Genomic DNA, 251768 nt, shown 5'->3' with positions numbered 1-251768 from the left:
GGGGCAGTACTTTGGGCTGCACTGTGTTATCTGGTTCTGTTGCGGCAGTATTTTGTGCTACACTGTGGTGTTTGGTTTTACAGAGACAGTATTTTGTGCTGTACCGTGGTATCTGGTTCTGCTGGGGCAGTATTTTGTGCTACACTGTAGTATACTTTTTGCCTTCTGTGCACTGCGAGTTCTGCCTGCTTCTCCTCCTTCTCCTCCCTATCTGCTGCTCCATCTCTCCCTCTGAACTCCCCTCCTCTTCCTCTCTTGTGGGCACCCACGTGACGTCCATCGACGCGTCATCATCGTCACCTTCACCACCACTGACATTAGAGATCTCGTAGTAGGCAGAAACATCGGGGACCACCCTCCTTGGGTAGTGTCGTCAGACCGCTGGGTGGCAGCCGATGCTACCTTCTCTTCCTCATCCGATGCCAAGAATGGCTGCTCATAAGGTAAGGTCTGGGAATGGATAGGAAAATAATTCCTCTGACTCGAGTGGAGGGGCCATGGTGGTGGTGGTGGTGGTGTCTTTGGGGGTGCACACAGCAGAGAATGAGGAGGGTGCAGATACAGAGCATGAGGAGGGGGCGGAAGCTTCCTTTGACGTAATCGCACGCACCTTCTCGAACTTCCCAGTTAGGCTCCAGTCTGGTGTACCTGCCTGTCCCCTACCACCCCTGCGGAATGGCCTGCCTCTTCCTCTGCCTGTCATTTTCAAAATGACCCTGTGCCAAAGCTGGTATATGGAACCGCTTATTCAGTATTTTGTAGAAGCAGGTATATCCCACCCCTCAATCAGTATTTTGTGGAAACAGGTATATAGAACACCTGAATCAATATTTGGTGGGAGCAGGTATATCGCACCCCTCAATCAGTATTTTGTGGAAGCAGGTATATCGCACCACTCAATCAGAATTTTGTGGAAGCAGGGATATCAATACCCTCAATCTGTATTTTGTGGAAGCAGGTATATCAAACCCCTTAATATTTTGTGGAAGCAGGTATACCACACCCCTCAATCAGTATTTTAGGGAAGCAGGTATATATAACACCTGAATCAATATTTGGTGGAAGCAGGTATATTGCACCCCTCAATCAGTATTTTGTGGAAACAGGTATATAGAACCCCTTAATCAGTATTTTGTGGAAGCAGGTATATCGCACCCCTCAATCAGTATTTTATGGAAGCAGGTGTATCGCAGGCCTCAATCAATATTTGGTAGAAAATCCCAACCCTCAATCAGTATTTTGTAAAAACAGGTATATAGAACACCTGAATCAATTTTTGGTGGAAGCAGGTATATGGCACCCCTCAATCAGTATTTTGTGGAAGCAGAGATATCAAACCCCTCAATCTGTATTTTGTGGAAGCAGGTATATCAAACCCCTAAATCAATATTTTCTAGAAACAGGTATATGGAACCACTTATTCAGTATTTTGTAGAAGCAGGTATATCCCACCCCTCAATCAGTATTTTGTGGAAACAGGTATATAGAACACCTGAATCAATATTTGGTGGAAGCAGGTATATCGCACCCCTCAATCAGTATTTTGTGGAAGCAGGTATATCGCACGCCTCAATCAGTATTTTGTGGAAGCAGAGATATCAAACCCCTCAAACTGTATTTTGTGGAAGCAGGTATATCAAACCCCTTAATCAGTATTTTCTTGAAGCAGGTATATCGCACCCCTCAATCAGTATTTTGTGGAAGCAGGTATATCGCACGCCTCAATCAGTATTTTGTGGAAGCAGAGATATCAAACCCCTCAATCTGTATTTTGTGGAAGCAGGTATATCAAACCCCTTAATCAGTATTTTCTTGAAGCAGGTATATCGCACCCCTCAATCAGTATTTTGTGGAAGCTGGTATATGGAACCACTTATTCAGTATTTTGTAGAAGCAGGTATATCCCACCCCTCTATCAGTATTTTGTGGAAACAGGTATATAGAACACCTGAATCAATATTTGGTGGAAGCAGGTATATCGCACCCCTCAATCAGTATTTTGTGGAAGCAGGTATATCACACCTCTCAATCAGTATTTTGTGGAAGCAGGTATATCGCACACCTCAATCAATATTTGGTGGAAGCAGGTATATCGCACCCCATTAATCAGTATTTTGTGGAAGAAGGTATATAGAACCCCTGAATCAATATTTTGTAGAAGCAGGTATATCGCACCCCTCAATCAGAATTTTTGTGGAAGCAGGTGTATCGCAGTCCTCAATCAATATTTGATGGAAGCAGGTATATCGCACCCCTCAATCAGTATTTTGTGGAAGCAGGTATATAGAACAACTGAATCAATATTTAGTGGAAACAGGTATATCGCACCCCTCAATCAGTATTTTGTGGAAGCAGGGATATCAAACCCCTCAATCTGTATTTTGTAGAAGCAGGTTTATCAAACCCCTTAATCAGTATTTTGTGGAAGCAGGTATATAGAACCCTTTAATCAGAATTTTGTAGAAGCAGGTATATCCCACCCCTCAATCAGTATTTTGTGGAAACAGGTATATAGAACACCTGAATCAATATTTGGTGGAAGCAGGTATATTGCACCCTCAAACAGTATTTTGTGGAAGCAGGGATATCAAACCCCTCAATCTGTATTTTGTGAAAGCAGGTATATAGAACCCCTTAATGAGTATTTTGTGGAAGCAGGCATATCGCACCCCTCAATCAGTATTTTGTGGAAGCAGGTACAGTATATCGCACCCCTCAATCAGTATTTTATGGAAGCAGGTATATCAAACCCCTTAATTAGTATTTTGTGACTGCAGGTATATTGCACCTCTCAATTAGTATTTTGTGGAAACCGTTGTATCGCAGGCCTCAATCAATATTTGGTGAAAGCAGGTATATAACACCCCTCAATCAGTATTTTCTGGAAGCCGGTGTATTGCAGGCCTCAATAAATATTTGGTGGAAGCTGGCATATAGAACCCCTGAATCAATATTTGTGGAAGCAGGTATATCGCACCCCTCAATCAGAATTTTTGTGGAAGCAGGTGTATCGCAGTACTCAATCAATATTTGGTGGAAACTAGTATATAGAACCCCTTAATCAGTATTTTGTGGAAGCAGGGATATCAAATCCCTAAATCAATATTTGGTGAAAGCAGGTATATCGTACCCCTCAATCTGTATTTTGTGGAAGCAGGTATATCAAATCCCTAAATCAGTATTTTGTGGAAGCAGGTATATCGCACCCCTCAATCAGTATTTTGTGGAAGCTGGTATTAAGAACCCCTTAATCAATATTTTGTAGAAGCAGGTATATCACACCCCTCAATCAGTATTTTGTGGAAGCAGATATATAGAACCCCTTAATCAGTATTTTGTAGAAACAGGTATATCGTACCCCTCAATCAGTATTTTGTGGAAGAATATATATAGAACTCCTTAATCAGTATTTTGTAGAAGCAGGTATATCGCAACCCTCAATCATTATTTTGTGGAAGCAGGTATATCAAACCCCTTAATCAGTATTTTGTGGAAGCAGGTATATCGCACCCCTCAATCAATATTTTGTGGAAGCAGGTATATCGCAACCCTCAATCATTATTTTGTGGAAGCAGGTATATCAAACCCCTTAATCAGTATTTTGTGGAAGCAGGTATATCGCACCCCTCAATCAGTTTTTTGGGGGGCAACAGGTATATCACACCTGTTGCAAATAGTTGTTCCAATAACGATTATTTCGCTATATACCTGCGGTATCGCAGCAGAACCGCACATAACTGCTGCACATTACAAACGCACTATAATATTCTTTCTATATTGGAAAGTATATTATAGGTAAATCCCACCCCTCAATCAGTTTTTTCTGGGGCAACAAGTATATCACACCAGTTGCAATTAGTTATTCCAATAGTGTTTGTCCCATTATATAGCTGCGGTATCGCAGCAGAACCGCACACAACTGGTGCACAATACAAATGCACTATAATATAATTTATATGTTAGAAAGTATATTATAAGTATATCACACCTATCGATAGCACACCTATACCAGTCCTTAAAAGGACTTTTGTGGCCCTATTAGCTAGCGTTTGGTGTTTCTAACAGTCTGTCCCTGCTGCACATAGCAACCTCTCCCTACATTGGCAAAACACAGAATGTAAAATGACTGCCAGATCGGTTTCTGTTATAGGGTAGGGATGTGTATATGTGCTGAAACATCTCAATTGGCTGCCCTGTGCCACTTGATGGATGTGTCATGGGTCAAAGTTCGGCGCAATGCAAAGAATATGGCGCCGGCGGACATCACCATATGTTCGCATGTTCGGCGAATTGCGAACGAGCGCCTTCTTCTCCATCTACATTTTACTGACACTGACCTCTGCTGTGACATATGAATAAGGATTGATCTGAAATAACACCATCAGAGAAAATACAATGAAACAACATTCAAACTAAGGGCGGGAAGCTGCATGAGGTGCCGAAGAAAAGAGGCCGGGCCCAGGCATCCTGCGCCCTTTTCATACCTCTGGCCCTGACCAATTCACCCCGGCCAATCAGAGCTGAGTGGAAGGAGAGGGAAACTGAAAGTGGGCATATAATGTATTTGAGCATCCTGCTTGAATAAAACACCCCTGCGGGCTAGACCATTAGCGCCTAGCTGCCAGCCCACTTTTATTAACCAGGTCCCTCTTTGCAGTCAAGGACGCCTTCATTTATTCCTCGGCATCGACTAGAGAATTATAACCCTTAACCCCGCCTTTAAACGCTTGCAGCTAATGATAAACCACACCAAGACAAGACACCTTCTTTGTTGGGTGAGAGTCGGTCACAGCTTTATTAATGATTTACTCAAACCACCAACTTTGCTATATCAAAACATTGAAAAACTCTGAGTATCAAGAAGCAGTATGCCCCACAGAATCCCTCCGTGGGCAAGTCTGCCTTCTTCTCCATCTTCATTTTACTCACACCGACATCCACTGAGGAGCCCGTGTACCCCTACACGGCGCTCCGACCCCCACCCAATCCGGGCATTGACCGTTCTCCTGGCCTGCTCTATGGTGTGGGAATCCCTGGCACCTTGCCACGTGACCCTGGGTATAATTTCTGACCATACTATCCAAACCTCATGAAAGAAGGAAGGAAGCCGTTCCAAGTCCGCTCTAATCAGGGTAATCAGCTCTGCGATTTTTTACATGCAGAGGTCATTACCCCTTGCATGAATGACTAAAATAACCGGAGAGCAAACTGATTTACTGAGCTCAACGGCTTCAGGAAGGACCTGGGGCCAGTGCAGGCCCCGAACACCTCGCCACGTGACTTGAACATTCTGAAAGCCGAGACTGCGGCCGCCCGGACGCTATTCTGCCCGCTGGCCTGCCCAGAAAATGTAGGAATGTCTGATGAAGCATATGGTGGGCTGGATAGAATCTGAAAATAGAAATCAAATCAATAAGTGGGGACGGACGTAGGAAGCAAAACATGCCGACCTTCATCTGCCAATCCGTTGCACATCTGACTCAGGCAAGCCTGCCCTGGCCGCGACTGGGAGGTCTAATGCTACGAGGAAACGGCGAAAAACTGATTTGAACTGGAAGCACGTGATTAATATCTGGTTCTGTAATATCTGGTTCTGTTAAGTGGTGGTGGGGAGGCGGTTAGGAGCCTGGACCAGGGGACCGCTTGGAGACTGCCCTGTTATAGTAGGCAGGGGCTCCACTACTGCAGGCTGTGAAGCCATGGGGGGGGGGGGGGGGGGGGGGTTATATTGAAGTGGGGGGGGGGAGATCAGGCAGGGCTGTGTTGCACTAAAGTGATATCTGGTTCTGTTGGGGCAGTATTTTGTGCTATACTTTGGCATCTGGTTCTGCTGGGGCAGTATTTTGTGCTGCACTGTAGTACATGGTTCTATTAGGGCAGTATTTTGTGCTGCACTGTGGTATCTGATTCTGTTAGGGCAGTATTTTGTGCTGCACTGTGGTATCTGGTTCTGTTGGGGCAGTATTTTGTGCTGCACTGTGGTATTTGGTTCTGCTGGGGCAGTATGTTGTGCTCCACTGTGGTATCTGGTTCTGTTGGGACAGTGATTTGTGCTGCACTGTGGTATCTGGTTCTAGTGGGGCAGTACTTTGGGCTGCACTGTGTTATCTGGTTCTGTTGCGGCAGTATTTTGTGCTACACTGTGGTGTTTGGTTTTACAGAGACAGTATTTTGTGCTGTACCGTGGTATCTGGTTCTGCTGGGGCAGTATTTTGTGCTACACTGTAGTATCTGGTTCTGCTGGGGCAGTATTTTGTGCTGCACTGTGGTATCTGGCTCTGCTGGGGCAATATTTTGTGCTGCACTGTAGTATCTGGTTCTGCTGAGGCAGTATTTTGTGCTGCACTGTGGTATCTGGCTCTGCTGGGGCAGTATGTTGTGCTGCACTGTGGTATTTGGTTCTGTTGGGGCAGTATATTGTGCTACACTGTAGTATCTGGTTCTGCTGGGGCAGTATTTTGTGCTGCACTGTGGTATCTGGCTCTGCTGGGGCAGTATTTTGTGCTGCACTGTAGTATATGGTTCTGCTGGGGCAGTATTTTGTGCTACACTGTGGTATCTGGCTCTGCTGGCGCAGTATTTTGTGCTACACTGTAGTATCTGGTTCTGCTGGGGCAGTATTTTGTGCTTCACTGTGGTGTTTGGTTCTGTTGGGGCAGTATTTTGTGCTACACTGTGGTATTTCCGGCCCCGCCTACTTCTGTTGGCCCTGCTACTTGTATTGCTTTCTGTCAATTTGGACCTGTCTACAATATGGGGCCACTTTAAAATAAAACCACGAGGCAGAGTACAAGAAAGTTTATTAAAAGGTCATAAAAGCCATATTTCATAGCAAAGATTACATCTGTAAATCAGATCTACAGACCAGTGTTAATCGCCTATGTAGCAGCCCTATAATACAAGAAAGAAGCTTCTATGGATGAAAACCTTTGGAGGAAACAATGAGATCTTACACATCATAGAAAAGGAACTGAGGAGACCTAAACAATACAAAAAAATTAAAAATTTTCAGAGAGATGAGCGATGTCACAGTCCTAGGTGCTTACATCCAGACATTACAATAGCCCTTCATAAGAAATACTTCATCCCCTCGGTGCTTGTAGGGGTGTAAAGACTTATTAATAAGACCAGGAGGAGTAATATGCCGGATATCTGGTCAATTTCAATGGATCCTAACCGCAGACATACAGACAGGGAAATGTATTCACAGTGGAGCCTTCAATATTAGTTGTTTATCTACCCTTATATATTATATGCAAACACAAATATCAGAAAGATCTTCCTAAATGTTCCCGTCACCGTCCCGTCAGTAATGAATGCATGGACCTCCGGATAGGTCATCAATATCAGATTAGTGGGATCCAACAACTGGCGCCCCCACCAATCACCTGCTTTGGGCAGCCACGGCACTGGAAACTATACAGTGTATGGACCCCCACTGATTGCCTATTGATGATATATCTTGAGGATATTTGTAGACTATTTCATTGAATTATAGCCAACACACTTAGTCTCTGGACATGGCTTCATTTAGACACCTGATAGTCTCAATTTTATACTGAATGTTCAGAGTCTACATGGACCATTGGCATCAACACTACAGAAAGGCCATGGGTGAAAATGATGGGACATTTCTTGATTGGAATTCCACGTCCATGATACATCAGATCTAATTCACTAATGTGGTCACATCATAAAAATCAAGATACATGATGTCATCATATTTGGCTATAGTTGGATGTTCACGTGTTTGGTTCCTGTTGGACATTGTAGTTGTCGGATCGTGTCAATGCCTGATGGCCGACTGTATCACCATACACAGATGCTAGCTTAGCAGGAGGTGAGAAGTTCATTGCTTTGTACACCATGTTACTGAACGGAGTTGATGAAACCCAACTTTTTGAAGTGTTGTATTTCAGCATAACCACTGTACTATTCAAAGAAGTGCTGGATCAGGAGAGCTCCTAAGTAGAAAGCTTCTGCATCGGACATGTGTATTAGGCTTTCATTGCCCTAACTAGATTTTTCACAGTCCCTTTGGTACTTTTCAGAGCACAAAACCCATATAAGTGTTGTAATCACATGCATTTTAAGCAGAGACACCTCTACAAGATGGACCACCATCAGAACTAGTGCTGCTCTAAGGGCAACTCTAATCCTAGGGGGAAAGCATGACCTGTTTAGATCTCCTGATATAGGCCTCAAAGGTTAAAGAGAGATCATATTCTTCTTATCTGTACCCTCTATTTCCCTGGGGCAGCACAGTACATTTGGTCTTTCCTGTGGAAGGGTAATTACAAGGGGTTATCAAATCTATGGTAATGTTGGGGCATCAAACCAGATAATTGACCCTGTGGAGGAAACTCCTGTCAATGTCTAATACAACCATGTAAAACGTGTAACTAAAAGGTGCTAAATGTGCTAACTGTACACAGGGTGCAGCATATTGCTGTTCTTACTGGATGTATTTCTCGGTACCAAATGGGGGAAGCCCTGTCTATGTATGGCTCAGAAAAGGACCAGTTCGCTCAAAGCATCAGACAGGTATTACTTCAGGATTCATGCACTCAGCCAAGTTATGGATTAGTGCTGTATGGACCTGCAAGCGTATGGCCTCACCTCATGGTAGTCAGTGAATTATAAAGAGAGAAAATGTAAAGTACAGGCACAACTCTTTTTTTTTAAATTAAACTCTGTTTTTGGCTTCCAAAATAACATCAGGAAACCCGACCGTGAGGCTGTACCCTAATACGGGGGTGGTGAGGCCCATAGGGCAAAACATGAAGTATCTGTATAGGGAACCCTAGGTATTCTGTGTGGACTTTAAGGAACTGTGTGCCACCATACAAGGTGGATCCAGACTGCGTTGCCCGAGTTCTGTCCCAACTGTCCCACCAAGTCATCTGACTACCCAACGTTGGTTTGGGAGTTTTTCCTATAGATCCCAGATTTACTTCATGAATATGTTATACATGTCTGCGATTAAAGTGAACTCGTCTCAGGACTGTACAAAAAGAAATCACATGAAAAGCATAAACTATCATGTACACCATCCTGAAGCCCTAGAGTCACTGACAGCAATACCAGATGTTACCGTGAACCTGTATGTAGGAGAATTTGGCTTAGCGTCTAAAGATGAAACCTTGTCAGTTATTGCATGCAGCGTCCAAGCCATTGGAAAGCACACATCCAATAATAGGAGTAGTAGTATAATCACAAAACACAGGCCTCCGTTTTATGTTACTATATAAGAGAGATACTATACTATCAGATTGAAAAGGTTTGAGATGTTCTCAAGAAGCTAGACATTGTAGAAGGAGGCTATGTATTATATGATGCATTATAAACGATGCAGGTTATTCTTACTGCGACTACTATAATCCCCTGCACCTGACCTACCAAAAATCTACAAGCTCAATTGTCCACATGACTTTCCATGTTCCCATCAGACCGATGCCCAGACATTTTACTGAAGGCACTCAGTAGCAAACTTTTGCGCCCCTGTTTTTCCTCCACCACACCTCTTGTCACGTCTTGTATCGGCTTGCAAAATAGAGAGCAACATCTTTAAGAAAATAATTAGTCGATCAGTTCTTAGAAGATTTCTCTTTCCCTGCGGCATTCAGCTCCTTTAATTAAAGTGCGCAAATTGTTTCTAATGAGTCCCTGTGAGCATCTCCCTGTCCCAGGCTAATTAACACAGTTCTCAGCAATCCGTCCATCGCTGTCCATTGGCCTGATGCTTTTCGGTAAGTTGATTGTGACTTCTTTTTTGGTCATCCGTTTGCTTTCTCTTTTGGCCTGTCGAAAATAAAAGAAGAAACTAATGAGCCCCAATGGTGTTTCAGTGACGTAAGATAATCTGTCAAATGCATTGCAAAAATTAAAGTATGGCTCAGGGAACGCATAGAATAGAGGACCTGGTACTACTTCAGCCATAGTCACATAAACATGGGCAAGTCTACAGGTCCCCGTATAGCTGTGTAATGTTCACACTATGCAGTATACAGATAAAAAAGAAGAGAGAAGCCTAGTGCTGCAGATTGACCACCAGTTTGCATCATGTGGCCCAATCTCCTAGTTTCCCTTCCTCTTTTCCAATTTAAAGGGGTTCTGCACTTTGTTTAAACTGATGATCTATCCTCTGAATAGATCATCAGCATCTGATCGGCGGGGGTCCGACACCCGGGACCCCTGCCGATCAGCTGTTTGAGAAGGCAGCGGCGCTCCTGTAGCGCCGCGGCCTTCTCACTGTTTACCGCTGGCCCAGTGACGTCACGACTAGTATCAACTGGGCGGGGCTAAGCTCCATTCAAGTGAACTGAGCTTAGTCGCGCCCATGCCAGTGATAATAGTCGTGACGTCACTGGGCCAGCGGTAAATAGTGAGAAGGCCGCAGCGCTGCTGGAGCGCCGCTGCCTTCTCAAACAGCTGATCGCGGGGGTCCTGGGTGTCGGACCCTCGCTGATCAGATGCTGATGATCTATCCAGAGGATAGATCATAAGTTTATAAAAACTGCAGAACCCATGTAATACATCTGTGGAGCAATTGACACCTAAAATATTTTCTGCTACTTATGTCTAAAGGGTTCTCAGTGTGATTTCTTGCACATTGTCCCAGTGCAAGGAACAGTAATATAGGCCCACAAATTTGAATGAAGCTGGCCTGCAGTAGTGAGGACGGAGGGACACAACAATCAAAATGGCCGTTTCTCCCCTGGGCCTAGACACAGGGAATATGGGGCCTGTTTGCAGTTTTGACCATGCAAAGATGCTGACAGCACTAGGTATGGGCTGGGCAGAGGAGTAAAAACACACCTTTTGTGGAGCTTTTCTCATCAGGAGTAGTGAGAATATTAGGTTTTGTTCTGCCAGGTTCTGCTTCTGTGAATGCCCAGGAGGCAGGGCTTCATTGTGAAGTGCCGTCTGAATTGATACTCTTCACAGCCCCTCCTGTCTGCTCTCCATGAGAGATGTAGTGGAAGGGGGCTATGAAGGGGCTCAATGTAGACAGCAGTTCACAGTGAAGCTCTGCCTTCTGGTCACTTGCAGGAGCAAAACCTGGCAGAATAAAACATAATATTCACACTACTCCTGATAATAAAAACTCCATAAAAAGGTATGTTCATCCTGACCACAAGTATTGATAGACGCCCTTTAAATGACATTGTCAACCTCTCAACAATAGCCACTCTTCCCCACTTATTACCCCTGCCACAATCTTTGTAGCTCTTCTTGAATTGCCAGCTCTGTGGAAATTGTCACTTTATATGTACCAGCTCTATGGAAACTGTCTTTGACTACTGTATATATACCAGCAAGAGCTATAGCTAGACGTGCCTTTACCTGGGACCAAGGTTCAGGTTGCTGCCCTAGCTCTTTATCTAAATGTTCTTTCAAAGCAAAGTGGCTTGTTTCTGATAACCCCCCCCCCCCACCCCCCACCCCGGCACCCAACCCCCAGGGGACATGCCCTGGTTGATCCTCCTTTAGCTACGCCCGAGCACCAGCACTTACAATCACAGAGGAAAGAACAGAGGTCACCCTCCCCAAGTCCTGGTTTCTTCATTAGAAATCGGTGCCTTGGAAATGGAGAGGAATACACTGCCAAAATCCACTTTTTTCCCAGGGTCCCATAGGAGCGGTATGTGTATATTGCAGGGCTGCAAATATCTAGGTCCCATCCATTTAAATAGTCAGGTCCACCTGGGCTCCCTTCCACATCTACAGTACAGACCAAAAGTTTGGACACACCTTCTCATTCAAAGAGTTTTCTTTATTTTCATGACTATGAAGGCATCACAACTATGAATTAACACATGTGGAATTATATACATAACAAACAAGTGTGAAACAACTAAAAATATGTCATATTCTAGGTTCTTCAAAGTAGCCACCTTTTGCTTTGATTACTGCTTTGCACACTCTTGGAATTCTCTTGATGAGCTTCAAGAGGTAGTCCCCTGAAATGGTCTTCCAACAGTCTTCCAACTGCTCACCCCTGACCATCTCGATTGGGTTCAGGTCCGGTGACTGTGGAGGCCAGGTCATCTGGCGCAGCACCCTATCACTCTCCTTCATGGTCAAATAGCCCTTACTTTCAAAGTTTTCCCAATTTTTCAGCTGACTGACTGACCTTCATTTCTTAAAGTAATGATGGCCACTCGTTTTTCTTTACTTAGCTGCTTTTTTCTTGACATAATACCAATTCTAACAGTCTATTCAGTAGGACTATCAGCTGTGTGTCCACCTGACTTCTCCTCAACGCAACTGATGGTCCCAACCCCATTTATAAGGCAAGAAATCCCACTTATTAAACCTGACACGGCACACCTGTGAAGTGAAAACCATTTCAGGGGACTACCTCTTGAAGCTCATCAAGAGAATGCCAAGAGTGTACAAAGCAGTAATCAAAGCAAAAGGTGGCTACTTTGAAGAACCTAGAATATGACATATTTTCAGTTGTTTCCCACTTGCTTGTTATGTATATAATTCCACATGTGTTAATTCATAGTTTTGATGCCTTCAGTGTGAATCTACAATTTTCATAGTCATGAAAATAAAGAAAACTCTTTGAATGAGAAGGTGTGTCCAAACTTTTGGTCTGTACTGTACACCATACATGAGGCGACATAAATAATCCATTCATGAACATTTCCCATATGTAATTTTTTAAATTATTTTACTCATATAGCGCTGACATATTCTGCAGCACTTTAAACACATTAGCATCAAGCTGTCACCAGTGGGGCTCACAATCAAAGGTCCCTCAGATGTCTTTGGAGTGTGAGAGGAAACCCACACAAACACAGGGAGAACATACAAACTCCATGCAGATGTTGTCCTTGGTCAGATTCAAACCTAGGACCCCAGCGCTGCAAGGCAGTAGTGCTAACCACTGAGCCACCATGCTGCCCAATTTGGGGAAGGAGGTGCCCCATTCTCCAATCCAGACATCTGGTGAATCCCTGGAGGGCCAACATGACTATTTGGGCCCTGTTCATTGACTAGTTTAAGTTCTACAGTACATGTCCAATGGGTGGCAGCTAAAAGGCAAGCCCAGGTCCCATTTTCAGTTTTGCCCCTGACTGTTATGACACATGTACTGCCCTGATATCACTGCTGCTCTATAGCACAAGTATGCATTCCTACAAAGACATAATTAATCCACCATTTCCCCCGCCCAGCATTGTAATAGTCACCTTTTGCAGAAACAGCACTATAAATTACATGGATAGATTTACTTGCTTAGCATCCACGCCTGGAAATTTTACCGCAATCTTGGCAACCATGAAGAATTGCAGTATTAAGTATAATATTAGCCCAGGGTAGTCAAAGCTGACCCACTTTAGCCCCACAGCCCATTACTTGAGTTATCTAATTGCTAATGGATTGACCTATAATGTAATGCTGGTAACCAGGAGGACAATTATACTAATGTTATGCGTACCGGTAGAGGCTGACATGTACAGGACAAATCTGCAAGCCGCTCCTGTTCATTAGGAAACATGTAAGAGGCATTATCATAGAGGCATAATTTAACAGATTTATTCTGCTGCTAAGCCAGAGAATTTAACTCTAGATAGCTGGTGGCAGCTTCAAGTCTTTCACCTCATCCTCAGCCAAGGGTGAAATGAAGAACTGAAGATTAAAGAGGACCTGTCACCCAAAAATATACATAGTAATCTGTGGGCAGCGTGTTATAGCACAGGCTGGTACAGTGGTCATAATGGGAGATTTTAACTTCCCAGACATTGACTGGGGTCATGGTTCTGCCTTAACCGCAAAGTGGAGAAAATTTCTCAACTTACTGCAGGACCACTTAATGGGCCAGTTTGTAGAAGCTTCCACTAGGGGCGATGCTTTGTTGGATCTGGTAATTTCTAATGATGCAGAGCTTGGTAATGTTACTGTTCGAGAAACACTAGGTAATAGTGACCACAAAATAAATATATTCCCCCTAAACTATAAGAAGCAAACTCTGTCAGGCAGAGCAAAGACACAGAATTTTAAAAAGGCTAATTTCCCTGGATTGAGGGCAGCATTTCAGGGCATAGACTGGGACCAGCTACTGTCACAAAATAATACTGAGGATAAATGGGAGATCTTCAAATCCACAGTGAGTAATTGCACAAAAAAATGTATCCCTTTAGGTAACAAGTATAAACGGCTAAAATAAACCCCCCATGGCTTACAGCTACTGTAAAAAGGGCAATAAAAGACAAATCTAAGGGGTCAGCTGTAGCGTTTGAAGATTACAAAGGGCTTAATAAAATCTGTAAAAAGGAGATAAAATTTGCAAACATACAAAACGAACAACAGGTGGCAAAAGAGAGCAAAACAAATCCCGAACAATTCTTTAAATATATAAATGCTAAAAAACCTAGGTCTGAGCTGGTAGGTCCCCTAAATAATGGTAAAGGGGTAGTAGTCATTGAAGATAAGGAAAAGGCAGAGTTACCAAATATGTTTTTTAGCTCTCCTGGGGCTGTTAGTACATCCAGTAATATACTCAATTGGCTAACTGTAGATATGGTCCAAGCGAAGTTAAATAAGGTAAATGTAAACAAGGCTCCGAGTCCAGATGAATTACACCCAAGAGTGCTTAAAGAGCTCAGTTCAGTCATTGCTGTGCCCCTGTTTATAATTTTTAAAGATTCTCTAGGTACTGGCACAGTGCCAAGTGATTGGCGCAAGGCAAACGTGGTGCCCATATTCAAAAAAGGATCAAGGTCCTCCACAGGTAATTATAGACCAGTTAGTTTACCTTCTGTTGTGGGAAAAATGTTTGAAGGAATCTTAAGGGACTATATACAGGAGTGTGTGACTGTAAATAATATTATAAGTGATAACCAGCATGGATTTACCAAGGACAGACGTTGTCAGACTAACCTGATTTGTTTTTATGAGCAGGTGAGTAGTAGCTTGGACAGAGGGGCGGCTGTGGATGTAGTGTTTCTGGATTTTGCAAAGGCTTTTGATACTGTCCTTCATAGACGCTTAATAAGTAAAGTAAGGTCTATAGGCTTGGAAAGTATAGTTTGTAATTGGATTGAAAACTGGCTGAAGGACCGTGTCCAGAGAGTTGTGGTCAATGATTCCTATTCAGAATGGTCCCAGGTTATAAGTGGTGTACCCCAAGGTTCAGTGCTGGGCCCTTTATTATTTAATTTATTTATTAATTATATAGAGGATGGGATTAATAGCACCATTTCTATTTTTTCAGATGACACTAAGCTATGTAGTACAGTGCAGTCTATGAAAGTTGTCCATAAAATACAAGCTGAGTTGAACACTCTGAATGATTGGGCATCAACTTGGCAAATTTGGTTCAATGTGGACAAATGTAAAGTTATGCATCTTGGTAGTAATAATCTCTGTGCTTCATATGTCCTAGGTGATGTAGCACTGGGAGAGTCACTTATAGAGAAGGATTTGGGTGTCCTTGTGGATGGTAGATTAAATTACAGCATACAATGTCAATCAGCTGCTTCTAAGGCCACCAGGATATTGTCATGTATTAAACAAGGCATGGACTCGCGGGGCAGGGATGTAATATTACCACTTTACAAAGCGTTGGTGCGGCCTCATCTGGAATATGCAGTTCAGTTCTGTGCACCAGTCCATAGAAAGGACGCACTGCAGCTGGATTACAAATATATAAATGGGCCATACAAAAAATACAGTGAAAAGCTGTTCCATGTAAAATGCGCTCAAAAGACAAGGGTGCACTGTCTCCGATTAGAAAGGAAAAAGTTCAGTCTCTGGAAGCGTCAAAGCTTCTTTACTGTAAGAACTGTAAAGCAGTGGAATAGACTTTCTCAGGACGTGGTCACAGCAGAAACAGTGGACAGTTTCAAAAAGGCTTTAGACAAATTCTTAAAAGTAAAAAACATTAATGGTTATGAAAACGTGTATAAATCTAAATCTCAATTACTTCTGGGATTCGCATCCTCACCTATCCCTTGGTTGAACTTGATGGACGTATGTCTTTTTTCAACCGTATTAACTACAGTCAGGTCCATAAATATTGGGACATCAACACAATTGTACAATTTGTGGCTCTATACACCACCACAATTGATTTGAAATGAATCAAACAAGATGTGCTTTAACTGCAGACTGTCAGCTTTAATTTGAGGGTATTTACATCCAAATCAGGTGAATGGTGTAGGAATTACAACAGTTTGCATATGTGCCTCCCACTTGTTAAGGAACCAAAAGTAATGGGACAATTGGCTTCTCAGCTGTTCCATGGCCAGGTGTGTGTTATTCCCCCATTATCCCAATTACAATGAGCAGATAAAAGGTCCAGAGTTCATTTCAAGTGTACTTTTTGCATTTGGAATCTGTTGCTGTCAACTCTCAAGATGAGATCCAAAGAGCTGTCACTATCAGTGAAGCAAGCCATCATTAGGCTGAAAAAACAAAACAAACCCATCCGACAGATAGCAAAAACATTAGGCGTAGCCAAAACATCTGTTTGGAACATTCTTAGAAAGAAGGATTGCATCGGTGAGCTCAGCAACACCAAAAGACCCGGAAAACCATGGAAAACAACTGTGGTGGATGACCGAAGAATTCTTTCCCTGGTGAAGAAAACACCCTTCACAACAGTTGGCCAGATCAAGAGAACTCTCCAGGAGGTAGGTGTATCTGTGTCAAAGTCAACAATCAAGAGAAGACTTCACCAGAGGGAATACAGAGGGTTCACCACAAGATGTAAACCATTGGTGAGCCTCAAAAACAGGAAGGCCAGATTAGAGTTTGCCAAACGACATCTAAAAAAGCCTTCACAGTTCTGGAACCACATCCTATGGACAGATGAGACTAAGATCAACTTGTACCAGAGTGATGGGAAGAGAAGAGTATGGAGAAGGAAAGGAACTGCTCATGATCTTAAGCATACCACCTCATCAGTGAAGCATGGTGGTGGTAGTGTCATGGTGTGGGCATGTATGGTTGCCAATGGAACTGGTTCTCTTGTATTTATTGATGATGCGACTGCTGAGAAAAGGAGCAGGATGAATTCTGAAGTGTTTCTGGCAATATTTTCTGCTCATATTTAGCCAAATGCCTCAGAACTCATTGGACGGCGCTTCACAGTGCAGATGGACAATGACCCAAAGCATACTGCAAAAGCAACCAAAGAGTTTTTTAAGGGAAAGAAGTGGAATGTTATGCAATGACCAAGTCAATCACCTGACCTGAATCCGATTGAGCATGCATTTCACTTGCTGAAGACAAAACTGAAGGGAAAATGCCCCAAGAACAAGCAGGAACTGAAGACAGTTTCAGTAGAGGCCTGGCAGAGCATCACCAGGGATGAAACCCAGCGTCTGGTGATGTCTAAGCGTTCCAGACTTCAAGCTGTAATTGACTGCAAAGGATTTGCAACCAAGTATTAAAAAGTGAAAGTTTGATTTATGATTATTATTCTGTCCCATTACTTTTAGTTCCTTAACAAGTGGGAGGCACATATGCAAACTGTTGTAATTCCTACACCGTTCACCTGATTTGGATGTAAATACCCTCAAATTAAAGCTGACCGTCTGCAGTTAAAGCACATCTTGTTCGTTTCATTTCAAATCCATTGTGGTGGTGTATAGAGCCAAGAATGTTAGAATTGTGTCAATGTCCCAATATTTATGGACCTGACTGTATGTAACTATGTAACTTGCATTTTATAAATTTATATCTCTGCTATTTCTAATTATATTGTTCATGGGGAGGTGCTATCAGTGATTGATAGCATTCTCTGTGTAAGTGTGTAAACAGAGGTAGCTGTCAGTCACTGATAGTTGTACATGGGGTAGGTGTTATCAGTGATTGATAGCATTCTCTGTGTAAGTGTGTATACAGAGATAGCTGTCAGTCACTGATATTTGTACACGGGGAGGTGTTATCAGTGATTGATAGCTATCTCTGTATACACGTTTACACAGATAATTCTATCAGTTGCTGATAAAACCTCCCCTGTGTACAACTATCACTGATAGCTATCTCTGTATACAACTTACACAGAGAATACTATTAATCACTGATTACACCTCCCTGTGTACAGTTATCAGTGACTGACAGCTATCTCTGTATACACACTTTCACAGAGAATGCTATCAATCACTGATAACACATCCCCATGTACAACTATCTTGGCTATCTCTGTTTAGACACTTACACAGAGAATGCTATCAATCACTGATAACACCACCCTGTGTACAACTATCAGTGACTGACAACTATCTCTGTATACACACTTAAACAGAGAATGCTATAAATCACTGATAACGCCTCCCTATGTACAGCTATCAGTGACTGATAGCTGTAAAAATGTGGATTTGGTAAATACGTGTGCAGAGGGGACCACTCCAGATCACCAGAGAACAGATACCTTACCGAAAGTTCCTGGACATCAAGACAAAATCTGCTACATGCCACCTCACTTACGATGTGTCATTTATGATACTGGTATGTGGTAGAGGATCTTTGAACACCCCTAAAGAACCAAGCCCTAGGTGAGACTGCTACCTCTGCACCACCTATAGCTATGCTCCGGCTAGAAGCAGCTGCACAGAGGCAAGCAGAAGGATCATCAAAGGAGGGTGCTGTAAGTCAGAATGTGTGGAGAGGAGGAGGCCCTGCTGTGAGTACTGGGAGAGGGTGAGACTGAGGTGACTACAGGTGGAAGTCACTAACAGTGGCGTTGCTAGGGCTGGTGTCACCCGGTGCGTTGGAAACCCCCTCCCCCCCCCCCGAAGCAATAATTTTTTTGCCATATATGGGGGCTATGGGGGTGCTACTGCCGTAGGGGGGCATCCGTTTGCTCAGCAGACCCCCCCCCCCTCCAAAGCTTAGAGCCCCAGCACCCTCTTTCCTCCCTGCAGGCAGCAGCTTACCTAGGTCAGGTGCACCCCACTTTCGCTGGCTGGCTGACTGAGACATCAAATGCTGTTCAATTTCTTCTGGTGACCGCTTCTTCGTATGGTCATCGTGTTCTGACCTGTGCGGACGAGTCACATAGGGGACGTCCATCAAGCTCCGCCCTGCCGCCGTGGCGCCGCTGACATACCTTCACGTCCTTCACTGAGCCTGCCGTACGACCCACGAAGTAACGGGGGGAGTTTGGATAGTAAACAGACCGCTGACGTGGGGGTGGCGCTAAGCAGACAGATCGCCGACAGGGGGTGGGAACTTGGGGGTGCTAGCAGACAGATCGCCGACGGGGGAGGGGTCGGCTGCTAGCAGTCAGATCGCTTACCGGGCAGTGGCGGATCCAGAGCCTGGTCTCGGGAGGGGCACTTCCAAATTATTTTCTGTCCGCCGCCACAAAACAATGGTGCTTATAGAACAGACAGTGTAGAGGTATACTGTATATTGTGTGGCACAGTGTAGGCTATATGTGTGTAACATAAACATATTTCACATGAAAACTTACAATTACTTGGCTTGACCCTTGGGGATCTCGGACACCACTTCAACACTTTGGCCGGGGGCTCGGTGGAGCTGATGTTGTGCTTTATCCTAACGAGAAAGATTTCATAATAAGGATTTGTAGAAGGAGTAGAGGGATAGCAGAGCAGGGAGAGGCTGGTGCTGCTACTAGGGAGCTTATACCATGGAGGAGTAATAAAGCCCACCATAATGCCCCCCCCCAGTAGAAATAATTTTCCTTATAATGTGACAGTGCAAAAAAATCCCCCTCGTAATGCCCCCAGTTGAGCTAATGTCCCCATAGTGCCCCCATAATGTGCCAGTATAAAATACCCCTATATAGTGCTCCCAGTAAATTCCCCCATAGTGCCCCCCATAATGTACCAGTATAAAATGCCCCATATATAGTGCCCCAGTAGATGCCCTCAGTGCCCCCCATAATTTGCAAGTATAAAATACCCCTTCTTAGTGCCCCCCGTAGATGATCCCATAGTACTCCTCTCCCCCCTTCCCCATAGTACCCACCATAATGTGTCCCAGTATAAAATGCTACTGTACAGAGCCCCCCATATAAAATACCCCTTCTTTGTGGCCTCAGTAGATGCCCCTATAGTGCCCACCAATAATGTGTCAGTAAGCAGTGCCCCCAATAATGTGCCAGTAATAAGTGCCCCCATAGATGCCCCCTAATAATGTGCCAGTAAAATGTGCCCCCATATATGGCCCCCAATCATGTGCCAGTAACAAGTACTCCCCAATCATGTGCCAGTAACAAGAGCACCCCCATCATGTGCCAGTATCAAGAGCACCCCCATCATGTGCCAGTAATGAGAGCACCCCCCATCATGTGCCAGTAACAAGAGCCCCCCCCAATCATGTGCCAGTAACAAGAGCCCCCCCCCCCCCCCACATCATGTGCCAGTAAAAGTATTGTACATGTAAAAAAAATAACTGTTATACTTACCTCCATGTCAGCGATGCAATGCAGGCTTCTTCTGGCCTGTGTCCCGCGCTGTACGGCTCAGGCGGCGCCTGCACCGGCCTCTGATAGGCTGCCGGCCTAGTGCTGGCAGCCTATCAGAGGAACAGGGAAGGGACACACCTCACCCTCCCCTGCCCCGCCGCAGCATGCATCTGTATCGCTGTCCTGAGGACGACGATACAGATGACTATGGAGATGAGCGCTTCCACAATGGAAGCGCTCATCTCCCTGTGCCCTGCCGCCGCCGCAATCAGACTGGTGTCACCCCATCACTGGTGTCACCCGGTGCGGCCTGCACCCGCCCCACCCCACTCGCAATGCCACTGGTCACTACTGATTGCTGTCACTACTGATGAGGGGGCTGTGGTGGCTTCTGTGGAGTTGTAGAAGGGCTTTCCTTCACTCTGGGCAAAAGTTCAGTTTGCAGCCCTGGCCCTGTATCTAAGCACATCTAGGTGCCATGTTGGCAATGCCTGGTACTGAGCATCTGTGGTACATTTCCCATTTGTGCCCTCCTGCTATGCCCCTGTACTGTGGGTATAAGTCAAGCACTCTGTGCCTATAGGCACACTGACACAGGTGTGTGCAGAAAGCCCCTGTTGGAGCCAGTGTAGAGGACAAGAATGGTAGTGGCCCTGATGAAATGTTGTGTCATGGTGTCCTACCTTAGGCCGTCACTCTCTGGGGTCTGTTGCAGTAAAATTAGAGTACGGAAGCATGAGGCCAGTGTTAAATGTAATAAATAGAGAGGAGTGAATTTCTCAAAAATTCGATTTGAACGGTTCACCGAATTTCAAAAAGATTTGATTCGAATTTATTTATGACGAATCGCGTAAAAAAACAGCTAATTCCTGGCTGCTGAGAGCCTGTATAGTGGTGTAGAACACTGTGCCTAGCACGCATAGGGAGTCTGACATGCAGATGACAGGCATCGCACTAAGGCCTCATGCACACAACCATTCCGCTTTTTGCGGTCCAGGCGGCCCATTGTAGAAATGCCTATTTTTGTCCGCAAAACGGACAAGAATAGGACATGTTATATTTTTTGGGCGGGGCCACGGAACGGAGTAACGGATGCGGACAGCACACGGAGTGCTGTCCGCATTTTTTGTGGCCCCATTGAAGTGAATGGGTCTGCACCAGAGCCGCAAAAACTGCGGCTCGGATGCGGACCACAACAATGGTCGTGTGCATGAGGCCTTAGTATCACTGCACACTTCACTTATTTGGGCAGTTACGGGGCCAAAACTGACCAAATAACTCAAGTGTGAACTCAGCCTTACAGGTCAATATTAGTGTCAAGAAGAAGCGCACGCCTTTTACACCCTCGTCAGCTGATTCCACATAGATTTTTACAGAACCTGTTCTGTTACCCACTGAAACAAGTAGTGCCCCCATGACCGAGTGGTAAAGTGGCAACAGTATGAAGAGTCAAATCAGTGGCCCAGTCACAGAGTGGTGAGGGTGGGAATCGCATGAGAAATTTCATGAGTCGTCACAGTGGGCCAGTCACAGATGCAGCACGCCAGACCTGCAGGGTATAGCGAAGCGAGGTCACGGTTATGGGCAATCGAGGGTTGCTCACTGTATTGGAGAACCCTGGGCAGGCATGCGGCAGTGAAGGAGAGGTAGACACAGTTCCTCTGGGGCACACTCTGTATGTAGGGACCAGGCCTGATGGTGGATGAGGTGCCCTGGATGTTACAGGTATTTTGAGTGCCTGGGGCAAGGTCCCTTTTGGATTCGTGACGCCAGTGCCTGTAACGGTGGCACACCGATTTATAGTTGGAATAACTGAGGTACACAGATGGTATAGTGAACCAAACGTTGCTTTACTGAACAGTCCAACTTTGTACATACAGATGGTAACACAGTCCTTTAGATCACAGCTTTACAAGCAGGCTTTATTCCACACGATGGCAGGTAGTAATTATGCAAGATACTCAGAGGGTAAATCCACAATGCACTCAGAATCAGGTTGTACCTTTCCTCAGAAATAGCGTACACTGTCCTTTTCTAGAACTCCTGTCTGGTTTCAATCCCAAGGCCCGGATGCCTAAATGGTGGCTTAAATCCTTGGTATATATATATCTTCCTCTCGTATTAAATCCTTGCTTTTCTTCCTAAAGCATCTGCCCATCAGTGTTACTTATCTTTGCTTGGATGAGGAAGGACTGCGGGTTTCTCCCAGGAGGTGCTGTCCTGCAACTGGGGTGTCTCTACTGAGCTAATCCTAGCCTCAGGAGCTTCAGGTGGACGGAGTAACTCCTCTAGTCCCCTGGAATGAACTACCACTCCCCTGTCTGGGCCTTCCTATATATATCTAGGGCTCTCTAGCTCCCTCTAACGTCTGGGAGGCTAAACTACACCCTGACAGGCCTGACACCAGCTAACACAGGGAAATGCATACACATAACATTAAATGTAATAAAGACACATTAACCCCTTTTGTGCAGTGCCCACCTTCACCTAGTGGGACACTACATACGACCACGCTATAACGTTGCCCGTCCTCGGCGCAACATGGAGGGGCCCTGCCCGGCTGGATACTGCAGCCTGAAAGACAAAATGAGAACCGGCATACATGGCAAATATCACAGCAACAATACAAACATTGACAACCAATATAACTGCATGGAATGGTGAAAAGGGGCGTCGTTCTCTTCTCTCAGGATAATGGAAGGGAACAGGGGCGCTGACCTGGTGCAGCGTATTAATAACCAGGATAGTCCATGAAAACATAAATAAACATAAGTCCTTGGAGGCTCAAAGGAACACGAGTCCGTACCCAGGCTTGCAACAAGGGTTAAACAGGGGTTTCCCGTGAGGGGCTACCTGGGCCCATGATGTAGTCCTCAAACCTCACAGGTGGGTGTCCCCTGGTAGAACGTGTGGACCTCCTTGGTGGCAGGGGTTCTTCCTGCCTGGACTCAGGAAGGTCAGAGGAGCTCACCACCTCTGGAACTTCTTCAGGAACTCTCTGAGGTAAGGTCTCCTGAGACGGGAGACCAACAGGAACAGGAGCAGGAACCAGCAAATTCAGCCAAGGCGTGAGGGCCCAGTGGAGTGGCTCTTTATCGTGGATCAAGTTCTCCACAGCCTGCATAGGGTCCATAGGTGGAGCCGGCAATTCTTCCTCAGAAGGCTCAGGCTCCATCTCCTCCGCCGCTGGTTCTCCTTCTATACAGGACTTGAGACGGTTCCTGTGAACGACTTGGGGACCTTTTCCTTCTCTGGATACCTGGTAAATGTGGGCTGCAGCATTGGGTATGGCAGTAATAAGGTAGGGAATCCTTTCCCATTTGCTATCCAACTTGCTGGTCCGGTGGTTGTTTTTCAACCATACCTTGTCTCCCAGAGCCAGGGGTCCCGCATGGGCAGTCTGGTCATAGTCCTTCTGCTGCCTCTCACGAACAATCTCCATCCGTTCTTGGACAATCTCCTTAGCATTGAGGAGACGCCTTTGATGCTCCACTACCCAATCGGTCCTGGGCAGTGGGTTGATTACATCCGGTACCTGGACACCCAGGGAGTGATCCGCAGGCAATCTCCCTTGTCGGCCAAACATCAAATAGAACGGGGTGTAACCGGTGGAACAATGGATGGTGTTGTTGTAAGTGTACATGAGCTGCGGCAACAGAGTAGGACAATTACCCCTCGTCTCAGGGGGTACTGCTCTCAACATTTCAATGATAGTCTTATTCATTTTTTCGCAGAGTCCGTTACCTTGCGGATGATAGGCGGTGGTCCGGACTTTCTGGCAGTTGTGCAGCAGACACATCTCCTGGAACAGCTGTGACTCAAACGCAGACCCTTGGTCTGTGAGGATCCTCTCTGGGCAGCCGTAGGGCAACAGGAAATGCTTCCAGAATGCCTCCGCTGTGGTCTTGGCTGTCAGGTCTTTCACAGGCACTGCTACGACAAACTTGGTGAAGTGATCAATTATAGTCATGGCATAAGTATACCCAGAGCGACTCGGCTCCAACTTCACATGATCAATCGCGACAAGTTCTAAAGGAGCTGTACTTACAATAGGATGGAGAGGCGCCCTCTGGTCATGGCGTTCAGTTCGCCCCACAGCACAGGCAGTGCATTCTCGGCACCATTTTTCGATATCCTCTCTCATCCCAATCCAATAGAATCTTCTCCGTATGGTGGCCTCCGTCTTTTGCACACCGAAGTGTCCGGACTGGTTGTGGTACATGTCCAGTACCAGGCTGGCATCCCGACGTGGCAGGAGAATTTGGTAAACTCTATCACAGGACACTGGATCCAGACTCCTTCTGAGCAACAGGCCTCTTTGAAGGAACAGTTGGGGGCGATGTCTCCACAGTCTTACTAGTTCTGGGTCTGCGCTCTTCCTGCGGATTCTCTCCGGGATTTTCCCACTGGTAAGGAAGTCGAGCAGTTCACCGAGGACTCTACTTTCGGACTGGAGCTTAATCCATCTTTCTTGATCTGGACTCAGGATCATCTGAGGAGGGAAAATCAGCAGCAGGGAGATTTTCGGTACGGATATTATCCTGCTGGGCAAATTTTTTGTAGAACGCGGGCATTTCCACTTCTTCCCAGGCATCTTTTAACTCATCTGGGGCCTCTGTAGTGGGGAGCCGCGACAGGGCATCAGCATTATCATTGGAGCGGCCTGCCCGGTACTTCACAGAAAAGTCATAGTTGGCAAGGCGGGAGGCCCATCTTTGCTCCAGTGCCCCTAACTTGGCCGTGTTCAGATGCGCCAGGGGATTATTGTCCGTGAAGGCAACAAACGGTGTGGCAGCAAGATAGTCTTTGAACTTTTCAGTCACAGCCCACACTAAGGCAAGAAACTCCAGCTTGAAAGAACTGTAATTCTGATCATTCTTTTCAGCTCCCTTCAGGGATCTGCTGGCGTAGGCAATTACCTTTTCTTTGTTGTCTTGCACTTGAGCCAACACGGCCCCCAGGCCTCTTTTACTGGCATCCGTGTAGAGGAGGAATGGCTTCTGATAATCTGGGTAACCCAGAACAGGGGGTTCAGTCAACTTCTTCTTTAGGAGTTAAAAGGCAATTTCTCGTTCCTGGTTCCATTCAACAGGAATAGGAGTTTTCAGGCTCTTCTTTGGATGCCCCCTCAACAGTTCCTGGATGGGATCCGCAATTTGTGCGAAATGCGGGATGAAACGCCTGTAGTACCCTGCAAAACTGAGAAAGCTTCTCACCTCTTTCACGGTCGTTGGAGTAGGCCAGTTGCGGACAGCAGCAAGTTTATCAGGATCAGGCTGTATTCCTTCTGCACTGACAACGTGCCCAAGGTATTTGACCGCTGGCTTCAGTAGGTGGCACTTGGATGGCTTGATTTTGAGGCCATATTTAGCAAGAACTTGAAACACCTCACCCAGGTGCTTTAAATGGTCCTCATACGTCTTGGAGTATACAATGACGTCATCCAGATATAAGAGTACAGTCTCAAAATTCCTATGGCCTAAACAACGTTCCATCAGCCTCTGGAACGTTCCTGGAGCGTTACACAGTCCAAACGGCATATAATTGAATTCAAACAGGCCCATAGGTGTAGTGAAAGCAGTCTTTTCTCGATCTTCTGGGGCCATGGGTACTTGCCAGTACCCACTGGTTAAGTCCAAGGTGGAGAAATAGGCTGATGACCCCAGGGCAGTCAAGGACTCTTCAATGCGTGGCAGTGGATATGCATCTTTGTGGGTGATTTGATTAATTTTTCTGTAATCCACGCAGAACCTTATGCTGCCATCTTTTTTTCGGACAAGAACTAGAGGCGCAGCCCAGGGACTATGGCTGTCCCGGATTATATTAGAGTCTTTCATCTCTTTTATCATCTCTTTCACAGACTGATAGGTAGTAGGTGGTATGGGTCTGTGCCTCTCCTTAATAGGAGGATGAGAGCCAGTGGGTATGGTGTGCTTGATTACACTGACCTCTCCGTAGTCCGTGGAGTGTTTGCTGAAAGCCTGGTGGTGCTCCTTCACCAGCTTCAGGACTCCCTCTATTTGCTCTTTTGGGGTGGATTCGTTCCCCACATGTAGTTCTTCCCACCAGGATGTTGTAGGGGTGCTGCTGCTCTGTGTGGTCTGGAACGCCTCCGTGGCAGGCAGACGAATCACATCCTGGAAAGACACTTGAAAAAGCTGAGCAACGGGGCAGTGTTTAAGGAGAGTAACGGGATGATCACCAAAGTTAATTAAACGGACAGGCACTTTACCTTGAGACACAGTCACCATGCTCTTGGCTGTCCGTACGAAGGGATGATTTTCAAAGGGAATAGGTTCCACTAGGGCTTGATAGTCTTGGCCCTGGATCCCTAACACCGCACGGCACCACAGGATGATCTGGGAATTCGGAGGCAGAATTACCGGTCGGTTATCCCGGATCCGGACAGTGCAAATTTCTCCTTTCTTGTTGGCAAACTTTTGTTGAGCACACAGCACACTAATAGTCTTTTGGATAACCCTTCTGGAAGCAGGTGAGGCTGAAGATATAGTTTGATTTAATGCGTCAAGCACTTCAGAGTAACAATTTTTCAGAACGTTAGTCCCTAATATCACAGGGTGTCCTCCTTTATCTCCTGCTTGTACCACAATCACGCCTTGCTGTGGCAGGGTGGCTTCTCCTACCTGTAGGGTAGGTTCCCAATACCCATGCACTTTTACTGGCTTACCGTTGCTGGCAATGATATCTAGCCAGGACTCTGGTGGCTGGGTGAGAAGACTTGGATCCCAGAACTTGTCAAAGGCAGGCCGTTGAATGGTGGTGACCTGTGACCCAGTGTCCAAGAGGGCTTTAAAGGGTATCCCGTTGATACATATATAAATTTTTGGACGGGATCCTACATACTTAGGCATCCAGCTTGGATCCTTTGGACCTACTGTTCTACCTCCCGAGGGGCGGTCCTCTGCCTCAGGGGTTGCCCGGCTTAACTGCCAGCACATTGATTCAGTATGTCCATATTTCTTGCAGTGGTGGCAGACAGGCTGTTTTCTACTTCTGGGCCGGTACCTTGGTCGCCCATCAGGCTCTTTTGGGTATACGTCTCCATATGCAGGTGGGAGCCTTGGAGGAAAAGGACCTTCATCTTCTAGTAACAATGGTCTCTCCCATTCCTCTATCTTCCTGCACACCTTCTCTAGACTTAGAGTAATATGGTTCACTTGCTCCATGAGGGCTGCCACTACATCTGTGACTGGAGCTTGGGTGGCCTGACTGACCCCTGCAGACCCCACATTCACAGTCTTGGGCTGACAAGCCTGGGGTTTATAGGAGGCAGCTGGCCCTGGAGCAGGGTTCTGGCCTAATATACTGATGGCCAATTCCTTAAAGTCCAGAAATGCACAACATGCGTAGCTGGCCCTTTAAATGCTCATTACTTACGCCCGCAATGAATTGCTCTCTAAGAGTCCGGTCCTGGTCCTCAGCTTCTTTGGGATCCACTTGGACTACAGCTCTCAGTGTCTCTTGTAAGGACAGGGCAAAATCGCGGAGCGACTCTCCAGGCTGCTGCTTTCTGCTGAAGAAACGCGCATTTTAACTTCTGACACCGTTCTGGCCTCAAATGTGGTGCCCAAGCGATCAAAAATCTGTTCCAGGCTACTTTTCTCAGAGCGGGGCCACGACATGACTTCCCTGCGGGCGGCCCCTTCCAACTGAGCCAGGAGGATCTCCATTTGCTGTTCAGCAGTTATGGGATAAAGCCGGAACAAGGCCAGTATCTGTTCCCTAAAGTCCTTTAACTTATGGGCTTCCCCTGAATAACGTGGGATCCAGGGGGCCCCAAAATAGTACGGCATAGTTAGCGGCATCATGCTTGGCGGTGCCGCGGCGGCAGGGGCCCTAGGGTCGGCTGGGGATACTCCAGAAGGCACGACTGGGGCCACCTGTCCGATTTCCTCAGGTGTGGACATGGCGTTGCTAGGTGGGTATGGCCCTTTAAATGTAGCAGAGTGGACCGGAGCGGCAATGATAATAACTTTTTTTTTTTTTTTTCCACAGAAAAGTCTTTTGTTACTAACGGGGCTCCCTCCGGTGCCCTGGCAGGGGTCGGGAATATTCCGGTAAGGTGATCGGGGGAGCCAGCAAAAGTTTTAAGTCGGTACTCACTCCGGTGGAGCTCGCTCCAAGTCTCGCGAGATGCGTGGCTACGGGCGTCGGACGTCCTGCGTACAGCGTCAGCAGGTGGGCGCGGCCTCTCGTAGCTCCGGGACTCAGGTAGGCGGCACCTTTTCATCCAGACAGGGTGGCGTTCTTCCTCCTCGCCGGCTGGGTGATGGCTCCGCCTGGTTCTTTTCACGCCAAAGTCCTCTTTTTCGCGCCAAACAGTTCACCGGGCGCACTTGCAATCTGCCTCAGGTTTAAGTGGCAAAATGGCTGTCTATTCACTGACAGCAAGCGGTGGCTCAAATAAGCAGCAAACAGTCCAGAAAACACTATCTTCACACCGCTAATTCTTTTCAGTTCTTTGGCCCAGCAATTTTGAATAAAACAATAGGGCTTGGTCACTTTAAGGCAATTTTTAGCACACAGTTTTATATCCGCAATGGCGCAGGAATGTTCTGTAAATCCTGTTCGTGACGCCAATTTATGCAGCACGCCAGACCTGCAGGGTATAGCGAAGCGAGGTCACAGTTATGGGCAATCGAGGGTTGCTCACTGTATTGGAGAACCCTGGGCAGGCATGCGGCAGTGAAGGAGAGGTAGACACAGTTCCTCTGGGGCACACTCGGTATGTAGGGACCAGGCCTGATGGTGGATGAGGTGCCCTGGATGTTACAGGTATTTTGAGTGCCTGGGGCAAGGTCCCTTTTGGATTTGTGACGCCAGTGCCTGTAACGGTGGCACACCGATTTATAGTTGGAATAACTGAGGTACACAGATGGTATAGTGAACCAAACGTTGCTTTACTGAACAGTCCAACTTTGTACATACAGATGGTAACACAGTCCTTTAGATCACAGCTTTACAAGCAGGCTTTATTCCACACGATGGCAGGTATTAATTATGCAAGATACTCAGAGGGTAAATCCACAATGCACTCAGAATCAGGTTGTACCTTTCCTCAGAAATAGCGTACACTGTCCTTTTCTAGAACTCCTGTCTGGCTTCAATCCCAAGGCCCGGATGCCTAAATGGTGGCTTAAATCCTTGGTATATATATATCTTCCTCTCGTATTAAATCCTTGCTTTTCTTCCTAAAGCATCTGCCCATCAGTGTTACTTATCTTTGCTTGGATGATGAAGGACTGCGGGTTTCTCCCAGGAGGTGCTGTCCTGCAACTGGGGTGTCTCTACTGAGCTAATCCTAGCCTCAGGAGCTTCAGGTGGACGGAGTAACTCCTCTAGTCCCCTGGAATGAACTACTTTCCCCTGTCTGGGCCTTCCTATATATATCTAGGGCTCTCTAGCTCCCTCTAACGTCTGGGAGGCTAAACTACACCCTGACAGGCCTGACACCAGCTAACACAGGGAAATGCATACACATAACATTAAATGTAATAAAGACACATTAACCCCTTTTGTGCAGTGCCCACCTTCACCTAGTGGGACACTACACAGAGTGGGCCATGCCGATTGTCCTACGGCGGCTTGATGAAAAATTCCCACACCACCGAGTATGGAACTTTCCCTCCACCACTCTGTGCTGACTGCCTGCTACCGCTGCCTCCGTAAACCCGTGCACCGCTACTTCTTTCCGGACAAGTTGGCTCCAGTCTACCCAGGGCACGTTTGGCTACAGATCTCACACTGCTGCCACCCTGCTGACTCAAGGCCACGCTACCACCCTGCTGGCTCAGCAGCTGCCTCACGCGCAAGCTGCCACCCTCTTCTCCTGATGATGAAGCTCCCTCTTCACCCGGCTCCCACGTGCAATCAGCCACATCATCATCCGCCACTGTCTGCACCTCACTAATGTAACCCTCGCCTGTCTCAGGGCCACGTGCCTGACCGCTTGCAACACCAGCTCCCACACAACTATCATCGTCGCTACCCGCCTGCCTAATGGAGGAAGCAGCAGATCTCTCCTCCTCACCTGTCTGCTGGACATACTGTACTGTAACATTAACTGCAATAGTAAAAGAGCAATAGTATCAGGCCGCAATTTCGCAACCAACTCAGCAACTAGGCCGGAAGAGGCCTGCATCGCATCGCTGAAAGCGGCAAGGAGGTAAGTATGTGAGTTTATATTTTTTTTATTTACACTTTACTAGAGGCCCTATCTAGCACTCATGGGGGCATCTACTGGGGGCCCTATCTTATGTACTGGTGAACATGGGGGGCACTATGGAGGAGGAGGAGCACTATGGGGGCCCTATTTTAAATAATGACACACATGGGGGCACTATGAAGGGGGGGAGTACTATTGGGGCCCTATTTTATATACTGGCACACATGGGGGGCACTATGGAGGGGGAGGAGCACTATGGGGGGCCCTATTTAAAATACTAACACACATGGGGGCACTATGGAGGGGGAGTACTATTGGGGCCCTATTTTATATACTAGCACACATGGGGGGCACTATGGAGGGGAGGAGCACTATGGGGGGCCCTATCTTAGTTACTGGCACACATGGGGGGTTACTATGGAGGGGGAGGAGCACCATGGGGACCTAATCTTATATACTGGCACACATGGGGGGCACTATGGAGAAGTGGGGAGTAGCACTATGGGGGCATCTACTGGTGACCCTATCTTATATACTGGCACACATTATGGGGGCATTTTATACTGGCACATTGTCAGGCACCATGGGGACAAGGGGAGGCACACGATATAGGAGTATTTTATACTGGCGCAAATTATAGGGCACTATGGGGACCTTGGCTTAACTGGGGGCACTAAGAGGGTTTTTTGGGCACACAGTAGGGGGCATTGGCACACATTATGAGGGTACTATGGGGACATTGGCTCTACAGGGGGCACTATGAGGAGGTATTTTTTATACTGCCACACAACAGGGCACTTTTATGTACTGGCGCACATTATAAGTGAGCTACTGGGGGCATTATGGTGGGCTTTATTACAGTTGAGGGACTTTTTTTTAGGACACTGTGTGCCAATAATTATTGAAGGGGAACTATCTGTGTGTAACTTGTATAGGGAGCACAGCAGGCACAATATTAGAGAGGTGTTGATTAGGTGGGAGAATGATGGAAAACTAGGAAACTAAGATGTCTGTCTGTCAAACCCTGCAGAGAGAAGAGATGACGCCTGAAATACGCCTGCTATAGGCATTTTACAGCATCATAAATGACCCCCAAGCTTTATTAGATGACCTGATAAAGTGAAAGTGAAAGTAAGATTGACACAACTAGACAGTTAACCCTTTGTGACAGAACGGCTCAATATTTTTTAATAAAGACCAATTGAAGAAATGATTTTTAGCCCACAAATGAGTAAAATGTAATCAGCAGTGTATAATGTGATGGGAAAATGAATCCTGCCAGCAAAGGAAGCAATATTGATAATAACAATACATTAGTAAGTGCCTGGTATTAACTTTCTCTACATAATAAATGTCATTTGCTGAAGTGACACAACCCCTTGAAGTCTTTGATGTCTATAATTTTTTTTCGCCTTCATTAAATTAGACGTCAGCCATACCATCTTGTTGGATGATACGAGCTATAAACCAGAACTGGTTTGACGCTGATGACTAAAAATTACTTGCAATCCATCCGGCTGTGTGATTCATAGGGCGAATTAGATTGACAGATTTGACATTTTATTTCGCCAAATGTATGAGTATAATAGACTGATTAATTGTAGATAAGGGAATTCGGTGAATAAACAAATTGGATGGAACAATTCACTCTTCCTGACATGACAGAACATCAATTGCTGGATCACTGCTTCGGTCGGTAACAAAGATTTCAACTCAAAATATAAAGCTGCTTGTATATTAGTAAATCAGAAGTAAGAGCAATATATAAAGTCTTGGTAACAGAAACATTGGTATTTTCCTGTTCTGCAGAAGGGACAACAGGCAGTGCGGCCATATTAGTTATTTTCATTTTGGCAAAAAAAATTGCCACCACAAAAATGCAAGCACAGAAAATAAGTTTAGTTTAATGATAGACTAGATATTTAGGAACCATAGGATGCCTAGTGATGACAGGTCCCTACATAACACTATTACATTACTATTACATAACCTCCCCTATTTAAAGGGAATCTTTCACCAGACCTGAGGGTACTACAAATTGTTTATTGTTTATTACTACCAGCAAGGAATGTATGACAAAGGTTGGTAGGAACAGGGTTAACCCCCTGTTCTCCCCTCTTGGTAGCAGTGGGCTGATCCTGCTTCCTGCCAGGAGGGGAAGTTCCTGTGTAAATGTGGTGTGCGTGGAGAGGATGCAGACTGCAGTGCTCCTACTCCTATTTTAGATTTCTCCAGAAAGAACCATTACTAGATTGCCCCAAGTAAAGCCTTGAGATGATAAAGACAGCAGAGTGAACTTCTATATTCAGCTTCTACAGACACTGCTGTCAGGTGAGGGACTACAGATAATACACCCATCACTAGACTACCACTAGGCCAGTATCACCTAAGCGCTAAATTGCCAACAACAAAACTGCCTCTATATTTTGCACTTAGTAAAAGGGATTTTTTACATTCCACTCTAGCCTCATTCTTCAGTGCTACAACTTTCACTGCAACGGACACCAGGGAGCGACAACCTGAGGTAGGACACCATGACACTACATCAGAGCCACTACCACTCCCATCCTCTGCACCGGTTCCCACAGGGGCTCACTGCATAAATTAGCATCACAAACAGGATGAGCCCCTGTGCTTTTATCCCCCAACTTGTTGCTTAAACCCCTGAAAAATGACTATTACTGCTGGGATTCTGGGAACTGCACCACAAGCGAAACTCCAGCACAATAGGGATTAATCGGTCATTTTGGCCATGTGATTCTTATGCTGCCATGCCACCCTTAAAGCGGGAAAAAAAGATTCACCCAGCTCCAGAGCCGCAATTGAAAGCCCCGACTTTACAGAATTTCCTGTGTTACTGCCAACAGGAAATTTGAGCAGCAGCACAATGGTAAGAAGGAGAACAACCCGGATTGGGGGCTTGATGATATGTGGTGACAAGTCCGAAGTTCAGGAGATCCAGGCTGCCCGAGAGAAGCGACAGCTCTCAGCAATACCATTGCCATTATCTCCATCCTCAAGCTCCAGCAGAATCATTTGGGCCACGTGGGCCCTCTTCATTAGCTCAAGCAGCCAGTGATCCTGCAGTTCCGTATGTGGCCACTGGAGGTCACCAGAGAATTACAGATGAAGTCTCCAGTGGAGTTACAGCTGCACAATAACAGCCCTGAGGATTCCACATTTCAGGATCCAGTTGCTGCAAAAGAGGCCATGGGTTCCGACCACGCCTGAAGTTCTTCAGTAAAGCTGAAGAACCTAGGAGCCCGATGAGCTTCAGGAGGGTGAGATACATGAGACTGGCCACTGTTTGTCTGTTTTAATGTTTGGGCCCTATATAGTCACCCTTCTGTCTCTTACCTACAAAAGGCACTCTCTTCATCTATTTCAAGTTGGCACCTATTGAACCTTACCTTCTCAGGTTTAGCAAAAAAAACACCTGACCTTGGTTAAGCAACATTCAAAGTCACGTGCCTCAATGAATGGACTCAAATGCCACACGTGCTCCTTTAGATGTTTTTGCAATGTTACAAGCCAGCACCCAAGGGATGGACCTAAAGGATTACCTGAGCCCCTTGTGCCCATCATTTGTGTTCTTTGTGAAGAACCACAAGTGTAGGAACCGTTGTTCACTGCAACGTTTAAGCATCTTACCCTTTGCCATGGACTCTTTATCCATTTTAGTAGGTAGTAGTAGATGGTTAGCACCCTTCCTTGGCACTAACATGGACTACTCCTTGGAACTTTGGCCTTTTATGTTCCCCTGGTAATTAGAACTGTTAGCTGAGGCCTGTGATGGCTAACCCACAGCACTCCAGCTGTAATAAAAATACAACTCACAAGATGGGGGTCAGTGAGAGATGTGGCCTTGGACATCTGATGCAAAGACTACCAGGAGAAGACTAAGCACAATCTGAGGATGGCTTGACTTTCACCATAGGGGTGTGTAGTACCTCAGACCTGGGGATACTTAACATAGTTAATTGTTATACATAGTACAGTCGTGGCCAAAAGTTTTGAGAATGACAAAAATATTAGTTTTCACAAAGTTTGCTGCTAAACTGCTTTTAGATCTTTGTTTCAGTTGTTTCTGTGATGTAGTGAAATATAATAAACGAAACAAAAGGTGTAGGACGGCTCACCCTTTTCTTGATGATGTATAGGTGCTCCAATCTAGTGCGACACCCTACTCACCAAGTCAATAAAATTTGTAAAAGTGAATGGGCACTCTGATATATGGAGTCACATGTAGAAGTTGATCAATATCAAAAATGTATTAATATCACACAATGGTATATAGATACTCGCTGTTAAAAAGACCCTTGGTGGACCTGGATCTTATATGGCATGTATAAATTGTAAACACACAATAAAAGTGAAAATAAAAATAAATAAAAGTGAAAATAAAAATTGTACAATCGATATAAAATAATATATATAAAATGTGGATAGATGGTTGGTCTCCTCCTATCAGGATCCCATACAGGGAGGAACCAAATTATTGGCATGATGTGGAAGCTGTATCACACAATTTCTAGGACCATAATAAGCATAATTAGCTCCACAGTATATGTAGCCTGGTCAATTCTATGTTGAAAAAGCCTCTGATGTAGTAAGGCAGCTTATGGATAATGTCCACAGGTTTTCCTGTATAGTATGAAGTCAAGTTCATAAATTCCTCAGCAGTGCGTAAATGGTGATCCTGAGATCACTGTACAAACCCAGGTCTGCTAGTCAGAGGATACCAGTCCTTTCTTATTTCACAGTTGTATTTGTATGTAGGTGGTAGCGGTAAACAGAGCTTATGAGCAATGTCACTTTCAGATATATCATCAATCCTTTGCTCTGTATGAGTTGTACAGCAGAAAGTGACTGTTAAGGCAGTTTAGTCAGCTCTCAGTGTAAGGAGATAGTACTCACGTTTTGCAGCTTCAATTCGTGGCGTCCCACGTGCTGTAACTGAGATGGTAAGCTTACCTACTGCTTTATCCAATGCAAGGATCTTTCCTTTAGTTGTATATCGGATCTTTAGTCCTCTGCTGGATTGTAGCAAGTTATAACTGTATCGGGCTGTTGCATTCGCGGTCCCGATAGTTCGGCTCGTTATACGGTCAGTGGGATTCTTTTGGCGTCCCACGTGTCTCGGAGTCTCTAGAGCCCCAGTGCTTGGTGGTAAGACGGCTGTATGCCTATTCCTATCAGAATAGCAGTACCGGGTTTCCGCTGGTGGATACCTTTAATGAAGCGCTTCACTTGTGGACAATTCGATCGGTATTGTCCGGCATGTGTCCGGCTATTTCAATCCGATGACCGAGTGTTTACGGTCATTGGATGTAAAACACTCGGTCATTTGATTGAAATAGCCGGACACATGCCGGACAATACCGATTATGGGCCTAGAAATTGTGTGATACAGCTTCCACATCGTGCCAATAATTTGGTTCGTCCCTGTATGGGATCCTGATAGGTGGAAACCAACTATCTATCCACATTTTATATATATTATTTTATATCGATTGTACAATTTTTATTTTCACTTTTATTTATTTTTATTTTCACTTTTATTGTGTGTTTACAATTTATACATGCCATATAAGATCCAGGTCCACCAAGGGTTTTTTTTAACAGCGAGTATCTATATACCATTGTGTGATATTAATACATTTTTGATAGTGATCAACTTCTACATGTGACTCAGAGTGCCCATTCACTTTTACAAATGTAGTGAAATATAATTACACGCACTTCATACGTTTCAAAGGCTTTTATCGACAATTACAAGACATTTATGCAAAGAGTCAGTATTTGCAGTGTTGGCCCTTCTTTTTCAGGACCTCTGCAATTCGACTGGGCATGCTCTCAATCAACTTCTGGGCCAATTCCTGACTGATAGCAACCCATTCTTTCATAATCACTTCTTGAAGTTTGTCAGAATTAGTGGGTTTTTGTTTGTCCACCCGCCTCTTGAGGATTGACCACAAGTTCTCAATGGGATTAAGATCTGGGGAGTTTCCAGGCCATGGACCCAAAATGTCAACGTTTTGGTCCCCGAGCCACTTAGTTATCACTTTTGCCTTATGGCACGGTGCTCCATCGTGCCGGAAAATGCATTGTTCTTCACCAAACTGTTGTTGGATTGTTGGAAGAAGTTGCTGTTGGAGGGTGTTTTGGTGCCATTCTTTATTCATGGCTGTGTTTTTGGGCAAAATTGTGAGTGATCCCACTCCCTTGGATAAGAAGCAACCCCACACATGAATGGTCTCAGGATGCTTTACTGTTGGCATGACACAGGACTGATGGTAGTGCTCACCTTTTCTTCTCCGGACAAGCCTTTTTCCAGATGCCCCAAACAATCGGAAAGAGGCTTCATCTGAGAATATGACTTTGCCCCAGTCCTCAGAAGTCCATTCACCATACTTTCTGCAGAAGATCAATCTGTCCCTGATGTTTTTTTTGGAGAGAAGTGGCTTCTTTGCTGCCCTTCTTGACACCAGGCCATCTTCCAAAAGTCTTCACCTCACTGTGCATGCAGATGCGCTCACACCTGCCTGCTGCCATTCCTGAGCAAGCTCTGCACTGGTGGCACTCCGATCCCGCAGCTGAATCCTCTTTAGGAGACGATCCTGGCGCTTGCTGGACTTTCTTGGACGCCCTGAAGCCTTCTTAACAAGAATTTAACCTCTTTCCTTGAAGTTCTTGATGATCCTATAAATTGTTGATTGAGGCACAATCTTAGTAGCCACAATATCCTTGCCTGTGAAGCCATTTTTATGCAACGCAATGATGGCTGCACGCGTTTCTTTGCAGGTCACCATGGTTAACAATGGAAGAACAATGATTTCAAGCATCACCCTCCTTTTAGCATGTCAAGTCTGCCATTTTAACCCAATCAGCCTGACATAATGATCTCCAGCCTTGTGCTCGTCAACATTCTCACCTGAGTTAACAAGACGATTACTGAAATGATCTCATCAGGTCCTTTAATGACAGCAATGAAATGCAGTGGAAAGGTTTTTTTGGGATTAAGTTAATTTTCATGGCAAAGAAGGACTATGCAATTCATCTGATCACTCTTTATAACATTCTGGAGTATATGCAAATTGCTATTATAAAAACTTAAGCATGCAACTTTTCCAATTTCCAATATTTTTGTCATTCTCAAAACTTTTGGCCACGACTGTACTTTTCATGGCTATTACTAAAATGTGTTCATTGCTATTAATAGTTTGTTTCCTGGCTATTACTACCAGCAAGGAAGGTATGGCAAAGGTTGGCAGGAACAGGGTTAAACACCCTGTTCCTCTCCTCTTGGTTGAAGTAGGCTGGAGGGGGGGGGGGGGGGGGGTTCCTATCTAAAGAGAGGGAGAAGGATGCAGACTGCAGGGCTCCTTCTCCCACAGATGATTCTCAGTAAAGAACCATTTAGTAGATTGTGTCTGGTAAACCTTGAGAAGATAAAGACAGCAGAGTAAACTGCTGTGAGGTGAGGGAACACGACTAAAGACACCCTTGTCACCAAAACAACCACTAGGCCAGTATCACCTAAGTGCTGAATTGCCAACAATCAACCTGTTTCTATATCCTTGCTGGTGCCAGGCAAGAATTGTACTAAAGCCTGCTGCAACTGTATGTATTTTCAAGTTCCACATTGTGCTTAGTAAAATGGACTTTGTTATGTTCAACTCTGGCCTCCTACTACAACTTTCACTGCAAAGGACTCCAGTGAGCGACGGCCTAAGGTAGGACACCGTGACTCTACAAAACTACATCAGGGCCCTACCACTCCCATGGGGGCTCGCACAGGGCTCCCACTGGGCTCCCACGGGGGCTCACCGCATATCTGTTTGTGTCCTTTATCAGGGGACATGTCCTTTCCCAGGGGTGTGTCCTTTCTGCTGTATCTCTTTCCCTGTAACTGTCACAGCTTTTAACAGAAGACATGGCGAGGGTGAGAGGGTGTGACCACCTCCCTGAGGTGGATAGAGGAACAAGGAAAAGAACAAACCCTTTTTCATGGCACAACCCCTTTAAGTTCCCAATCCACCCCTGCACATAGGCTGTGGTGGCTTGTCTGTTTTTGATGATCCTTTGAGGACCCACACCATAGTGGAAGTAGTAGCATTTTGCCACTAGGACCAGGAAAAAAATATTGTAAGCAATGCCGGAGCCGAGGCTACTTGTGCCATGACCAAAAATGGCAGAGATTCTGTATACAATTGCCCTCACTTCAAGACATAAAATGTAATTTACCTTTTTTCTATGCCGTGCGGTGCCTCTGGAGCAGTCACAAACATACAATACTGCTGCAGCAGTTTTCTAGAATCTCACATAAATTACAGAATTTCACACTAGAGTGGAATAAACTACGTCAGGTTTTGTCTCACTGGTTTGTAAAGAAATGATGGCTGACTGCAGGCTGTCCTTGCTTTCCTTCAACAGAACTTGAAAATGTCAGCTGTTTATAGAGCAAATCTGGGAAAATGAAACTAGGATGCTGGGGTCAGATATTAAAGAGTGGCTGTCAGCAGTATCAATCCTGTTAAACAAGACATTCTTCCTGGCAGGGTTGACCCGGCTCATTAAAATTATATCTCTCCTGTGAAAATCAGTTCCAGCGTTCCTGCGAAAAAGATTTTTCTTCTTTATGCAAATGAGGGCTTCAGTGCACTGAGAGGCGGAGCCTAGCCCCTCTATGCACTTCACCTCTTAGTGCACTGAAGCCCTCATTTGCAAAAAAGAGTACAATTCTTTTTTTCACATGTATACCACAGCCAATTTTCACAAGACAAGTATCATTTTAATCAGCAGGATCAACCCAACCAGCTGCATGCCTAATTTCCTAGGGTTGATCTTGCCAATAGGTGATCTTTAAAAGACATACTTCTATAATTAGAATATTCATCATACAACATGATGCCACACTGACTTGCACAATGGAGAACATTTATCACTTTTGACTTTTTTTTTTGTCTGATTTGCTGTAATTTAAGCAAAATTTATCAAATATAGCCTGTTGTCACATGCACCTAACAAGCAAATCTACATCAACTATGAGCTTGTGTAGATTTGGACTATAATTTTACTTAGTTTCTGGTGTACATTATAGTATATCTATATGTATTACCGGCTCCCCTTTAAGGGGTTGTCCCACGAACAATATTTTACAGTTCTCAAACCAACCCCTGGATCTGAATGCTTTTGTAATTGCATATAATTAAAAATGTAATACAGCTACTGATTTATTCACTGAAATCTATCTGTATAGCGCCACCTGCTGTTTGCTCTTTTTCTAATTTCTCTGTCCTACTCACTGAGACTAAAGCACATGCTCATTTCCATCCTTCAACTGCCACCAACTGCAACAGAAAGGACATGCCCCCTCAAAAAGGACCCCCCCCCCCCCTTCCCCCAAGCCTTAAATAAATCTAGCAGAACAATTGGAGCAATGACTGGGGAGATCTCTGGATCCATGTGAGGTACAGGGCTGGTTCTAGCGTTGTTAGAAAGAAGTCGTCATGTACAGTACAGATTATGTATGATTTTCACTTTTTACCTTAATCATGGGATAACCCCTTTAACCCCTTAGGGACCCATGACGTACCGGTACGTCATGGGTTTAAAACTACAATGCGGCGCGGCGGGGGTTAATCGGAACAGGATGTCCGCTGAAATCATTCAGTGGGCATCCTGTCACAACGCCGGGGGAGGGGGGGGTCATGTGACCCCCCCCCGTATCGGCGATCTCAGCAAACCGCAGGTCAATTCAGACCTGCGGTTTGCTGCGTTTCCGGTCCATTCGGGTCTCCAATGACCTGATGAACCGGAAAAGGACGGTGATCGGTGGTGTGATTACACACCACCAATCACAGTCCGAGCATTTGGGGGCGGCGGTGCTGGCCGTGGTGCTTATTGGTGCTGTCCTTAGTGCTGGAGAGAGGCGGGAGATTCAAACTCCCGGCGCTCCTCTCTCCCCTCCTCTTCCTGCTGCTGCACCTGCACCGTCCTCACCAGCTCTTGCGATCCCCCCGTCGGCACCCATCACCCTCCAGGTAGGTTAGGGTCAGTGAGGGAGAGGCACGATTAGGCAGGGATAGAAGGAAGAGTTAATTAAGGGAGAAAAAAAAAAAACTTTAACTGATTTATTGTTTTTGGTGGTCTCTGGTGGTTGGGGTCCACAGCACTTGAGACCCTAGACCCACCCAGGGGTGCTGCCACTTGCCCCACCACAGACCCCCCCCCCCCCTCCAGCCCCCCCACCACCACTTTTTTTTTGCGTGCACTGACTGTGGCCGGCACTCTTAGCGTCCGGCCACTGTTAGCGCATCGCCCGCCTTTGAACTTTCTTTTTTTTTCTAACACTTGTCCCTTTTTTTTTTTTTACTTTTTAGTACGTGAACACCCGTGCCCCACACACACGCACATACAATAAATTTTTACATGCACGCACATACACACGCACACACACATACCCATGGCCCGCCGGATGTTCTCGGTGGAGGAGGCATACGCCCAGCTTGCCTCCGACTCCGAGAGCCCCAGTGAGGATGAGGATGACCCCACGTTCCTCTTGTCATCCGCATCCTCCTCATCATCATCTGATGACGATGAGCCCCCAAGGCGGCGGAGACAGGGGCCCCACATACTAGGGACCCTGTGGCCCACACCAGTACGAGCCGCCCTGGCGCTCGTACTGGTTTCCCGGACCACCAAATAAGCCCACCGGAGCCCCCTGCCGGTGAACTTAGCTGGTGTCCCCCAGTGGATTTTGAGCCCGAGATTCTGTATTTTGTTGGCAATCCAGGAATCCAGACTCCCACAGTGGGCTTCACTGAAATTGACTTTTTTAGTTTTTTTTTCAGTGACCCATTTGTGAATCTGATGGTGGAGCAGACGAACCTGTACACCCAACAGTTCGTTGCTCAACACCCGGGCTCCTTTTTGGCTAGACCCGGTGGCTGGACGTCGGTCAGTGCAGCCGAGATGAGGACATTTTGGGGCCTCGTGCTGCACATGGGTCTAGTGCAAAAACCCAGTGTCAGGCAATACTGAAGTGGGGACGTCCTCTACCAGACCCCACTCTACAGTATGGCCATGACACGCCCCCGGTTTGAGGCCATCCGGAAATATCTGCATTATTCGGGTAAATTTGCGCAGGCCTACGTACCTGGAAGGGAGGTCGTGGTTGATGAGTCTCTCGTTGCGTTCTAGGGGAGACTCAGTTTCCGCCAATACATTCCCACTAAGCGGGCGAGGTATGGCGTGAAAATGTACAAAATTTGTGAGAGTACCTCAGGGTACACTTACAAATTTTGTGTGTACGAGGGGCGAGATTCCCGTATTCAACCCCCAGAATGTCCCCCCACTCTGGGTGTTAGCGGGAAACTCGTGTGGGACCTTATGCACACACTGTTAGATAAGGGTTACCACTTGTACGTGGATAACTTTTATACTAGCATTCCCTTGTTCAGGTCCCTTTCCGCCAGATCCACGTCCGCTTGTGGGACCGTGCAGAAAAATCAGCGCGGCCTCCCTGCCCACTCCCTTCAGGTACCTATCCCCAGGGGTGAGACCCGTGCACTTACCAGTGGAAACCTGTTGCTGGTCATGTATAAGGACAAGAGGGATGTCCTTATACTGTCCACAATCCACGGTAACAGCATCACCCCTGTCCCTGTGCTAGGCACCGCGGCAACGGTGTATCGTCGACTACAATCGGTATATGGGAGGAATTGATCTCTCTAATCAAGTCCTTAAGCCATATAACGCCATGCGCAAAACCCGGGCATGGTACAAAAAAGTTGCAGTCTACTTGGTACAGGTTGCCTTGTACAACGCTTTTGTACTATCGCTGGCAGCACAGGGACATTCCTCCAATTCTATGAGGCAGTCCTCAAGGACCTGATTTTTTCTGACCGGGAAAGAGCAGGCCAAAGTACCTCGGGAACTGGAGGCGCCCGGATCGTCCCTGGCCAACATTTTCCAGGTGTGGTCCCCCATACTGGAAAGAAGGGATGAACCCAAAAAAGATGCAGAGTGTGTCACAAGAGGGAGATACGGAAGGACACCACCACTCAATGTGACACTTGCCCCGATCATCTGGGCCTCTGCGTTATCAATTGCTTCAGGGAGTATCACACTTCCATGAAGTACTAAATTTTTATAATCCCCAACAGTCCCCTAGAGAACATAAAAAACTATGGCTCTCAGATTTTTTTCCAAAAATATTAGTTTTAGTGCAGGCATCCTCAAACTGCGGCCCTCCAGATGTTGTAAAACTATAACTCCCAGCATGCCCAGACAACCTACAGCTATCAGCAGGGCATGGTGGGAATTGTAGTTTTACAACATCTGGAGGGCCGCAGTTTGAGGATGCCTGCTTAGTGTCTCCAAAGTCTGAGAGCCATACATCTTGGGCATCGCTGCGTCCATAAAAATCTTCTCTATAAAAATACCCTATAAACTAGCCCTTCGATAAACGCCTTTAAAAAAATCAAATAAAAACGATGTAAAAAAAAGCAATTTTTTGTTGTCACCTTGGATCCCAAAAAGTGTAATAACAAGCCATTAAAAAGTCATATGCACCCCCAAATAGTGCCAATCAAACCGCCATCTCATCCAACAAATGAGCCCCTACATTAGATAGTCGCCCAACAAAAAAAAAAACTGTAGCTCCCAGGCTATGGAGATACTAAAATGATTTTTTTGGTTCCTCAAATGATAATATAGTGTAAAATCTAAATAAATTTAAAAAAGTAGACATATTAGGTATCTCCGCCACTGTAAGAATCTCCCCTATAAAAATAACATTTAACCCAACCCCCCCGGATGTACAGCGTTAAAAAAAAAAAAAAAAAAACGTGTAAAAAAATTCCATTTTTGGTCACCTAACATCACAAAAAGTGTAATAGCGAGCGATCAAAATGTCATATGCACCCCCAATTAGTGGCAATAAAACCACCATCTCATCCCGCAAAAAATGAGCCCCTACATTAGATAGTCGCCCAACAAAAAAAAATAAAACTGTAGCTCTCTGGCTATGGAGAAACAAAAATATTTTTTTTTTGTTCCTAAAATGATAATATAGTGTAAAATCTAAATACATTTTAAAATGTAGACATATTAGGTATATCGCCGCGTCCGTAAGAATCTTCCCTATAATTTTTTTTTGACCAAACCCATCGGATGAACAGCGTTAAAAATCTAAAATGAAAACAGTGCCAAAATACCAATTTTTGGGCAAAATTTTCATTTGAAACCTTTTTTTCCGGTAATAAAGCAAGGGTTAACAGACAAACAAAACTAAATATTTATTGCCCAGATTCTGTAGTTTGCAGAAACACCCCATATGTGTTCGTAAATGGCTATATAGCCACACGGCAGGGCATAGAACGAAGGGAACGCCATATGGTTTCTGGAAGGCAGATTTTGATGGACTGGTTTATTTACACCATGTCCCATTAGAAGCCCCCCTGATGTAGCCTAGACTAGAAACTCCAAAAAAGTGACCCCCATCTAAAAAACTACACCCCTCAAGGTATTCAAAAGTTACTTTACAAACTTTGTTAACCCTTTAGGTGTTCCACAAAACTAAATAGCGAATGTAGAAACAATTTTAGAATTTAAATTTTTTGTTACCTTGCCTCAAAAAAGTGTAATATAGAGCAACCAAATATTCAGATTTACCCTAAAATAGTCCCAAAACAACAACCACCTTATGCCATAGTTTCCTAGATGGGGTCACTTTTATGGAGTTTCTACTCTAGGGGTGCAGCAGGGGGTTTGAAAGGGTACATGGTGTAAATAAACCAGTACAGCAAAATCTGCCTTCCAAAAACCATATGGCGTTCCCCTTCTTCTATGTCCTGCCATTTAGCCAAATAGTAGTTTAGGACCACATATGGGGTGTTTTTGCAAACTACAGAATCAGGGCAACCCATATTGAGTTTTATTTGGCTGTCAACCCATTTTTTCCAGTAATAAAGTAAGGGTTAAAATGGAAAATTTTCCAAAAAATAGAAATTCCAAAATTGTTTCTCCATCTGCCATTAACTCTTGTGGAACACCTAAAGGGTTAACAAAGTTTGTAAACCCAGTTTTGAATACCTTGAGGGGTGTACTTTCTTAGATGGAGTCACTTTTTTGGAATTTCTATTCTAGGGGTGCAACGGGGGGCTTGAAATGGGACATGGTATAAACAAAACCAGTCCTGCAAAATCTGCCTTCCAAAACCCATATGGCGTTCCCCTCCTTCTATGTCCTCCCGTTTGGCCAAACAGTAGTTTAGGACCATATATGGGGTGTTTTTGAAAACTAGCAACCCATATTGAGTTTTGTTTGGCAGTTAACCCTTACTTTATTATGGGGGAAAATGGATTAAAATGGAAAATTTTACAAAAAATAGAAATTCCAATTTTTTTTCTCCACCTGCCATTAATTCTTGTGGAACACCTAAAGGGTTCACAAAGTTTGTAAACCCAGTTTTGAATACCTTGAAGGGTGTACTTTCTTAGATGGAATCACTTTTTAGGAATTTCTATTCTAGGGGTGCAACGGGGGGCTTGAAATGGGACATGGTATAAACAAAACCAGTCCTGCAAAATCTGCCTTGCAAAAACCATATGGCGTTCCCCTCCTTCTATGTCCTCCCGTTTAGCCAAACAGTAGTTTAGGACCACATATGGGGTGTTTCTGCAAACTACAGAATCAGGGCAACCCATATTGAATTTTGTTTGGCTGTTAACCCTTGCTTTGTTCCTGGAAAAATTGATTATATTGGAAAATGTTTGAAAAAATCGAAATTCTTAAATTTTATGTCTATTTGCCATGAAGTCTTGTGGAAGACCTAAAGGGTTAACCAAGTTTGTAAAAATCAGTTTTGAATACCTTGAGGGGTGTAGATGGAGTCATTTTTGGGTGGTTTCTATTATGTAAGCCTCACAAAGAGACTTCAGATCTGGACTGGTCCATAAAAAGTGGGATTTGGAAAATTTCTGAAAAAATTTCAAAATTTGCTTCTAAACTTCTAAGCTATGTAACATCCCCAAAAAATAAAATGGCATTCCCAAAATGATAAAAACATGAAGTAGACATATGGGGAATGTAAAGTCATCAAAATTTTTGGGGGTATTACTATGTACAGTATTACAGAAGTAGAGAAACTGAAACGTTGAAAATTGCAAAATTTTCCAAATTTTTGGTAAATTTGGTATTTTTTTAGCAGAAAAATTTACTTTTTTGACCCAATTTTAGCGGTGTCATGAAGTACAATATGTGATGAAAAAACAATCTCAGAACGGCCTGGGTAAGTCAAAGCGTTTTAAAGTTATCAGCACTTAAATTGACACTGGTCAGATTTGCAAATAATTCCTTAAGGGGTTAAGAGTGGCGTAAAAAAAAAAAAAAAGTTGTTTTAAAATTTGCGACCTCTGGATAGGTCATCAGTATCTCATCGTAAGGGGCCAACACCCTGAACCCCGAGGCTCAGCTGTTTGAGAAGGCACGGGTGCTTGTAGTAGTGCTGCGGCCTATTCGCAGCTCACCAAGTGCAGTGCCGTACATTGTATAGCGGCTATGCTTGGTATCTTGCTTAGCCCCATTCACTTATATGGGGCTGCGCTGCGCCTAGGCAATGTGACAAGGAACGTGTCGTCACTGGCCTTGAGAAAGCTGAGAGAAGGTTGTGGCGCTACTGTAAGCGCCGCTGCCTTCTCAAACAGCTGATCCTCCGGGGTCCCGGGTGTCGGACCCCTACCGGCCAGATACTGAAGACCAGAGGATGGGTCATTACTGTAAAACTCCTGGAAAACTGTTTTTCCTCTACAACTTTCAGTGCATCTGCCGACTATTCCATTTTCCCTTTATCAGTGAATATCTGGGAGCTACTCAAAGGGCTGGATCTGTAATCTTTATCCCTGAAGTCCTGACAGCTCATGAACATTTAAGTGAATTTCTTATCAAACCGATAAGAATTTAGCTAAGGCTACTTTCACACTCGCGTTTGGTGTGGATCCGTCTTGTATCTGCACAGACGGATCCGCACCAATAATGCAAACACTTGTATCCGTTCATAACGGATCCGTTTGCATTATTCATTAAAAAAAAAGTCTAAGTCAAAACGGATCCTGCTTGACTTACATTGAAAGTCAATGGGGGACGGATCCGTTTTCAATTGCACCATATTGTGTCAGTGAAAAACGGATCCGTCCCCATTGACTTACATTGCAAGTCAGGACGGATCCGTTTGGCTCTGCATTGTCAGACGGTCACCAAAACGCTGCAAGCTGCGTTTTAGTTACCGTCTAAAAAACACAACGGAGACCAAACGCAGCCAAATTGATGCCTTCTGAACGGATCCTTATCCATTCAGAATGCATTGCGGCTGAATTGATCCGTTTTCGGCCGCTTGTGAGAGCCCTGAAACGAATCTCACAAGCGGACCCAGAAACGCCAGTGTAAAAGTAGCCTAACATGAATGTTAATGGAATCAGGAAAGGCTGCAGATTGAGTCAATCAGAGCAGTTCTTTGACTGATTCTCTGAGAAGGAGAAAGTAGAATTTTGTCTATCGGTCAAAAGATATGATCACATGATGAACAATCATTTGCTTGCTCGTCGGGTGATCGGCAGCACATTTACAGTGGACAATTATTGGGAACAACTTTCTATTTCCAGATACGAAGCACTCTCATTGATTTTAGCCACATAGTCGAGTTTGGAGTAAGGTGTAATAAATATGCAAAATCAATATGATTACCAATATGATAAGAAATCAGTTCTGTGCTCTGTTAAAGGGGTTATCTGGAACTTTGATATTGATGACATCCTAAGACACCCCCGCTGTTTGAAGAGGCCGTTACGCTCACTAGACCTCTGGTGAGCGCTGAGGTCTCTTCACAGTTTACCAAGCATAGTGCCGTACATTGTATACTGGCTGTGCTTGGTACTGCAGCTTAGCCCCATTCAATTGAATGGTACTGAGCTGCACCTAGGCCACATGACTGATGTACAGTGAAGTCAATGACCTAGGAAGAGGCCTTCCACTCTTCCAACAGCCAATTGGTGGGAGTCCCAGGAGTTGAACCCCTGCCGATCTGATATTCATGATCTATCCTGAGGATAGGTCATCAATATCAAATTATCGAATAAACATTGTAAAGTGCAGGCTCACTGCTTTAGCCAGTGAGTCTGGCCTAGGCAGCCGAAATGTGAGGAGCTACAGTGGTCTGCGCAGTGTGGGGCCTATTACAAGGGGCTCTCCATCCCTACATACTGAGGACAAGTGCTAAACCTCTGTTAGAGGGAAACAAAGAAGCCATAGAATTTTTAGGACCATAAAGGACCGTGCGTAATAGCAAAGGCAGCACACATTTATGGTTTTGGACTTTGCTGCTTGTGGAAAGGGAGAATTGCCTCTTGCACCCACCATACTTTGAAGACAGATTGGCCAGCCGATCTAAGATCTGCACCCTGAAGTAGGAATTGCAGAAAGAGTTAATGAGGAAGGAATAGCACACATTTGAGCAATTTGGAAAATTGAATGGATTTAACAGAGAAAAAGAGATATATACAGCTTTGGGAAGATTGTGTGTATTTGGAGAGACTGAGAAATCAGTAAATCTTGTTGGACTTGTTACTTTACACTGGCTTCCTTATTGCCTTGCACCCAACATCTGCACCGCTGCTCGACCTTCAATACCAGAGAGTCCTGCCATGCACCCATCTACCTAACATCAAGGGCACCCCACCTACCCCCAGTCAGGAGCCCCAATACCAGGCTGTGCCTAGAGGGAAGAAAGGGTGCACCCTACTTTACTTCACAGGGAGCATTGAAGTGAGGATAGCCACTGTGAAACACTTCAACTCCTATCAGTCCCACAACTACCACTCCCAGCTCTTCCCTCGCAGGTCGTTGCACATTCCCCCATTTAAGCCTGCTAAAATCAGACCCTGGCCACTCTTGTAGCATTGTACCTCGGTAGTCCTGCACACACTCTTCTGTTTTTGTGCCTTCGTTCCTGTGGAGTAGACTGTTGGCTTCCCACATTGTGTTCCTGAATTTGTTTTCTTGAGGGTTTCTTTGCCGGAGGATGAGACCGTAACACACGTCTGAGTTGACTTCCCATCTTCCATAATACCTAAAGCAAAAAAATATAAGTCACCGAATAAGTATCTATTCATGTAGCTAAGAAAAAATAGACACAATATAATAAGATTCAGTTAAGAAAAAAATAGATGCAATATAATAAGATTTAATTAAGAAAAATAGATGCAATATAATAAGATTTAATTGAGAAAAAATAGATGCAATATAATAAGATTTAGTTAAGAAAATATACGTAGACATAATACAATAAGACCACAAGGTAAATGGCCAGATGGAAGCATCAGTTCAGGTTGGTCTGGGCTTCTGCAGTATACTGAGCTATACATAAAACCTTTTTAATGTGCAATCAATTTTAAAGCTGATGGGCCGTATTGAAATTGGCTGGAAAGAATCACTTTGCTGCTGTGGATGCATGTACAGTATCGTCAACATGACTGCTTGTTATACTGAAAAGTGCCGCCAGCTGTCATGAGACAGAACGGACTCGTACTAGCAAAGTGTGATTAATCTAGCCAGTTGCTCAAATATCCCTGTGGACAATTTCTCTTTCTGTCCTTTGACCTCAGAAACATATCATGGCCTCGTTCACACTTCAGCGAATCACAGATGTGTTCTCCACGTACAGCACACGTAACCACTTGACTTTTAATATGTCTGTCCACATATCAGCGGTTTTCCACAGACTGTGGGTCAATGGAAAAATCAAGGATATGTGCACCACTTTGGCCCATCGAAGTCTATGGGTCCATGAAAAACCACTGACACAACATCTGGGTTCTGTAAATGATTTTTATGGACAGTTGGTAGGAGATTCTCTGGAAATAAATTTTTAGCCGAGCATTGTCCGTGGAATACGACTAACACATGGAGGGCAAAAAACGGACACACGGACCAAACACAGATTGTTCACGGACATCTTCACAGATGAAACATAGACATCAAACAGAAATGTGAACGAGGCCAACAGCAAAAGGTCAATGTGCTATACAATGTCATGAGAAATGAACATTTTCCGCACTAGGCCTCACGCACGTCTTTGGGGACATGTCAGTGCTAGAATATTAGTACAAATGAAGGTAGTAAGGTAATATGATGAAAAATGAAAGATTCGGACAGAATATCAATGTTTTTCCAAGGTAAAACATCCAACAATCTCTGAAGCAAAGTAGTAAATCTGTAAAGCCTTAGGCTACATGCACACGAAAGTTGTTTGTTTCCCCGTCCGTTCCGTTTTTTTTGCGGATAGGATGCAGACCCATTCATTTCAATGGGTCTGCAAAAAATGCGGACAGCACACAGTGTTCGTTCCGTGGTCCCGCAAAAAAAATAGAACATGTCCTATTCTTGTCCGTTTTAGACATTGTTACAATGGATCTGCAAAAAAAAAACGGATGGCATACGGATGTGATCCGTATTTTTTTGGCGGATCCGCAATTTGCAGACCGCAAATCACATACGGTCGTGTGCATGTAGCCTTAATCACACGTCAGTGTTCTCCATCAGTGATTGGAAATCACTGATCAAATCACTGAAGTGTGAACTAGGCCAAAGGTATACTTAGACAGAAAGTAGTGTATGAAATCTGGTGTATGCCAGCAATTTATAGCGAATGGTACAATGGAGACGTAACAGGAAATGTAATAAATTGTCATTTACATCGTATTACGGTATTAAATGCTTTGGCAGGGCGTCCTCTCACAGTATTGGGGACCATGCGCGCGGCCGTATGGAGCTATAATATGGCACTCATGGGGCCATATTTTCTCTATATTCTGTTCCTATATGCCTCTATAATTGGCATGCCCCATAAGATGTCATGTTGCCTTAGCCGCCCCCTCTCCTGACATGTCTGTTTTAGTAACTACTTGTATTCTCCATATAAAAACAATTCTGGAGCATCTGTTCTTATGACTCTGTGATGTGCCATTCATTTATTATTCCTGCTAGAAGTTATGAATGCATCGCTAGCAGTTAGCAACAAAGTTCCACATGGGTGTAACCAGTTGGGGGGGGTGTGTCCCTGCACAGTCTGACACAGATTGGATAACACCCAGTTGGATCGTAATTGCAATCTGCTGGCAATTAATTAATCAGGTTCTAGCAGGGAAAAAAAGAGGAAGGGTCCAACATAGAGTCATACGGATAATTATAAGGGGGATGCAAGTAGTTGCTAAGACAGATATATCAGGAGAGGTGACTGGTAATCTTTAATGTATCTTGCAGGGTGTGAAGGCAGATTCTGTCTGAGAGAAGGGTGTCTGCTGTACAATGCTCTGCCTTTCGGTGCTTCTCAGTCATGTTTTCGATCTTCCTTCTCAAGCACCTAGAAATACAAATGTTGAGAGAATGCTCCAGCAAGATCTATTCACCCACCCAACGGTGGAGCAACAGTTTTATTTGCTGCTGTCATGCCCGGCAATTATGGAGGCCAATCAGTTTTAAACACCTAGACACTTCCGTTTGAGTAAGCATTACAAGTGACTACATGCTCCATAGCACACCTACCATGTTTGTTGAATGCAGCATGCTACGGGTGCTACAAAGATTGTGCCCCACAGTGGCTCTATAACAGTGCCAACCCCAGCTCTAGTCAAAATACCTCCAGTGCCAATCAAAATGCTCCATTCACCCATGGTGCTCCAGTGCCAGTCATGCGGCTCCAAATGACATGCCACAGGGCTCTTAGTGCCATCCACAATTCTCCAATTGCCTGTGTTGTAACCAACCAAGTGCAATTAAGTGCACTGAGGGTGGAGCATAGACCCTCGGCGCACATCAGCTCTACAGCTTTCAAGTGCCCCTCTGTGCATAGAAGCCATATTTACAAAAAGAGACAAAAGTGTTTTGTTTTTTTGTTTTTTATTCTGGGAAGAAAGGGATGCAAATGAGCTCTTAACAAGCTCTGCCCCTGATGCCACCAGATGTAAGATCCTATAAGTCAATGTTCAACCCTTTAAATAGGCCTTGAGACATGACTTGGAAATTAAATAAGCCAGCATCTCATCTGCAGACAGATGCCACAATAGATTTTCCGAAAAGAGATATCGTTGTAACAGCAGGATCGACCCTGACAGACAATATGCCTGGTTTCATTGGGTCGATTAGGCCATAAGTGTCTCAAAGCAAACCAAATAAATCTATTACATGCTTGAAGTAAGTAGATAATCCCATGTAATTATCATAAACAGAATTCCTGCAGTCAGTCCTATGTGATGGAGGACAGGATTTCATTTATGTCATTACTGGACAGAGATTTCCAGAAAAGAAAGAGTTAATAAAGTATAACCGGCGTCATTATAATGTAGTAGGATACAGTATATCACAAAGTGTACATGATGAATTAGCATTAAAAAAATGTGTGCAAAAAGGTAAAAGTGCTCTCTGGAACGGCCATGGATTATATAAATGTACGCCACGCGCTGTCTATAGTATGGTTGGTATGATCTAATTTACATTCTTTTTTTCTCTACCTGGGTCGCCAGCGGACGCGATCGCTTGCAGGCAGTGCCGCTAGCGTCCTATCTTCCTGGGGAGAAAGCCGAGCCTCTGAGTTCCGGAGTGCCGGCCAATCAGAGGGGTCCCCAAAATGCAAGTACATGCCCACCAATTGGTAAAATATATACAGTATAACTTTATTGGATGATTTAAAAGCAGTTAAAAAACCACAAAAAGACTGGAGACATCACAAGAAAATATGAGGAAAAGTCTCCACCCACAGCGCTTCATGATAAAACTAGTGAGAAGAGAAAAGGTCCATGATAAAATAAAAAAAGAACAAAATCAAGCAATAACATGATTGTAGTAAAGTTTATCATATGACATCATATGTGCATATAAACTGCTAGTGCAAATAAATAGTGTTGAGCGAACCTCTGTTTTAAGTTCGGCGTCTAAAGTTCGGCTTCCGGTTAGCGGAGAATCCCGATATGGATTCAGAATTCTGTTGTGGTCCGTGGTAGCGGAATCAATAATGGCCGAATATTGATTCCACTACCACGGACCACAACGGAATTCGGAATCCATATCGGGATTCTCCGCTAACCGGAAGCCGAACTTTAGACGCCGAACTTAAAACAGAAGTTCGCTCAACACTACAAATAAATAAATAACAAAAAATAAAAAATGATTCTATAGTTATACGACCTGTGAAAGAGGAATACAAGAGGACCTCTAATCCAGTGATGTGAGGTTATTGCGTATCGCTGCCATAGATATTGTGCAGCTTCATCAGGGGTGAAGTATAGTGATCCCTTAAACAGCTAATATCTAATTGACAAAATAAAGTACATCTGTATCTAGACTTACATCATTTAATGTGTGTGTGGCTTAAGCGTCCAGAAAGAGAGAACGTCGTCACGTTCAGCGTGATGACATTACGTGGAACACGTGACTCCGTGCATCCCACGTGACTAAAAGTGCTACCTTAAACAGGCCACTGCTAGCCACAATTGGCTGTGATTTACTTTTTCTGCCGCACTTGGATTTGCTCTTAGTTGCTTATTCTGCTGATTTCTTGCCTGGAACTTAAAGGGCTTCTGTCACCCCACTAAAGTCATTTTTCATTTTTTGGCTACTTAAAATCCTTATACTGCGATATATCAATATATAGTGCTCTTACTCTTTTTCGTTCAGTAGTTTCTTAAAAAAGCGGACTTTTATAATATGTAAATTACCTCTCTACCAGCAAGTAGGGCGGTTACTTGCTGGTATCAGCCGCATCCTCCTTTTAAAAAGACGCCCCCTCCTCATGTTGATTGACAGGGCCAGCGATCGCTCTCGTCCTCTGGCCGGCCCTGTCTGCGTTTAAAATCTCGCGCCTGCGCCGTACCGGTCTTCAGTCGGCGCAGGCGCACTGAGAGGAGGACGCTCGCTCGGCCGCTCCATCCCCAATGCGCCTGCGCCAATGGCGTCACATCTACACCCGGCGCAGGTGCACTGAGGAAGGAGTGGCCGAGCGAGCGTCCTCCTCTCAGTGCGCCTGCGCCGACTGAAGACCGATACGGCGCAGGCGCAAGATTTAAAACGCAGACAGGGCCAGTCAGAGGACGAGAGGCCCTGTCAATCAACATGAGGAGGGGGCGTCTTTTTGAAAGGAGGATGCGGCTGCTACCAGCAAGTAGCCGCCCTACTTGCTGGTAGAGAGGTAATTTACATATTATAAAAGTCTGTTTTTTGAAGAAACTACTGAACAAAAAAGAGTAAGAGCATTTTATATATAGAAAAATCGCAGTATAAGGATTTTAAGTAGCCAAAAAATGAAAAATGACTTTAGTGGGGTGACAGAAGCCCTTTAAACCCTGCCTTTTGCATTGTGATTTAGACCTTGATATGACTTCTCGGTGTTGACCTGGTTTGTTATCGTATTTGCTCTTGTCTTCTGATTTGGCATTGTTTTTCTCTCCTGGCTTTGACTTGGTCCGTTAGTTACTGTTTCTGCCTCACCATTACTTATCTAGTATTCCTTGTGCCTGTCTGTCACTACATTTATGATTTTCTCCTTGATATTTTCCCGTCTACGCCCCTGCACCTAGTCAGGAAGGGACTGTCGTCCAGTTGTGGGCCGTCATTTAGGACAGATCATGCAAGCAGGTAAGGACAGTGGGGCAGGTGGAGTTCAGGGCTTCACTGTTTCCTACCGTGACAGGAACATTGCCTGAAAAATAAGGGGGTCATTTATTATCCAGAAATACGCCCCTATATTAGGCGTATTTCTGGCCCAGAATGCGGCACAACTGTTAGTTTGGCTGCAATCAGCGACTTTTCCCCGCTGACCCCAGCTCTAAAAAAGTGGGCGTGGTGTGGGCAGGGAAGGGGACGGGCCGGCAGTCCGTCTCATTCATCATTTTCTATGCCTGTTGTAGGTATAGAAAATGTCTAACTATAAGACAGCTACGTTTAGACTGGCGCAGGATGCGCCGAAGTTATGTAGAGGCCTGCTCCTCTTTATAACTTTGGCGGATCCACAGTCAGATATAGGGGTTATTAAGACCGGCGTCTTAATAATTAATAATTAACCCCTTAAGTCTTCATACACTACTGTGTCTCTTCAATGGGAATCTGCATCTGAGGAATCTCATTCAGCCAACCAGTAGCCCGCTCTGTACTGATGAGGGGCAAAGACCCCGAAACAGCTGTCTAGGTGTCTGCAGTTTGGCTGGTATGAGTTAATTTGCATTTCTGTGGATAACTGCAATAATCTTTATAAAAAAAATGTAATTAGCTTTTTTTCAGATTTTCCTGTCTTAATGATCACTAAGTCCTAATGAATCGAGCATTGTGTTAGCAGATTTCTCGGAATACGTGACAGGTAGGCTATAACGAATGCACCCTCACACAATGAAGCAGATGAAAGGAATGCTATTTTAAAGACTGGAGCCATCTGTGCTGTAAAATCTTTGATTAGCTACATATACTTCTGCAGACATATGGCTGAGCAGATACGTCTGCTTCCCCGTCTTATGTGACGGTATGACTGTTGTGGCAATAGATTCTTAATTTGACAAAATGAATCTTAAACCTCAACAACATACTTGTACATTTAACGAAATATTGTGTAACTGCACAATGTGTTCTAGGTCTAATGCTCCGATCATTTCTACATGGAAATATAACCAAGCAGAATATTAGCAGTGGGGTCACTCATAAGCTGATGGTGCAAAGAAAATGAGCGTGGAGGAAACAAATATCAGCACTGGTGTTTATAACAGTATAATCTCCAGCCTGCTTCGAGCTGACCCATGTGTCCAAGTCTTTTAATTAGCAGGATCCTACACGGCCTAAGTTTATTTTGTAGGTCCAGAGCCAGAATTAAAAAGATGCGGCTGCTTGCTTCCAAAAAGAGCACCACACCCAGGGTTGCCAAGCCTTTTTTTTTTCAGGACAACTTATCCCAAAATCACGGAAAGCAATAAATTTTTACGGACAATTTGGAAAACCATAATGAATGATAAGGATTATAAGTAATACATGTCTATAGCTCGATAGTGATAACACCTCATTACCAGCATTTACTGTGAGCTGTAAAATGCTGATAATTGCCACCAAAATTATCTAATCTAATCTAATCAAGTGCCACCAGCCTAAAAAAAATCGTGGACACATATAGTCACCTATTTTTACAGACTTTCCAGAAGTTTCTGGACGGTTGGCAACCCTGACTACACCATGGGTCTAGTATTGCATCTCATGGCTGGGATGCAATACTACACACAACCTTTGGAGGGCACAAAAACTTCCCTTTAACATTCTAAAAAAAAAAAAAGTTCTACGCAGATTACTACCTATTGGTCTACTATTCATCCTCTAGGTCAAGCACGTGCCTGCTATCTTCCATGACTACCTCTAGTTTCTTGGATGCCCTGTTCTCTCCCAGACTCACCATATGAATTATTACCTGTGACCATGACAGTGAGGTCTGTCAAGAGAAGAGACCCTGTAATCACTGAAACAGGAAGTGATGTCATTTGATTGATAGATGCAGATAGGCAGCCATTGTTTGGTAAAGAAGAGGGTGTTATACAAGAAAATGACTACAATCATGTTATATGGCACCTACATATCGTAAGTCAGATTTTGTTTTGGCGGTGAACTTTACAGGGAACTTCTATAGGCAGCAAGTTATAGAGCAGGAGGAGGTGAACAGATTGATATATAATTGAATAGGAAAAGTTCCAGAATAATTTCTATTTTATTCATGTAAATATTTGCTCAGTGTGAACTTAGGAGTCCAGTGGGCGGTCTTACTCCATAATTGACAAATGTGTGTATAAATAGATGGTTGTCAATAACCAAGTAGGGCCGCGCACTGGACTCCCAATGAGCATACATTTAAATGAATAAAGTTATAATGGAACTTTTCTTTAAATAGTAAACCTAGGAAAAAATATGGAAAGTCCCATTATGTTAACACATCAGAGTTTTTTTCATGTGAGTTTAGAGGCTACTGTTCTCATCATGAAACTTTTTGAAAACACATCAGGGTTTAAATCTTGCACATTTCTGAGATGGGTTTGGAACCACTGCGCCAACTGACCAGTTTGACTTTGGACTAGTCCTAAGGGTGTTATCCAGGCAGTCCCCTGGTATTCACCCCTTAACCCTTGTACAGGGATATAGTCTTTGCTGCAGAGTAGCCACCAAGCTGCTTCCTCTTGGAGTAGACCTGGGGTAATTGGCAGCTGACCCACTTGGGTAAGAGACACAGGTGCAAGGCACCAAGAGGGTTAGGCAATACTCTTAGTCAGGGAACAAGTAGAGGTCAGGGCCTGCAGTGGTCATGCAAATCCATAGAACAAGTCTGTGGTCAAGGCAGGCAGCAAGGTTCAGTACGGTAAACAGGCTAAGGTCAGGACTTGCAGCGGAGGGTCAGAGTCATAAAACAGGAAGTGGTCAGTACGTGGGCAGACAGCAAAAAAAACTCCTAAACTGTTCACTAGAACTAGGGAACCTAAATCTCAGGAACCTTTGCACAGGGAAAGTCACCTAAAATATAATAGATTGCCAGCCATTGGCTGGTGAAGATAGGGACATGTGCTCTCTGGCCATTTAAGAGCTGGAGAGCATGCACACCCTAGAGACAGACTAGGAGTGCTTTATAAAGGAAGCAAGCCATGGCCTGCATTAACCACAAGAGACGCTGTTTGAAAAGATCAAATATAGATTATACAAAAAAAAAAAATAGGACAAGGGGGGGCGTGGTTTGCCGGCCGAGCAAGATGGGTGCGTGAGGCAAGTGCTCCAGCGCTAAACCAGCGGCAGCGGGATTCTATACCCTATAGCCACGCATTCAGACACGGCTGACAGAGAGCAGAGGGCCCGAATGATGACCAGAGGCAAGCGGTCCGTGAAAAAACAGGGGAAGCTGGACTTTTATCTGGAAAAAAGCCAACCTCCTGGAGGCACCTCTCCACCTCGGCTATCTCACCAACTAGGCCCTGACAACTCGGAGGCCCGGAGCAGCCCCCTGGATGGCATAGCTGCGGATTCACCGAGAGCTACGTCTAGCCCGCTCATACCTGCATCTCCCGACTCCCCGACCTCGCGCACGGGGCCCAGTGATGCCCGCGACTCTTCGGCAGCGAGTCCACAGAAGCGCGCCACTCTTCCAGCGCCATCTTCTAACTCACCCAAGGCTGAGCAAACTCCGCCATGTGAGGTGAGCAACCACACCATCCTTACTATCCAAGCGATCCCAACGAACGATCAGCCAGCTTCCAGCAATCTGCTAAAGGACATGTTGGTCCTCTTTAGCAAATCCATTCACAAAGATCTGTCCTCCTTAGTCCGCCCACTTCAAACAGCGGTGGAGGCCATAGAGGGCAGGGTCGGCCATATAGAGTCTAAAATGGGGGACTTTGCCACTTCGCACAACCAGCTTATAGATGCCCACAATGACCTGTCAGAGAAATTGGATCGCCTCAAGGTAAAAGTGGTTGACCTGGAGGACAGGTCTCGTCGGAACAACCTCAAATTCCGGGGAGTCTCCGAGGAGATAGCCCCCAAAGAGCAAACACTCTACCTGCAAGGCCTTATGAAAACCCTGATCCCTGATCTTTCTCCTCATGATCTGACCCTGGATAGGGCACACAGGGTGATGAGGCCAAAACATCTTCGCAGCTCTTCTCCAAGAGATGTCTTGGTGCGTGTACATTTCTTTCACGTCAAAGAAGCGTTACTGGCGGCGACTAGAAAACTGGGCACATTGCCCTCTCCCTATTGCCAGATTAAGGTTTTTGCAGACCTATCAGCTGTCACTGTCCAGCAGCGTCGAACCCTCAGCGCATTCACTACTGCTCTGAGATGCAATAATGTCCCATACAGATGGGGATTCCCGACCAAGGCCCTGATCCACCACCAGGGAGCCGTACATGTCATCACTTCTCTAGAATCTGGGAAGAAACTTCTGGACTCTTGGAACATCACGATGGAGGACACTGATCAGGGTGCCGGCTCACCTTCTCACCTGAACTCGGGTTGGCAACTTGTGTCTCAGAAGAGGAAATCCCACCACTGATATGTAGCTATGTGGTTATCAGGTTTAATGTTTTGACATGTTAGTACTGTGCAGCCCTTCCCGGCCATAAACCGTGGTATATGCCCTACCTGATGATTATCGGCCTTACATGCCAATCTATTATTTCTCATTTGTTATGTTTTTTCAGTTAAGTTATGCAGAATTGCTCTCTTTTTTATTTTTTTTATGTACACTCGCAGGATGTGCCGCTCGCAGGCTTTGATAATAAGGGAAACCCCCAAATGCAGTACACTGTGTTTAACAATATGTTATGCTTCCACAGCGTAGACCTCTCTCCTTATGGTCTTTAAAGTAGTTGTTGTTAACACTAAGGGCTTGAATAGCCCATTTAAAAGGTCTATGCTGTGAAAGGAGGCAAAGGCCCTTGGAGGCGACGTCATTTGCGCAACTGAGACGCATCTGTTACAGGGAGATGCCCATAGGCTAAAAAACGTTCATTTCCCTTTATATTTTCCACTCCCACTATACAAAAAAGCAGAGGGGCGTTATGGTTGCCATTAAGGATACGGTTGCGTTTCAGTTGTCCAGATCTATAGTAGACCAGAATGGCCGATATATTATTTTGATAGCATCTATAAATAATGTAACATACACAATGGTCTTTGTATATGTCCCAAATAAGCACCAATTGCACTTCGTACGTAAGCTAATGAATAAGGTGAACGCAGTTAAGCAAGGCCTAGTCTTGTGGGGTGGCAACTTTAACTTAGTATCAGATCCCCATATGGACTCGACGTCCAGGGTCTCAGCTCCGTTTTACTGAGGGAAGACCTCTATGATATCTGGAGGCTCCATCATGACATAGAAAAAGATTACTCCTTCTTTTCCAGCGTCCATCAATCTTATTCCAGAATAGACATCTTTCTGGTGGACCGCAACCTCTTACGCATTGCCACATACTCTTCAATAGAACTAATCACGTGGTCTGACCACGCGCCCATTACATTGACTATTAGTGAAACTAACAGACCCCCTTACTCCCCGTGGCGCAATAACATGTTTTTGTTGGAACACCCCAAACATAAGATAACATTACAAGAGGGGTTAAGGGAATTCTTTTGTCTAAACGATGGATCTGTGTCAAACCCCTTCTCTCTGTGGAACGCCCACAAAGCGTTCATGAGGGGCTTGTTCATCAAATCTGGGCATAAGGCAAAGAAGGACCGAGAGGAGCGCATTACCGCGCTGACATCACAGATCCGATCCTTGGAGTCTTGTAATAAAGCTAATCCCTCCATTAATATAGCGACCCAACTGCAAAACTTGCGTCTCCAATTAAAAGATTATCTGCTCTACAACTATGAGAAGCGTCTAAAAACCTTAAATGCGTCCTACTATGCACAAGACAATAAATCAGGGAAACTATTAGCCCGTAGATTGAAGGAAAGAGCCTCTCAGGCTGGGTTCACACTTGAGCGTTTTACAGCGCGTTCAAACGCGCTGTAAAACGCTCAACACATGAAAACCAATGCTTCCCTATGGCCCTGGTTCTCACTTGAGCGTTTTACAGCGCTGAAAAACGCGCTGTAAAACGCCCTACACTCAAACAAGTACTTGAGCTTCTTTGGGGCGTTTTGCCGCGCGTTTGTGGCCATAGGACATTGCAGTCAATCACACAAACGCGCGTCAAACGCGCGTTTACTATTGCAAAAAACGCTCGTCAAAAACGCGCGTTAAACGCGCATATCAAAGACGCTCAGGTCTGAACCCAGCCTAAAGCTAAGATCCCATTTCTCACGTCGAGGCCGTCGGGTAAGAGCATAATGGACCCGCAAGGAATTGCAAATTCCTTTAAGAGCTTTTATGAAGCCCTCTACAACCTGACACCACAGTCGGAACCATCTCCTCAAACAGCAGTAGCTATTGATCAATTCTTATGTTCCCTAAAACTTCCAAGCCTCAGCAATACCCAGCTAGAGGACCTAAACTCCCCTGTGACGTAGGCAGAGATCCTAGGGGTTATTAAAAAGTTACCCAATAATAAACCCCCCGGCCCAGACGGGTTTTCAAATGCATACTACAAGGCATTCAAGAAGGAGCTCTCCCCATATTTATGTCAAATCTTTTGACGATTAGTTACCACAGGCTGTCCCCCAAAAGAGATGTTGGAAGCGACAATAGTCACTATCCCCAAAACTGACCCCCTTCCCCCCCTCAGATGACACAAAGAAATTCCACCCACTCTCACTCTTGAATACCGATACGAAAATATACGCAAAAATGTTGGCTAATCACCTGGCCCCATATATTTCAGCCCTTACCCACGTAGACAAAGTGGGTTTTGTAAGAGGCAGACAATTACAAGATAATTCCAGACGCACATTGAATATTCTAGATTTTGTACAAAGATCGAAAGTCCCGGCCTTGTTGGTCACCCTAGATGCCGAAAAGGCATTTGACCGCACTAACTGGTCATTTGCGTTTGCGGTCTTATCGAAGTTGGGATTCTCTGGGGCGATCCTGACGGCTATTAAAGCGCTATATACCCAACCCAGCGCAAGATTCTGGGTTAACTGGGCACTTTCAGACCCCTTTAACATTACCAACGGTACCTGCCAGGGTTGCCCCCTATCCCCTTTGATATTTGTACTAACAATTGAGCTGCTAGCCCAGGCTTTGCGACAATGTTCTGAGATAACTGGAATTACTATAGGAGACAGGGAACACATTGTTAGCCTATATGCTGATGACTTTATTCTATCGCTGACAAATCCCCAAAGTCTCTTAAAGGGCTTCTGTCACCCCACTAAAGTCTTTTTTTTTTTTGGGGTAGTTAAATTACTTATCCTGCGATATATGAAAATATAATGGTGTTACTTACTTTGATCCAGCAGTTTCATGTAAAAACGAAGTTTTATAATATGTAAATTAGGTCTCTACCAGCAAGTAGGGCGGCTACTTGCTGGTAGCAGCTGCAGAAAACCGCCCCCTCGTCGTGTTGATTGACAGGGCCAGCCGGGATCTCCTCCTCCGGCCAGCCCTGTCGGCATTTCAAAAATCGCGCGCCTGTGTTCATTCGGCGCAGGCGCTCTGAGATAAGGAGGCTCGCCTCCTCAGCACTCCCTCAGTGCGCCTGCACCGATGACGTCTTCTATTTCGGTGAAGCCTGTATGCTGTAAATCACCTCCCATTCCTAAGGACAATAGAGAAAGATCTCTCCAATTTGGCTAAATATGAGACGTCTTGGGTAGGCCGTATTGCATCTTTTCAGATGTTCATACTTCCCAAGCTCCTATATTTATTCAAGACGCTGCCAATTTCTCCACCATCCAGCTTCTTTGGGAAGTGCACCAAGCTGATCAATACCTTAGTCTGGAAACAACTCAGACCTAGAATAGCAACTGCGTTAATGCAAAGAGCTAAATGTCAGGGTGGGCTAGGCCTTCCGTATATTTATGACTACTTTTTAGCTTCGCAAATATCCCAACTGAGAGAATGGTGGTTGGATAGTCACTCTAATCAATGGGTCCATATGGAAGCGGCACTGTCCTCTGTACAGAGCCTTATGTCTCTTTTACTAGCAGCTCTCCATCCAGCATTTATCCGACCTTCTGTCCCAATGTTGGTATCTATGGCATTGGGAAACTGGTCTAAATTTCATAAACTGTGCTCCCATGCGCCCGAACCATTCCCACCATCTACACCCATAACGGTGCTCAATCTTCTCGGCCCCAATTTAACGATTTCGCCCTCGGCGACAAGTTGCCTGGACCTACTATCAAAACAGTTTGTCTCAGATACCTTTTGCTCCTTTGAACTCCTACATAAGCAATACCAGATACCGAATACCGACTTCTATAAATATTTATGTATTAGACACTTCATCACAGCTAATTCCCCTATTAAGATAATGGTCAACCAGGAAATTTTCAAATTTTGGTCACTTTCCTCGCCACATTGTACACGCCTCCGCCCTTTGTATATGATGCTCAGAGACAAAGGATCTTTTACTAAGTCAACCCCATTGCACACCTGGGAAAAGTAACTAAATTTATCGTTCTCAGATGAACAATGGTCCTTGGCCTTTGCCTTTATTTCAAAGAATCTCAGATGTGCCTTGCATTACAAATCTCTGATGAAAACTACAGACTGAGACTCATCTGTTACAGGGAGATGCCCATAGGCTAAAAAACGTTCATTTCCCTTTATATTTTCCACTCCCACTATACAAAAAAGCAGAGGGGCGTTATGGTTGCCATTAAGGATACGGTTGCGTTTCAGTTGTCCAGATCTATAGTAGACCAGAATGGCCGATATATTATTTTGATAGCATCTATAAATAATGTAACATACACTATGGTCTTTGTATATGTCCCAAATAAGCACCAATTGCACTTCGTACGTAAGCTAATGAATAAGGTGAACGCAGTTAAGCAAGGCCTAGTCTTGTGGGGTGGCGACTTTAACTTAGTATCAGATCCCCATATGGACTCGACGTCCAGGGTCTCAGCTCCGTTTTACTGAGGGAAGACCTCTATGATATCTGGAGGCTCCATCATGACAGAGAAAAAGATTACTCCTTCTTTTCCAGCGTCCATCAATCTTATTCCAGAATAGACATCTTTCTGGTGGACCGCAACCTCTTACGCATTGCCACATACTCTTCAATAGAACTAATCACGTGGTCTGACCACGCGCCCATTACATTGACTATTAGTGAAACTAACAGACCCCCTTACTCTCCGTGGCGCAATAACACGTTTTTGTTGGAACACCCCAAACATAAGATAACATTACAAGAGGGGTTAAGGGAATTCTTTTGTCTAAACGATGGATCTGTGTCAAACCCCTTCTCTCTGTGGAACGCCCACAAAGCGTTCATGAGGGGCTTGTTCATCAAATCTGGGCATAAGGCAAAGAAGGACCGAGAGGAGCGCATTACCGCGCTGACATCACAGATCCGATCCTTGGAGTCTTGTAATAAAGCTAATCCCTCCATTAATATAGCGACCCAACTGCAAAACTTGCGTCTCCAATTAAAAGATTGTCTGCTCTACAACTATGAGAAGCGTCTAAAAACCTTAAATGCGTCCTACTATGCACAAGACAATAAATCAGGGAAACTATTAGCCCGTAGATTGAAGGAAAGAGCCTCTCAGGCTGGGTTCACACTTGAGCGTTTTACAGCGCGTTCAAACGCGCTGTAAAACGCTCAACACATGAAAACCAATGCTTCCCTATGGCCCTGGTTCTCACTTGAGCGTTTTACAGCGCTGAAAAACGCGCTGTAAAACGCCCTACACTCAAACAAGTACTTGAGCTTCTTTGGGGCGTTTTGCCGCGCGTTTGTGGCCATAGGACATTGCAGTCAATCACACAAACGCGCGTCAAACGCGCGTTTACTATTGCAAAAAACGCTCGTCAAAAACGCGCATTAAACGCGCATATCAAAGACGCTCAGGTCTGAACCCAGCCTAAAGCTAAGATCCCATTTATCACGTCGAGGCCGTCGGGTAAGAGCATAATGGACCCGCAAGGAATTGCAAATTCCTTTAAGAGCTTTTATGAAGCCCTCTACAACCTGACACCACAGTCGGAACCATCTCCTCAAACAGCAGTAGCTATTGATCAATTCTTATGTTCCCTAAAACTTCCAAGCCTCAGCAATACCCAGCTAGAGGACCTAAACTCCCCTGTGACGTAGGCAGAGATCCTAGGGGTTATTAAAAAGTTACCCAATAATAAACCCCCCGGCCCAGACGGGTTTTCAAATGCATACTACAAGGCATTCAAGAAGGAGCTCTCCCCATATTTATGTCAAATCTTTTGACGATTAGTTACCACAGGCTGTCCCCCAAAAGAGATGTTGGAAGCGACAATAGTCACTATCCCCAAAACTGACCCCCTTCCCCCCCTCAGATGACACAAAGAAATTCCACCCACTCTCACTCTTGAATACCGATACGAAAATATACGCAAAAATGTTGGCTAATCACCTGGCCCCATATATTTCAGCCCTTACCCACGTAGACAAAGTGGGTTTTGTAAGAGGCAGACAATTACAAGATAATTCCAGACGCACATTGAATATTCTAGATTTTGTACAAAGATCGAAAGTCCCGGCCTTGTTGGTCACCCTAGATGCCGAAAAGGCATTTGACCGCACTAACTGGTCATTTGCGTTTGCGGTCTTATCGAAGTTGGGATTCTCTGGGGCGATCCTGACGGCTATTAAAGCGCTATATACCCAACCCAGCGCAAGATTCTGGGTTAACTGGGCACTTTCAGACCCCTTTAACATTACCAACGGTACCTGCCAGGGTTGCCCCCTATCCCCTTTGATATTTGTACTAACAATTGAGCTGCTAGCCCAGGCTTTGCGACAATGTTCTGAGATAACTGGAATTACTATAGGAGACAGGGAACACATTGTTAGCCTATATGCTGATGACTTTATTCTATCGCTGACAAATCCCCAAACGTCTCTTAAAGGGCTTCTGTCACCCCACTAAAGTCTTTTTTTTTTTTGGGGTAGTTAAATTACTTATCCTGCGATATATGAAAATATAATGGTGTTACTTACTTTGATCCAGCAGTTTCATGTAAAAACGAAGTTTTATAATATGTAAATTAGGTCTCTACCAGCAAGTAGGGCGGCTACTTGCTGGTAGCAGCTGCAGAAAACCGCCCCCTCGTCGTGTTGATTGACAGGGCCAGCCGGGATCTCCTCCTCCGGCCAGCCCTGTCGGCATTTCAAAAATCGCGCGCCTGTGTTCATTCGGCGCAGGCGCTCTGAGATAAGGAGGCTCGCCTCCTCAGCACTCCCTCAGTGCGCCTGCACCGATGACGTCTTCTATTTCGGTGAAGCCTGTATGCTGTAAATCACCTCCCATTCCTAAGGACAATAGAGAAAGATCTCTCCAATTTGGCTAAATATGAGACGTCTTGGGTAGGCCGTATTGCATCTTTTCAGATGTTCATACTTCCCAAGCTCCTATATTTATTCAAGACGCTGCCAATTTCTCCACCATCCAGCTTCTTTGGGAAGTGCACCAAGCTGATCAATACCTTAGTCTGGAAACAACTCAGACCTAGAATAGCAACTGCGTTAATGCAAAGAGCTAAATGTCAGGGTGGGCTAGGCCTTCCGTATATTTATGACTACTTTTTAGCTTCGCAAATATCCCAACTGAGAGAATGGTGGTTGGATAGTCACTCTAATCAATGGGTCCATATGGAAGCGGCACTGTCCTCTGTACAGAGCCTTATGTCTCTTTTACTAGCAGCTCTCCATCCAGCATTTATCCGACCTTCTGTCCCAACGTTGGTATCTATGGCATTGGGAAACTGGTCTAAATTTCATAAACTGTGCTCCCATGCGCCCGAACCATTCCCACCATCTACACCCATAACGGTGCTCAATCTTCTCGGCCCCAATTTAACGATTTCGCCCTCGGCGACAAGTTGCCTGGACCTACTATCAAAACAGTTTGTCTCAGATACCTTTTGCTCCTTTGAACTCCTACATAAGCAATACCAGATACCGAATACCGACTTCTATAAATATTTATGTATTAGACACTTCATCACAGCTAATTCCCCTATTAAGATAATGGTCAACCAGGAAATTTTCAAATTTTGGTCACTTTCCTCGCCACATTGTACACGCCTCCGCCCTTTGTATATGATGCTCAGAGACAAAGGATCTTTTACTAAGTCAACCCCATTGCACACCTGGGAAAAGTAACTAAATTTATCGTTCTCAGATGAACAATGGTCCTTGGCCTTTTCCTTTATTTCAAAGAATCTCAGATGTGCCTTGCATTACAAATCTCTGATGAAAACTACAGACTGAGACTCATCTGTTACAGGGAGATGCCCATAGGCTAAAAAACGTTCATTTCCCTTTATATTTTCCACTCCCACTATACAAAAAAGCAGAGGGGCGTTATGGTTGCCATTAAGGATACGGTTGCGTTTCAGTTGTCCAGATCTATAGTAGACCAGAATGGCCGATATATTATTTTGATAGCATCTATAAATAATGTAACATACACTATGGTCTTTGTATATGTCCCAAATAAGCACCAATTGCACTTCGTACGTAAGCTAATGAATAAGGTGAACGCAGTTAAGCAAGGCCTAGTCTTGTGGGGTGGCGACTTTAACTTAGTATCAGATCCCCATATGGACTCGACGTCCAGGGTCTCAGCTCCGTTTTACTGAGGGAAGACCTCTATGATATCTGGAGGCTCCATCATGACAGAGAAAAAGATTACTCCTTCTTTTCCAGCGTCCATCAATCTTATTCCAGAATAGACATCTTTCTGGTGGACCGCAACCTCTTACGCATTGCCACATACTCTTCAATAGAACTAATCACGTGGTCTGACCACGCGCCCATTACATTGACTATTAGTGAAACTAACAGACCCCCTTACTCTCCGTGGCGCAATAACACGTTTTTGTTGGAACACCCCAAACATAAGATAACATTACAAGAGGGGTTAAGGGAATTCTTTTGTCTAAACGATGGATCTGTGTCAAACCCCTTCTCTCTGTGGAACGCCCACAAATCGTTCATGAGGGGCTTGTTCATCAAATCTGGGCATAAGGCAAAGAAGGACCGAGAGGAGCGCATTACCGCGCTGACATCACAGATCCGATCCTTGGAGTCTTGTAATAAAGCTAATCCCTCCATTAATATAGCGACCCAACTGCAAAACTTGCGTCTCCAATTAAAAGATTGTCTGCTCTACAACTATGAGAAGCGTCTAAAAACCTTAAATGCGTCCTACTATGCACAAGACAATAAATCAGGGAAACTATTAGCCCGTAGATTGAAGGAAAGAGCCTCTAAAGCTAAGATCCCATTTCTCACGTCGAGGCCGTCGGGTAAGAGCATAATGGACCCGCAAGGAATTGCAAATTCCTTTAAGAGCTTTTATGAAGCCCTCTACAACCTGACACCACAGTCGGAACCATCTCCTCAAACAGCAGTAGCTATTGATCAATTCTTATGTTCCCTAAAACTTCCAAGCCTCACCAATACCCAGCTAGAGGACCTAAACTCCCCTGTGACGTAGGCAGAGATCCTAGGGGTTATTAAAAAGTTACCCAATAATAAACCCCCCGGCCCAGACGGGTTTTCAAATGCATACTACAAGGCATTCAAGAAGGAGCTCTCCCCATATTTATGTCAAATCTTTTGACGATTAGTTACCACAGGCTGTCCCCCAAAAGAGATGTTGGAGGCGACAATAGTCACTATCCCCAAAACTGACCCCCTTCCCCCCCTCAGATGACACAAAGAAATTCCACCCACTCTCACTCTTGAATACCGATACGAAAATATACGCAAAAATGTTGGCTAATCACCTGGCCCCATATATTTCAGCCCTTACCCACGTAGACAAAGTGGGTTTTGTAAGAGGCAGACAATTACAAGATAATTCCAGACGCACATTGAATATTCTAGATTTTGTACAAAGATCGAAAGTCCCGGCCTTGTTGGTCACCCTAGATGCCGAAAAGGCATTTGACCGCACTAACTGGTCATTTGCGTTTGCGGTCTTATCGAAGTTGGGATTCTCTGGGGCGATCCTGACGGCTATTAAAGCGCTATATACCCAACCCAGCGCAAGATTCTGGGTTAACTGGGCACTTTCAGACCCCTTTAACATTACCAACGGTACCTGCCAGGGTTGCCCCCTATCCCCTTTGATATTTGTACTAACAATTGAGCTGCTAGCCCAGGCTTTGCGACAATGTTCTGAGATAACTGGAATTACTATAGGAGACAGGGAACACATTGTTAGCCTATATGCTGATGACTTTATTCTATCGCTGACAAATCCCCAAACGTCTCTTAAAGGGCTTCTGTCACCCCACTAAAGTCTTTTTTTTTTTTGGGGTAGTTAAATTACTTATCCTGCGATATATGAAAATATAATGGTGTTACTTACTTTGATCCAGCAGTTTCATGTAAAAACGAAGTTTTATAATATGTAAATTAGGTCTCTACCAGCAAGTAGGGCGGCTACTTGCTGGTAGCAGCTGCAGAAAACCGCCCCCTCGTCGTGTTGATTGACAGGGCCAGCCGGGATCTCCTCCTCCGGCCAGCCCTGTCGGCATTTCAAAAATCGCGCGCCTGTGTTCATTCGGCGCAGGCGCTCTGAGATAAGGAGGCTCGCCTCCTCAGCACTCCCTCAGTGCGCCTGCACCGATGACGTCTTCTATTTCGGTGAAGCCTGTATGCTGTAAATCACCTCCCATTCCTAAGGACAATAGAGAAAGATCTCTCCAATTTGGCTAAATATGAGACGTCTTGGGTAGGCCGTATTGCATCTTTTCAGATGTTCATACTTCCCAAGCTCCTATATTTATTCAAGACGCTGCCAATTTCTCCACCATCCAGCTTCTTTGGGAAGTGCACCAAGCTGATCAATACCTTAGTCTGGAAACAACTCAGACCTAGAATAGCAACTGCGTTAATGCAAAGAGCTAAATGTCAGGGTGGGCTAGGCCTTCCGTATATTTATGACTACTTTTTAGCTTCGCAAATATCCCAACTGAGAGAATGGTGGTTGGATAGTCACTCTAATCAATGGGTCCATATGGAAGCGGCACTGTCCTCTGTACAGAGCCTTATGTCTCTTTTACTAGCAGCTCTCCATCCAGCATTTATCCGACCTTCTGTCCCAACGTTGGTATCTATGGCATTGGGAAACTGGTCTAAATTTCATAAACTGTGCTCCCATGCGCCCGAACCATTCCCACCATCTACACCCATAACGGTGCTCAATCTTCTCGGCCCCAATTTAACGATTTCGCCCTCGGCGACAAGTTGCCTGGACCTACTATCAAAACAGTTTGTCTCAGATACCTTTTGCTCCTTTGAACTCCTACATAAGCAATACCAGATACCGAATACCGACTTCTATAAATATTTATGTATTAGACACTTCATCACAGCTAATTCCCCTATTAAGATAATGGTCAACCAGGAAATTTTCAAATTTTGGTCACTTTCCTCGCCACATTGTACACGCCTCCGCCCTTTGTATATGATGCTCAGAGACAAAGGATCTTTTACTAAGTCAACCCCATTGCACACCTGGGAAAAGTAACTAAATTTATCGTTCTCAGATGAACAATGGTCCTTGGCCTTTGCCTTTATTTCAAAGAATCTCAGATGTGCCTTGCATTACAAATCTCTGATGAAAACTACAGACTGAGACTCATCTGTTACAGGGAGATGCCCATAGGCTAAAAAACGTTCATTTCCCTTTATATTTTCCACTCCCACTATACAAAAAAGCAGAGGGGCGTTATGGTTGCCATTAAGGATACGGTTGCATTTCAGTTGTCCAGATCTATAGTAGACCAGAATGGCCGATATATTATTTTGATAGCATCTATAAATAATGTAACATACACTATGGTCTTTGTATATGTCCCAAATAAGCACCAATTGCACTTCGTACGTAAGCTAATGAATAAGGTGAACGCAGTTAAGCAAGGCCTAGTCTTGTGGGGTGGCGACTTTAACTTAGTATCAGATCCCCATATGGACTCGACGTCCAGGGTCTCAGCTCCGTTTTACTGAGGGAAGACCTCTATGATATCTGGAGGCTCCATCATGACAGAGAAAAAGATTACTCCTTCTTTTCCAGCGTCCATCAATCTTATTCCAGAATAGACATCTTTCTGGTGGACCGCAACCTCTTACGCATTGCCACATACTCTTCAATAGAACTAATCACGTGGTCTGACCACGCGCCCATTACATTGACTATTAGTGAAACTAACAGACCCCCTTACTCCCCGTGGCGCAATAACACGTTTTTGTTGGAACACCCCAAACATAAGATAACATTACAAGAGGGGTTAAGGGAATTCTTTTGTCTAAACGATGGATCTGTGTCAAACCCCTTCTCTCTGTGGAACGCCCACAAAGCGTTCATGAGGGGCTTGTTCATCAAATCTGGGCATAAGGCAAAGAAGGACCGAGAGGAGCGCATTACCGCGCTGACATCACAGATCCGATCCTTGGAGTCTTGTAATAAAGCTAATCCCTCCATTAATATAGCGACCCAACTGCAAAACTTGCGTCTCCAATTAAAAGATTGTCTGCTCTACAACTATGAGAAGCGTCTAAAAACCTTAAATGCGTCCTACTATGCACAAGACAATAAATCAGGGAAACTATTAGCCCGTAGATTGAAGGAAAGAGCCTCTAAAGCTAAGATCCCATTTCTCACGTCGAGGCCGTCGGGTAAGAGCATAATGGACCCGCAAGGAATTGCAAATTCCTTTAAGAGCTTTTATGAAGCCCTCTACAACCTGACACCACAGTCGGAACCATCTCCTCAAACAGCAGTAGCTATTGATCAATTCTTATGTTCCCTAAAACTTCCAAGCCTCACCAATACCCAGCTAGAGGACCTAAACTCCCCTGTGACGTAGGCAGAGATCCTAGGGGTTATTAAAAAGTTACCCAATAATAAACCCCCCGGCCCAGACGGGTTTTCAAATGCATACTACAAGGCATTCAAGAAGGAGCTCTCCCCATATTTATGTCAAATCTTTTGACGATTAGTTACCACAGGCTGTCCCCCAAAAGAGATGTTGGAGGCGACAATAGTCACTATCCCCAAAACTGACCCCCTTCCCCCCCTCAGATGACACAAAGAAATTCCACCCACTCTCACTCTTGAATACCGATACGAAAATATACGCAAAAATGTTGGCTAATCACCTGGCCCCATATATTTCAGCCCTTACCCACGTAGACAAAGTGGGTTTTGTAAGAGGCAGACAATTACAAGATAATTCCAGACGCACATTGAATATTCTAGATTTTGTACAAAGATCGAAAGTCCCGGCCTTGTTGGTCACCCTAGATGCCGAAAAGGCATTTGACCGCACTAACTGGTCATTTGCGTTTGCGGTCTTATCGAAGTTGGGATTCTCTGGGGCGATCCTGACGGCTATTAAAGCGCTATATACCCAACCCAGCGCAAGATTCTGGGTTAACTGGGCACTTTCAGACCCCTTTAACATTACCAACGGTACCTGCCAGGGTTGCCCCCTATCCCCTTTGATATTTGTACTAACAATTGAGCTGCTAGCCCAGGCTTTGCGACAATGTTCTGAGATAACTGGAATTACTATAGGAGACAGGGAACACATTGTTAGCCTATATGCTGATGACTTTATTCTATCGCTGACAAATCCCCAAACGTCTCTTAAAGGGCTTCTGTCACCCCACTAAAGTCTTTTTTTTTTTTGGGGTAGTTAAATTACTTATCCTGCGATATATGAAAATATAATGGTGTTACTTACTTTGATCCAGCAGTTTCTTGTAAAAACGAAGTTTTATAATATGTAAATTAGGCCTCTACCAACAAGTAGGGCGGCTACTTGCTGGTAGCAGCTGCAGAAAACCGCCCCCTCGTCGTGTTGATTGACAGGGCCAGCCGGGATCTCCTCCTCCGGCCAGCCCTGTCGGCATTTCAAAAATCGCGCGCCTGTGTTCATTCGGCGCAGGCGCTCTGAGATGAGGAGGCTCGCCTCCTCAGCACTCCCTCAGTGCGCCTGCACCGATGACGTCTTCTATTTCGGTGAAGCCTGTATGCCGTAAATCACCTCCCATTCCTAAGGACAATAGAGAAAGATCTCTCCAATTTGGCTAAATATGAGACGTCTTGGGTAGGCCGTATTGCATCTTTTCAGATGTTCATACTTCCCAAGCTCCTATATTTATTCAAGACGCTGCCAATTTCTCCACCATCCAGCTTCTTTGGGAAGTGCACCAAGCTGATCAATACCTTAGTCTGGAAACAACTCAGACCTAGAATAGCAACTGCGTTAATGCAAAGAGCTAAATGTCAGGGTGGGCTAGGCCTTCCGTATATTTATGACTACTTTTTAGCTTCGCAAATATCCCAACTGAGAGAATGGTGGTTGGATAGTCACTCTAATCAATGGGTCCATATGGAAGCGGCACTGTCCTCTGTACAGAGCCTTATGTCTCTTTTACTAGCAGCTCTCCATCCAGCATTTATCCGACCTTCTGTCCCAACGTTGGTATCTATGGCATTAGGAAACTGGTCTAAATTTCATAAACTGTGCTCCTATGCGCCCGAACCATTCCCACCATCTACACCCATAACGGTGCTCAATCTTCTCGGCCCCAATTTAACGATTTCGCCCTCGGCGACAAGTTGCCTGGACCTACTATCAAAACAGTTTGTCTCAGATACCTTTTGCTCCTTTGAACTCCTACATAAGCAATACCAGATACCAAATACCGACTTCTATAAATATTTATGTATTAGACACTTCGTCACAGCTAATTCCCCTATTAAGATAATGGTCAACCAGGAAATTTTCTAATTTTGGTCACTTTCCTCACCACATTGTACACGCCTCCGCCCTTTGTATATGATGCTCAGAGACAAAGGATCTTTTACTAAGTCAACCCCATTGCACACCTGGGAAAAGTAACTAAATTTATCGTTCTCAGATGAACAATGGTCCTTGGCCTTTGCCTTTATTTCAAAGAATCTCAGATGTGCCTTGCATTACAAATCTCTGATGAAAACTACATTACTACACTACTATTACACGCCAGACCGCCTGAGCTGCATTTTTCAGGGAACTTCACACCTGTGCTGGAGGGGCTGTGGCCAGAGAGGCACACTATATCACATTTTGTGGTCTTGCCCTCTGTTACAAGATGTATGGAAAACCACCTTTTCTCTTGCTTCTGACCTATTGGGTAGCCAGCTCTTGCATTCCCCCTCATTGGCCCTCCTTTTTATTGATCTCGATAAATTCCCCTGCAACGTACGGGTGGTTCTGGGGCATCTCTTTCTCTCAACCAAATTGGCTATTACACAAAATTGGAAATCCCAGAATATCCCCAGCTTGACGGATATTACCCGCAAGCTCAATTCTACATATATCCACGAGAAAGTGTTGGCGGGAGCTGGACACTCATCTACAGTATTTGAAGGGGTGTGGGGTTCCTGGGGTCATTCCCCACTCGCAATACAATCCCTTGACTAATCTTGATCTAAGTATTACATTATGTATCTCCTGCAAGTGTACTATCTTTCTGTGTACTCTTTTGTGTGTACTGAAGGTCCCTTTGACTGTTGGTACTGTTTGTTGAATATTTACTGCTGTATCTTACGAGCGGTCAAGTCGGTGCTGCCAATTTGGCTGTGTAAAGTGCTGACTGTATTGCTGCTCATTGCTGATTATCTTATACTTTTGAAAATTAATTAAAAAAACTATTGACATAAAAAAATAGGATAAAAGAAAAATAGTCGAATATGACAAGTAGTTTCACAAAATACATCAGATGTGAAGAAAATGTTGACCAAAGAATTCTATTCAGAAAACTTTAGAACCTGAAAATGTCTTGTGCTGGAAATGTGCTGGCGGAGAACATGAAAGTAACAAGATTTAAAAGAATATGTGGTAAAATGTGATAACTACATGACAACTCTGATACTGTAATCACAAGATGGTGCTGAGCAGGCACCGAGTGGAACACCGCAAAACCACTCACTAATAGGAATGCTGTATGTTTCAAGAGGTTTTACATTAAATAATCATATGGAACAGATATTCATTGATGACTATTGATAGTTTGACATATATGCTAACTTAATATTATAGTATGTCTGGTTGTAGGACCTGAACCCAAAATGACTGTTGTACCCACAGATATTGAATAAAGCTACATTCACACGACCGTAGTGTTTTGCGGATCCACATCACAGATACCGGTCCGTGGGCGTTCTGAAATCTGCGGGGCCACAGAACAACGGATGCGGACAGCACATGGTATGCTGTTCTCACCTTTTGCGGCCCCATTGAAATTAATGGTTCTGCACCCGTTCCGCAAAATTGCGGAACGGATGTGGACCCATTCATACAGTCGTGTGAATGTAGCCTAAGGCTGCATTCACTAGTGATGGACGAACATCGGCCGGGACGATTCGCCAACGAAATCAAATGTTCGCGAACCGCAAGTTTGCAGCGGGCCCCATTCACTTTAATGGCAGGTGAACCTGAAAAACCTTCAGGTCATATTTGCAGCCACCAAATACTTACTAGAAGTGCACAAATCGTCCCACAACATGGACAGTGACATACCAGAGGGGGATCAATGGCAAAAATTCCCACAAAGAATATGTATTTTAATCAGGGGCCATTTTTATGCAGCTTAAAGGGAGACTCTCAAAAATGTGCCCTGCTGGAGCCTAGAAAGATTTTATTTTAGGCCACGGGAGTACAGGCCCCAAACATTAGGCATTCACCGGACAGAAAACATCAAGTGATTATGTAGCTGGAGGTATATTAGACGGTCAGTGGATAACAATTTTACTGCAGGCCAGTGGAGTACAGGCCCCAAAAATTATTCATTCACCGTACAGAAAAGAACAATTGATAATGTGGCTGCAGGTACATTAGGTGGTCACCGTATAACAATTTTACTGTTGGCTAGTTACATTAAAGGCCCCAAAAATTATGCATTCAACGTACAGAAAAGATCAAGTCATTATGTGGCTAGAGGTTCATTAGGCGGTCATTGGATATCAATTTTACTGAAGGCCAGTACATATACATGTCAAATACATATGTTTAAAAGAACTGAAAATATAAAATTGGATTAAAAACATGGCTAACAAAATCCCCCCTCTTGAAAAAAAAACCAATGGTAATAGGTGAAATTCAATTAAATGTGGTCGTCACAGGTGTTGAATTCCTCTGAGATCCATGCCTCATTCATTTTTAGAAATGTGAGGTAGTCCACACTGTCGTGAGCTAGGCGAGTGAGCTTATCGGTCACAATCCCCCCTGCTGCGCTGAACGTCCTTTCGGACAGGACACTGGACGATGGGCAAGCCAAGAGTTCCACGGCAAATTGTGCCAGGTTTGGCCACAGGTCAAGCCTGCACACCCAGTAGTCAAGGGGTTCCTCGCTTCTCAGAGCGTCCACATTGGCCGTTAACCCGATGTAGTTGGACACCTGTCGGTCTAGGCGTTTCCTGAGGCTGGATCCGGAGGGCGGCTGTCGATGGGTTGGCTGCAAGAATAATCTCATATCCGAAGTGACCAACACATCTTCAAACCGCCCTCTTCTTGCATGCGCTGTTGTATTGGTACCCGCAACTGTTTCTCTGTGGGTGGAAATTCCTCTGCCAGCACCCGCAACAGCATAATGCAGCATCTTTTGAAGCAAGGCCTGGAAATGCTGCATTCTGACAACCCTCTGTGATGCTGGTAACATGTCCGCCATTTTGTGTTTGTACCGGGGGTCTGAATACGTTGTCACCAAGTACTGGTCCTTGCCCTTTATGCTTTTTATAAGGGGGTCCCTCTTCAAACACTGGAGCATGAAGGCCCCCAATTGCACTAAATTGGAAGTGGTGGAGCGGCCTGGCTCCTGCTCATCGTCCAGGAGAATGTCGTCTTCGGTCTTCTCCCTCCATCCACGGACAACACCAGGGATCCCAGAAAAGTTTAAAGCCTGCTCTACTTGTTCCTCCTCCTCCACCCAGGCACCATCCTCCTTTGACTCCTCTTCAGACTCCTGCTGCCTTGTCTCAGATGGAGTACCCCCCCCCTGGGAATTCATTCAGCATTGCGACTTCCTCATCTTCCTGCTCCTCGACAGCTTGATCAATGACACAATGCAATGCACGCTCCAGAAAGAAGGCGTAAGGTACGATGTCACTGATGGCGCCCTGGCTGCGTATGACCAGTTTGGTGATCTCATCAAATGGCCGCAGAAGTCTGCATGCGTCGCGCATGAGCAGCCACTGGCGCAGTGAAAAAAAAACAAGCTCCCCAGTACCTGTCCTGCCGCACAGTTTGTAAAGGTAGTCGTTAACGGCACATTTCTGCTGGAGCAGCCTTTCAAGCATATACAAGGTGGAGTTCCTGCGGGTTGGGCAGTCACAAATCAGATGTCTGACGGGCAAGTGGTGTCGCCGCTGATTGTCAGAAAGGAGAGCCATGGCCGTGTAAGATCTTCTAAAATGGCCAGAGATTTTCCTGGCCTGCCGCAAGACATCCTGGACCCCGGGGTATTTGGCAACGAATCGCTGTACGACTAAGTTCAGGACATGTGCCATACATGGCACGTGTGTCATTTTGCCCTGTTTCAGCACGCTCAGCAGATTGGCACTGTTGTCGCACACCACTTTACCAACTGTCAAATTGAGCGGGGTTAGCCACTGATCGGCCTGTGACCGCAGAGCTGAAAGGAGTGCAGGACCGGTGTGGCTCTTGGCTTCCAGGCACAACAGCCGAAGAACAGCATGGCAACGTCTCACCTGGCAGATCAAATAGGTTCTGGGGAGCTGGGGGGGTTCAGCGGAAGAGAGGGTAGCAGTGGAAAAGAAGGAGTCAGCCAAGGACAGGGGCGTAGCTAGAAATGCATGGGCCCCATAGCAAAAAAAAATTATGGCCCCCCCCCCCCTCTGTGCCATCCACAGATCCCCCTCCCCTAAATAGTGCCATCCACAGATCCCCCTCCCCTAAATAGTGCCATCAACAGATCCCCCTCCCCTAAATAGTGCCATACACAGATCCCCCTCCCCTAAATAGTGCCATCCACAGATCCCCCCTCCCCTAAATAGTGCCATCCACAGATCCCCCCTCCCCTAAATAGTGCCATCCACAAATCCCCCCTCCCCTAAATAGTGCCATCCACAGATCCCCCTCCCCTAAATAGTGCCATACACAGATCCCCCCTCCCCTAAATAGTGCCATCCACAGATCCCCCCTCCCCTAAATAGTGCCATCCACAGATCCCCCCTCCCCTAAATAGTGCCATCCACAGATCCCCCCTCCCCTAAATAGTGCCATCAACAGATCCCCCCTCCCCTAAATAGTGCCATCCACAGATCCCCCCTCCCCTAAATAGTGCCATCCACAGATCCCTCTCCCCTAAATAGTGCCATCCACAGATCCCCCCTCCCCTAAATAGTGCCATCCACAGATCCCCCCTCCCCTAAATAGTGCCATCCACAGATCCCCCCTCCCCTAAATAGTGCCATCCACACTCCCCTAAATAGTGCCATACACAGATCCCCCTCCCCTGAACAGTGCCATCCACAGTATCAGGTGCCTCTCTCTCCCCCCCCCCCCCCATGTGCCAGTATCAGGTGCCAACCCCCCCCCCAGGTGCCAGTATCAGGTCAGGTGCCAACCCCCCTCCCCCCATGTGCCAGTATCAAGTGCCCCCCCCCCCCGCCGCTCCCCCCATGGCAGTAACAGTCGGGTATTAAAAAAAATAAAAATAAACACTTCTACTTACCTCCATGTCAGCGATGCGATGCAGCCTCTTCCTGTGTCCCTCCCTGTATTGTGTCCCGCCCTGTATGTCCATATATGGAGTCACTGCTTGTATTTCAGAAAAGGTTTCTGCTGGGATTCGAACCCACGACCTTCTGTATCAGAGGCAGAGCACCTACCCTCAAGACCATAACAGCTGCCTTGCTGCTGACTGAAAAATTATGAGACTTCTACTGTTATAGCTGGCTAAGTGTACATCTATACACATAGCTGCTCATATATAGAGATATAGCAGAGATGAGTGTGCTGGGATAGCTGTCATATAGAGATATAGCAGTGCTGGGTGTGTTGGGGCAGCTGTCATGTGTATAGTTGTACACTTAGCCAGCTATAACAGTAGAAGTGTCAAATTTTTTCATTCAGTTGCAATGCCTTCTTTATGGCTGTGAGGTTTAATGCTTTGCCTCTGATACACTGATACATTGGAGGTTGTGGGTTCGAATCCCAGACACATCAGGAGACTTTAGTATATACAGTAAGATTAGAGCACATTAGCGAGGGAACATTAAGACCGCTGCTGTGAAGGGGCCCTGAACAGTAAGACATCGATATTTAACTAACTTGAAAATAAACTGTCGGGCCCCGAAGTAGCTGCTTCCCCGGTAGTTACGCCACCTCCTGGCTGTAGTATCTGTGTGTGTTAATAAAAAAAAAATAAAAAATTTGAATGCGGTCGGACGGGCCCCCTAGTGGCGTAGGGCCCCATAGCCACCGCTATGGTTGCTATGGCGATCCCTACGCCACTGGCCAAGGAGGAGACAGAGGATGGAGTAGGAGGAAGAGAAGAGGCAGGCCTGCACGCAATCCGTGGCGGTAACACCAAATCCACACGGGTGCCACGGGTTGCATGCTTGACAGCCGTCAGAAGATTCACTCAGTGGGCAGTAAAAGTTATGTACCTTCCCTGTCTGTGGTCAGATGTATCTTGGCACTCACACTGTATGCCAGAGATACATTCACTTGCCGCTGAACATGGCCATATAGCTCTGGGATGCCCTTCTGGGAAAAATATTTCCTTCCGGGGACCTTCCATTGCGGTGTGCCAATGGCCACAAATTTTCTAAAGGCATCCGAGTCCAACCGTTTATATGGGGCTATGGAGGGGCTATGGTGGTGGTGGTGGTGTTTTTGGGGGTGCACACAGCAGAGAGTGAGGAGGGTGCTGATACAGAGGATGAGGAGGGTGCAGAAGCGGAAGGCTGAGTGAGCCACTCAACCAATTCTGGTGTGTCCTTTGACGTAATCGCACGCACTTTCTCCAACTTCCCATTTAGGCTCCGGCCTGGTGCTCCTGCCCGACCCCTACCAGCCCTGCAGAATGGGCTGCCTCTTCCTCTGCCTGTCATTTTCAAAAAGACCCTGTGACAAAGTCCCTATATAAGAGCAGTATTTGTGGAAGCAGGTATATAGAACCCCTTAATGATTATTTTCTGGAAGCAGGTATATCAAACCCCTTAATCAGTTTTTTTGGGGGCAACAGGTTTATCACACCAGTTGCAATTAGTTGTTCCAATAGCGTTTGTCCCTCTGTATAGCTGCGGTATCTCAGCAGAACCGCACCCAACTGCTGCACAATACAAATGCACTATATAGAAATTATATTATAGGTATATCACACCCCTGCCTCAATCAGTTATTTTTGGGGGGGCAACTGGTATATCACACCAGTTGCAATTAGTTGTTCCAATAGCGTTTATCACTCTGTATAGCTGCGGTATCTCAGCAGAACAGCAAACAACTGCTGCACAATACAAATGCACTATATAGAAATTATATTATAGGTATATCACACTCCTGCTTTATTCAATTTTTTGGGGGGGCAACTTTCCTATCACACCAGTTGCAATTAGTTGTTCAAATAGTGTTTGTCCCTCTGTATAGCTGCGGTATCTCAGCAGAACCGCACACAACTGCTGCACAATACAAATGCACTATATATAAATTATATTATAGGTATATCACACCCCTACCTCAATCAGTTTTTTTCAGGGGCAACTGGTATATTACAACAGTTTCAATTAGTTGTTCCAATAGCGTTTGTCCCTTTGTATAGCTGCGGTATCTCAGCAGAACCGCACACAACTACTGAACAATACAAATGCACTATATAGAAATGATATTATAGGTATATCACACCAGTTGCAATTAGTTGTTCCAATAGAGTTTGTCCCTCTGTATAGCTGCGGTGCAGCAGTTGTGTGCGGTTCTGCTGAGATACCGCAGCTATACAGAGGACCAAACGCTATTGGAACAACTAATTGCAACTGGTGTGATATACCAGATGCCTCCAAAAAAAAAAATGATTGAGGCAGGGGTGTGATATACCTATAATAAAATTTCTATATAGTGCATTTGTATTGTGCAGCAGTTGTGTGCGGTTCTGCTGCGATACCGCAGCTATACAGAAGGACAAATGCTATTGGAACAAATAATTTCAACAGGTGTGATATACCAGTTGACCCCCCAAAAAAGTGATTGAGGCAGGGGTGTGATATACCTATAATATATTTTCTATATAGTGCATTTGGGTAGTGCAGCATTTGTTTGCGGTTCTGCTGCATTACCACAGCTGCACAGAGTGACAAACGCTATTGGAACAAATAATTTCAACTGCTGTGATATACCAGTTGCCCCCCAAAAAACTGATTGAGGCAAGGGGTGTGATATACCTATAATATAATTTATATATAGTGCATTTGTATTGTGCAGCAGTTGTGTGCGGTTCTGCTGAGATACCGCAGCTATACAGAGGGACAAACACTATTGGAACAACTAATTGCAACTGGTGTGATATACCAGTTGCCCGCAAAAAAAACTGATTGAGGCAGGGGTGTGATATACCTAAAATATAATAAAAAACACCAGTTGAAATGATTTGTTCCAATAGAGTTTGTCCCTCTGTATAGCTGCGGTATTGCTGCAGATCCGCACACAACTGCTGCACAATACAAATGCACTATATAGAAAGTATATTATAGGTATACCACACCCCTGCCTCGAACTGTTTTTTTGGGGGGCAACTGGTATATCACACCAGTTGCAATTAGTTGTTTCAATAGCATTTGTCCCTTTGTATAGTAGCGGTATCGCAGCAGAGCCGCACACAACTGCTGCACCATACAAATGCACTATATAGAAAGTATATTATAGGTATATCACACCCCTGCCTCAATCAGTTTTTTTGGGGGTAACTGGTATATCACACTAGTGGCAATTAGTTGTTCCAAAAGCGGTTGTCCCTCTGTATAGCTGTGGTATCTCAGCAGAACCGCACACAACTGCTGCACAATACAAATTCACTATATAGAAAGTATATTATAGGTATATTACACCCCTGCCTCAATCAGTTTTTTGGGGGGGGGGTGGCTACTGGTATATCACACCAGTTGCAATTAGTTGTTCCAATAGCGTTTGTCAGAGGGACAAACGCTATTGGAACTACTAATTGCAACTGGTGTGATATGCCAGTTCCCCCCCCAAAAAAACTGCTTGAGTTATAGACGTATAGACGTGAGATTGATGTATAGCTGCGGTATCGCAGCAGAACCGCACACAACTGCTGCACAATACAAATGCACTATATAGAAAGTATATTATAGTTATATCACACCCCTGCCTCAATCAGTTTTTTGGGGGAGAAACTGGTATATCAGATCAGTTGCAATTAGTTATTCCAATAGCGTTTGTCCCTCTATATAGCTGCAGTATCGCAGCTGCAGTAGCTCATCAGAACCGCACACAACTGCTGCACAATACAAATGCACTATATAGAAAGTATATTATAGGCATATCATACCCCTGCCTTAATCAGTTTTTTTGGGGGGCAACTGGTATATCACACCAGTTGCAATTAGTTGTTCCAATAGCGTTTGTCCCTCTGTATAGCTGCGGTATCTCAGCAGAACCGCACACAACTGCTGCACAATACAAATGCACTATATAGAAATTATATTATAGGTATATCACACCCCTGCCTCAATCATTTTTTTTTGGGGGGGCAACTGGTATATCACACCAGTTACAATTAGTTGTTCCAATAGCGTTTATCACTCTGTATAGCTGCGGTATCTCAGCAGAACAGCATACAACTGCTGCACAATACAAATGCACTATATAGAAATTATATTATAGGTATATCACACTCCTGCTTTATTCCATTTTTTGGGGGGGCAACTTTCCTATCACACCAGTTGCAATTAGTTGTTCAAATAGTGTTTGTCCCTCTGTATAGCTGCGGTATCTCAGCAGAACCGCACACAACTGCTGCACAATACAAATGCACTATATATAAATTATATTATAGGTATAGCACACCCCTTCCTCAATCAGTTTTTTTCAGGGGCAACTGGTATATTACAACAGTTTCAATTAGTTGTTCCAATAGAGTTTGTCCCTTTGTATAGCTGCGGTATCTCAGCAGAACCGCACACAACTACTGAACAATACAAATGCACTATATAAAAATGATATTATAGGTATATCACACCAGTTGCAATTAGTTGTTCCAATAGAGTTTGTCCCTCTGTATAGCTGCGGTGCAGCAGTTGTGTGCAGTTCTGCTGAGATACCGCAGCTATACAGAGGACCAAACGCTATTGGAACAACTAATTGCAACTGGTGTGATATACCAGTTGCCTCCAAAAAAAAAAATGATTGAGGCAGGGGTGTGATATACCTATAATAAAATTTCTATATAGTGCATTTGTATTGTGCAGCAGTTGTGTGCGGTTCTGCTGCGATACCGCAGCTATACAGAAGGACAAATGCTATTGGAACAAATAATTTCAACAGGTGTGATATACCAGTTGCCCCCCCAAAAAAGTGATTGAGGCAGGGGTGTGATATACCTATAATATATATTCTATATAGTGCATTTGGGTAGTGCAGCGTTTGTTTGCGGTTCTGCTGCATTACCACAGCTGCACAGAGTGACAAACGCTATTGGAACAAATAATTTCAACTGCTGTGATATACCAGTTGCCCCCTAAAAAACTGATTGAGGCAAGGGGTGTGATATACCTATAATATAATTTATATATAGTGCATTTGTATTGTGCAGCAGTTGTGTGCGGTTCTGCTGAGATACCGCAGTTATACAGAGGGACAAACACTATTGGAACAACTAATTGCAACTGGTGTGATATACCAGTTGCCCGCAAAAAAAACTGATTGAGGCAGGGGTGTGATATACCTAAAATATAATAAAAAAACACCAGTTGAAATTATTTGTTCCAATAGAGTTTGTCCCTCTGTATAGCTGCGGTATTGCTGCAGATCCGCACACAACTGCTGCACAATACAAATGCACTATATAGAAAGTATATTATAGGTATACCACACCCCTGCCTCGAACAGTTTTTTGGGGGGCAACTGGTATATTACACCAGTTGCAATTAGTTGTTTCAATAGCATTTGTCCCTTTGTATAGTAGCGGTATCGTAGCAGAGCCGCACACAACTGCTGCACCATACAAATGCACTATATAGAAAGTATATTAGAGGTATATCACACCCCTGCCTCAATCAGTTTTTTTGGGGGTAACTGGTATATCACACTAGTGGCAATTAGTTGTTCCAAAAGCGGTTGTCCCTCTGTATAGCTGTGGTATCTCAGCAGAACCGCACACAACTGCTGCACAATACAAATTCACTATATAGAAAGTATATTATAGGTATATTACACCCCTGCCTCAATCAGTTTTTTGGGGGGGCTACTGGTATATCACACCAGTTGCAATTAGTTGTTCCAATAGCGTTTGTCAGAGGGACAAACGCTATTGGAACTACTAATTGCAACTGGTGTGATATGCCAGTTCCCCCCCCAAAAAACTGCTTGAGTTATAGACGTATAGACGTGAGATTGATGTATAGCTGCGGTATCGCAGCAGAACCGCACACAACTGCTGCACAATACAAATGCACTATATAGAAAGTATATTATAGGTATATCACACCCCTGCCTCAATCAGTTTTTTGGGGGAGAAACTGGTATATCAGATCAGTTGCAATTAGTTATTCCAATAGCGTTTGTCCCTCTATATAGCTGCAGTATCGCAGCAGAACCGCACACAACTGCTGCACAATACAAATGCACTATAATATACTTTCTATGTTAGAAAGTATATTATAAGTATATCACACCCCTCAGTATTCACACCTATCGATAGCACACCTATACCAGTCCTTAAAAGGACTTTTGTGGCCCTATTAGCTAGAGTTTGATGTCCTTAACAGTCTGTCCCTGCTCCACACAGCAACCTCTCCCTACACTGGCAAAAGACTGAATGTACAATGGCGGCCAGATCAGGTTTATTTATAGGGTAGGGGGTGTGTCCATTTGCTGAAATGTCTTAATTGGCTGTCCTGTCCCACCTGATGGATGTGTCATGAGTCAAAGTTCGGCGCAGTGCAAAAGAATATGGCGCGGCGGACATCGCCATATGTTCGCATGTTCAGCGAATCGCGAACCAGCAAAGTTCGCCGCAAAAGACCACCGGGCAAACCGCAAGGCCATCTCTAGCATGCACACCATAGTCAGTGTGCACAATCAGAATCTTCCCCAGGAAAGACTCCTGGAATTAGTCCATACACACCTATATGTCCTTTTGGCATTTGCTTGGAAGATATATTTCAGTCGGATTTTTTTTGTGTACAGGAGCGCCCACCACGCCATAGTCATCCATCATAAGGAACATACACTCACCTAAAGAATTATTAGGAACACCTGTTCTATTTCTCATTAATACAATTATCTAGTCAACCAATCACATGGCAGTTGCTTCAATGCATTTAGGGGTGTGGTCCTGGTCAAGACAATCTCCTGAACTCCAAACTGAATGTCAGAATGGGAAAAAAAAGGTGATTTAAGCAATTTTGAGCGTGGCATGGTTGTTGGTGCCAGACGGGCCGGTCTGAGTATTTCACAATCTGCTCAGTTACTGGGATTTTCACGCACAACCATTTCTAGGGTTTACAAAGAATGGTGTGAAAAGGGAAAAACATTCAGTATGCGGCAGTCCTGTGGGCAAAAATGCCTTGTGGATGCTAGAGGTCAGAGGAGAATGGGCCGACTGATTCAAGCTGATAGAAGAGCAACGCTGACTGAAATAACCACTCGTTACAACCGAGGTATGCAGCAAAGCATTTGTGAAGCCACAACACACACAACCTTGAGGCGGATGGGCTACAACAGCACTACAAATAGGAAAAAGAGGCTACAATTTGCACGAGCTCACCAAAATTGGACTGTTGAAGACTGGAAAAATGTTGCCTGGTCTGATGAGTCTCGATTTCTGTTGAGACATTCAAATGGTAGAGTCCGAATTTGGCGTAAACAGAATGAGAACATGTATCCATCCTCTGATGGCTACTTCCAGCAGGATAATGCACCATGTCACAAAGCTCGAATCATTTCAAATTGGTTTCTTGAACATGACAATGAGTTCACTGTACTAAAATGGCCCCACAGTCACCAGATCTCAACCCAATAGAGCATCTTTGGGATGTGGTGGAACGGGAGCTTCGTGCCCTGGATGTGCATCCCTCAAATCTCCATCAACTGCAAGATGCTATCCTATCAATATGGGCCAACATTTCTAAAGAATGCTATCAGCACCTTGTTGAATCAATGCCACGTAGAATTAAGGCAGTTCTGAAGGCAAAAGGGGGTCCAACACCGTATTAGTATGGTGTTCCTAATAATTCTTTAGGTGAGTGTATATTGTGCAGTCTAGGTTTTTACAAGATTTTAGGTCTAGGTTGCATACAGTCTAGGTTGCATACAAGATTTTCTTAGTGTATACACTATAGGAATCCTTGGATATGGGAAAGCATTCAGGTCACTTGGATTCTCTTTCCCCTCTCCTTTGTGAACCGCTGTGAAAGATCAAGGTTGCCACAAATAGTGAAGCACAGTCACATGGGTTGAACTGCGAAAATTTTATTGTACTTACAGGATAAAAGAAGGTAACAAGCAGAGTATAAAAATCAGATTTTTATACTCTGCTTGTTACCTTCTTTTATCCTGTAAGTACAATAAAACTTTCGCAGTTCAACCCATGTGACTGTGCTTCACTATTTGTGGCAACCTTGATCTTTCACAGCGGTTCACAAAGGAGAGGGGAAAGAGAATCCAAGTGACCTGAATGCTTTCCCATATCCAATGAAGTCTGTGTGATTTGGAAGGGGGGATCTTTCTGTTTGCTCTGGAGCAGCGCGGTCCATTTGAACAAACGCACCTGTATATGTGAACAGTACCCACTTCACAATCGGAACTCGCGACGCACCATAAAAAGGCAACGTACTAACGGCTGTTTATCTTTATTTGTATCTCTATGCACTATAGGAAGCCTTTAGACATGATGTGAACTTATGATCCACTTGCGGGAGCAGAACCTGCTCAACATTATGGTGATTAACAGCAGGGACCGAGGTATGTGTTACCTCCTATCTCCTGCTATTACCTACAGTAAGTCGACAAAGCTGCTAACAGACTACCTTTAAAAGGGTTGCCTCATGAATGGGTTGATTCATGAAGACAAATTTTAAATAGAGGTTCAGTCCAACTGTCCCACACTCAATAAATAAGTCCCAAACATTGTAGTGAGAGCACTCAGAATCCAATTTAGAGCAGCAAAATTTGAGGTTTTAGTCCACCAACATGACTGAGATGTTTTGACCACAGACAGCCTTGAATGTTGGTGGAATCCAACCTCGTTTTTTTGAAGCTTTAATTTGGATTCTGATGCGACATGCTGCGACTGCGACAGACGCAGAAAAATCCATCTTGAATGGATTTTCTGCGACTTGCGCAGTCGCAGCATGTTGCATCAATTATAAAAATTGTCGCGCGACAAATGTCGTCGTGTAGACCTAGCCTTAATGGGTTTACAGCTGAAATGGAACAGGTCAGCAGTACTTTGCAGGATTTCTACAAGGAACATGCATAAAAAGCTGCAGACTGACAAACTGTGGTATCAGGAACGATATACCAAGTGTGGGATTACCCTACTAAATTTACTAATTCATGTCTGCTTTGAAGAGTCTGAAGTCCTCCAGAGGAAAATTTGATACATTTTATATGCAAAGGAGATTAAGCTACATAGGAGATATTATGGATTAATATCCACAGTTACACAGGCCTCTATGAAAACAAACCAGAGGTTCGGGTTAGAGATGTCAAGGGTAAAAACATCAGGCAGCTCCGTTTCTTGTCCTATGGGATTCTCAGACTGCAGTTCTAATTGCTGCAGTTTTTAATACCTTATGAATTTTCATGGCTAGGCAGCTCTAGTTTCCACTTTACCGAGCCTCTTATCTCTATCGCACCGCGCAACAATGATTTTGCTACCGAAAGAAAAACATGTGATTTAGGGCTTGTTTACACGACCGTAATGCGGTTCGCAATGCACGGGCACCGCCCTTGGGGCGACCGCATGGGGATCGCAGACCCATTCACTTGAATGGGTCAGTGATCCGTCCGTTCCGCAAAAAGATATAGCAAGTTCTATATTTTTGCGGTGCGGAGGCACGGAACGGAACCCCAGAAAGCACTCCGTAGTGCTTCCGCGGTGTTCCGTTCCATGCTTCCGTTCCGCATCTCTGGATTTGCGGACCCATTGAAGTGAATGGGTCCGCATCCGTGATGCGGAATGCACACGGAACGGTGCCCGTGTTTTGCGAATCCGCAAATGCGGTCCGCAATATGAAAACGGGCAGCACATGTTTGTGTGAATGAGCCCTTATACTAAGGAAAGACGGACACCGGAAAGACGGATCCGGCATTTCAATGCATTTTTTCGACTGATCAGGCATTTTTAAGACTGATCAGGATCCTGATCAGTCTTACTAATGCCATCAGTTAGCATACATTTTGCCTGATCCGGCAGGCAGTTCCGGCGACGGAACTGCCTGCCGGATCTCTCTGCCGCAAGTGTGAAAGTAGCCTAAGGCATACGTATGCACAGCAAAATTTTGTGACTTGTTACAACAATTCTGACTTCGGATTTGTAATCCGCACACTCGATTTAGTATAGGACAAATGTTTTTTTGCCAGTAGCAGACGAAAAGTTTTTTTTTTTGCGTGGTGTTTTCACACAAAAAAGTCTATGGAGAGAGGAAGAGGGATGAGGAGGCTGCTGCCAGCTACTAATGCTGCATTTACATGCAGTGATCGAGTACACAGTTGTCAGGAAGAAAACGTTCCTTCCTGATAATTGCCTGCCACGTCAGGTAGGAAACAGTGCAGACCTGACCTCCACCCACACCACTGCGCCTACCTATTTGGATGATCCTTCCTAAACAGCAGCTTCCTACTAGGAGACGGTCCCTGACCTGACTAAGTGCACAGGTCCTACAGACAGGCCAAATCAAAACCAGAGATTACCATCAGAACCAAGGAAGAAACAAATGCAAAGTAATATACCAAGCAGGGTTAGAACTAGAAACAGCAGTTGGAGGCACTAACAGGCAGAAGGTCAGAAGTCCAGGAATGCACATGAAACACAAACTAAACGTTGAGGAAGAAGACCAAATCACAGGCAACTGTGGCCAGCAGTTGCCTGTTCAAATATCCTGCCTTCAGGAATCACATGACGCCGGTGTCAATGTTAAAAGAAAGAGCAAAGTAGCCTGAATAAAGCAGACAGAAGCCCTTTTCTGTAAATAAAGTTTCTTATATTCACCTGCACTATTCATTGATGACCAGTTGTTTTATAACAGGAGGTACACTTAGCCAAGGGATGGAATTTAATGGACTTTAGGACTCTTAACTTAAACTACCCCTCATGTGGTTAGAAAAAAAGATGGCTTAGAGGAAACCTAATTATAATGTACAAATATACAAATGGACAGTACAGAGGTCATAGGCCTGTAACCGTCTAGACCTAAAGGAAAGAAGGTTTCATCATTATCAGCCATAGATTCTTTACAGTAAGAGCAGTGAGATTATGGTTCTCTCTGTCAGAGGAGGTGGTTGATTCACTGAGGTTCAAGAGGGGCCTGGATGTCTTTCTTGAAAGTAATAGTTATCCGTACTAGATTTCCGGAGGTGGGACATTGATCCAGGGATTTATTCTGTCATCTATGTAGTCAGGAAGGAATCTTTACTATTGGGTAATTGGCATCAGCCTCAGGGCTCATGCACAAGAACGTATATTTAGTCTGTGTCCGTTTCGTTTTTTGTGTGGCCCGTATGCGGAACCATTCATTTCAATGGGGCCACAAAAAATGCAGAAATGACTCTGTGTTGGTACGTCCGCATGTCCGTTGTGCAAAAAAATAGAACATGTCCTATTCTTGTCCGTTTTGCAGACAAGGACAGACATTGTTTCAATGGATCTGAAAAAAAAAAGAAAAAAGATGCAATACGGATGTCACATGGATGTCATCCGTATGTTTTGCGCATCTGTGTTTTGCGGACGGCAAAATACATGCGATCGTGTTGCTAAGCCCTCATGGTGTTTTTTTGCCTTTCTTCGGATCAACACAGTAGGATTATAAATTGGACTTCAAGAACCTGTGTCTTTTTTCAAGCTCATCAACTCAGTAAAGTCACCTTTTTTCCCCAAAAAAGAAGGAAGGTTGGACACTGGGGTGTAGCTAGGTTAGGTTGGTTGACCAGGTGCCCCAAGTTCTGCGTGTGGAGCACCAAAATTATAATAATAAATTGAATACACGTCATTTTGGCAGAAAACTTCATGGAATAGAACAGATCTAACACCAATGCGGTGGAAGGGCTGAAAATAGGACCCTGAACTACAATGCCTGCATGCTTTCTGGGGAAGGAGGGGGGGAGCCACACAAAAGAGTATGTTTGCCCCAGGTGTAAGGAAGCTTTGTCGCTAGGAACAGATCTCTCCTGCTATAATGTGAATTGAGCCTTGTTTGTTTGCACTAAGGCTTTTTCTTTTTTGAAATACAATATGTCCAGGCTTTTCTTGGATCTAATGTTCTGCTCCTAAAATACACAGTAAATTTCCTCTCGGCACAAATGTTACCCAAAGACAAATCTTGAAAAAAATATAAACTGTGGTGTAAATGTTTTTATGTATCCTACCTCGCAAGCAATCATCAGGCAATCTTTATAACCAATTTATATCATATCTCTCTTCCTGTTGGGGTTACGACCTCTCCTCGTCTGGAAAGAGAAATTAAATTCCATCTATTTGCTTTGTTCTATCCACGGATATGTGTTAATTAATACCGAACGCTTAGCTACCAATCTGCAATAATTACAAAATCCATTTCTTTTACATGTTTAGATGTTTCAAGGCTGATGCATTTTTTTTATCATTATGTTCAATTATCTCTACAGAACAGCTTTTCTCTTTGCTCACACAGTGCTGATGAAGAAGTACACACAGGGCTCATCAACACAAATCCATCACTTTCTTTTGCTTCATGCATATCCACAATCAGGTACACAATGTGGGGTGGAGGTATATTGCTGCTAAGCTCCTTCTCCTATGATACAATAGCACTTGTCACTTCATGCAGGTGCCACATGTGACCCATAGCATGGACCCATACATACACATATAGAAATCACACAATCTAGACTAGAATTTCGAGCTATGAATAAAAACATAATATGCGTAGTTCACATTTTCATTCCAATGTAACAAGGGAAATAACACTCTGCTTAAGTCTGGTTACTGTACTTTAGATCTGTTCTGGTATCCTTGGATGGAGTGCCGTCGACTGTTATTCCCCTCCTGAACTTATTTTCAGCTGAAGAATTATTCCTCTTGCTGACTTCTCTTATGGTGGCCAAATAACTATTCCTCTGGCCCCTATGGCTTCCAGACATCTTTCTCCATAGCCAGCAGAGCTTAGGGTGCTCTGGCTGGCATAGGCATGCCTAAGCGTGCCCCTGTTCACACACCTCCTGTCTAGCTTAGAACTAGAACTAACCGGAAACTCCTGCACCACCCTTCCGACAGGAAGCAGAACTGGTCCACTTCTGCCCAAAAGGGGGAGAATGGAATGATGAGTTCCATTCTCTCTAACTATAGCTCTGCCATTTTCACTGCCACCTGCTGGTGAACCAGGCACATTACATGTAATTAAACAGTTGCATAACAAGATTAAGAGTGCACAGTGTAGAGGACCTTGACAAAATACATAAGATGGCATATATGTTAGACCATTAAAGATAGTAGCAGGGTGTAGGAGTGGTAACACCACTCCGGATTGTTACATATCCACTTCCGTTGTTCCGTTCCATGGCCCCGCAAAAAATATAGAGCAAGTCCTATTTTTGTCCACAATCGCAGACAAAAATAGGCATTTCTATAAATTGCGTGACACACACGGCGGCATCCATGTTTTGTCGATCTTCAATTTGCAGAACGCAAAACATGGTGTGGTCGTCTGAATGCGCCCTAATATATTTGGCTTGGAGCTACTCCTAAGGGCATTATCTAAGTGGTTTCCATGGTCTTTGCCCTTTAACCCCTATACAGAGATGTGGACTGCTGCAGGGGAACCACAAGGCTGCTACTTCTTGGGATAGTCTCTGTTCAAATGTCTGCTGACCACAGGGTCCAGAGGACAGCATACCAAGTGATCAGGCAAAACTGTAGAGACAGGCCAAGGTCAGAGCTGGCAGAGTATAAGCAATACAAAAAATAGTCTGAGGTCAGAAAGCTGAGGGTCAGAACAGAAATCAGGCAGAGGTCAGGTAGTGAAAGTTCAAATCCAGAAGTCAGGCAGAAGTTGGAACATGGACAGGTAAACAAACTAGCAGCACATGCACATTCCCACAGGGGAAATGTTCCTAAAAGGGAACCTGTCGCCAGTTTTATGGTGTCCTAACTAAGGGCAACATAAATAAGTGACTGATTCTCTTAGCACAATGCTGGGTCACTTTCTTTAATTGACCCAGTCAATCTGCCAACATCTTGTATTGAAAAGCTCCAGCTGATAATGATGCGTCATGAATATTCATGAGCTCTTGACTCTCCCCGCCTACCTGCTGCTGATTGACAGTTATTTTCCATATGAATCAGCAGCAGGTGGGCAGGGGATTGGCTATAGCTCTGAATAAAAAAAACGCTGGACTCACTGACATCACGCTGGACTCAAATCAGCTCATTAGCATGCGGCATGTGGCATCTTTGTGTGTATATTATGAGGTAACCATCTGTCACACCAGTAAGTGAATACATCTAAGGCACTTTTTAGTAGTTAATGATTGTATATAATTAGTTAGATTATAATCAAATATCCACATGACAGGTTCCCTTTAAGTACCCCAGGGTAGCCAGCCATTAGCTGAGGACAGTTAGAATGGCCATTTAAGAACCAGAGTTTGATGCATGCTTGTCCTACGGGCATAGCAGGAAGCAGGCCTCAGCACGGAGATGGACGGAGCAAAGCACACTGGCCAGGAAGATGAGAGGGACATGAATAGACTTTATGGTCTTGATGGACTTATGTCTTTTTTCAACCGTATTAACTATGCTGGAAACCAGGATTCATGAAGCAGCTGATGGTGGCCACCAAGAGGAGTGGAATGGCAGTGGGGAAAAAAACACTGCTATAACATATATTCAGGTCATTATGATCATTTAACCCTAAAAAGGCATTATCTTCACATAATCAGAGGGCTCTCTCTCTGCAGTAGTGTCTTATGTCTTTGTACACCAGCTTGAACTCTAAGCAGACCTGCAAATGTAAGCATAAAGCCATATCTCCATGTACCTCCCTCACATGTTGCATTGGTGAGTCATGACCAGCTAATCATTTATGTTCTCTATATTTAGCAAATAAAGGTCAGATCGTCTTATCATTCTAAAAAAAAAAAAAAGAGCCACACATAGCCTACTCGATGGGCATAGTATAAGTTGCCAGTCAATGTACGCCTTGAGAAGAGACGTGCAGTGACCTGGAGGCCACTGCTAATGATGAGATTTTTGTTACTGATAATAGAGTTTGGTACATGCTATGTTTTCTGATGTGTGGTCAGAGTTTAATGTTGTGTTATTGCAATGTTATGTCACAACTGGCTGAATGGAAAGTGTTTAGATCCTGTATGTGGAGACTGCCGAGAGTTCAGTAAAGAACCGGTTATTTGTTCTAATAGGCTGGCCATATCATTTTTAGCTGACCAGCTCCCTGCTCTGCAGCTCACCACACCAACACCAAGGGCACCCCACTGTCCATGGGGCAGAAGGCCGGGTGTGCCCTGGGGAAATTGGTGCGTCCCCTTCTCACTACACTTCCCCAGGGGAGCACAGAAGCAGGACCACCACCACTGTGAGTAGGCATTTCCTCTGCGACAACCACCACTCCTATCTCGCACCACTCCGCCACATGCCATCCCCACCAGGGCCTGTTGCAGATGTAAATCCGAAATTGATGGTAGGGCAGCCTCTGAAATCACTAGGCGACCCTATCTATTCTCTAGAGCCAAAAGTATTGGTCTTGGTTCTTGCAAACAGTGAAATCACCTGAGCCTTTTATCTCGGGACACCCTAACACTGTGTTATAGCTTCTTATGAATATTAATGAAAGAACATAGGTTGGAGTTTTTCTCAAATGCACATTTATATAGTCTGCTATACCAAAAAAAAAGCAGCACAATTTACATGAGACTAATATCACGAGTCCACCATATTTATTAGGCACTTGCACTATTTTTCCAACGAACATTTGAGCCAAAATGCAACAAATAGGCACAGCTTACCGACTCGTGATGGCTGCATTAAACATATTACTAACTGGCGCCATTCATTCTTCTTCAGCACAGTGATAATTACCCATATAAATCACCAGATATATCCAGTGCCTACTAGATAATGAAATTGTACACTATGCCTAATCTAAATCTCTATAGCTGGCTGAAAGAGTCGCATCATTTTCAAGCGGTGTGATATCTGCTACGATATTTAATGCTCAGTCACATCTGTCACTTGGAAGACTCATCAATCAAGAGTAAAAACTAGAACTAATGCGCTGGGATTTTCCAGCTGCTAGTTAATTATATCAGTCGAGCGCCACAAGATACTTTCTGTCATTGCTCGGCGTGGCGGACCACATGGGGCCGGTTCTCAGAGGAAGAGGAAGATTTCAGTTCCATCTGAATGACAAAAAGACTGACATTTTCTAGGAATCGTTAGTTACAGTCGAATGTTCTGGTTCCTCACAAATATCTTGCAACCTCCCATGGCGTTTGTAAAAAAAATCTGAAGGGTTCTCCAGTATCATATCGTGCCCCATATTCACAGTACCCTTCCAATATACAGATTTTAAAGGGAACAGAACGCCTTATCTTTTGTTACTAAATAATAGAATATGCTGGTACATAATTTTTTTATGATCTGTATTTTCATATTTTATGTTTTTTTATTTTATTTTCTTGAAATGTTTATCGAAGCAGCCATCTTAATGTGAACGTCAGCTCCAAAGACTGCTTCAATGTAGGTATCTGAACATGAAAAAACATGGACACTCCGGTCTTAATAACCCCTGCACTGGCGGTGGATCCGCCAGAGTTGTGTAGAGGCAATGGCCTCTTCATAACTTTGTAGTATCACCGCCGTTTCTAAATGTAAAACAGATTCCAAGCTATCCTACATTTAGACAATTTTCTACGCCTAAAAAAGGAGTAGAAAATGGTAAATGAGACAAGTCTCCCGGTCCGTCCCCTTCCCTGCCCACTCCTTGGCACCTTTTTTTAGACCTGGCGTGGGCACGGGGAAGGCATATTTCTGTTTAATAAATTATCCTCATTGATTTATACAGGAGAGTAGGAGAGTGTTGTGAGCATGCTCTGTGACATATGCTAAGATCACTATGCAGAAGATTTATCTGAGCTGTATTTTGTATTTAAATTTTGTTGCATGCTCATCGGGGCTGCCATCTTGGTCTGAGATGTAAACATCAGCCCCAAAAATTTGATGTAGAGCAGGCACTTGGACACGTGAAAACTAACACTATAAATGTTTTATTGATTAATATGTTAGAGCATTGTGGGCATCCTCTTTGACAGAGTTCACTGTCACTAGGCAATGTTAAAGGAGAATGAACCTCCGAACATTTTTGGTCGGCCAAAGAGGGACAAATATGGGTCATTGTGTCAAAGATCCTTTTTAGTCATGCATATCTATCCATCTAAATATATATTTTTTATTATACAATAAAAGAAAAATAAGTGAATATAAAAATGAAAAGAAAAATATAAATATAAACATTTGTACATTTTCATCAAATTATGAAATAATTAGCAATGGGAGCTAGATATTATAATAGACGCAAAGTTGAATTCTGCCAAGAAACACAAACTAGGTCAAAGCAGTGGAGGATTATAATTGGGGAGTTTGGATCTGTAGCCCCAGGCTCGGCATTGCTGGGGGGCCCAACGCCAACCCAAACGCCCAAACTACGGCAGGGCACAGGAGTGCATAGTTCCCGCTGCCTCCCGATCACCGCTATAGGTAGAAAAATCCCGAGGCAAAAGGGAGTGATGACATCATCGCGCGCCTGTGCCCGGACGCAGCACACTGATGTGTGTGCGCAGCATGCCTGCACCATCTACGAGTAAGCGCCGACTGGGACACAGGTAAGTATTAACTTTTTTTTTTGTGTGACACTTTGGGGGACATTACTGGGGGGCACAGGAGGATATTACTGAAGGGACAGTGGGGGGCAAACTACTACATGGGGAGCAAACTACTACGTGGGGGCAAATTACTAGTGTGGGGGACAATTAATACTGTGGGGCAGTGTGGGGGACAATTAATACTGTGGGGGCAGTGTAGAGAATAAATACTGTGGGGGCAAATTACTTAATGAAGGGCAGTGTGGGGGCAAATTACTTAATGGATGGCAGTGTGGGGTCAAATTACTTAATTGATGGCAGTGTCGGGGCAAATTACATAGTGGATGGCAGTGTGGGGGGTTATTACTTGATAGGGGCAGTGTGGGGGGCAAATTACTTTGTGGGGGCAAACTACTACATGGGGAACAGTGTGGGGGGAATTACTATATGGGGGCAGTGTGGAATAAATTACTGTATGCAAGCAGTGTGGGGGAAATTACTGTATGGAGCAGTGTGGGAGAAATTACTATATGGAGCAGTGTGGGAGAAATTACTGTATAAGGAAGTGTGGGGGAAATTACTATATGGGCAGTGTGGGGGAAATTACTATATGGAGCAGTGGGGTGGAAACTACTATATGGGGCAGTGTGGGGGAAATTACTATACGGGGCAGTGTGGGGGAAATTACTTCATGGGGAGGTGTGGGGGAAATTACTTCATGGGGAAGTGTGGGGGAAATTACTGTGTGGGGCAGTGTGGGGGAAATTACTTCATGGGGAAGTGTGGGGGAAATTACTGTGGGGGGGAAATCACTATATGGGGCAGTGTGGGGGAAATTACTATATGGGGCAGTGTGGGGGAAATTACTATATGGGGCAGTGTGGGGGAAATTACTATATGGGGCAGTGTGGGGGAAATTACTATATGGGGCAGTGTGGGGGAAATTACTATATGGGGCAGTGTGGGGGAAATTACTATGTGGGGCAGTGTGGGGGAAATTACTATGTGGGGCAGTGTGGGGGCAAATTATCGTGTGGGGCAGTGTGGGGGAAATTACTACATAGGGCAGTATGGGGGAAATTACTACATAGGGCAGTATGGGGGAAATGACTGTGTGGGGCAATGTGGGGGAAATTACTATATGAGGCAGTGTGGGGGAAATTACTATATGAGGCAGTGTGGGGGAAATTACTATTTGAGGCAGTGTGGAGGAAATTACTATATGAGAGTAGTGTGGGGGTGTTGCTATTAGGGGACATTATTTTTGGGGACAATATACAGGCATTATTATCTGGAGCACAATATAGGATGTTATTATTACTGGGGGCACTCTAGGGGGCATTATAATTGCCTGCTAATTCTGAGAGACTTTGGAACTTTCTACCTCTGCACTGAGAAGCTAGCAATTCTCCACAGTTGCCATATCATAATATGCAGAGATAAGTTTTGGTGGGAGAAAACAGACAATGTGACCTTTTGACTATCTGGATAATCTGTGTCTAGACTTTAGTTTACATCTGAAAACTGCTTAGTCTTTCCCATTGACTTGTATTAGATGCACTACAAGCTTATGGTGGACTGGAACTGCAACATTGTTTCTGTTAGACTGTGCTTCTCCACTCCACAACTCCCACTAGAAGCTTCTGGATCCGTTAGAAACTATATAAAAATAGAGAAGTCAGCGCCCCCAGTGGTCTGCAGATAAAGACCAGTCTTTAGTGGGGGAGACTCTGTCAGACTGTATGAGTGACCAGAGGAAGACGCTTATACAGGGATACTCTACCACAGACCCTAGGTCACCAGCTTTTTGACCAGGGAGCCGAGCGGACCACTGAGCCGCAGCCCTGGGGCACCAACACTTTGGCTGGGGTACCAATCTTCTAAGAGATAGAGAGGGACAGCTAGTTCAGGACTTTCCTCAGCACAGAACCTTCTTGTACCAGTGTGGGGGCCGGGGAAACCAGTTCAGTGCCTTGTCTGTATTGTTTTGCACTTGAGTTCCTCCAGTAATGAAGCACACTGGTTTACTACAAACCCTGACTCTGGACTTATTTCCTATTGGGGTGCACCACGCCTTAGCATTCCCTCTAGAGAGCAGCAACACATGGTGACACCTTGATGGTTTCTGGGGAGCCTTGTGTAGCCTTGGGATTAACCCAAGCCCAGCTACTGCATGAAATTGAAATAGCAAACAATTAACCTTTAAGGGTTTTCTGGAGCGGTGCATGTGACCATACCCATAGCCAGCCAGATGTGAAAAGCGAGAGCAATGGAAGATGAGGAGAGCAGGGGCTGCACAATGGACAGGAGCAGGTAAGTATGAATCTTCTGCTTCAGAGGGCATGCTGCGGGCACTTGATACTTGTCTGGGTGAGTGGGCCTATGCTTTTTGATCAAATTGTATACTAATGCCTCATGTACAGTATTTAGCATAGAAGTAGGTATATGATATATTGCGCTGAGAAGCGATTTTAATTATGCTGAGAAGCAGTTAGATAAAAGCATAGTATTGAGGATGTGCGATCCAGTTCTTTTTATTATATTTTACATTTTGTTCTTTTCCCCACTGGTATCAGCATCCTCCCCATTCGGCCCAGGTGCTTTTAATTAGCAGGAGTCTGCATAAGGGTATAAATTCCTACCTCTCAGTTTGAGTTCCTGAGAGTATGTGATAGGGTGAGTTCCACACCTGTTCACATGGTGCAGTACTACACGGCGGCCATTGTTGCTTTGGTGCTGTCCTGTTGGGTTGGTGGGGCCCAGTGCCAAGGTGGCTTTGCCAGACAGTGGGAGCGCTGTTTGGCCACTGGGTCCTGCTGCCTGTTGGTGGTCGCCGTGCAGTGCTGCGCCAAATTTAGAGTAGGGTCCCATTCAAAGAGGCAACCTTGTCGTGGTGAGTGGGCCTATGCTTTTTGATCAAATTGTATACTAATGCCTCATGTACAGCATGCAACATGGCGTAGGTATACGATATATTGCGCTGAGAAGCGATGTTAATTATGCTGAGAAGCAGTTCGATAAAAGCATAGTATTGAGGATGTGCGATCCAGTTCTTTTTCTTATATTTTACAATTTATATTACTTGATAAGAAATAAACATTAACAGAAAACCCCTTCAAAGGGGTCATCGGATACTTGGCCTGTCCTTGGATCGGTGGGGGTACGACACCCTGCACCCCCACCCTCCTGATCAACTGTTTTGGGGTAGCTCTGGCACCAGAAGTAGGAACTACACTGTGGAGTGGATGGAGCTGGTTCCTGCAGAGCTGCTCCCATTGACTTCAGTGCAGTAACCAGCTCTGTCCACCACACAATGATGAGCTGTGTAGTTCTGTCGCTGACACCCCATACCCCCAAAACAGTTGTTCCACAGGGGTACGGGGTGTTGGATCCCCAATGATAGTAATTGCCTATCCTGAGAATAGGCCACCAACATAAATATACTGGACAACTCCTTAAAGGCCTTTATGTGAGAGGAGTGATTGGCGGTGTACCCATCAGTCTTTATCACAGGCTTCACTTCGTACTGCCACTTCGCACATGATACATATTGGTAGTTATTATATCTGCCTGTCTTGAAAATGAGTGACACGGAAATTCTGTAACACCCACACCAGACATCGGAAGCAGTGTAATCCAGGGCTGAGTACACAATATCATTTCCATGACTAATGGTGGTGAGGAATTCAGGGCACAGAGCGAATAATGAAGGTTTTTCTCAGAACTGACAATTACAATATGTCAGAATAAAATGATGATGATATGAAGACAAATCTCATTCAAAGGCAACAAACAGGAATTACAGGGCTCTGTGCACATGATATTTGTCTATGGTTAACTTTAAAAGGGTTTCTACCCCCAGAAATACTGTTATGTAGCTGACTGACATTAGCGATGGTATGGTCCTAAACTTTTGATCAGCTGAAAAACAGCCTGTTTCAGTTTATTCGTTGTTTTCATTAAATTGAATGCTCAAAAAATGTTTTGTCTCACTCCAATTTCTTCTTGTTGCATGGTGAAGCTCTACTTGGAACCTTGTTAAGATCCAGCCATGCTAAATAGGATTTTTTGCCATTTTAAGTGGTCTTAAACTTTTGATCAGGACTGTATATTCAGTGTTTACGTATTGTTTTTTAAGAAGTCTCACTGCCTGAAGAACGGTTAAAGTAAAACAAAAAATAAACTTTATTAATGAATATCAATTAAAAATGGGTGAATCTCTTTTCTCATACGGAGACAGGCAAATTGTCGGAATATACAGTGGGATGCGAAAGTTTGGGCAACCTTGTTAATCGTCATGATTTTCCTGTATAAATCCTTGGTTGTTACGATAAAAAATGTCAGTTAAATATATCATATCGGAGACACACACAGTGATATTTGAGAAGTGAAATGAAGTTTATTGGATTTACAGAAAGTGTGCTATAATTGTTTAAACAAAATTAGGCAGGTGCATAAATTTGGGCACCACAAAAAAGAAATGAAATCAATATTTAGTAGATCCTCCTTTTGCAGAAATTACAGCCTCTAAACGCTTCCTGTAGGTTCCAATGAGAGTCTGGATTCTGGTTGAAGGTATTTTGGACCATTCCTCTTTACAAAACATCTTTAGTTCATTCAGGTTTGATGGCTTCCGAGCATGGACAGCTCTCTTTAAGTCACACCACAGATTTTCAATTATATTCAGGTCTGGGGACTGAGATGGCCATTCCAGAACGTTGTACTTGTTCCTCTGAATAAATGCCTTAGTGGATTTTGAGCAGTGTTTAGGGTCGTTCTCTTGTTGAAAGATCCAGCCCCGGCGCAGCTTCAGCTTTGTCACTGATTCCTGGACATTGGTCTCCAGAATCTGCTGATACTGAGTGGAATCCATGCGTCCCTCAACTTTGACAAGATTCCCAGTCCCTGCACTGGCCACACAGCCCCACAGCATGATGGAACCACCACCATATTTTACTGTAGGTAGCAGGTGTTTTTCTTGGAATGCTGTGTTCTTTTTCCTCCATGCATAACGCCCCTTGTTATGGCCAAATAATTCAATTTTAGTTTCATCAGTCCACAGCACCTTATTCCAAAATGAACCTGGCTTGTCCAAATGTGCTTTAGCCCACCTCAAGCGGCACTTTTTGTGCTGTGGGCGGAGAAATAGCTTCCTCTGCATCACTCTCGCATACAGCATCTCCTTGTGTAAAGTGCGCCGAATGGTTGGACGATGCACAGTGACTCCATCTGCAGCAAGATGATGTTGTAGGTCTTTGGTGCTGGTCTGTGGGTTGACTCTGACTGTTCTCACCATTCGTCGCTTCTGTCTATCCGAGATTTTTCTTGGTCTGCCACTTCGAGCCTTAACTTGAACTGAGCCTGTGGTCTTCCATTTCCTCAATATGTTCCTAACTGTGGAAACAGACGGCTGAAATCTCTGAGACAGTTTTCTGTATCCTTCCCCTAAACCATGATGGTGAACAATCTTTGTCTTCAGGTCATTTGAGAGTTGTTTTGAGACCCCCATGTTCTTCTCTTCAGAGAAAATTAAAAGAGGAGGGAAACTTACAATTGACCCCCTTAAATACTCTTTCTCATAATTGGATTCACCTGTGTATGTAGGTCAGGGGTCACTGAGCTTACCAAGCCAATTTGAGTTCCAATAATTAGTTCTAAAGGTTTTGGAAACAATAAAATGACAACAGTGCCCATTTTTTATCGTAACAACCAACGATTTATACTGGAAAATCATGACGATTAACAAGGTTGCCCAAACTTTCGCATCCCACTGTATATATAGCGGGATATAACAAATCTTGTCTGCTAAATAACACTCTTATTCCCACACAACTTAGGAGGAAGGTACAAAGGTATATATGTGCCTATACCCCCATCTATTTCATCACTTTTTGGTACAGTGTGGGGAATGAGTGTTATGCCCACTAATTCACAGACAGAGTATAGACAAGAATATATGTAGATTTTTCAATAATTGTCATACTCTACTGCAGATGCATATACAGTCAGCCATGCAGTTGTAGTGCATGACCTGACCCACTTTAGATTGCGGTCATTCTCCCGGCTGATTATATATGTTTGGACCCCCAGGTCCGTACTGACACTTCACACACCAGTGTCCCACTAAACACCCAATTAGGGATCGCCATATGGGGAGCCCGCATTTTATAGAAGACCTCTGTTCTGCAGGACTCACTATTAGTAGTAAAATGGAGCGCAGTATACCAATTGACCATCACCATATGGCTACCTATATTCAACTCTCTCAGCCCGCTCTTTTGTTTGGACACTTCATCAGAAGCTAGGCTTTGGGGTCTGAGAGGCGGTAATCTATCTAATATTTGCGCCGGCGGAAGACGCTGCACGTGTCTCGTGCAGCACATCGGCACTATGATGGCCGACAAAAGAGCGGGCTGAGAGAGTTTAATATAGGTAGCCATATGGTGGTGGTCAATTGGTATACTGCGCTCAATTTTACTACTAATAGTCCTGCTGAACAGAGGTCTTCTATAAAATGCGGGCATCCCCATATGGCGATCCCTAATTGGGCGTTTAGTGGGACACTGGTGTGTGGAGTGTCAGTACGGACCTGGGGGTCCAAACATATATGATCAGCCGGGAGAATGACCCCAATCTAAAGTGGGCCAGGTCATGCACTACAACTGCACGGCTGACTGTATATGCATCTGCACTAGACTATGACAATTATTGAAAAATCAATATATATTCTTGTCGATACTCTGTGAATTAGTGGGTATAACACTCATTCCCCACACTGTACCAAAAAGTGATGAAATAGATGGGGGTATAGGCACATATATACCTTTGTACCTTCCCCCTAAGTTGTGTGGGAATAAGAGTGTTATTTAGGGGACAAGATTTGTTATATCCCGCTATACATAAAGAAAAGAGAGGTTTGCCCATTTTTAATTGATATTTATTAATAATGTTTATTTTTAGTTTTACTTTAACCTTCAGGCAGTGAGACAAAATAAAAATCAACAAAATAAATTGTAGGCATGACAGCGTTCCAAAAAAAAAAAAAAAAAAAAAAAAAAAGCCTTTTCTATTAAAATATAAAAATATTTTTAACCCATACGGCAAACAGCATAAAGGAAAAAAAAATTCTTATAGGTATAGAAGAACAGCAATTCCAAATTCTTTTACTATGGAAGATCCATTGATCTTCTTCTCATGGGGAACCCCTACAACTACATCATCTCCTCTACATCTCTTGCTGTTGCTGTCTTTTGAGGAACCTAAAAACAATAGGACCAAAGAGCGGCAATCTCTCCTGATATGGTTTTCAGAAGGAGCCATGAGTAGCGTAACCCTGGGTTGGGGTTTGTAACTTCTCGTGATGAGCACATTTGTGCAGCGCTCAGTTGTTGTGGACATTTCTGGCAGGCTGGAGCAGTAGAGGAGTGCCTGCCATAAAGAATATGGGCGGCTTTAGCTCTTTGTATTGAGAGTTGCTGGCTGTAAACAGGATGCCACGATGAATGCAAACTAGGAGAAATATTGCCCTGGTATATGGGTAGTGGCGTAACTACCGGGGAAGCAGCTGCTTCGGGGCCCCGGCAGCGTGTGTGACAGTTTATTTTCAAGTTAGTTAAATATCGATTCTTGTCTTAATGTTCAGGGCCCCTTCACAGCAGCAGCGGCTGACCAGGCCCCCTCGCTAATGTGATCTAATCTTACTGTCTCCTAAAGTCTTCTGATGTGTCTGACAGATGCCCCAACACAGCCAGCACTGCTATATCTCTATATGACAGCTGTCCCAGCACACTCAGCTCTGCTATATCTCTATATATGAGCAGCTGTCATGTGTATAGATGTAGACTTAGCCAGCTATAACAGTAGAAGTCTGATATTTTTTCAGTCAGCAGCAAGGCAGCTCTTATGGTCTTGAGGTTAAGTGCTTTGCCTCTGATACAGAAGGTCGTGGGTTTGAATCCCAGCAGAAATTTTTCTGAAATACAAGCACTGACTCCATATATGGACATACAGGGCGGGACACAGGAAGAGGCTGCATCGCATCGCTGACATGGAGGTAGAAGTGTTTATATATTTTTTTTAATACCCGACTGTTACTGCAATGGGGGGAACGGGAGGCACCTGATACTGGCACATGGGGGGAGGCACCTGATACTGGCACCTGGGAGGGGGGGTTGGCACCTGAAACTGGCACATGGGGGGGGGAGAGGCACCTGATACTGGCACATGGGGGGGGGAGAGGGGTTGGCACCTGATACTGGCACCTGGGGGGGAGAGAGGCACCTGATACTGGCACATGGGGGGGAGGGAGAGAGGCACTTGATACTGGCACATGGGGGGGGGGGGAGAGGCACCTGATACTGGCACATGGGGGGGGGAGAGGGGTTGGCACCTGATACTGGCACCTGGGGGGGGAGAGAGGCACCTGATACTGGCACATGGGGGGGAGGGAGAGAGGCACTTGATACTGGCACTTTTTTTGTGGGGGGGGGGAGATGGCACTATGATACTGGGACATGTGGGGGGGAGGAGAGAGGCACTTGATACTGGCACATGATGGGGGGGCATCTATGGGGACACTTACTGGCACATTATTGGGGGGCATTATGGGGGACACTAGGCCGGCAGCCTATCAGAGGCCGGACACTGAGGGGCATCTACTGGGGCACTATATATGGGGCATTTTATACTGGTACATTATGGGGGGCACTAGCAGGAAGGGGGGAGAGGAGCACTATGGGGGAATTTACTGGGGGCACTATATAGGGGTATTTTATACTGGGACATTATGGGGGCACTATGGGGACATTAGCTCAACTGGGGGCATTACAAGGGGGTATTTTTGCACTGTCACATTGTAAGGAGAATTATTACTACTGGGGGGGGGGGGGCATTATGGTGGGCTTTATTACTCCCCATGGTATGACCCCCTAGTAGCAGCACCAGCCTCTCCCTGCTCTGCTATCCCTCTGCCCCTTCTCCAAATCCTTATTATGAAATCTTTCTCATTAGGATAAAACACAACATCAGCTCCGCCGAGCCCACGGCCAAAGTGTGGAAGTGGAGTCCGAGATCCCCAAGGGCCAAGCCAAGTAACTGTAAGTGTTCATGTGAAATATATTTATGTTATACACATATAGCATCCACTGTGCCACACAATATACAGTATACCTCTACACTGTGCCCCACAATATACAGTATACCGCTACACTGTGCCAAAGGAGTGGGGTTTACACAGGAGGAGGGAGGTGCGAAGCGCGCTGGAGGGGCCCTTACAAATATTTGCTGTGGGGCCCAGTCAATTCTAGTTACGCCCCTGTATCTGGGTACAAGTCCAGGATTTGGTTTTCTTAAGCAACTTTTTCTAATGTATGTAAAATGCAGAGAGTGACATTTTTGGAAGCATTCACAAACCAGCAACTTGATGGATGAGTGGTATTTTTTTGTTTTTCACTCCCTACCTTCCTGGAGACAAAGCTTTTTTATTTTTCTGTTCACAAAGCCATAGGAGGGCAGATCAGTACAATTACCACATTTATACAGTTTTTCTGGTGTTTTATTCTGTCAAATTCTGACTCCATAACTTTTTTATAGTTATTTCTATGGACCTGTACAGAGGCTCATTTTTTTTGTGGGACAATCTATAGTTTTTATTGATACCAGTTTGGAGTGTGTATGACTTTTTGATCACTTTTTATTTATTCAGTTTTTCTTGGAGAGGTTTTTTTTAACATATAGATATTTTTTTTTACTTAGATTTTTACATACGATCATTACATTGCTTCTCCCATAGACTGCATTGAATCACCATTGCAGCCTATGGAAGATTCAATAACACTCCTATAGAGCCCTGTGACAGGCAGGGCTCCATAGGAATATATTACTGTGATAGGCTTGAAGCTACTACAAGGAACTTTCCCGATCTTAGCGCAGGGGGGCAGTTCAGGCCCCGAGAGCTCAGGTGCCATAGTGACAAAAACATGGTTGCTTTCTTTATAAAACCACACCACACCTGTCCACAGGTTGTGTGTGGTATTGCAGCTTAGCCCATATCACTTCAATGCAGATGAGTAATCATACCAGACAGAAGCCATAGACAGGCGTGGCAATCTTTTTGTAAGAAAGCAGCCATGTTCTTCTAATGCTGGAAACCCTCTCTAAAAGTGTCACCCACTTTATATTACTAGCTGGGAACAGCACATACCTGCACATACAGTATAGGCATAATTAGGCAATCGGCATCAATGTCCGATGGTTCAATATGCCTAAATAGTTATTAATAGAAGGCTCTCTTATCAGGTTGCCAGCACTGCCATTCCAAAATGGCCACTGATGGAAGGTCATGTGACCAGTCCCATCCATCGGCGTTCTCTATTCACTTCCACTGGGAACTAGTACATGAGCAGAGTAAGGCCTGTTTCACACGGCCGTGTGCTGGCCGGGCCGTGCTGCGGACCACATATTGCATGTGCACTGACTGTGGGGCAGCCACATTCACTTGAATGGGGTCCGCAATCTGGCCGTTCCGCAAAAGATAGAACAAGTTCAGCTCTCTAGGACGTACAGTTCCTGAGATATTCCCAAAAAATGCAAATATGGCACCATCACATGACGCTTATTGAAGTTCATAGGTCCTCCAGTCTCGACAGACACAGTTTTACACCAGGTTTCCATAACAACCCAGTCATTTTTCTTCTCTGCTGTAGGTCCCCTTTAAAGGGGCAGGGCATTGTGGATGACACTGTTAAGGGAGCGGAGTGCTGTGGAAGTCACATTTAAGGGGACGGTCCGCTATGGAGGTCAGTGCTAAGTGGAAGGGTGCTGTAGAGGTCACTGTTAAGGGGGCGGGTTGTCATACTTTAAGGGAACGGAGCGCTTTGGAGGTCACTGTTAAGGGGGCGAGTTATTGTGGAAATCACTGTTAAGGAGATGGGGTACTGTGGAGGTCACTAATAAAGGGGCGGCTGCTGTAGAGGTCACTGTTAAGGGGGCAGGCCCCTGTGGAAATCACTGTTAAGGAGATAGGGTACTGTGGAGGTCACTAATAAAGGGGCTGCCACTGTGGAGGTCACTAATAAAGGGGCGGCCACTGTGGAGGTCACTGATAAAGAGGCGGGCACTATGGAGGTCACTGTAAAAGGCAGCAGCGTACTGTGAGGTCACTTTTAAGGGAGTGGGGTACTGTGGAGGTCACTGTCAAGGGAGCGGGGTACTGTAGTAGTCACTGTTAAAGGGGCGTGTGCTGTGGAGGTCTCTGTTAAGGGGGCAGGGAACAGTGGAGGTCACAGTTAAGGGGACGTTCACCTATGGAGGTCAGTGTTAAGAGGGGAGGTGCTGTAGGGGTCACTGTTAAGGGGGTGGGGTGCTGTGGAACTCGATGTTAAAGGGGTGGGCAGCTGTGAAGGTCAAAGTTAAGGGGGTGGACTGCTGTGGAGGTCTCATTTTAAGGTGGTCGGGCACTGTGGGGGGGTCATAGTTAAGGGGTGAGGGGCTGTGGAGGTCACTTTTAAGGGGGTGGGATGCTGTAGAGATCACTGTTATGAGGGGATACTGTCGATATTTTTTTAACGACATACACACAAACATTAAATGAAATAGATGAAATATACCCGTGCGAAGCCGGGTCCTTCTGCTAGTATATATATAGAAAATAATTTCCCAAGGAGGACAATCCTGTAAGGTGGAAGAATTACAACACAAATAAACCCCAGCTGAAATCTATGAATTATCTATTCTAGGGCATGTATTTTATATAGAGCAGATTGGTACTGTATAGAATAGAAAATGCAAGAGCATAAATTAAAGGGGAACTCCAGACGACTTCATCTTCCATGTAGTAATCAGGCGCTCTGTACACTGCGCTCTATAATGGCAATTAAAAATTGGGACAATTTTCTGATGCATACTTTGGACAGATGCCATAGGCTCCCATTGTAAATAAAAACAAAAACAACATATACTGTGTAGTACCGTATATACAGTCAGGTGAATGGCGGCCTATGGTTAATGTATGCACTGGGAATGTTTCCACCTTTCCTGCACATATGGCAAACATATTACAGTGTGAATGTAGCTTTACCTAATAATTTTATTATTTCCACTTGAAATGTGCAGAGGATTGTTTTCCATGGAGCATTACCAGTAAGTCCCCATACAGGACTAGTCTCTGGGAGAGTCGGCACCCTTGGTGGGCTTATACACAACAGCCAATTTTAACAAGCAGGGCTGCAGTGTAAAGCATGGAGAACGCTTGTGAATTGCAGACTATTTCAGAACCTAACAGAAAATTCAGCTCTGCAGTAGTCGCTGATTATAGCTCAGCAGCCCACAGTGAGGAATATTTTTAGAAAAAAAAGCACTTTCCAAAGAGACCTAATTTTTAGGATAAAAACTGCTAATCCATGTTAAGGGTTTGAATACAACTTTTTTTTATTTATTAAGATTTGACAGTTTGATTGTATGTTTAGTTCATGTTTAGTGTATGCCGAGGCAAAATCTGATATATCGCTATGCCTGAGCTGAAATACTCTGTGCTGCTGCGAACATGATAAACTCTAGGGCTCATGCACACGAACGTAATTTTTTTCCTTTTTCTTTTTTCTCACAGGTCCGTATGCGGAACCAATTCATTTCAATGGGTGTGCAACAAGAAAAAATGAAATTACTCAGTGTGCATCCCGTCTCCATATGTCCGCATATCCATTCCACAAAAAAAATACAACATGTCCTATTCTTTTCCATTTTGCGGACAAGGACAAGCATTGTTACAATGGATCTTTACAAAGAAAAAAAAAAACGGATCCAACACGGATGTCATCTGTTTTGCAGAAAAAAATACATACAGTTGTGTCTATGAGCTTTTATGGTAGAAGAACAAATAGAAACAACGTGACATTTGTTGTCGGTCTTCACACTCCGGGCATTAGCACCAACATCATAGGCTATTGACCCGATGACATCACGTGACTATATGCAATCTGGACTAGAGATAAGGGGGACCTGTGACCCTGGTTATTCTAGGTCACTGCTCCTCCATGATGTGGCTTTCCTACTGATCCAAACATCCACTTCCTGCATGATGGGAGTTGTAGCTAGAGAGACACAGGTCGGAGGCCGCCGTTCTAGACAACATTTTATGTTAGAAACGCTGTGCACCATATACTGTAAATCAGAGAAGAAAAACATTGATTCCACCAAGAAAGAAAATCATTAGCCGATGTTCCTGCTGTCATGATTTCCTATGAACCTCACACAGACACAATTATTTCCATCAGCAGAGATTGCAGATCAATAATTTACTAGCGGAAAAACACTGAGTCCTATACAGTGCCTAATAATAACCCAAACTACATTCAGAAAACAATGCATATGTGATGTAGTAGAACGGAGTTTGCCATTGGCACAATTTGCTGTGATGTAACAATGTGGTAATACAGGCTTTCCATATCGTAGCAGGGGTGTACGTATAGCCTTAGCAGCCATAGTACTTGCTATGGGGTCCAGAGGTTGGGGGAAGGGGGGCAGTCAGTGGCACGGACTTATAATAACAATATGGTGGCTTTTTGCTATAATGTGGGTTTTCTGATATACGGTGCTATTATACATACCTAGAATTGTTGCTACTTATGCTGCTGTTTTTTTAATTTTCTTACACTAATTGGTGGGGCCCATCTCATTTTGCTATGGGACCCTATGAATTATAGCTACGCCCCTGTATGATAGCAGGTAAATGCATAAAGTTATTTAACCCATTAATGATCACCGATATGCCTTTTTTACAGCGGTCTTTAAGGGGCCTTATTCTAGACCCCCACCTTTTTATGGCAGAGCTGGGAGCACAGGACTGCGGAGCATGTAACAGCTGGGCTCCTGCTCTAATGGCCATAACACCACGCTGCTACTGGGCAGAAACCATTTGTCCTATACTAAATCGAGTGTGCGGATTGCAAATCCGAAGTCAGAATTGTTGTAACACGTCACGAAATCTTGCTATGCACAAGTATATAAATCACAGAAAAAATGCACCAAACGGATATGCCACTGACTATACTGGCTAGTCATAAATGCAGATATTAAAAGCTGAGACTTTCGCCAATATATTCCTGTCAGGAAAATATCAGAGCCCATCATGCACCACGTCACGGTCACTCAGCATGGCAAAGGGTCCTACCACTACGCTAACTATGGTGTGAACAAGGTCTGAAGGTGATGTAATCCAGCTCACAGCCAGGCTTCCACACAAACGCCTAGCAGGACAACTAGTGCAATGTGAACAAAGCCAGACTGCAAGCCACACCCATATCAGACCCTGTGATGGAGGTCCCCAGGTGCAAAAGAGTGTTTGAATGCCAGGTAAAGGCACATACACTACATATAAAACAAGACAAAAACACATAAATATAGTGGCAATACTGGAGGAGCTGCTCAACCCCTAACACTGTAGCGTGCTTTTCATTGGGGGAACAGCCCCACCGCATGTGGACCGCGGTCCACATGCGGTGGGGCTGTTCCCCCAATGAAAAACACGCTACAGTGTTAGGGGTTGAGCAGCTCCTCCAGTATTGCCACTATATTTATGTGTTTTTATGCACAAGTATGCCTAAATAAATTAAGCACTTGGAAAGCATTGAATAATTTTGAACAGAACGAGTTTTACTCCAACAATTACCTGATCTACATCAAAGTTTGCGTAGTAATGAAAATGTAATGGAATAACAAAATTTCAAAAAGTCTTGTTTTTCAGTTTAAAAGTCTTAGGGCTCATGCACACAACAGTATGGCTTTTTCAGTGTTTTGCAGTCCGTTTTTTACGGATCCATTGTTCAGTTTTTTGTTTCCGTTTTGTGTTTCCTTTCCGTTTTTCCGTTCCGTTTTTCCGTATGCCATATACAGTATACAGTAATTACATAGAAAAAATTGGGCTGGGCATAACATTTTCAATAGATGGTTCAGCAAAAACGGAACGGATACGGAAGACATACGGATGCATTTCCATATGTGTTCCGTTTTTTTTGCGGACCCATTTTTTTGCGGACCCATTGAATGGAGCCAAGCACCGTGATTTGCGGACAAGAATAGGACATGTTCTATCTTTTCACGGTACGGAAATACGGAAATACTGAAATGGAATGCACACGGAGACACTTCAGTATTTTTTGCTGAACCATTGAAATGAATGGTTCAGTATATGTTCCGCATACTGAACTCAAAAAACGTCCAGTATACTGAACGCAAAATACTGTCGTGTGCATGAGCCCTTACTTGAGCAATGTCCAGTACTGTTAAAAGTGCTTCAGATATCTGCTTTTGCGTTTGTGAAAGGTCATATTTTCCCGTTGCAAAAACCAGCAGTAGTCCCCCATCATGTTGGGATTCCAGCGGCCTTGATACCTGTTCTCCATTGTAGAAATATCTTTATGGAACCGCTCTCCATGTTCGTCACTTACTTGTCCCAAATGGAATGGGTGGAAAAAAAGTAAAGATGGGAATGTAAGAAATGCACTTTCATTGACATTCAGCAGCCAAGTTGTTCATATGCTGTGAGCATGTTGTCTACTAATTCAGCACAGTTTGCAGCTCGTCTGTTCCCAAGGAAGTTCTGCACTACTAGCACAAATGCATCCCAAGCTGCAAGATGCACTCGCTTTGTCAGATTCTTGTGCTAATCATAAGTAGTATATTTGCCACATATGTAGCAGAAATTGTCTGGATCGTTAACACATTTGCGTTTATCCATCTTAAGTTTCAAAACTGATAGCACTATAACAGATCACTTTATCAAAATCTGTCAGCTTGCCTTATAGAAACATAGAATGTGTCGGCAGATAAGAACCATTTGGCTCATCTAGTCTGCCCAATATACTGAATACTATGAATAGCCCTTGGCCCTATCTTATATGAAGGATGGTCTTATGCCTATCCCATGCATGCTTAAACCCCTTCACTGTATTTGCAGCTACCACTTCTGCAGGAAGGCTATTCCATGCATCCACTACTCTCTCAGTAAAGTAATACTTCCTGATATTACTTTTATACCTTTGCCCCTCTAATTTAAAACTATGTCCTCTTGTAGCAGTTTTTCTTCTTTTAAATATTCTCTCCTCTTTTACCTTGTTGATTCCCTTTATGTATTTAAAAGTTTCTATCATATCCCCTCTGTCTCGTCTTTCTTCCAAGCTATACATGTTAAGGTCCCTTAATTTTCCTGGTAAGTTTTATCCTGCAATCCATGTACCAGTTTAGTAGCTCTTCTCTGAACTCTCTCCAAAGTATCAATATCCTTCTGGAGATATGGTCTCCAGTACTGAGCACAATACTCCACATGAGCTCTCACTAGTGCTCTGTAGAGCGGCATGAGCACCTCCCTCTTTCTACTGGTAATGCCTCTCCCTATACACCCAAGCATTCTGCTAGCATTTCCTGCTGCTCTATGACATTGTCTGCCTACCTTTAAGTCTTCTGGAATAATGACCCCTAAATCCCTTTCCTCAGATACTAAGGTTAGGACTGTATCACTGATTTTATATTCTACTCTTGGGTTTTTACGCCCCAGGTGCATTATCTTGCACTTATCAACATTAAATTTTAGTGGCCAGATTTTTGACCATTCCTCTAGTTTTCCTAAATCCTTTTCCATTTGGTGTATCCCTCCAGGAACATCAACCCTGTTACAAATCTTTGTGTCATCAGCAAAAAGACACACCTTACCATTGAGGCCTTCTGCAATTTCTCTGATAAAGATATTAAACAATATGGGTCCCAGAACAGATCCCTGAGGTACCCCACTGGTAACAAGACCATGGTCTGAATATACTCCAGTGACTACAATCCTCTGTTGTCTGTCCCTCAGCCACTGCCTAATCCATTCAACAATATGGGAGTCCAAGCACAAAGACTGAAATTTATTGATAAGCCTTCTATGTGGGACAGTATCAAAAGCCTTACTAAAGTCTAGATAAGCGATGTCTACTGCACCTCTGCCATCTATTATTTTAGTCACCCAATCAAAAAAATCAGTAAGATTAGTTTGACATGATCTCCCTGAAGTAAACCCATGCTGTTTTTCATCTTTCAATCCATGGGATTTTAGATGTTCCACAATCCTCTCCTTAAGTATGGTTTCCATTAATTTCCCCACTATTGATGTCAGGCTTACTGGCCTATAGTTGCCCGATTTCTCCCTACTAGAGATGTCGCGAACATAAAATTTTCCGTTCGCTAACGGCGAACGCGAATTTTTGCAAATGTTCGCGAACGGGCAAACCGGGCGAACCGCCATTGACTTCAATAGGCAGGCGAATTTTAAAACCCACGGGGACTCTTTCTAGCCACAGTAGTGATGGAAAAGTTGTTTCAAGGGGACTAACACCTGGACTGTGGCATGCCGGAGGGGGATCCATGGCAAAACTCCCATGGAAAATTACATAGTTGACGCAGAGTTGGGTTTTAATCCATAAAGGGTATAAATCACCTAACAATCCTAAATTTTTTTGAACAACATGGTTTAAAACATCCAGTGTGTGCATACGATCAGATATGATGTTGTATCGATCAGGTAGTGTAAGGGTTACGCCCGCTTCACAGACATTGACAGACCAAACTCCCCTTTTAATGCACCGCAAACAACCGCAAACAGTCCATTTGCCCAACCGCAAAACCCCCCATTTGCACAAGGTTGGATACCAAGCTAGCCATGTCCCGTTGATGTCATTGAAGGTTTCTTCCTCCACTCAGCCATGTACAACACCAAGGGTCCCCGAAAGGTGAATTGAATAGATTTTTCGAACGGGGAGATGGTTAAAAAAATGCTGGCTCCCTCCCCTTTGTTTGAATCCACGGTCACTGCGTCTGCACCGTGCAATTTACTGTCACACCCGATATGAGTGGTATTTTCTGTAGTACTATTCTCATCAGTTTAATCCCTGTTATGTCCCCAATCTGGGGTCCATTTATTGAATTGATTTTTCGAACGAGTAGAGGGTTAAAAAAATGCTGGCTCCCTCCCCTTTGTTTTAATCCACGGTCACTGCGTCTGCGCCGTGCAATTTACTGTCACACCCGATATGAGTGGTATTTTCTGTAGTACTATTCTCATCAGTTTAATCCCTGTTACGTCCCCAATCTGGGGTCCATTTATTGAATTGATTTTTCGAACGAGTAGAGGGTTAAAAAAACGCTGGCTCCCTCCCCTTTGTTTTAATCCACGGTCACTGCGTCTGCGCCGTGCAATTTACTGTCACACCCAATATGAGTGGTATTTTCTGTAGTTCTCTTCTCATCAGTTTAATCCCTGTTACGTCCCATATCAGGGATTGCCTTTTGTGAAAAAAAAATTTAGGCCTGGTACCTTCGACTGCCTTCACAGTGACAGACATAACTCTGATACACCTAACTGAATTGATTTTAGGAACTGGGAGATGGAAAAAGCAGCTTGGTCGGTCCTCTTATTCCCAAATTGGGGCACTGCGCGTGCACAGAGCAATGTGCTGTGACACCCTATATGAGTGGTGTCTTAACTAGTACTATTCCTATAAGTTTAATCCCTGTTACGTCCCCTATCCGGGAATGTGTGTCGAATTGATTAACCATTGTCGAATTAACGAACCATTACGACATCCTGAAATAATTTAGTTCTGAGCTCTGTACTTGCTTTGTATTGGAATTGATGGGGATTTTTTTAATTGTCTGCATTATTTCTAATAAACTATTAAGAGACTTTATTACGATTTTTTTATTTTATGTATTAAAAACCCATACAACTTAAAAAAAATAATAAAAAAAAAATTAAGGTTTTTTCTATGAAAAATTATCCAGCCGATCGCTTTTGGTCTGATCATAATGAAGCAACGGCCTTATCATCTGGGGTATGGCAATATTTCCAACAGACTCATAGAGGTGATGATCGCTTCATTGTGATACGCAAGCCCCTTCACCACAACAAGGTAACGATCACGAAGGGGAATTGACACTTGTATGTGCCTTTTTTTTTTTTTTTTTTGCAGCCACAGTGCAGCACCAGAGGCCAGAAAAATTAGGCATGTACACATGCCTGAAAAATAATGGTATTGTTGCAGCCGCTGTTGTAGCAGCGGCCGGAAAAATGGATGTTTTCCAGGCAGAAAGGTGACTAAAACATTGCGGCTTGAACCCTAGTTGGTGGCTGAGAATCCGGTATGCAAACATTAAATACAGCAGCGTGGGGACCATTTTGAGGCCAAGGCATGTCATCAGGCCTTTTGTTAGTCAAACGTATCCCCCACTGTCAGTCCCTTCGGGATCCATGCCTCATTCATCTTAATGAAGGTGAGGTAATCAACACTTTTTTGACCGAGGCGACTTCTTTTGTCAGTGACAATGCCTCCTGCTGCACTGAAGGTCCTTTCTGACAGGACACTTGAAGCGGGGCAGGCCAGAAGTTCTATCGCAAACTGGGATAGCTCAGGCCACAGGTCAAGCCTGCACACCCAGTAGTCAAGGGGTTCATCGGTCCTCAGAGTGTCGATATCGGCAGTTAAGGCGAGGTAGTCTGCTACCTGTCGGTCGAGTCGTTCTCTAAGGCTGGATCCCGAAGGGCTGTGGCGATGTGTAGGACTGAAAAAGCTCTGCATGTCCTCCATCAACAACACATCTGTAAAGTGTCCTGTCCTTGCCGCCGTCGTGGTAGGAGGAGGATTACTTTCACCTCTTCCCCAGTTAGATTCCCGTTGTGCTGTGACATCCCCCTTATAAGCTGTGTAAAGCATATTTTTTAGTTTGGTTTTGAACTGCTGCATCCTTTCTGACTTTCGGTAATTTGGTAACATTTCCGCCACTTTGTGCTTATACCGGGGGTCTAGTAGCGTGGCCACCCAGTACAGGTCGTTCTCCTTCATCCTTTTTATACGAGGGTCCCTCAACAGACATGACAGCATGAAAGACCCCATTTGCACAAGGTTGGATGCCGAGCTACTCATGTCCCGTTCCTCGTCCTCACTGATGTCATTGACGGTCTGTTCTTCCCCCCAGCTACGTACAACACCACGGGTCCCAGATAGGTGACAACAACAAGCACCCTGGGATGCCTGCTGTGGTTGGTCTTCCTCCTCCTCAAAGCCACATTCCTCCTCTGACTCCTCTTCCTCATACTCTTCTTGCAGCGTTGCCGCAGGTCCGGCAAGCGATGATGACAAGGCTGTTTCTGGTGGTGATGGTGACCACAACTCTTCCTCTTCACGCTCATCTACAGCCTGATCCAGCACTCTTCGCAGGGCACGCTCCAGGAAGAAAACAAATGGGATGAGGTCGCTGATGGTGCCTTCGGTGCGACTGACTAGGTTTGTCACCTCCTCAAAAGAACGCATGAGCCTACAGGCATTGCGCATGAGCGTCCAGTAACGCGGCAAAAAAATTCCCAGCTCCACAGAGGCTGTCCTAGCACCCCGGTCATACAAATACTCATTGACGGCTTTTTCTTGTTGGAGCAGGCGGTCGAACATTAGGAGTGTTGAATTCCAACGTGTCGGGCTGTCGTAAATCAAGCGTCTCATCGGCATGTTGTTTCCCCTGAATATCGGAAAAGTGCGCCATGGCCGTGTAGGAACGCCTGAAATGGCCACACACCTTCCTGGCCTGCTTAAGGACGTCCTGTAAGCCTGGGTACTTAGACACAAAGCGTTGTACGATGAGATTCAACACATGTGCCGTGCAAATTCAATGCTGCCAACAAATTGCTTCCATTGTCACACACCACTTTGCCAATCTCCAATTGGTGCGGGGTCAGCCACTGATCCACCTGTGCGTTCAGGGTGGACAGGAGTGCTGGTCTGGTGTGGCTCTCTGCTTTCAGGCAAGTCAACCCCAAGACAGCGTGACACTGTCGTATCCGGGATGTGGAATAGCGCCTGGGGAGCTGGGGGGATTCAGTTGATGTGCAGCCAGACGCCGCAGCAGAAGAGGACTCAGCCGAGGAGGTTATGGAAGAGGATGGAGTAGGAGGAGTAGAGGAGGTGGCAGTAGGCCTGCCTGCAAGTCGTGGCGGTGTCACCAACTCCGCTGCAGAGCCACGCATTCCATGCTTGTTACCCGTCAGCAGGTTGACCGAATGCGCAGTGTAGGTGATATACCTGCCCTGACCGTGCTTTGCAGACCAGGTATCAGTGGTCAGATGGACCCTTGCCCCAACACTGTATGCCAGAGATGCCATGACTTCCTTTTCAATAACTGAGTAGAGGTTTGGGAGTGCCTTTTTTGAAAAAAAATATACATCCAGGTACCTTCCACTGTGGTGTCCCAATAGCGACAAATTTTTTGAAGGCCTCAGACTCCACCAGCTGGTATGGTAAAAGCTGGCGGGCTAAGAGTTCCGTCAAGCCAGCTGTCAGACGCCGGGCAAGGGGGTGACTCTGTGACATTGGCTTCTTACGCTCAAACATTTCCTTGACAGACACCTGACTGTGGGCAGATGAGATGGAACTGCTGAAGGTGAGAGGCGGAGTGGCGGGTGGTTGAGAGGGGGCAAAGAGGACAGCAGTGGTTGACGTGGCTGAAGATGCTGGACCAGGAGAAGGATGGTGGCTTTGAGTTTGTGTGCTGCTTGTACTCATGTGTTGATCCTATTGGCGTTTGTGATGTGAGATCATGTGCCTTCGCAAAGCAGTTGTACCGAGGTGGGTGTTGGACTTCCCACGACTCCGTTTCTTTTATCACAGGTTGCAAATGGCATTGCTGTTATCAGAGGCAGACACACAAAAAAAATGCCACACTGCTGAGCTTTGCAATGACGGCATTCTGGTGGTGGCAACAGCATGCGTTGATTGGCGTGCTGTCTGGCTGACCCCGGGTGCCAATACATGCTGTCTGACTGTGCCACTAGCTCTTGCGACGACCTCCCCCTGCTTCCAACTCGTCTCCTCCTTCTCTCTGTCTCCCCTTCTGAACTTTCCCCCTCTTCTTCTTCTCTTCGAGCAGGCACCCACGTGGCATCCACGGACACATCGTCATCATCAACCACTTCACTTGTATCTGACACCTCAGCAAAGGAAGCAGCAGCGGGTACAACATCATTATCATCATCATCACACTGTACGTCCATGTGTGTAATCCTGCCCGACTGAGACATATCCCTGTTATCTACATCCTCTGGCAATAATGGTTGCGCATCACTAATTTCATCCAACTGATGTGTAAATAACTCCTCTGACGGATCAAGTGAAGCGGCTATGGTAGCTGTGGTGGTAGTGATGGTGGTGGCGGGGGGCCGGAGAGTGGTAACTTGAGAGCAGGTGACCGAAGCTGAGCTGGAGGAGGATGGTGCGTCAAGGTTCTTAGCGGAAGCTGTTGAAGATTGGGTGTCCTGTGTAAGCCAGTCAACTATTTTCTCCGAATTTTTCCGGTTCAGGGTATGTGGCCTCTGAACACTGGGCATTATTCCAGGGCCAGTGGAAATCACAGCACCACGACCACGACGGCCCCTGCTGGGTGGCCTGCCTCTGCCTGTCATTTTTTTTTAGATAAGTGGTACTATGCGTGCAAGGTACTGTGCCACCCTATATAAGTGGTGGGCAGTGGGCACAGTACAGTCTGTGTGGGCCTGACACACACTGGCTTGCAACTGCGATTATATCACAGAGAAAAAATAAATTGACATTTTTTGTCTGCAAGGTATTGTGACACCCTGTAACGGTATGAGTGGTGGCCTGGCCAGTGGCCACAGTACAGTCTGTGGGCTAGACACTCAGTGGCTTGCAACTGCGATTATATCACAGAGAAAAAATAAATAGACTTTTTTTATCTGCAAGGTATTGTGACACCCTGTAACGGTATGAGTGGTGGCCTGGCCAGTGGACACAGTACAGTCTGTGAGCCTGCAGCCTCTCACTCTCTGGCAACTGCGAATATATCACAGAGAAAAAATAAATTGGCTTTTTTTTATCTGCAAGGTATTGTGACACCCTGTATGAATGGTGTGCACACAGTACAGTCTGTGAGCCTGCAGCTTCTCACTGCCTGGCAACTGCGATTATATAAAATAAAAATAATAAATTGACTTTTTTTTATCTGCAAGGTACTGTCTGTGACACCCTGTATGAATGGTGTGCACACAGTACAGTCTGTGAGCCTGCAGCCTCTCACACACGGGTAGGCAACTGCAATATATATATATATATATATATATATATATATAAAAAAAAAAAAAAAAAAGCAGACTGATGTACCAGCCCTAAAAAGGGCTTTTTGGGGTGCTGTAAGGATGAGTCTGTGGACACAGAACACTGCCCTAGCTAACGCTTTCCCTATTGAATCAGCAGCAGCACTGTCCCTCCTCTCACTAAGAATGCAGCTTCCGAATGAATCTAAAATGGATGCTGTCCAGGAGGTGGGAGGGTCTGGGAGGGAGGGTCTGCTGCTGATTGGCTGGAATGTGTCTGCTGACTGTGAGGTACAGGGTCAAAGTTTACACAATGATGACGAATAGGGGGCGGACCGAACATCGCATATGTTCGGCCGCCGCGGTGAACGCGAACAAGCTATGTTCGCCGGCGAATAGTTCGGGACATTACTACTCCCTACTACCTTTCTTGTGAATGGGCACAACATTTGCTAATTTCCAATCTTCTGGGACGACTCCTGTTGCCAGTGATTGGTTAAATAAATCTGTTAATGGTTTTGCTAGTTCACCGCTGAGCTCTTTTAATAGCTTTGGGTGTATCCCATCAGGCCCCTGTGACTTATTTGTATTAATTTTAGACAGCTGACTTAGAACCTCTTCCTCTGTAAAGACACATGCATCAAAAGATTCATTAGTCTTCCTTCCTAACTGAGGTCCTTTTCCTTCATTTTCCTTTGTAAAAACTGAACAGAAGTATTCATTGAGGCAGTCAGCTAGTTCTTTATCTTCTTCCATATACCTTCCTTCTTTTGTTTTTAATTTGGTAATTCCTTGTTTTAGTTTCCTTTTTGCATTTATATATCTGAAGAATGTCTTATCGCCTTTTTTCACTGACTGAGCTAATTTATCTTCTGCCTGTGCTTTAGAAGCTCTTATAACTTGTTTGGCCTCTCTGCCTAATCTTATAAATTTGCCTGCCATCCTCGTTTTTCTTTTTTTTATTACTAAATGCTATCTTTTTGTTTTTAATGATTTAAGCCACTTGTGCTGAGTACCTGAGTATCTGCTTATACACTTACTGCTGACATCAGCCTGAGTGCGCCTGAACAGGTCTGGATATGTCCATTGGAATATCTCCAATATAATTTATTAATATTATAACTGAATAGGCTTTGCACATATAACTTAAAATCTAGACGGGTCAGGCAAATTCCGAGTTCATATTTGGAATCAGCGCGCTCATTTTAGTATAAATCACATGTTTTTCTCACAGTAGCAAAATCATTGTTGCGCTGTGAATTGGCATAAGCACCAATCTCAACCGTTCAACACCTTAGGTTTCAGAAGAAGGGGAATTCTTCTGTCTGTTCATAGCACCCAGGGGTCCAATAAAGTACCCAAGGTCTGTCCTGTCCTCTGGCATGGCCTAATAGCTTGCCTGCAGTATCCTTCTGACAGCATAATATACTGTACTACATAAGTAGTACAGTGTATTATGGACGCAATCGGAGGATCGCAAGTCAAAGCCCCCTTGTGGGACTAATAAATGGTTACAAAATAAATAAACAATGTTTTATTTAAATAAATCTCCAAGTTAAAACACACACCTTTTCTCATCCCCTCCACATATTTGGTATCACCACATCCGTAATGACCCCCAAACGATACAATTATCACATTATAGTTCGATTATCCTGCATGGTAAACAACATAAAAAAATAAACACAATGCCCAAATACCGTAGCTTTTTTTGTATATCGCCACACAAAACAAAAACAGAATTAAAAGCTATCAAAAAGTATTATGTATTCCAAAATGATACCAATGAAAACTACAAGTCGCCCCACAAGAATAAAACCTACAGACAGCTCTGTAGAAAGAAAAAAAAAAAGGTATGGGTCTTGGAATGCGGCGATGCAAAAACACTTTCTTTCTTTTTTTTAAAGTGTTTTTATTGTAAAAAAGTTGTGAAACAAAAAAACTATATATATTAGGTATAGCTGTAATCATTCTGACCCAGAGCGTAAAGTTACAATGTTATTTATGATGCAAAGTAAACGTCTTAAAACTTACAATGTAAAAAGTCAATGGTGGTATTGCTGTTTTCTTTCCATTCCTCCCCAGAAAAACTTAATAAAAGTTAATCAATGCCTAGATGTACCCCAAAATGGTGCCATTAAAAACTACACCTTCATAAGGCAAGGCTACATTGATGGAAAAATAAAAAAGTTATAGCTCTTGGAACAAAACGATGAAAAAAAGGGGGAAAATTGCTTGTTCACTAAAGTGGAAAATGCTTATGGGGCACTGGCGGATCCAGGGGGGGGGGCAACAGGTCTTCCCCCCCCCCCCTCCTGAGAATATAGTGAGAGAGAGGGCTTCCGATCACCCTACTTCCCCTTTCCTAAACCAGTTCTGGCCGGGGAAGCAGGGGAAGGAAGAAGAGCGGGGACGAGAGGGTTACAAACTGCGGCGGGACATGAAGAGACCACCCACAGCCGCGGCACAGGGAGGAGACAGAGATTTTCTTCTGCTCACACACAGTGTCGGGAGCCTGCGTGAGCGCCATGCAGCAGGGTGTGAGAGTCTGCGCACGCTGACACAAGAGACCGGCCATAGCCGCGGCGCCGGAGGAGACGTTTCTGCCTGCAGCCAGTGTGTATGTGAGCGCCTGCAGCCAGCACAGCAGGGTGTGTGAGTCAGAGAATAATAGTAAAGCTATGATATGAAAAACATTTTGTGACCCTCTTGGAATGATCATTTTCCACTGAAGAAACAGACCTGCTTTTTTTTTAGGGGCTAGCAGTAAGACTTTTTTTAATTTATTTTTCAACAGAAAATAGCCCTAAATATTAGAAACTGGTGAAAACTTATCATCATGCAGGCAGGGTTAGGTAAAACTCACAAACCCGGTAACAAATGGACGAAGAAACATCACCAGTTTCTAATACTTAGGGCTATTTAGTATTTTCTGTTGGAAAAAAAAAAGTCTTACTGCTAGCCACTAAAAAAAGCAGGTCTGTTTCTTCAGTGGTAAAAGTGACCTGCAAGGAGTATCATTCTGTGCCCTGTTAGAGAGCCTCCTCTAACAGACCATTTAATGAGGTTTTAGCATAATACTATGATTCAGGAACCATTACAAGAGATCTGTCTACATCTGTACTCTGCGGTAAGGTGTGGGGGTCCTGTGTTGTCTCTGCGGTATGGGGGGAGTGCTGCCATCTCTCTCCTCAGTGCAGAGTGTGATCAGACTGACCCTGCCTCATACAGTATATACTGTCCACCTCACCTCTCCACCGCCTCATACAGTATATACTGTCCACCTCACCTCTCCACCGCCTCATACAGTATATACTGTCCACCTCACCTCTCCACCGCCTCATACAGTATATACTGTCCACCTCACCTCTCCACCGCCTCATACAGTATATACTGTCCACCTCACCTCTCCACCGCCTCATACAGTATATACTGTCCACCTCACCTCTCCACCGCCTCATACAGTATATACTGTCCACCTCACCTCTCCACCGCCTCATACAGTATATACTGTCCACCTCACCTCTCCACCGCCTCATACAGTATATACTGTCCACCTCACCTCTCCACCGCCTCATACAGTATATACTGTCCACCTCATCTCTCCACTGCCTCATACAGTATATACTGTCCACCTCACCTCTCCACCGCCTCATACAGTATATACTGTCCACCTCACCTCTCCACCGCCTCATACAGTATATACTGTCCACCTCACCTCTCCACCGCCTCATACAGTATATACTGTCCACCTCACCTCTCCACCGCCTCATACAGTATATACTGTCCACCTCACCTCCCCACCGCCTCATACAGTATATACTGTCCACCTCACCTCTCCACCGCCGCATACAGTATATACTGTCCACCTCACCTCTCCACCGCCTCATACAGTATATACTGTCCACCTCACCTCTCCACCGCCTCATACAGTATATACTGTCCACCTCACCTCCCCACCGCCTCATACAGTATATACTGTCCACCTCACCTCTCCACCGCCGCATACAGTATATACTGTCCACCTCACCTCTCCACCGCCTCATACAGTATATACTGTCCACCTCATCTCTCCACCGCCTCATACAGTATATACTGCCCACCTCACCTCTCCACCGCCTCATACAGTATATACTGTCCACCTCACCTCTCCACCGCCTCATACAGTATATACTGTCCACCTCACCTCTCCACCGCCTCATACAGTATATACTGCCCACCTCACCTCTCCACTGCCTCATACAGTATATACTGTCCACCTCACCTCTCCACTGCCTCATACAGTATATACTGTCCACCTCACCTCTCCACCGCCTCATACAGTGTATACTGTCCACCTCACCTCTCCACCGCCTCATACAGTATATACTGTCCACCTCTCCTCTCCACCGCCTCATACAGTATATACTGTCCACCTCACCTCTCCACCGCCTCATACAGTATATACTGTCCACCTCACCTCTCCACCGCCTCATACAGTATATACTGTCCACCTCATCTCTCCACCGCCTCATACAGTATATACTGTCCACCTCACCTCTCCACTGCCTCATACAGTATATACTGTCCACCTCACCTCTCCACCGCCTCATACAGAATATACTGTCCACCTCACCTCTCCACCGCCTCATACAGTATATACTGTCCACCTCACCTCTCCACCGCCTCATACAGTATATACTGTCCACCTCACCTCTCCACCGCCTCATACAGTATATACTGTCCACCTCACCTCTCCACCGCCTCATACAGTATATACTGTCCACCTCACCTCTCCACCGCCTCATACAGTATATACTGTCCACCTCACCTCTCCACCGCCTCATACAGTATATACTGTCCACCTCACCTCTCCACCGCCTCATACAGTATATACTGTCCACCTCACCTCTCCACCGCCTCATACAGTATATACTGTCCACCTCACCTCTCCACCGCCTCATACAGTATATACTGTCCACCTCATCTCTCCACCGCCTCATACAGTATATACTGTCCACCTCACCTCTCCACTGCCTCATACAGTATATACTGTCCACCTCATCTCTCCACTGCCTCATACAGTATATACTGTCCACCTCACCTCTCCACTGCCTCATACAGAATATACTGTCCACCTCACCTCTCCACTGCCTCATACAGTATATACTGTCCACCTCACCTCTCCACTGCCTCATACAGAATATACTGTCCACCTCACCTCTCCACTGACTCATACAGTATATACTGTCCACCTCACCTCTCCACTGCCTCATACAGTATATACTGTCCACCTCTCCACTGCCTCATACAGTATATACTGTCCACCTCACCTCTCCACCGCCTCATACAGTATATACTGTCCACCTCACCTCCCCACTGCCTCATACAGTATATACTGTCCACCTCACCTCTCCACTGCCTCATACAGTATATACTGTCCACCTCACCGCTCCACTGCCTCATACAGTATATACTGTCCACCTCACCTCTCCACCGCCTCATACAGTATATACTGTCCACCTCACCTCTCCACTGCCTCATACAGTATTTACTGTCCACCTCACCTCTCCACCGCCTCATACAGTATATACTGTCCACCTCACCTCTCCACTGCCTCATACAGAATATACTGTCCACCTCACCTCTCCACTGCCTCATACAGTATATACTGTCCACCTCACCTCTCCACTGCCTCATACAGTATATACTGTCCACCTCACCGCTCCACCGCCTCATACAGTATATACTGTCCACCTCACCTCTCCACTGCCTCATACAGAATATACTGTCCACCTCACCTCTCCACCGCCTCATACAGTATATACTGTCCACCTCACCTCTCCACTGCCTCATACAGTATATACTGTCCACCTCACCTCTCCACCGCCTCATACAGTGTATACTGTCCACCTCACCTCTCCACCGCCTCATACAGTATATACTGTCCACCTCTCCTCTCCACCGCCTCATACAGTATATACTGTCCACCTCACCTCTCCACCGCCTCATACAGTATATACTGTCCACCTCACCTCTCCACCGCCTCATACAGTATATACTGTCCACCTCATCTCTCCACCGCCTCATACAGTATATACTGTCCACCTCACCTCTCCACTGCCTCATACAGTATATACTGTCCACCTCACCTCTCCACCGCCTCATACAGAATATACTGTCCACCTCACCTCTCCACCGCCTCATACAGTATATACTGTCCACCTCACCTCTCCACCGCCTCATACAGTATATACTGTCCACCTCACCTCTCCACCGCCTCATACAGTATATACTGTCCACCTCACCTCTCCACCGCCTCATACAGTATATACTGTCCACCTCACCTCTCCACCGCCTCATACAGTATATACTGTCCACCTCACCTCTCCACCGCCTCATACAGTATATACTGTCCACCTCACCTCTCCACCGCCTCATACAGTATATACTGTCCACCTCACCTCTCCACCGCCTCATACAGTATATACTGTCCACCTCACCTCTCCACCGCCTCATACAGTATATACTGTCCACCTCATCTCTCCACCGCCTCATACAGTATATACTGTCCACCTCACCTCTCCACTGCCTCATACAGTATATACTGTCCACCTCATCTCTCCACTGCCTCATACAGTATATACTGTCCACCTCACCTCTCCACTGCCTCATACAGAATATACTGTCCACCTCACCTCTCCACTGCCTCATACAGTATATACTGTCCACCTCACCTCTCCACTGCCTCATACAGAATATACTGTCCACCTCACCTCTCCACTGACTCATACAGTATATACTGTCCACCTCACCTCTCCACTGCCTCATACAGTATATATTGTCCACCTCTCCACTGCCTCATACAGTATATACTGTCCACCTCACCTCTCCACCGCCTCATACAGTATATACTGTCCACCTCACCTCCCCACTGCCTCATACAGTATATACTGTCCACCTCACCTCTCCACTGCCTCATACAGTATATACTGTCCACCTCACCGCTCCACTGCCTCATACAGTATATACTGTCCACCTCACCTCTCCACCGCCTCATACAGTATATACTGTCCACCTCACCTCTCCACTGCCTCATACAGTATTTACTGTCCACCTCACCTCTCCACCGCCTCATACAGTATATACTGTCCACCTCACCTCTCCACTGCCTCATACAGAATATACTGTCCACCTCACCTCTCCACTGCCTCATACAGTATATACTGTCCACCTCACCTCTCCACTGCCTCATACAGTATATACTGTCCACCTCACCTCTCCACTGCCTCATACAGTATATACTGTCCACCTCTCCACTGCCTCATACAGTATATACTGTCCACCTCACCTCTCCACCGCCTCATACAGTATATACTGTCCACCTCACCTCTCCACCGCCTCATACAGTATATACTGTCCACCTCACCTCTCCAATGCCTCATACAGTATATACTGTCCACCTCACCTCCCCACCGCCTCATACAGTATATACTGTCCACCTCACCTCTCCACCGCCTCATACAGTATATACTGTCCACCTCACCTCTCCACTGCCTCATACAGTGTATACTGTCCACCTCACCTCTCCACCGCCTCATACAGTATATACTGTCCACCTCACCTCTCCACGCCTCATACAGTATATACTGTCCACCTCACCTCTCCACTGCCTCATACAGAATATACTGTCCACCTCACCTCTCCACTGCCTCATACAGTATATACTGTCCACCTCACCTCTCCACCGCCTCATACAGTATATAGTGTCCACCTCACCTCTCCAATGCCTCATACAGTATATACTGTCCACCTCACCTCCCCACCGCCTCATACAGTATATACTGTCCACCTCACCTCTCCACCGCCTCATACAGTATATACTGTCCACCTCACCTCTCCACTGCCTCATACAGTGTATACTGTCCACCTCACCTCTCCACCGCCTCATACAGTATATACTGTCCACCTCACCTCTCCACGCCTCATACAGTATATACTGTCCACCTCACCTCTCCACTGCCTCATACAGAATATACTGTCCACCTCACCTCTCCACTGCCTCATACAGTATATACTGTCCACCTCACCTCTCCACCGCCTCATACAGTATATACTGTCCACCTCACCTCTCCACCGCCTCATACAGTATATACTGTCCACCTCACCTCTCCACCGCCTCATACAGTATATACTGTCCACCTCACCTCTCCACCGCCTCATACAGTGTATACTGTCCACCTCTCCACTGCCTCATACAGTATATACTGTCCACCTCACCTCTCCACCGCCTCATACAGAATATACTGTCCACCTCACCTCCCCACTGCCTCATACAGAATATACTGTCCACCTCACCTCCCCACTGCCTCATACAGAATATACTGTCCACCTCACCTCCCCACTGCCTCATACAGTATATACTGTCCACCTCACCTCTCCACTGCCTCATACAGTATATACTGTCCACCTCACCTCTCCACTGCCTCATACAGTATATACTGTGTCCAGTATAGTCTGTTCTATAAGCACCACATTATTTTCTGTCCGCCGCCACATAACAATCTGGAAGTCCCGAGATCAGGCTCTGGATCTGCCACTGTTATGGGGGAAAGGGGTTAATTACCATCCACTTAAAAAAGTTAACTCTGTGCTATATGTTACTTAGATCTTTAAGGTATTACTTTTATTTTATATAAAAATAGACAGGAGCTAACATTATCATAGAATTTGGCTAAGTGCAGGATATCCGTCTGGTATACAACAACCCTGCACTAGAATAGCCTACAAATGTTTATGTGACAACCTTGAACATTTGCTTACCATCTACCATTTTTAGGTCATTTTTTGGCAAATCTCATGTAAACAGGACAATATTTATAAGGAGCTTCCCTTAGGCTGAGTTCATAAACATAAAACCATGCCCTTAAGAAACATATCTCAGAAGGCCAGGTGCATGGGCATAACTATAGCCATAGCAAGTACAGGGGGCCCAGTCAGGTGCAAGAACATTGTACCTTTTTGTGGAGAATAACAATATGATGGCTATTTGCTATAATGTGGGTTTCCAATATATTATGCTATTATACATACCTTTCACTATTACTACTTAGGGTATATTCACACGACCGTATAATTTTATCTGCGTCCGATCCGCATCCGTTCCGCATTTTGCGGTATAGATGCGGATCCATTCATTCCTATGGGTGAATAAAATGTGCGGACAACGTTCAATATGTTGTCCGCATCCGTGTTTCCGCATTTCTCGTCCGCAAAAATATGAAGCTTGTACTACTATTGTCCACACAGATTGGTCCACAGCCCCATTCAAGTCAATAGATCCGCAAATAGCGTAAGACATACAGAAACCGTTTCGTATGTCATCAGTTTTTTTTGCAGATCCGTTTCCGTGTAATCTAAGTCCCTGCTCCCTGACCTTGGTGCAAAATATTGTGATATTGCTATTTCAAAATGTGGACACACGGAACGGATATGGAAACACAATTACGGACACACAGTTCCGTTATTTGCTGTCCGCAAAATGGAAAAGGATTACACACGGCCATGTGACTGTACCCTTAAGGCCTCCTGCACACGACTGTATGGCTTTTTCAGTATTTTGCGGTCCGCAAAAAAGGGATCCGCAAAAAATACGGATGATGTCTGCATTCCATTTTTTGCGAAACTGAACAGCTGGCCCCTGATAGAACAGTACTATTCTTGTCCGTTATGCGGACAATAATAGGACATGTTTTATCTTGGAACGGAAAACGGAAATACGTAAATGGAAGGCATACGGTGTACCTTCCGTTTTTTTTTTTTTTGCAGATCCATTGAAATGAATGGTTCCGTATACGGAACGCAAAAAACAGAACGTAAACGGGGGAAAAAAAAAAACATTTGTGTGCAAGAGGCCTAATGCTGTTGTTTTCATTTTTTTGCACTAGGTGGTGGGGGCCCCATAGCAAAAGAAGAAGGGGCCCCCACCACCTAGGAATTATAGCTACGCCCCTGGCCACCTGAGAGCTACTCTCACAAACTGACAGCATGGGATTATTGACCGCCAGGTCCTCTGGAAAGGCAATATGGGTTCCCAATAATCTAACCTCATAGACAGCTGACAAGTAGTATTAATACTCCAAAGTGCCTGCTATAGTTATATTTAATTAATTCCCCTACAGATTGTTCTTTGCAGAATAATCTAGGGTAATCTTTCTGTTTTACAATCATTAGAATATATATTCCATATCTAATTATATGGTTCATTTACAATCTAGAACCTAATGGAACCTTTAGTCTGTTTAGTCCATGGTTTTGTCCACTTCTTTAGTCAAAGGTACATTATAGCACATTAATAGTCACCGGTTATGGGGTTCTTCATACATGAATGAGACTTGACACAACACCACACAAATGTCTTGCTCCAGGAGAAATTTCCATGGATGGGACACCAAGACAATAAGTTGGAATTACATGGATCTATATAGGACATCAGTATTTGGTTGGTGGTGAGAATGATGATAATGAGGTGACAGTGTGACTTGTCTCACCAGGATGTGATCCTCTCTTGTCCCTCACTCCAACCTCTGTTGAGCTGTGGTCATCTTGACAGGAATGTCCCAGTCCTGCTGGTGGGATCTCAGTATCAGTGCTGGTCAGCCAGGTGGACTCAGTCTCCCTTGTCCAGCTCTCATAGTAACGGGGTTCAATGGCATCAGCTCTGCTTCCTCCACAGCCCATAGTTTTCTCAATGCAGCTGGGCTGAATGAAGGATCTGGGAGAAATAAGATGCAGATCTGTATCCTTCAGTAACTGAGGAACTATAAGCCCTTCAGATGTTGAACAGGTAGACCCTAGTGAGGACTCATCAGATCTCTGTCCATCTCCTGTATGTAGAAGCAAGGCAGGGAGCTCCTAGGAGGCACATGTTAAGCTATCTGCTTGCAGGCAATAAAAAGACAATGCAGAAGTACAATAGAGGCTTCCAATGCTACAAAGTAGCCTCATTGCTTCCAGCAGTGCATTGTGTTGCTTTTTTGTGTCTGCCTTGGAATAGACTCTCCTGAATCCTTTTCCTCCTAAGCTACTGTTTGTATCTTCTTGTCTGCACCCAATGGGCTCAGTGCCTGCTCTGTGTCCTCCTCAGTGGTCTCAATAAACAAGACCACCCCTCTGAACAGGTCTGCTGACGTCTGTAGCTATGGCTGTGAGCTCCCAGAAATGCAGGAGGATCTGATGCCTCCAGTGCTGGCTGCAGCCTGTAGATGTGCTGAGGATGCAGGAGCTCTTTGTGCTGGTGTCAGAGACATAACGTGAGGAAGGTGGAGTTTTATGGATTATAGCTTCAACCAGCAGAACATCGACCCTGTGTGATGTCATTACACACTCATTGCAGCTGCCACACGTGTGCTGTAGACACCTCTGCCTGCAGAGGAAAGCACTGCTGCTGCCTCCCCTATTGTGCTGGCTCACCCTCTGAGCAGATGCACTAAAGAGTGATTCCCAATGTAAAGAATCCACCTACAGTATATCCTTAATGTAAAGCATCCACATGCATCCTCAATGTAAAGCATCCATATATATCCCAAATGTAAAGCATCCACCTATATCCTCAATGTAAAAGATCCACCTATATCCCCAATGTAAAGCATCTACATGTATTCTCGCTGTAAAGCATCTACATGTATTCTCGCTGTAAAGCATCTACATGTATCCTCGCTGTAAACCATTCCTATATATGCCAAGGTTATACATCCACAATATCCCCAATGTAAAAGATCCACAACATCCTCAATGTAAAGAATCCACAATATCCTCAGTGTAAGGCATCCAGATATATGCCCAATGTAAAACATCTGCATAGATCCCCAATGTAAAACATCCACATATATACCCAATGTACAGCATCTACATATATGCCCAATGCAAAACATACACATATATACCCAATGTAGAGCATCCACATATATCCCCAATGTAAAGCATCCACATATATACCCGATGTACAGCATCTACATATATGCCCAATGTACAGCATCTACATATATGCCCAATATAAAGCATCCACATATATACCCAATATACAGCATCTACATAAATACCCAATGTAGAGGATCCACATGTATCCGTAAATGTAAAGCATCTCCAATGTAAAGTATCCACATATATCCCCAAAGCAAAGCCTCTATATATATCCCACATGTAAATCTGCCGCATATATCCCCAATCTAACGCATTCACATATTTCCCCAATGTAAAGCAACCACAATATCCCCAATGTAAAGCAGCCACTTATATGCTCAATGTAAAGCATCCATATTATTCTGCCACTAATATTCATGAGAGAAGTCTCTGCTGAGTTTGAGTGATAATTTCTTGTAGATAGTGAACTCGCTATAATCATTCCCCTAGAGACACCAGTTGCATGTAGAGTTCTAATGTAATGTACTGAATGTACCTTGAGAAATGATGATAGAAGTTAAAGGAAAATCCTCTCTCTGGCTCTGTGATGCATGTTGGACAAACTGGAAAAGACTGTAGGACACAGGATGTGAGCTCACAGAAGAGGAGGAGTTACAAGATGAATTACATAATGAATTACAACCATAGATAATGTACACAAACTAAACATAACTGGCCACTGGATGACAGCAAAGTACACTCACAGACATAACACAATATAATTATGATGTAATATGAGATGTTATATGAGAGCCATAGCTGGAAAAGGAAACTCCCCGTCTGAAATCTTTGGATTTCACTCTATGAACTGACATAAAGTAACGTCTGTCTGATCTTCAACTGTTCTGGGCATAATCAAATGGATAACATCTTCATATGGAGATGCCGTACTAGGTCAGTCATTGTCCAGTAGCCAAGACTCTGGAACATATGCAAAGATGAACACATAATTTGACTGAAAGTTCTTTGAAGGTTACTTCTGGCTTGACAGTGATTTACTTTCTCTACAGATAAGAGCAAGACAACTTCAGATATAGGACTGATGAAAGATTTGGAGTCACCTTCTTTTACAATGGTAACTCTCGTCTTATGAACCTTGCCATCTTCATTAGGAGTTCTATGGAACTACAGCCTAAGCAGAAATAAATCTGAATATTGCATATTGTAGCCTCCTAGAGGGGCTAAAAACATTTTTTAAATAAAAAGTAGGGATTTATAACCATATGAAGAATAAAAAAATAAAAAAAACATAAACAATAAAAAAACATAAACAATAAAAAAAAATAAACATCATGGGCAACACCGCGTCCAAAAATGCCAGTGCTGTTAAAATATAAAAATATTTATTCCATACCGTGAATGGCGTAAAAATTAAAAGGGCCAAATCACAATTTTTTTCATCACTTCACTTACCCAAAATAAATTGAACAAAATGTGATCAAAAAGTCACACACACTCCAAAATGGTATCAATAAAAACTACATAACGTCCTGCAAAAAATGAGCCCCTAGACAGCTCAGTAGACATAACTATAAAAAAAGTTATGGGGGTCAAAATATGGTTATGTAAAAAAAAACAAGAAAACCTATACAAATGTGTTATCTTTGTAATCGTACTGACCCAGAGAATGAAGGACACTTTTCTCCCACTTCCCTCTACATTGTATGCATATTAAATGGGGTATCAGAGAGTACAACAAGCCCTCATACGGCTATGTGAATAGAAAAATAAAAAAGTTATGGTTCCGTGAAAACAAGGAAGAAAAATGAAAATACAAAAATGAAAAAAAAATAAAGATTCAAGGGGTTAAAGGAGTTGACTTAAGTCTGTCACCACAATTTTCCCTTATACACTGCTTACATACATAGCACTGTAGTATAACTATACATGAGTCAAATGTTACCTTTGTTCTTTTTTTTTTATGTTCACCACAGGCAAAAACGCAGTTTTATTCATAAGTAAAGGAGGACTCACAAGTGTCCAGGGGTTGAGTTTGGGCTGTAAGTGCCCAGGCCATTCTGCCTTCTTCTCAGATAACTCCTCCCCAGCCTGTTGCTTGGCCCACCCTGTAAGCCCCTTGCATCATCCAGTGTACTGGCCAAGATCCTACCGCACGGTGATAACCATTGTGGACAGCAGCAACGCCCCATGCAGTGGCTTTTATCTAAGCATACATCTCCCATAATTACCCAGCCTCAATTGAATCTCTGGTGGACTCTCATAATGAAGTTGGCAGAGTAGGTTAAGCAAAGTTCAAGCTTGGATCAATCTTCTTCCAAGCTTTGTCACTGATAAATTTAACAAAATAAGAGAAAGGGCACTATTGAGGTCATTTATTAAGACCCGCAATTTATATGCCGGTCTTAATACCCCTGCATACACGCTTAAACCTACGCCAGCTGGTGCAGATTTAAGCCATTTTCTACACCAAAAACTGGTGTAGAAAATGATAAATGAGATAGGCCTGCCAACCCGCCCTGTTACATGCCAACGCCACACCCCTTTTTCCTGGCACTGGCGTGAGCAGCGTAACTTGGTGAACAGTTACACATTTTGGCGCAAAAAAAATCTTCACCTAATATATGCCAAAAAGTGGTGTATATTGGTTGACAAACTACCCCCTATGTTCTCTTATGTATCTTGAGCCCCACTATGCCCAGTTTAGCCAGTTCCTTTAGCAGGCCACCCAGATCCTAAAGCCTGTGATTGTCCTTGCTAGTTTTCTTTGAGAAGGTTTGAATTCTTTTAAATAAGACCCTTTCATGGGCTTCCAAATTGCCATAAGTTTGTTCAAGTCTTTCCAATGCCGCAGCAAGACCTTCCTTAAAATGGCCCACATGAACTGCTCTTAAAGTCTTAATGCCATCTTTGTCCTTACCTCTACTTTCTAATTCTTTGCTACTTTTGCCCTTATCTCAGCTTTCTACTTAGCAAAGGAATTTCTAACACTACCTTCTTCTGCATTCGCACTGAATTCTATTAGCTTGTCACAACACAGTCTGGAAGATAGAGACATAGGTTCTGTCAGAAACAGTTGTCAGAAACATGATGCATTTGCTTTTGTCCAGCAACAGAAGAGTCCACAGATCTTTTTATGGACATGTTATGCTTTAGCTCAAAAAGTTACTATCTCTTTAAGAAAGAGCTGCAGCTTGCTCACAGATCACGCATGTACATTGAGATACTGCAAACTTAGGTTTCCTTTGACTATTCTGCCACTGATGTACGTGAGAGAAGTCTCTGATGAATGTGAGTAGAAAACTCTTGTACAAGCAATGGAATATAGTGAACTCGCTATAATTATTCCTCTAGTAACACCAGTTGCATGTAGAATTCCAGTGAGGGAGATGCAGTGTATATGCCGTTAGGTAATTTATTGAATGTACATTGATGATAGAGGTAACAGAAAAATACTCTCTTCAGCTCTGTGACATGTGTCTGATGAAATGTGTCTCCATTTGTACACAAACTTTATTACTGTAGATTGGCAGAGTCCAAACTCTTTAAAGATGGTTTGTAACCCTTTTCAGCATAATAGGCATAATGAGCATCAAAAACTCTTCTTCTGAGGAGAAGTTTTTATTACGTTTTACTATCTTCCCAAAAAATAAGCAGCATTCCAAAATATGTGGTGAAGCAAGTTAGGAATTGGTTTTATTCACCCTTGCGATGGTTCAGTCCTGCTCAATGGGGCCTTCCTCCAAGCCAACAGAAATCACATAAGATAATGTTATTACATAATCAGCTGTGTAATATATAATAAGTATATGTCCATAGAGAATTAGGGTTTGTGACATGGGTATTCCACTTCACATGCATATTATTAATATAATACTCTGTACAACATAATTTACTCTTACAGATGTTTATAATTGACTGACCACAACGCCATACTTTATGAACATTTGAGTAGGAAGAACGGGGCATATAAGCTCTGCCGTCCTGGAAGCGCCCCGGACCTGCCCAGAAACCCCCGATTGTGCATTACCCCTGCCCATTTTCAGCCTGTGACAGCGTGAATTTGCTAGTACTGTCTCTCAAAATCAGGGACAGTCCTGGCAAATTTGGGACAGTTGGCAGCTATGCTACACTACACGCCATAGAGATCATTTTGCGAACATGTGCAGCATCCTGCACAATAAACAGCGCATGCAATAGAGTCTCTGGCAGCGGCTGCGCCTTATGATTCAGTTCACTAGGAGAATGACTCTATAATATTAGCTAGGCAACTCCCTCTGTAGTAACAGTGAAACACCAGTAGATGGCGTGCAGCCACCACAGTACTTAGCAGTGCATTGCATGGAGTGTTGCCACCGATTCTTCAATCCAAGCTGTGATCACGTGACCGCCTGACTGGCTGCAGAATCTTACTCTAATTTGCATCTGCATGTGCTCCTGTATCTTCCTGTTCAGCTGCATAATGTAGATGTTACCTAAAAAAGGCTTTTTACCTATAAGCTCAGAGAACCCCTTTAACTGTGCCTTTTATTCTTAAAGCAGACCTGTCAAAAAAATAGAGCAGGTTCATTCCTTAAATGTCTGCAATCTCATGAATGGCCTGCTACCTTGTAGGTGGAGATAAAGCCAGATTTTATTCTTTGGTGGGGAGCAGGGCCATATTCTACTATGCTCTGCTCCCGATGAGTCCCACTTATCTGTATGCCAGTAAAGCATGGCCAAGGTATGTGCAGGGAGCTCCTGAGGAGCTTGAGCATAGGATGGGAGTGGTAGTTGCCATGATGATGATGTGTCACAGTGTACCCCCTCAAGTCGTCGCTCCCTGTGGTCGGTGAAGTGAAGGAGGGGCACCCTTTGTTCCCTCGGGGCACTCCCTGTAGCTGTGGGCTCCCTACCTAATGTTAGTTTGGGGGGCCATGGTGTTAATGTCCATGTAGGTGCGAGCCAGGGCACATGATGAAAATAGAGATTTTCATGATGAAGTAAGTCCATTCGAGGAAATCCAAGAAAGTAAATCCAACACTTCAAATCTTTAAATGGCAGCAGTTAACAGTTGACGTTGATGCGTTTCGAACAATTATGTTCTTAATCGTAACTCATTAATCGCTACGATTTAGAACATAATTATTTGAAACGTGACAACTGTTAACTGCTGTCTTGGTGGAGGGACTGTATCTGCGAGTTACTGCTATGTAAAGAAATAAAGCACATTTGAAGATTTGAAGTGCTGGATTTACTTTCTTGCATTTCACATGATCAAAATGCAATGGCTAGCGTGTGGTGTTAAGAGAGACAGATGAATATGACATTGGCCCTCAGATTACTCTGGCTAAAATATCTGCTACAGGGATCTCTGGCTTACAGCTGTGTTCTGGCAACCATGGCTGTAGTGTCCACTATTCTAAGGTGTCTTAACTTATTTTCCCTTTGCAGCAGCAGGGTCTGGAACGTTTTAAGCTGGGTTACCTTGCTGTCTCCCTCTCTCTCGCTGTAGTCATGCAAATCCTCCTCCTCTAATTCTTTCTTGCTTTCATCTCCTGGAGCTCGTGGAGGTGCCAGAGGATCCAGTGCTTGAAGCTGGAGTCTGGGGGAGAGGAGCACAGGGACACTGCTCCCTACCTGCTCCCTCTCTACAGCTACTCTCACTGGTATCTTCTGGAACTAGTGGGTGGGTCCAGCCCACACGCTAAACTCCAGAGAGGGCTCGGCCAAGATTGTTCTGGCCACACCTACCTCCTGCTTGATCATACTGGATGTAAGAATGTAAGATGCATTACATTAACATTATAAAACATTGCAACAGTACAAACCAATTGCAGATACCCCCAGTACTGTGGTACTGCACATATGCTTTATCTCGCAAAACCAACTCCAACTCAGAAGATACATGCGGCTTGCTCTACTTTTTTCCGACAAGTGAAAGGTCCTCTTCAAAGTGAAAGGCCAATAATTTTTTTATATGTGGCACAAAATGACGCTTACTGCGTCACCACTGGTCTTCTTCACTTCTTGGCCCTGGCTCGACACAAAGGAAATAGCAGAAGATGCCCCTAAAGCCAATTACCAGAAAAAGTGGTGACCTACCTCAGCCATTGATTGGATGAAGAGGTATCTCTGGGCTTTTCCCTCGTGTTAAGCCAAGATCAAGAAATGAAGACCAGTTGGGATCCTTTAGAACGGGGATCGGTAAGGTGAGTAATGCTTCATTTTTTAACCCATTATGCCCCTTATATAATAATGTAACCCTGCCGGACACCCTATATAATGATTTTTCCTTTATCCATCTGTGTATAATTCCTGTAAATCCTTATGTGTTACTGGTCAGCAGATAAACACTAGATAATTAACAATAAATGGTGAATTCCATAGGGACACAGAAACCTATACGCACATGATACACAGCAAAGCAAAGCTGGTATTTACTTAGCATATTCCTCAGTGTGTATTGCTTATTAGGGGACTAATAGAAGAACAGACTGAAAGCTTCATGGAAGGCATAGTGTCACACCATATTGCAAATATACATTGACACGTTATCCACGGCTTTTTTCTCTCCCTGTCTATACCGCAGGTTGTCATGGTAACGTACTTTGGTTTGCTAACCCTGAAGGGATTTTCCACTGCCCAATCCGCGCTACTCTTTGCTAGGTATAAACGAAGCGCAAGGACTGGTAGTCACTGGACGATCGCTGTGAGTGGTCTTGTTTCACTTGGTCTTATGGAAAATATTCATTCCAGGAGTATAACAGCCCAAATATATAGCAAGTCCAATAATGAGGGATATAGGGGTCAGATGCTACAAACGTAAAGCATGCATCATAAAAATCTACTCTTTTTTTTGCATTATAAAAAGTACCGTATATGCAACACTGATTAAATGGTTCCCTTCCCCTTTATACTCTAGAGATTCACACAACATTATGTCATCTATATGTGGGATACAGAGCTTCAGTAACGTTAACTCCTTAATGATCAGGCCTGAAAGGGCCTTGAAGGGGTTATCCTGACTGTAGATATTGATGGCCTATACTTAGGACAGGTCACCCATTTCAGATTGGTAAGAGTCAGACTTCTGACTCCCCCACTCATCAAGCTGTCCTGGTGCTGGAAATAACATGGTGGGTGGATTCGGAAGCACAGCCCCTACACAATGCATTGAAATTTTTTCCTCCACTACTTCCACTCTGTTAATTCCAGCAATTTGGGCTGCTGAGAATAGTGGTGTGGGGTGTTTGGAAGGATGTACAAGGTGGTGTACCCCGACTGATCAAATATTGATGACCCATCCTCTAAGGAAAGGTCGTTAAAGGGGTTATCCAAAGCTGTAAGCCCCCCTGCACCCCACAATGCCCGGGCCCCTCATACAGATATTACTTACCTGGTCCCAGATTCCTGTGTCCTCTCGGAACCCTCCACAGCCATCGCGGCATCTCCCCATCGTGCAGATCACAACATCTGGTGCTGGGGGTTGCAGCCAATAGAAGGCTGCGATGGTGACCTTGCCTCATGGGTGACATCACATGTGAAGAAAGGTGCTATTGGCTGTACAACCCATCACCAGATGTTGAGTTCTGCACTATGGGGAGATGCAGCGACAGCCGTGGAGGGATCCGGGAGGACACAGGCATCAGGGACCAGGTAAGTATTGTCTGTATGAGGGGCCTAGGCATTGTGGGGGGAGAGGGGTGGTTAAAGCTTTGGATAACCCTTTAATATCTAAAGCACACACAACTCCTTCAATTACTCGAAAAGCATTGTATGACTAAATTTATCACGTGCACCATGCAGGGAGCCTGTATTATTTCCCCCAAAAGCAGCACAGTCACAAAGCTCCTACCATTGTCGCTGACTATCTTGCCCAGTTGGAGTTGGTAGGGAGACAGCCAGCGGGATGTTTGCTGTTTGATGCACTTTAGCAACTAATCGGCTACTCTCACCCAGGCTGATCAGCTCTAACATGGGATGGAAATGTTTCACTTTACACCGGTTTTGATGCCTCTTCTTAGGAAGAAAGAAAACGCCCCACTAGGAGGGGGCAGTGAAGACAGAGAGGACGCAACTGAAAGTCTTCTCTGGGGTTGCAAGGAAGAGGAACGGGAGAAATACTGTGCCTTCTGGCTCCAAGGCACAGTGTCAAACTCAGGGGTGACCTCGACATCATTCTGCTGTGAGTGAGTCATCCAGTCCACAATCTCATCCTCAGTAATAATGTGTTGCAGATCGGAAGCCATAAAGAACTGTGGCCCACTTCTATTACTACTGGCTAGACGGCTGATGCTGCTACTGCTGTTTGCCCTACTACCCACATTCTGAATCACGGATAATGAGGCATGGGTCTTTCATATGCCAATCTTCCATTTGCCAGACAGTTTATTATAAGGCCTATAAATGAAAAATAGCAGGTTTGGTACAACTGTTTTTCTATGATTTATAGACAGAGGGAGAAATAAATGTCCCTCACCTTCTACAAACACACTGCACACTGGTGTTGACAATTTACAATGGTAATAATGCATTTTTTACAGTAAAATGTATTTGCTGTAACTGAACGGTATCTTGCAGTAAAGCAACACTTTACTAAAACGGTATACTAGTGGTGTTGTTGCAGCAAAATACTTTTGTTGTAACACTGAACAGTATCTTCCAGTAATATACAATACATTCAATAACACAGGTATAATTTAATTATTGCAATGAAATGTTTTTGCTGTAACAGACTGAACAACTGTATTTTGCAGTAATATACAATGCATTCAATAACACAGGAACCTGTTGCAAAACTCCACTGCAAAAACATATCGCACAAATTAAAGGAGCACAGTTACAATAACTTTCCCCGGATTTTGGAGTCAGGCGGGAAATTCCCTTGAAATGAGGAAGATTGCATTCTCATGTTTTCTTTTTCCCTCTGGATCAATGTAGCAGGATAAGAGGTTGAACTGGATGGACATAAGTCTTTCATAAGCATTTTTTCAGTCATTATGCTACTATTTTGCTCTATGTCTCAATGACATAGCCCGCTGTTAGAGGAATACTAGCTTGCCCTAACAGCAGGATTACTGAACAGTCCTTTCTAGGCCCCCAAGGCTGATACAAAAGTTCCCTTTGATCATACCACAGTCACAGACTGTATAATCAGAAAGTTAAACAGCCAGGACAGGAGTCGCCTCTGATCCCGGCCATAGGTGTCTGCCTTAAAAACCTATTAGTGACAGGTTGTTCTTAGACCGGGAGCGCTCACCAATTCCAAGAGACATTGCTGTAAGCTCAGTACCTGCACCACCTGCCTTTAAAATACAGCATGCCACCATTAACAAATTAAAATAAAATAAAAATCTGCTTACTGCTGCCACAAAAGGGTGCTTAGGAGCATTATACATAAAACTTACCAGATTTTTGTCCTATAAGACACACTTTTCCCCACCAAAAAGTGTGGGGGGGAAATGGCAGTGCGTCTTATAGGGCACATACTAATGAGTGCTTCCATTATTGAAGTGCTCATTAGTACAGCAGGACTGGGGAGCGGTGAATACAGTGTCCCCTGTGCTGGCTTTACTCGCTGCACTGTATGCTGTTGTGTGACCTGCCCACAGCCTAAGGAAATAGGCCAGCAATTCAGCTGAAATTTTACTTTCATTAGGAATACAATTATTTTATAACACAGACATGTCTGCAGAGCTGATAGATCTTCTTGAATAGAAAATGGAGAGTGAAATATTTCTGACTTATAAACTTAAAAAATATAGATATGGATTTGTATTTGACATCTTTCCCCTTTGATCTCTTAATAGTTCTTCGGTGTGATATGAAGTGTGGCCGGGGCAGACTAGAAGATTGCATAGTGACACCACTTCCGTCTTCATTATACACATTAGTGCAGCTGTCACGGCTGTAGTAGGGGAGAAAACCAAAAGACAACAAGACGGAAGGGAAAAGACACTAGGCCTCACCGCTAGGGACGGAAAAGGGTCACCACCTATGAAACCCTGCTCCTGGACCAAACTCCTATCCGTATGGCCACCTCTCGATGGTAGAGATGCCCATACACAGGAACCTAGAAAACCCTGGTGGCCCTCAGATGCCCTAGACTTATGACAGGGCAGAGACAACCCGCTCTTTCCCTGGTGAAGGAACCAGCGTCTCACTGAGGCCTAGTAAACAACAGGGGGGGGGGGAGGAATACAAAACACAACAAGCGGAACACTTAACTTCTAAGGATGATGGATGATCAGGACTTCAACTAGAACCACACTCCAGCTCTTCCAAAACCAAATGAAGCTATCCAGAGCAAGGAGTGATGGGTGGAGTCAAACTAAATAGGGGAAGGTAAAGGTCACATGATCCACACCTGGACAGGAGGTGTGGACATACAAGCAACACACAGACAAAGTGAAACCAAAAGATGCTGTCAGATAACTAATGTGCAGATATTCTTTCAGATCTTATCAAACCTGTCACTGGTGTGACAGCAGCATTGTGAGGCAGAGCATGTTTGGCAAATGAGAAGACTATACGTGATACTATATCGCAGGACCAGTGAATACGAGAGGCTTATAGACTGTGAGTCATGGCGTTAGAGCCCAGATTTCAGGAGTGAGAATCCTGATTCGGTCATGGATCAATCAATTTGTGTCCCGTTCATACTTTTTATTACATGGTTGACATGGTATAATCCTTAGATACTGGATACCACTTAAAGGGGTTTTGCCATGATTGATGTGAAAAATGAAAATCAGACATCATCTACAGTAGTACATGACAATCCTTTTCTAACAAAGCTAGAACTAGCTCTGTGACTCACATGGATCCAGGGATCTCCCCATTCATTGCTCCAATCAAGTTCTGCTGGATTCTCTTCAGTCTAAGAGCTCTGAGCGGGTTCCTTTCTGCTGTAGCTCTCTTCCTATCACATGTCAGGGGGCAGGTATTTTCTGCTGCATTTCTCACTCTGAAAGTAGTGGAGGGCGCACTTTGCATGTGCAGCTGCCCTCCATTAATTTCTATGAGGTTGCTGAAAATAGCTGAGCGCTGCCATTCACTTCTATGGGGAGAGCGCTGGCTGGTGGCCGGACCTAGGGAAAACCTGGGGTCCTCCAGCCACCACTTTTCCCACTCTGTTCTCGATATAGGTGCAGATGTGAATACCCCTTTAAATGTATTTTCCTAACATCTAATAAAGTCTTATTAAAGCTAAATTCTTATCAGTTTGATAAGAATTTAGCTTTAATGTTTGTATATGAGCTGTCGGGAGTTTAGAGATAAGGGCTACAGTTCGAGCCATCAGAGGAGTTCTCTTGTGAATTCACTGAGAAGAAGAAGTATCAATCTGTAGATGCAATAAAACTAAATCCAAGACCAATTGAAAAAATAATTATTATTCCAAAATGAGTATAATGCAACAACCAACAAAAGCCCAAAAGTGTCCATAGCATTAAGCTATTCCTCTACATAAAGTAATTTTCAGAGCCCTTCAAGTCCGCAATCCTTTACCATAGTAAACAGAAGATAAAAACCCAAATAGGCCGTAGATCATTATTGGCTCCTCTGAGTGTCAGAAGCCACTTTGCTGGAGGCAGCCCACCATTAATGAACACATACAATGTTTCAAAGAATTTGAAAATCTCTTTATCTCATGGAACATTGGTTAATGATGAGTCAGCATAAGGGCCTCCAGAAGAAATATCTAAATTGCTGAGCTCAGTTGTGAACTATGAACCCCTTTCCTACTTTTGCCGTAGGCAGCTGCCTATTCTGGCTGCCAGTCATCCAAACCTGGACACGTTTATGCCCATGTCGAGGGACATTGCTTTGATTAAAATGGATGTTACTTGCTCACACCGCTTTGTATGTTCCTCCGATTCCTCCTGGCACCCGTGTAATGCGACATTTGACATGTGTAGATTAACGAAAAGACATTCTTATTTGATTATTGTTAATTGTAAATGAATGTGGCACTCGTGCCTTTCCTGTTGAGAGAGCAGCCTGAAGCAGCATGTTAATATTCCACGCAGCTCTCGCTGCCTAAGTAATTCATTTACAATTCCACATTATTCAGCGTGGCTCTGTAGGCAGAACATTCGCCTCCCTTGCTTCCCAAAAATCCAAGCTTGTTCAGGAGGAAACAAAGAAATGAAACGATGCATGTTGTAAATATGTTGCGCAGAACCAAACGAGTATGGCAACGGAAAAAAATACAATATGGGGAATTACAGAAGCAGTGATATTATTAATAGAGTAGACAGTGTCAGATGTAAGGCTGAGCCATGAAGCAGCTTTACATTACATGTTCAGCAGAGCCCTGGCGGTCCCTCCAAATGAGTCACTAGATACAGTACCTGTCCGGGGTGGTTGGGGGCCATTTTTGGCATTTCGATGTGCAGAGTTTGTCGGGTGCCCCTTACTCTTGTTTTGCCACTAAATAATGAATCCTGATGGAGACTATGCTTATTCTTAAAAGTATTGTCTTGTGTATGTCCTTTTAGTTTCACTGATAAGATGTAAGTCTGTAGAATAATGAATTTGTTATTTTGTATAAATATAGTAGACTTTCTTGGATGGCCATATTGGAGGTACACACTTCCTTCCTATATTGTTTGTATAGACAGTGCAGCAAGATGTACATGCTTTATGTTAGTTCTAATGATATGGAAACAACTCTGTTGACTTGTTCCATTCTACACAGTTAAGGCTACTTTCACATTAGCGTTTCTGGGTCCGCTTGTGAGATCCATTTCAGGGCTCTCACAAGCGGCCCAAAACAGATCAGTTCAGCCCCAATGCATTCTGAAGGGATAAGGATCCGTTCAGAATGCATCATTTTGCCTCCGTTCAGTCTCCATTCCGCTCTGGAGGCGGAGCCAAACGGATCCGTCCTGACTTACAATGTAAGTCAATGGGGACGGATCCGTTTTCACTGACACAATATGGAGCAATTGAAAACGGATCCGCCTCCCATTGACTTTCAGTGTAAGTCAAAAAGGATCCGTTAGTTTTTTTTGTTCACGGTAATGCAAACGGATCCGTTCTGAACGGATACAAGCGTTTGCATTATAGGTGCGGATCCGTCTGTGCAGATACCAGACGGATCCGCACCTAACGCAGGTGTAAAAGTAGCCTAAGGGTACTTTCACACTAGCGTTATTCTTTTCCGGCACTGAGTTCCGTCCTAGGGGCTCAAATCTGGAAAAGAACTGATCAGTTTTATCCGCATGCATTCTGAATGGAGAGTCCGTCCTTCAGGATGCATCAGGATGTCTTCAGTTCAGTCTTTTTGACTGATCAGGCTTTTCAGAAAACAGTAGCATGTTGTATTTTTACCTCCGGCCAAAAATCCTGAACACTTTGACTGAACGCCGGATCCGGCATTTTTCACATTGACTTGCATTAATGCCGGATCCGGCACCGCGTGTTCCGTCAAACCGGATCCGGCTTTTGCATGTTAAACCCGGAAAAAAAAGTCCATAAATGGCGGATCCGTTTTTACAGGTGACACCGGAAAGACGGATCTGGCATTTCAATGCATTTTTTTGACTGATCATGATCCTGATCAGTCTGACATGTGCCATCAGTTGGCATACGTTTTTCCGGATCTGGCAGGCAGTTCCGGTGATGGAACTGCTTGCCAGATCTCTCTGCCGCTAGTGTGAAAGTAGCCTAAGCTGAAAAGGCTCAGCCTATGGTGTGAATATTTTTTTTCGATTATGTTAATAATGAATGTTTCAGATAACATATGTTATTTTCTGATGTTCACGGCTACTTTGATTATTCCCTAGCATTTCTTCGGTGCAGGCCTTCATGAAGTACATTTCTCCACTGCAGCACTCCTGTAGCATTTTTGTTATCTCTTTCTAATTCCTGCCCTCTTGCAGGTCCCAGGCTACTTATGTATGTGTATTACATATTAAAATTTAAAGGGACAGAAGCATAAAAATGTCATTTAGTTCTGCGATGTCATTAGCATACGTCCATGCCCTCTCTCCTGATGTATGCTCCATGCTTCAGACTTCTCATGGCCTTCCCAACCTCCTTCCCCCTGGTGCATGCTCATGTAGAGCATGCATGTGTTCTCTTCCCACTCTTTAGGGGCCAGTCACACATAGACTAATCTGTCCCCAATAAAGATATAATTAATAATCCTCACATATATAATACACCAGCATTGAGCTAACCCTTAATAACTAACCTCAAACTCCTAACTCCCCTCCCTTAACTGTGAGACAGACCTCACCCTAACTCAGTCTAAGGACGGGTTCACATCAGCGATACCAATTCTGTTATTGTTTTCCATTATAACATGATTATAACGGAAAATAACGGAATTTGTAAGATGGAATTAAAAACAGAAACCTTTACAGGCATTCTGTTTTGATCCATCACAGTAGAAGTCTATGGGCAAGGAGAACTGACAGGGGCAGATTAAGTGCATGATACCCCCGGGTACTGTCTACCCAACTCGGTCCTCTCCATTTTAGTTGATTTTTTTTGCTGCTTTGTGAGCGCCACAATCTCTTCCTAGGCCATGTGACATCACAATCATCGTTCACATGGCCTAGATGTAGCTCAGTCCAATCTATCAAATGGACAGCGCTGTGCTTGGTAAGGCCCCTTTCACACGGGCGAGTATTCCGCGCGGATGCGATGCGCAAGTTTAACGCATTGCACCCACACTGAATACCGACCCATTCATTTCTATGGGACTGTTCACATGAGCGGTGATTTTCACGCATCACTTGTGCATTGCGTGAAAATCGCAGCATGCTTTATATTTTGCGTTTTTCATGCAACGCAGGCCCCATAGAAGTGAATAGGGTTGCGTGAAAATCGCAAGCATCCGCAAGCAAGTGCGGATGCGGTGCGATTTTCACGCACGGTTGCTAGGAGACGATCGGGATGGAGACCCGATCATTATTATTTTCCCTTATAACATGGTTATAAGGGAAAATAATAGCATTCTGAATACAGAATGCATAGTAAAATAGCGCTGGAGGGGTTAAAAAAATAATAATAATAATAATAATTTAACTCACCTTAGTCCACTTGATCGTGATGCCCGGCATATCCTTCTGTCTCCTTTACTGAACAGGACCTGTGGTGAGCATTCATTACAGGTCAAGGACCTGTGGTGACGTCACTCCGGTCATCACATAGTAATTTCCCCCACACTGCCCCCATATAGTAATTTCCCCCACACTGCCCCCATATAGTAATTTCCCCCACAGTGCACCATATAGTAATTTCCCTCACACTGCCCCATATAGTAATTTCCCCCACACTGCCCCATATAGTAATTTCCCCCACACAGCCCCCATATAGTACTTTCCCCCACACAGCCCCCATATAGTAATTTCCCCCACAGTGCACCATATAGTAATTTCCCCCACACTGCCCCATATAGTAATTTCCCCCACACTGCCCCATATAGTAATTTCCCCCACACTGCCCCATATAGTAATTTCCCCCACACAGCCCCCATATAGTACTTTCCCCCACACAGCCCCCATATAGTAATTTCCCCCACAGTGCACCATATAGTAATTTCCCCCACACTGCCCCATATAGTAATTTCCCCCACACTGCCCCATATAGTAATTTCCCCCACACTGCCCCATATAGTAATTTCCCCCACACTGCCCCCATATAGTAATTTCCCCCACACTGCCCCATATAGTAATTTCCCTCACACTGCCCCATATAGTAATTTCCCCCACACAGCCCCCATATAGTACTTTCCCCCACACAGCCCCCATATAGTAATTTCCCCCACACTGGCCCCACATAGTAATTTCCCCCACACTGCCCCATATAGTAATTTCCCCCCACACTGCCCCATGTAATAATTTCCCCCACACTGCCGCCATTTAATAATTTCCCCCACGCTGCCCCCATATAGTAATCTCCCCCACACTGCCCTCCCATGAAATGGTTTGACCCCACACTTCCCCATGAAGTAATTTTCCCGATGAAGTAATTTGCCCCCACACTGCACCCCTATGAAGTGATTTGCCCCCATGTAATAATCTGCCCCCACACTGCGCCTCCTGAAGTGATTTGCCCCCGCTCTGCCCCATTTCCTCCTCTGCCCCCCAAAGTTGGCACACACAGAAAAAAAAAACCTAAAAGCCAATACTTACCTGTGTCCGGGAGGGTGAGGCAGGCCGCAGGCACGCAACCTTTATTGTCCTGCGTCCCGTCGCAGGCGTGCGATGATGTCATCACACCTGCCATGGGATTATACTACCACATAGGCCTCAGGCCTACGGCGTTGATCGCCAGTGGGGAAGGGAACTATGCACTCCCGTGCCCCGCCGCAGTATGTGGGCGTTCAGGTCGACGTTGGGCCCCCTAGTGATGCAAGGCCCGGGGCTGCCGACCGGAACTCCCCTATGTTAATCCGCCACTGAGAACGGATCCATCTGGTTTCCATTATCCAGGACGGAAAATAAAGTCGTGTTGACTGATCAAAACGGAATCCTTCTAAAGATTTCCGTTTTGAATTCCGTTTTACAAATTCCGTTATTTTCCATTATAACCATGTTATAACGGAAAACAATAACAGAATTTGTAACGGTGATGTGAACCCACACTAACCAGTGTATAGTGTGAATCTCTTTAATCTTAATATCTCCCATTTTAATACATTTTGTATCAGGTATACTTATCCCATCCGTACTAGTCTTTTAGGGTCCATATTACGTAGTAATATAGCTATCTGATTACTGATCTTAACTTCCCGATTTATTTCCCGCTTCCTGATAACCTAGATTTATGGCTATCCATACTCCTCACTACCTGTCTACTGCATTAAGGAACTAACTTCATTTATCCAACACTCCCAAATTGCTTCATACTTCATGATACAGTTTCTTTTTATCTACACTCCTTTTTGGAGTCGAATATTGTTATTCATCTGAAGGATATACAGTACTCTGATATAGTCGGGGGAGCAGATTCTATCCATCTTGTGGCAATAGTTTTCCATGCCCGGTATAGCGATCTCTGTATCCCTACGAATGTGGAGTAATCCATATTGTCAATATCAAATATACCCAACAAACATACGCTGGGGTTCCTCATAAAATTGGTAGAAAATACAATATGAATAATATCTAGGATTGAGAGAATCATTAACCATTAAAAACTATTTTAACCATTAAAAAACTTTGCTGGTAAAGCTGTTTTCGGGCTCCATATAAGTGAATATTTACAAACTTTTTAAAATAGGAATCCGAACTCGGCTCCAGTTCCAAGGGTACCTGGTACCTGGTAACAATGTTTTAAATATGCAGATAGGAATACCGAAGTAATTCACTGAAGTCTCTCGCAACTTTGGCCGAGACGAAGTTTTCCTACAAGGAGCCGATACATTTGAATGCTGTACAGAAACAGCATTACCAACAAAGTTTTTTAACAAATCGACTTCGGATTTAGGATTCGAAGCTCGCTTTGCTCAAGCCTAATAATATCTATAATCTCCTTCCAGTAAGCATTTAGTTTCTCTCATCCCCAGAACATATGTATATGCTTAGCTTTTTCCATATTACAACTAGGACAACACTATATGCCCTATGTATAAAGAAGAGTTGTGACAACTGAGAAGCCTCACTAGGGGATAGATCTGGAATTATTTAGAATATTTCCCCTCATTGATCATTGATAATATCACCAAGGTCCTCCTCCCATTTTTTCTGTGCAGTTCTCTGGAAGCCATGCAGCTGTTCTAAAGCAGTATTTTTTATAGTCTAGATCAAGGACTCATTTTTTGCCGAGGGCACATTAGACTTATGCTTGTCTTCAAAGGGCCATTAGTAATTCTGCGACCTTATAAATGTGACTTTGCCACTTTGGTGTAGTTACATTTATAGCCCATTGAAAGCAACCGTAAGTCTGATGTTAATATATTGGTAAATAACACGAAAACAGGTTTGTAAAAATGCTTACCTATTTTGTTTTCTGGCTGAATGTCTGCCGCCATATTGCCCCCAGATAGCCTGCTGCCACCAGTTGTATTTACCTCATTCAACACTCCTTTTCCACACGAGCACAAAAAGAAAATCGTGCCCTTCAATGATCTGCATTCACCAATACCAATACCCCTGCTACGGTAACACTACATAACATGGACGTGGAACTGTGGCACATTGCGTCAATGTGATTGCTGAGTGGCTGGGACGTGATTGGTGATTATAAATATACACTGCAGCACTAATCACAGACACCGGCGGGCCACAAAATACTGGGGGCCTTGTGTTTGACACATATGGTCTAGATACATTTAGTTTTCCTGTCCCTGCAGTTACGGCAGATTCCAGTATAGCATGTGATATTCTCTAAATGGAACCTTTTTATTTGAGCTTCTATTGCATGCTGTAACTTAAGTAACATAACTTAGGTACTTAAAGAATTTACTAAACTATGATAAAAGATAGATACAGTATATATATATATATACACAGTCAGGTCCATAAATATTGGGACATGGACACAATTCTAACATTTTCGGCTCTATACACCACCACAATGGATTTGAAATGTGCTTTACCTGCAGACTGTCAGCTTTAATTTGAGGGTATTTACATCCAAATCAGGTGAACGGTGTAGGAATTACAACAGTTTGCATATGTGTCTCCCACTTGTTACGGGACCAAAAGTAATGGGACAGAATAATAATCATACATCAAACTTTCACTTTTTAATACTTGGTTGCAAATTCTTTGCAGTCAATTACAGCTTGAAGTCTGGAACGCATAGACATCACCAGACGCTGGGTTTCATCCCTGGTGATGCTCTGCCAGGCCTCTACTGCAACTGTCTTTATTAACCTACACAAAGGCCACCTGTCAACTAGACAGCTACAATTTACCACTTGTAAAACATCCAAGATAGACCAAAACGAACAAGTGGAAATGATGTATCAAAATATAAGTTTATTATAAAATATAAAATGTGGAGAAACTACAGGATGGTATACAAAGATACGGAAAAGCACAGGGTAAATGACACCAATCGATCACCAATACTTCTGTGAAATATAACACACAGTAAGGTACAATCCATGAATCAAAATCAGGGCTTAAGGAGAACCAGGATGGCAAAACGTCGCTGTAAGGCTATGCACAAAGGTGCCAATGACCATACCTGGTAATCCATAAGTTGATTCACACCTGATGCAGTGCATACATATCTAGACCGGCCAATATAATGATAGGTACTCAAGGTAAAAATAAATATCTTAGTCAGAAAGAAGATGGTATCAATATGCACAACATGTATAACATATATATATATGGGGGACTCACTATGAATACAAGCAGAGATCCCATGAATGGTGTGAATCGCTACTAGTAACCGGACGTACCTGAGGACATGGTGATGGATGGAAAGTCAGACCCTGAGCGCGAGACCTCGACGCGCGTTTCACCTCAACGGCTTCGTCAGGAGGTCGAGGTTGAGGTGAAACGCGCCGTTGAGGTGAAACGCGCGTCGAGGTCTCGCGCTCAGGGTCTGACTTTCCATCCATCACCATGTCCTCAGGTACGTCCGGTTACTAGTAGCGATTCACACCATTCATGGGATCTCTGCTTGTATTCATAGTGAGTCCCCCATATATATATATGTTATACATGTTGTGCATATTGATACCATCTTCTTTCTGACTAAGATATTTATTTTTACCTTGAGTACCTATCATTATATTGGCCGGTCTAGATATGTATGCACTGCATCAGGTGTGAATCAACTTATGGATTACCAGGTATGGTCATTGGCACCTTTGTGCATAGCCTTACAGCGGCGTTTTGCCATCCTGGTTCTCCTTAAGCCCTGATTTTGATTCATGGATTGTACCTTACTGTGTGTTATATTTCACAGAAGTATTGGTGATCGATTGGTGTCATTTACCCTGTGCTTTTCCGTATCTTTGTATACCATCCTGTAGTTTCTCCACATTTTATATTTTATAATAAACTTATATTTTGATACATCATTTCCACTTGTTCGTTTTGCTCTACTACAACTGTCTTCAGTTCCTGCTTGTTCTTGGGGCATTTTCCCTTCGGTTTTGTCTTCAGCAAGTGAAATGCATGCTCAATCGGATTCAGGTCAGGTGATTGACTTGGCCATTGCAGAACATTCCACTTCTTTCCCTTAAAAAACTCTTTGGTTGCTTTTGCAGTATGCTTTGGGTCATTGTCCATCTGCAATGTGAAGCGCTGTCCAATGAGTTCTGAAGCATTTGGCTGAATATGAGCAGATAATATTGCCTGAAACACTTCAGAATTCATCCTGCTGCTTTTGTCAGCAGTCACATCATCAATAAATACAAGAAAACCAGTTGCATTGGCAGCCATACATGCCCACACCATTACACTACCACCACCATGCTTCACTGATGAGGTGGCATGCTTAGGATCATGAGCAGTTCCTTTCCTTCTCCATCCTCTTCTCTTCCCATCACTCTGGTACAAGTTGATCTTGGTCTCATCTGTCCATAGGATGTTGTTCCAGAACTGTTAAGGCTTTTTTAGATGTTGTTTAGCAAAATCTAAACTAAATTCTGATCTAGACTAAACTCTAATCTGACCTTCCTGTTTTTGAGGCTCACCAATGGTTTACATCTTGTGGTGAACCCTCTGTATTCACTCTGGTGAAGTCTTCTCCTGATTGTTGACTTTGACACACATACACCTAGCTCCTGGAGAGTGTTCTTGATCTGGCCAACTGTTGTGAAGGGTGTTTTCTTCACCAGGGAAAGAATTCTTCGGTCATCCACCACAGTTGTTTTCCGTGGTCTTCCGGGTCTTTTGGTGTTGCTGAGCTCACCGATGCGTTCCTTCTTTTTAAGAATGTTCCAAACAGTTGTTTTGGCCAGGCCTAATGTTTTTGCTATCTCTCTGATGGGTTTGTTGTGTTTTTTCAGCCTAATGATGGCTTGTTTCACTGATAGTGACAGCTCTTTGGATCTCATCTTGAGAGTTGACAGCAACATATTCCAAATGCAAATAGCACACTTGAAATGAACTCTGGACCTTTTATCTGCTCATTGTAATTGGGATAATGAGGGAATAACTCACACCTGGCCATGGAACAGCTGAGAAGACAATTGTCCCATTACTTTTGGTCCCCTAACAAGTGGGAGGCACATATGCAATCTGTTGTAAATCCGACACCGTTCACCTGATTTGGATGTAAATACCCTCAAATTAAAGCTGACAGTCTGCAGGTAAAGCACATCTTGTTCGTTTTATTTCAAATCCATTGTGGTGGTGTATAGAGACATAAATGTTTGAATTGTGTCCATGTCCCAATATTTATGGACCTGACTGTGTGTATATATATATATATATATATATATATAAAAATAACAAAAAGGGCAGCACTCCAAAAAGTAAAAAAATCTTTATTTACCCATATGGGACAAGCGACGTTTCGGCTCAGTATGTGAGCCTTTCTCAAGCCAAAAAGAGAAAGGCTCACATACTGAGCCGAAACGTCGCTTGTCCCATATGGGTAAAAAAAGATTTTTTAATTTTTTAATTTTTGGAGTGCTGCCCTTTTTGTTATTTTTATCTATCTGGATTGGCTTATATCTACACTGGGCCAGCTGCACCCGCCTTTATTCCATTGACGGTGCTGCCACTGAACTTTTTGTTTTTCTATATATATATATATATATATATATATATATGTATATATATATATGCAAAAAATAACACACCAAGTAAAGGAGGTAACAGTCACCAAAGCCGTGAACAAATGAGCGAGCTCCCCAGTTCGCAACATGTTACCTGTCTGATATGATACAAAGAGAGGTGATGGTAGCAAGGTACATCTTAGCCTGATAATGTTTTCAATGTGGCTAAAATCTTTGTTTAGCTAGATGTCTTGACCCCTCCCAAAGGTCTTCAGCGAGTAGTACAACTGTACAGTTACTTCATACTTCAGGAACGCCAGGTACCACCATGTACCACCATGTACCACTAACCCACTACATTACAAGCAATTAAAGGGGGAAAAAACACTAAAATACCTTAGACCAGACTCAGGCGGTTTTATTTATTCCCATCGTAGCTGTCATGGCGGGGAGTGGGGGAAACCCCCCACCGTGCCTCGGCGTTCGCTGCAACGCAGGAAAGCAGGGAACAGGGAGCAGGACACCTCCTAACGCGACCCTGAAGATCTCCCTAAACTCCTAATGCATGAGCCGCCTCAGAAGGTAAGGGGGCTCATGCTCTCCAACCTAGAATGCTAGGTATCCCTGCTATGCCCTAAGCCTGAAGACAGGGTAGAGACCACCCATTCATCCAGCACAACGGATGCATGGTGTCTCCAGAAGCCCAGCAGCTGGCCACCAACTGGACAGGGTTCACAACCGAACGACAGGTAAGTAACAAAAGGCAACAGACAACCTAGGTTACCAGAACTTGCCTGCCGCCGACGAGATGGACAGGAACCGCACTGTCTAGATGTTTGCTTAAACCCCTCCGGTAGAGCAACCCCCTTTCGGAGGAAGACACACCTCAACACCATAACCTCCATCCAAGGTCCACACCAAGACAACATACACCAGGTGGGGGAGGGAAAACAGAAACATGCCGGAGGGGACACACAGACAAAGGGAAACAATATAACAAATAAGGGTGGCTCACACAGACTTTTACATACAGCCAGGGAGCAGAGCTCCTACACAGACTGACAAGCAAAATCAAACTGACCTCAGGTTCCAACACCCCAACATAATAAGGAGGCCTGAGGTCACACCCACCACACCTAGCAAAACACACCTTAACCCCGTGCACACCAGGATGGGAAGGGACACACAACTTAAAGGGGAAGTGTCAAAACATGCAAAAACAACATGTTGCCACCAGTAACAAGCATGCATGGCAAAAGTGTCATGGTCCACGATACCAGACCATGACACAGCCGTGACAGTAGCTTGGAGAGCAGCAATTGGGGACGTGAAACCAGTGACCAAGTATAACAGCCTACCACTTACTCCTGGTTCCTCTCTTGATTCACAGTCCCTAAGATGTTCCAATTGAGATGCTAAAAAGTACATCAATGGGTTGGAGTGTGTAAGACCACCTGCAGTCTTCTCCCTCTGTAGGGTCTCAAAGCTTATTCTACTAGGTTGGCTTTTGAATAATAGAGCCTGAAATATTTTTTTAATCTTATAAACTCCGACCCTGTCTCTGATGACCATATTGACCCTGTGCCGCCAAACTAACCTATTGCCTGTTTACCTTATGAAGAACTCCTCCTGTCCTGACCTCTGCTTGCCTTTTGACCATGTTTCACACTGTTTCTTTAGTGCCATGCGCAGGTGTCTCTTGACCCACCTGGGTCAGCATCTTCTGAACGGAGAATGCTCCTAGAGGTAACGGCCTGATAGCTCCTGAAGTGAAGGGGTGAAAGGGTGACTTCCAACGCCCTCAGAAGTAGCCAAATCCGTTCCTTGGCACATGGGGACACCACGCCAGAATTTGGTAGAATCTTGGTATGATCCCAAAACAAAAAGGGATCTTTCCTCTGTATCTGTAATACTCCAAATCTTAAAATCCCTCTAGGGGTAAATGGATTAGACAGCATGACTCTTGACAATATTTGAGTCTTCTTCCTCTGACTAACTTCCAAAAGTTATTATAGTAAAAGGTCTGGGAGTTAACCCTTACAGTCTCTATGGTTACAATTTGTCCAATCACATTGCACCACATTTAACATAGACCTATACGTGTATCTTTATAGTATCCATCCAATTTCTTTGTCTGAATACATGAGGTCCCCTATGTAGCCATCTAGCTTACGGTATATACAATATATCACAACCTAGGTATATCCTGTCTAAGGAAGAGAGATAAAATAACAAAAAAGTTAAATTATGTTAAATATTTGCTCTTACTATATCACCATCATAGGTGTATCGCTGAATCCCCTACTAATTTTCTCTTGCAAAAAGGCAACATGTTTGCATAGAGAACTGCAGTGGACCCCATTCACTTCGGGTCATACTGTAGTTCTCTGTGTACCTGGATGACCTGGGGGCGCCACTGTGCATGACAAGTGAAGGAAATGCAGCACTATATAGCACTAGCGTAATTAAGTCTACAGGATTAATGCAAAAGTAGAAGGAAACTTTAGACTTCTGCTGCTATATGGATTCGTGTTGTAAATCTGCATTCCATGGATGAAGCTTTCGATAGGGTCTCAATGTGCTTAGAGTCTGCCTGACAGTATCCTGTTTAATATGCATGCAATGTGAGGTGCCAACATCATTGATATTCAGCCATATGCTCTTAACTCAAGGTGATCTTAATTGATGCAATTGATTTGCAAATCTCTTAGAACCATATTTTATTCACAATAGATCATAGAACACATTTCAGATGTTGAAAGGGAGACACTTTACCATTTCACAGAAAAAAATTAAAGGGGTTGTCCGGGATTTTTCTATCGATGACCTATCCTCAGGATAGGTCATCAATAGTGATGAGCGGCAGGGACAATATTCAAATTTACAATATTTCGAGAATATTTGGTAGAATATTCGTCATATATTTGCAAATTCGAGATTATTTTCTTGATTGCGAAAAATCGGCAATGTAATATTAGCGTAATGCGCGCAAAATACAGGCGTGGGTCACTATAGCTACATTTTTCAAGCTGCTAGAAGTTTCCTGAAACTGGAGAAAATGGTTGGCACGGCAGAACATTACAATAGCTTTATAGGCAAATAGAGTGCTCCAATATATTCGCGATTGCAAAATCAGCACTAATGATGCAAATATTTTGGCGCAATACATGCAAATTCACATTTTAACAGGTCTGACTACTTATTAGTGATTGGTGCACTAAGTATTGTTGTGAACTTATGACATCACAGCACTATGTATGTAGCATGTCTGTATGGACAGCAGAACCTATCAGCTACACTATATCACTATCTAACCTACACTGACTATCTCCCACTAACTATCTGTATTATATCTAATATATAAAGCTTAGTGTATGTGTGTATGTCCGCTAAAGGAATCCGCACTGTTGCATTTACAATGACAAAATTTGACCCATAGGTACATCAGGTGTCCGGGAAGGTTTTAGACCAGGTCTCAGCTCTCTAGGACGTACCGTTCCCGAGATATTCCCAAAAAAATGCATTCGCCAATAGAAGCTTAGTCACATGACCCTTATCAGCCAATAGAAGCTCTCCTTCCGCCTCCATATACAGTTTTACTTCAGGTTTCCATAACAACCCAGCCATTTATTTTCACTGCTGTAGATGAGATTTAAAGGAAATCTGTCACCAGGATAATCGCTATTGAAGTAAATCCATGGCCTAATAGCACTTAGTACCTTACTTCCAGATGTGCCTTCGTTCCAGCAATAGATGTTTTTATCCTCTGAAAATCCAGTTTATTTGAAATGCAAATGAGCCAGTAAGGTGCCCACAGGGGCGTCAGTCTTGCAGAAAGGAGCCTAGACACGCCCCCTGCCACAATGAGTCCACCCTCAAAAGAATTAAAACCCCGCCCCAAGGTCCTGCTAAGTCACGCCCCCTCCCACTCCTGAGCCGACAGGGATTGAAAAAAAATGTAGGTAAAAATCAACTTCTGTCAGCTGCAGGGGTGGGAGGGAGGGTGACTTTCTCCCTGCAGCTCACACTCACTTAGGCTCCATTCAGATCCGCAATACACCAGCCGGCACCCCCTTAGAAATGCCTATTCTTGTCCGCAATTGCAAACAAGAATAGGACATGCTCTTTTTTTTGCGGAGCTGCGGACCGGAAGATCGGGGCCGCGCTCCGGAAATGCGGATGCGGACAGCACACTGTGTGCTGTCCGCATCTCTTCCGGCCCCATAGAGAATGAATAGGTCCGCACCTGTTCCGCATAATTGCAGAATGAATGTGGACCCATTCTACGGACGTGTGAATGGACCCTTAGAGTGAGCTGTTCAAAAGGACACGCCCCTGATCCGGTTAGGCCACGCCTCATCACACTCCTCAGCCGACTGAGATTGAAAAAATGAAGTTGAAAAAACAACTTCTAGGTCCCGCTAAGCCATTCGCCCATATATGATTAGGCCACGCCCCCTCCACTCCTTAGCCGACAGGGATTTAAAAAATGAAGGTAAAAATGAACTTCTGTCAGCTGCTGAGGCGGGAGGGAGGGTGACTTTCTCCCTGCAGATCACACTCAGACAGTACAGTGCTGCTGTCTTAGAGTGAGCTGTTCAAAAGGACACGCCCCTGATCCAGTAAAGGCCACTGTTAAGGGGGTGGGCCCCTGTGGAGGTCACTGTCAAGGGGGTGGTATGCTGTGAAAGTCACTGTTAAAGGCGAAGGCTGCTGTAAAGGTCAAAGTTAAGGGGGTGGGCTGCTGTGGAAGTCCAATTTTAAGGGACTGGGGCACTGTGGTGGGGGTTAGTGTTAAGGGGTGGGGGACTGTGGAGATCACTGTTTTGGGGGCAGGGTGCTTTAGATGTCACTGTTATAGTGGATAGTGTTGATATCTTTTAACGGCACACACAAACATTAAATGAAATAGATTAAATATACCCGAGCGAAGCCGGATCCTTCAGCTAATTTATATATAAGCTAACTAACTATCTAATGTAATGACACAGGAAAGCAGAGAGTGGCAGAGGCCTGAATGTTTCTGGAGCAAACAGAGGTCGCAGCAGAGTAAGGGGTCGTGGCAGCAGTAGTCACAGCTAGAGGCCTGAGCTCCCGGTGTCATCTAGCTGTCGTGTCTTGACCAGCAACCCTGCGGTTCTTGATTGGTTAACTCGGTCATCCACGTCATTCCAAGTGACATCAGACACCCCCAGCCAACAGTCGGTGGGTTTGTCAGACACAACCTTTAGTTGGCATGACCCGGGAGCAGGCCCTGTCCCCTCATCTGTCCTCAACCTGCCTCTGGCCTTTTCTGTTCATTCACCGCAAGAAGTACTACATGCAGTGGGCTCATCTTCACTTTTCAGCAAGGATGAGCTACTAGAGGACAGTCAGCAGCTACTGCCCAGCCAAGATGTGGAGGAGACATCCGCCACTTCCTCCTCTAGGCGGGCAAGTAGTAATGAGGAGAGTAGCATGGGAGCTTGTGTTGCGAATGATCAGGCTCCTGACCCAAAGGCCGTTGAGGAGGACATCAATGATGTGCAGACAGTACTCGATGATGATGAAGCCGATCGCACTTGGGAGCCGGGTAAAGAAGGGGCTTCATCATCATCAGGAGAAGAGGGTGGCAGCTTGCCCGTCAGGCAGCGGCTGAGCCAGCAAGTCGCTAGCGTGGCCGGGAGTCAGCAGGGTGGCAGCAGTGGGAGGTCGGGAGCCAAACGTGCCCGGGGTAGATCACCTGCTTTGCAGCAGCCTACCTGCCCGGGAAGTAGTGGTGCAGGGGTTCACGGAGGCAGCGGCTGTAGCAATCAGTCAGTGCGGACTATTGGAGGGAAAATCACCTACTCAGCGGTGTGGCAGTTTTTTTTCAAAGCACCAGAGGAGGTGAACGTTGCCATATGTTGCATCTGTGGGCAGAATGTGAAGCGTGGCCAGGGTGCCAATGTTGGCACTACGGCCCTGCGTCAACAAATGCAGCGTCGTCATACAGTGGCCTGGGAGAAGCATGGCTCGGATGTGGTGGTCCAGCCTGCCGCAGCAACTGTTGCATCAGCCAGTGGCACGCACCAGGTTTCAGCCAGTGAAGGCTCCACCACCTCAGCCGAAGGGAGCTGTCTGTCATTCCCATCTTCTGCTGGTCCAGATGCTCTTGCTTCTCCTACTCCTCATCAGTCATTCCATCAGCAATCGATCACCGAAGTGACTGCCAAGAGACAACAGTCCTTCACGGCCCACTGGGTGAATGTGGTTCCTGCACAGCCACACCAGCAACTTGGCCAGGTTATGCCGCTTCCGCCTCCAAGTTGTCACGGCGTTGGTCCTGCGACAATGTTCGCCTCTGCCCCTTCATCCTCCACCATGTCCTCTGTGAGCAGGAGCAGCCAGAGGGGCTACAGGGCGATGAGGTAGATGAGACAGAGGACCCAGACACACCGTGGCAGTATGCAGTGGAGATGGAGGCAGGGAGTCCCTCCGAGTCACTTGCACAAATGGCACAATGCATGCTCACTTGCTTGCGTAGTGACAGCCGAATTGTCACCATTCGGCAGAGGGATGACTTCTGCCTCTCAACCTTGTTGGACCCTCGCTACCGGTCCAGAATGGGGGCCTTTTTTACACCCACTGAGAGGGAGAACAAACTGAACTACTACAGAGCCATCCTATGTAGTCAGTTGGCCGCTGCCTATCTGTGCCATCGTCCATCCTCTCGCAGGTCTGACCAGGGGGCCCTCTGCGCTCACGTTCCACTGCAATGGCTGCTGGGGAGGGGTGGGGTGGCAGGAGCAGTACCAGCTCCATCAGCAGCAGCCTGAGTCTACAGTCGCTGATGAGTAGCTTTCTTCACCTGCGTAGTGAAGAAACTACTCACCAGCAGTAGACCTGGAGCAGGACCTGAACCAGCAGGTGGTGGCATACTTGGACAGCACCCTGCCACCCCACATTGAAGATCCGCTAGACTACTGGGTAGCCAAACTGGATTTGTGGCCGCAACTAGCAGAGTTTGTGGTCTCCTGATGCAGCTGCTGCTGCCATCTCCAAACTATGTCACCTTGCCACTCTGTGGCCTCCTCATGCTGCTGCTATATCCACACTATGTCACCATGCCACTCTGTGATCTCCTGATGCAACTTGGCCAGGTTACGCCGCTTCCACCTCCACGTTGTCACGCCGTTGGTCCTGCGACAATGTTCGCCTCTGCCCCTTCAGGAAGGAAAAATAAGACGCACAAAGGATCCTGTCTGTGTAGCAGCTGTAAGGCCTGTATGGTCCCATCAGAATTGGCTTGTGATTTGGTAGCCAAAAACAGGAGTGGGTACAAAACACAGAAGACATGCAAATATTCCACTCATGTGTCATCTCTGTTTTACATCCACTCCTGTTTTTTTTTTGGCATTAGCAATACTGATGGATTATTGAGCAAATGCTGACCGAGTGAAGGCAGATGCTCCACAGACAGGATCTGCTTTTTGTGGGTTATTTTTCTGACAAATCAGAGGAAGGGCAAAATAATCAGTGACATCAACACAAATTTACTGCTGACACCCTCTTCACTCTGTCAGGAGGGCTCTACTTGTATAAGCGCTTAATAGAACAGGTTCTGTAGACATCTATGTGGAATCAGCTGACGACGGTGTAAAAGGAGTGCGCTCTTTCACGCTACAGTAGGATCTTGGGCCTCTGCACGGTTCGTTATACCTGGCTCTAACATCGACCTGTAAGGCTGAGTTCACACTTGAGTTATTTGGTCAGTGTTTGCCCTGTGACTGCCCAAATAAGTAAAGTGTGCAGTGATTCTAAGAGCGACGCCTGCCATCTGTATGTCATACAGACTCACAGTATTATTTCACTACCAAAGCAGACTCCCTATACGTGTTACTACAAGGCACACTGTTCTACACCACCATAAAGGCTATAAGCGGCCAGGAAATAGCCGTTTTTAACACGATTCGCTGCAAATAAATTCAGATCGAAGCGAACCAGCCGAATCAAATTTTTAAACAATTTGCTCAACTCGGTTTAGGACCTCTTAGTATTTTAGAGATAAAGGTTATTAGATGACCAGCACAAAGTGAAAGTGAGATTCACAAACTACAAAAACAGTTAACCCTTTGTGACAGAATGGCTCAATATTTTTTTAATAAAGACTAATTGAAAAAATGATTTTTAGCCCAACATGAGTAAAATGCAGTTAAAAAAATTTCCCCAGAAGGTGAACATAGCTTTTAAAAATACAAACAATAGCAGCAAGCTTTAGTGCATTTCTCTTCTGGCACAACCAAGCATGTGGAGGAAGGTTGGTTGATGCCAATTCAGAAATGAGATGGTGGCCTAGTGATTGTTTGGAGATGATGGTGTCTTTGGCCTGTTTTCCCTAACTTTGAAGCAGTGTCTGCATAACCTGGATATAGCAGTTCACTCCGCTGCCTCTTATCCTCTCAAGGCTTTATTTGAGGCAATTTAGTAATGGTTCTCTGTGGAGAAGTCTGTAACAATAGTAAGAGCACTGCAGTCTGCATCCTCTCCACTCTGTAACTCCACAGGAACTTCCCCTTTTGGTAGGAACCAGGACCAACCCACCCTTCCCAAGATTAACCCTGTTCCCACCAACCTTTGTCATAGCTTCCTTGCTGGTGGTGATAACCAGGAAACAAACAGTGAAATACAATACATAACAATAAACAGTTTGGAATAACCCTGCTCTGGGGTACTACATAAATATACAATGCGTTCCCTGAAAGGTATTGTCTGGATCGGAGCATTGGATCGGAGCTGGATATAGAACCTTAGTAGAGCCATCAGTAAAGAGGTATTCATATCTGGAACACTTATGGCATATCACTAGGCATGGGCGCAACTATAGCCATAGCACTTGCTATGGGGCCTAGATGTTGGGGGATGGGGGCCAATCAGGTGTAAGAACATTGTAGGTTTTGGGGGGTAAATAACAATATTGTGGCTTTTTGCATATAACGTGGGTTTTCTGATATGCAGAGCTATCACACATATCTATAAATATTGCTGTTTATGCAGTAGTTTTGATTTTCTTACACTAGGTGGTGGGGCCCCCTATCTTATTTTGCTATCGAGCGTTATGAAATATAGTTAATCCCCTGTTGCTAGAATATGCTATAAATGTCATATATGAGCAGGTCCCAGAGGTAGGACCCATACCTATCTCAAGAACAGGGCCCTGAAGTGAATGAAGAGCACACCGCGCATTGGCTGCATCCTTTGCATTCACTGCTATGGGACTTCTGAAAATAGCTCCGGAGCAAACTTCTCTTTTGAAAGCTGCAGCGTTTTCCCGCCATCAGCCTCCACGTTGAACGCCGACGAAAATCGAGCGGGAGAGCTAGCGAGCGCAAGTGACGTCACCGAAAGTGACGAAAAGCAGCAGTAACCAACAGGCAGAGCAAACAGCTCCCGTGGGCGGGAACATCACACGTGGACGCTGTCCTCCCGCCAGGAGCCGCTCACCAGCCTACCATCGGTCACCGGGAGGGTAACGTACCTGCTAGTAGAGCAGTATTATACATTACAATTTACCACTACTGGACTATGAATATGAGAATAATTCAATTATAACTGGATGTGACCATACCTTACAAAGAAGGTACCCATCTCCTATCTAACCCTTGGATACCTCATCTTTGGGTTAAGAGGGCAATCTAATTCAAATTGAACGCTTCCACACTCCCCAAAGAAGGTACCCATCCCTTACCCAATTCCTGGATACCACATCTATTTCCCGGATATTATACTATTGGACTGGACATTTATACCTACCTTCAGTAGGTCCATAAGACTTATATATTTAAGACTATCTAAGGCTTCTATTTTTAATATTTTTGTATTCTTTTATATATTTTTCTACAACATTATATATTTTTGTATTTCCTAGGATTTATTATTTTATCCGAATTTTCATAATTTTATCCTAATTTTCTTTCTTTTACCACTTTTTACTATTGTACATTGTTGTTATCTGGCTCACCTAGCCATCTCATAATAAATATTCTTTTCCATGCATAACCTATGATTTGTTCTGTCCCCACATGAAGGCGAATGAAGGTGTAACTGATAATGGCTTTGTGACTGGCCTACCTTCGTATCCAAGCAGTGGAGCAGACCGGACCGGCAGATGCTCAGGTTAGATGGATCCAGACGTAGACACGAGGATGCAATCAAATGTGGGTTTATTTGATCCAGAGCAGTGACATACGGTGATACAATACAGGAATGCAGTAGATGCTGTCACGTGGATGTCTTTCCTGAGGCTAACTGCTGAGGCAACTGCTGGTCAAAAACTGATGCCTTCACAAGCCGAGGTGTGTGTCTCCAGTCACACAGGAATGCAGCACTGAAAAAGGCTACAGGAAGTGACCAGGCCCAAGGCTGCTAAAACCACGCCCAGAGATAAAACTTTATAGACAACGAACGAAGCGTGCAGCATACGAATTCCGGCCAGCAGATGGCAGCAGAGAACAATAGACTTAAACAACATAGGTAAAACAAGAAATAATACAGTGCAGAAATTCAATATGAAAGGAACAGCACACTCCCCGTCTGAAATTCACTTTGGGGATTTCACTATGACGAATGTCCATAAAATATAAACAACCTGTAAAAGAAAACATGTTAGAATGCAAACATAGATTAGTCCTGTTTTCCAACTTGGAATGGAGAAGATCTGTGAAGCTAGATACAGTCCTGTTCACCCGTCAGGGACGTTCTCGATGGGTCTCATCCAACTGGAGAAACGTTCAAAGCGCTGACAACTGAAGCTGGCGGTTTGCTTTGTTCCAGTGACTAATGCACTAACTCCAGTGTGGATTTCTGGATCATTATCCGGATCCTGGATGCTGAAAACTTCCTGTACACATTCGTCCGCCTCTCCAAGCAGAAACTCTGGACCAAAGACGAATCCAACGTGATTTAGGTTGTTGGGTTCTGTCACCTTCAGATAGGCAACCGCTGCAATGGCCTCCGTGGAGGCGTCCGAGAACACATGGAGTTCTTTCTTTATGCTAGAGGAAAGTGAGGTTTTAATATAGCATCTCGGGATGTGGATCTCATCCAAGGCACACAAGGATCGCTTCCAGGTTTCCCATTTTTGCTCTTTCTCGAAGGGAAGTGGGGTATCCCAATCCTTGACTGTTTCATAAAACTGTCTCAGTAGAGATTTACCTTGTATGGTGATGGGCGCTACAAATCCCAGCGGATCAAATAGGCTGTTTACCACTGATAGGACGCCTCGTTTTGTGAATGGCTTGTCTGCACAACTTATCTGAAAACCGAAGGAGTCAGCCGAGAGATCCCATCTGAGGCCCAAGCTCCTCTGCACAGGTGGACTGTCCAGTCCCAAGTTAATGTCCTTGAAACCTGGTGCATGATCGCCTGATTCGAAGGCCCTCATAACGGCCAGGCTGTTTGAAGCAATTTTGTGTAGTCTAAGTTTAGCTTGGGACAACATACTTTGAGTCCTTTTGAGCAGATCGATAGCCGCTTCTTCAGTCGGTAGTGATTTGAGTCCATCGTCTACGTAGAAGTCCTTTTCTACAAAGTCTCTGGCGTCTTTACCGTACTTGGATTCTCCCTCTAATGCAGTGCGCTGAAGGCCGTAAGTTGCCACGGCAGGTGAAGGGCTGTTTCCAAATACGTGTACCCTCATTCGATATTCTGCCATCTCTGCGTTGGTGTCGTTATTCTTGTACCACAGAAACCTGAGGAAATTCCGGTGGTCCTCTCTGACTACGAAACAGTGGAACATCTGTTCAATGTCGGCGGTGATGGCAACGAGCTCTTTTCTGAACCTCATCAGCACTCCAACTAGGTTATTCGTCAGATTAGGACCTGTGAGGAGGACATCATTAAGAGATACACCTTGATGTTTGGCACTTGAGTCGAAAACAACCCTAATTTGATTAGGTTTCCGTGGGTGATACACTCCAAATGAAGGCAAGTACCAGCACTCGTCGTTCTTCCCTAAGGATGGAGCTGGTTCTGCATGGTTGTTGCGGAATATTTTGTCGATAAAGGCAACGTGTTCTCTCATCTCAGGCTTACTGTTCATGGTACGCTGAAGAGAGTTAAATCTAGACAGAGCTTGTTCCCTATTGTTCGGGAGTCTCACCCTGGTAGCTCGGAAGGGTAATGGAGAAACCCAGTGATTGGTTTCGTCTTTAAGGAACTCATTGTCCATTATCTTGATAAATTCTCTGTCCTCTACTGACAAAGCTACTTTATCATCGTCCTTGCTTGTGTGAAAGACTAATCTTCCCAAGTTGTCAGCAAAGGGAGGAATGTCGTCAGGTGGTTGTATGAGGTCTGGAGGCTTCTCTTTCACCTCATAGTGATGAGGGCAAGGCTTAATGCAAGTTGTGCGTCCATCTCCACGCACGTATGTTTTAAAAGAGCGGATTCTTGGTTGATCCAAGCATACATTTCCTATGACCACCCATCCCAAGTCCAGTCTCTGGGCGTATGGTGAATAGTCGGGACCATTACACTGTTGACGCACCTTGTGTACCCTTAGATTGTCTCTGCCAAGCAAGAGTAGAATCTCGGCGTTGTCCATAGGTGGGATAACGTTGGCTAGGTGCCTTAGGTGTGGATGGTGAAATGCAGCTTCCGGGGTAGGAATTTCATCTCTATGGTTGGGTATTTGATCGCATTCGATCAGCGTCGGTAGAGGTATTTCTGTATTTCCACTGACGGAACAAGCGATGAATCCTTGTGCCCTCCTGCCGCTAGTCTCTATGCGACCCGAGCAGGTGTTTAAGATGTAGGGTTTTGACGGTCCATTTATACCAAAGGCTTCAAAGAATTTAGGTCCTGCTAGGGAGCGGTTGCTTTGGTCGTCAATGATGGCATACATTTTTACTGCCTTTTCTGGTAGCCCCTCTGGGTAGACCTTGATTAGGCATATGCGGGCACAACATTTCTCACTCTGGCCCTCCCCACATACGTCCGAGCATGAGCAGGAAACAGCAGTGGCTGTGTTAGCATGGTTCTGGGGCTCCCCGCCATGACTTGGAGCAGGACTGGTGGTGACGGCAGCAGGTGAATCCCTTGTGAGTGGAGTTGGGTGCATAGCTGAGGCATGTCTATCACTATGACACTCCTCACATTTGATAATGGATTTACAGTCCTTAGCCATGTGCTCCAATGAAGCGCAGCACTTGAAACATACCCCAAGCTCGGTGAGGACTTTCTTGCGCTCCTGTATGGTTTTGGATCTAAATCCTCTGCATTTTTTCAGTGAGTGTGGTTTTTTATGAATGGGACATTCACGATTGAAGGCCTTGTCTCCTGATGAGGTAGTGTACTGTCTACCAGTGGGTACTGCGGATGATGGTAGGTTAGTCTTTCTAACATTCACGCTGCTCTTAAAGTCTCTGTGTTTATGTACAATACTTTCATACCTTGATGATGGTGTCACTGAGGCTGTAGTATTGAACTCCAGGAAGTCAAGGCTGGGGTCATTCCTCATCTGGGACTGTTCATCGATGAATCTGCAGAAATGAATAAATGGGGGAAAAGTGACGTCATGCACTCTTTTGTACCTTGAGACTGATGCCGCCCACTTCTCTTGCAGGCTGTATGGTAACTTCATGACAATTGGGTTCACCCCATGGGCTGTATCCAGGTAGCACAGCCCGGACAGACGAGGGTCTCTTTTGGCAAGCTCCAGTTCCATGAGCAAATCACTTAAATCCTGAAGCTTATGGACATCTTTGAGACTGATCTTGGGGACGTTCTGCAGTCTCCTGAATAGTGCCCTCTCTATTGCTTCTGCGCTGCCAAAGGTGCGTTCGAGTCTCTGCCAGGCTGCAGCGAGACCTGCTTCTGCTTGTCCCACATAGACAGTTCTAAGGCTCTTGATGCGATTTGTGGAGCCTGGGCCCAGCCAGTTGATCAAGAGGTCAAGCTCCTGCTCTGCGGTTAGGTTGAGGTTGGCGATGGCGGCTTTGAAGGTTGCCTTCCAGGCTATGTAGCTCTCTGCACGGTCATCAAATTTTGAGAGACTGGTGTTAATTAGCTCTCTGCTCACCATAAACCTGGCAAACTCAGACATATCTGATTTCTCACTGCTTGTTGCCATGACAACTTGTGATGCCCCTGGGGCGTATAGGCTGTGTGGCGTGAAAGGGTGAGATGCTTCCGGGTAGAATGATGTTGCTGCAGGGTTGAGCTGTGGTCTAGCCTCTGTAGATTCTGATGACTGCTGCTTGAGCTGTGGAGGTAGGCCAGGAAACACCTGGTGGCGATCTTGCTGTAATAACTGCCCTTGAGAGGGCGCGTCTGGGCAACTGTTATTGGATTGCTCGGGTGCTGTGGGTATCGCTGGCACTGCAGGTAGAGCGGACTTGGAAGTTTCAGTGTTGTTGGCTTGGACAGTACTGCACACTGGGGGTGGTGCAGATAACTGTTTCAGTACGTAGTCGCTGGTTCGATCAACTGGATCGTCTATCTCCTCTGGTGGTAAGCAGACTGAATCAAGGCCTTGGCTCAATGCTTGCTCAAGTAGTCTTACTCTTGCTAATGCGATTTCCTCTTCCCTCTCTGATTCGAGGATCTTTATTCGAGCCTCTGCTTCCACTTCTGCCCTCTTGGCTTCTACCTCCGCTTCTGCCCTCTTGGCTTCTGCCTCTGCCCTCTTGGCTTCTGCCTCCGCTTCTGCCCTCTTGGCTTCTGCCTCCGCTTCTGCCCTCTTGGCCGCCGCCGTCTGTGCTTCTGTTCTCACAAGGACTTCTTTTTCGGTGAAGGAACGCCTCACTTTGGATTGCTCTGCATTTATGCGGGCCTCTAGTAATCTGTCGCTCAGGTTGGAGCTTCTAGAGCATGATGATCTGTAGGACCGTGAGGAATGTTTGGACGAATGTGATCTGTGTGATCTAGTTTCTTGCAAATGAGAGATGCGGAGTTCCACTTTATCTTTAGCATCCAGCACCATGGCGTCTCTTTGTCTGTCTATTGATTCTGCCTTGCACAATTCTGACGGGGCTTCTTCAATATTAGAGTCTTTTAGAAAGGTTATATACCTTGTGGACAGTCTCATGTATCTTTCATGGGCTGCGTTCAGCCGCCCGACGGCAACTTGTAAACTGGTGGCATCGCCTGAGGAGGACTTAAATCCTGATATGAGGGAGGAAACTCGTTCCCATAGCTCTTCCAGGTTGTCACATAGCTCATCTTTCCTGGTGTGATAATTTTCTGTGATCTTTATTGTTGGTTTGAGAGAGCGCCTTGGTCGTGTGACTTGGTCTGCTGGAAGTGTGGGTTCTACCTCCAGCTCTTCATAATGATCAGTATCAGGTTGCATTTGCTTTGTTTCATCACTGGGGAACTGTACGAGGTCCTTTTCGGCCATTTTGATTTAAGGTGCGCTGTCTCTTTAAGAAAATGAACTTTTGAATTGGGGGCTGAAAATTGCAGTGTGGCTCAGATGAGGCACCCCGATGAGTTTCCCAAGGTGTTTTGAGTGAATTGCGGGGTTTTGGTTTGAGGGAGGCCCCGCGTGCGTGAACAGTTCTTATATCATGCGAGCAAGGGTTAACATAGGATGTAGAAAGTGGCTTGGCGAGTAGTGGAGGACTTCCAGGCGAGAGTATATCTACTGCGGACACGCCGTGCTTCCCCTTAGGCTTATGGGACATGCACTGTTGCCGGGCAGATTTGCTGCGAGTGGGCCTGTTGCAGGGGAGGTTCCTGAGTGTGGCACTGGGCTCTGAGGGAACCTGTAGCCGGGCATTGGACATTCAGACAGATATTGACTGGGGTATAAGGCTTGATAAGGCAGTTTTTGACTGTTCTGTCCCCACATGAAGGCGAATGAAGGTGTAACTGATAATGGCTTTGTGACTGGCCTACCTTCGTATCCAAGCAGTGGAGCAGACCGGACCGGCAGATGCTCAGGTTAGATGGATCCAGACGTAGACATGAGGATGCAATCAAACGTGGGTTTATTTGATCCAGGGCAGTGACATACAGTGATACAATACAGGAATGCAGTAGATGCTGTCACGTGGATGTCTTTCCTGAGGCTAACTGCTGAGGCAACTGCTGGTCAAAAACTGATGCCTTCACAAGCCGAGGTGTGTGTCTCCAGTCACAAAGAATGCAGCACTGAAAAAAGGCTACAGGAAGTGACCAGGCCCAAGGCTGCTAAAACCACGCCCAGAGATAAAACTTTATAGACAACGAACGAGGCGTGCAGCATACGAATTCCGGCCAGCAGATGGCAGCAGAGAACAATAGACTTAAACAACATAGGTAAAACAAGAAATAATACAGTGCAGAAATTCAATATGAAAGGAACAGCACATGATTAAAGTGCCATCCCTTTACCTATAATTCTCAATTCCGTACTACAAGCGTCGGGTATGCTCCGTTTGGATTGAGCACCTTATTCCATTTTTTGGGTCTTAGTGAGCCGCCCTACATTTATTTTATTTGACTTCTGAAAATAGCCAAGTAAGTATGCTTGGCTATTTTGGAAGTCCCATTGCATTGCTTGCTCTCCATTAAGTGCTAATGCAGCCATCCTTCCATCCATCATTATGGGACATAGTCAAGCCAGCACTCAGCTATTTTTAGAAGTTCCATAGTGGAGCTCCATAGTGCAGGGTGGTCGCGCATGTGCAGCTTGCTCTCCCTTCATTTTGGGGAGTTCAGGAAATAGGAGCAGATCCCAGAGGTAGAACCCGCACCTATCAGACTTTTATGGCATATCTTAATGATAAGCCATGTAGGGGATCAGCTCTCTTTCGGGGGTCATTCTCACAGATATCTTCAGGACACCAAGTTTAAGATCCAAACACGGTGCTTTATTGCGGCACATCCGCATAAACATAAACAATAATACAAAATAGTAAACACTCGCCCGGCTGGGCTCTAACTAAACAAACAGATCCCTGACTCACCTAAGTCCCTGTTCACACCCTGTGAACACATGCGGCTTTCTGAGCCAATGTCCCACAGCCTCCTGGCTGTACAGAGCACAGTACGCCCACTGTCTCCAGTCCAGTGTCTCTTGGGGAATCGTGGTCTCTCAGCCCTCCTGGCTTGGACCACACTGACAGAGCCTCCAGGCCGCTGTCCACAGGTAACACACTCCCCCCTTTCTGATGCCCCGGGAGGTGCTTTATGCCAGCCTGATTACTTCCAGCTGGTCTCGCCTGTGGTAGAATAGGGGTAGCATTACTCTCTTAGTTGCTATTGGTCACAGCACATACGTCGCCTACACCGCTCGTGTCATTATTAACTCTGGCTTCTAGGGGCACCGATGAGCTAATCCCCACCTGGGACACTTCCTTAGTAACCAACAAACATTGTGGAGACTGCATATCCACTTCTGGTACGTGTGGTACACACTCTAGCCCCGCCACACTCTCTACAAAGGGGTCTCCTAGCGGTGTTTCTTCAACATTTATCAACACTTTTATATCAGACACATGTTTACCAACAGGGGGAGCTTTTTCCCCAATCACAGCCTGCAAAGGAAAAGGCATCTCATTATTATCACATATTTCACATGACATCACATTTCCATTATGCATTTCGGCAAACATGGTACCATCCCTTTGCACCTTATCTGCACCCTTGATCTCAATGTGCAGCTCCTTCACATTATCAGGAGTTTTGTCACTCTCTGCAGAAGTGTCTCTATTACTTAAAACCTCCAAGCATAAGGGGAAATGACGGCCCACCATTCCCTCATGTATGAGCGTATTTGTAACATCAGGTTCACAAGTCCCAGTTCTCACCGGAGACTCTCCCTCAGTGTGAACCACCTGATAGTCCGTATTATCCACATAATTGTCCCGAACATGTAACACTCTATCAGTCTCTGGGGCGGCCATCAGGCTACCTCTTACCTGGGCTAGCATGGGATCTTTGACTTTCACTACCCCAAATCTAACTTTGATCACAGGCTCTTTGGGCGACCCAGAAACCTTCTCCCCTGCAGGTTCCTGTGAGGGAGTATCCGCAACAGGCTTACCCGCCTGTTCAGACACTGCGATTTTCCCAATGTCATACACTTCCGAGACGGTTTTTCGCCTCAGTGATTTATTTTTTCACTGACCCAGCCGGTTTCCACTGCAGCCGGCTCACGGTCACTGGATCGGCTACACACAACTATTAACAGGCACAGTCTTACCGCCTGACGTCATGGATTCGGGAGATTCCCAGGACATCTCTACCAAGATCACCAGCCTTCTCTTGGTTCCTGGTATTCCGAACACCAGCAGACTCCTTACTGCAAACGTTGCCACCGGAAACAGCATGGCCTGGAGCCCTGACTTTTCCTAGACGGTCACTCCAGCCGCACTCTTTAGGACTTTGCGCACACGTGCAGGAAACATAGGATCTCCTGAGAGCCACACCGCTCTCCACCTCCTTTTCTTCCCGACGGTTGCCCTTGGCCACGGCACACATCTTTCCCTCTGGAACTCCAGACGCACAACTCGAAGCCTTTTGGAACTTTGTACAGGGTCCATACAGTGTTGAGAACCCATTTCTCAAGGCCAGCTGCAACTGTGCCTCCAAAGCCTCTCGCTCTGCATCAAATTTCGCCAATTCATTTTTAGTGTAGCCAATTGCTACGGCCATTTCTTCTGCCTGCTGTATGCACCAGCGCCGCCGGACGTACTCTTCCCCGAGACCCATGGTAGCAGGAAAAACTTTCAGCCACAAGTCCACTTTTTCTGGGCTACTCGCCCTTTAATTCACTGCAGTTTTACTTGCACCACAGCAAAATAGTCCACACTCTTATGAGCAACACCTGCTCCACTGGACAAAAAAAAGCTTCCGGCCCTTTAACTCCAGCACAGCAGGATTCAGCAGCACCTGCTCTTTCTTGTCGTTGCCCCTAGCAACCGACCGTTGCCCTTCTCTCATGGACAACTTGCCCGCATCCGACACCAATTGTAGGGGATTAGCTCTCTTTCGGGGGTCATTCTCACAGATATCTTCAGGACACCAAGTTTAAGATCCAAACACGGTGCTTTATTGCGGCACATCCGCATAAACATAAACAATAATACAAAATAGTAAACACTCGCCCATCCAGGCTCTAACTAAACATACTGTAATATTCCTGACTCACCTAAGTCCCTGTTCACACCCTGTGAACACATGCGGCTTTCTGAGCCAATGTCCCACAGCCTCCTGGCTGTACAGAGCACAGTATGCCCACTGTCTCCAGTCCAGTGTCTCAGCACACATGGGGAATAGTGGTCTCTCAGCCCTCCTGGCTTGGACCACACAGAGCCTCCAGGCCTCTGTCCACAGGTAACACACTCCCTCATTTCTGACACCCTGGGAGGTGCTTTATGCCAGCCTGATTACTTCCAGCTGGTCTCACCTGTGGTGGAATAGCGGTGTGGACCGAACTATCCACCCCTTCCTTGCCTCTACCCTGCATGAGACCTGTCACTGTCTTACAGCCATAAATGTTCAATTTGGGAATTCCTCTTTAAAGGCTATATACACCGTCAGAGGCAATTTTTTTAAATGATTTTATTTTGCTTATTTTGGGCTAAGGCTACTGTCACATCTCCTTTCTGAATTACAGAAGCCTGTTACAGCAGAGAATAGCCTGCCAGAATCCTTCAGATCCATTCAATTGGTCTTTACTAAAAATATTGAGCTGTTCTGTCATAAAGTAACTAAGCCTATCGGAACGTTAAAAACGAAATAAATTTTATTAGTGAAACTTCTCTAAAATCTTGGGGTGTACAACCCACTCAAATGATTTACAACAAAGGCTTTTAGTAGGGTTTACACTGTCTGGTGTATAACAAATATAACCAGGCAGTGAAACCTGTGAATCTGGGCTGCAGTGGTGTGCTCGTGATGTACTGTGGACACCTAATAGCACCCTCACCGTATTGTCAGCAGCCCGATCACACTACTCCCACAAACAAAACTATCTAGTGGCCAGCTCATCAAAGCTAATAGTGCACCACCAGCGTATGATCCTAGATGTAGTCAGCGTATATGCTATCTAGGAGACATTCAAGGCTGTCTCAGAGCTAACATGGCTGGCATCTAGTATCTCCAGCTAGTCCCTAATCCTAGGAGACCTACAATAGAAATGGCTCAACGCATTTCTGTGCCACCATACACTGGACACTTCTTCAGGAGCCTAAGACATTACAAATGCACAGTCACTGTTTGACTTGTTGCAGTGACACTCTGATAGGAGCATCGGCGCTAGGATGTTAACGTTCCCATAGGCTTAGTTACTTTGAACACTGAATAGGGACGTGTACCCTTGCACCTTTATCTGTTAGCTGTTCTGTCATAAAGGGCTAACAGTTTTTTTTTTTTTTTGCTGTGTGAATCGTACTTTTTACTCTCAGTCATCTAATAACCCTTATCTCTAATTTACTAAGAGGTTTCGTCAGGTGAGTTGGCTGATGGAGTAGAGAGAAAATTCTGATTCTGCAATAAGAGCATCTCAGTCCTGTACAGAAAAAAAGGGCTCCATATTTTTAATAAAGACCAATTTAAAAAACGATCTTTAGTTCAAAATTAGTACAATTTAATTAAAAAATTGTACACCCCCAAAGGTGTACATAGCCTTTTAACTTTCCTACTCTTTCTTGATACTGATATGATACTGTGTAGACTAGCTCATTCTGTCCCAGTCTACACAGCAAATCTGACAGCTGATATTTTCTCTCTCTCTCAACAGCAGTGTGTAGGCAGCAACAATGAGGAAAGTTGTAGTACTCCCTGGCTCTTTGTTTCCCTAAAGACACTGCAGTCCTTAACAGAACCACAGGCATGCAATTTGGTTATTGTTAACTCTTTCTGCAATTCCCGGACTGAGGGGTGCAGATTTCAGATACGGATGGCCAGTCCGTATCAAAGTGTGGTAGGCATCGGGGCAATAATCCTTTCCACAGCAGTACAGTCTCTTATGCCAAAATAAGCAAAGACCTTGCTGACTTCTGAGCATGGCCTGAATAAGGTTCTGGACCTTTTAAGATTTCAGATTTTCTTCTTTCAGGGGTACTCTGGAAGTAGAGTTGCTTCTTTGACAGATGAAGGTCCCAGAGACTGAGGTTCTCCTAACTTTGGCCTGGATAGCAGGAACTTTCTCTCACACATCTTCTCCCTTGTTCTGCTGAGACTAGACTCCCCACTAACCAGGGGGTATACCCCAGATCATCTTGGCAACCTAAACAATCTGCCAATATATAAACTATCTGCCTATAGATTGCTATTAAGTATATATAAAACACAATAAATCACACCATTTAACTCAATAACATAGTATGAACTCTTGCAATAATAATTAATCGTTTGCAGCAGTCCTTCTGGGGTACTGCATATATTATACACATATAAAGTATGCTATTGCAAAACATATAAGCAAGAATGTATACAAATATTGCCCCTCCACATTTCTGCAGGAAGCTATGTGTTATATATGCCAGCAGTCTCCGTGTTTTAGGCTGAGTATTAGCATAATCTGATATGATGTACAGTCATGTGAAAAAATTAGGACACCCTTTGAAAGCATGTGGTTTTTTGTAACATTTTTAATAAATGGTTATTTCATCTCCGTTTCAACAATACAGAGAGATTAAAGTAATCCGACTAAACAAAGAAAACTGAAGAAAAGTCTTTTCAAGATCTTCTGTAAATGTCATTCTACAAAAATGCCTATTCTAACTGAGGAAAAAGATAGGACACCCTTGCCCCTAATAGCGAGTGTTACCTCCTTTGGCTGAAGTAACTGCAGTGAGACGGTTCTTGTAGCCATCTACCAGTCTTCGACATCGGTCTGAGGAAATTTTACCCCACTCCTCAATGCAGAACTTTTTCAGCTGTGAGATGTTTGAGGGGTTTCTTGCACGTACAGCCCTTTTCAAGTCACCCCACAGCATCTCAATGGGATTCAAATCTGGACTTTGACTTGGCCATTCCAGGACTCTCCATTTCTTCTTTTTCAGCCAATCTTTGGTTGATTTACTAGTATGTTTTGGGTCATTGTCATGTTGCATGGTCCAGTTCCGCTTCAGCTTTAATTTTCTAACTGATGGTCTCACATGTTCTTCAAGCACCTTCTGATACACAGTAGAATTCATCGTGGATTCTATGATGGTGAGCTGACCAGGTCCTGCTGCAGCAAAGCAGCCCCAAACCATGACACTTCCACCTCCATGCTTCACAGTTGGTATGAGGTTCTTTTCTTGGAATGCTGTGTTTGGTTTACGCCAAACATGTCCTCTGCTGTTGTGTCCAAATAATTCAATTTTGGACTCATCTGTCCAAAGAACATTATTCCAGAAGTCCTGGTCTTTGTCAACTTTATCTCTGGCAAATGTCAGTCTGGCCTCGATGTTTCTCTTGGAAAGCAAAGGTTTCCTCCTTGCACACCTCCCATGCAAGTTAAACTTGTACAGTCTCTTTCTGATTGTAGAGGCATGTACTTCTACATCAACAGTAGCCAGAGCCTGCTGTAGTTCTCGAGATGACACTTTAGGGTTTTTGGAGACCTCTTTTAGCATCTTGCGGTCTGCTCTTGGGGTGAACTTGCTGGGGCGACCAGTCCTGGGCATGTTGGCAGTTGTTTTGAAAGCCCTCCACTTGTAGACTATCTTCCGGACAGTGGAATGGCTGATTTTTAAAATCTTTTGAGATCTTTTTAAATCCCTTCCCAGACTCATAGGCTGCTACAATCTTTTTTCTGAAGTCCTCTGACAGCTCTTTTGCTCTCACCATGGTGCTCACTCTCACTTCAACAGTCAGGAGCACACCAAACTAAATGTCTGAGGTTTAAATAGGGCAAGCCTCATTCAACATGCAGAGTAACGATCTACTAATTATGTGCACCTGGTGTGATATACCTGTGTGAGATCTGAGCCAATTTAAGAGGGAATACATGTGAGGGTGTCCTATCTTTTTCCTCAGTTAGAATAGGCATTTTTGTAGAATGACATTTACAGAAGATCTTGAAAAGACTTTTCTTCAGTTTTCTTTGTTTAGTTGGATTACTTTAATCTCTCTGTATTGTTGAAACGGAGATGAAATAACCATTTATTAAAAATGTTACAAAAAACCACATGCTTTCAAAGGGTGTCCTAATTTTTTCACATGACTGTATCTCCTAAGACCATGACTTAACCAATTTAAGTATTCACTTCTCCGAATGTCACATGGGCATAAATAAGCTTGAAAGAGGAGTAATCACATCCAGGTCTTCATGATCTCCTGCTGAGAGATTTCTTATCACAACAGATAGCAACAAGTTCTGAACAATCTCACAAATATCATCTGTCTGTCCAGGGTACAGGGACCAATGTCACGTGAAGGGGATGTCATATTTTAGAGATAATGTAAATTTGCAAGTGGTTTGTGCCCTGAAATATTGGACTGGATAGGAGTTATTAATTGATTTATATATGAAGCAGGGCTGGAGTTGTCATTTTAAGAAATACTAAGGTGAAAATCAGTTTCCCATTATAGTTGAACATTCATCTTTTGACAGTGCAGGTCTTCAGCATGCTGCAACATATTTTGGCATCACAGTAGGCGGGTAGTACTCACAGTTCTGACTCTCCCTGGGCCGTGCAGTGATGGGAAGGTTACATCATTTTCTCCCTTCAGGGCTCTCCCTGGTGTTGGGGTTCTCCTGTCTGATGGTGTTTAGGGGTGCCCTTGTGGTTGCTGTGAGGTGCAAGGCAAGCTTCCCAAAAAATGAGTCAATGATGAAGCCAGGTTTAAAGCAACAGGTTCACTTTCCTGCAGCAGTTAACAGATGGTACACACAAACACTGAACACATTAAACGCAGTCTTTACAGTTGCTATAGGCAATTCCCAAGCCTGTGTAAGGGAGATAGAGGGCTGAGTCTCTTTCTTATAGTCTGCACAATATTCCCAAATCAATCTCACTCTCACTATATGGGTGTGTTCCTCAATATAGCACTGTCTCTAAACAGGTGATCAGGCATTTTCTTTATATAATGGAAAGCCTGAAGCTTATTTTCTCCTAACATATGCAGATAAGTCTGTAGCCTCAATGTAGATGTGTTGCCTTTCTCTAACAAATGCTCTGCAATCCTGATTATAGGGTCACTGAACCTTCTGCTGCATTAAGTAAACTCTTCTTTTAAAGGCTGTTACATGTGCTGAAGCTTTGCTGCTTTTGTAATCCTCATGGGAATAAGATCTCCCTATATTGGTAACAGCTGTTATTCTAATCCTGCCTGTGAGAATGAAATGACTGATGAAAAGTGATCTGTACAGACCAAGAATTGGCACCTGTTAGGTTTAGTGTCTAGTGAGAAAACTGAAAGATTTTCAGATTTTATTTTCAATATAGATAGTGACATGGAAAATAAAAGTAACCACACAAAAAGCTTGATTTAAACAATAGGTCATTTTCTGATGACACATTACCTTTAACCCCTTAAAGACTGGGCCTATTTTAATTTTTACATTTTGGATTTTTCTTCCCCACATTCCAATAGCCATAAATTTTGCCTTTCACATAGCTATATGAGGGCATATTTTTTGCGGGATAAGATGCATTTTTAATGCCACCATTTACTTTATCATGTCTTGTAATGGAAAACAGGAAAAAAAAAAACAGAATTCCGACAAGGTTTTTGGGGTTTTGACATCACAGCGTTCACTATGTCCTGACGTTCTTATTCTGCGACTCAATACTAATGCAGCGATACCAAACTTGAATCTTTTTTTTTTTTACTACTTAAAAAAAATAAAAGCCTTTGGAAAAATTTAAATTTTCTTTGCATCGCTATATTCTGACAGCCATAAGTCTTTTATATGTCAGTCTACAGAGTTGTATGAGGGCTTGTTTTTGCATAACAAACTGTAGTTTTTATTGGTATCATTTTTGGGGCTCTGATCTAAAGGCAGGGGGAACCGCATCCCTCTGCCTTCACTCACAGGTGCCGCGATCAGCGTTGATCACGACACCTGAGGGGTTAAATGACGGGGACGGTGCAATCGCTGCTCCGCTCAGTGTGGCTGGGTGCACTCACATTATGCAATGAATGCCGTTGAAAAAAATGCCAGAATTGCTTATTTTTGCTTATTCGCAACCAAAAAAATGGGATAGAAAGCAATAAAAAAAAGTGTTATGTGCCCCAAAATACCATTGACATCTACAAGGCATCCTGCAAAAATCAAAACCTCACACAGCTCTGTAGAAAAGAAAATATAAAAAAAAAAGTTATGGGTCTTGGGATGCAGCGATGCAAAAACATTTTCTTCTTTTTAAAAAAAAGGGTTTTAATTGTGCAAAAGTAGTAAAACGCAAAAAAATAAAATAATAATTTGCTTTTCTCGAGTCTGAAGGCAACACAGAGCGGGATATTCTGTCCCCTAGTCTCCACCCTAGGACTAGCCCACCTAGAATACTAAATTAAGAATTAGCATAATTAATTGCTGGTGCTATATGAACCCTCTCTCACAGCTCATGTGTTAAAAAATAGATGAATAAATGCTAAATAATTGGGAGGGTATGTATGTGCTGCCTTCAGACTCAAGGAAAGTAAGATTACTAGTAAAACAAATTTTCTATTTCCTCATCATCCTTAGGCAGCACAGAGCAGGATGTGAATAGCAAATAAGAATCAGAGGATACCTCTCTGCCCCTGGGGTGGAAGCTGAACAGGCAGATTAGGCTCTACTTGGAAAGGAGAGGACCCCTTTTACATATAATAGAATTTGATTGATTATTTGGCCTTCCAAGAATGGAGATTCTATCCAAAGAAAATTTGCTGGATAAGGAGAGACCGCAGGCAGACATTATCATGTACAGTATCATGTAAAGAACAGATCTTTGGCATCACTTGAGGTAACCCTCAGAGTAAAGCCATTTGGAAAAATACCTTTGCGTAATAATTAGTGTTGAGCGAATCAAAGTTAACGAAGTGGAATTTGATCCGAATTTCAGGAAAAATTTTATTCGCCCCTGTTATGTCACTGCCCTACAAAAATCCTCATCCTGCCAGGTCTCCTCCATTTTACAGTGAACTGAGCACAGGGAGAGACATAAAACATGTTTTACAAAGCTTTTAATAGTATAATCTGGGATAGGGACAGTGTAGGTAAATCGTAGGGAGAGTTGTCAGACACTGTAGGGAGAGCATAGGGAAACTGCGGCACAGAGCAGGCTCTGTAAGTGGAAGGGATCCATAGGAGACAGTGCAGTTTGCATCAATCCCCTGTGAAGGGCACATATATCTAATATATGAATACTGTATGTATACTGTATACAAAAATAGGTAGTTTATCTGCCCGAGCGACAGGAGAGGAACAGGAGGAGCATGAGGAGCTGGACAGCAGCTGAAGTATCATCCAAAATCAACAGCAGAGAAATAGACTGTACAAGAGAATAATATTCTCCCAGAGGTTTGAATAGATACTATCTAACAGTTTACTGAAGGAAAATGTAACCTCAGACTGAGATGGTCTTTAAAGTATCAACCTGTTGTGATAGAAACATTACTGTAATGATCAGTCCTGATGTAGAAGAAATTTTAAAAAATCTCTTAGAGGAACACCACAGTCCATGAGAGGCCAAACACCATGTGTACTTCTCCTCTAAGACCCTGACGAGGAACAAGAAGGAAAATAATAATTACACTTACCAGTAATTGGATTTTCTTGAACCTATGACAGCACCATAGAGAGATGGATCCGTCTCCACAGTCGGACAGGAAGCTCCAGAGCAATTGAAAAAGGAACACCCACTTCCTCCTTCAGTGTTGATTCCAGAACAGATCAGTAGGAGCCGTACAAATGCAATTCTTAGAACTTTTGCTTTCTTCCAGTTTTTTTTTATATGAAAGGCAGAAACAATTCTCATCAACCACAAGCGTCGGGGAGGGAATTAGAGGGGTGCTGCCAAGGGTTGTAGAAAATCAAATTACCTGTAAGTGTATTTATTATTTTTCCTTTCACCCATAACAGCACCATAGAGAGACCGAATAGCAAAGAAATAAAACACCCCTCAGGAGGGACAGCGCTTGAAAAGTATTCTATGCTAAGAAGACCCAGAAAGAAGTAGAGGGCAGCGAAGGTTAACAAGAGGGCCGAACTAAAAAAGTCGGATCAAGAAACATCCTAAAACCTAGGAACTTTTAAAAACTAGACATTAGACTTTAAACCAGGCATAATCTTATTAAAGAAATCCTATATGGGTTTCTCATCAAATGCTAAATCACAACAAATTTAACAAAACATTTTAGAAAGGTACTTATCTTGACACTGAATGATCAAAACTGAAGATGTCTGCTGAACCACCACTGATTCCTTTGGTGCAAATTACATTGCAAAACAGATGTTTAGATCCCAGATCTGCTGGAGGCCCTTCTCTTTTCTTTCTGTTATGTCTACCAGAAGTACTTGAGACATCAAAATCTTTAATTTTCCTCACAATCTGGCAACTATGATGGAACCCTACCGTGGCATTCATCCCCCAGAGGAGCCCATAGATCTGCTGAAAGAGGTCTAAAGAGCCCCTTGGACCCTTCAGACCTCCTAGGTTCCACAATGCCAGAACTACCGCACAAAGGATCCCAGCAGACAACTACCGACCTTCCAGGGACTCCCTGGGACTTCTAGATCGGCAGCATGTATTTACAGAGTTATGCGGTGCTCCATACCACCTGTAGGCCATCCAGACCATATAGTCCAGCCCATTTTCTTACTCCCAACCAGGAGCTTTATCGGGCTTTGTTGGTGCGCTATACCTCCTGTGGGCCATCTTCTCACTCCCCACCAGAAGCATTTTAGGGATTTGCTGGTGGACTATGCATTCTGTAGGCCTTTAAACTTTAAATTGTCAACCAGGCATAGCCACAGAATTAGTTCACCATCCATGCATAGCCATCAAGGTAGACCGTCACCCAGACATGGAGGCACCTTAGGCGCAGCAGGTCACGTAGACACCCACTCAGAACCCAAGTACAGTCACCCAAACACAGTTGCCTGCCATTCAGGCATGGCTGCACAAGCAACCAGCCATCCAGACATGGCTGCAAAAGCAACCAGCCATCCAGACATGGCTGCACAAGGAGGCAGTCAATCAAATACAACTGCATCACACAAGCCCAGCAGCAGAAGCAGACAGATACTCATGTATAGAGGCACACAAAATTAGTCACCCTGACATGGCTCCTCACCAGTAAAGGCCACAAAGTCAGTTTTTTTTTTCCCCCAGGCTAAAAGGCAGCCAGCCAGGCCCAGGCTCAAATGTTATGTTATGTTATGTTACTAAGTCCTTATATAGCACTCTAGAGGAACTCAATCCGATCGAAGCGCTTGTGGACGGCTGTATTGGTGGGCCCCTACGTCATCCTACACAAATAGCCAGGTCTTAACCAGCTTCCTGAATTCCAGGTAATCTGGTATAGTTCTAATATGTTCTGGGAGGGAGTTCCAGATCTTGGGGGCTAATACTGAGAAACGTCTGTCCCCCCTTGTCTTGAGGCGGGTTCTTGGCACCGACAAAAGGGAGGCTGAGGTGGATCTCAGTTCTCTGGGAGGATGGTAACGTGTTATCTTTTTTTGCAAATAAATGGGGCCTGTTTTGTAGAGGGCTTTGTGTGTTAAGCAGCACAGCTTAAACTGCACTCTCTCTTTCACTGGAAGCCAGTGGAGTTCCCTGCGTGCTTTTGTAACAGAGTCTGTCCAATCTAGTTTCTTGATGAGCCGGATGGCTCTGTTTTGACAGAGTTGCAGAGCTCTCAGATCTTTCTCTGGTAGCCCCGCATACATTGCATTGCCATAGTCCAGGTGAGAGTTGACTAGCGCTCCCACCACGACCTGTCTGCATGTGTTGGGGAGAAACGGTAGGGCTTTTTTTAGAAGGAATAGGGCGAAGTTTGCTTTCCGTATTACTTCTTTAATCTGGGGACGGAGGCTCATTTCTTGATCCAAAATTATCCCCAGACTCTTTCCTTGTGTGGCGATGGCAACGTTTTCCCCAAAGATAGACGGGGCAGCAGCCTCTGGTGTTTTATGTAGTGCAACAAGCTCAGTCTTGGTCGGGTTGAGTTTGAGGTGGTTATGTGCTAGCCAGTTCCTGGCCTTATTTAGTCCTTCTTGCGTGAGTTTATAGTCATCAGCGGATTTCGATACTCTCAAAAGGATCTGTGTATCGTCCGCATAAGACTCATAGCTGATGTTATACTCCTTCAGAATGGCGAGCAGAGGTCGGACATAAATGTTAAAAAGTAATGGCGAGAGGGGAGATCCCTGAGGGACTCCCCACTCCACCTTCTCGACTGGGGAAAAGAATAAGCCCAGTTTGACTCTGAGTTCTGTTTTTCAGGAAAGAGTCAAACCAGGCAAGTCTGTGGTTATCTACTCCAATGTCAGCTTTTAATCTATTTAGGAGGATGGGATGGCTGATAGTGTCGAAGGCTGCCGACATGTCTATGAGAACCAGCCAGGTCCCCCCTCCCTCGTCAGCGACCCCTAGGGCTTCATCCCAAAGGCTGACCAGGGCTGATTCCGTGCTGTGTGTTGGCCTGAAGCCCGACTGATGTTCATCTAGGAGTCGATGCTTTTCTACGTGCAGCTGGAGTTGGCTTGCCACTGCTATCTCCATGATTTTAGCTATTAGGTGGATGTTGGTAATCGGTCTGAAGTTGGCCATCATATTTATGTCTGCTCCTGGTTTCTTGAGAAGGGGGGTTATGATTCCTAACTTGAGAGTCTCGGGGACGTTACCACTGAGAAAGGAGTCATTTATAATTGTTAGAATTAACGGGGCAATGGTGGTCGTGCATTCAATAAGAGATTTAGTTTGGATATTGGAGAGGGGATAAGTTGCTTTGGACATGTTTTTCATGCTTTTAGTTAGGTCCTCAAGTTTTAATGGGCATAGAGTGAAGGTGTGGGTAGGGTTTGTCACGTTGTTCTCCATGGGGGGGACAGTTGCCTGTTGAGCTAGCAGGATGTCGTTTTGGATGTCATCAACTTTTTGTTTAAAAAATTTCGAGATGTCGTTGCAGAGGTCTTGGGATTCGGGGATGGTGGTTTTGAGGCCATAAGGGTTAGCTAGATCGAAAATGATCTGAAAGATCTTTTTAGGCTTTTGAGCAGCGTTTTCGATCTCGCTCGCAAAATGGTCTTGTTTGGCCTTGAAGATTGTTTTGTGATAAATCGTCAGTTGGGTCTTGTATTTTAGCTGTGATTCTTCTATCGGATTTTTCCTCCATGCCCTCTCTAGTCTGTTGCATTTTTAGTTCTCTCGTATACCACGGTGCTTTTTTCCCTGATTTCTTTACCAATCTCAACGGGGCATGTTGGTCCGCCGTTTTTTGGACGATGTCGTCAAATTGTAATGTGAGTTTCTCACAGGGCAGTTTGAGGTCAATTTTGCTGATGTGTTCTTCTAGGGTAGGTAGAATTTTGTCATATGTCAGGTTGTTGTTATTTCTTCGCCTATTTTTTTCTCCTGTAGTTAGCTGCTTCATATTAATTGGGATGTGGAGTTCGAAGGCTATGAGTCTATGGTCAGTCCAGAGCAGTTCTTCGGGATCTTCTACCGTTAATTTTAGATTTTTTTCAAAAATCGGATTGAGCAGGTGACCCGCTCTATGTGTGGGTTTGTCAACCCTGAAAGTGAGCTGGGCTAAGTCGAGCTGTATGATGACTTTTTGGGCTGAGGTATCTTGTTTATCGTTGAACCAAAGGTTAAGGTCCCCTAGAATAAGAAGTCTATGATGTTTTATTGTGAGATCCGTGGCCCATTCTATGAAGTTGTCTGTGAAATGAGTGCGGGGTCCTGGGGGTCTGTAACATAACGCTGTTATTATTGTATATTTATTTTCTAACGTCAAACGTGCTATGAGTGTTTCCCATGATGGGTTTTCCGTGGGAAGGTTAATTTCTGTTATTTTTATTGTGTTTTTATGTACAATCGCTATCCCTCCCCCTGTTTGTTAGGCCTATTCTTTATAATGATGTTGTAGTCTGGTGGGAGAATTTCCCCGATGTCTACCCTGGACTTTTCTGTAAACCATGATTCCGTAATAAACAGACATTCATAGTTTCTATCTATGCATAGATCGCGAATTTCATATTTATTCTTAACTGCCGATCTGGCATTTATTAAGGCACATCTTAGGTCAATGTGGAGGGATTTTCTTTCCGGGGGCCGTTTATTTTGTTCTGGATATTTTAGGTCTATGCTATCTATGGTTTGTGGCGAATGGTTAAAAATAGGTGTTTTTAAAATCTTAAGTTTAAAAGCTTTGGTTAAAATAGCACCAGGGATATCTGTGCCCCTGTTTTGTAGTGCCAGCAGTTGTTGTGGGTCGTACTTGATTCGCAGATCTGAGGTATGCGACCCAGGGTGACCGCTCGGGTTTCTCTGGTCCCTTCTGGCCCGGGCGGGCTCAGACGGGCGTGTCCCCTGGACCACCGGACCCGTCCGCCGGACCCGTCCGTGGTACATGTACATTTATTTTTTTTATTTTTTATGTGTGATGCGGCGTAAGGACGCCGAGCACTGTCCCTCTGTCGGCTCCGGCCCTCCCCTTGTCGTGCCGCAGCGCTGGAGCCGGGCTTAGGGGTGTTCTTCAAAGTGCAGGTGCGTTCCGAAAAAATTGTAAATTGTGCCAAAAGTGCAAGTGCTTAGTGTGGTGGCCCCCTAGAGGGGTCGCCACTTTTGTAAATGCGGGTAAGCCTTTTCAGAGTGTGTAGGCAGCGTGAGGGTCCTAGTAGGAGAGATGATTATCAAAAATCCTGGTAGTGTAAAGAATCACTAGTAATAAAACCAAAGTCCATCCGTGTGTAACCGTGGTATAACAAATAATTTGTTTGTTCAGCATGCATATAAATCCAGCAGTGAAAATAGTGTTCTAGGTAATAAAATGATCAGTCACAGTCCTAGGTCGTATCCTGCCCTTAGTCTGTGGGAGCTCAGTATTATCGATGTGGAGATTATATCTCCCTCGTAGCTGCTTTCCTCGAAGAGAAACTGTTGCTGAACTGTTGCCAGACAGGACCAGGCTCAAAGACAGTCAGACAGGTACGAACCCAAAGGAAGCCAGACAGACAGGCAAGGACCCAAAGGCAGCCAGCCAGACAGGCACAGACCCAAATACAGTGAGCCAGATAATCAGGCATAGACACAAAGGCGTTCAGCCAAACAGATATACCGGTAGACGCTAAGGCATTCAGCCAGGTAGGCATGAAGTAAACCAGCCAGACCCAGAAGCCATGAGGCAGCCAGCCAGGCCCCGAAGCCATGAGGCAGCCAGCTAGGCCCCAAAGCCATGAGGCAGTCAGCCAGGGCCCGAAGCCAAAGAGTACCAAAGATTCAAATGCTAAAGGCAGCCAACCCATATGGATCAGGTCTAGCACCAAACAGATTCACACCAACCACATAACACAAATATTCGCTGTATGACCTGAGTTTAATCCATCATTAAGGTGTTCCTTGTTTCACAGTCCAGAGGTGTCATGCTCCCAGCTCCTCTGTCCGGAGGACAGGAAACCACACTGAAGGAGGAATTGGGTGTTCCATTTTTAATTGCTCTGGGGATCCCTGTCCAACTGTGGGAGCAGATCCATCTCTCTATGGTGCTGTATTGGGTGAAGGGAACAAGGTTGCTTCAACTCAAAGAAATAACATCAACCTTCATCAGTATCAGATTTGCATCCTGCAGAGCATAATTAAACTACAGCCAAGCTTGGCGATTCCAAAACTGGAGCTCATTATTCTTTCTGGAAATGCAAGAAAATCAGACAACTGTGACTTCCATCTGACAGAAGCTAGCCAATAGCTACATCACTCCAACTGGGTTATTGGGGCATAAATATACTATCCTAGGATCCATAATACACTGGACTTCTAGATAAGTTCAACTTGGTAGCCAGCTTATGCAGAAACTACAATTTGGCTTTCATAATGGCCTCTTACAAGGTGCTCCACCTTCAGCCACAACAAGGTATTATCAGTCAGATTTTACTGAATCTGAAGATAGATGGATCTTGATGACAGAATCTGAGAACTTGCTGCTTGAGATTTCTGAAGTGGCTATCTGCCAAGACCAGGCATCCAAGGATGAATGGAGGTGGCCAAGCTCTATCATGGGATAAGAACAAACACGTAATAAGTTCGAAGATGGTAACAATCTTACTAGGTGGAGGAGAGAAAGATGTTTCAGTATAATGTTACCAGGAAAATGTGTGCAATGTTTCAGCTGCTGAGCACAGAATCCAGAGCCAGGATGTATTGGACATTACTATGGCATACAAGACACCAGACGTCGGTGATACTCCTCATAGGCTGCAACTAAAATAAAGCTAGCCACCCCAACAAATATAGGGCTCCAAAATTACCTGTAACCACTGTGTGATTAAACTAAATTCACCACACCAATTAAAGATTCCACAACCACACAGTATATAGTTATTGAAAGTGAGCAAATACCGACCAGGATGACTCCAACCCCGATGTACATTTCACGTCAAGCTTCCTCAGGGAATCCGTTGAAGCTAGCATAGCATTTAACATATCAGATGCCATGGATACCCCCCATAGCGTGGCATGCATTTAATGCCAGGGTAACCTCTCAAGGCCTGAAGCCATACCTGAAGCCAAAACAGCATGTAACATATCAGATGCCAGGGCTTCCCACCATGACATGACCTTGATGCCAGGGTCACTCCATTAGGCCTGAAGCATACCTGAAGCCAGCATAGCATGTAATATCAGATGCCAGGGCTTCCCACCATGACATGACCTTGATGCCAGGGTCATGCCCCATGACATGTGATTCTTTAAGAATTGGATCTAATGCAACCTTTCAGTGATTCCTCATGTACGAATCAAATATCTTCTTTGTGGCTCAACAGAAACAGGTGGAATATAACAAACTTGAAGGGTGTCATCTTCTGAGGACATGCAAGATCCATCCACTTGACATAGATGCAAACCAAACTGATAGAACTTTTTCACTCTTCAAAACAGGATCATCAGAGAGAATTTTAATATGTCTCTCACAAGCAGTGGAGTCAAGATAGAGATTCTTTACCCTTCCTAGAGTTTAAGGATGACTTGCGCTGCTGATAAAACAACCACCCAAGACTGTCACAAGAAGAAATATTGCTTGCTATGTAATTACCCTTCTTCCTGGGGGGAAAGGGGAACCACCATCTCTGCACAAATCTGTGAAGTAATCTTCTGATAGTAGTAGTGAGCACCTGGTGCATAGACTCAATTTAACCCCTTAAGGACACAGCCTTTTTACACCTTAGGACCAGGCCATTTTTTGCAAATCTGACCAGAGTCCCTTTAAGTGCTGATAACTTTAAAACGCTTTGACTTATCCAGGCCATTCTGAGATTGTTTTTTCGTCACATATTGTACTTCATGACACTGGTAAAATGAAGTCAAAAAATTATTATTTTTTGCACCAAAAAATACCTAATTTAACAAAAATTTGGAAAAATGTAGCAAATTTCAAAGTTTCAGTTTCTCTACTTCTGTAATACATAGTAATACCCCCTAAAATTGTGATAACTTTACATTCCCCATATGTCTACTTCATGTTTGAATTGTTTTGGGAATGATATTTTATTTTTTGGGGATGTTATAAGGCTTAGAAGTTTAGAAGCAAATCTTGAAATTTTTCAGAAATTTACAAAAACTAAATTTTTAGGGACCAGTTCAGGTCTGAAGTCACTTTGCGAGGCTTACATAATAGAAACCACCCAAAAATGACCCCATCTAAGAAACTACACCCCTCAAGGTATTCAAAACTGATTTTACATACGTCGTTAACCCTTTAGGTGTTGCACAAGAGTTATTGGCAAATGGGGATGAAATTTGAGAATTTCATTTTTTTGGCTAATTTTCCATTTTAACCCATTTTTTCCACTAACAAAGCAAGGGTTAACAGCCAAACAAGACTGTATCTTTATTGCCCTGACTCTGCCGTTTACAGAAACACCCAATATGTGGCCGTAAACTACTGTACGGCCACACAGCGGGGCGTAGAGTGAAAGGTGCGCCGTTTGGTTTTTGGAGGGCTGATTTTTATGGACTGGTTTATTTACACCATGTCCCATTTGAAGCCCCCTGATGCACCCCTAGAGTAGAAACTCCCATTTGCCATTAACTGTTGAGGAACATCTAAAGGGTTAATAAAGTTTGTATAATCAGTTTTGAATACCTTGAGTGGTGTAGTTTCTTAGATGGGGTCAGTTTTGGGGAGTTTTTACTCTAGAGTGCATCAGGGGGGCTTCAAAAGGGACATGGTGTCAATAAAAAAGGCCATCAAAATCGGCCTTCCAGAAACCATGTCAGTCCTTTCCTTTTGCAGCCTCCCTTTTACTGATACAGCAGTTTACGACCACAAATGTGGTTTTTCTGTAAACTGCAGTATCAGGGTAATAAATATTAAGTTTTGTTTGGTTGTTAACCCATGTTTTGTTACCGGAAAAAACGGATTGAAATGGAAAAGTGCCAAAAATAGTGGTTTTGGCACCGTTTTTTTTTTTTTTTTTAACCGTGTTAATCTGGGGGGTTAGGTAATGGGATATTTTTATAGAGGAGATTCTTACGGACGCGGCAATACCTAATAAGTCTACTTTTTTTTACAATTATTTAGGTTTTTGACTATATTATCTTTTTTGATACAAATCTTTTTTTTGGGTATCTCTAAAGTCTAAGGGTCATTTTTTTAATTTTTTTTTTATCCAATTATCTCATGTGGGGGCTCATTTTTTGCGGGATGAGCGCACGGTTTTATTGGCACTATTTTGGGGGCTATATGACTTTTTTTTCGCTTGCTATTAAACTTTTTGTTATGTAAGGGGACAAAAAAATTCTTTTTTTGCACCTATTTAATTTTTAATTTTTGACCATGTTAATCTGGGGGGTTGGGTAATGGGGTATTTTTATAGAGGAGATTCTTACGGACGCGGCAATACCTAATAAGTCTACTTTTTTTACAATTATTTAGGTTTTAGACTATATTATCTTTTTTGATACAAATTATTTTTTGGGTATCTCTAAAGTCTAAGGGTCATTTTAAAAAAAAATTTTTCATGTGGGGGCTCATTTTTTGCGGGATGAGCGGACGGTTTTATTGGCACTATTTTGGGGGCTATATGACTTTTTGATCGCTTGCTATTAAACTTTTTATTATGTAAGGTGACAAAAAAAAACTTTTTTTGCACCTTTTTTTTTTTTCTTGACCGTGTTAATCTGGGGGGGTTGGTCATGGGGTAGTTTTATAGAGGAGATTATTACCGACGCGGCGATACCTAATATGTCTACTTTTAATAAATTATTTTTGTTTTTTTGGGTGTCTCAGGTCTGAGAACCATTTTTTTTTATCCGATGTCAGTGCTAAATTGGGATATAAATTTAGTACTCCATGGAAGTGTGATACTCCCTGAAGCAACCGTCAATGCAGAGGCCCGGATGATCGGGGCACGTGTCGCACTGAGTAGTCGTGTCCTTCCGTATCCCCCTCCTGCGACACACTCTGCACTTTTTTTGGGTTCGTCCCTTCTTTCCAGTATGGGGGACCACACCTGGAAAGTGTTGGCCAGGGACGATCCGGGCACCTACAGTTCCCGAGGTACTCCGGCCTGCTCTTTCCCGGTCCGAAAAGATCAGGGCCTTGAGGACTGCCTCATAGAACTGGAGGAATGTCCCTGTGCTGCCAGCGCTTCGGGATAGTACAAAAGAGTTGTACATGGCAACCTGCACCAAGTAGACCGCAACTTTTTTGTACCATGCCCGGGTTTTGCGCATGGCATTATATGGCTTGAGGACTTGATCAGAGAGATCAACTCCTCCCATATACCGATTGTAGGCGACGATACAATCGGGCTTGAGGACCGTTGCCGCGGTACCTCGCACAGGGACAGGGGTGATGCCGTTACCATGAATTGTGGACAGCATAAGGACATCCCTCTTGTCCTTATACCTGACCAGCAACAGGTTTCCAGTGGTAAGGGCACGGGTCTCACCCCTGGGGATAGGTACCTGGAGGGGGTGGGCAGGGAGGCCGCGTTGATTTTTCCGCACGGTCCCACAAGCGGACGTGGATCTGGCGGCAAGGGACTGGAACAAGGGGATACTGGTATAAAAGTTATCCACGTAAAGGTGGTAACCCTTATCCAGCAGTGGGTACATAAGGTCCCACACAAGTTTCCCGGTAACACCCAGAGTGGGGGGACATTCTGGGGGTTGAATCCGGGAATCTCGCCCCTCGTACACACGAAATTTGTAAGTGTACCCTGAGGTACTCTCACAAATTTTGTATAGCTTTACGCCATACCTCGCCCGCTTGGAGGGCACATACTGGCGGAAAATGAGTCTCCCCTTGAACGCAATGAGAGACTTATCAACCGCGACCTCCCTTCCAGGTACATAGGCCTCCATGAATTTGGCCCCAAAGTGATCGATGACCGGCCGTATCTTATACAGACGGTCATGGGCAGGATCACCTCGGGGGGGACATGCTGCATTATCGGAATAATGCAGACATTTCCGGATGGCCTCAAACCGGGAGCGTGTCATGGCTGTACTGTAAAGTGGGGCCTGGTATAGGACGTCCCCACTCCAGTACAGCCTGACACTGGGTTTTTTGACCAGGCCCATATGCAGCACGAGGCCCCAAAATGTCCTCATTTCGGCTGCACTGACCGGCGTCCAGCCACCGGGCCTGGCCAAAAAGGAGCCCGGGTGTTGAGCGACGAACTGTTGGGCGTACAGATTCGTCTGCTCCACCATCAGATTTACCAGTGGGTCACTGAAAAAATGACAAAAAAAGTCATATTCAGTGTAGCTCACTGTGGAAATCTGGATTCCTGATTGGCCTACAAAATCAGGAATCACGGGCTCGTATCGCTCTGGGCTACACCAGACAAGTTCACCGGCAGGGGGCTCCGGTGGATTTAACTGGTGGGCCGGGAAACCAGTACGAGCACAAGAGCTGCTCGTACTAGTGTGGGCCACAGGGTCCCTAACATGGCGGTCCCCTTGCTCCGCCTGGCGGCGTCTCCGCCGCCTTGGGGGCTCATCATCATCGCTAGATGATGAGGAGGATGCGGATGACAACAGGAATGTGGGGTCATCCTCATCCTCACTGGGACTCTCGGAGTCGGAGGCAAGCTGGGCGTATGCCTCCTCGGCCGAGAACGTCCGGCGGGCCATAGGGGAGTGTGTGTCTGCGTGTATATGTGCGTGTGTGTAACTCTTTATTTTGTGTGCGTGTGTGTGGGGGCACGGGTGTTCACGAACTCACCCTAAAACTAACAGAAAAAAAATAAAATAAACTAACAAAAAAAATGCAAAAAATGTGGGGGAAAAAAATCAAAACCGCTGATCAACCGTCCGAAGTTGATCAGCGGTGGGGTGTGCGATGCGCTAACAGTGGCCGGACACTAAGTGCCGGCCACAATCAGCATACACAAAAAAAATAAAAAATGCACCCCAAAAAAGGTGGGGGGGGGGGTTCAGGGGGGGGGGGCAAGTGGCAGCACCCCTGGGGGGTCTAGGGTCACACAGCTGTGCTGTGGACCCCAGACACCCTAACTTTCCCTTTTTTTTCCCTGCCTAAACCAAACTTTCCCTATGCTGTCCCTATGTACCTGATGGGGGGTGCTGGGGCACAGATCGGGTCCTGGGGGCACAGATCGGGTCCTGGGGGTGCTGGCAGACACACGTGCAGGCAGCTCCTCTCTCCTCCGGCTCCGGAACACAAAAGGAGGAAGAGAGGAGCGCCTGCCTCTTTTGAATTTGCCGCCGGACCGCCCACAGACCAATCAGGAAGCGATCCTGAGTGGTGATGTCACCATCACCACTCAGGATCGCTGGATGGTGATTGGTGGGGTGAAATCACACCACCATCACCATCCTGTTCCGGGTTATCGGGTCTTCAGAGACCCAAACAACCCGGAAACGCAGAAAACCGCAGGTCTGAATTGACCTGCGGTTTTCTGCGATCGCATACATGGGGGGGTCACCGGACCCCCCGGCGCATTTGCCCCAAGTGCCTGCTCAATGATTTGAGCAGGCACGGGGTTCCGATCACCGCCCGCCGCGCGGCGGTGATCGAAAATACACAGGGCGTACATGTACGCCCTGTGTCCTTAAGTACCAGGGCACAAGGGCGTACCTGTACGCCCTATGTCCTTAAGAGGTTAAAGAACTGTTGCCCCATGAAAGAAACCTCTACCTAAGGAAAAGCAGAGGAACCTGGGATCCATGGCTGTAACAATGGTAAAATGTAGGAGGCACAACTGCCCCACCTGTGCTAGACCAGTTTCTTCCACAAAAGCTCAGCTGGAAGATCATGAAATATCAGAACATAAACTGAAGCAAGTGCAATGAAGGGGAGCAGTAACAATTTAAAATTTAACTTTTAATGTGTCTATTCTCACAAGGGAGTAAAAGACCAGAACATAAACTGATCATTCACAGACCAAGAAACCTAAGAGCAACAGTGAGGCTGAAAAGTTCAGAGACCCTAAAAGCCTTGTTCACGCATGAGTGTTTTGGTCAGTGATTTCAATCAGTGATTGTGAGCCAAAACCATGATTGGAGCCTCCACAGACATAAGGAATAAGAAAAAGATCTGCACCTGTTCTGTGTTTAAAGCCACACCTGGTTTTGGCTCAAAATCACTGATGGAAATCAATGAACAAAACACTGACGTGTGAATGAGGCAAAAGGCTGTATTACACAGCCGGATGTTGCAGACGATTGTGGGGAGGGACATGCAGCGATCCCCTCCACAGCATGGGGAGGAGCGATCCTTATGCCACCGCCCCTCCACATGCTGTAAAGTGGTTTGCCAGCGGAAGATCTTTATTAGACACAACGATCTGCCGCCTGCAAACAAATATTTTTTAATATATCAAAAGATTTGGATTGCCCAATGATCGAGCATTTGCTCGTTCATCGGGCAATCGGCAACAGTATTACACTGTCAGATGATCGCTAATGAGCGTTCGCTTGCGAACGATCGTTAGTGATTATCTGCCGAAAAATCGGGCAGTGTAATGCAGACTTAAGTCAGGACTCTACACATTGAAGAAAACAAGGAAGCAGGAAGATATGGTAGATGCATAACCTGTCAGAATCCCCCCCACGGGATGATAACAGACAATAGCTCATATACCTACAGAATCAACTGTCCAGCAGCTTATAAAAAGCGAGAAGGCAGCTGCATATCCTGTTAGAATCGCCTGTGGGATGATAACAGAGAACATTAGCTCATATAGCCCTGCAGACTCAACTGTTCAAACATACTCTGTCACGCTCGTGTGTGGGAGAAAAACACCACACTGAACATAGGAGGGAAAGGGGATACAGGAATAAGGCCTGGAAACTAGGGAAGGAAGATGGACACCTCCTAGAGAAAACCCTAACTCCAGTCCTGACAGACTACCAGTATAGACAGGCCCAAAAGGTAGTCAAGTTCATACACCGGATACCTAGAATCCTATCTTACCCTAAAGGACCCTGGAACTAATGTCAGGACTGAGTCAACCTGTTCCTCCAAAGGGAAGGACGAACAGGAGTCTCCCTCAGGCCTAGTGACAAACAGGGAAAGGTAGCACACACATATACACTCACCTAAAGAATTATTAGGAACACCTGTTCTATTTCTCATTAATGCAATTATCTAGTCAACCAATCACATGGCAGTTGCTTCAATGCATTTAGGGGGGTGGTCCTGGTCAAGACAATCTCCTGAACTCCAAACTGAATGTCAGAATGGGAAAGAAAGGTGATTTAAGCAATTTTCAGCGTGGCATGGTTGTTGGTGCCAGACGGGCCGGTCTGAGTATTTCACAATCTGCTCAGTTACTGGGATTTTCAAGCACAACCATTTCTAGGGTTTACAAAGAATGGTGTGAAAAGGGAAAAACATCCAGTATGCGGCAGTCCTGTGGGCGAAAATGCCTTGTGGATGCTAGAGGTCAGAGGAGAATGGGCCGACTGATTCAAGCTGATAGAAGAGCAACGTTGACTGAAATAACCACTTGTTACAACCGAGGTATGCAGCAAAGCATTTGTGAAGCCACAACACGCACAACCTTGAGGCGGATGGGCTACAACAGCAGAAGACCCCACCGGGTACCACTCATCTCCACTACAAATAGGAAAAAGAGGCTACAATTTGCACAAGCTCACCAAAATTGGACTGTTGAAGACAGGAAAAATGTTGCCTGGTCTGAGGAGTCTCGATTTCTGTTGAGACATTCAAATGGTAGAGTCCGAATTTGGCGTAAACAGAATGAGAACATGTATCCATCCTCTGATGGCTACTTCCAGCAGGATAATGCACCATGTCACAAAGCTCAAATAATTTCAAATTGGTTTCTTGAACATGACAATGAGTTCACTGTACTAAGGCTACTTTCACACTAGCGTTCGGAGCGGATCCGTCTGATGTTTCATCAGACGGATCCGCTCCGATAATGCAGACGTTCGCATCCGTTCAGAACGGATGCGTCTGCATTAAAACTTAGAAAATTTTCTAAGTGTGAAAGTTGTCTGAGCGGATCCGTTCAGACTTTACATTGAAAGTCAATGGGGAACGGATCCGCTTGACGATTGAGTCATATTGTGTCATCTTCAAGCGGATCCGTCCCCATTGACTTCCATTATAAGTCTGGACGGATCCGCTCGCCTCCGCACGGCCAGGCGGACACCCGAACGCTGCAAGCAGCGTTCAGGTGTCCGCTCACTGAGCGGAGCGGAGGCTGAGCGCTGGCAGGCGGATGCATTCTCAGTGGATCCGCCTCCACTGAGAATGCATTGGGGCCAGACGGATGCGTTCGGGGCCGCTCGTGAGCCCCTTCAAACGGAGCGCACGAGCGGACACCCGAACGCTAGTGTGAAAGTAGCCTAAAATGGCCCCCACAGTCACCAGATCTTAACCCAATAGAGCATCTTTGGGATGTGGTGGAACGGGAGCTTCGTGCCCTGGATGTGCATCCCTCAAATCTCCATTAACTGCAAGATGCTATCCTATCAATATGGGCCAACATTTCTAAAGAATGCTATCAGCACCTTGTTGAATCAATGCCACGTAGAATTAAGGCAGTTCTGAAGGCAAAATGGGGTCCAACACCGTATTAGTATGGTGTTCCTAATAATTCTTTAGGTGAGTCTATATATAAACAAAATAGAAAAGGGAAAGGAAACACTTATCTTCAATGAAGCTTTGGTAGCACCAGGAACTCAGCCAAGAACCAAACACAAGCAAGCTAGTCCAACAGAAGCTATACACCGCACAGCATAGTGGGAGAAACAATTATAAATAGTGAAAGTTAAATGACCACAATAGCAACACCTGGGAAACGAAGGTGTGGCAAACAACAGAAACAACAAAGACGGAATTTGATCCAAAAGGAAAACATGTCAGATGAAACCACGTGTTTCCAGTCTCACAGATCACCTACCACCTGTCACGGAAATGTCCATATGTCTCGGTATGTCTGTGACAACCTCCCAACCGTCCCGAATCCGGCGGGACAGTCCCGGATTGCAATGGCTGTCCCAGTACGGGGAGGTATCTCCCGCTTTTTCTGCCAGCTGTCTCTGCATCCATAGGAAGCAGAGACAATTTGCCATAATGAAGCAGAGAGCCGGCATCGGCTCCCTGCTTCATCATCTCCCCTCCAAGCCGACTTTCCACTCCTCTGGTCTGTGCGGGGGACGGGACCGGCCGGCAGTCAGCCTCAGCTCCGCCTCCTTCACAGACTAGAGCAGCCGATGTCCTGCTGCTGCTGCTTGGATGTGGTGTTTATTTTTTTACTTTCTGTGAGGGGCACAATGTGGGCATATTACTGGGGGGGGGGGAATGTGGGCATTTTACTGGGGGCACAGTTGCGCATATTACTGGGGGCACAATCTGGGCATATTAATGGGGGGCACAATCTGGGCATATTACTGTGGGGCACACTGTGGGCACATGACTGGGGGGCACAATGTGGGATATTATTGTGGGCACAGCTGGGCATATTACTGGGGGCACAATGTGGGCATATTACTGAGGGGCACAAAGTGGGCATATTACTGTGGGCACAGCTAGGAATATTACTGGGGCACAGCTGGGAATAATGCTGTGAAGACACAATGTGGGCATAAATTTTGTGCGGTGGCATAAAGGAGGAATAATTACTATGTGGGGGCATTAAGGGGACTGGGTGGGATTAGGTGTATAGTTATATTTTGGGCGGAGTTAGAGGCGTTGGCCTAGTGTGGAAAAAATGTTGCGCACCGCACAATGTACCCTGCTTTATTCAATTACAAAGTTGAGAGGTATGGTTCAACAGCTGATAAAATGAAAGCAAAAAGCCTGCAAGATCTACAAGCCTGTAAGATCAATACCGCATGCCATTTGAACTATTGTTTATTACAATATCTCGTGATCTATCAGGATTGATACATTATATGAATTTTAGCAACACTGTTTCAGGAAAGGACTACTTGTTTACTCAATTTTACAGCATGCATCCATAAATTAGCAGCTGGGCCTGCAGCATCTGACATATTTGGACTTTATATGTATTTCTTACTATAGTTTAGCGATATTGCAGTTTATTTTATTGTGATTATTTATTACTATATTTTTTTTTTATTAAAAGTATATTAGTATATGCATCTTGAGTTTCTCATCATAATTTCTATATTTATTCAGTTCATATGTGGGGCACCAGAGAGATGTAGTCACTCGGTGTATTACCAGCTATTATCCATTTTTGTGGTTCTAAGTGATCCGTCCCATTTTCTTATTATGTAGTTCTTAATTTCTTATTCTAGGTGGTATTCTAGGAGACTAGAGGACAGAATATCCTGCTCTGTGCTGCCTGAGGATAATGAGGAAATATGTATTTGGTATTGCTCTAATCATACTGACCCAGAGAATAAAGCTATCATGTTACTAATGCTGAAAAATAAACACTGCAAAATTTATAATGTAAAATTCAGTGGCAGTATTGGTGTTATTGCCCACCCCCCTCCCAGAAAGAGTTAATAAAATGGAAGCTAAGTTAAGTGGAAATCTCTAATATCATTCAAACTGGTTGTTGTTCAGCTATCCTCCAAAAATTCATATCATTGAAGAGATGTTTGTAATGTCAGTAGGTAGGGACAGAAACGGACAGTGAGCCCTAACTGGAACCCCACCCGCTTTCCCTGCCTACTTGCAGTGCAAGCCCTAGGTAGCAAGTCTGCAACTGGTTGATGTTCCCTACTCTGCTAAGGTGCGAGATAAACAACATCTATGGATAAACCAAGACACAAAACCAGAGTTGTGCAGAAATGGGTCCGAAACAGGAGGGCAACAATGTACCAATCAGAGAGACAGAGAGTAGTCAGAAAGCCAAGCCGAGATCAGAACCAGACGGGAAACTCATTACCAATATGTGGTCAAAAAGGCAAGCCGAGGTCAGGAACACAAGTAATCCAAAAATACACAAAACAGGAACCATGAACACAGTTAGTGAGTCATAGACTATTACTGGCAAAAGGTGCATGGCCACAGGGAGATTTAAATAGAGCGCCGACTCCCGGGATAAAAACCTGATTGGTCCATGGACTTGGCGCTCCATAGGACAGGAATACAAGCTGCACAACTAGTAACTGGGCAGCTGGGCTGTCATTCAGCCCGCAGCTAATCACATACACACACACCACTAGTAGCAATATCTCATCTCCCCAGTGCAAGCACGCTGCTGGAAGAAACAGAGCATTATGCTCTGTTACTAGGGACGCAAGTGCATCACTGGGGGGCATGGCCTAGCAGCTCGTCTCTTCCAACGCAGCCACGTTGAAGCAGAGGAATGAGCCGCTGGAGCCTGGACAGTTTGTGACAATTTTTCAGAAGTTAAAGGGATATGTGTCAATGTCTCTAACATGACAGGTGTCAGAAGATCTAAGAGACTGGCTGCATGTGATGTGATCTAATAGCCTCTTTGGTTTCACTTGTTTTCTGTGTTGTTGGTAATGACCACACCTCTTGTCTCAGGTGTAGCTTAGTGGTCATTCCAACTCTTCTATTTAGTCTGGCTTCACCCATCATGCTATGCGGTTGATAGCTTCAGTTTGTTATTGGAAGAGCTGGTGTGTGGTCATCATGGTATTCCTTCTGATGTGGTGTCTGATAGGGGGACTCAGTTTGTTTCCAAATTCTGGAAGGCGTTCTGTACTCATCTGGGGGTGCAATTATACTTCTCTTCGGCCTTTTACCCTCAGTCAAACGGACAGACTGAACTCACTAATCAGAATCTGGAGACTTACTTGAGATGTTTTGTCTAGGAGAATCAGGTGGAGTGGTCTTCATTTTTGTCTTTAGCTGAGTTTGCCATAAATAACCGTAGACAGGAGTCCACTGATAAGTCGCCGTTTTTTGGGGCATATGGGTTCCACCCGCAATTTGGCACATTTTCTGGTACTGAGACTTTTGGTATACCTGAAGAGGAACAATTTTCCTCTTCATTGTCATCTGTTTGGCGGAAAATTCTAAATAATCTGAAAAAGATGGGCAACAAGTTTTAAAGGTATGGCTGACAAGAGACGTATGAATGGTCCGGATCTGAGAGTGGGTGATTCTGTGTGGCTGTCCACAAGAAACATTATGTTGAAAGTACCTTTTGGAAGTTGGGCTTTATAGACTAATAATGTGTTCCATAAGTAATTGTTGAAAAGATACGTGTCACGGCTGAGGATGGGGAAAACCCTCAGCCGTGCGATGCCAGAAGATGTTGGTCGCTGCATGGCCAGGACAGAGCTCAGGGAGCAGGTCACCTCCTATCATATCCCTAACTCTGACCCTGTCTCCTAGTCGTATGAGCCGACCCTGATGGTAGGAGGGCTCATACACCGGAACCTAAAGATTCCTACTAGCCCTCAGGGTGGCCCTCAACTAGGAGCAGGGTAAGACGACCTGTTCCTCCTAGGCACGGAGGAACAGGAGTCTCACAGGCCAGGCTACAATAAAGGGGAAACATAAAAAACTTATGGCAGTGGCAGGTAAATGCAACAAGTATAGCACCTACCTGCGACAGACACAAAGCCTGGAACCCATGCAGAAGCGCTGCTGTCCAAAGAACACACACGGACACACCACACATCACACAGGAACTCAGGACCATAAGCTGCAATAAACAAGCATACCAAAAACACACCTTCATAACATCATTTATGGTCAGGGCTAGGACAACGTCGGCGTACGCAGAGAAACCTGCCCTGAACATAGTGGCTGAATTGTGCCGGAAGCCACGGGCGCGGGTACACCAGTGAGGGAAAAAGGGGGCATACCTGATGGAACCTGAGAAAAAAAGGGGCGGGAGGGAGGGGCGTGAGGCTCGGGCGCCCGGCTGAACGGAGGGGAGGTGACTAAATAGCCAGACGCCCCTCCCACAAATGCAGGCTGGTAACAGCCTTACAATTTATGGTCAGGGCTAGGACAACGTCGGCGTACGCAGAGAAACCTGCCCTGAACATAGTGGCTGAATTGTGCCGGAAGCCACGGGCGCGGGTACACCAGTGAGGGAAAAAGGGGGCAAAAACAACAGGTAGGTACAACACTTTTATTTACAAATTACAAAGCCAGAGAACGAAAGGCATGGGATATCTCGGTTTGGGGATTGGGTATATACCTGGTAAAGCAGGAGGATCGCCACCGCCCCATGGACCGGATGACGTGGGCCGGCACCTGATGACGGGAAGCAGCGGAGGCTGCCCCTATACGAAATGAGTGCCCTGAGATTACCTTGGGGTCATAGCCTAAACCCTGGGCGAGAGCACGGATATAAGCGATGAATTGCGAGGTGCTGAGAGGCTTGCCTGCATGCGGCAAGAGTGGACTGTCGGGCAATAAACCTTGGATGAGTGCTGTCAGTTGATGCAGCACTTGAACTGGGCACCAATTGTTCAAGGTCGGGTAGAACTTGATTTCAGAGGGAGGATCCGTCTGATTGGTTTTGGTGGAGGGTAGAAGCAGAGTGTAATGGCCCTGGCCCCAGGACAGATGTTGCTTCAGAGGATGGTTTTTCCGATTTGGACCAGCCAGAACCTCTCCGGGCCAGAGGAACCCATAAAAAGCGAGATACATAGCCGCTTTCAGAATCAGGCTAGTGGAGGGCCCAAAAGGATTACCATCCAATGACGAGGAGAGATCCCTGAACAACTGGCCGGATACTGGCTGCCTATGGCTCACGGATCCCTTCCCTTCCTTTTGAATGCCCCGAAGGGTGGCTTTAATAGCTTGGATGGAAAAATAGGACCTGTGACGAGGATTGGCCAGCATAGCGTGATGTTGAAGTCCGGCCAAATAAAGTCTGATGGTACCATACGACAGAGAGAGATGCGAATGACAATAGGCCAGGAAGGCCATGATGTAGGAGATCTCGGAGTGTTGACCCCTCGGATGATTCCTAGAGAATTTATCAAACGCCCTTAGACCAGCCTGATAATTCCTCGCCGTATTACGTGACAAGGATTTGGCGACCAGGCCCTTGGCCTCCTCTAAGAGCGAACCTAAACCAGAGTGAGGGTGCTGAATTGAGGCACCGGGGTGCCTGACCGATCCGCGTCGGGCATTTCCTGAAAGAAAATTGCAAAGTTAGCACGGGAAAGCGCGTCCGCAGCCCTATTCTGCTCGCCTGAGATGTGTACGCAGCGCATATGAAAATTATGGTGGAGGGATAACCACACTAATTTGCGTAATAACGCCATGATCCTGAGGGACTGGGCTCTGCCCTTGTTGACGATGTCCACCAAGGTCTGGCTATCCGTAACGAACGTCACGGAAGAGTTAGACCAGAGGTGACCCCAGGCCTGAGCAGCCGCCACTATGGGATATAGTTCCAAAAGGGGGGAAGATTTTAGAGCTGCAGAGTCCGAGGCTAATTCTGGCGGCCATCCGGCAGCCAGCCAATGAGATCTGAAAATGGCAGCGAACCCGGAGGAACCGGCGGCGGCGGAGAAAACCATGGGGGAAGAGGAATCCCACTGCGGAACGAACAAGGAAATGCCGTTCCAGTTAGCGAGAAAACTGCTCCACATGTCGAGATCTGCAATGGCCTGTCTGTCCAAATGGACGACAGAATCTTGTTCCGGGGCCGAGGGCAGGAGACATAGCAACCTGGAAAGGAAGGCCCTGCCTTGAGGCATAATTCTGGTGGCGAAATTAAGCATCCCCAGCAAGGATTGGAGCTCCGCCCTGGTCAGCGAGTGAGACTGGACTGCCCGGGAGATGGCTGAGCGAATCCTGAGCAACTTCTCGCTGGGGAGGCTAGCTTCCATTCTAACGGTATCAAGAATAATGCCCAGGAAGGTGACTGTAGTGGCCGGACCCTCAGTCTTGGCCGTGGCCACGGGAACCTGGAGTCGGGAAAAAATGTCCAGAAGTGAATGGGGAATGGAAGGGACCTGACTGGGCCTTTCAATGAGGAGAAAATCGTCCAGGTAGTGAACGACCATGGATAAGCCACCGTGATGGTTGAGAATCCAGTGCAAGGCTTTAGCAAGCTGTTCAAAAAGCCAGGGGCTGCTCTTGGAGCCAAAAGTAAGCCGGTTGGCAAAATAAAATTTACCTGCCCACTGGATGCCGTAGTACTTCCAAAGCTGCGGGTGTATTGGAAGCAGCTTAAAGGCATCGGCAATATCTACCTTGGCCAACCAAGCCCCGACACCTGCTTGAAGAATGTACTGGATGGCCTCGTCAACTGAGGAATATTGCATGGAATATTCCTCAGACGGAATGAGTGAATTAAGACTGGGGATGGAGGACATATGAGGCGCGGAGAGATCATAAATGAGACGTTTTTTATTTGAAGATGACTTCGTGACCAGGCCGATAGGGTTGATGCGCCACGACCGGAATGGGATCTGAAGGAAAGGACCAATGACGAACCCTTTGTCGACCTCTGCCTGAATGAGAGTGGACACCGCCTCAGGGTCACTGGAGGCGGATAGCAGATTGGGGCCCAACCAGCAGCCCTGAGGGGGCGTGATAATGCCGGTGTGAAACCCGTCTCTGCACCCATCCAATAAGAAGGCGACAAAGGAACGATCAGGGTGGTCCTGCAGGAGTGCAGCCAGTAACTCCAAGTTGAGGTCGGCTAGTCAGGAGTCCCTGGCTGACTTCCTGGGACAGGAAGGACGAGGGTGGGCCCGAAAACAAAGGGAGCAGATGTGCAGTGCCCGGCACGCATTAAAAGCACAGCCCTTGGCATTAAAATTATTGCACACCTGGCTACTGCCAAGGTACACAATGGGCCTACCCAGTTTATCTAATGATGAGGAAGACCTGGAGGACCCGGACGGACCTGGAGTGGGCGCTGACTGAGGATCTTGCACCGGATTAGGGCACCATTCCGTGGAATGAAAGATGGACTGGCAGACGGCACACAGGGGAGCCTTCAGACCTGCGAAGTGCCGGCAGAATAACTCCATGTCCAATTCTGCCCAGTTGGACATGAACTGAAATTGATTCAAGGCTGCGGCGGCTTTGGCAGAAAACGAACGATGATAATCGTAAAATGCCGAGCCGCCGTACTTGTGCCCCAAATCCGTAATCCGGTACAAGTAAGTATCTAATTCTTCCCTGCGATTGGGATGGGCGGAGCATATTACATCCCTGTAGAGGCTGAAGGCCAGGACGAACTCGGAAACCGACAACTTCCTATTTAACCGAGCATCCTTGGCCTTCAACACCACGGAAACCTCCCCGCAATTAATCACCCGGTTTTCGGAGATATCCTGGGAGGCAATCAAAATGGATGCTAAATTAACGTCCTTGCCTGCCAAGATATCCTTCTTAATATGCTCCGGAACGAAATGGGAAGGAGCAATTTGGGGGGTGGCAGAAGGCCTACCTGCAACGTCCGGAGGAATGGCAGGAATGACTGCCGAACCCGGATATTGCGGTGAGGCTGCTGGTCTGGATTCTAAAACCGCGACCCTATTCTGGATGTCCGTGACTGAGCTAACGAGTCCGGTGATGGATGACTGGATCTGAGCTAGAGCCAGCCGGATGGAGTCGCTATTGGACTGCTCAGCTGTCGGACCCGGAGTGGTCATCAGGAGCCGGTATAATTCGGCCTTGCGGGCAGTCGCGGGATGCCGGATCCCCCTGCGATTGAGTTCGGCGATTAACTTTGGCACAGTCCAGCTCCTTAGAGATGTGTTGCTACAATGCCCCGAGACGGATGATCCTGGCATGGAGAGGTTGTCCTCCATATCGGACATGTGAGACATGATAACCTGGGAAAAGAAGGGGAACTTAAGTCTACCGAAAAACGAAAAGCACAGATGGAAGTGGTAGTAGCGGCCGAAAGAAAGTGAGAGACTGAAGCGTGTGAACGTGACCAACGAAAGAACCTACCTGACGGAATGTGAACGGATTTGGAAAGACGACTTCCAAAAACCCCGATCGATTAAGTGGAAACTAATAAAAAGAACGGACTTGAGTATCAAACTGACAGTTAACCCTACCCCAGTGACCGTCTCTGAGCTGACTTACCTGGAATTGCCTCGAAATTCCTAGATGAAAACGAAGTAGGGAAGGAAAAATAACAACTGCCCAATCTAAAGGAAGGAACAACCGACATCAGAATAGAAGTAAAACCCTAAAAAAATAAAAATAAAAATGCAGACAAAACCTGGCCGATCCAGGAACATTGACATCCTGGGCGATCCAGGAACATTGACAACCTGGGCGATCCAGGAACATTGACATCCTGGGCGATCCAGGAACATTGACAACCTGGGCGATCCAGGAACATTGACAACCTGGGCGATCCAGGAACATTGACAACCTGGGCGATCCAGGAACATTGACAACCTGGGCGATCCAGGAACATTGACAACCTGGGCGATCCAGGAACATTGACAACCTGGGCGATCCAGGAACATTGACAACCTGGGCGATCCAGGAACATTGACAACCTGGGCGATCCAGGAACATTGACAACCTGGGCGATCCAGGAACATTGACAACCTGGGCGATCCAGGAACATTGACAACCTGGGCGATCCAGGAACATTGACAACCTGGGCGATCCAGGAACATTGACAACCTGGGCGATCCAGGAACATTGACAACCTGGGCGATCCAGGAACATTGACAACCTGGGCGATCCAGGAACATTGACAACCTGGGCGATCCAGGAACATTGACAACCTGGGCGATCCAGGAACATTGACAACCTGGGCGATCCAGGAACATTGACAACCTGGGCGATCCAGGAACATTGACAACCTGGGCGATCCAGGAACACTGACAACCTGGGCGATCCAGGAACACTGACAACCTGGGCGATCCAGGAACATTGACAACCTGGGCGATCCAGGAACCCTGACAACCTGGGCGATCCAGGAACACTGACAACCTGGGCGATCCAGGAACATTGAAAATATGGATGAAACAAAAGACCCTGAACAGCCTAAGTATAGCTGCTCTGAGATTAAATGGGCATGTATATCAAGGGCTGTGCTTGTTTTTTTTTTTTTATTATCGTAGATGAACTGTTGTGGGTTGTGGAGCACTAATGAAACTGTGCCCCCCCCCCCCCCCCCCGAGACACAGGAATACTGCCTGCATCATAAAACCACAATTTTAGGACGCCTCCTGAGCTGGAAGCCCTGGTAGCATAACTAGATTCCAGGGAATATTTAGGAATCAGACCATGCTGAACGATAACAACTGCCCAATCTAAGCATGTTTATAAAACTCATCCTGAGCCGGCATGTGACCGGCTCAGATCGCAGAAGCTAAGATGCCGCTCCCCCCAGCCCAGCCGCCCGCAGTTCTGAAAGCGGAACATACTGGGGGACAGCGGCATCACAACCCCGCACCCAGGGCTGGAGACCAGGACGGGCATGAGGCACAGCTGGAACGGAGCCGGCTGAGCCCTGATTACCTGGCAGGCTGCGCGTAGCGGTGCGGACGCAGGCGACACGTGACCCAGAATACCGGAAGTGAAGACCCTGGTCGGAGGAAGGAGCGCGATACGCTGATGATGCGTGAGGCTCGGGCACCCGGCTGAACGGAGGGGAGGTGACTAAATAGCCAGACGCCCCTCCCACAAATGCAGGCTGGTAACAGCCTTACAATGTGTGACATAAACTTATGACCACAAGGGTGGCCCTCACTGGCAGATGGAATATAAACCAGGCGGAAGACTCCAGCTAACCATGGCTCCAGCTAACCATTACCCCTCAGACTTCTGCTCTCAACTGAGGCTAAATAGCCCATGTAGCCACACCCACACTCAGACACACCCAGTGTTCACACAGAAAGAAGGGAGTTAACCCTTCCTACACCAGGCAGGGTAGTGAAGCCACTTAAAGGGAAAAGCACATAAACACACTCACCTGTTACCGCCGGCAACGACATGCGTGGCAACCATGTACTGAGGAACAGCCAGCAGGCCGAGACACTGCCACTACATGCACACAACACCAGACGTTGCCGCGGACAACCGCAAGTGAAGGAAGGTGTCACAGTGCATACAAACATAACCTCGTGCACAACAAACAGACAAAGTGCATACACAAAACTACACGTTGCCAAAGACAACCGCATGCATGGACAGAGAGCCGCCCAGCAACCAGCTCAGGCTGCTCCACTGCCCAACAACCACAAGTTGCCAGCGGCAACCACACGTGAGGCAAGATACTAGCCCTCACCTGTGGTTGACAACAATACCAGACCGCGGGCAAATGCATGCGGCTCCCAAGGAGTCACAACCATGACCATGGTCGTGACAATACGTCGAACCTGTTGAACCGTCCTCCTTACCTCCCGCTCCTGTCATGGTGGACGGTATTTGGAATTTTAGATCACTAGGATAGTGGACTCCCGAGTTCTCCATAGATCCCTTCAGTACCTCGTTCACTGGAAGGGTTATGGACCAGAGGAGAGGATGTGGGTTTCAGCGGCCGACGTTAATGCTAGTTGGCTGGTAAAAGCCTTTCACAGAGCTCATCCGGATAAAGTCGGTCCTGGGTGTCTGGAGGCCACCCATAGAAGGGGGGCTACTGTCACGGACTGGTCTCTAACGTGACAGGTGTCAGAAGATCTAAGAGACTGGCTGCACGTCATGTGATCTGACAGCCTCTTTGGTTTCACTTGTTTTCTGTGTTCTGTGTTTCTCCTCAATTTAGTCTGGCTTCACCCATCATTATATGCGGTTGATAGCTTCAGTTTGGTATTGGAAGTGTGGTCCTCTTCTGAGTTCCTGCTTGTAACGGTCCTTCTGGCACCCCGACCGGGTACCTCCGTTGATAAATGCTCCCAGTGCCTCCCGAGGACTCCAAGCACTCCGCTCGACACCGATACGACCACAGGAACCAGGAACAGGAACAGCTCTTACAAGAGCTAGGAGTAATAGCCAGGGGAGTATACACGTATAGCAATCCCCACACACATGAGACGAGGCTCTATGTTGAGTGTAAAACAGGAACTCTTTATTGAGGGCTACCCGCCTGTATTTATGCAGGTTCCCATCTGGTGGACACTCCCCTAGGGGACCAGATGGAAGACTGTGACACAGGACAGATATGCAGCAATTCAGGATACACAGACACAATACATCCCCACAATGCATCATGGTTTCCTCCTCTCTGCCCTGGAGACACCCGAGGAGCAATTCAATTATCTCTCAGGACAAAGGGAAATCGTCAATACACATGTGGGGACAACAGGACAGAAATCACCATTTAAACATACAATGTCACAACCCTTACAGTAAACACAGACATTTAACATATCCCCAGATAGCTCAAGTCTGAGTGCATATTATTAGGTGAATGGCACTCAGACTACACGAATACAATAAAATTAGCTATCTGGGTACCCTCAAATAACATACAATACAATTACAAAGACAGATGGTTCGGTCACACACCTTAAAACCCCACATATCCCCATAATGTATACATCCATGGATAGCTCTGATCTGGGTGAACAACATATCCAAAAATCACCCAGATCCGAGCAGGGGTTCCCGAATTCCATGGAAGTCACATTTAGCCGACCGCAAGCATGGCTTTCCTACCCAAAACAGTTCCACATATTTAAGCTGTGTGGCCGGTCTGGCTTCTCCTTTAAAGTTAGTATGGGCCATAATCCTGAGGCAGGAGGCTGGCAAACAGGACCCTCCAAAACCCAGTGGCGAGGTTATTTTCGCCACACATCTCCCCCTCCCAGGGAAGACTAACCAGATACCTGACCTCACGCCGGTCGGTACCTGAGTTAGTCTGGTAGCCCACCCACAACCAAATACTGGACCTGTTGAATTTGGTAGCCTGTCTCTGTCCAGTGAGTCCACCAAGGTTATATTGGTAGCTGTAACGCACCTAGTTGATCAGTTAGGATCTCAACTGCGGAAGCAATGGACATGCACTATTATCCCACTGCCCTTGTTCTTGGCTGTGGGATTCGCGGTTACTCAGTATGTACCCCAGGCGTCTCTCTCAGTCTTGGGCGGAGAGTTTGGGGTAACAAAATCATTTACCGCTATCCATCTATTTAGTATTACTGCTGGAGAGGAAGGTCTCCCAGTATTACAGGAGTCACAAGTTAGTATAAGCTTGTGCACAGTTCAGAGTTAGTATCTAGTATGCAATAGGTTCAGGGTTAGTATATAGCATGTCCTCAGTTTAGTATATTGTATGCCATAGGTTCAGAGCATGTCCACAGTTTAGTATATAGTATGCAGTAGGTTCAGAACATGTCCACAGTTTAGTATATAGTATGCAGTAGGTTCAGAGTTAGTATAGCATGTCCACAGTTTAGTATATAGTATGCAGTAGGTTCAGAGTTAGTATAGCATGTCCACAGTTTAGTATATAGTATGCAGTAGGTTCAGAGCATGTCCACAGTTTAGTATATAGTATGCAGTAGGTTCAGAGTTAGTATAGCATGTCCACAGTTTAGTATATAGTATGCAGTAGGTTCAGAGCATGTCCACAGTTTAGTATATAGTATGCAGTAGGTTCAGAGTTGGTTTGGGAGTATCGTCTCACACCAGTCAGGAACCACCCCACTCAGAGTTCCAGGACATTAATCAGAGCAGGTAACAGGCATATACTTGCGGTTAGTTGGTCCTGGCTAGGAAGCCAGCAGTGGGGAAGCCAGTGGCAAGAAGGTAGACAGTCCTTCACTCTGTTGTTAGGGATCCAGGTCTGGATATGTGGACAGAGTCCTCAGATGCAGTGGAGCTAGCAGGGTGCGCACTCCATTAGTGGAACACCCTGCTTAGCACCTGTCTTCTATTTAAGGGCCGGACGGTAAGTGGGCGGAGTCACAGGAGGGCCCAGCAGCCACTGCGTTCCACGCTGGAGCGCAAGCCAGCGTAACACAGGCGGTCGCTGCGTTCCACGCTGGAACGCAAGCCAGCGTATCATCGCAGACGGCCGGTGCGTTCCACGCTGGAGCGCAAGTCAGCGTATCGTCACAGGGAGCCGCTGTGATCCAGGCTGTACTGTTACAGTACCCCCCCTTAAGGGACCCCTCCGGGGTACCCCACTAGGAGAGGGTCGGTTGGGAAATCTTCTATGGAACAATCTTTGGAGTCTGGGAGCATGAACGTTTTGCACATCTTCCTAAGAGTCATCCTGGGGACCATACCCCTTCCATCTAATGAGATACTGGATCTTCCCCCGTCTTCTTCTGGAATCAATGAGCTGCTCAACTTCAAATTCTTCTTCTCCTTGGACCTCTATCGGAGGCAAGGGTCGAGGATCACTTGATGGGAACGGCCTAGATCTAAACGGCTTCAGTAGTGACACGTGGAATGTGGGATGTACCTGTAATCGCGGAGGAAGGGTGAATCTCACCGTGTTGGGGTTAATAATCCTTTCTATCGGAAAAGGACCCAGGAATTGTCTTCCCAATTTCTTGGAAGGTACCCCCAACCGAAGGTTTTTTGTTGATAACCAAACCGAGTCCCCGACCTGGTAGGGAGGACTTTCTCTCCTACGACGGTCGTAGTAACACTTCTGTCTTTCTTTTGCCCGTTGAAGGTTGTCTTTTAGCGTCTTAAGGGTAGTTTGCAAAGTGGTCAGATAATCGTCTGTGGCTGGAACGTTTGTGGGAAGGCTGGTTTGAGGAAGAGACCTAGGGTGAAATCCGTAATTAGCAAAGAATGGAGTATGTAATGTGGAGTAATTCGTAGAATTATTATAGGCAAATTCAGCGAGAGGAAGTAGGCCCTCCCAGTCATCCTGGAGAAATGAGCAGTGACATCTGAGATACTGTTCCAGACACTGATTCACCCTTTCAGTCTGCCCATTAGTTTGGGGGTGATAGGCGGTAGACATTCTGTGGTCGATTTGAAGTCTGGAACAAAGTGCTCTCCAGAATTTGGATACGAATTGCGAACCCCTGTCTGATATGACCTGGCTAGGAATTCCAGGTAACTTAATAATATTAGACAGGAATACCACGACCGTTTCCTTGGAGGAGGGTAACTTCTTGAGGGGCACGAAGTGTGCCATCTTAGTCAGCAAATCCACTACCACCATGATGGTGTTGTTTCCTCTGGAAAGGGGAAGTTCAACTATGAAATCCATCGAGACCCATTCCCAGGGTCTGTTGGCGATGGGAAGACTCATTAGGAGACCATAAGGTCGGTTTCTGTCAGTTTTACATGAGGCACAGGTCTCGCACGTGGAAACGTATTCTTCAATTTGTTTGGTCATCTTTGGCCACCAGAAGTTCCTGCGTATCAGGGTTGTGGTTTTAGCAATGCCGGGATGTCCCGCGAGGGGTAAATCATGGCAAAGTTTGATCACCTGATTGGTGAGGGAGGGTGGTATGTACAGTTGGCTGTCCTTGTAAAGGAGACCCTGTTGGTTCTGCGAAAGACCAGGGGGGGTATTAGCATGGTCATTAATTAGAGCATCCTTGAGCTGGGTTTCCAACGTTTTGGTGGCAAGGACGAGTTTCTTCGGTGGAATGATCCATGTGGGGGCCGTGTCTGAGGTGCGAATTTCAGCCAGTCGTGACAAGGCGTCGGCCTTCCCATTTTTTGAGCCTGGTCGGTATGTAATTTGGAAGTTAAACCTGTCAAAAAAAAACTCCACCGTACTTGACGGCCTGATAATGTTTTATTGGTTTTCAGGTATTGTAGATTACGGTGATCCGTATAAATTGTGATGGGGTGTATTGATCCTTCAAGTAAATGCCTCCAATTTTCCAGGGAGCACTTTATGGCGAGGAGTTCCTTTTCGCCTATGGGGTAATTGAATTCGGCGGTATTTAGCGTCCGGGAGTAGAACCCGATAGGATGTAACAGAGTTGAAAAAGAGCTTCGCTGGGACAGAACAGCTCCTATGGCTGCCTGGGATGCGTCTACTTCCAGCACGTAGTGATGGTTCGGATTTGGGAGAGTCAGTATCGGTGCCGTAGTGAACCTGTTCTTTAATAACTCAAACGCTGATTGGGCGTCCTTGGACCAAACGAACTTCGTGTTGACACTAGTTAAGCGGGTTAGTGGTTTAGTGGTAGCGGAGAAATCTTTAATGAATTTCCTATAGAAGTTTGAGAACACCAGGAACCGTTGAAGAGCTTTCCTGGAATCCGGAATCGGCCAATTTTGGATGCAAGTGATTTTTGAGGGATCCATCTGGATACCTTTGGGTGAAATTATGTATCCGAGGAAGGGAAGAGAGGTAGTCTCGAATACACATTTTTCCTGTTTGACGTATAAGCGATGAACACTTAACCGTGCGAGAACCCAATGGACATGTTTCCTGTGATCGTGTAAGTTATCGGAATACACTAGTATATCATTAAGATAGATGATTACACATACGTCCAGTAGATCCCTAAAGATGTCGTTAATAAAATTTTGGAATGTGGCAGGGGCGTTGCACAACCCGAAGGGCATCACTGTATACTCGAAGAGACCATACCGAGTGCGGAAAGCTGTCTTCCATTCATCACCTTTTCTGATCCTAATTAAGTTGTATGCGCCTCTCAAATCCAGCTTGGTGTAGATTGTTGCTGTTTGTAATCTTTCTATGAGTTCGGATATTAGTGGCAAGGGGTACCGATTTTTGATTGTTACTTTGTTCAAGGCTCTGTAATCTATAATGGGCCTTAGGCTTGAGTCTTTGTTTCTCACAAAGAACATCCCTGCTGCTGCCGGGGAGGTTGAAGGCTGAATAAAACCTTTTCGTAAGTTCTCTTCTAGGTACTGTTTGAGGTGAACAAGTTCTGGTTGTGCCAATGGATAAATTCTACCCGTGGGTATCTCACTACCCGGCAGCAAGTCTATGGGGCAATCGTAAGATCTATGGGGCGGAAGAGATTCCGCCATCTTTGCGCTGAATACCTCAGCAAAGTCTGCATATTGGCTGGGGACCTGGCTCACTCCCACGTGCATGAGAGATTTGAGAGGAAAGCAGGTCTCCATACAATAAGGTGACGTAAACTGAACTCTCCCCTGTTTCCATAGGAGGGTTGGCTGGTGTATTTGCAACCATGGCAACCCAAGAATCACGGGAAACAATGGAGAGTGTATGATATCAAAGGATAAGAATTCTGTGTGGTTATTTTCACATGTCACCATGAGGGGTTGAGTCTGACTGTGGATAGGACTAGAAGTGGTACCGTCAATGAAACTCACGGATATCGGAACGTTTTTTCTCATGTGGGGAGTTTTATTTCGCTCAACCAGATGCATATCGATAAAATTCCCCGAAGCTCCCGTGTCCACCATGGCTTCAACGATAATACGGTTTTGGTCCCACTGTAAGGTGAGAGACGTGTATATGTGACCACCAGTACTATTTTTTGTACTGCCTAAGGTACAAGACGTGCCGCTCTTACCTTCGCACTTCTTACGTATCGCGGGGCATCCGTCAACGGTATGGTCAGCAGACGCACAATATAAACAGAGGTTGAGGTTACGTCTCCTGGCTTTCTCTCTCTCGGTCAGAGGACCTCGGATCGCCCCAATCTCCATCATCTCTACAGCAGGACCCTGGCTGGACGGTCTTGGGTTGGGTGTGAAGCCTGAGACTCTCTCGGCTCTGCGTTCCCTCAGCCGTCTGTCAATGGTGGTGGCCTTCTGCATCAAGGCATTAAGTGTAAGTGGTAATTCTCCTCGGGCTAATTCGTCCTTCAGGGCCTCGGAAAGACCTAGGCGAAACTGATTCCTAAGGGTGAGGTCATTCCATTCAGTCTCCCGGGCCCAGCGAGTGTATTCCGCAATAAAGTCCTCTACAGGTCGTCTCCCTTGTTTAAGGCCGCGTATAGCGGTCTCAGCGGTCAGCTGTTTACTATGGTCCTCGAAGAGAAGGGCCATTTTTTCAAGGAGCAGAGGGAAGGATTCCAGGACTGGGTCTTCTTTTTCTAAATAAGTATTGGCCCATGCTCTGGGCTCCCCCCTGAGGTATGAGATCATGGTAAGTACTTTTGTTCTGTCAGTTGGGTAAGTCCGGTGCTGCAGCTCAAACATTAGTTTGCACGCGTTCAGGAAATCCCTGAACTGCCTTCGGTCACCCGCGAATATCTCAGGTGGGCTGACCTTGGGTTCTGGTCCATCACGGGGGTGTCCTGGCCCCTGACTGACAAGTTGCCGTATTGCCTGGTTTTCTAGCTGGAGATGTTGTATAGTCACATTGAGGGTCTCCACCCTCTTAGTGAGGGTGACGAGGTGACCTGCAACCTCCGCTGGATCCATGTGGGTTCCACTAATATGTAACGCACCTAGTTGATCAGTTAGGATCTCAACTGCGGAAGAAATGGACATGCACTATTATCCCACTGCCCTTGTTCTTGGCTGTGGGATTCGCGGTTACTCAGTATGTACCCCAGGCGTCTCTCTCAGTCTTGGGCGGAGAGTTTGGGGTAACAAAATCATTTACCGCTATCCATCTATTTAGTATTACTGCTGGAGAGGAAGGTCTCCCAGTATTACAGGAGTCACAAGTTAGTATAAGCTTGTGTACAGTTCAGAGTTAGTATCTAGTATGCAATAGGTTCAGGGTTAGTATATAGCATGTCCTCAGTTTAGTATATTGTATGCCATAGGTTTAGAGCATGTCCACAGTTTAGTATATAGTATGCAGTAGGTTCAGAACATGTCCACAGTTTAGTATATAGTATGCAGTAGGTTCAGAGTTAGTATAGCATGTCCACAGTTTAGTATATAGTATGCAGTAGGTTCAGAGTTAGTATAGCATGTCCACAGTTTAGTATATAGTATGCAGTAGGTTCAGAGCATGTCCACAGTTTAGTATATAGTATGCAGTAGGTTCAGAGTTAGTATAGCATGTCCACAGTTTAGTATATAGTATGCAGTAGGTTCAGAGCATGTCCACAGTTTAGTATATAGTATGCAGTAGGTTCAGAGTTGGTTTGGGAGTATCGTCTCACACCAGTCAGGAACCACCCCACTCAGAGTTCCAGGACATTAATCAGAGCAGGTAACAGGCATATACTTGCGGTTAGTTGGTCCTGGCTAGGAAGCCAGCAGTGGGGAAGCCAGTGGCAAGAAGGTAGACAGTCCTTCACGCTGTTGTTAGGGATCCAGGTCTGGATATGTGGACAGAGTCCTCAGATGCAGTGGTGCTAGCAGGGTGCGCACTCCATTAGTGGAACACCCTGCTTAGCACCTGTCTTCTATTTAAGGGCCGGACGGTAAGTGGGCGGAGTCACAGGAGGGCCCAGCAGCCACTGCGTTCCACGCTGGAGCGTAAGCCAGCGTAACAACACAGGCGGTCGCTGCGTTCCACGCTGGAACGCAAGCCAGCGTATCATCGCAGACGGCCGGTGCGTTCCACGCTGGAGCGCAAGTCAGCGTATCGTCACAGGGAGCCGCTGTGATCCAGGCTGTACTGTTACAGTAGCTGGTACTCCCGGTCTCTGTGTTGCTCACTGGCTTGGAGTGGAGGTTGCTTTGTGGGCAGGGATCAGCGGTACTCTGCCCTGGTGCCAGCGCTACCACGGAAGAAGCCTGGTTGGAGTCTGGTTGTTGGAGGGGGAGACCGACTGTCTCCCCTTTGGCTAAACAGCCCTGTTGCTGGAGGACAGGACTGACTGTCCCTACCCCCTGTGCTGTAAGTGCAGAGACCACGGTCCCATCTGCACTGTTGTGGGGCTTACTGTCTCCCCCTGGTGCGTTAAGCTGCTGCTGGGGAGAGGGGGTAACGAGCTCCTCTCCCATACATACTTCCAGCCGCTGGGGAGGGCGACTGACCGTCTCCGCTCCCAATACAGTGTCCTGCTGCTGGGGAAAGGAGACTGGGCTCTCTATTCCCTGCTGGACACTCTGCCGCTGAGGGACAGGACCGACTGTCTCTTCCCCCTGTAACTCAGCCTGCCGCTGGGGAATGGAGACTGGGCTCCCAATTCCCAATAAATCACATTGCCGCTGGGGGACAGGACCGAATGTCTCTGCCCCCTGTAACTCAGCCTGCCGCTGGGGAATGGAGATTGGGCTCCCAATTCCCTGCAGGACCGGTGGACAGACCTCGGTCCCATCTCCACCCGCACCCTGGGGTTCTTCCCAGAAAAACTCCACAATATCTTCCCAGCTGAAGAGGTCTGGCTCTGGGTCTGTCACTCTGCTCTCCTGCTGAGGCTTCTCACTGGAGTGGAACAGCTGCTGGTAGCCCTGTTCCAGCTCCATCTCCCGGGTCACCAGGTGGACCAGGTCCTGCTCAATCTCATGAGTGTCGTCCCAGTCATACCTGCTCTCCCGCCACTCAAAGAGGTCCCTGAACCGGGCTTGTGTAGGGCTCCCAAATTCCAGCTCTGAAAAAGTCTCCCATAACAAGCCAGGACCATCAAACTCCTCTCCCTCTGGCATGTCATGCTCGGCTGTCCTGGGTAGGTACTGTGCCCCATACCACCAGAGCGCCTGGTAGGCATCTTCCAGCCACAGCTCTTGCCATGCTAGGTGTTCCAGTTTCTTTACCCATTCCTCCCGGGGCTGCTCTCCCAGGAAGGGCATCCGCAGGGCTACTCGCTTCTGCAACCACTAGTCTTCCGTGGGGAGTCTCTCGTCCCGCATATACTCCACAATACCCAGTGCCTGGTACCAGATGCCTTTGCGGACTGCATCTCGGTCATCCATGACACCCTCATCGTATTCCACTGCTGTTTCCATTCTGGTGCTGTCAGGGTCGCTGTACTAGGACATGCGTTGCCCTCAAATTGTAAAATCCATGGAATGGTGTCTCCTGTAGCTGTCCTTCTGGCTGTGGGAACGATCCCGCCGCTTGCCACCAATGTAACGGTCCTCCTGGCACCCCGACCGGGTACCTCCGTTGATAAATGCTCCCAGTGCCTCCCGAGGACTCCAAGCACTCCGCTCGACACCGATACCACCACAGGAACCAGAAACAGGAACACCTCTTACAAGAGCTAGGAGTAATAGCCAGGGGAGTATACACTTATAGCAATCCCCACACACATGAGACGAGGCTCTATGTTGAGTGTAAAACAGGAACTCTTTATTGAGGGCTACCCGCCCGTATTTATGCAGGTCCCCATCTGGTGGACACTCCCCTAGGGGACCAGATGGAGGACTGTGACACAGGACAGATATGAAGCAATTCAGGATACACAGACACAATACATCCCCACAATGCATCATGGTTTCCTCCTCTCTGCCCTGGAGACACCCGAGGAGCAATTCAATCATCTCTCAGGACAAAGGGAAATCGCCAATACACATGTGGGGACAACAGGACAGAAATCACCATTTAAACATACAATGTCACAACCCTTACACTAAACACAGACATTTAACATATCCCCAAATAGCTCAAGTCTGAGTGCATATTATTAGGTGAATGGCACTCAGACTACACGAATACAATAAAATTAGCTATCTGGGAACCCTCACATAACATACAATACAATTCCAAAGACAGATGGTTCTGTCACACACCTTAAAACCCCACATATCCCCATAATGTATACATCCATGGATAGCTCTGATCTGGGTGAACAACATATCCAAAAATCACCCAGATCCGAGCAGGGGTTCCCGAATTCCATGGAAGTCACATTTGGCTAACCGCAAGCATGGCTTTCCTGCCCAAAACAGTTCCACAGATTTAAGCTGTGCGGCCAGTCTGTCTTCTCCTTTAAAGTTAGTATGGGCCATAATCCTGAGGCAGGAGGCTGGTAAACAGGACCCTCCAAAACCCAGTGGCGAGGTTATTTTTGCCACACTGCTCGTCCATTTACTTCAGAAGTTAAGTGTTACTTCCCTTTTATATTTTCTTATTTCCCTTCAGTCTTTTGTTACTAGGCCTCAGGGAGACGCTGGTTCTTTCATATTGGAAGGAACAGGCCGTCTCAAGCCCAGACACTACTCCAGGGCAATCCAGGGTTTCCAGGGTCTTAGGTTCCAGTATATGAACATTTCTACCCTCAAGATCTGTTCATACGGAAAGGAGTCAGGGCTAGGATTAGGGTTTCGAAAGGGTGGTGTCCGTTTCCCTTTCCCTAGCTTTGAGGCCTAGTTCCTTTTCCCTTCCCTCCTGTTGTCGGTGTGGTGTTCCCTACCACATCACTACGTGACAATATGTCAGCAGATTTGTACCTATGAAAAGTTAATCATTCAGCTTTGTGTACTCCAAAATGGCACCAATAAAAACTACAACTTGTCCTGCAAAAAACAAGCCCTTATACGGCTTCATAGACTGAAAAATAAAAAAGTTATAGCTGTTGGAAGAAGATGATGAAAAAATAAAATAAAAAATTTGCTTGATCATTAGCAACAGACTACAAGCGCAGTATCTGCTTTCCCAAGCATAAATTCACAACTGCATTTGGGGTTGAGCATTTCCTGCCTTTTGAGACCATGTATTTTTGTCACTTGATCAGTAAAACCCAAAAAAGGCTGGTCATTAAAGGGGTTTTCCGAGGCTTAAATATTGATGACCTATCCTCTGAATAAGTCATCAGTGTCTGATTGGTGGGGATCTAACACATAGCACAGCCTTTATGCAACGTACGGTGCTGTGCTTGGTGAAAATAGAGAAGGCTACAGCACTCACAGGAGGACCTGTGTCTTTTCAAACAGCTAATCAGCGGGGGTCCTGGGTATCAGACCCTCACTAATCAGATACTGATGACCTATCCTGTGGATAGGAGGTCATAAGTATTTAAATTAATCTCTTCAGTTTAAAGCAGGGGTGCACAACCTGCAGCCCGGGGGCCACATGCGGCCCTTGATACCATTCTGTGCGGCCCCCAACCATCTGGTAACAGACATGTATGCCTATGTCTTGTGGCTGCTCATATGTATTTTTTATGTATTTCTCCCATTAGATGGGAGTCCTGGAAGTGTAACTAGACATTAATGGTATATAATGTGTGTTCAATATGCCATAAGTACAATATTTCAGTTGTTAATACACCTTTACATTTTAATTTCGGCCCTCGTCATTGGTTTAGTTTGGCAATGTGGCCCCCAACCAGGAAACGTTGTGCACCCCTGGTTTAAAGGAATTGATATTTGAAGTTTACAAATTTTGTCAAATGATAGTATGTTGTTTCTCTTTTGTGCCGGTTCTCCTCGTTAACATAAAGTTCAGCTTTCATTATTCTGCAAGAGAGATGTTCTATATCTAGGGTCAGTGCAATTTTCTTGTTATGTCAATTGGACTGGATGTCATTTTAATCTTTTGTGTTCTTTTTTCATGTTGTCAGATGTATGTATGTCATATAAAAAGCAAAATACAAACTAATAAGCTTTTACTTATATACAGTTCATAGTAAATATCTTATTACTAACTAGAAATATAATTACCGCTAATATAAAGAGTGCCATACAGTCCGCCGATAAATTGTGTTGTATTGTGCTGCGATAAAAAGAGCATACAAGGCAAAGATAATTAGTGTTGTAAAGCCTTAATATAAATAGTACACGCAGTTCCCGGATAAATGGGCTTATACAGCACCCAGTGTATTCAGTGACCTTATCAGTAGTGATAAGTCAGAGCAGCTGGACGTGTTGTATTTTCTCTTTCAGACATTTTGCTAGTCATCTGACAAAGCCAATTCTAATTTAGAATGCCAATTCTTAATGAGAAAGCCAGTCGGATGAGTAGCGAAACTTCTTCAAGAAAAAAACATCTTCAAGAGAAAATACAGTAGGTGTTTGTGATATTGTGCTTTTAGCACGACAGCGTCGCGCTGATACTCGGCGACATGGTGCCGAGATCTCGCACTCACTGGAATAGTGACAGCACATCCCAGCAAGCGCGTCATAGAAGCGACGCGAGATCCGACTTGGATTCCCGCCAATTCTACATGTGTGCGGCGTTTGTTATGAATCCTGAGGGGGAAGTCCCCGCCGGATTTTAAATAAAAATCCGGCATGGGTCCCCCCCTCAGTAGCATACCGGGCCCTTAGGTCTGTTATGGGTTGTAAGGAGAGCCCCCCCTACGCCGAAAAAAACGGCGTAGGGGGTCCCCCTACAATCCATACCAGACCCGTATCCAAAGCACGCTACCCGGCCAGCCAGGAAGGGAGTGGGGACGAGCGAGCGCCCCCCCCCCCTCCTGAGCCGTACCAGGCTGCATGCCCTCAACATGGGGGGGTTGGGTGCTCTGGGGCAGGGGGCGCACTGCGGCCCCCCCACCTCAGAGCACCCTGTCCCCATGTTGATGAGGACAGGGCCCCTTCCCGACAACCCTGGCCGTTGGTTGTCGGGGTATGCGGGCGGGAGGCTTATCGGAATCTGGGAGCCCCCTTTAATAAGGGGGCCCCCAGATACCGGCCCCCCACCCTAAGTGAATGAGTATGGGGTACATCGTACCCCTACCCATTCACCTGCAAGAAAAGTGGTAAAAACACAAATAAACCACACAGTGTATTAAAATATTTTATTTTTCTGCTCCGGAGGCCGCCCCCTGTCTTCTTTATTAGCTCTTTTACCAGGGGGGGCTCTTCTTCTTCCGCTATCCCGACGGGTCTTCTCCGCTATCCGGGGGGTCTTCTCAACTCTCCGGGGTTCTCCTTCTGTCTTCGCCGCTCTCCGTTGTTGACTCGGCGCACCCCGAGATCTCCGTTGTTGACTCGGCGCACCCCGAGATCTCCGTTGTTGACTCGGCGCACCCCGAGATCTCGCACTGGAGTGCGAGATCTCGGATTTTAAATAAAAATTTAGCGAGACGAAGAACCGGGGTGCGCCGAGTCAACAACGGAGAGCGGGGCGCGGAGCGGGGGTCCATGTGTAAATGATCAGCTGACAAGTCGGGGAGGGGACGGCTCAGGGGGGGTCAACAAAAGTCAGAGCCAGGGGAGCCCGACGTGACCGGGAGGAGGTGCAGGTGTAGCAGAGCCGAGTATGTCAGCTGGTGCGGGACTGGGAATAAATCCTTATTGTGATTCCGCAGGTTATCACTGCATGCAAAAAAGAGCTCAGCTCTGCTACATTCCTGTCCCCAAAAGTGCATGGAACGATGCAAGAAGCATGTAGCAGATCTGAGTCTGTCCCTCTTGTACTGTTCCCTAAAATGTAGAGCTGAGTTTTTGTCACATTCTGTCACTATTGCTGTCATGAAATTGCTTACAAATTCAGCACTGCTGCATCACCGTCTGCAAAGTGGGTGCAATGTAAGAAGCATGTAGCAGATCCGATTCAGCTGTTTCCTAAAAAGCAGACTAAACTGCTGACAAATTCAGCTCGGCTCCTTCACCGTCTCCACAGTGGGTGTATAGAAGAGTGCATAAAGTGTAAGGGATACAGATGTAGCAGAACTGATTACCCTCCTCTTAGGTAGCTGAGCTGTCGCCCAGCAGCAGAGCTGTATTTGCCTTCTGGCACAGCTCGCACCCTATGTGTTCTCATTAGATTGCTGATATGTAAGTCTACGGTTGTGAGCCAACAACTTCAGCACTTCAGTTGCTCTGACTTATTAATTCTGATATACCATGACCTGGATGAAAAAGAAGCTTCACAGACAAGTTCAGTGACCTCACATATGGTGGAATAGAGCACTCATGCTCTCTTGTGATTGCTTCCCAGTGTGCTATACTGCTTTTCTTCTCCTGTGGAAAGGATGGCCCTACAGGCTGCACAAGCTACACCTATTGCACCAAACAGGTGTAGCCAGGCTTTGCAATCTACTGGAGCATCAGTGGGTGAGTTTAGTGGATACAAGGTAAGGGTGACAATGCCCTCAGTGAATAAGCCCAGCCCATGCTTACCTGCTGCCAGTGGACTACTCTCCACTATCTGCTCTTCTTGTGGGCACATCACCACTCAAGCCAGTCATTGGCAGCAGTGGAGCATGTGACCATAGCCATGTTGTGACGTATGTAAACACCATGCAGGGACCAGGTCTTTGAGGATCCTGACCACTCATAAATGCACACTATACCTAAACTTTTTTCAGTTTGATAATTTAGCTTAAATTTATGAGCTGTCAGGAGATCAGAGATAAGGACTACACATGGAGCCCTCAGAGCACTTCTATGATGGAGTCACTGTAAAACAGAAAGCCTGCTAATTTGCAGATGCACTTAAAGTGGTTGTCCGGGATTGGGGACATTGGTTTAATTGTTTAACAAGGAAATAAATATCTCCTACATGACGCTCCTACCTTTCCCATACTTCTCTGATGCCCCGTATTCATTACACAAATTCTCAGCCCGAAGTAAATCTTTTATCACATTCTGTGACGTACCGGAGCCCGATGACGTCACCATCAGCTGCAGGCATTATGCAGAGAGCTCAGAGGGGCGGTAGTGAGTGTCAATGTGTGGGTATGATTATTTCATTGCTTAAAGAGGATGCCAAATCTTGGGCTTTTTCTCTGCTGACCGGATCACCGTCCCTCCGGTCGGTAGATGAATTCTTTAAAACCTTGAGTATTATCTACGATGACCCAGATCGGATCTCTCAGGCCGAGACCAAGTTACGGGGTTTGTGGCAGGGAGAACGTTCCGCGGAGACCTATTGCTCTGAATTTAGGAGATGGGCTACCGATACAGAGTGGAACGATCCTGCTCTCCGTAGCCAATTCTGTCAGGGTCTCTCTGAGAGACTGCAGGACGCATTGGCTTTTCATGAAAATCCTGAGTTATTGGAAGCAGCTATGACCCTTGCTGTACGTCTTGATAGACGCCTGAGGGAGAGATCTAGGGGTCTTCACCTTCAGGAAGTACTGTCCAATAAGGGTACTGCTTCCTTTGACACTTATGGTGGAGAGACACTGGTGTTTGCGCCTTGCGAGGAGCCTATGCAGTTAGTAGGAGCTACTCCTGGAACTTCTGGCAAAAGTTTTGGTCATGTGAAAGGAGTCTGCTTTTGTTGTGGCAAGAAGGGACATTTTGTGAATATTTGTCCGTATATGCAGCATCAAGGTGAAAAACAAAAAGGAAAAAACTTTTAATCCCCAAATTACTATTGGTGGTGTGGGTGCGGTATCTTGTACATTGGAGAGGGTACGGACCAGAGGAGAGAATGTGGGTTCCAGCGACTGATGTTAATAGCGACTGATGTTAATGCTAGTCGTCTGGTGAGGGCATTCCACAGAGCTCATCCTGATAAGGTCGGTCCTGGGTGCCCGGAGGTCACCCGTAGAAGGGGGGGTACTGTCACTCCTGTGACAGGTCTTAGAAGGTCTGAAGGATTATCTGCACATTAGTGATCTGACAGCCTCTTTTGGTTTCACTTTGTCTGTGTGTTGCTGGTATGTCCACACCTCCTGTTCAGGTGTGGATTATGTGACCTTTACCCATCCCTATTTAGTCTGACTTTACCCATCACTCCTTGCACTGGATAGCTTCATTTGGTTTTGGAAGAGCTGGAGTGTGTTTCGTGTTGAAGTCCTGTTCATCCCTCATCCTCAGAAGTTAAGTGTCCCCGGGCTGTCTCTGCCCTGTCATTACCTTTAGGGCATCCGAGGGTCACCAGGGTTTTCTAGGTTGCTGTGTATGGGCATCTCTACCATCAAGAGGTGCCCATACGGATAGGAGTTAGGGCCAGGAGCAGGGTTTTATAGGTGGTGACCCTTTTCCTTCCCTAGCAGTAAGGCCTAGTGTCTTTACCCTTCCTATTTGTTGTCTTTTGGTTTTCTCCCCTATTACATCCGTGACAGGAACTATGCTAATTTGCAAAGTAAACGCCTCAAATGCAGGCAAATTGGGCAGCAGGCTGGAGATAGAAGCAATACTTGGACCTAATCACGTTTCAAAGGACTGAGCCAGGAGGAGTTTAGGGGCGTTATTAAGGGGGAGGAAAATGTGCGGCAGGAGGCGGAATATGATTCATGGGGGGCGGATGCATGGAGGATGTGGCGATGTGCGTCAGGAGGCGGAATAACAATGAGGGGGCGGAGTGACGGGCGGAGATGTGAGTCGTCTGAAAGCACATGCTGCCGTGCTGTGCTGGGACCCATAGTGCAGAGCGGCAGGAAGTTAGACAAAAATAAACAGAGATGAAAACAGTGCATGGGGGACTGTCGGAGCCGTGTAGAAATGGTGAAAATACCTTAAAACATATGGGGGGACCTAGAATCACCTGTTAACAGTGAGTACATTTAAAAAATATATAAACTTTGACCCCTTTAAAGTGAAAGCTGTATCTGAAAATCTAGTGAAAATTTTTACTAAAGACCAAATGAAAAAATTATTTTAGACCAACATGAGTAAAATGCAATAAAAATGCCACAAAGGTGTCGATAACCTTTAACTAAGATGTTTAACCTCCTAACCCACCATCATGTACCCATACATCATGAGCATTAGGGGGATTCGCTCACTGAACTTGCTCCATATACAGCAGGTGCTGGCTGTATAATACAGCAGACAACCACTGGCACTGACTGGGATTGGATAAAACTCTGATCCTGTTCATTTAACCCCTCAGATGCTGCTGTAAGTAGCGACTGCAGCATCTATGGGATTAGACAGGAGAGGGCTCCCTCTGCCTTTTGAACAGAGCTCCTGCAGTAAAATTACGGGGCTCCAATTTGTTTCTATAACAGCCAAGGACTTTGTGAGGGCTGCCAGCACCGTCATAGCGAGCTGCCTGAGAAGCTGAGCCTGACAGGCAGCCTGTGAAAATCTCATAGACTGCAATATCATTCTATTGTAGTGTATGCGATAAGTGTTCAGAAGATGACATGTTCAAGTCCCCTAAAGGAACTAAAAAGTACAGTAATAAAATTTTAAAAAGTTAAAAACAAATAAATAAAAAAGCACAAAAATATTAAAAATTCTAATCCCCTCCCTTTTCCAATTTAAATATCAAACGAAACTATAAAACAAACATAATCGGTATCGCTGCATCCAAAAATGTCAGAATTTTTTAAATATAACAATATTTATCATGTGCAGTGAATGTCAGATCACAAAATATAAATTAAATATAGCAACTTTGTTGCCCTCCAAAAAAGTGAATAAAATATGATCAAAAAGTCATGTACTGTAAAAAAAATTATAAAAACTACAGCTCACCCCACAAAAAATTAGCCCTCACACAGCTCTGAGTGTGTGTCAGAATGCAAATGCAAAGAAAAATGTATTTAAAAACTTTTTATTTTAATTTTAATTTAATTACATTTTTTGAAGAGTAGTAGAACATAACATAAACTATATAAATTTTGTATTGTCATAATCATACCAGATTGGCATGTCATATTTAGCGCACAGTAAATGCTGTAAACACAAAACCCCAAAAGTCATGTCGGAATTTTTTTTTTATTTCACCCCAAAAATTTATTTTCCAGTTTTCCAATGCAATCTATGGTAAATTAAATGGTATCATATAAAAATACATGTCCTGAAAAACATAAGCCCTCATATGACTATGTGAAAGGAAAAGTTAGCCCTTGGAAGGTGGGGGAGGGGGAAACAAAAACGCAAAAAATAAAAATGGTCCTGGCCTTAAGGGGTTATACATGTAATACTAGGTCTTTCTGACACATATACAGTGGGATGCGAAAGTTTGGGCAACCTTGTTAATCGTCATGATTTTCCTGTATAAATCGTTGGTTGTTACGATAAAAAATGTCAGTTAAATATATCATATAGGAGACACACACAGTGATATTTGAGAAGTGAAATGAAGTTTATTGGATTTACAGAAAGTGTGCTATAATTGTTTATACACAATTAGGCAGGTGCATAAATTTGGGCACTGTTGTCATTTTATTGATTCCAAAACCTTTAGAACTAATTATTGGAACTCAAATTAGCTTGGTAAGCTCAGTGACCCCTGACCTACATACATAGGGGAATCCAATTATGAGAAAGAGTATTTAAGGGGGTCAATTGTAAGTTTCCCTCCTCTTTTAATTTTCTCTGAAGAGAAGAACGTGGGGGTCTCAAAACAACTCTCAAATGACCTGAAGACAAAGATTGTTCACCATCATGGTTTAGGGGAAGGATACAGAAAGCTCTCTCAGAGATTTCAGCTGTCTGTTTCCACAGTTAGGAACATATTGAGGAAATGGAAGACCACAGGCTCAGTTCAAGTTAAGGCTCGAAGTGGCAGACCAAGAAAAATCTCGGATAGACAGAAGCGACGAATGGTGAGAACAGTCAGAGTCAACCCACAGACCAGCACCAAAGACCTACAACATCATCTTGCTGCAGATGGAGTCACTGTGCATCGTTCAACCATTCGGCGCACTTTACACAAGGAGATGCTGTATGCGAGAGTGATGCAGAGGAAGCCTTTTCTCCGCCCACAGCACAAAAAGTGCCGCTTGAGGTGGGCTAAAGCACATTTGGACAAGCCAGCTTCATTTTGGAATAAGGTGCTGTGGACTGATGAAACAAAAATTGAGTTATTTGGTCATAACAAGGGGCGTTATGCATGGAGGAAAGAGAACACAGCATTCCAAGAAAAACACCTGCTACCTACAGTAAAATATGGTGGTGGTTCCATCATGCTGTGGGGCTGTGTGGCCAGTGCAGGGGCTGGGAATCTTGTCAAAGTTGAGGGACGCATGGATTCCACTCAGTATCAGCAGATTCTGGAGACCAATGTCCAGGAATCAGTGACAAAGCTGAAGCTGCGCCGGGGCTGGATCTTTCAACAAGACAACGACCCTAAACACTGCTCAAAATCCACTAAGGCATTTATGCAGAGGAACAAGTACAACGTTCTGGAATGGCCACCTCAGTCCCCAGACCTGAATATAATTGAAAATCTGTGGTGTGACTTAAAGAGAGCTGTCCATGCTCGGAAGCCATCAAACCTGAATGAACTAAAGATGTTTTGTAAAGAGGAATGGTCCAAAATACCTTCAACCAGAATCCAGACTCTCATTGGAACCTACAGGAAGCGTTTAGAGGCTGTAATTTCTGCAAAAGGAGGATCTACTAAATATTGATTTAATTTCTTTTTTGTGGTGCCCAAATTTATGCACCTGCCTAATTTTGTTTAAACAATTATAAATCTGTAAATCCAATAAACTTCATTTCACTTCTCAAATATCACTGTGTGTGTCTCCTATATGATATATTTAACTGACATTTTTTAACGTAACAACCAACGATTTATACAGGAAAATCATGACAATTAACAAGGTTGCCCAAACTTTCGCATCCCACTGTAACACACGTAAGCTGATAATGATATAGTGCTAGACTTCATATATGGTGTTTTTTGACTCTTGCACATCATCTTATGATATGAGATACTCACCTACTCTGTGCAACCATGAGCAATTTAATAATTGCAATGATTGTGGTTGTTTGGAACTGGATAAAACGTTTTCCATATATCACACAGAAAATTGCATCCCAGTGCCTGTAAATACGCTTAATACCTACAGTATAATCAATGATGCAATTACAGCCTGGCTAAAAGCTATAGGTTATGCGTTTTATCAGGGCTGATGACGGCAGACAGTTCTCACATGTTCAGCTTTAGTGCCAGGTCACTGTGAGATCTCTACGTCTACTAACAACCCTGAGAACAGCGATTAAACCTTGACTGATGTAGAAGAAAATGACAAAAAACATTCTTTCCTGTTACACTCGGGATTGCTTCCAAACAATGATATTACAGGAATAGTCAGTGATAATAAAAAAAAATACTGGTAAACCGTGACTTGTTTCTGGTACGGCTCTAATAAATCTTGAATTTGGCAAGAACAGGAAGAGAAATACAAAGCATTAGCATAGTAGCACATACTCCTTCTGGAATATTTGATAGTTACTATAAATTATCTTAAAGGGGTTGTCTGGTAGGCAAAGGGCTCTGAGTGGGTTAAAAAAAATAAAAGAAGCAATACTCACCTAGCCAATCGTCCACCACTATCTTGATGGACTTCCTGGTCCTATCTAAAGAAACAGGAAATACCTGCTCAACCAATCACTGGCTCAGATGGATCAACGCTGCAGCCAGTGATTGACTGAATGGCCTCTTTCAGACGGGCGTTGCGGGAAAATGTGCGGGTGCGTTGCGGGAACAGGTGCGATTTTTCCGCGCAAGTGCAAAACAGTGCGTTTTGCATTCGCGTGAGAAAAATCGCGCATGTTTGGTACCCAAACCCGAACCTCTTCACAGAAGTTCGGGCTTGGGATCGGGGTTGTGTAGATTGTATTATTTTCCCTTATAACATGGTTATAAGGTAAAATAATAGCATTCTGAATACAGAATGCATAGTAAAGTAGCGCTGGAGGGGTTAAAAAAAATAAAAAACAAATTAACTCACCTTAATCCACTTGATCGCGCTGCCAGCATCTCGTCTGTCTCCTTCTTTGCTGAACAGGACCTGAGGTGAGCATTCATTGCAGGAACAGGACCTGTGGTGACGTCACACCGGTCATCACATGATCCATCACCATGGTAAAAGACCATGTGATGGATCATGTGAGGACCGGAGTGACGTCACCACAGGTCCTGTTCCTGCAATGAATGCTCACCACAGGTCCTGTTCAGCAAAGAAGGAGACAGACAAGATGCCGGCAGCGCGATCAAGTGGATTAAGGTGAGTTAAATTATTTTATATATTTTTTTAACCCCTCCAGTGCTATTTTACTATGCATTCTGTATTCAGAATGCTATTATTTTCCCTTATAACCATGTTATAAGGGAAAATAATAATGATCGGGTCTCCATCCCGATCGTCTCCTAGCAACCGTGCGTGAAAATCGCACCGCATCCGCACTTGCTTGCGGATGCTTGCGATTTTCACGCAACCCCATTCACTTCTATGGGGCCTGCGTTGCGTGAAAAACGCAGAATATAGAGCATGCTGCGATTTTCACGCAACGCACAAGTGATGCGTGAAAATCACCGCTCATGTGAACAGCCTCATAGAAATGAAAGGATCGGGATTCAGTGCGGGTGCAATGCGTTCAACTCACGCATCACATCCGCACGGAATACTTGCCCGTGTGAAAGGGGCCTATGGGCCTTTACTAAGCCCTTTGTCCAGAATTTTTCCCTGCTGGACAATCCATTTAAAGTAAAGGTCTACTCTTGAATAACATTTTGTCCGAAAAGGTTCAAAACCCTTCGCTGATTAACATCTTAATATAATCTTATTGACAAAATAAATTAAACACCCAAATAGAAATGTTGGATTACTGTAAAACTTGGCATGCTCAGGCAGATATGAAAATGATTACACGTGTCATCTCACTAGACACTGGGTCTTGCCACAAGAGAATATAAAAGTGCTTTCTCGGTTGCCCTATAATAAGGCTCTCAGAGGCTACTTTTGGGTATCTCTCGGTGAGAGATCGATGACTGCTAGACATGACTCCACAACACACTCAAAGACATTTTAAGAGGGATCGCATCATTGGACTGAGAAGTAGGATAGTTGTTTTGAAGAATTTCCCGCCATCTAGGCTATTCTGACCAAGCTGTTGGGAGCAGTGGTTACGTGAGGGCATGCACATATGGTGGACAGGCTCTGGACAGCCCAGACAGACCGTCAGTAGTGAGGATTGTTTGATCCACTGATAAACATGAGCAGCTACGACAGTTTCACCACCATCCAGACACAAGTGGCACCTTCATTACACACCCCTATCTCTGCGTGGACCATTTCTAAGCACTTCACAGAAGGAAATTTGGTGTCACAGCGCCCATTACATTTCCTGCCATTGACAGCCAGCCACCATCACCTTCGTTTGCAGTAATCTTGTGAAAGAATTACCTGGACTGCTATAAACTGGAACTGGAATTGAGTTTCTCTTTGGTGTCCTACAAAGGTTGGTTGCAAGTATTGAGGCCTTATGGTGACCACTTCAATCCTATCTTTGCTGTGAAGCAACGCACTGCCCCAACTGCTGGTGTGATGATCTGGGGAGACATTGCATATGATAGCAGGTCACTCCTAGTAGGGACACAGCTCACTGATATGTGTAGGATATCCTGCGGCCACATGTGTTGTTTCTCTTGGCAGAGCTTTCAAATGGCATTTTCCCAGAAGGTCTCCGCCAGGTGACAACCCTTCCTTGGCTGCCCGGTCACTAGATTTATCACCAGTCTATCATTTATGGGACCAGCGGGGACACCAGCTTTACCAACCTACGAGTGTGCAGGCTCTACAGTCCCAGCTGTAACATCTGTGGACAAATGTACCACAGGATACTATACCATATGTAATGTCCCAGAGTGCCATTACCACTCCTTTTTGGCACCTTGCTACCATCTCCTATGTGCTAATGTATAACATCTAATGTACTTCATGTCATCTCTAGTTAATGTGCATATTCATTCATGTAACTGTTTATGTTCATGTAATTACCTGGTCCACCAGCAGATTGGCAGAGATAGTTTCTCTAGAGAGGAACCTTCTGGTTCCTCCCAGCCCTCTTTAGAGAGGGAGGAGTTTAGTTAGTGAGTGAGTCAGTGTCTTACCTAGCCTCCGTAGGGAGAGGTTGTAAGCAGGCCCGCAGAGCACTGTCGGCTCTGCTAGGCCCAGAGGCCCTGCCTCTGAAGTCTACATGGTTGCTTGTCCCCTCCTGGGCTTGTATTGCCTTTATCCAAGCTGAAGCTAGAGCTTGAGGTACTCCAAAGCCATGACAGAAAGTTCCTAGGATATAAGTAAGAGACAGACTACAGCTAACCTAAGTTCCAGCAGAAGACAATACATTTGCGGCCTTTGCTGCATTTGTCACAGTGAAATACAAGCGTTAGATACCGCTGTTATATTCTGTTATTAAAAAAAATATCCATTTTGGGCAAGATAATAGATTTGCGGCCTTTGTTGCATTTGTCACAGTGAAATACCAGCTTGAAATACTGCAATTATATTCTGGGTTTAAAAAAAACACAAATTTTTTGCAATACCTTACATCTGTGGCTTTTGCTGCATTTGTCACAGTGAAATACAAGCGTTAGATACTGCTGTTATAATCTGGTATAAAAAAACACCGATTTTGGGCAAGATAATAAATTTGTGGCCTTTGTTGCATTTGTCACAGTGAAATACAAGCTTGAAATACTGCATTTATATTCTGGCTTTAAAGAAACACCCATTTTTTGCAATACCCTACACCTGTTGCCTTTGCTGTATTTGTCACTGTGAAATACATGCTTAAAATACTGCAATTATATTCTGGGTTTAAAAAAACACCCATTTTTTTGCAATACTCTACATCTGGTGCCTTTGCTGCATTTGTCACAGTGAAATACAAGCATTAGATAGTGCGGTTATATTCTGGTATTAAAAAAACACCCATTTTAGGCAAGATAATAAATTTGCAGCCTTTGTTGCATTTGTCACAGTGAAATACAAGCTTGAAATACTGCAATTATATTCTGGGTTTAAAAAAACACCCTTTTTTTGCAATACCCTACATCTGGTGCCTTTGCTGCATTTGTCACAGTGAAATACAAGCATTAGATAGTGCTGTTATATTCTGGTATTAAAAAAACACCAATTTTAGGCAAGATAATACATTTGCAGCCTTTGTTGCATTTGTCACAGTGAAATACAAGCTTGAAATACTGCAATTATATTCTGGGTTTAAAAAACAACAACCATTTTTGGCAATACCTTACATCTGGTGCCTTTGCTGTATTTGTCACAGTGAAATACAAGCGTTAGATACTGCTGTTATATTCTGGTATTAAAAAAACACCCATTTTGGGCAAGATAATACATTTGCGGCCTTTGCTGCATTTGTGACAGTCCAATACAAGTGTTAGATACTGCTGTTACATTCTTGTTTTAAAAAAAACACGCATTTTGGGCAAGATAATACATTTGCGGCCTTTGTTGCATTTGTGACAGTCAAATACAAACTTTAAATACTGCTGTTATATTCTGGGTTTAAAACAACACCAATTATTTGCAAGACCCTACATCTGGGGCCTTTGCTGCATTTGTCACAGTTAAATACAACCAGTCAATACTGCTGTTACATTGTTGGTTGACAAATTAAAAAATTTTGTGACCGTGAAGTAATTGTATAAAATTCGCTTGTCACACTTTCATCTTTATCACACCGTCACTGCCTTACTCTCAGTGAACTTAATTGTTGACTATTGACATTGTCGCCTGACAAAAACCATCTGTTAGTTTGGTGGGTGAACGCAAAGAATGAGGAGAGCGTCAAATAAGGGACGTGGCCCAGGTGCTAGTGGAGCTCCTGTTGCAGGGAGAGGACATGGTCGATTTGTGCCAGCTACACGCACAAGTTAAACACCTTCCTCAGGTGTGAGTAGGCGACAGAACCTTCAGCGTTATTTGGTAAGGCTGAATGCCGCTCTACGAATGGTGAGGCCAGAACAAGTACAGGCGATAGTAGATTGGGTTGCTGACAGTGCCTCCAGTTCCTTCACATTGTCTCCCACCCAGTCTCCTGGAAAGATCAGAGTTGGCACCTGCAGCCAATTGCACCGTCCCACTACGTGTGTGTGGGCACTGCTTAAAAGCACTTTTTACATTTGAAATTGTATTGTGCTGTATTGTGGTACTTTGTACTATTGTATCTGCAAAATCCCTGTTACCAGGCAGATTAGGTGTAATTTATACATCCAACCACAAGATGGGGATATAGTTCAGGTCTTATATATATATATACCTAGGTCAGGCCTAGTGAAAAAAGAAGGGGTTCTTAGATAAGAAAATGTAGTTCAGAAGAGAGCAGATCTGAGGAGGTCAGATCAGATTAGTGGGAGAAAATGTAGAGTGAAGACTTCATGACATAGATTAGTGAGTGGAGCAAACTTCGCTAGGAGGTGATACTCAGATGTGAGGCGCAGAAGAGCGTTTTCCTTCTGTGGCCGGACTATCGACTTGCATCCCTGACCAGTAGGAGAGAGTTTGCCTCCCTGGAAAAGAAACAAGCTTTCCTAAGGAATCATCGGTGATAAGAGCCATTATTGAGGGCCACAGACACCTTTGCATGGTAGAGGATTTATAGCTTCTAGCAGCCACACCATACTTCTGAGAGACAGTTGAGTTTTCCTGTCTAAACGTTCAGCTTGTAGGGAAAGGACAAGGAATAGGATCCAGCACATCAATAGGAACAAGGTACACCTAACACACTGCTCCAAACTATAACCTGAAAGGCCTAGAAACAGTGGATTTGCAGAACCAACTCTGTATCATCCAGAGACTGCATTTTTGTACTGCTGCAACCAAAGACATCAAAAGTAAAAGTTGTGAGTTGCATTTCACCACTGTCTACCTCATTATTACCACTATTAGTTGTACCACCATTAACGGTACTGGCGCCACGACAAAAAAACATCAAGGGACTCAGCCGCAACAAGCACCCTAAGCACCCCTAACATCAAGGGCACCTCAACCACCATCTTGGCTGATGCTTCCCTACCACAGAGCGTGCCCCGGAGGATTTCGTGCTGTCCACCTCAACACTGTGCTGCCATCCGAGGGAGGCTTTCTGCTAACCGTGAGTAAACTGATGAACTGTGTGTTATATTTTGGCCCCTCATCGGTCCACCGTGCACCTCACGTGTTGCCCCTGCGCTACTGGCTGGCTGCACAATGTCCATCAGTCTTTCACCTCACCCTCTTGCAAATCAGTCAAGCAGTCTGAGCCCCAAGTCATGGAGCAGTCTCTTCTGCTTTTTAATGACTCTGCTAGCAGGGTTTCCCAGGGCCATCCCCATAGCCCTGCCCCAGAAGTGGAAGAGATTGAGTGCACTGATGCCCAACCTCTTATGTTTCAGGATGAGTACATGGGAGGACCACCGCAGCACGTCTCGGATTATGACGAAACACAGGTGCCAACTGCTGTGGCTTTCTGCAGTGTGCAGACCGACAAGGAGGGCAGGGGTGAAGATTGGGTGGAAGATGATGTGGAGGACGATGAGGTCCTCGACCCCACATTGAATCAAGCAAGGTCATGCGAGTGACTTGTGTAGTTCGGAGGAAGAGGCGGTGGTCGCACAGAGGCACCTGCACAGCAAAAGAGGGAGCAGGGTGCAAAAGCGTCTGTTACATTCTTGGATGACATTTTACCATTTTTGCTGTGAATAAACCCCTGCTCTGCATAGGTGACAGGAACCTAAATTTAAAAAAATCGTCCTTTACATTGTCAGGTGACATTTTATCAATTTTGCCGTATACAAACCCCTGCTCTACATAGGTGACAGGGACCTAATTTTTGTAAAATCGTCTGTTCAATTGGTAGGTGACATGAACACAGTTTTGCTGTAAATAAACTCCTGCTCTGCATAGTTGACAGGGTCCGAAATTTTAAAAAATCGTCTGTTCCAGTGGTGATTGACATTAACCCATTTTTGCCAATGAAAAACCCCTGCTCTGCATAGGTGACAGGGACTTAAATTTCTAAAATTCGTCTTTAATTGGCCCTTTCATTCGATCCTTCCGCGTTAACAACTTGTCCCGAATTTCCGCTCGATCACATTGCAGCCATAGACCTCCCTTGGATGTGGTATCCCTTTCTCACACTCCCTCTCCGGCGTGGAACCCTGATTCGCCGCTACCCGTGATCAACATGGTAGGCGCAGAAAAGAACATTGAAAGTTGATAGAGAAGATATCCAATTGGATCATGGACATCTCGGGGACGTGCGATTAGGCAGAAGTTATCTAGAGTCAACAAAGCGGCAGCAGGGCCTCTCCTGTCTAACGTTTCCAAATCCAAAATACCCCAGTGACATTCCCTATAATTTTTTATTAATCATTCCAATAACAGGGCATCTTAAGAGTCCCGTATTGTTATTTATCACTACCTCCTGCGCCCCCTCCTTTCATTCGATCCTTCTGCTTTGATAACTTCTCCGACATTTCTGCTCGTTCACATTTCATTTCATACATTGACCTCCCTTGGATGTGGTCTCTTTCTCTCACGCTCCCTCTCCGGGGTGGAACCCTGATTCGCCGCTAACCGTGATCAACATGGTAGGCGCAGATAAGAACATCGAAAGTTGATAGAGAAGATATCCAATTGGATCGTGGACATCACGGGGACGTGCGACATGGTGGAGCAGTATGTGTGCACATGCCTACACGTACTGACTGATGGGTCTGCCCCCTTCAACTTCTGGGTCTACAAATTGGGCACCTGGCCTGAGCTTGCCCTTTACGCATTGGAGGTGCTGGCCTGTCCTGCAGCCAGTGTATTGTCTGAACGTGTGTTTAGCACGGCTGGAGGGGGTTATCACAGGTTATATTTCCCAATGTTTTGGGGTCTACCCAAATTTGAACAAAAAATAAATAAATAATAAAATAAAAAACAAAACCAAAAAAACAGTGTTGGCTACCTCCTCCTCCACCGCCGCTTCCACCTACACACCACATCCACGCCTCCTCAAACTCCATATGGACCTCGTCCTCCTAGATCAAGAGTATTATTTTTTATTTGTATGTATTTCCATTACTTTTTTAGAGCCATTTTAGTGCTCCAAAGTTCGGGTCCCCATTGACTTCAACGGGGTTTGGGTTCGGGGTCAAGTTCGGGTCCTTTTTTGGGAAGTTCAGCCGAACCTGTCGAACCCGAACATCCAGGTGTCCGCTCAACTCTAGACCGTATTTTGGGTCCATGTCTGGCCTACATTTTCTTTCTGGATCGTACACAGATCCATTAATTTCTACGGGGCCGCAAAAAATGCGGACAGCACATGGATGTCATCCATATGCTCTCCACATCCGTAAGGCCGTTCTGCAAATTATAGAACACGTCCTTTTCTTGTCTGTTTTGCAGTCAACAATAGTCATTTCTATAAAAGGGACCGAGGAAAGTGCGGGATGCACATGGCCGGTATCCATATCAGCGGTTTGTGGACCGCAAAATACATGCGGTCATGTCAATGTAGCCTAACATAACAGGCTGTTCAGTACAACATAGAGGACCTGTCAAACCTACACTGAAAGTACACCTATAAAAAGGTGACCAGTGTGTTACAATAAATGACTGGGCACCTTTTTTTTTGTATACAAATCTATATGTCTGGCATGTGAGGCTAACATTGTATGTTACTCTGCGAACCATGTACTGTATGTAATAGATTATGTAATATTTAAGGTGTGATACAATTTATAATATGTAGCACAAAAAAACTAAAGCGACTACCGTAATCTGCTCATAGATTTGATTAACTCCTATAGGTCTGAAAAGGATGCCAAAATGTAAGATGACAGATTGGGCATCGAATGCATCAATCTCTTCTTCTGATATACCATTTAATGTAAAGGAGATCTGTCACCACTCCCCACCTGTCTGCTCTAATAAGTACTCTGGACCTTGACAGAATTCTGTATTGTGCCATTTCTTTGTTATTCCTCCTAGAAATGTAGGAATAATATATATATATGACTAAGCTGGCAACTGGGTATTACCCTCCCCCTTTTCAACAGGCAGTCTGACACTGTCAGTGCTCATTTGAACAGTGTAGGGACACGTCCCTTTAACAAATCCTGGAAGAATGCCCACCTAGCATTTCCTAGTAACTATCCGTGAAATGGAGACTGCACACAGATGTCGTCCATGTTCTGTCCGTTTCTATCGCATATCTGTTGCAGGGGTTAAGTGGGGTTGTTGTGCAGCAATATATGTTGATGACCTATCCTCAAGATAGGTCATTAATGTCTGATTGGCGAGGAGCCGACAGCTGGAACCCCCACCAATCAGCTGTTTGAAGAAGTGCGAGCGCCACTTCCTCGTTATTACACTATGGGTCATCTCCTCTAGAGCGGCGGCGTAGTGTAATTTAAAAGTACTCCCTCCATCCAAGTTAATGGAGCAGGCACTCGTTATTACAATGCACCGCCGAAACATCCCAGAAGACGGGCAGTGTAATGAACAGGAAGCAGCGCTCGCAAGGAGCACCGCCTCCTCCTCAAAGAGCTGATCGGCGGAGGTCCTGGGTGTCGGACCCCCGCTGATCTGATATTTATGACCTATCCTGAGGACAGGTCATCGAAATATATTGCTGCACAACTCCTTTAACATAACACAGGGTTGCAGGCTCCACTTAGCAGTGCCCTCTTTCCTTGCATGCGATTGTTTCTTTCTCCGCATGCAGTTGTTTCTCTCCCCTCTATTCATGTGCCCACTGTACACGGTATTATTTCAATATTTTATGAAAATCTTTTATTTATGTGCACTTTTGTTTAAGCTCATTTTTCTATGAATGTCAGTAAAACACACAGACTGCCAGCTGGAGGGAAATGGAAAACAAGAGAAGAGCAATTTTAGAACAAGATGTTACACTGTGAACTTAGTTGCCTGGGAACAATATTGTGAATTAGCACTTCATTGAATGAGTACATGCTTGGAAAATGCGCTGCCGTATCTTATCTGAGAATAATAGGAACTCGTCTCCATGCTCTAAACACAGATCTTGCAAAAGTGGAATTGGGAGATTTCATGAGCCGTTTGGTCTTCTTCTTCCATCAAACGCCCATAGAGATCTGCAGCGAGCCCATTAGGAGCCCGTGCAGAGGATGGGAGTGGTAGTGGCCCTGATGAGATGTACTCCCTCTGTCCGTTGCTCCCTGGGGATTGGTTCAGTGAAAAGGTGAATTGAAGAAATAGGGCTGGAAGTACACATATAAAAGTCTCTTTACTTAGGGCAAAACCTGTGGCACATCCGTCACCTAGATAATTAATATTAATCCAAATAGTATGTCCTTCACCACTTCATACGTCTATCCATATTTTTTCATTTTTCCTTGGATTTCGCTTTATATCTTTATAAAATCCACTTTTAATCATATGCTAATTAGTCCAGAGGGGCATTATTTTCATTCAAAGGTTCCTAGGCCTGCCCCTACAGAGCCCAAGCACGCCTCTTCTCCGCTCAACACTACAACCCCAGCAGCACCGTTGCCGCCCACCCGCTACATCACTAGCAGCCGATAACCCTGCCTACACATTCCTTTCCACGTAGCCAACAGACACAGTGCCGAACACTTCATGCGCTCTTCCAGTTCAACTGAGGGCATCAGCCTCAACTGTTTCCCTGGGCATGCGCAAAAAACTACACTGGGCTTGGCGCACGCGCCACCATACCTCCTCATCTGGTGTCAGAATCTGCACTTTGTACTTAAAGGGAATCTGCCACCTATACGTTTTCGACGCAAGCCCAGTGAAACAGTTGAGGCTAATGCCCTGATTGAACTGGAAGAGCGCAGGGGCAGGCAGTGTTCGGAACTGTGCCTGTTGGCGATGCTGAAGGGAAAGGGTGGGCAGGGTTATCGGCTGCTAGTGATGTATCGGTCGCGGCAATGGGGGGGGGCGTAGCTATAGGGGAAGCTGAGGAAGCAGCTCCTTTGAACTCAGAAGGGGCCCACCCAGGATGAGGACTAAAATATTTTATTGTCAGGGCCCCCTCAACAGTATTATACAAGGACATTATATACAGAGGCACTGTAGGAAACAGATGGAGCGGCTGCAGGGCCTCGTCTGAGAGAGTGATCTTTACTAGCCACAGGAGTGAGGGTTGCACAGGAGAAGTTTCTGTGGAGCCCAGTCATTTCTAAATACACCACTGGGTAACAGCGTTGCTGGGGGAATAGTGTATTAGGAGAGGAGAGTCAAGCTTGGGCTGGAGGATGGGCCTGGGCACCTTTGAATGAAAATAATGCCCCGCTGTGCACCTTAATGCCTAATAAGCATGTGGATAAAAGTGGATTTTATGAAGATATAAAGCGATCTCCAAGGAAAAAGAAAAACATATGGAAAAAAGGGATAAAGTGCTTTAAGGACATACTTTTGGTTTAAAATCGATTATCTAGGTGGCAGATTCCCTTTTAGTACAAAGTGAAGCTTTTGGCACCAAATGAGGAGGTAAGGTGGCTGGTTGGGAGGCAGTTTAATGGAACTAGCAGGCACTTTTAGATATAGGTATCCAATGTGATACAGGCTTCATGTTAGTCTGGCCCAGCAGTGGTTTAGGTGATAGGTGTCTGAGCCGTAGTCCCTCACCTAAAGCATTGTCTGTAAAGGTAATTTCGCTGATCACTCTGCTGTCTTGGCACACTGATTCTTTCTGGAAGCAGAATTCTGAATTCTCAAAGGAGAATTGGATAGGGTTCCTAGGAGTAGCTCTAAGATGTGCTTCCTCTCCCTTCAACTGGAACTCCCTCTCCTGGCTGAAAATAGGACAAGCCCACTACTACCAACAAGGGAGGAACAGGGTGGTTACCAACTATTACCATTCATCACCTCCTTTGCGGGAATAAATAATAAATGTCCAATACATAACATGAACATAACAATATATAAAATATTTGCAGATACTGCAGATCAATTTAGGATATGTAAACAATGTTGCCTTACAATTTCTACTCATGCCAATTTATAAGCCTTGTAAATGTAGTGCATAGTGGTCTATGGGGTCTAAGTAACCACAGCATTTTTTCTCAGCCACTCTACCAGCGTCTACAGAAGAATTATACAACAATTATTTTTTTATATAGAACGTGGAAACTTATTCTCTGCATGGTTAATCTGTAAAATTAATGGTTGTCTTTTTATCAATATGAAAGGAAAATGTAAAAAAAAACGGACATTTTCAGATATATCCCAATCCAACCCTGTAGACAGTAACTTGTTGGTAGTGTCAGACGGGGGTTTCATTGACACCACCAGAGGAACTCATTGTGAGGGTCCACCACCATCTATACAAAACATGTGAAGGTTCATTTTTATTTGCATGGTAAACGTTGTTGTTACTATTGCAGACACTGGACATATCATGTTAGAAGCAGTACAAGGGTGATAGGTTCCACTGTTTAGAAATGATCACAGACTACAATAGTTGAACATAATTTTTTACTTTTCCTTATAACACAACACAGGCAAAGCAACTCTAGAATGTTACAATCTCTTTGATAGGGCTTAGTACGCAAAATGGTTGCAGTTCACCCTACATGGTGTTGTAAGCTTGAAAATTGCAATGTTAGGAGTAACAGGGAATTCTTTGCTGCCTCATCCTCTTCGATTTACTAACATTGTTGTTTGCTATAAAAGTGCCTTACATCTGAATCTGGTTCATTTTATCAACTTGCTTAGCGTGGTTAATTTAAGGAAGAGTTTTTAATTGGTTGGCCTTCCTTTAAATCTTCTGCGTTTCTGTGCTTCTTTGTAAGATAACGATCTGTGATGTTTTCAGATTATTGCATCATAGTCTAGTCTATTGGGATTGCATCCGTTCATCCTGGGACCTGTGGTCCTTCTGTGTTTCATTGCTGCCAGCATAGTAGTTCTGTTTGGTTTGGATTTGTCTTGCTGGCTATATTGCAGAGCAGGATCTCTTCTGCTGTGTCTTTGACATTCACCACTCTCTAACTGAATATCGTTATCATCTCCCATCAGCTCCACTGCCAAACTTCCATCCCATTCATACATGGCTATTTTAATTCATTTCCTGTTGTATATTGGTGAGTTATTACTGTGTATCTGCTGCCTTCCAGTGTGAATGTGTGCTTCATATATATTTTCTTGCAACCATCTAGTAGTTATGTAATTCTGCCATATTATAAGTCCTGGGGTTATTGGAGCACCAAGAGACACTGTTAGCATTTGGGACTGCAACTGCTATAGTCTTTAGGTTACAGTAGATAAAATGCCACTCTTTTCTGTGTTGCCATCATACAGACTGTCATCATACAGACAGTGCCTAGCACTGTCCCTACCTACTTGTGTGATCCGCCCTAACCTGTGGCCCGCAACTGTACGGCAATCCTTTCCTATATACAGTCCTGATCAAAAGTTTAAGACCACTTGAAAAATGGCAAAAAATCATATTTTACATTGTTGGATCTTAACAAGGTTCCAAGTAGAGCTTCAACATGCAACAAGAAGAAATGAGAGTGAGACCAAACATTTTTTGAGCATTCAATTACCATATTTATCGCCCTATAAGACGCACCTGCCCATAAGACGCACCTAGGTTTTTGAGGAGGAAAATAAGAAAAAAAAAATTTGAACAAAAAGGTGTGCTTTTGGTGGGTTTTGGACTAATGGTGGTCTGTGGATGACACCATTATGGGGGATCTGTTGAGGACACTGTTATGGGGGATCTGTTGAGGACACTGTTATGGGGGATCTGTGGGTGACACTGTTATGGGGGATCTGTGGGTGACACTGTTATGGGGGATCTGTGGGTGACACTGTTATGGGGATCTCAGGATGGCTCTTATTGGGGTCTCTGGATGACACTGTTATGGGGATCTGTGGATGACACTGTTATAGGGGGGATCTGTGGATGACACATATATGTGTCATCCACAGATCCCCTCCATAACAGTGTCCCTGTAGTGTGAATGACCCCCAATACAGGGGGTGGGGGTCTCATCTGGTTTTATAAAACAGCGTGGCCCGTGCAGGGACTGTATTCTACTACACGTGCCCCGCTCACTGTATATACCGTAATCTTATCTATAATTGTGGCATTGTTAATAGTAATCAGCGCCTGTATTACTTACAACAAGCGCTCGGTAGCAGAGAGGAGGCAGAAGGCAGGCCGGGAGGACGGGCGCTGGCAGCGTGAGTCACTACGTCATGCGCCCACGCCACCTGCTTCATTCATAAAGTGGGCGGCGCAGGCGCGTGACGTAGTGACTCACGCTGCCAGCGTCCGTCCTCCCGGCCTGCCTCCTTCCTCCTCTCTGCTACCGAGCGCTTGTTGTAAGTAATACAGGCGCTGATTACTATTAACAATGCCACAATTATAGATAAGATTACGGTATATACAGTGAGCGGGGCCCGTGTAGTAGAATACAGTCACTGCATGGGCCCCGCTGTCATTATAACAACAAGTGGCCGGCCCCCAGCCCCTCCTCCCTCTCAGCTGATACACCCGCCGCGCGGCATCGCGGCGTATCATTGACAGTTCGGCAAAATGCAGCATTCGCCCCATAAGACGCACTGCTATTTCCCCCCACTTTTTGGGGGGGGGGGGGAGTGCGTCTTATAGGGCGAAAAATACGGTAATTGAAAATAACGATTAAACTGAAACAGGCTGTTTTTCAGCTGATCCAAATTTTAGGACCACATGCCTTTAAAAGGCAAAATCTGTGCAAAGATGTGGATTCATTGTCATTTTCTGTCAGGTAGTCACACGTTGTGATGGCAAAAAAACTCTCCCTTTTTGAACGTGGTCGGGTTGTTGAACTGCATAAGCAGGGTCTCTAACAGCGCGCCATCGCTGCTGAGGTGGGACGCAGTAAGACAGTCATTTGGAATTTCTTAAATGATCCTGAGGGTTATGTAACAAAAAAGTGGAAGACCCAAAAAAAAATCATCAGCACTGAGCCGGAGGATCCAATTGGCTGTCCGTCAAGACACTGGACGATCCTCGACCCAAATTAAGGCCCTTACTGGTGCTGACTGCAGCCCCATAACCATCAGACGGCATCTGAGACTGAAGGGCTTCAAAAACAAAAAACGTCTTCAAAGACCTCGTCTCCTTGAACGCCACAGAACTGCTCGTTTGGACTTTGCAAGAGAGCACCAAACATGGGACATTTAAAGGTGGAAGAAAGTTTTATTCTCTGATGAGAAAAAATTTAACCTTGATGGTCCTGATGGTTTCCAACGTTACTGGCATGACAAGCAGATCCCACCTGAGATGTTTTCTACGCGCCACAGTGGAGGGGGTGCCATAATGGTCTGGGGTGCTTTTTTCTTCAGTGGAACAATGGAGCTTCAGGAAGTGCAGGGGCGTCAAAAGGCCGCTGGCTATGTCCTGATGTTGCAGAGAGCATTCCTCATGACTGAGGGCCCTCGTCTGTGTGATAACGACTGGGTTTTTCAACAGGACAATGCTACAGTACACAATGCCCGCAGGACAAGGGACTTCTTCCAGGAGAATAACATCACTCTTTTGGCCCATCCTGTGTGTTCCCCTGATCTAAATCCAATTGAGAACCTTTGGGGATGGATGGCAAGGGAAGTTTACAAAAATGGACAACAGTTCCAGACAGTAGATGGCCTTCGTGCGGCCGTCTTCACCACTTGGAGAAATGTTCCCACTCACCTCATGGAAACGCTTGCATCAAGCATGCCAAAACGAATTTTTGAAGTGATAAACAATAACGGCGGAGCTACTCATTAAAAGTTCATGTTTGGAAGTTGGATTTCTGTTTTGGGGGGGTTTAGTTTTTTTTGGAGGTGTGGTCCTAAACTTTTGATCAGCTGAAAAACAGCCTGTTTCAGTTTATTTGTTGTTTTCATAAAATTGAATGCTCAAAAAATGTTTTGTCTCACTCCCATTTCTTCTTGTTGCATGTTGAAGCTCTACTTGGAACCTTGTTAAGATCCAGCCATGCTAAATATGATTTTTTGCCATTTTTCAAGTGGTCTTAAACTTATGATCAGGACTGTATGTGCTGGGCCCGAATCAGGGAGGGTAACACAGGGAAACAAAATAGCAGATGACTCGTGACAGAATGGCACAGCGGACAAAGACAGAACAAGAAAACAAACCAAGTGGTCAATACCAGGAGAGTCCAAACCAAATCAGAATCAGAACCAGTAACATAAACCAGGGATAGCCAAAGGACAAAACCAGAAGATCACATCAAATCTAAGGAGTCAAACACAAGTCAGAGTCAGGGTACAAGCCAGGGTCAAGAATCCAATGGCAAATTCACAGGAACAAAATTATAATATGAAAATCCGAAAGATAAAAAACCAATCACAGGCAACCTGTGGCCAGCAGGCTGTCTCTTTAAATAGCACTTCCTGGTCATTTAACCCCTCCAGCGTCACATGACTCATGACATCAGAGTACCTCTGATTGGCTGGCACATCCTGAATCAGGAAGCTCAGCCTCGTTGTCCTGACAGCTGAATGTTGGTGGCGCTGCCTTCTGAGGAGCCTACCGTCGGCAGAACATGATAGTGCCCCCCTTCTGTGAGGGACCATCGGACCTTTAGCTGAAGGAGCAGCTTTCTCAGGGTGTAAAACATGAAATCAGTCTATCAGTGTGAATATCTATAGCAGACACCCAAGATCTCTCTTCTGGACCATATTCCCTCCAAAGAAACAGGTACTGTACTGAACCATGGATCTTTCTGGAATCTAAGATGTTGGAAATGTCATACTCCAGTTAACCTAGAACTTCAACTGGAGCAGGGGGTGACTGTGATGGCGAAATGGAGTGCATATAGTTTTTTAGCAGAGATCTATGAAACACATTATAGATCTTGAAAGAATCATGCAACTTCAAACTAAAAGACACATGTTTGATCACTTTGATCACTTCATATGGACCAATAAAACGCGGTTCAAGCTTTCCAGAAGGTAGCTTTATGAGCAGATTTCTAGTAGAAAACCAGACCTTGTCTCCTGAAACAATATTTGACCTCCAAGATCGTCCCTTGTCTGCTTTTCTTTTTTGGTATTTCCTGGGATTTTCTCAGGTTCAACTGAACCTGAGCTCAGACTGGGCACAGTTTTTTTTTGCGACCATATCTACCTCTGGGTTGTTAGAGGATGCAGATGAAAAAGACCCCCACTGTGGATGAAAACCATAATTGCAGAAAAAAGAAGTATTAATGGAAGAATTCATGTAATTATTAATGGCAAACTCCGCAAGCACAATATGAGCCACCCAATCAGACTATCTGAAATGTAACATGTGTGGGGTTTTGCTCTGGTAGATACGGTAAGCGGGCGCAGTACAGAGGCAAAATACAAGTTCCTAACTCAAAACGTCAGTGTTTATTCACACTTGAGGCAATTGCACAAAACAGCACGCAACTTTGCAGTCTTGGTGTTAATTCACACACAATGGAAAGTTCATATAACATAAGTCACCTTGCTGGCAGTTCTGCCTCCAGTAGTCCACAGCAGGTTTTAGAGGGCCTGTTTCCCCAGCGTGTGGCTCTCAGCCCTCCAGCACGGCACAAAGCCTCAGATCCCCAAAAACAGAGACATCTCTGCTGAGCCCAGCTGCCTATTTAAGGACAGCCAGATGCTGCCAAAACCTTGACCGGCACTTAAACTCTGCTATTTAACCTCACCTGGCTGGAAACCAGCCCAGTTGCACATGCTGGGAGGAAAATACCTGCCTTCCAAGACACAACCCCTCACTGTGTCACATATGTAAAATACTGTTCCAAAGATTGATTCAAATGTCCAGTTTCACCATTGGTCTCAGGATAGAAGGTAGAGGAAAACGACAAAGAAATCCCCAATTTAAGACAAAATTCCCCTACAACATCCAGAAACAAACTGTACAGTGAGTTTTAGGTGTCTTAAACCTGGCACAAACCTCACTGGCTGACACATATGATGAGACACCAGTAATACCTGGAAATAAATCTCTTGGTACTTACTATTCCTGGATGCCCTTTGCTAACAGAGTCATGACACACACTTAGAAGACGGAGATGGGCTGGAACAAATAATTTACCTTCTGAACAGTTCTGTGGGGCTAAATTTTGTTTTGCTCTGATTTCTTTTGCCAGATCAGAAGAAATAAAGGAAACAATGATACCTATTGGTAAAATGGGTTCAGGTTGCAGATCAGGAAGGTGAATGGCACAAAAGCTACTGGACAAAGCATCCACCTTAATGTTGTTAGTTCCCTACCTGAAAGAAATAACAAAATTAAAATGAGTAAAAAATAATGCCCATCTAGCCTGTCTCAGATTCAAACATTTAGCTGACTCCAAAAACATAAGATTCTTGTGATCAGTAACCAGCTATCTGATATTGAGTTCCCTCTAAAAAGTGATGCCATTCTTTAAAAGCCCATTTAGTGGCAAGGAGCTCACGGTTACCCACGTCATAGATAATTTCAGCTGGAAAGAACTTGCGGGGGGAAAAAGCACATGGTTTAAGATATGTGAGTGAAGTCGGCCCCTGTGAGAGTACTGCCCACTTCTAATACATCCACCTCCACACTGATCCATGATAGCTCGCATTGCATCTATATAATATACAAAGGCGATAATATTTGTATGGCCTGTGATTCTGTCACAGTAGGGAACAGTGAGCCCTGTACTCCTGCCTAGCACTGTCCCTACCTACCTGCACAATCCGCCATAACCGGTGGATCGCAACAGGATGGAAATCTTTTCCTCTTTTATATATTTTTTTTAATTATTAAATTTTTATTTAAGGAACAGGAAAATTAATACAAATACATGATTAATCAATACCATCATTAGCTCTTGTCCCTCTTTCTTATCCATTCCCTCCACAGTCAACCCAACCATACCCTCCCTCCCCATGCAATGCGTCTCTCTCTTTCAAAAAATAAAATAAAAAATTATATAAAATAATGGATCAATAGAAAAAACCTAACACTTCCAACCTCCCCATACCCTGGACTATTTTTCCCCAGAAATTCTTTGGTTATATAAAACATTCTTGTATCTCTTAACCTTATTACCCAGATATAGCCATTCATTGAGCTTTGGAGTATTTTGTGAGATCATTAATCATCCTCTCAATGAGCTTGAAAAATCTATCCTCGATCCGTGTTGGGGAGTTCCGAAGAATATAAAGAAGTTAGGGTAAGTAGTAACATAGTATATAAGGTCGAAAAAAGACATTTGTCCATCCAGTTCGGCCTGTTATCCTGCAAGTTGATCCAGAGGAAGGCAAAAAAAAAAACGGTGAGTTAGAAGCCAATTTTCCCCACTTAAGGGGAAAAAAATTCCTTCCCGACTCCAATCAAGCAATCAGAATAACTCCCTGGATCAATGACCCATCTCTAGTAGCTATAGCCTGTAATATTATTACCCTCCAGAAATACATCCAGGCCCCTCTTGAACTCTTTTAGTGAACTCACCATCACCACCTCCTCAGGCAGAGAGTTCCATAGTCTCACTGCTCTTACCGTAAAGAATCCTCTTCTATATTTGTGTACAAACCTTCTTTCCTCCAGATGCAGAGGATGTCCCCTTGTCACAGTCACAGTCCTGGGGATAAATAGATGATGGGAGAGATCTCTATACTGACCCCTGATATACTTATACATAGTTATTAGATCTCCCCTCAGTCGTCTTTTTTCTAAAGGTAATAACCCTACTGTTGATAATCTTTCAGGGTACTGTAGTCCCCCCCATTCCAGTTATTACTTTAGTGGCCCTGCTCTGTACCCTCTCCAGTTCTGCTATATCTGCCTTGTTCACAGGAGCCCAGAACTGTACACAGTACTCTATGTGTGGTCTGACTAGTGATTTGTAAAGTGGTAGGACTATGTTCTCATCCCGGGCATCTATGTCTCTTTTGATGCAACCCATTATCTTATTGGCCTTGGCAGCAGCTGCCTGACACTGGTTTTTACAGCTTAGTTTGCTGTTCACTAAAATTCCTAGGTCCTTTTCCATGCCAGTGTTACCCAGTGTTTTACCATTTAGTATGTACGGGTGACTTGCATTATTCCTTCCTATGTGCACAACCTTACATTTGTCAGTGTTAAACCTCATCTGCCACTTCTCTCCCCAAGCCTCCAATCTATCCAGATCCATCTGTAGTAGTATACTGTCCTCTTCCGTGTTAATTACTTTACACAGTTTAGTGTCATCTGCAAAAATTGATATTTTACTGTGCAAGCCTTCTACAAGATCATTAATAAATATATGGAAGAGAATAGGGCCCAATACTGACCCCTGAGGTACTCCACTAGTGACAGTGACCGAATCTGAGTGTGTACCGTTAATAACCACCCTCTGTTTTCTATCACTGAGCCAGTTACTTACCCACATACAGACATTTTCTCCCATTCCAAGCATTCTCATTTTATATACTAACCTTTCATGCGGTACAGTGTCAAATGCTTTGGAGAAGTCCAGATATACGACATCCATTGATTCGCCGCTGTCAAGTCTAGAACTTACCTTCTCATAGAAACTGATTAAATTAGTTTGACATGTCCCTCATGAAGCCATGCTGATATGGCGGTATTTGCTTATTTTCATTGAGGTACTCCAAGATAGCATCTCTTAGAAAACCTTCGAACAGTTTACCCACGACAGATGTTAAACTTACCGGCCTATAGTTTCTCAGCTCTCTTTTTGTACCCTTTTTGAATATTGGCACCACATTTGGTATGCGCCAATCCTGTGGGACACTCCCTGTCAGTATAGAGTCCTTAAATATCAGAAATAAGGGTCTAGCTATGACATTACTTAATTCTCTTAGGATACGGGGGTGTATGCCATCTGGTCCTGGCGATTTGTCTATTTTAATCTTTTTAAGACACCGCTGTACTGCTTCCTGGGTCAGACAGGGCACTTTTAATGGGGAAGTTTATTTTTTTCCGTGAATACAGTGGAGAAAAAAATATTTAATAGCTTTGCTTTCTCCTCATCGCTCTCTGCAACTCCCCCCTCATTACTCTGTAGAGAGCCGAAACCTTCAGATTTATACTTTTTACCATTTATATAATTGAAGAACATTTTAGGGTTAGTTTTAACTATACATAAAATTCTTGGAAGAGTTATATTGGTATGATTTACAAAGAATAGCACATCGTCAGCATATAAAGAGATTCTAACATCTACTCCCAGTACTCCAAACCCTTCAATCCTTGTGTCTTGCCTAACCCTAAGTGCCAAGGGCTCAATATAAATGTCAAACAATAGAGGAGAAAGTGGACAGCCTTGTCAAGTACCTCTAGTCAACTTAAAACTTGAGGTCAACATGCTGTCACGGTGGACAGGATCTCAGATACACAGACAACCAAATACACAAGTGTCTAGGCTAGATGCTGGGGAAAGGTCACCTCCTAGCACATCCCTGACTTCTCTCCCTATGCTGCTAAGCCCACATTCAGACCTTGATGGTAGGAATGATGTGTCCTCGTGCCTGGACTGCAAACACCCTAGAATCCCTGAGATGGTGAAAGGGGAGAAGGGGCAGAAGACACACAAATAGCCTAGACCGCAAACAACACAAACAAAAACCAAACTTATCTGAGCTGGAACAGACAATCCTTCCTTCCTTGAATCCAAGGCCAGACTGAATTCTATAACCCGCACGGCCCTCTGGGAGTGAAGGCAATTTAAGCCAATGACCCCACCCAGAGCACCTGAAGGAAGGCGGATCCAGCATGATTCCAAAACAAACAAAAGGTTAGACACGTGCTGCCAATCTGACAGACCTCCGCACACCGTCCGAGCAGGGCATGACACATGCCATTTAGATTCAGTCTAGCGATAGGGGATTTATACAAAAGCCTAACCATACTTATAAACCTTGTACCAAATCCCATCCTTTCCAACACCTTCCATAGGAATTTCCACTGCACCCTGTCGAACGCCTTAGAGATGTCCAAAGACAGGATAGAGTGGGAATACCCCCTGGGGGACTGTATGTTCGCTAATAATCAATGAAGGTTATGGTAAGTACCTTTGTTAGGGATAAACCCATTCTGATCGGGGTGAATAATCGAGGAAATTACTCTAGAGAGCCTTGTAGCCAGCATCCTTGATATGAGCTTTACATCCATATTCAGGAGCGATATCGGTCTATATGACCCCAAGTCTTAAGGATCTTTCCCCTTTTTCAATATTAATATAATTACCGCTTCTGTCATCGACTCAGGAAGGCTACTATCCTCCACTGACTCAACAATTACCCTCAAAAGGCGCAGAAGAATAACCTCATTATACTTGTGATAGAGCTCGTATGGGAAGCCACCCAATCCAAGGGAGGAGTTATCCGAACATGCCTTTAATGCAGCCTCTAACTCCTGAAGTGAAAAATCTGCTTCAAGGGATTCCCTCTGTAATTCGGTAAGAAACGGGAAAGTAATGGAGTCATTTCATCCGGGATATCATTACTAGTTTGATATCGGAAAAATGTTTTAAAATGGCTCCCTTTATTTTCTTCTGGTTTTCAGTAATTATACCCTCAGATAAACGAATGCAGACTTTTTCTTTTTTTTGGTCCTGATTAGCTATCACTCTAGCAAGAAATTTCCCTGGACGGATGGATTCACAGAATTGTTTTTGACCCTTAAAAAAGAGCTTCTGCTGGGCCTTATCCAAAAGAAAGTGAAAGTACTCCTGACTTGCATTTTGCATCGCGCTTCTATTCTCTTCTGTTTTATTCCAGAAGAACTGGTTGATCCCATGAAGTGCAGCCGCTTTCAAGGCCCTTTCTTTTATTCCATACCCCCTTCTCAAGTTAGAGATGTTGCTAACGAATAACCCCCTTATAAAGGCCTTAAACTGTCAATTATTTATTTCATATAAGATATGAAATCATTAAAATTATGATTTCATATTTTTATGAAATATGAAAAATGAAAAATTTAATTGGCGGACATATAAACGCCAGTTCTTTTTTTGATGAGATCTAAAGTCAATTTGTGCAGCTAATGAAACAGGGTGCAATTAATTATATAAAATATAATTTATTACCAATAAATACAGTAAAAATGGCATACAAATTAATACAAGGACAATATCAAAATTGACCACAAGATGGTGCTCCACCGTTTACGCCAGGCTCACTTAATTTACTACACCAAGTACAATACAATGCTATTTTTTTTTTAATCAAATTATTACCGATTAGTGTACTGGTTATCAAAACATTATAATGCAACGAAAAAAAAACAATAGAAATGAATCTGTGGAAAGTCCCTTATGCTCAATGCTCAAAGAATATGGCAGTAAGAGACACCTTATAAATACGCCCGTTGGCCTAACTACGGATAATAAAATCTGATCAGAGATCCAACTCTGATAGAAATATTACGGAAATTCTAATGATGTGCACTTTCATCAAAATTACTGTTTTAACACTATTGACCCACTAATAATGGGGTCTCAACTATATGGCAATTGGAGCGATTTATAATTACTGCAAATGAGATAAATTATACATTACCCCTGGCTTTGGGATAAAGAGCTTTTAGAAGGGACCCAGCTTTCCAAGATTTAGATCTGTCAGGTTTTTTTTTGCGAGTCTCGGGTGTATCCCTGGAAAAACTGTGTCTCTTTTCTTGTATCTCTTTGGAGAAATCCATAAAGAAGGACAGTTTACTGCCATTATATAAAATGGGAGAGCACTCCCTGGCCCTCTGCAAGATCATATCTCTGTCCCAAAGAATTTTTGCCAGAAGTACCCAGACTGGATAGATCTCACCATAGCTGCAGAAATCTTGAGAAGGACAGGGAGAGCTCAGGAGTTACCACAAACTTATTTTCCTAGACTGCAGGAACTGGGTGGAGAGGACGGCAAAAAGAGCACACAAGCGGTCAGCAGCCAGAACCGCAAGTCAGAACCGCAGCACTACCAGAGGTAGTAGGGCGGATAAAGCAGGCATTTCCATTTCCAGCGTGAGCTACGAAGCACTACGTGGGCCAGAGCAACAGGGGAGGTTGGGCAGATCACGGAGGGCAGGTTGGGCAGAGGAGCAGGGTGCAACGTCACGTCATCACGTCCCCCATCAAATTCGTTCCTCTTTATGTGCTGGGCCAAAATCAGGGAGGGGAACACAGGGAAACAAAATAACAGAAGACTAGTGACAGAATGGCACAGTAGACAAATACAGAATCAGAAAACATGCCAAGCCGAGGTCAATACCAGGAGATTGCGTCAAATCCAAGGGGTCAAACACAAGTCAGAGTCTGGGTACAAATCAGGGTCAGTAATCCAATAGCAACTTCACAGGAACAAAACGCTAGTGCGGCAATCCAAATGATGAAACCAATCACAGGCAACCTGTGGCCACCAGTCTGCCTATTTAAATAGACAGCACTTCCTGTTCATGTGACCTGTTCAGCATCACATGACTGATGACATCAGTGCACCTCTGATTAGCTGGCGTTTCCTGAACCAGGAAGCTCAGTCTCGTTGTCCTGACAACTGAATGCTGGCGGTGTTGCCTGCTGAGGAGCGCACCGCCAGTAGAACATGACACAGACCTCATGGGCAGTGTTAGCATCACACCACTCTCAAGAACCAAGTCATAACATTTTTTCACACACACTCTAATTTAAAGCATATTCATGTTCAACTCACAGAGAACGCCGATCGATGTTGGCTCCACAATGATCACTTGACTATTCTTTCAGGTTCTCCACTGTACAGCATCTTGATCCCATCTGAACATCATTACCTGACCTTCAGCTTGTCTGGCTACACTCTTGCCATTCCATAATACCAAATACCCATTTCTGCCAGCATGTTGTCTGCCATTGTAACCAGTTACCATACCTCCAGTTCTTGCCATGGGGTCTGGTTCCACATTTTCTAGACTTTATCCAGGGTATCAATCACCAGACCAGTAAATGGCCAGCCGCCGACTTCCTCGACCCTAACCGAATGGTCAATTGTGCTTCTAGTTGATTCTTTTGTAGGGACCACATTGTTGCATGGACGAAGAAGATTAAGCGATGAAAGTATACGCCTGTTTTATCTCTTATGATCTGCCAGGCTTTTATTACAAAAGAGAAGAGGATGTTGTGGTAGGAGATCTTCAGAAGAAGAATGGAAGTCAAAGTCATTTTGACCTTTTGTGCTGTATTTTATAGCTGTATTTTTTCCCCCAAAAGGCTCATCCACCCAGCAGTAAAATTTAATCAGTGCTGCCCATTTGTTCTCTCCATAGGAATATTATTTCATATACAGGGGGGTGGGGGGTGGGGGGTGGGGGGTGGGGGGGGTTACTATGTGATTACAGATAGTGGAGAAAAAACATGGAAAAATAAGTGGATTTTTTTTTCACTTAAACTGGAGATCGCTTTTCAATGGAGTAGATTTGTATGCAATCACGTATATCTCAGGGGGTCTCCGTATGACCGGTGAAGCGAGATGGCAGTAAATAGTGAGACACATATTTTCTCTTCTGTTTGGTTCTTTTTTAAGTAACATTTGCAGACAGTCTTAGAATTTGGAGACATGCTTGGAATAAACAGTGTGTGAGAATTATGTATGTATAATCTCTGTGCAGAGAGCTGCATTTAGCTGGATGTTCTTTTAGAATAATGTTTAGGTGACTAATATGTTCCCCAGTTCTGTATAACATCTGTGTGTATGGCATCAGAGTCTTTTACTACCATTGGTTTCTGGGTGACCTGTAAAACCTCCTTTTTCCTTTTGATACTACAGTACAAACCATAGCAGTGCCAGTCTAAGTGATCCCATAAAGTGCCAACCACTGTGCTTTATAATAGATATGTCAGATACAGTGCCTTCATAGTACTGCTAGCTGTAGTGCAAGTGGCTCTATAACAGTAAAAGCCAAAGTTTACCCCATAACAGTTGAAGCCACGTTTTTTTCCAAAGCAGTACCAATTACAGTGCACCCACAACAATATGAATCACAGTGATCTCATAACAGTATCAGCCAGTGCTCCCATAACAGTACCAGTCATTGTGCCTCCATGACGCTGTTAGCTACAGTGATCCTTTAACAGAAATACTGGCCCATAACAGTGTTATTCACAGTTTTCCCTACAACAATTGCAACAACAGTTTCACCTATATTCCATAAAACTACCAGCAACTGTGATTCTATAAAATGTCAGCCTCAGTACTCCCATAACAGTACCAGCCACTGTACCTTCATATTGGTGCCAGCTACAGTGGCTTCTTAATTCATTCAGAGTTTCAAGAGAAAATTCTTTTGAAATTATCTGGATTTCTGCATTGATTATTAATAAAATGTGGTCTGGTTGTTGTCAGTTACAGTTATAGACAATCACAATCTAACTAAATACACAGAATACTAGAAACACACAAACACACAATAACACATAATACATTGACTAATCATCCAAAGTGGCAGGAAATAAAGTAAGCAAACCTCTGTGTTAATGACTTCTCCAGGAGCTATTTGGTCCGGTATCTCAATTAAGCAGTTGAGATGGTGCTTGTTTCATTAAATAAAGGCACACAAAGCCTGGTTACTGATAAATCTGTTCTTCTCCAAAGATATTGGTTAGTGTGAACCATGCCTCAATGCAAACAACTTTCAGTTATAGAGACACGCAAACTTGGAAAAGTCCACAAAAGCATTGCTAAAGAACTGGATGTACATCAGTCCACCACGATGTTCCACAAAACTTCAGGGAAAGTGGATAATGGTTAGTGGATAAGAAATAGTTGAACAAATGCACAACGCTATGTTTGAAGCATAAAGAGCACTGCACACCAACACCAAAACGTCATCCCAACTGTTACGCACATACTGATGCGGACGTCATGTCAATTAGACACGTGATGCAAGGGGAGC

The 251768-nt window shown here is 44.9% G+C and overlaps 1 protein-coding gene across 1 annotated transcript; it reads right to left on the bottom strand.

The window, feature by feature from the left end:
- Nucleotides 1-8851: 8851 nt before the first annotated feature.
- BAALC (BAALC binder of MAP3K1 and KLF4) lies at nt 8852-129855 on the bottom strand. Its single transcript, XM_040432255.1, has 3 exons — nt 129229-129855; nt 48548-48711; nt 8852-9801 (listed from the first exon to the last, which is right to left on the bottom strand). Exons 1-3 carry the CDS (start codon nt 129416-129418, stop codon nt 9691-9693), a joined length of 465 nt encoding a protein of 154 aa, XP_040288189.1. The 5' UTR covers nt 129419-129855; the 3' UTR covers nt 8852-9690.
- Nucleotides 129856-251768: the final 121913 nt, after the last annotated feature.

Source organism: Bufo bufo, chromosome 5 (genome assembly GCF_905171765.1).
Source record: "Bufo bufo chromosome 5, aBufBuf1.1, whole genome shotgun sequence".
Taxonomy (NCBI): Eukaryota; Metazoa; Chordata; class Amphibia; order Anura; family Bufonidae; genus Bufo; species Bufo bufo.
Note: the sequence above shows the minus strand (reverse complement) of the source record. Positions and strands in the feature narration are given on the sequence as shown.

Coding starts and splice junctions, on each gene's coding strand:
- BAALC (XM_040432255.1), bottom strand. CDS start 129,418: ATGGGCTGTGGAGGAAGCAGAGCTGATGCCATTGAACCCCGTTACTAT. Junction 48,712..129,228: donor CAAGAGAGGATCACATCCTG/GTGAGACAAGTC, acceptor TTTTTGCTTTAG/GTATTATGGAAGATGGGAAG. Junction 9,802..48,547: donor GTGTGTGCAGGACTACCGAG/GTACAATGCTAC, acceptor TATTTTCGACAG/GCCAAAAGAGAAAGCAAACG.